The sequence below is a fragment of the Perognathus longimembris genome, chromosome 16 (assembly GCF_023159225.1).
Source record: "Perognathus longimembris pacificus isolate PPM17 chromosome 16, ASM2315922v1, whole genome shotgun sequence".
NCBI classification, from domain to species: Eukaryota; Metazoa; Chordata; class Mammalia; order Rodentia; family Heteromyidae; genus Perognathus; species Perognathus longimembris.
In genome coordinates, this window is record NC_063176.1 from 12,711,669 (window position 1) to 12,950,323 (window position 238,655).

The 238,655-nt window shown below is 41.3% G+C and overlaps 5 protein-coding genes and 1 long non-coding RNA gene across 10 annotated transcripts; 3 read left to right on the forward strand and 3 right to left on the reverse strand.

The window, feature by feature from the left end:
* Nucleotides 1–874: 874 nt before the first annotated feature.
* On the forward strand, nucleotides 875–54,338 carry C16H4orf45 (chromosome 16 C4orf45 homolog). Its single transcript, XM_048364215.1, has 4 exons — nucleotides 875–1,171; nucleotides 16,728–16,957; nucleotides 28,933–28,991; nucleotides 53,908–54,338. Exons 1-4 carry the CDS (start codon nucleotides 1,090–1,092, stop codon nucleotides 54,080–54,082), a joined length of 546 nt encoding a protein of 181 aa, XP_048220172.1. The 5' UTR covers nucleotides 875–1,089; the 3' UTR covers nucleotides 54,083–54,338.
* A 2,358-nt stretch (nucleotides 54,339–56,696) lies between these two features.
* On the reverse strand, nucleotides 56,697–163,686 carry Fnip2 (folliculin interacting protein 2). Of its 4 annotated transcripts, none has more exons than XM_048364724.1 (18): nucleotides 163,366–163,686; nucleotides 120,252–120,378; nucleotides 117,274–117,441; nucleotides 114,186–114,286; nucleotides 114,019–114,090; nucleotides 110,597–110,697; nucleotides 110,331–110,420; nucleotides 108,974–109,045; nucleotides 98,854–98,983; nucleotides 90,204–90,405; nucleotides 89,821–89,909; nucleotides 86,539–86,685; nucleotides 86,258–86,427; nucleotides 77,086–78,409; nucleotides 75,575–75,731; nucleotides 64,724–64,924; nucleotides 60,864–60,979; nucleotides 56,697–59,464 (listed from the first exon to the last, which is right to left on the reverse strand). In XM_048364724.1, exons 1-18 carry the CDS (start codon nucleotides 163,470–163,472, stop codon nucleotides 59,386–59,388), a joined length of 3,453 nt encoding a protein of 1,150 aa, XP_048220681.1. In that variant the 5' UTR covers nucleotides 163,473–163,686; the 3' UTR covers nucleotides 56,697–59,385. The 4 variants fall into 4 exon arrangements, with proteins under 4 accessions (XP_048220681.1, XP_048220684.1, XP_048220683.1 ...); XM_048364727.1 differs by lacking the exon at nucleotides 163,366–163,686 and adding an exon at nucleotides 131,107–132,343; XM_048364726.1 differs by lacking the exon at nucleotides 110,331–110,420.
* Nucleotides 62,772–64,716, reverse strand: LOC125364936. The gene is made up of 2 exons (XR_007213596.1): nucleotides 63,732–64,716; nucleotides 62,772–63,601 (listed from the first exon to the last, which is right to left on the reverse strand). It is a non-coding gene; the product is annotated as an uncharacterized LOC125364936 (long non-coding RNA).
* Nucleotides 163,687–193,661: 29,975 nt separating the features above from the next.
* Ppid (peptidylprolyl isomerase D) lies at nucleotides 193,662–210,858 on the forward strand. Its single transcript, XM_048364916.1, has 10 exons — nucleotides 193,662–193,839; nucleotides 196,050–196,190; nucleotides 199,125–199,231; nucleotides 201,734–201,922; nucleotides 202,969–203,091; nucleotides 203,218–203,324; nucleotides 204,862–205,003; nucleotides 209,416–209,502; nucleotides 209,593–209,635; nucleotides 210,382–210,858. The coding sequence occupies exons 1-10, from the start codon at nucleotides 193,755–193,757 to the stop codon at nucleotides 210,468–210,470; spliced, it is 1,113 nt and encodes a 370-aa protein (XP_048220873.1). The 5' UTR covers nucleotides 193,662–193,754; the 3' UTR covers nucleotides 210,471–210,858.
* A 341-nt stretch (nucleotides 210,859–211,199) lies between these two features.
* On the reverse strand, nucleotides 211,200–233,251 carry Etfdh (electron transfer flavoprotein dehydrogenase). 2 transcript variants are annotated; one of them, XM_048364914.1, is made up of 13 exons: nucleotides 233,066–233,249; nucleotides 228,436–228,576; nucleotides 227,567–227,796; nucleotides 226,548–226,629; nucleotides 226,034–226,152; nucleotides 223,193–223,270; nucleotides 221,000–221,146; nucleotides 219,158–219,298; nucleotides 217,908–218,051; nucleotides 217,346–217,514; nucleotides 213,802–213,984; nucleotides 212,482–212,703; nucleotides 211,200–211,649 (listed from the first exon to the last, which is right to left on the reverse strand). In XM_048364914.1, the coding sequence occupies exons 1-13, from the start codon at nucleotides 233,097–233,099 to the stop codon at nucleotides 211,486–211,488; spliced, it is 1,854 nt and encodes a 617-aa protein (XP_048220871.1). In that variant the 5' UTR covers nucleotides 233,100–233,249; the 3' UTR covers nucleotides 211,200–211,485. The 2 variants fall into 2 exon arrangements, with proteins under 2 accessions (XP_048220871.1, XP_048220872.1); XM_048364915.1 differs by lacking the exon at nucleotides 217,908–218,051 and having other exon boundaries at nucleotides 233,066–233,251.
* Nucleotides 233,252–233,423: 172 nt separating this feature from the next.
* On the forward strand, nucleotides 233,424–235,981 carry C16H4orf46 (chromosome 16 C4orf46 homolog). Its single transcript, XM_048364917.1, has 2 exons — nucleotides 233,424–233,925; nucleotides 235,254–235,981. Exons 1-2 carry the CDS (start codon nucleotides 233,749–233,751, stop codon nucleotides 235,407–235,409), a joined length of 333 nt encoding a protein of 110 aa, XP_048220874.1. The 5' UTR covers nucleotides 233,424–233,748; the 3' UTR covers nucleotides 235,410–235,981.
* Nucleotides 235,982–238,655: the final 2,674 nt, after the last annotated feature.

Sequence of the window (238,655 nt, forward strand, 5' to 3'; positions counted from 1 at the left end):
TTAGGAAACTTAAAATAGCTATTAGCATTTATATTTATCAGGCATTCAATATTATGAGTCTTAGCAGGCTTCAATTATATGTTTATTCATTTATTCATCCCATAAACATTTATTAACTCTGTTACCTCCTAGCCTTTGGAAATTGAAATATGAATAAGCATGCTTTTGTCATGAACTCCTGGAAGTTAGAGTCTGAAGAAAAGTAGAAAGAAAAAGCAAATAATTAAGGAACCGGAGGTAGAATGCTTGTATAGCATGCGTAGGGTTCTGGGTTTAATCACCAGCATCAAAAACCTCAAACCAAAACCTGACCACAACAAAAATCTCCCAAGAATTTACATGACAAGAGTTAACGAGATAGATCTAAAATGTAGTGTGGTACAGGTTAAAGAGACTAGCAGAGAAAAAGCCTGTTGACACCTCCTGAGGACACGGCCCTGGATCTCAGAGAACAAGAAATATTTGCAGAGGCACACCACAGCCATAGCAAATTGTGTGTGTAAACACTGAGAGACACGAAGAGCAGTGCACAGACTGGGAACCACAAATACACCAAGGCCCAGACATACACTTTACCTTGAGATCTAGGACAATGTGCTAGTAGAAAGAAATATACCTATTTAATTTTCTTATTCATTTGTTAATGTAACCTTTAGTTCTTGTTGTATTTTATCTGGCCAGGGTTTCCCACCGGTATTTATTTAACAGGGTTAGTTTGTAAAGGCGACCATGGTTCAAATTTGTTGTCTGTCTTGTGACCATAGGTTCCTGTGTAGCCTTTTTTGGAAATGCTGAAAGGTGCTGGTGATGAGCCACGGGGCTGAAGAGTCACCTTACCCGTGGTCGGATGAGGCCCCCGGGCAGTGCTGACAGATGAGGTCCAGTTATTGCTCTAGGTTTCTGGCCAGGTGACAGCTCTGCGTGTCTGGAATACAGAGCTCTAGACAATGGTCATCTGATGCCCTTGTCATAAAGAGTCCTTAGCAACCGCCATGTGCACGTCACCGGCAGGCACTGGGGCCTGTACTTTTGGTTCTTTCTGGTGCAGAAGAACTGCTTTGAAGACACTGAAGGAGAAACTGCAGTGCAATGGTTACCCCATCAGTCATGCCATCTGAGTCACGCAAACAGCCTACAGCTAAGTCTGTGGGGAAACGGATGATTGTTACAGGTGAGCAGTTTTTGTGCATATATCCACAGGAGATACTTTCCTCACCTATCAGAGGATGTAACAGTGAAATAGTTGTGTGCTGGTAATGTAGCACATAATGCTGCATTGTTGTGACTGTTCAGCCCAGGCCTTGGCTTCCTGTGGCTACAAACACAGCTTTAGAGCAGTTGTCACTGTAACTAATCAAATGTTCCCAATTTTTTATTAGCATGACATTTATGTCTTGCATAAGGGAAATGATTTGATATTAATAAACACTGTACTTTAAATCGATCTATTATTAGTTTTTTGTATCTTTACGAAGTTGATGTATTTGTTTGATAAATTATAGGCTTATGCCTATAATCCCAGCTACGCGGGAGGCTGACATCTGAGGATCAGAGTTCAAAGCCAGCCAGTACAAGAAAGTCTGTGAGACTCTGGTTTCCAAGTAACCACCAGAAAACTGGAAGTGGTGCTGTGACTCAAGTGGTAGAGCACTAGCCTTAAGCTGAAGAGCTAAGAGACAGCGCCTAGGCCCAGAGTTCAAGCCCCATAATCGACAGGAAAAAAAGTAGTATGACTAATTATGGCAAATCCATAAGACAGATTAAATATAATCTTATTTCTCTTATTATTTTTCAACTTATGAGCACATTTTACCATGCAGGCAAATAATCAAATGTATACTTAAATGTGACATCTTGCTTACTATTTATCTTCTTATAACTGTCATGGCTTTGACGGACTCTCTTCTTTTCCACTGAGTCTGCCATGAAAAATGTTGACTTTCTCCCTGGATTGCATCACAGGAGTCTGGGGGGACAAACAGCCCAGAATAAACCAGTCACACTTCATGTCCCTGACAGAATGGCTGGCTCAGGATGGGCACGAGACACATGTCATGCCGGAGAGAGCCACAGAGGAGACCCGTGCAAAGACAATCCCCTCACTGCGGCTGGAGAAGTGACAGGTCCAGTCCCAGTGACGGGGAGCTCCCGTGGAGGCTGGGGACACAGGGAGTCACTGGAGAAGTGGCCAAGGGCAAGTGCTGCCCCCCATGCCCTCTGCCTGCGTCTCAGGCCTCCCTGCCTGTGAGATTTCCTAAAGTAGATTTTATTTATTTTATTGTCAAAGTAATGTACAGAGGGGTTACAGTTACATACAAAGGTAGTGAGTACATTTCTTCTCAAACTTGTTGCCAGCTCCTAACAATACATTCTTCTTTTATTTTTTTGCCAGTCCTGGGGCTTGAACCCAGGACCAGGGTACTGTCTTTGAGCTGTTTTGGTCAAGGCTGGCACTCTTGAGCCACAGCTCCCCTTCTGGCTTTTTTGGTGACTGATTGGAGATAAGAGTCTCATGGAGTTTTCTGCGTGGGCTGGCTTCAATACACTCTTCAATTCATATTTTTTCCCACATTAATTTCTACTTTGTCCAAAGGAAAGAAACTTATGGAATAGTAAATACCTGTATAGGACTTTTAAAAAATCTCAGAGGTGGGTGTGGTGGTCCCTTGTAGTCCCAGGTACTTTTTAAGCCGAAGCTAGGGGATCATCTAGACCCAGGAACTGAGAGAGGCTTGAGTCACAGGGAAATCCTTATCAGAAAAATTAAAATGAAAAACTAAAGTACAGTAACCAAAAGCCTAGCAGAACCTCACACTTTTTAGATGGGGATGTTGAGAGTTCATAGAAGTTAAGTGATTTACAGAGTTGTAAGGAAGCCTGCTGGCTCCTGTTTATGTGGAATATTCGTGTACATTACATCTGCACTACTGACTAAGTAAAAATGGTAATGTATTTAGTCAGCCATTAACTGTCTGCTGGAAAATCAACTCAGTCGTGGTCAGAGCCCCACCTTTCAAAGAGGTGACGATAGCCTAGAAGTTGATAGAAGTTCTACAGATTAGAAATATACCTTAGGAAATGTCTGGAAACCCATATGATGAATGAAACACGAGTGGTAGGAGAGGTACATGAATGTATATGTAATTTCCAGTAGCAATTTCTCCATTAGCCTGGGCTCCAGACCCATTTATTCAGCTAACTTTTTGCCCAGTGAAACTGTCACACTAATAGTTAGGTCTCAAATTCAATTACTTTAAAAATAGAAAATGACTTCACACTGAATTGCCAGTGGTTTCCTGTCTGAAGAGAAAATCAAACAGTCCCACTGCTGCTCATTCAGCTGAAGTCACATAACTGAAGTCCATGAAGGAAAACCTCAGCATTTTCTAAACTAGTCTATGACAAAGCTTATAGGCTGAGCGGTATTGAGATTGGGCTGTTGGTTTTAAACTGCATTGCCAGTCATAATTGGTCTGTTATTTGAAAATTTATAGTGCACTATATAACCTCACCATGAATCTTTGGGTGCTTATAGTTTTTCATGCCTGTAATCCTAACTACTCAGGAGGCTGAGATCTGAGGATTGCTGTTTGATGCCAGTCAGGGCAGAAAGGCTGTGAGACTCCTATGTTCAATTATCCAGCAAAAAGCCAAAAGTGGATTTGTGGCTCAAGTGGTAAAGTGGTAGTCTTGAACAAAAAAATCTAAGAGACAGAGCCCGGGCCCTGAGTTCAAGCCCTAGCATCTCCCCGCTAAAAGTCAAAAAATTAGTGGCTAAGAGTAGCTCAATGGTAGTCAGGCTCTGGTGGCTCATGTCTGTAATCCTAGCTACTCAGGAAGCTTAGGATCTGAGAATAGTGGTTCAAAGCTAGCCTGGGCAGGAAAGTCATGAGATTCTTACCTCAGTGGCTCTCTGGCTCGAGTGACAGAATTCTTGCCTTGAGCAAAAGAAGCTCAGGGACAGCATCCAGGCCCTGAGTTCAAGCCCCAGGACTTGCTGGGGGTGGGGAAGAGAGGGAAGGAAAAGTAGCTCAATGGTAGACTATGTGATCAAGACCCTGGGTTCAATCCTAAGAACTGAAAAGAAACAGTGGGGAGAGGGAGCTTAATTGGAAATGATGTTCTCATGGAATATAATGAGCTGTTTGCTTATAAATAAGCCCATATCAACTCACCTAATCTATAGCCAGGTGCAGACGAGTCTTCTCTCTGGGGCCCATGAGGTGACAGTGTTCGTGCTGTAATACCAACAGGAAGGGGCTTCGAGCATTCATGGTTTTCCTCCAGACACGCTTCCTTTTACAAATCATCTTATGATTTTTACAAAAACACAAGAGTGACATGCAGTTCTAAATCCACCCCACCTTAACCACTGCCTGTGTATTTATTTCCATCACTTTGAGAAGCATTTCAGCAGTCACTTAGAAAATGATTTCTAGGGTCAAGCTTTATCCCCCACCCTGAATTATGTTTTTATTTGTTTTAGTTTTGTTGCTTTGGAGATATAGCCTAGGGGTATCTGAAACTGAAAATCCTCCTGCCTCAGCCGAATAGCAGGTGGGAATCCAGGCATACCACATCTTGCTCAGGTTTAATGCTTTTAAAAAATGGAACAATAAATACTTTCATAACATGAACTATAATGAAGGCAAAAATTATTTATCTCTTTGGGCTTAAATGTAATTGACCAAAGCTGATACCTCATAGACTTTGTTAGTCTTCCTTCTTTAAATCAAGGCTCATAATTAGGAAAACGCAATTCAAAGAAGAGGCAAATGCTCTCTGGTCCAGCCCGGGGCTAGCTGTAGGATACAGACCAGACAGATGATGCTCCTGACTGAAGAACTCAGACGTGAAAACCAGCCGTCCATCTCCGCTTTCCTCTTTGCTTTCCTGAATCAGTATTCTTTCCTAGGGTTTTGAGATGAATTCAACCACTGGATACTTCTCTCACCTGAAAAGATGGCTCATCTGGGAAAGACAGTGCTAAGAAAAAAAACCCATAAAAATCGTGCAAAAATTGTATTTTTTTTTCTTGCAAGTCTGAAGTGTCAAATGTGTTTTTAAAGGTAGGAGAAGAAATAACCCAAAACCTGACAGTGAGCGTGAGTTCCCAGAGAGTCTCATTACAATGAGAATTCTGGGTCTAGGGGTCTTGGGCCCGAGCGTACATCCTGGCTCCACGATTGGTCTACTGGGTGACCTTGGTTAGGATAGTTTACCTCTCTGTGCTTTGGTAATGGTACTTGTAAAACAGCAGGAAGAAGATCTACTCCCCAGGCCTGGCTGGAGCTAACCTGGGCTGAGGATACAGCAGTGTATAAATGTGTTAACTGTTTTCAGCTAACATACCTTGCTAGCAATCCAAGGAAGCTGTTGACTGCCAAACCTGGAAGATGGCATTTTGAGCTTGAACTCAGGGCCTTGAGCTCTCACTTGGCTTTTTTGCTCAAAGCTGGCACTCTCTCACCTGAACCACATTCCTGCTTCTGGCTTTTTGCTGGTTAATTGGAGATGAGTCTCATGGATCTGTCTGCCCAGGAAGACTGTGGTTTTCCTATCTCAGCCTCCTGAGAAGCCAGGATTATAGTGAGAGCCATCTGCACCCAGCAGAGTTGCAATTATTGTTAACAGAGCCTTCACACAAAATGTATTTCTCAACCTGCTAAACACTGGCCGTTTAGCTTTTCTTATAAACCTGATCTCAAAAATACTAAAAGACAACCCCAACTCCATTGCAAGTGTGTTATGGAAGAATGGCAGATCTTGGAAATCTGTCTAGAAGCCTCTTTCCTTCACCTAATCTTGGTTGATGAAAATGTACTAACGTTTTCTAATCAGGAAGAGTAGGAAGATTCAATACCTATCCTATAAAACTAGGAAAAAGGAGAGGAGGGCTGGGTGATGAGGGAAAGAATGAGAGAAGTGACAGTAATCAAGGTGCATGGTACTTCCAACCTGAGAAGTTCAATGGTAACTCCTTTGTACAACTATTAAAGATAACAAAATGTAGTTTTTTCAAACTAAAAAAGATCATATTTGGGGTATTCTGGGTGGAAATTTTTACCCAGTCTTCACCTGTTGCCCAGTGATTTCCCTCCTTTCCTCCCTCTCCTGCGAGTAGACAAACAGCACACACTGAACTCCAGCCAGCAGCACTTTACCTACGTGCCTGGGATTCTAGTCCATTCCATCCACAGCAAGTGAAAGGGAGCTATGCCTCCGCTCCTTGCTGATGTGACTTGCAATTATCTCACAAAAGGCTGACCCTTTCCTAGCCCCTACTAAAAAGCCCTTTCAAGCACAGATAATACCTTGTAGAAAAATAGACCCAAGGGAAATTTGTGGGGCAATAGATACGTATGCCTTCAAAAATAACAACCCTGAAGGGAGAGCGCATCATCTAGTTGATCGGATCGTTTATTTGATGAAACACTTCTTAAATAAAGGAGGTGATTTGGGAAGCTACAAGATGTGGTCATTAGAACAGAATGACCAGGCTTCCTCTGCTGAGGTAAGGGGTGAATCAGACGGCCATCAAAGGCCCCAACAACCACCCGCTTTACAAACAGCCTGGTAGGATCATGGTCCCTGCGGGCTAAGACCTAACCCTAGACCCAAGACTCAGCCTTCTAGGGAAGGGAGATAGCTCTGCTTTGTTTCTAAGTCTTATGCTTGGAAGTCCAGTGAGCCACCCTGGAAATGGAAGTTTAGGGACCCAAGGACAGAGTCAGGACCAGGGCAGCAGCTTCCATGTTTCCCAAACAATGATCAAAACTCACTGGAACTTCCATCCTCCTCCCTCTACTTCCTAAGTAGCTGAAGTTACAGTTACACACTTGATCCTCTAATTTTCTTTTGAATGGAAGATGGCTTTGAAAGACATAGATATTTATACACAACATCTACTCTTAAGTTAGACTATCCAAATTTGGATAGGAATCTATTCAATTATTTTTGTGCAGTGATCATGATATGACTTAAACATAGAATAAAAACTACACATGTCAGCATTCACATCACCACGGAATCTCCTGAAATAATGACAGAGTGCCTTGGCTTAAAATGTTTTTACGTTGAAACAATCATTTGAGGCTGACATTGTGCCCGTAGGAAAACTGTATATAGAACAGATAGTAAAACCATCTATTAAATCAGAATTCACAGTTCGCAGAGAGGACATAGTTTGGCCCCAGAGATAAAAGGAAAGGAAATGACCCGCTCACCCTTGCCGGGTCCAAGTCAGAGGTCCAAGGGAAGGGATGTGTCCGTTTGTGGTACTCACTTGGCCACATCTCAGCTGGACACAATTGAATAGATACAGTGGCGCAAGTGACTCGAACATAAGGCAGCTTTAAAGGCAGCACTGTCATCATACTTCGTCCTGCCCCCTGCTCATCCAGAGGGACTCAAAGCTTGGATCTTCTACCGTTGTAGGTTTGTGTTCTTCCTCACCAAGGTATATACTCTTGATAGACTCTTCACCTCTGTGTTCATTTCCTTACCTCACCTCCTCCCGTGTCTCCATTTTCTCTTTCCTACAGCTACACTGGATGGGAAAATGAGGGAGCTGTAAGGTGTTGAGTTCAACTCCAAGTACAGTCGGACAAAGATCATGGGGAGGGTAAAGCTACACACATAAAAATGACAACTTTACTTGGTTTCTGTTGACATTTCCTTGACTGCCTACCGAAGGGCATTTAAGGAATCTTGATGAGAGCTTTCAAATTCAGCTCCAATGCACAACGGATTTGTTTCCTCCCGGACCCCTGCCCTGCCCTCTTGCAACACGCAGCCCAGCAGACCAGGAAGTGGAGGTTTGTCTTTGTGCCTTCCCATTACTTCCCTCTAGCAGCAGCCCCTTCTCATTCGAGCCAGAGACACTGTCTGGTCCAGGAGGGCAGACCCCCAGGGGGCAGCTCCTAGGATATGGAAGGGGACTGTTAAAACTTGCATGCATGGTCACCCTAATTCTCACCCTTCCTGCTTCCTAGCCAGGCCAGCCTCCTGGTCCCAACACATCCATTTCAGAGGATGGGTGGGATTCAGATAGGCCAAATCACAACAAACCACAAGCAGAAGCCGCTGCACCCGGGCTTGTACTCCTATATATTTTATTTTTTTTTAATTTTATTGTACAGGTGATGTACACAGGGGTTACAGTTACATAAGTAAGGTAATGAGGACATTTGTTGTTTAACAGTGTTCCTCCCTCCCTCCTTTTCTCCACTTTTTCTCCCCTCAACTCTCCTCCCCCCAAGTTGTAAAGTTCATTTCCAACATAGTGTCTTGTGAGTCTCCTGTGTTTTCTAAAATAGCAACCCCTTAGATTGACCCCTTAGTCTAATCCTTGCTCAGGACTTGCAGTTTTGATGACTATAACTCACCGGCCACGCCCTTCTTGGATTTGTTCTTGTGTGTGTGTGTGTGTGTGTGTGTGTGTGTGTGTGTGCGCGCGCGCGCTCGCGCACGTGTGTTACTGGGGTTTGAATTCAGAGCCTCAAATTCTCACTTGGATTTCTTGCCCACAGCTAGCATTCTAGCATCTGAGCCATATCTCCACGTCTGGCTTTTTTGGTAATTAACTGGAGTTAGAGTCACACAGTTTTCTACTCGGATTGCTTTGTACTACGATCCTTCAGATCTCAGCCTCCTAAATTGCTAGGCTTACGGGAGTGAGCCACTGTGCACGGCTCTGACTCTGCTTTCTGTGCCAGGAGCCCAGCCTGCCTTTGCTGTGTATTTGAGACTATCTTCTCAGCTGGGGTGTAAGTGCCCCCAGGAATGGGCTCACCCTGACCCTTTGCTTTCTCAACCATCAGTATAATGCTCTAGGCACTCACTAGTAATCATGCATAATTCTAAATGCACAAAAGTTTAGGTCTGTAGTCGGTAGTCTTTTCTTAGTACTTAAAAATACACTATTCATGTTTCTATGTAACACTGGAGAGCATTTGAGAAGCTAACTTTCTTTGTTTCTGTTCTCTTCTTTCTAGTAAGGTAGATTCTTTCCATTTTCTCAGCCTAGCAAATCAAATTTTGTATTATAATCTTAGCAAAGGCCTTAAAGACAGAGCCACAGTAGTTGCGCCAAGGTTTTTTTGTCCTAGGTTTACAAAAGGGATTAAACAGTGTTAAGTATATTTCACTTGTGAATGCTTGCCTATCAGCCTAGCTACTCAGGAGGCTGATACATGAAGATCGGGGCTCAAAGCCAACCTATGCAAACAATTCTGAGAGACTCATGTCCCATCAACCATCAAAAAGCTAGAAAGTATTCAGCTCAAATGGCAGAGTGCCAGGCTTGAGGGGAAAGACTGTCAAGTGGGAGCTCAAGGTCCTGAGTTCAAGCCCCAGTACTGGCACACACAAAAACACATTTTGCTGCACACTTAAAAAGCAATTCTGCCTAAATGGGAAATTTATCTTAATTTTAAAAGGTAATACTTTTTTTTTTTTTTTTTGGCCAGTTCTGGGCCTTGGACTCAGGGCCTGAGCACTGTCCCTGGCTTCCTTTTGCTCAAGGCTAGCACTCTGCCACTTGAGCCACAGCGCCACTTCTGGCCGTTTTCTGTATATGTGGTGCTGGGGAATTGAACCCAGGGCCTCATGTATACGAGGCAAGTGCTCTTGCCACTAGGCCATATCCCCAGCCCTAAAAGGTAATACTTTTTATAATGATGGAATGTTACCCCAAAATATGCTGCCTAGAGGTCTACACATGACTGGTTTTCATGAAACATTGATTTCTCCCTTCAATCAGGGAATTATTTTCATAACACACATCAGTACGTATGCCATCACTTATTCACAACTGTTTCGTGCATTGAGATCTAGGCGTTTCCTGCATATCAGTCATGGGGAGGGCGGGGAAGAAACAGAAGACTTAGTGACTCTGGGACTTTCCACTTACACTTTTAAGCATCAACGGACACAATCACAACTGAAGATACTGGTTTTTATTTTCTCATAACATCTGGAAGCCTCCTAGTTTATTTCCCCATAAGTCAGTAAATATCACAGTTCCTATCACTGTAGTGATGTTTCATGGGAAAAATCAGCTAACCCATACTGATAAGGTAAAAGATTCTAGGGAAAGTAAGTGGTTAAAAGCAAGCCTCAATTCTCCCCAGTGCATTTGAACAGATAATGCAGGAAAAGAAAACATGTAAAGAAGACTTGGGCTAGCTAGTGGCTGGTGATTGAAAACTTGTCAGGGCAACAGTGTGTGTGTGTGTGTGTGTGTGTGTGTGTGTGTGTTCATCTTTGTCCCTGGAGACATAGATTCAAGAGTGATCTTGGGGAACCAATCAACCTAAGGAAACCACCAAGAGTGCCTTTTATGTATCCTACCTGCTCAGAAGACTGAGATCTGAAGATCCTGGTTTGAAGTACACACCAGCAGGAAAGTCCATGACAGTCAAGTGGTAGAGCCCTAGAATTGAGCACAAAAGCTCACGGACAGTGCTCAGGCCCTGAGTTCAAACCCCAAGACACGTGCGCGCACCTGCTCCCCAAGGTGATATAATCTGAGTACTTATTGGCTTTCTTTGTTAAAAATTACAGTCAACAGAGCACACAATTGGGCTGGGGATATAGCCTAGTGGCAAGAGTGCCTGCCTCGGATACACGAGGCCCTAGGTTCGATTCCCCAGCACCACATATACAGAAAACGGCCAGAAGCGGCGCTGTGGCTCAAGTGGCAGAGTGCTAGCCTTGAGCAGGAAGAAGCCAGGGACAGTGCTCAGGCCCTGAGTCCAAGGCCCAGGACTGGCAAAAAAAAAAAAAAAATTACAGTCAACAGAGCACACAATTGACCATTCCTGTAGGAATTTCTTGCATGCATTTATGGCATTAGCTATGATATGTTCACATTGTCTGTACTACTCATCCTGTAAAACTGATTCTCTGCACCCATTACACCCTAACTCTGTATTTCCTGTGCTCTTGCCTGCAGCAGCCTCTACTGTAAGTTCGGTCTCAGTGAGTTTTGCTGCTCTGGGAGTCACATAAACAGAATCCTGCAGTCTTGGCCTTTTGTGCCTGGCTTACTTTACTTAGCATCGTATCTTCGAGCATTGCATAAGCGTCACAGCACGTGTCAACATTTCCCTTCCTTTTTATGGCTTGATAACTGTCCATTGCATGGGGTTAGGAAATAGCTTCACATAGTCCGTATGTTCCATCCTTTTTCTTTATATTATTTTAATGATTGTGGATTTCAGGGATTTTGTTTTCTTTTTTGCGGTCCTGGCGAGTGAACTCAGGGCCTCCTGCTTGCAAGGCAGGCATTCTCATCACTGAAGCTGTGCCTCTAGCTCCTTTTGGCATGGATTATTTTTGAAGTAGAGTCTTGCTTTATGCCAGGGCAAGCCTTGGATGTGACCCTCCCACCTGTACTTTCTCGCATCTCTGAGAATGAGAGGTTCACATGGCCACACCCAGCCATTGGTTGGGTGGAGTCTGTCTAACTTGTTTTTGTCCCTGCTGGCCTTGAATCACAATCTCATGCTGCTACCTAGGATTACAGGCTTCAGCCAATGCACCAACTGAGAAATGAGTTTTATAAACAAAATAACTCAAAAACTCAAATAACTCAATGCAAAAATAGCTCAAAAATTGCCACATTTCTGGAAAATTGCCAGTTTCTGGAACTGTTTTTCAGAACAGCATTACCTTGAATTCAGAACAGCATTACCATTAGTCCACCTCACCCCAATAAGAATGTCCATTATAAGGAAAAATAATAATAACAAATGCTGGAGGGGATGTGGCCCAAAAGGAACCCTACTACATTGTTGGTGGGAATGTAAACTTGTTCAACCACTCTGGAGAGCAGTGTGGAGGTTCCTTAGAAGGCTAAACATAGAACTCCTCTACAACCCAGCAGTCCCACTTTGGGGCATCTACCCAAAAGATTACAAGCAAGACCACACTAAAGCCACCAGCACAACTATGTTCATTGCGGCACAGTTTGTCACTAGACATTTCTTATCACAGGAGTTGATGGCACTCAGTCCCACAGCCCAGTGCTATGCTGGCTATAGCAGTATTGACATGTCGGGGACAAGTGGTGGAGACCCAAAAATGACTGGAAGGCACACAGTAATGAGAACAATAGCTGGCACTGAGTAGCTAGACCATGCCAAGAGCAGGACTGGGCATGATGCTCATGTGTGAAAAGGAATATCCTGCTTCATTCTGGCAACACATGTGAAGCTGTTAGATATCCTTTCCATTTTTTTGCTTTTTAATCTAAAAAAATATATAGATAATCAAAAAGAACCCTGAGCCTCACAGACATTCTTCTGAGGCAGATTGAAAGCCAGTTATGAAGAAGTCCTAAAGCAAGCAAATGGAAAAGGAAAAATGGTTTGCTGTAAACACATTAAATGAAAGGGAAGAGTATGGATTACACATGGGGGTAGTTCTGATATAAACGTGGTGGAGGAAATAAATAGTTTCATTATTTCCCTGGGTAGTATGAGGAACAGGAAAAGCAGAAGAAGGAGAACAGTTGTTTCCTGAGGGAATGTAAATGTGCTTCCACAGAAAATGGAGTTTAAAAGAAATAATGGGGGGGCTGGGGATATGGCCTAGTGGCAAGAGTGCCTGCCTCGTATACATGAGGCCCTGGGTTCGATTCCCCAGCACCACCACATATACAGAAAATGGCCAGAAGTGGCGCTGCGGCTCAAGCGGCAGAGTGCTAGCCTTGAGCAAAAAGAAGCCAGGGACAGTATTCAGGCCCTGAGTCCAAGCCCCAGGACTGGCCAAAAAAAAAAAAAAAAAAAAAAAAAAGAAATAATGGAGGGGCTGAGAATATGGCCTAGTGGCAAGAGTACTTGCTTCATACACATGAAGCCCTGGGTTCGATTCCTCAGCACCACATAGACAGAAAATGGCCAGAAGTGGTGCTGTGGCTCAAGTGGCAGAGTGCTACCCTTGAGCAAAAAAAGAAGCCAGGGACAGTGCTCAGGCCCTGAGTTCAAGGCCCAAGACTGGCAAAAAAAAAAAAAAGAAAGAAAGAAAGAATGGAAATGGAAATGAGCAAGAGTGAATGTGTATATGTGACAGAGGACTGTGACTAACAAACCGGAGGACAGGAAAATGGAGCAATCATTCAGGTGACCATTGTGGCAGTGGCTGTCTCTTTTCTTCTTTTGCTGGTCCTGGGGCTTGAACTCATGGCCTTGAGCTCTTGCTTGTCTTGCTTTCTTGCCTTGTGTTCTATCAATTGAGCTATGCCTCTAACCCCATTTTTCGCTGATTAGTTGGACAAGGGATCTAGTAGACGTCTCTGCCTGGGCTGGCTTTGAACTATGAATCTCCAGACCTCAACCATCTGAGTAGCTAGAATTAGAAGCATGTGCCACTGGCATCTAGTATGGCAGTGGCTTTCAATTTTCTGACTGTAGCCCATGGTCAGAAATACACTTTACCCGGAGACTCAGGTAACCAATGCTGAATGTGTGCACAGGTGTGAGAATAGTAATATACATCCCTGAAACTAAGATAATTTGATGGAACAAAGAATACTGTTACAAATTATGCTAGAAGTAGGCATTCATGTACAAAAAACAGACTTTAATTCATCATATAAAGGAATGACTGGGTTATGGACCTCTCTGTAAAACCTGAAAATAAGGCTAAGTGAAATGATGCTCACCTGTAATCCTAACAATTGGAGGCTGAGGCAGGCAAATCTCCAGTTCAAAGTCAGCCTGGGTTCAAGTGGTAAATGTCACCTTGAGAGAAAAATCTAAGCAACAGTGTGAGACCCTGAGTTTAAGCCCCAATACTAGCACGTGCATGTGCATGCACACGCGCGCGCACACATGTGAATAGACCAATAGTATGATTTACCCCAAGGTATTCAAAAGTGAAACTATATGTCTATATGAAGATTTACAACCAATGCTCACGCAGCTTTATTTATGACTACCCCCAAATGAAAGCAACCCAGATATCCATCAACAGATAAATGACTAAACACAGGGTATACATTAATTTATAATAGATGATTACTCAGTAACAAGAAAGCATACTCTAGTTCATATTATACTAGTTCATATTATAAGATGGAAGAGTGAAAAGTACTTAGCTTAGTAAGTTAAGTGTGTGATGATATTCACATTAAATTCTGGAAAAAGCAAAGTGATTTTTAGCAAGAGAGAAGTTCCTCATTCTGGGTATGGAGAACGACACACAAGTAAGAAAAAAGACCTCCAAAAGGCATGAGGAATCTTCTGGAAGGAAGGAAATGAATTCTTTATTTTAATCACAGCAATTAATGTTCTAAATCACTTATGTTGTCAGGTTTAGCAAATAAAAATATAGGATTCCCGGTTAAATTTTAATAGCAGATCACAATATTTTCATATAAATATATACCATGCAATGTTTGGGAGCATACTTCTACTAAAAAGATTCATTGTTTATCTGAAAGCCAAATCCAACTGGACATCCTACATTTTATTTAGGAAATCTTCTCATATGTGAACACATATGTAAGACTGTATAGATTGTACACTCAAAATACATGCAGGGCCCCAGTGGTTCATACCTCTAATCCTAGCTACTCAGGAGGCTGAGATCTGAGGATCGTTGGTCGAAGCCAGCCCAGGAAGGGAAGTCTGAGAGATTGATCTCTAACAAACCACTCAGAAAAAGCTGGAAGTAGTGCTCTGGCTCAAGTGGTAGAGAGCTAGTCTTGAGCACAAAGAGGCTCAAGGACAGTATCCAGGCCATGAGTTCAAGCCCCATGACTGGCAAGTTGCAAGAGATAGTGGCACATGCCTATAATCCTAGCTGCTCAAAAGACTAAGATCTGAAGGATTACAGCTTGAAGTTATCCAAGGCAAAAAAGTACACAAGACTCCATCTTCAATTAACAACTCTATCAGCTCAAGTGATAGAGTGTCCACTGTGAACAAGAAAACCAAGTAAGAGTAAGAGGCTCTGGGTTTGAGCCATGGTAGCAGCACAGAGAGAGAGAGAGAGAGAGAGAGAGAGAGAGAGAGAGAGAGAGAGACAGAGACAGAGACAGAGACAGAGACAGAGAGACAGAGAGACAGAGAGACAGAGAGAGACAGAGACAGAGACAGAGACAGAGAGGAAGAAAGAAAGAAGGAAGGAAGGAAAGAAAGAAAGAAGGGAAGAGGGAGGAAGGAAGGAAGGAAGGAAGGAAATGATGGTTATTATATTTCGATCAGACCTCCATAAAGCATAAAGAGAGTGAAATACACTCCGCCTTCCTGAGAGTCTCGTAGAGCAGGCAGGAAGACTGAATCCCAATGTTTGCTTACAGGGATGGTGGGCAAGATCTTCCAGGTTAGAGTATCTGGATATGGACTCCTAGGAGATTTAAATTACTTTGCGAATCTCTGCCATCATGTGGCTCTAGTTGCCTGATAATTCAGCTGTTCACAGACTCATTTTCAAATCAGAGGTGAGAGCCATTCTGGGAATGAGCAGGGCTGTCATTTCGTGACTATCTTCCTAATGAGCTGGAAGCGCAGGCAGGTGTCTGCTGGAGCCGCACAGAAGGGCAGAAGTGTAGCTAAAGGGACCTCAGAAGGAAGGAAAGGATGACTGGTCCTGATGACTGCTTTTTACAGCAAACTCTTTCTCCATCAAGTCATCTATGTTTTTCTTACAGTACACATCCGTCCACACTGAGCTTCGCGGTGACAGGAGCCGCAGGTTCCGCCTCCAAACGGTTCTCCAGTCTGTGTGCATAATCCTACACACATGTGCTTCCTCCTAGTGAGCGTGTCCATTTGTAATCAGTACCATCCTTTCCAAAACGCTTAGTTCCGTGTATCATCAACTTTAAATACCAAGCTTATTTGCATGCTCTTTGCCCACACCTCTGAGGTTTGATTGCTTTTTTTTTTTTACATTCCACTGATTGATTTTGTTCATTGTTTTACATTTTGAAACACCAGCATTCATTAAATACCCCTGTCTTAGGCCTTCGTGTGATAAATATTCTAGTCCAGTACTTGTCTCAGTTTTCCAATTGCTTCTAATCCTTTTGGCGAATTCTAAACATCATTTCAGATTTTCTCTGGATAAAACACACCAACATCAAGCAAATGTGGCTTGCTTGGGAAATGTTAGAGCAGTTCAGTGGCCCTCAAGTCTAACCTTCAAGGTAGCCTGTTAAGTATGAAGAGCTTGTTACATGTAACTCTGGATTGATTTTCTCTCTCTCTCTCTCTCTCTCTCTCTCGTTCGTGTGTCTGTGTGTGTGTGTGTATGTGTGTGTGTGTGCTGGCACTGAAGCTTGAACTCAGGGTGCTTTTCCTTAGCTTTTTTTGCCAAAAGCTGGTACTCTACCACTTGATCTATACCTCCATTTCCAGCTGTTTGCTAGTTAGTTGGAGTCTCCAATTTGTCTGCTTGAGCAGGCTTCAAACCTCCATCCTCAGATCTCAGCCTTCTGAGTGAACTAGGATTATAAATGTAAACCATTGGTGCCCAGCCTGAACAAGCTTTTATATGCTACATTTTCTCTGTCTTAAAAGAGGGAAAATAAACCTGTCACCTTTGGTTATTAATGAGGGTTATTTGGACTACCACGTTTGAATGTCCTATCCGTAGGAACACAGTAAGGGTCTCATAAAACATTGACTCTTACTAGCTTCACAATTAAGATAAAAGAATCGTAGAATAAAACAAGGAGAATTTTTTGAAGTCTGTTTTCTTTCTGTCTCTTTAAGGTCCAGATTACATAAAGGATCACTTACCCAGAGTTTATCAGGACACCGCCTACATAGGAGAAACACGGCCGATCTTGGAAAAAACTGGAGATCTCAGATACTTATGGAGGGCCGCCCCTCACAGAAGCTTGCCGCCCAAATATAAACACGAGCATGTTGGTGAGGTTGGTTGGGGGCTTCAGTACTCCTTTATCAATGACTCCAGACGTCGGAGCGGCTTTCATAGAAAGGTATTGCTCCTCAATTTTTCCCGGCATAGTATACTGTTTTCTGACTAATTCATTTTGAGTTTGCTTCTGTGTGCATGTCAGGTGTTTTGCTCTACGGTTAAGAAGTAATGGGATTTAAGTTTTGCAGAAAGATACCTGGGTGAATAAACGGACTTCCTAGCACAATCTCCCCCTCAGTCCTGCAGACACAGAGGGCTTGCGTGTGTGACTCTAGCACTCGGGCTTGGCTTTGGAATGCATGGAGTTGCATTTGTACACATGCCCCATCCTGGCTCTTCTCTGGGAATAGGTATGTCCAAGAAAATGCTGGACACAATCCCCAAAGCAGAAGACAAGTCTCTGGTCTTTAAAAACCACCATGTTGAGCATGCCTATTATCAGCAGCTTTGAGTGTGTTTATCGAAACCTCATTTTCTCTCTGGTAATGCGGCCCTGGATTTTCTTCCACAGCCTTCCCTCAAACAGACAGAAGCAAGCGATTTTATCTCATCGTGTGGCACTACAGCTTGTACTCGGGCCTCCCTTAGCTTTTTTGCTTAAAGCTGGCACTCTACCACTTGAGTCACAATTCCACTTCCAGCATTTCGGTGGTTCATGAGAGAGAAGAGTCTCATGAACTTTTCTGATCCAGCTAGCTTTGAACTTTGATCTTTATACCTCTGCCTCCTGAGTAGCTAGGATTACAAGTGAGAGTCATTGGCGCCTGGTACCTCATTATGGAATCTTACATATGCACCCTATCAGGCTATTGTGAGCACTGTTGCACAGTGCCGGGAACAGTGAGTGTCTAGTACACAGTGTGTGTGTGTTTCAAATCGTTGCAATGTTGTGAGAATTAATAGAAATTTGCTGAGCACAAGGCCGATGCCCCCAGTTGATGTCCTAATTTCAGCCATCAGTACTGACTATGGCTATATTGCTTTCTTGTTCTTTTTCAGCTCACTTCTTGTTGTTTTGTTAGACTGGGCTTGAACTCCTGAACTCAAGGGATCCTTCTGCCTCAGCCTCTCAAACCTGACTTGTATTTCATGTTACTCAGTATCAGAGAAACCAAATGAATGTGACCATTCTTAAACTGGGTCCAACGCTGGTAATAAGGATGAAGACCAGGCATTCGATTCACAGCAAAGCGGGGTCTGGGAGGGCCCAGCACCGTGGCTTCCTGTACCATCACAGGGTCGTGCCTTGTTATCCCCCAGTCTGCCCCAGCATCTGGTGGACAGCCTCTCTTCCTTCTCAGCCTTTAACTGAAGGACCCCTTCCCTGTCCTGGTGAGGGGTCCAACATTGTTGGGTGTTAAAGAAGGTTGTGAGGCCAAAAGAGATGGGGCTGAGAACTGGGCTTCCAGTAAGGTCGCTATTAGTTTCTGGGTTTCAGGCTATTGGTTGCAAGTCCTGCTTTGTGTGGGGTGGGTCCTCTGGCCTTCTTTGGGAGTGTGTGCTCCATAGAGTGGATTTCTTTCCCAACGTCATGACTCAGAAAATGTCCTGGTTTGGCTTCCACTCTCAGGGATGTAACTATATACAATTTCTTGATCCTGGCTTTTTGGGTTTTTTCAGTGCCAAGGTTTGAAGTCAGGATCTCAATCTTGTCGAGCTTGCTTGCTTGGCTGGGGCTCAATAACCTGGGCCAGGCCTCTAGCTTCTAGTCTAGCTTCTTGTTTTGTTTTGCTTGTTCTAGATGGATTCTCATGTATTCTTATTTCTAGGTTGGCTTCAAATCATGACCTTCCAAATCTCAGCCTCCTCAGTAACTAGGATTACAAGTGTGAGGTAATAAGACGAAGGAATCCTGGCATTTTAACACACTTGTGTTTAAAGAAAACCCTTATTTTCAAGGGTCTATCTGTATCCTAACAATCTTGAAGAACACTGAAATGTTGCCTTGGATTTAGAAATGAAAAGATTCAGAGAATGACTAGACATAGAGTCACTGAAGATGACTATAGAAGCAAAGAACTATGCACCACTCACCCATCGGTGGAATCCTGGGTTTTGTATCTGGGGCTGTTAGTCCTCTCTGCAGATAGGGCCGGGGTGTGCTTCCATTCTACATCCAATTATGAGTTTAGACTCTGACTTCAAGCCCTTACCAACCACTGCCTCAGGCATCCATCGGATGTGGTGGGAGCGGATGCCTACGTTGACATTTGGGAGGACACATGCGCCTTCCCCCACATGGACAAGCAGGCCAAGTGCTCTTGCGATCTGAGAGTGCTGGCATTCCCACGTCTCTGAGAAGCAGGTCCCCTCTCGTGTGTGCTGTCACTTAGAAAGCACCCATCTGCTTCGTGTTCATTCTCTAGGACCTTGCCTTTCCGTAACCTCTGGACGTCCCTTGTCCTTCCTTTCCCATCTTTGTCCAGGTCCAAATGGTCACTGCTTGCTTCCTCTGGGGCTCTCACTGCGATCGCTCAGAACCCCCATTTTAAACACAGATTCCATTTTTAAGCCCACTGGATTTTTACAGTGCTAAGGGCTGCTTTTTTTTCTAATGTGCTGCTCCAGTTCTGTCTATGACAGGCAGCAAGAACGCTCAGGCCCCTCCAGTGATGTCCGGGACACGGCGGGGGCGCTGCCTCCAGCCTTCTCCCGGGGGCAGCCGCAAGCGTCTGTGGCTCATCTGGCTTTGGCAGGGAGCTAATAACATCCCTGCCGAGCGACCCTGCAGAGGGCAGGGAAGAACCACCCCATCAGCTCTCTCGGCTGGACATTTTTGTGTTTCCCTGGCTATCCCTGTTGGGAGGCTCGTAATGCCCAAGTCACAACCAGGAGAGACCCCTGCTTTCGCCATGCTCCGACTCTGAACAGCAATAGATTCTTCTCGTTTCAGTGGATTGTAAATAAACTCCATATGCGGGTTCTGCAAGGAGAGCAAGACCACGGGAACTGTTCTTGGGACTTCCCCCTCAGGCTGGCTGTGGGAGTGCTCCAGCTCCTCTCCCCAGACCTCGCCTTGACCTCACCCTGGCCTGCTCCGTGGGCTTCCAGACGCCCAGGGTCTGCTTCTGCTCTCTGACCTCAGACACAGTGATTGAAAGCTTGCTGTTCCCACAGAAATGACGTCAACCCAACTCAGCCACTCAGTCTTCACTGTCACGATCCCAAAGACAATATTAAGCCAATGAATCATAATATATTGCAATCAGTTTAACACACGGTATCATAACTTAAAAAGTATCCAGGGAGTGCTATGGAAATCCATCCAGCTTTATGTTGATAGAAGAACTAAAACTTGGTAGGCTTTGAAAGTTCTGACTCATTTTAATTGCTACAATTGTACGGTTGTGCTCCTGGGAGGGCTTCCACGTACTTCATCTGTGCTGGGAAGATCATTTGTGGGAAGCACTCATGTAGTTAGTGTGTGAGAATAGCTTGGTATAAGGGGTTTATTTTCATCGTTTTTTTAAATTTCATAAACATTTTACAGCCTTTGGAAAATCGACCAGAATCAACCATTGATAGGTTGGGATCTAAAAACAAAGCTAAGCCTTCCTTCCCTCTCCTGGCCTAGCTGGTGCTATCCCGAGTGCCCTTCCTGACCTCTTAGGAACTTATCTGGAAACCAAAACCCACTGGCAGTGCGCCTGCGCTGAGTATGTGCAGCACCAGGAGGAGAAAGGCTCGCCTCCCTCTGTAAGGTTCTCCTTTAACGTCACGAGGAAACAGTCCTTACTCTTCAGTGTCACTAACAGTCCTAACGAACCTCCAGATTTTTGAATGTTGGAATGATGGTGTGTGTGTGTGTGTGTGTGTGTGTGTGTGTGTGTGTGTGTATGGTGCATTTGAGTCCTATACTCTACCACTGAGCTACGATTTCAGAACCTATATTGAAGACTTGAAGAAGAGGAGCTGAGTCTGACAGACCACACTGGAAACCCGAAAGGCTACAGCTCAAAAGACAAACCTGAATGGAGACCCTTGTCTCCACTTAACCAGCAACAAGCCAGAAGTGGAGGTGTTGCTCAAGTAGTAGAGTACCAGCCTTGAGCAAAAAAAAAAGCTAAGGGACAGCACCCAAAGCCCTCTCTCTGGTCAAGCCCCAGAGTTTTGGGGCCCGCGCGTGTTGACACCCATACGCAGAGATAACAAAGCTTCTCCCTTTCAATTAAGCTATAAAAGCAAAATGGAAATAGCTCATCTAAAATTAGCCGTGTCTTTGCAGACTGCTTTTTTTTTTTTAACCAGATGGCTGTGTGTCTGGTTCTCACTTTTTACTTCTAACAGCTATTTGCATCTTAGCAGTTTGTGGTTGAACATAAAAACAATTATATTAGCACTTTTCATTCTTAAGTGCTGGAAAAGAATAACATAGATTTGTGTTGTCCTAAGAAGCCCTTCGTAAGGGGGTACGTGGGCTGACCATCTTTGGAATCAACTGAAGGAAGTCGTTTTTCTTGCATCTGAGTTTCCAGAAAACATATATATATATTCAGTCTGATGCCTCCTTTCTCTGTGAAACCATGTAAACAGCAAAGGAGGCCAGTGTGTCCCCTCCTCCTCCTTCCTGGAGAAACAGGGCGTTTGAATAAAGCCAGGCACAGAGGGGCCAGCGTGGGCTCAACTCCTCCCATGCAGAACGAGAAGAAGTCATCTCTGGGACTCTGAGAGCAGATGGCGGACACTGGCGCGGGGAGACGCGGAGGGGGGCAGCGTGCGGGCGCAGGATGGGTGCACCGCAAGCCACACGCAGGGAGGAAGGAGCAAGAGAGTGTGCCAGTGTGCTGTAGGGTGACCATGGGTCAGAGCCCTGAACTGGAACTTTCCAAAGCAGAAGGAAATGGTACAGAGGCAAGGGGACAGACCTGTTGAAACTGACTTCACCGTGTGATCCACGCATAAAGCGCCGCACCAGGCTATGCATGAAGGCTCGCAGCTGTCATGTCAGCTTCTCACGAGGCAAAGATCAAGAGGACGGAAGTTCAGAGCTGGCTCAGGCCAAAGAAAGGAACAAGATCCCATAAGCTGAGTGTGTGGGGTGTGCCTGGGACCCCATGTAGGAGGCGTGAGTAGAAGGATGGAAGTGTGCACCCAGGACCCCATGTAGGAGGCCCCGTAGAAGGATGGAGGTACAATACTCACCCAGGGGAAAAAAATATGAGACCATCTCTGGCAAATAACTAAAGGAAGATGATACGGCTCTAGATGTAGAGTACCCACCTAGCAAATACGAATTCAAACCCCAGTACAACCAGACACAAAATGATGTGCAAGTTCTATATTCTTGTTGCGGGGGGACTAGCACTCTTGGTCAACATTTTTGTTCACAGTGTTTTATTACTTGGTCCACATCTCCATCGTCTGCCTTTTTGCAGGTAATTTGGAGATAAGAGTCTCTTGGATTTGTCTGCCTGGGTTGGCTTTGAACCATGATTCTCAGATTCTGAGATTATAAGTTTGAGCCTTGGGTGCCCAGCTTAACTGTTAAGTTTTTATGTGCCAGTTAAAATACATTTACATATGATTGATGGTTAAAATAATCAACGAGGAGGACATGTTTGGTAGTTTCTGACGGCCATTTAGCCCGGAATGACCTCACCTCTCCAGTAAGCTCCATGTGTTCTCCCCTATTTGACGCGACTTCATTGGCAACCACTGACGACCAGGAAAGCAAATACATGCTATGCATTGTTCATTAGAATGTAGAAATGTTGGAAGGAAAAAAAAGAACGAGGTTCAATGTCATGTAAAGCCCAGTGAGAGATGTTATCCCTTTGTAAAGAAAACTTAAAGTACCCCCAAATTTAACTTCTGTAGGATCTGACACATATCTTGAATGTGTATCGACTATAAACAACAGTTGGCTGTCAGCTAAGTTCTGGAGGATCATGGTTCAAGGCTAACCTAGCCTTAATAGAAACAGAGAGACTTGATCTCCAAAATAACCAGCAAAAAGAAAAATGAGCTGGAGATGTGGCCCAAGTGGTCGAGTACCAACCACACAAGTAGCAAGCTCTAAATACCAGGTTGGTTTTTTTTTTTTAAGGTAAACACTTTTTGAAAAGTAGTCAAGCTTCTTAAAGTTAGTAATTAGCTTTATGCCTTAGATTTTCAACAAATATTATTTTATAATAATAGAGAACACAGAACGTTAAGACAAATTCATTAACTTAGAATACGTTCTATTAACTTGTAATATGACTCCATAACCCAGCTTTTTGATAGAGTATGTGTTGGTCCTGGGGCTTGAACTCATTGTCCCTGAATTTTTTTTTTCATTCAAGGCTAGAGCTCTACTACTTGAGCCACAGCTCCACTTCTCCTAGCCTGGCTTTTTAACATGTATTCTTAATGAATTCTGAAATTTTGTGCATGATCTCATAACAGAAGCACAGGTGGATAAAATACAGGACATCTGTTTTCCACATCTAGCATTGATCTTGTCTTTCTAAGGTAGGGAAAATGTTTAAAGTGTGATACATTTACATAGATAATTATTATTATTCATATACAGCACGCTCAGAGTATTTTAACTAGATTGACAAAAATGCACAGAATACAGAAAGAAAAAAAAAACAGAAAAACCTCTTTTCTCAGTATTGAGGTTTCTTAGTTTTGGTGTTTTTTTTTTTTTTTTTTTTTTTTTTGCCATCCTGGGGACTGAACTCAGGGCCTGAGCACTGTCCCTGGCTTCTTTTTGCTCAAGGCTAGCACTCTGCCACTTGAGCCACAGCGCCACTTCTGGCCATTTTCTGTATATGTGGTGCTGGGGAATCGAACCCAGGGCTTCATGTATTTGAGGCAAGCGCTCTTGCCACTGGGCCATATTCCCAGCCCTCAGTGTTGAGTTTTAGAAACCCAGGCACCTTCACAAGAACGCACTCATTGAGCTCTGAGGGTCTGTGTGGCCCTGCGGCTGGGGCTGGGCACCCAGGAAAGAGAAACAGCAGGACAAACATGGGCCCCAGGAGGCCCCGGGGGGCTCCTCGTGCTGGGGAGGAACTCTCGGGCCGTTTCTTCGTTTTTGTTGCTGACAGTTTCAGAATGGCTTTGTCTGCAGTAGTGTTGGGTGAGCCCACGCCACGTTCCAAATGTGATTTGAGCAGCTTAGGCCTGAGACTGGTTTAATTTGACTCTGCTGACACAAGCCACTCATTCCATCTCTTTCCACCTCCAACTGCCGAGCCCAGGGAAGATGACAATCCAGAAATGAAGGATGGAAATGGAGCTCACGTTTATTCCCATGCACTTTTTGCAAAGAGATTAATTTATATGTGAGCAAAAATAGTGTGTGTGTGTGTGTGTGCGCACATGCGTGTGCATGTACTGGTTACCCTGGCTTGAACTCGGTCCTTCATACCTCACTACCATATGAAGCATGCGTCTAGTCTGGCATTTTGCTGATAAATTGGATAGATAGACTCTCAGTGTTTTCTACCCAGGATGCCTTTGAATTGTCATCTTCCAGGTCTCAGCCTTACGAGTAGCTAGCATTGTAGAAGGGAACCACCATCCCTGGCTTACATTCAGCAATGTACAGCAGCTCTATCGGTTCGGCGAGCAAGCAGGTGGGTCGGAAGCTCGGGGATGCAGGTTGTCTTCTCAGCTCTCTAAAGCTGACATCAAGGTGTTCCTGTGGCAGTGATGTCATCTGAGGTTTGCGGCCTCTTCCACACTCAGGGTAGATTTCAGCTTTTTGTGGTTGTAGGAATAGCTATTAGCCTGCATCATTCTTTGACCCCTAGAGTCCCCTAAGCTTCTTACCATACTATCTCTTGACCTTTATAGCCACCAATGGCAGTCCCCTTCGTACCAAGCTACTCCCCTGCTCTATAGCCCTTTGCTTAAAAGGGTCCAGAGTCTTTCAAGAGCTCACCGGATTGAGAATCTCCCTTTCTTAAAGTTGAGTCTTCATTACAGCTACAAAAGTCCTTCAGAGTAGCAGCTAGGCTGGTTCAGGGTCGGCAATCTGGGAGAAAGTGTGTGACCAGGGGTTGAGAATCCCAGGCATTACACAATTCTATCTACCAAGAGACCATAGTAATCTCTGAGAGCAATGCTAAACACAGCTGTGTGCGGAAAGCACTGAGCATAGGATTGGAGAAAATAAGGCTCAATAATGGGACAATAGCAATGTCTGCATGGTATATTTTCCTACTTGTGTAAGATCGTGTGTGTGTGTGTGTGTGTGTGTGTGTACCATTATTACGGCTTGAACACAAGGTCATGCATTCTCACTTGGCTTTTTCATTCAAGACTGGCTCTTGAGCCACAGTTCCACTTCCAGATTTTTCTTTTGGTATTTAGAGATAAGAGTCTCATGGATTTTTCTACCCTGCCTGGCTTGGAACCATGGTCCTTAGATCTCTCATTTCATAGTCTCTTACTAAGTGGACTTCGGTGTTTTTTTTTCTTTAATTGATAGGTTTTTCTTTTGATTTCTCTAATAATAATCAACTGTCACTCCTACTCTCTTAGGCTGTTTGTCATTACACGGTTTTCCTTTTTATTATTATCTTTAAGAAGTAGTAAAAAGGGGGTTTCAACACATCAGTGTATGAGTGCAATGCATCTTGATCACTTTCACCCTTCTATCATTCTCCCTTCCAACCCCACCCACCCCTCAAATTCTGTGGTTCCATTTTCACGTGTGTACAATGAATATCATGTATTTACCCGTGCTTTCTCTCTCCAGTCATCTGTCCCCCACCGCTTCACCCCCCTCTGACAAAACATTTTCAGCTTCCTACTATCCATTTTTGTTAAACTGTAAATCAGTAGTTCAGAGGAATGCTACCATTGCAACCCTCCCCTGTGTAGATGCATAAATCTTTTTCTTTAAGCTTTCTGGAAACATAATCGAGCACGTCGGTGATTATTTGAATACTCCACAGAGAGAGAGCAGAGATGCTGCAACTGTAGTTAACCAGCCCAAAGCCCAGGTTTCATCTCTTTGCTGAAAGTGAGTGAATGAGTTCAGCTTATTTAAAAACACTGAAGTCAAAAGTGGAGCAGGGGGCTGGGGATATGGTCTAGTGGCAAGAGAGCTTGCCTCTCATACATGAAGCCCTCGGTTCAATTCCCCAGCATCACATATACAGAAAACGGCCAGAAGTGGCGCTGTGGCTCAAGTGGCAGAGTGCTAGCCTTGAGCAAAAAGAAGCCAGGGACAGTGCTCAGGCCCTGAGTCCAAGCCCCAAGACTGGCAAAAAAAAAAAAAAAAGTGGAGCAGGATATCATTCATGTTGGAACTCAGTCTCTAACATGGCACAAAGTGAAGGGTTTGGATTTTTTTCACAAGGGAGAAAAATGCATCACAGGACGAAGACTTTAAACACTGGCATTTCTCAGAAAGAATTGTTTTGTCTCTACCCATGCTCTGAATATAAAATGAATACTTCAAATGCTCCATTCATAGAAAGGCCTTTATGCTTGGTCTCCCCTCAATGGCTCAGGTCTACAATAGGCAGTGGAATGCATTTGCGTGACCTAGCCTCCAAAATGCCAGTGCTTCCCACTGCCTGTGAGGAGAAAGGCACTACGGGGTTAACATTAATATTTTGTAAATTGAGGCAAGTAGCGAAAAAAATACATTAGCATGAGAAAAGGTAGTCTGGGGCACTTTTCCACTCGAATGTTTAGGACTAAGAGCTCTGTGTTTCCGGGAGACCATGGGACAAGGAAACCCTAGTGGACCCACATTCTCCAAATACACGGCTGCTATAGTCACTGCTCAGGAGAAACTCATCATTATGGGATGGAAAAATGGTCCTTTCTGGGAAGGAAAGTCTAGCAAAAGCACATGGAGTATCATAAGAAAGAAGAGGGCTCGGGGTCCATTCCAGCAGCCAGCCCCCCTAAACACGTCAGAACTCCACCGGAGGTGGATGGAGATTCAAACGGAAAGTTGTAAATGACAGGTTCAGTTTTTGACTAGATGAGTCCCAAATGTCTGCATTAACTTAATTCCAATTTAACAGATTTCTCTCACTTAGAAATTGTGTCTGGGGCTGGGAATGTGGCCTAGTGGTAAAGTGCTTGTCTCGTATACATGAAGCCCTGGGTTCCATTCCTCAGCACCACATATATAGAAAAAAAGCCAAAGTAGCGCTGTGGCTCAAGTGGCAGAGTGCTAGCCTTGAGTAAACAGAAGCCAGGGACAGTGCTCAGGCCCTGACTCCAAGCCCCAGGAGTGGCGAAAAAGAAAAAAAGAAAGACATTGTGTCTGAACGTAATTAGTGAGTGGTCCCCTTTTGTTAAAGTCTAGGCTTATTTAAATATGGTTTTGGAGTAAATATCCAAGTGGAAGCTATAATTATTTTTGCCAGTAATAAATAGCTAAAGTAAATGCAAAAGATTCTCATTGATTTCTATAAAATACAACTGAATAGTTTTTATGAAGGTGTTAAATTTATTTTTTATTTAGTTTTTGATGGTTCTGAGGATTGGACTTGGAGGCTGTCTCCCACTTGAACCACATTCTGAATCTTTCTTTATTTTTTTTATTTTTACAGTACTGGGGCTTGACCTTGGGGCTTCACGATTGCTAGGCGAGTGTTTTATCACGTAGCCTGCCCTCCAGCCCTTTAAGCTCTGATTAGTTATCAGATAGGGTGTCACTTTTGGCCTAGGCCAGCCTAGAGCAAGAGATCTTCCTATTTAAAAAGTGTGTGTGTGTGTGTGTGTGTGTGTGTGTGTGTGTGTGTGTTTGCAGTAGCCTTGAGCAAAAGCTCCAGGAGAGCTTAATAAATAAAATCCATTTTCAGGCAATGATATATGTCAGGAATCAATTTTAAAATGAAGCAATTCCATGAGCTTTTGAAATATTCAGATCAACACTTCCACACGTGCTGTGCGATGCTGGGGCGTCTTACCCCCTTTCTTTGGTCACTCATGTTGTGTGTGGACAGGGCAGCGGTCAAAGTTGCTGGGTTTTATCTTTGAGCAAGTGACATAGTGAAACAGATCACAACCCTCTCTGCAGCAGCCAACAAGCAAAGGCATTTTCTCAAGCCAGAGTTTGGGAGGAAAGAAGTGGGGAAAGGGCAGATCATAAAAATGGAACTAGACACCCACCAGTAATTACGCCTGTCATCCTAGCTACTCAGGAGGCTGAGGTCTGAGGATTGCAGTTCAAAGCCAGCCTGAGTAGGAAAGTCCATAAAACTATTATCTCTAGTGACCCAGCAGAAAGCCAGAAGTGGTAAAGCAACAGTTTTGAGTGAAAAAGCTAAGTAAGAATAGAAGGCCCTGAGTTCAAGTAAGTAAGTAAATAAATAGATATGAAGAAAATATAAAAATGGCACTAGGTCATTTACTTATGCTAAAATCGCCATCCTAGCTCATTGCTTGCTGAGATGCTATGAAGTTGGTACCAGATTCAATATAAGTAAAAAATTAATTGCAAACTTAAATACGTTTTGATAATTCATGTCTTGGTTTCCCAACTCTAGGATGGAAAACCTAGAAACAATGGCAGAACCAAGCCCTTGTTTCCCAGCGATCACAGGTCCTCGCAGTGCACGCTGAGCGCGTGGGAGCTAGCTCGGATGTGGGAATTGGTCCTAAGCTTGCCACCACTCTGCTTTCTGAAGGGCTTTTGCTGATGTGCACTTTACACAGGCGTCTCCGTCCAGCTCTTTCCTGTGATGCTGCCATTGCATTTCTAGAAGATAAAGGGAAAGTCGAGTGTGCTAGGCTGTTCATGCAAATAGTGAAGAGTAATTCAGAAGGGCTGCTTATTCGTAGTCATAGGACAGGAAATCGCTAAGGCAAGACGGACGAGTCCCACGCGGCTCTCAGCTTGTCCTCAAAGCGGAACTCATCCGCTCATCTCTATTTCGTCCCTTGGGCTTAGTCTTTCAGATCAGGAAACATGACACGCCATTTCTCCTGATTTTCACACAACTGAATTTAGCATTTCCTATTTTACTTCCCAACCTGACTTTCTTCTTGACTAGGAAAATAGACCTTTAGCTTATTGGTGCCTGTTTGCATAGGTGTGATGGTATATTGTATTTTTTTTTCTTCCTACAGCATGGAGAACTAAGTCTTGCTGCTGTTGATAAGTTAACCCACAGATATCAAAACCCATGGTGAGTGCATACATATACATATGTGTTTGTGTGTGTGTATGTGTGTGTAAACGCATGTGTGTACAAATGTACGTGTTTCCTGGGGATGACCCAAGAGCCTTGTGATTGCTGAGCAAGCGCTTGGCCACTCAAGCCGCACCCCTAGTCTTGTTATTTTTACTCTGCTTTTGAGATAAGCTGGCTTTGTCCAGGATGGTCTAGAACCCAGGATTCTCCTATTTCTGCCTCCCAAGTAGCTGGGATGACATAGTGGCGCTCGCTACTACTTAACTTTTTAAACTACATTACCACTTTCTTTTTACCTCACATAGATTTAGAAGAGGCAAGTTAGGAATTTTTATTTATTTATTTTCACACTGGTTCTGGGGCTTCTTCACTCAGAGCTGGCACGGTGACATTCGAGACACACCTCCCCTTCCAGTTTTCTGCGGGTTAAGTAGAGATGAGAGTCTCATAGAGCCGGTGCTGGTGGCTCACGCCTCTCATCCAAGCTGCTCAAGAGGCTGAGATCTGAGAACTGTGGTTCAAAACCTTCCCAGGCAGGGAAGTCCATGAGACTCTTATCTCCAACTAACCACCAGGAAACTGCAAACAGTGCTGTGACTCCACGTGGTAGAAAGCTAACCTTGATTAAAAAAAAAAATCACTCAGGGACAGTGCCCAGGCCCTGAGTTCATGCCCCACAACCGAAAAAAAGAAAAAGGTGTCTCATAGATTTTCCTGCATTGACTGGCTTCGAACCACTATCTCGGCTTCCTGAGTAGCCAAGGTTATGGATGTGAGACAACAGGGCCTGGTAAATTTTTGTTCTAATGAACAAAAGGAAGTTTGGAATGAAGACTGGAAAGTAAAAGGAGCAGAATTAGAACAAGAAATTAATAGAATACAGTGGGGGAAAGAGATACAAGTCCACAGCGATTAAGAATGGTACCTGAATTAGCCGCAACTTTAATGCTTTCTGTGGGAAGAAAACAACAATATAAAGGGTTTTGTTGTTGTTGTTAAAACCACTCCTTTCATGCTGTTGGCCTAGAAACAGTAATAATGGGCAGCCGTGGTTAATAACTATAAACTTGCTAAAGTCACAGAAGGGCTTGAATTCCTGCTGTCTTCAGGTAGCTTATAGTGAGAAGCAAATGTGTAGCTGAAGGTATCTGAAATTGTGGGGAAAGAGCCACAACTAAGCTTGACTTGCAGACAAAGCACAGAATTCAGATTTCTGAGTGGGAGGGGTCACCTGGGCTCTCCCAAGATGGAGGGTTGAATGTTATCTTTGTTGTCATAAATTCTTGGAGGTGAGAGTTTCCAGGGCCTGCTTTTCCTCAGTTTTCAATTTTAAAGAGTACACTGACGTGTGCAAAAGGACTAGAGTTCAGTCTCTCTCTGTACAACACACAACACCTGTCAAAGGCCTAGCAGGTATTTCGGGTATTATTTCAGGACAATAAAAGGTCTCACTGGTAATTCCTAACAGGTTTGCTGGGCTTGGGTGTTTATAAAAGTACCACCCTCCGAGTGATAGGGTGAGAACCAGGTAGAGAAGACCAAGGGAAGAGGCAAGGGCAGAGAGCGCCCCCCAGGGCCAGGTAAATGAAAACCCAGGAGAAAACAACAGCTGGGCAAGTTTTAAAGAAGGATTTAATATCACCAGGTGCTGGTGGCATACACCTAGAATCCTAGCCACTCATGAAGCTGAGATTGGAGGCTCATGGCTCAAAGCTAGCCCGGTCAGGAAAGTCCACGTGACTCTTAGCTCTAATTAACTACCAAAAAAGCTAGAAGTGGAGCTGTGGTAGAGTCTTGAGCATAGAAGTTGAAGACAGAACCCAGGCCCTGGGTTCAAGTCCCAAGACCGGCACCAAAAAGGGGATTCAGAGGGCTTAATATGAGGAAACAATCAATAGCAGATACTTGGCTTATAAATTGCCTCAGAAAAGCAGAGTGATTTGAGTCAGAACCACAGGTGATAAATGCTTGTATATTGGCAATAGACCAGAGTCCGCTCCATTTATGAGTAGCTTGTAAATGCTTTAAATTTTTTTGTTATTGTTTTTTTGTGCAGGTACTAGGGCTTAAACTCAGGGCCTTGTGCTCTTGTTTTCACTCAAAGCTAGCACTCTACCACAAGACTCACACTTCCAGTTCTTTTTTGCTGCTTTTTGCTGGTTCATTGGAATAGGAGTATCTTGGACTTTTCTGCCTGGGGTGGCTTTGAACTGGCATCCTCAGACCTCAGGATTACAGGCATGAGCCACCAGCACTCAACCATAATTTCAGAATTTTTAACTGACTTGAAGTCAGTTAAAGAATCATTTGTGAATGCAATGCCTCTTTTCCCCTCCAATGTAAAGCTGAATTGAATCAACTGTGTGTTGGGTAATTTGTGGCGTCTTAAAGATTAATGAAGATGTGTCTCAGAAGATGTGACACGATGAACTGACATGTGTCAGGTGGCCGGAATGTACAATGATCGGCAGGGTCCTCGCTCCCAAGTTGCTCGTAGACTTTCAAGACCAACAGATGTGAGCAGAGGTGGTGAGCCGAAGCACACTGCGGGAGAATGGTAATTAAGTGTGGGATAACCCTTTTGTGTTTCTTCAGAAATAAAACTAACATGGGCTTATTTTTAAAGCTCCTTTCTGTAGACATGTAGCCAGCTGATTTAGTCATTTTTATATAGTCTGTTCTGTGTGCGATTGGATGTTTTCCAGAACATACAGACAGTACTGTAATCGCAACAACAGGAATGAAAGCCACAGATAGGAAGTATAGGGACAGCCCGCAGAGCAGAGGGCACAAGAAAATGCACTAGTAAATGAGGCATTGGCAGGAGTTTTTGTTTTAAAAAATAACAAAACTCTTTCAAAGCTACTCACTTATTGAAGACCCACCCAGTCCTCTAGGCCTTTAGCAGGTAATAGAAGGCAGACAAAGTCTTTTTTTTTTTTTTCTGGCACTCAAACACTTTCCTATAATAATCTTTTGTATATGTCAAACAGCTTTCTGATATTGTGACAAAATATCTCCGATAATTGACAAGAAGGGCTCATAGTTCAGAGGCTTTCATCCACAATCTCTTGCTCTGTTGCTTAGGCCTGGGGTGGGTGGCGCCTCAGGGGAAGGGGGCGTAGTTCACCTAGTGGTGGTGGGAAGTATAGCAAGAGAGACAAGAAGGAACAGGGGTCCCAAAGTCTCCTTCAAGGGCACATCTCCAAGGACCTAACCTCCTTCCTCCGGGCTGCTCCTCCTCTTAAACTCCCAGTAGTTCTATAGACTGGAGACCAGGACTTGGAATACATCTTTGGGGACATGCAAGATGCAAACAATCTCATTGAACTCTGAAGACAATGTTGTTATCAGAGGGAGAACATCTATTTGAAATACGACTTATTCTGCGGGCCGGGGTTATGGTGTCATTAAATAGTGAATGTGAGAGTCATCTTAAAGATAAAGGTTTTTCTAGACGCTCATTGATTTAGGGGTATACAAGTATGGAAAAGGAGAATGCTCCTGTTAGTTCTTTCTATTCTTTTCTTTTTTCTTGTCCTGGGTTTTGAACTCAGGGCTCATACATGCTAGGCAAAATGCCCCACCACTGAGACACAAATTACTACTTCTTTTACATTTAGTTGTTTTTTTTAATTGATTCTTGTGCTTTTTGCCCAGGCTAATTTTAGGCCAGGATTTTAAAAATCCCACTTCCTGAATGGTTGAGATTGTGGATAGACACCACCATTCTCTCAGATTTCTTCCTACCTTTATTTGTTGAGGGGGGCCATATTAGATTTGAACTCAGGACCTCACACTTAATAGCAGTCATGCTACTAGTCCCCTAATCCATCTTTGATTTAATTCTTTTCAGATTGGGGCTCACATTTTTGCCCTAGGCTAGCCTCAGACCACAGTTCTCCTACCTGTGCTTTCCACTTAGCTGAGATTGCAAGTATAATCACCGTATCCAGTTTATTGGTTGAGATGGGGTTTTACTTTTTTGCTCAGACTAGCCTCAAACTCTGATCTTCTCAATCTCTGCCTCCAATGTAGATGGGATTATAGACACGCACTCGCATGCCTGGCCTCTTTCCGCGCTTGATTCTGTAAATGTGCCGTGTGATTTTCAAGTCAAAAGCAAGTGATAATGATTAATCAGTTGTCTTCTTTCCAGGGTGTGTTGATATTTTTTTTCCCCAGAGCAAGTGTAAGTTACAAATCCAATCTTTAAAGTTAAATATTGAAGCCAGCAACTTCAAATTTCCCTCAAATTAAAAATAAAGTGTTTGTTTGCTATATAAGACAGAGTCTGGCCCTCACTGCCCTGTTTACAGATCAGAAAGAAGAATGAAGGAAAGCACTTTTGGAAATAATCTCTTCAAATCTTCCCCACTTTCTTAATGCCATCCCTATTATCAGAATCTGTGGAAAGCCATTCCAGGTAATGAAATAACCTAGCAAATAAGAATTTTCATTCATCCCTGACATCTTTCCATTAGTCCCCTAGTCAGGAAAAGGAGCTACAATAGGAGCTCACACAGAGAGCTGGGCGCAGACGCCATTCTCCTGCAATCTCACATAGCATTTGCAAGTCCAGCCCCTCAATCCTGCACCCTTCCTTCCTTTCTTCCTTCCTTCCTTCCTTCCTTCCTTCCTTCCTTCCTTCCTTCCTTCCTTCTTTCCTCCCTCCCTCCCTCTCTCCTTCCCCCCTCTCTCCTTCCCTCTCCTCTCCTCCCTCCTCTTCCTTCCTTCCTTCCTCCCTCCTTCCCTCCCTCCCCTCTCCTTCCCTCCATTCTCCCCCTCCCTCCTCTTCCTTCCATCCTTCCTTTTTCCCTTCCTCTCTTCATTCCTTTCTTGGCAGTACTTAGGTTTGAACTCAGAGCCTTGAGCTTGCTAAGGATACCTCGTTACTATCAAGCCTTGCCTCTATCCTTGATTTTTGCTGGATGTTTTCACATCAGGTCTTGCTTCCTGCTGGGGCTCGAACCTGGTTGTAATCTACCTATGTGAGGGTTACCTAGTTCCTAGGATAACCAGCACGCTTCTTCGTTGAAAAGGGATCTTATAAACATCTTTCTGCTTGGGCTTGCCTCAGACTGTGATTCCAACAATTTAGCCTCCCAAGTAAGCCAAGTCCTCTTTTTGCTTCCATATGCATTTCTTTTCATCTACAGTTTTTTTTTAATCATACCTGGAATAATTTTTCAACTACCTTACAACCTCTCTTCATATGAATTTTTGATTTGTTCATATGATCAGGAATTAGTCCTCATTCTGTAATTACTACTATTGATTTAGTTAGCACACTGTGTAGTGCGTACGAAAGAAAGCATTGGGGAAATAAAGATAAATTTTTAAAGTCACATGACATCAAGAAGGAGATACAAAAATAGGACATCATAACAACCATTCAATCTGAAAGAGGCTGAACAGGAGGCGGTGTTCCGCGGCTGCTCACAGTAGGAGACAACTCCCGCTCCCCGGAAGCCCTGTTCACACTTCAAAACACAATCTGGACACGTTCCCTCCTGAGCATGCTGTTGCCCTCCCGTAGGCTCTGATTCTGCTTTTAAGCCTATGACTCAACTCCGCTGTGTGTTGATCTTCCTTCAGGAGGCCGTGAGCCATGGAAATACTGTGACTTTTCTTTCTTTCCTTCCTTCCCTTACACTTAGCCCGGTTCTTCGCATTTATGAGGCCCTCAATGTGTATCTGTTCAATTAGAAAAAAATCAGGGTCTGGTCCTTACTGCATGAATAGCAGCACGGATTGGTAGAGATGAGGACTAAGGAGTAAATGAGGTCAGGGTCCGAGGACTCCCTGGTAGGAAATAAAAAGGGTTGAAAGGACCATTTTAGGAAAATGTCTGGATTCCTCCTTGTGTGAATTTTTAAAGACTTACTGAAATGAGAAAGTCAACAAAATTACTCACATGCAAATATTGCTCTAGAAGGGAATGCTGACACGCTGTGGCCTGCGTCACGACATGGCGTCCTCAATGGCCAAGGTTTCTGATTCTGGTGGCTGAACTGAGCTTTGTCTCTAGGACTCAGGAAGAAGAAAAGCTAAGGGATGCGAGCAGATCATAAAGAGAGGCTAGGGAGCTAGGGTGGGTGTAAGATCATAAAGAGAAGTTAGGGGATGGGTGTAGTTCATCGCATCCTTTAAAACCCATCGTCTCTTCTCATGCCTGGCAGCCTTCGGCTGTCCTCAACTTGGAATTGTACCTTCATCCCACACCTACCGTCAATAACACAGCTCTTCGTGTCCTTACAGCATCGTTCTTAAAGATGCACCTAGACATTGTGCGAATAGGTGGCCAGCGTCAGCTTTTGTTGAGATTTTCTGGGCCGCTCTCACCTATACTTATGATGTCTTACACAGTTTTGCACACGTCTTCTCTTTCCATTCTCTCCTCCCCCTCTTTGCTGTCTAGCCCCCTGACATGGTTCACATTCTGTTCAATCATCTAAGTAACTATGTATATGGCTATGTATATTTATTTATGTATATGTTCATGAGTATGTATGTCTTCTAGGTCTAGCTTCCATATATAAGTGAAAACATACCATATTTTGTTTTTTGATCTTGGCTTGTCTAGCTCAGTAAGATGTCCTCTATTTGCACCCATTTTCCTGCAAATGACATGGTTTTGTTTTTCTTCACATATATTTTTTTTCTTTATTGTTGTGCACTTTGCTCGATTCTATCACTTGGCTATTATAAACAGAGTTCAAATGCATAACTTTTATGTCTTTATTTTAGCAATATGAAGGGAGCCTGATGCTTGGTAAATAGACACTCTACCACATGAGCCATATCTTGAGCCCTAAAAGGTGTAACTTCAAAGTGCGACTCTGAATTAGCAGTAACATAAAGTTAGAAATAATATTCCCCAAGTAGGAGGCTAAACACATTTGTGAGACTATGTCCTATATTATGATTAAGAGTAGCAACCCTGCAAACAGACTTTGTAAGTTCAGGTCATAGCTTTACTTCCCACTAGCTATGAAACTTTGGAGAAATTATTCAAACAAGGCTTCACTCCCCCAATTTGTCAAATAATGATAACATATTCTACCCTCCAGGGTTGTTGTATAGATTGTGTGCTACATGAAAAAGATGTAGTGTAACATTTGGTATATGCTAAGTGCTTAATATACTTAGTATTTTCTGGTAGTGTAGGCATAACCAGGTACGACAGGAAGCCATCGTGAGGTGTGGTGACTTGGCCACTCAGAGGCTCAGCTACTGGAGAGGCCGAGATTAGGATTCACTGCTAGACCACACACAAAGTTTTCAAGATCTTCATCTCAGTCAATAAAAATGGGGTGTGAGTTGGGTGCCAATTGCTGTACGCCTGTCATCCTAGCTACTCAGAAGGCTGAGATCTGAGGATCATGGTTCAAAGCCAGCCTGGGCAGGAAAGTTCATGAGACTCTTATCTCCAATTGACGACCCCAAATCCAGAAGTGGCTGGGCGCTGATGTCTTTCACCTGTAATCCTAGCTACTCAGGAAGCTGAGAGCTGAAGATTGCGGTTCGAAGCAAGAAAGTCTATGAGTCTCCAGTTAATCACCAGAAAACTGGAAGTGACGCTGTGACTCAAAGTGGTAGAGTACTAGCCTTGAGCAAAAAGAGCTCAGGACTAGTGCCCAGGCCCTGAATTCGAGCACACCACTGTCCAAACCAAAAAAAGCCAGAAGTGGAGCTGTGGCTTATTTTGTAGAGCACTACCCTTGAGCAAAAAGCTCAGGACCAGCCACAGCTCCCTTAGTTCAAGCCCATGACTGACACACGCACAAAAATAATACTACTGAAAGCCAAAAAGAGTGAGGGTGTGACTTAAGTGATAGAGTGATTTCCTATGAAGAGTAAGGCCCTGAGTTCAAACCTCAGTACTTCCAAGAGAGGGACAGAGAGAGAAAGACTAGTGTAACCATCAGTTTATTACCTCAAGCAAACATTTTTGAGAGTGGAAGAGGAAGCTAATCAAATAGATCACACGCTAAACTGAAACAGGCCACTTCATTAAGAAATAACATTGTATAGTGAAATAAATGAAGCACACTGAAATAATGAAGCAAATGCACTTAACTTTCATACATGGATTTTAATACTGGATTTATGTACATTGTTAGCTCAAAACAATAGTATAAAATTAGATAGAGAATAGAAAGTTCACACCGTCTAGCTGAGTTAGCCCTCCAAGAGTAGAACAATAGTCCAAGAATAGGAAAAGAACTGAAAACACACCATGGAAATGAGCTATTGTCTAGAATGTAATCAGAGAAAACAGAAAGATGGAAATCAATAGTTTGAATTTCTCACATCTGTACTTCTAGCTGCTCAGGAGGCTGAGATCTGAGGATCACAGTTCAAAGCCAGTGTAGGCAGGAGAAAAAAAAAGGGGGTATTTTTTTCTATATGCATTTTAATATTGCTTACATGTATTCTATGTGTACTTAAACTACTCTGTTAAAAAATTCAAAGCACTGTTTGTTACATACATAAATATTTCATTTGGTAAAAATAAAAATTAACCTACAGGAGAATATAACAATAGTCAGCTGGAATTTCAATAACCCAGGACTCTTAAACTGAAAAAAAAAAGAGAATTCCAATGTAAAAATCAGGACTGCCGGTGCTAAAGGGACCTTTAGAGACCTAAGTAAGCCACGCTCTTTGTTTGTGCAGACGTGTGCAAGGTATGCCTTTCTGTGGCACTGGCTGTGTGAGTGTAGAGAAAATTGCCTGTTTATTCCACAAGAAATACTGCCAAAACCAGTTGTTAAACTAGCACAGACTTAATGACAGGCACTCTTTAAAAATATATTGGTACATAAATGCATGCTTGTTTCTCGGAGTTATTTTCCTCAAAGCATCCATAAATCTTGACAGCTTTCTATTTTTAAGGTTGTCAGTGTGTGGAACACTGGTGGGATTTCCAGAAGCAGCAAGTAGCAATGTGCTGCACTTTTTGACATTCTCAACAGCTAGTCCTCACTTGGGCCTGTGGGTTTTCAACTACAACGTTCTCCACTCTTCTTTCTGCCCCTCTCCCCTCTCCCAGCCCTGCAGCCCGAAGGCTTCTCAGGAAGCCATCGCCAGCCCCATCCTCAGGTCTCGCATGGGCTCCGTGGCAGTGCCACACAGAGCTGGTGCTAATCAATCCGTTCACTAAATACGCAAGTGCTGATCGGTACCAGGTACCTGATAGGCCTGAGGACTCAGGAGACAAACACAGTGCCTGCTTCCCTTGCGTTCCATCAGCAGAGATGGGGCCGTTCGTCATCCGTCATTCGGTTGCACTGGTCATTGCTGTGATGGGTAAAGGAAGGGCACGTTGCATGTAGATGTTTGCTGAGGGTGTATTTCTCCCCTCAGTATGGAGCACGGAGAGCAGAAGGATAGGGATGTGACTGATTTGGAAAGGCAACTGTTCTTCACAAGCACAGCTAGCGGAAGGAGAGACCACGTGGTATTCTCACAAGGGACACAGACCCATTGATCGCGATGCCCTGGTAGGGAAGCATGCAGTCTACCCGGCTGCGGCTCACTGCCAGTTCCTCATACGGGCACGGAAGTGCTTCCCATGAGCTTCCCCAGAGCTTGCCTGTCATCTCTCAGCAGCTCAGACATCAGAACCCAAACTCTTTTTTTTTTTTAAGTTATTATTATCAAACTGATGTACAGAGAGGTTACAGTTTCATACGTTACCCACTGGATACATTTCTTGTACTGTTGGTTACCTTGTCCCTCATACCCCCCTCCCCCCTCCCCCTTTCCCTTCCCCCCCCCCAGGTGTTCAGTTCACTTACACCAAACAGTTTTGCAAGTATTGCTTTTGTAGTTGTTTGTCTTTTTTAACCCTGTGTCTCTCAACTTTGGTATTCCCTTTCAATTTCCTAGTTCCAATACCAGTATACACGGTTTCCAATATACTCAGATAAGATTACAGAGATAGTGTAGATACAATCACAGGAAGGTGATACAAGAACATCATCAATAGTAGAAGCTACAGATTCACATGGGATGTTGAAAGTAGTTACAACTGTGATATAACAATCATTTCGATGGTGCTCAGGCCCTGAGTCCAAGGCCCAGGACTGGCCAAAAAAAACACAAAAAACAAAACAATCATTTCCATAAAATGGAGTTCATTTCACTTAGCATCATCTTATGTGATCATAATGGTATAGCTATTGGGCTCTTGTGATCCTCTGCTGTGACTTGCCTAAACCTGTGCTAATTATTCCCAATAAGGGAGACCATAGAGTCCATGTTTCTTTGGGTCTGGCTCACTTCACTTAGTATAATTTTTTGCAAGTCCTTCCATTTCCTTACAAATGGGGCAATGCCATTCTTTCTGATGGAGGCATAAAATTCCATTGTGTATATGTACCACATTTTCCTGATCCATTCGTCTACGGAGGGGCATCTGGGTTGAGAACCGAAACTCTTATAGCTGCCCGGAAGCAGCTGTTGGGCCTCACAGAAAGGTTTATGTGGATGAAACCAAAGCACAGACTGCAAAGTACAAGTAAACAAATGAGCTAAAATGAGCTAGAACCAGGCAGAGTTTGTGCCCTAGAAAAACTGTCGGAAAAAAGGAAAGGAAAGAAAGGAGAAGCTCAGGTTTCATTGTCATTGTCATTGGTCTAGTTTTGTAAAGCCAGAAACACACTGTGGGCGTGGCAACTTCCACTCACACACATCCATAGGAGTGATTTGCAAACGAAGCAACAGACTGACCTCCCAGCCCACCATCGTGCGCCATTAGCTTGCTCCTGCTCGCCACTTCTTTCACTGTTTCCCTGAGGCCTGTTCATATTCCCAAGTTTCGATTACTGAAAGATCCTGTGTCAGCTTTGCTACTGGACAGACTCAAGATTAATCCGTACAATCTTATAAAATACAGAGGCTTTCTGAACCTTGGCTTCACAGATTTTACAGGGTTTAGAAGTGAAAGTCACTGTGTGGAAAGCATGGCCAGATCTGACCCACAGGAATGGAGGTCAGGCAGATCTCTATCTTCAGAGTCGAGGAGAGACTGGAGGAATGCAAAGTTTAGAGCTATCATCTCAAAATAGATTTGTTGTGATTTTTTTTCTTCTCCATCAAAGACCAATTTGAGATCTATTATTTGCCCTCTTGTTCGAAAGCGATAATCATTTAAAAATCTTTTTGTTTTTCTGGACATCTTCTAGGCAGAAATCAAAACCATTGTAAAGAGTTGAGATGTAGTTCAGGGGCAAAGTGGCTGCCTAGCAAGTGCCAATGTCCTGGGTTTGATTCCCAGTACCAAAAAAAGAAAAGACAAAGAAACACAATAGACAAAAAACCATTTTAAAGCATTTGAACTTGGTAGAATTTCAGCCTTCAGGAGTTGTTTTTCGTTTATCAGCAGCATAGACTTGTGCTGGGTGTGGTCCCTGGGTGCTGTCTGGTGGCTCTGCGTGTGGTCACTGAGCGCAACGAAAGGGAGTGAGCCAGGGCGCCCGGATGTGAGGCTGAGAGGCGAGGAGGAAGGAGCCGCCGTGGCGGGGTGTGCTGAAGTTAGCCGGGCCACCGAGGGAAGCTCTTGGTTACCATCTGTATTCTTCTTGCAATTCATTTTGTCCCAAATGGTCCTAGTTTCAAAGAAGAATAAATGCCCTTTTCTGACTTTTGAAAGATACAGACACTGAGTTAAGTGGACATTCACTTAGTGGCTAAATCAAATTCTTTCAGAAAATGGTCTGTTCTATGAAATAGCTCACAGTGTGGTGGGAAGGAGACACAGAAAACTCTGGAACACGAATGACCCCAGCAAGGGACTGCTTGCTACATACGACCCAGTCCAAGGTGAGGAGGGGTCGCATGGAGGCTGTCTGAGGTGGAGTCTCAGAAAGTGAGGCCAGGGAGTGAAGCAGGAAAAAAAGAGCTAGAAGAGAGTGGGCACGAGTAACTGAAGCCCCTAAATGACAAACAACAGCCACAGGAAGTGTTTCAGTGCTGCTGGCTTCCCCGGGCATTGAATGGTGCAGGGCAGGGGATGTTACTAAGAAGTAGGAGATGCCAAACACTGGTGTCTCGTGCCTATAACCCTCGCTACTCCAGAGACTGAGGTCTGAGGAGGATCAGATGAAGCCAGCCCAAGCCGACAAACCCAAGAGACTCTTATTTCCATTTCATCAGGAAGGCCAGAAGTGGAGTTGTGGCTCACCAGTTTTGAGTAGACACATCAAGCAAAAGCATGAGGCCCTGACTTCAGACCCTAGTACCCCCCTCCCCACAACACACACACACACACACACACACACACACACACACACACACACATTAACTCTTGAAAGAAGGGAAGGCCTCAAGGAGGAGTTTAAAATTTCCTTACTCAAAGCGATGAGGTGAGGTTCCCACTTTGGATGGAGAACGGCTGAGAGTGGGAGGGCATTGTGGAGTGAGGGAAACAAGGTGGGTGTCTTTGAAATTTGTCAAAGCAGCCCTTGCCGGCAGGGAATGGGGTTCATCTGGTGGGAGAAGCACTCCTGATTCTGCGTCGTTGTCGTCTTCATCCTCACCACCATTGTGAACAAAGTTCTTCCGGCAGCCATTTATCCACAGGGCCAGTGCAGACCCCATCCTCACAATGGCCTGACTGCGAGCAGCGATCACCCTCCTCGAAGTCTTGCTCACAGTCAGCATTGCTGTGGACGCCTCCTCAGCTTTCCTTGTAGAGTCCACCGTAGATTTATTGCTCCCATAATGGCAGTGTACAGCTGCGTTGCTTTTGCCTTCCCTTCACATGAGAAGTTCCACCTTGCCTTTGACGGTAAGCATCCTCCCCTGGCGCTTGGGTTCACTGCCAGAAGCCTTAGAAGGTCCAGAACATTTCTGGTAGCATCGTAGGGCTTGAAATCAATTCAAACTCTTACGAAAATTTCCCAAAAACTCAACACTGGAGAGCCACAGTGCGCACAGCAAGGGGACGTGGATGTGAAGTGGACGAGGAGGGATGCTGCATGCAGGGGCACAGCTGGGGAGGGCAAACAGATCACTGAGCCAATCAGCGCCCAGGATGCAGAACACAGGCCTGTGGTTGGCTGCTTTCCATCCCATCTGCCAGTAGCGTGCCGTGGACCATCTCGTGCTGGCAAATTGGCGCACGCAGCAATGGCGCACTGCATTTTCACTGTGTGCAGTGCATACGTGCATAACGTATTGTATTTCAGTTTAATGATTTTAATGTCTTTGAATTCACATGTTAATGGTTTTATGTTTTAAATTTTCAGGCAAAAAATTCAAATCATAAGTATATAAATACCTATATACTACAAACCCCATGATATAGCAAAAACTCTGTGATACAGAAATACACACACACACACACACACACACACGTTTTCAACCCATGATACAATGAAGCCGCAATAAGTGAACCGCGATACAGCGAGGGATGACTGTACTCTTATCTCCCGCTAACCAGCAAAAAGCTGGAAGTGTAGGTGTAGCCCAAGTTGTCGGCTGCCAGTCTTGAATGGAAAACACCAAGCAGGAGCGCAAGGCCCTGAGTTCAAGCCCCAGTATTAGCACCAAAAAAAAAAAAAAAAAGATATGAACAAAACAGTGTCTCCTGAAGAAAGTAGATAGAAAGAGGGACACAGGAAACCTTGTGAGAGAGAGAAGTGACGTGGCCTCTTGAGGTTGAGATGAACAGGAGGGAGATGAGTATCGAGTGGAGGAGCAGCCTCGTGTCTAGGGCTGAAAGGAACATGCTAGGACAGCTGTATATTGAGCAGTTGGGGTGTTTCTTAGACAGCTGTGGGGTGGGTGGGGTGATGAAGTTTTCTTAGACCTGACAGTCTTGGTGTTCTGCATAGAGTCTGTGTGTGCGAGTGGTTGAAATGGTGAGGAAATATTTTTCTTTCTTCCTTTTTTTATTTGTGTGTGTGTGTGTGTGTGTGTGTGTGTGTGTGTGTGTGTGTGTGTCAGTCCTGGGGCTTGAACTCAGGGCCTGGGCACTATCCCTGAGCTTTGCTGCTCAAGGCTTGTATTCTATCGCTTGAGCCACAGCTCCACTTCCAGCTTTTTCTCTGTGTGTGTGTGGTACTGAGGAATCGAACCCAGGGCTTCACGCACGCTAGGCAAGCACTCTACCACTAAGCCACCGTCCCAGCCTGAGAAAATGTATTTTACTTGAAGTTTACTCTTAGACACTTTTTTGTGGGGTGCCAGTCCAGAGGCTTATACTCTGACCCTAGGCTTTTGTGCTCGAGGTTAGCGCTCTACTCCTTGAGCCACAGCCCCACTGCCAGCTTTTTAGCATTTTTAGTTGGGCATAAAATTGCCCCACAGTTTCCTGTCCAGGCTGGCTGGGGACCATAGTCCTTGCATCTCAGCCTGCTGAGTAGCCACGATTCCAGGCAGGAGCCCCCAGCGAGCAGTTGCTCCTGGGCATTTTCAACTGTCCAACGCAGTGGGAGGAGAAACGGTCTACTGAGAGCAGAAAGGAGCCCAGCCAGGCCGTGCAGGCAAAGGCTCCCTCCCGGGGAGGCTTCCCCGCCCGCCCCATGGCCCGGAGCCGTCTGGTACGCCAGTCCCGGGACATCACCTCACCGTGGCCTGCAGCGGTTGCATGGAGACCTCGTGTTCGGGGCTGCTGTTGCCGGAGGACTCGCACCTGGACCTGAGCGCGCCTGCAGAGCTTGTGCCTGGAGCCCGGCCGGCTGGCTGGAGGAGGCGGTCTGGCCACAGGCTCTCCAGGGGTCTGGCTAGGAGGTTGTCACAGCCCGGCTGGTAATCTTTACGACCGGGATCTCCTTCACATTCAGGACGGGTTCCATGGGGGGCTGCAGAACCAATGCTTCCCTCCCTGAGCAGAACTGAGGCCTTGGAGACATTGCTCTCAAATCGGAGTTGCTCTCTAGGCAGCTGTTCAGTAAGGCATGACCCAGATGTCACCTCCGCCTCCACCCTGGCCTGGGCATCGGATGCACACAGCACCGAAGACAGTGAACGAGGGAGGGGAATCGGGCTCTGCTGTGCGTGATTATGCCTGGACTCCGTGGGCTTGCTTCATCTGATTCCAAAGCAAGTCATTCATTCATTCATTCACTCATTCATTCATTCATTCATTTTGCCAGTCCTGGGGCTTGAACTCAGGACCTGGGCACTGTCCTTGAGCTTTTTGCTCAGGGCTGCCGATGACCACAGCTCCACTTCCAGATTTTTGGTGGTTAATTGGAGATAAGAGTCTCATGGACTTTCCTGCTCTGGCTGGCTTTGAACTTTGATCCTCAGATCTCAGTTTCCTGAATAGTAGGGTTAAAGGCAAAAGCTACCAGTGACCAGCTGAAAAGATTGGTTCTTTGCTTTTTGGGTTGTTTGGTTGGTGAGTTGGTTGGTGATAATCCTGTAGCTTAAATTCAAGACTTGGAGGCTGTTTCTGAGATTTTGTGCACAAATGCTCTACCTCTTTGAGCCACAGCTCTATTTCCAGAATTTTCATAGTTCCTTGGAGATAAGAGTCCTGGGTTGGCTTTGAACCACCATCCTCAGATCTCAGCCTCCTGAGTAATTAGGATTACAGGCATGAGCTTCTGGAGTCCAGCTGAAAATTTGTTTAACTGCCCATGTGACTGCTGATCCAAAATTAAATACATATTATCCAGAGGATAATTGGCAGGCATGACCAGCTAGAGTCACTCGTGACGGGAGGCCAGAGGGACGTCCTGTGGTGTGGAGGGGCGCAGATGGGATTCTTCCTGGACGGTGTGTCTGCCTGAGTGCCAGCAGCTTAGCGTTGAAGTAAGGTGTTGGGCAGCTGCAGGGAGGGTATTGTTGGGGTGCTTGTGTTGTTCCTAGGCAGTCTGCATCTATGCAAAAGGCCACAGGAGAGAAGTGAACTGGGAAACAGCTCGTCTTTAAAGTCTCCTGTCAGTTCTGCAAGAGTCTGGCCAAAGGCATGGACTGCACTATAAATGGAAAAAGGAAAAAATCCCGCATAAACAGAAGTCTCCTCGCAAATGTTCCAAGGAGAGACTAGCAGGAAGAAGGCTGCCCTCAACAGCTCAGCTCCTGCCAGGGGTTCCTAAATGCGTTGCTCCAGAACTTCCCTGTGCCACCCATGGCTTCTTAGCCCTTGGGAGAAATGAAATTGCAGACGGCAAACCCTAAAGAGATTGGCTGGCTGAGACACAGATCGTCCCGCCTGGGGGTCCCAGTCCAGAGGTGTCACTGGACCTCAGGTGAGCAAGTCACAGCAGGATATGAAGTAGTCACACCAACACCTTAGGATGCTGGAGGGATGCGAAGCCCCCAGGCAGCTCCCCCACTTTACCTGAGCTGGAAGTGGGTGACTGTAATTAGTGTGGATTAGGCAATTAGGCTGACTCATTGGAACCTAACAGTAAGTGTGTGTGTGTGTGTGTGTGTGTGTGTGTGTGTGTGTGTGGTGTGACAGGCCCTGGGCTCTGTCTCTTAGCCTTATCACTCAAGGCTGGCATTCTGCCACTGAGCCCCAGGCTTGTTGGTAATTAACTGGAGGTAAGCGTTTCATGGACTTTCCCTCCCCGCCCGAGCTAGCTCGGGACCCGATCCCCAGCTCTCAGCCTCCCGCGTCGCTAGGATGGCCAGCACGAGCCATCGGCACCTCCCTTCCAGGGTCATTTCACTGCTTATTGCAACTATTTTTAGTCCACTAACTAGAGCCAGAAGTTGTGGGTCAGAAGCCAAACAGAAGCAGGGTTTGTCTCGTGCCCATGCTGCCCGGCTCCCCTGACTCACTCGAGTAAACACTCACTCACAAGCGCTGAGTAAACACTCACTCACAAGCACTGAGTAAACACTCACAAGCACTGCTGGCTCGGGATCAGGAGCGGCGGGGCGGCGGGGCCCCCGGGGGCTGGCAGGTCTTGTCAGCACCCAGGGCTTCCTCTGGCAGCGGCGTCCGGGTGCGGTCCAGCGGCCCCTCTGCTTGGACACCGTGAGCAAAGGCCCGCCAGCCATGTCCTCATGGCGCTGGGGCCCGCTTCATCTTCCGTCCCAGTTCTCTGCTGTCCTGGCTGTGAGGAAAATCTTGGTCAATTCCTCGAAAATCAGCCAGTCGTTTTTAAGGCAGATATAAACATTGTTACATAAAAAGGAATAATACAATGATTATTAAATTATCCATATTATTAAGTACGATCATACATGACTATTGTTATCAAGTAATATTGTAATTAATAATGTGAAAACAATTCCACCCTAGTAAAGCACATGGACATCACTCCCAGGGCCCTCTGTATGGTGTATAGCTGGAGGCTTTGGCTGGAGATGGAAAGAGCTTTGGTGTCTTGTGTGTTTATAGCTGCAGGCAAAGTGCCGTCGGTGTAAGGTGTGTGCTCAGTCGGGAACTGTAGGCCCTGCGCGTGAAAATGTAGGAAGAAGGCTGGGGAGAGCTGAACACTTGCCAGGCACGCGTAAGGCCCGGGTTCCCTTCCCCCACATTGGAAAAAAGGAAGAAGAAGAAATGATTTCTCCCCCTTTCGCAGACTTTTCTGCTGGGGAGGGGAATCGGGTGACACTGGCATCTCACCCAGAGCCCCTCGATCGCCAGTCAGGCTCTGCACCACGCACACAAAGCCTGCAGCCCTTTGGGGGTTAATTATTTTCCAAATAGGGTGGAGCACTTTCCACCACAGGTAGCCTGGATTGGGATCTTTCTGCTTACTCCTCCCATGTAGCTAGAATGACAGGCTACCGTGTGTGACTTATTCACTTAGAAACTTTTGCCTGGGCTGGCCTCGAACCATAATCCTCTTGATCTTTGCTTCCTAAGTAGGTGGGATTATAGCGTTGAGCCAGAATGCCCAGCCTACCCACAGATTTTCTGATGGGGAGACTCAACATGGCAATGAGAACACCAGTCAGAAGGACGCTCTATGGGGAAGAGACGAGGAAGAGAGGAGCAGGGTGCCTTTTATAGGGAGCGAGTGCTTGAGCTGTGTGTTTAAGACATAGCACGGAGGTGGAGGCAAGAAAGCAAGCCCAGCCTCAGGAGCACATGGGTAAAGCCCAGGGAGCAGGTGAAGCTCTGTGGGGCGATCTGTGGAGGAGACTGGCTGAGTGCACAGGCTTTGGGGTTGGGGATGTTTGGAAATTCTGCTGGAATTGTACGGAAACCAGATTCTGTGGTGTTTTCAATTCCATCCTGAAACTTTGGGGCTCAGCTCTCATAAGAGGTATACTACTGTTGTTCAAATTTTCAAGACAGTAAATACTATAATCAAATCTATGGTTTAGGAAAACGACCTGGCACTAGTAGGAAAAGTGGACAAAGAAAGAGGGAGGAAGCGGATGCCAGCCAGGTGAGGCGAAGAGAGAGCCACCCAGGATTGGTTGAGACTTGGCAGGCACCTGAATGTGGAGGGAGGAGAAGCGAGAGTGGAAGGTGACTCCCACAGGTGTCTTCTGGGAGCTCAGGTACATGGTTCTATCAAAAGAACCACAGGGAAAAGAGATGTTTTAGTGGTGGTCAGGGGAAGGGATTGTAAGGCATGAGAAGATGTAATCATAATATAAAGAGATAACACAAACTTATATGAAAGTTAGCCACTTTTAAGTGCTTTGTAAGTATTAGCTCAATACTCATTAAGAGCAAGTATGCATGGGCTGGGAATATGGCCTAGTGGCAAGAGTGCCTGCCTCCTATACATGAAGCCCTGGGTTCAATTCCTCAGCACCACATATACAGAGAACAGCCAGAAGTGGTGCTGTGGCTCAGGTGGCAGAGTGCTAGCCTTGAGCAAAAAGAAGCCAGGGACAGTGCTCAGGCCCTGAGTCCAAGCCCCAGGACTGGCCAAAAAAAAAAAGCAAGCATGCATTGTGCTCACGTATGAGTTGTGCTCACACTTGTCATCTTAGCCGATTAGGAGGCTGAAATTTGAGATTGAATTTCAAAGCTAGCCTAAGCAGGAAAATGAGATTATCTCCTATTTACCAGCAAAAAGTCAGAAGTAGACTGAGGCTCACATGGTAGAGTGCCAGGCTTGAGTGGAAAAGCTGAGTGATATTGCCCAGGCCCTGAGCTCAAATTCCAGTACCAGTATACACATACATGCATGTACACACATACATACACACAGAGTAAGTATGATTCAGGAACTGGTGGCTCACATCTATAATTGTAGCTACTTAGGAGGCTGAAATCTGAGGACTGTGGTTTGAAGCCCGTGAGACTCTTTGTTTTTTGTTTTTTTGTGGTTTTTTTTTTTGCCAATCTTGGGGCTTGGACTCAGGGCCTGAGCACTGTCCCTGAGCTTCTTTTGCTCAAGGCTAGCACTCTACCACTTGAACCACAGCACCACTTCCATCTTTTTCTGTTTTTTTTTTTAATGGTGTTATGGAATCAAACCCGGGGCTTTGTGCATGCTAGGTAAGCACTCTACCACTAGCCACATGTCCAGTACCCTCTGTAAGACTCTTATCTCCAATAAACTATCAAGAAAGCCAGAGTTAGAGCTGAGGCTCAGGTGATGCTAGCCTTGAGCAAAAGAAGTATAGGGACAGCATCTAGACCCTGAGTTCAAGCCCCAGGACTGGCACACACAAAAAAGTAAGTATGTGCCCACTCTGTTGGAATTGAACTATACAACTTGGTGGTAGAAAGGGAAGGAAAAACTGGGAGAAAACGAGGGAAGGGGTGACAGTGTTCAAAAAGAAATGTTCCCCTTACCTGACTTATACAAGTGTAACACCTCTGTGCATCACCTTTATAATAAAAGTAAATAAATATTCAAGCCCCACAACTGACAAAAAATAAATAAAACAAAAAGTATTACATATTATAAGTTTAGTAAATATATGAACATATATTTATGCATTTATTTGCTTATGCTTATATATTATACATATATGCAATATGTTTACATATTATATTTATTATGCATTATTTATTTATAGTTATGGATTCTATAAGTATTACTATGTCCATTTACATAAATATTTATATAAATACATACATATATTATAAATTTATATGTTCTATTTTATAAATGAAGTTTGGAATGTAACAAACCTAAGTTCCAGCTTCCCTGAATTTTGCTGTTTGGTCTTAGATATGTGAAAAGTGGGAAATATTTCCTCTGATATGGGATTATGACCCAGATTAGAAGTAGTACATAAAAACTAGCAGTGTCTGGATCCTCATATGTCTCCACAAAGGCTAGGAAAACGTCTTACCATCATCCATGAGAGGGCCCGCTATGAAGAGGCTGAGATTAGTGTCTACACGCTAGGATGAGAAGTAAACACATTATACATCCAAATAATGATGTTTGTTGAATCCTTGGATATAAATACTATTGCCTGGTTGAGAGGTAGGTGGTACTGGGAAAAAGGATGAGGATTCTAGGAAATAGTAAGAGAAAAAAAGAATGAAAAAAGTTGTTCTGAAAGAAACATACATGAAATGATCTGAGAACCAAGAGGACTCTCTCTTTGTCTCTCTGTCTCTCTGTCTCTCTCTGTCTCTCTGTCTCTCTGTGTGTGTGTGTGTGTGTGTGTCTGTCTGTCTGTCTCGGAGGGAGACAGGAAAGAAGAGGATGTTGGAAGCTCAAAGGGAATGGGTGAGAACATGACTGTCCGTCATCACAATGTTGCAAGAAAGTTATACAGAAAGTCTGAAGAGCAAGGATTCGATCCAGCAGCTAAGAAAGGAGGTTGCTAATGGCAGCACAAAAGGAAACACAGCACACAGACATGGGCAATAGAAGCAGAGGAAAAAATTTTCTTTAAATCAAGTCTCCATTGAGTTTACCTGTAGATTTGTAGGCACATTCTAATTACTACAAATGAGCCTATGTGTCCTTAGGTCTGGCTTCCTTTGCTTAGTGTAATTGTTTCCAAGTCTTTCCATTTCCTTACAAATGAGGCGATGTCATTCTTTCTGATGGAAGCATAAAATTCCATTGTGTGTATGTACCACATTTTCTTAACCTATGCTTCCACGGAGGGGCATCTGGGTTGTTTCTGTATCTTAGCAATGGTAAACAATGCTGTAATGAACAAGGGCATGCTAGTTGCGTTAGTGTGGCCTGGTTTGTGGTCATTTGGATAAATTACCAGATCATAGGGGAGCTCTATGTTTAGCCTTTTAAGGAAATTTCACACTGCTTTCCAGAGTGGGTGACCAAGTTTACACTCCCACCAACAGTGTAGTAGTGTTCCCTTTTGGCCACATCCCTGCCAGCATCAGTTATTGTTTTCTTGGTAATGCCATTCTAACTGGGGTGAGGTGGTGGAATCTCAATGCTGTTTTGATTTGCATTTCTTTTATGGCCAGAGATGTTGAACATGTCTTCATGTGTCTATTGGCCATTCTTATTTTAATAAATCTATAAGCAAACTCAGTGGATAGCAAAAGACAATTATAGCTGGGTATGATTAATGCAGTCTAAAGATTCACACAGTGAGAACAAAGGAGGACATTCTTAGGAGAGGGTTGCAAGGGCTCAATAGCTATGTGCATATGATCCTATGAAATGATGCCTATGGAAATGAACTCCAAGAAATGAGAAGCAAGAGATTTTTTATTGTGCTCTTTGTGGTTCTTTTTTCTTCTTTCCTTTTCTTTTCCCCTTTGGTTTATTCCCTTCTGTTGATGTTTTTCATGACTGTGCCCTTTGTCTTGCATATAAGTTTACCTGGTTTGGGGTGGGAAAGGGGAAGTACTGAAATGGTGGGACAAAGGGTGAACCGAGTCAGCAGTGAAACCCATTAGACATCATGTTGGAAATGAATTATATACCTTGCCGGGGAGGGAAGCTAGGAGGGGAAAAACTGAGAGAGAATGAGGGAGGGGTGACACTGCTCAAAAGGAAATGTACTCATTACCTGACTTAGGTAACTGTAACTCCTCTGTACATCACCTTTACAATTGAATTTAAAAAACTCTTATATATATGATAAATAAGATAACAATATATAATATATAATAATATATTGTATATATCATATATATTCTCCATTTCATTTTAGAATGATGTAAGTTGAGGAGCACTTCAGGAATGGTGGAATAAGGCCCTCCAAAAAGATGCTCCGTAAGAGAAACAAAAACAGGGAAAACACTGGGAAAATGTAATGTAGTGATGAAGCACTTGCCTAGCTTGCATGCCCTGGGTTCCATTTCCCAGAACCTCACAAAAAATGAAAGAAAACTGGCAAAAACCATCAAAATAACACACTTGGGAACCCATAAAACTGAGATTCTAGGAAGGAAACATACATTTGCAAAACACTGCAAATGTATGCAGTGCTTGTAGAATTTAATGAAAAACGGCTGACTGTAAGAAGACTGTTCTTCATGGCATCTGACATTATCATTCCTCTCTCCATATCTCTCCAGAAAGTTTGCAAATTCAACAGCCTTGCTAACATGGTCATTGTGAAAAGCAGCTGCATACCATTTCCTGAAGATGGAACACTGGTTGGATGATCTTTAAATGCCCTCTATTTAGAAAAATACTATATTTGGCCAGTTTTGAAATCCTTAGAAAAGCTCCATTCTCAAAGCTTTTAATTGCTTAACCTAATTTTGTGCATAAACAGCTCTATTTCATGGGCATTTGTCAAAATAAGTGAGCAATTATTGGACACTATAGCTGTCAATGGGACAATACAGGTTAGGGTCAACAGGAGCTGGTAAATAGCTTAAGGGGAAAGCCAAAGAATGAGGTATACAGAGAGGTTTTTTGAAAAGCTTGAACATATTCCTACGAATCTGTAAGTCTCTTGCATGTATGTATAGGTTTGGGAAGACAGAAGGATCTACGCTTTCACTTTGGGCTGCTCTTAGAGTGATATGTAGCAGAAAATGAAGGCTAAGGCAGAGTTGGGAACAATCTGCTAGAATATAGGCACAATGCCGCAGCGTATGCAAAGGCTAAAATACTTGGGATTCGAGGCATTTAATCCCTTTTCAGTCCTTAGTTGACCATTGAACAAACAAACTAGAAACGTCAGAGGAGGCATGTGACACTCTCTAAAATTAACCCGAGAAAGTCACTAAACATGCGGCCGCAATATGACTATCACCACCAGAAACTACACGACAGGACGGGGGGCCCAGCATTCATGAGGCTTTCCTCCATCCCCAGAATTTAGGGGGAAAACAAAGACAAAGGAAGCCTATTGCTTAGTTTCTGTTGAAAGCCGCATAACTTGAATCTAATCTAGAAGACACCTAAGATAAACCTAAATTGAAGAATATCTACATGACAACTTGACTGTTTTTCAAACATCCCAAGGTCATGTACAAATCACAGGAAGACTGAGAAAGTATTCTGGAATGGAGATTAAAGAAGTGGGAAAACAATGTAAAATGTGATCTGAAGCTGGACTTGAACTGGTTGCGGGTTTTTTTCCAGTACCAGGGTTTGAACTCAGGGTCTCTTATGCTCAGTCAGCTTTCTTGCTCCTGGCGAGACTTCTGCTCAGCCTCCAGGTACACACCACTGATACCTGGCTTCATTTTTTCTTTCCCCATATCTGGGGCTTGAACTCGGAGCCTGAGCACTGTTCCTGCCTTCTTTTTTGCTCAAGGCTAACACGCTAGCATTTGAGCCACAGCGCCACTTCTGGCTTTTTCTATATATGTGGTGCTGAGGAATCGAACCCAGGGCTTCATGTATACGAGGCGAGCACTCTACCACGAGGCCATATTCCCAGCCCTGGCTTCATTTTCTTTAAACTTTATTTTCAAGGTGCTAGGTTTTTAAACACCGGGCTTGCACACGCTACGTGCTACTAAGGTAGCCTTTTGCAAAATAGACATTACTGGGGGCAACTGGAAATTGTTGTCTGAGGGTTAGGGGCAGGAGAATAAGATGTGACTTTTTCAGACGTCCTCTGATTCTGGTAGTCGTGTGGAAGTTACACCTGAGGCCCTTGTGGGTAGTGGTTACAGACCACGGTATTTGGGGATGGCAGTCCTGTCAACAATGAACTTTGAAATGACCCAGGAAGAGAAACTTTTGTCAGGGTTTCCAGCTTTTCTACAAAGGAAGGAAAAAGTAATAATGGGGCTCTTAGAGGAGGTAATAATTAAGTAATGCAAACATGTTATGACCACCAGGTCAGCAGCTTTGCTGTTTCATGGGTGGCTCAGCATGACGGACTGCCTGGCCACGGCCTAAGAGAACAGCACCACCCAAACCACACGCCCAAGTAAACCTCGTATCTCTGTAAGTCCAGACTTGATGACTGAGTGGAGAGCTGACTGACATACTTGGGAACCTGTAAAGCTGCTATTCTAGAGGGGAACTCTGTGGTCACCAGGGCCTCCGCAGCCAGGTCAAGGGGGATGTGAGAGAAGAGGCCATCACAAGCCTCAGCCCCCAAACAAGAAGGCAAATCCTTACCCCCCCCCGTCCCTGTTTCTGTCTGTTCCCCGGAGCTGCTCTTTAGATTGTGAAGGCAAAGGCGGAGAGAGTGTTCTAATTTAAGGTTTTGGGAATGTTGCCAAATATCTCACTGGGGAAAGAGGATGGAGCTCAGATTTTCTTTCTTCTAAAATGTTGTCCAAAGCGAGAGCTGGTGTTTTCCTGCGCGTCTGTGAGACCTTGCAATCAGCAGGCGATGCCCTTGCGAGCTCCAAGTCTTCAAGGTCACAGTCTTAACATGCCACCTTCCCCTTCTAGCACCTTCCACATGCGGCTCTGACAGAACCCAAGGGACTCTGGTGACAAGGCACTTCCCTGGCATTTCCAGCAATTCAGCCATTGGTAGGGAATGAAGAACCTTCCAGAACCTTCTCAGGATGCTGACTCCTGGGCCAGCTCTTCAGATTTCAAACACCATATGGTCAGAAGCCACCTCAATTCATAGGAGAAACAGGCAAATGTCGTGTATGATAGAGCTGGTGACCTTGTTTCTACAGCCTTCCTGGTTTTTGTTCTTTCAGGCAGCCGAGGCCTTGTGTCTTGGACACTCAAGGAAGGTACAGTCGTGGTTTTCTTGCCTGGCACATGGGTGATTATGAGGACACCAGTCAGAGAAACTCCAAACGGGCCCTACTTTTGAAGCAGAATAAGTCACCACCACTGAGACTGTCCAAGCCACCGAAGAAAGAGGTATGACCTATCGCTTTTCTGAATCACCATAGACAGAAAGGAAAATCAAGTCGTTCTAACATACAAGTTAGAAAGTGACACTTCACAGGAGTATTAATAACCAGTTTGCAGCTCCTTTGAACCTGTGAAACCGCACTTTAGTCTGTATTTGATTCTCCGCAAGATGTCCATCAAGCTAGGGAGCGGACCGGTACCCCTTTTTACAGTAAAAGAGCACATGAGGTTGTGGGGTTGCTATGACCATGTCCTTGGGTAAGCTGCAGAATTCCTGTGTGTGTGTGTGTGTGAAAGAGAGAGAGAGAGAGAGAGAGAGAGAGAGAGAGAGAGAGAGAGAGAGAGAGAGAGAGAGAGAGAATAGGATGGGAGATATTACCATTCTTAACGTTTTGTTGGAGAATCAAGTACAGCACGTGTAAGCATGTGTCTCCTGAGGTTCACATACAAACTGCTGTCCTCCAATTGCTCTTGCCACAATCCCACAGCACAATGATCTTTGCAGTCATCAGTCATCATGTTGAGTTTGACTGTACGAGAGAAAGAAATAGCCCAGGTCCACAGCTTCTTGTTCCCGACACCAAGTCTTCTTGCTCCATCAAATAGTCTGAACAGGATTTTGCCTGCGTCACCAGTAACCTGATGGATGAGCCATGGCTTGTGTCCCCTTGAGACATTTTGCAAGGGAGCGATAGGGTCTTGACCCTGAGGAAACCGTGCTCAGAAAGGGAGCTCAGCTGCTTACATTGCTATGTGCTCTGAATTCTTGGCTAGGTCCAATGGGATGGTTCACTTTGGTGTGCAGAACGCTTGGGTTAGTAGCTTTGCATCACTGAACTAATTCTAACTAGGATTAGAGCTGTTATAGGTTAAATCATCCCAAATTCCCTAAATTCAAACGAATGTTTGATTTTTGCATTTAAATATTTTAAAATGCTTTCAAATTTACAAGAAATTTAAGAACAATGTAAATAATTCCTTCTATAGTTTTGACCTAGACCTGTCCACTGTGAGTTTTCTTTAATGTATGTTTATATACAGGGAAAACATTGAAATTTTCATTTAATCAGAAAGGAAAACATAACCTAATATGAAATAGTACACATCTTCCCAGAGATCATACTTACCGATATAACTCATGGTTTCTTCAAAGTGAATGTATCATGATACCCCTTCTATTATCCTCAAGCAAAATTCATATGGTAAACCTTAAGTGCACAGTGTATTGCAAACCTGTATAATGCCTAGCTGAACTACTTTTTAAATCGATTATTTTATCTTGTGGCAGTACTGGGGCTTGAACTCAGGGCCTGGGCACTGTCCCTTATTTTTTTTTTTACTCAAGGTTGGTGCTCTACTATGAGTCACAGCTCTACTTACAAAATTCATTCTTTAGTATGCAAAACACGGAAGCAGCAGAGTAGAAGGCAAACAAGTGGGCAGAAGCCCCCATCTACAACACACAGCCACTTGGTCCAAGAACCAAGTCATATGTGTAATAAGATAAAATAATGAAATCTTTTATACCCCCCAAGATTTTACTTCCAAAGTCAAACCTTCCCTGAATGTGTATACCAGCTACATTCCTGGGAAGTTCAGGATCAACTACAACATGTAAAGCAGAACACAAATCCCAGCTTAGATATTACACACGGATCCATCACCCCCTCCCCCCCACGAATGCTCAGTGAGACATTTAATGGCCACAGAAGTTGCCCCTGTGACTGCACTGCAAGGCAGAATGTCTCTATTTCTGCGCTCTCCCCGGGTACTGGTGGTGATGGGGATCGCTATGGCTACTGATTACATACACCAGTGTGTGTTGCAAAAATGCCCAAGCCTTCTAAACCCCCGTCAGAACCCACTGGCTCAAATGTACTAAGGTCCTGCTTTACTGTGTGACTCTGATACTCTACGTTTGATTGAATATAACAAATCAAATCCAGCACCCAGAAAATGTCAAAGATCAATTCAAAAGATTTATTGCACCAAATGCCACAGAAAAAATGGACCAAAATAACAAATTATGAACAAGAAAATTTGCTCATAATAATGAACAAGAGAAAATATTCCACACATTGACATTGGTATCCATTCAACTGGTCAAAAATAAAGAAGTATTAATAATTTCTCTTTATGGAGTTTCATTAACAAATCCCAAATTTTCTCCCTTTTAAACTACCACTCAAATTTTCTTACTTCCCAGATTTATTTATTTTTTTTCAAATTTTTATTATCAAACTGATGTACAGAGAGGTTACTTCCCAGATCTATGGTTCACCAAATTTTTGATGTTTAAAAATTAAAACAGTGGGGCTTGATTTAGACAAAAAACATATGAAAATATCATTCCCCAGAGCATAACAGAAAGAAAGAGTTCACATTAACCGAGATGGACATTTTCAATTTAATGGTGAAAGTATGCATAAACAACATGTTCCTTAGAGTATGCATTAGTGGAGAGCCAGACGTTTAAAAGAATTTGGGGGTCACTTTATATTCATATATAACAATCAATTCTAGCAACGAACCTAAGAAGCTACAGACTAAATTTATATAAAATCTGAGGACCTAATTATAATAGCCCAAATAACAGTTTAGAATCTTTTAGCAAGTGGGTAATTTCTTCCCTCCAAAAAAGTTACTTCTGAAAAATATGGTAAGTTTAAAAAGTTGTAATATGTAAACGGCAGTTCTATGGGATGTGAAAAGACTTTAGTTATTTTCATTAAAAAACAGCACACTTCAGAAAAATGGATTGAAGCCTATACAAAAAGCTATTTAACACTGATAAAATAAAATACTTTGGAATTATGCACAAGTATGGAAGCTACATTTTAAACTTTCATTGCCATGTTTAAAACATACACAATTAGCTTTACATTCATATCACTTATCAATTTATTAAAAATAAAAACTGCAACCTGCTAGAAAGAGGCTTGTTACAGGAACGTTTACACGTCCGCTCTGCCATGCCTCACTAGCTTGCTTAAGAAAGCCAGAACAACAAAGAATTACACTCGACAGTAAGACAGAGTTGAAGAAACCCCAAAGGTGGAATCCTGTCAACTGAGGTAGATTTCTTTCTTCATTAATTTTTTTTTTCTTGAGAGGGGTATGGGAGGGTGGGAGCCCTTTCTCAACTCTTCAGCTGTGGCAAGTTTTCTTCATCTTTGCTTTAGGGAAGAAGCTGAATTTAAGAGGAAGCTTGAAATGTTCAATAGTTCAACAATACTTAGAGCAGCAACATTCTGGGCGTTTCTGTAGGCAGCAGACACAGGAGGCGGCTCTGCGTGGAGTCCTAAGGGGTCATGAGATAACCTCCACCCAGTGCCCACCTGTGATCTCCTAATACACATTTTGAATAAGAAGAAAATTGTAACTTTCATGTTTGGAGGAGTCTGAGCCAGGTTTTTTAGGTAGAGTTAAGAATCAGCCCATGTGAAGCTTAATTTTCCCAGGATGGAACTAATTTTCAACATGCCACTAATGGATACATGAGAATCACACTGGCTTTGTACTGAGTTCTGTTCTCTGAACCCCTGGAAGATGGTGAATGAGGCAAAATGCCTACAACATGTAAACAAGGAAACGCTGCTAGAGCAAAGGGGAATGCTTTTGGCTGGCATGGAAAAGCTCTAAGACCAGCTTTGACAGCTTATTCACACATGAGAACAGCAAGGCTGAGTGCGCTGAGCCATAGGTGGGCATAGCAAACAATGATGTCATGGAAAGAGAAAGGTGAAAATCCCAAACTTAGGTTGGGCCAACAGAAAAGGAAATACTACTAAAGAGAATGGAAAACTTAAATTTTGTAAAAGGAAGATAAAAATAAAGTGAAAATGAAAGATACTAATAAGTGCCTTGAAGCACCTCCATCTAATCTCACAAAGCACAAAGAGAGGGGAAAGTAGTATACTTGCAGCCTGTTCCTAAGAAAGAATGCAGCATTTGTGTCAACTGGTACAGCTTCCAAACAATTTACTTGCATTTGTACAAGAACAGACAAAAGTTATGTGGTACTAAGGATCAGGATTTTATGAAATATGAAATCTGAAGTCTTTTTTTTTTTTTAACTCCAAACCAGGAGAAACAAATAGTCCACCTTCTTAGTACAAGAGCTAAGTGGGAAGGAGTGAAGTTAGGGCTGACCATGTTTGCTTTACTACATTAGCCTCTACTGCTTAATCCAAGTTTTACTTTATCCTAGATGTCAAGATACACTCTGTTAAATTGTTAGTCAGTAAACTAGGTGTCTTTTCTGTTAACAGAAAATTGTGGGTTTTTAACAGTTGAATACTTCACTTTGGTAGGCTTTATGTGTGATGGTCAGGATGTTTTGGGTACAGAGTTGATACTGTACAAATTCACACTATGCAGAGTGCTTCTATAGTCTAACCTAGTTGCTTTTTACTGCAGTTTCACTTCCCACTCGGATAGCTGCACCTTTTAAATTACAAACAGTCTTGTATGAACTATTTGAGGAAGGAAGTGGCTGTGGCTGGAAGAATGTATCCACAGAAACACTTGAGCTTATAAGTAACTTTGGCAATGGCCTTTCTTGGAAAGGCTGCAGAGAGCTCTAAGCGACAGGGTCAACACTGGGGTCAGCTGCACTCTGCTTTACAAACTACACTAGGTGGGTGAGGATGCTACATTGGCTCTTGGGTTATTGCGCGACAGCAATCCATGTCTGAATTACATGTGGCTACTTCTGAGAGAAAACCCTGAGACCTCAGTGCAAGCACTGGGCCCCTACAGCACTGTTTTTCCAACAGAAAATCCTGCACATCAAACAATAGCTGCTGGAGCCAGGAGGCTGGTGATGGCACAATGTGGCTTCCTTCTTGCTTCCTATGAAAAGCAAAGTCCTTATTCTGCCTGTCTTGGAATAGTGCACTAGGCTCTCAGGCTGCAGCCTCACTCTCAAAGTCTAGAACATTTTCTTGCTGGAATGTTACACAGGCTGTTTGCACCCTACTCCAAATTGCTTGTCATTATTCTGTCCAAACACAAGGCTATTTGCAACAACTGCCTAGTGTTTAGTGTAGTGCTTATGTCTCCTCCAGCCAGAAATAACACTTTGCTGATTCACAGGTAACCAAAGATCCAAAGTGCTTCTGAAAATCACAAATGCCACTGTGTGCAGGTACACCAAAGTCTCCCAATGAAGCATCCATTTGAAAGCAACAATGTAAATGGTGGAATGACTCTGTCTTCTCTTATGCTTCTGATGTCACAGAGGGCATGTTCCTTTCTCCTTCAGTTGAGAACTTGTTTTTCTTGTTTCAAGAAGCACTGTCCTGAGCATTAGTTTATAAAAGTATCTGAGCCACATAAGGAGAATGAGTGCTGGCAATTGCTGTCAACAGAGGCAGGTCATTAGATTCAATCCTGAAGATTGAAAACAGAAAAGAACAGTACTTTAAAATAACACAATTAATTAGGAAACCATTTTCAGGTACCTTATCTGTCATCATTTAAAACTAATGGTAAGCTAACATCTCCCAGTGGACTCTGCCCACAGATGCCACGGGAGATGGGCACAGAAAGATGGGGGACACAAAGGTGCTCTCTCTGTAAGGGCCACTCACCCCGCGGCATGTGACTTTTCTTATTCCCTGTTTGACTTCTGCTCACCATACTTTCAGTTTTTCCACTGTTCCTCCTTCCTCCTGTCAGTCCTCCTGCAGGCAGGCTGACTTGGCGCCATGGTTCACGTTGGTTTAGGAGAATGTGAAAATGGGCACCACTCCAAACATCCTCCCTGAGTACGAGAGCCAGTCTCGAGGGACGGACATGGCTTTGGCTGCCTCTCCCAAGGCAGAGGTTGACAGTTGCTGGCAAAGTGCTGCCAGGTGTTAGGAGGAGAAAAAATTGGACTTTTCTAGTCTGTGGAACAGCACTCTTAGACAGTTCCTAAGAGTGTAGATGGACGGATATCTACCGGGATGAGGAGCGGTGAGGCAGGATTACAGTATGCGGCTGCCATGAGCCAAACAAAAACCAAGGGGGAAGCATTTTTTAAATGCAGCATGTAAAAAATAAAGTAAGACAGGAAATGCTAAGAGCCAAGCAAAATAGTATGTCCTGGGTATAAAAGAAGAGTCTGATATAAATGCAAAGTCCTGAATTTTAAAAATAATTATTTTATTAGCTGGCATGGGAGAATTTAAAGGATGACACTAGACACATGGTATTTTTAATTCCAAATTGAGAAATTGTCAATTTGTCAAATACCCATAGACACAGGACTTTTTTGTTAGCTGCCTACTGATTAAGAAAACAAGTCAGCATTTCTTCTAGAGAAGATGCTGCAAGTGCTCTCTGGAAGATGACAGGGACTGGTAACATAGCAAGTCTCCCTGTCAGCGGCAGGCAGTACAGGATGTGGCTGCACACACCGGCCACGGAGCGTGAGGAAGCCCTGTTGCTCCTCTAGGAGGTGAGGAATGAACACTGGCAGTTGTGGCTCTAGCATCACACAGAGTTACAAGAAATGGACAGCAGACAGGATGGGTAAAACGTTCCCTTACGAGAGAAAAGCAACAAGCAGAGGGCTGTCATAAAAGTATCCCCAATCCAAGTCCTGAAATTGTTTCCAGGTATGAATCCAGGTGTCAGATTCTAAGAATTGGTCTTTTGAGAGCTGTGGAGCTCACATCTGAGGAACCCTGAACACTGGGCAATCCTGGACCTCCAGCTGCAGGATGGCCCAGGCTACTGAGTTGAAGGAGCAGGCTAGAATGGACTAGTCCATTCCAGGAGAGTGACAGCCCTTCAAAGAACTCACCCCAGCACAACACCCAATTCTTTCACATGGACTCTCGTGTGTCCCCGAAGATATTCAGAAAGCATTTTACTTTTAAGGTACATCTCCTGCAGTCTGTCTTCAAGATGCATGATGCACTGTAAAGTCAACAACATTCACAATGAGGGATACAATTCAATATCATTGAAGTTATATAATATCACCCCTTTCAAATACACTTTACAAGCTGCTGGGAGTGGCGACACACATAATCACAGTGCTTAGCAGGTGGAGGCAGTAGGAGATTGAGTTTGGCACCAAGTGAATCTGCACAGCCTGAGTGACACTGTGAAACTCAGCCTCAAAAATTTAAGTGTTGGGGCTGGGGATATGGCCTAGTGGTAAAGTGCGTGCTTTGTATACATGAGGGCCTGGGTTCGATTCCCCAGCACCACATATACAGAAAACGGCCAGAAGTGGCACTGTGGCTCAAGTGGCAGAGTGCTAGCCTTGAGCAAAAAGAAGCCAGGGACAGTGCTCAGGCCCTGAGTCCAAGGCCCAGGACTGGCAAAAAAAAAAAAAAGTAAGTGTTGGAGTGTAGTTCAGTGATAGGGCACTTGCTTAAAATTAAGGGCTTACGGCTCTGGGTTTACTCCTTAGTAACACAAAAATGTAAAACAATTCTACAAGTGACAAAAAAAAACCCAACACTAGAAGCAATAAAATATGTTTGTGTAAAATGACCATTTAAAAAAAAACATCAGTATCATATCAGTGTTGTTGCTGTAGGTGGCCCTAGCTGTTAAATCAAAATCTTCACAGGCTTTATAGGTATGAGCCAGTGGTTCCTAGCTCATAATAGTGTTCTTACATTTTTTAAGTACAAAAATCTCCTGCCTTTAAAAAACTTTCTAATAATCCATTCTCATGAATCCTTTATTGATAATTTTTTGTGTATATGCGCCAGGACGTAGGGCTTGAACTCAGGCCTGGGCTCTGTCATTGGAGCCACACAGCTCCACTTGTGACTTTTCTGGTATTAGAGAAGACATTCAGTGCTTTTCCTACCTGGGATGACCTCCAACCGAGACCCTCAAATCTCAGCCTCCTGAGTAGCTAGGATTATAGGCGTGAACCACTAGCACCAACACTACTGACAATTTTATGGCTAAATCATTCCTGAGAAGTGAATTTTCCTTATTTATTTAACTGCAGACCTACTTAAATTTCTGTTCTAATATTATGTAAAGATTATATTTGATTTGTTCTATTGCCATATCACAGATTATTTTGGCCCAGAGTAGAATAAGGTCGTTTGGAACTTTTTATTTTGCTTTCAAGAGCATATTTTAACTAGGTCTTTAATAACAATAAAGAGGCAATTATATTTCAGGACATCTTTACCCTTGGAAATGTGTCCAACTTCACTTTCTAGAGAATAGCAACCATCTGTGTTTTTCACCAGAGGCAAATGCTTTTGCATTTGGCAGGCAGAGTTATGCAAGCATCTCCAGTGAGGCACCTGATTGCTTTGGCAAGGACAATTCCATCGTATCTAATTTTCTTCTAGACCATTAGGCCTGTTATTTTCAAGGTAAAAAAGATTAACAGATGCATTTGAAAATGTTGAAGTTGACCATCTGTGCTGATCAGTGACAAGAAAAAGTATCTGTTAGTGAGGCACTCTGTCTGGTTTCTTACTGGCTTGAAATCTTAAGTGCATGTGTCAGGTGGATGAAACACAACTGCTAGTAAGGAACAGAAAAGCCAGGAGGATTTCACCAGTTCTCATGGAAATGTCTCCCAAGTCCACAGAGATAAGTGATAAGTGGTTGTGTTGTGGGATCTCTCTCTCCCTCTCTGTCTCTGTCTCTGTCTCTCTCTCTCTCTCTCTCTCTCTCTCTCTGTGTCTCTCTTCAGTTCTTTATAGGAGGAAAGCACAAAGTTTTTAATAAGAGCATTATAAAATACTAAAAAGAACATTGTTACATTGAATCCTTTGTTATAACAGTTAATTTACAGTATCTTCATAGTCCACATGGAAAGTATATGGTGAGATGTGGAAAAAAAGAGTATTCTTAGTCTGGTAATATAAATAAATGTGAAATTTAAAGCAGTTACTTTTTAAGCTTAATTTTTAAATGAAACTGTTGTTTGTTTTCCCTTCTTTTTTTCTGGGATTTCTGTTCCTGAGACAGATTTGTTCAATTTAAAAATTTAAATAGCTTCTTTCTCCTTTCATCTGAAGGCCCTAATCATGTATGTTTTATTCAAGTAATACTTAAGGAAATAAACGTCAGATAAAATTTTCTTTGATGTTGGTTTAATAAGGCATTCTTTTTATTTAGTGGTTAAATGTCAATTTATTCAAATGAAGTAAAAAGAGTATGATATGGCTTTGATAACTAACATGTGAAATGAAATGAGTTATATATTTCATAATGAAATATGAATGTCTGGCAAAACACTATGAAGTTTACTATATCCTCCTTCCCTTACAGAAGAGGCCATGTGCACTCAACCCAATCTGCCACTAGAAGAAAGCTGCTTATAAGTGGAGAATGGAAAACTAGGTCATAACAACCCATGAATGCTTTTCCTATTACTCCGGGACAGACATCCTACAAGAATATTCTTCAGTTTAAAGCTCAAATAAAGGTTTTTGAGAAAACATGGTTTTGGTGTTTACAACCATCAATACTGTTTAATTAACCAACATACCAATAACAATAATAGATGTTTACTAAGAGTTTATTAGAACTTGGGTTTGACTCTAAAGCCTGTGTTCTAGCTCCTAATGTGTACATACTGGCTTTTAAAGTATCCTGCAGTAACACTGTGCTTTGACAACTTAAAAAAACAGTACCTGACCACTAATTTTCAGAAGTCTCAACACACATATTGTGCCACCTTCATTTTAAAACATGAAACCCGAGGTTCAAACACACTCGGGACTGTCCACCATCAAACAAGTAAAACAACAGCAACTGGAGTCTAACCTAATGGTGCTCTGCAGTCTTCCTGCCCTGTCACATTGACATTGCTTTTACAACAACCACCATTTCGAGCACATTTTTCAAAGTTGTCAAAGTCTTGATTATTTCTGAGGAATGTAGTATAACTACATTCCATCAGAAGAACTTAAGAAAATGACCACTGGACTGGCAATTAGAATATTAATATTTAGCTTCCAACTTTGCTCATCAGTAGCTCTTTAATGTTTTCCAAGGCCAAGAGGAAAAGAGGTTTTGGTTTATGACTATGCTACCAAAAAAAACCCCCTCAACTCTGCACAGAAGGGAGGAAAGACTACTTCCAAGACTCAAGTCAAGGAGGTTTTCCTAGTTTTATCCCTCCCCTCCTAAATATAGTTCCTCTTTTAATCTCTTGGGTGTGTGTGTGTGTGTGTGTGTGTGTGTGTGTGTGTGTGTGTACACACATAGAGGGAGGGAGGGAGACATTTCATATTTCAAAGTGTTTCTACAAGCCATATCTATTTTATACTTAATGTTTTTGTGAGGACAGTTACTGAACACAAAACAACAATCCCTTCAGAAACTAGGTGTACTTAATTTCCATTCCCAAATAGAGAACTAAGGAATTTTCCAAAGGAGGATTTAAAATTTTCTTCTATACTTGATAGCCCTCCTTATCCCTTATTCATTCTACCATCTTCCTTGTTCAAAAGATTTCCATGCTCAGATAACAGCCACTGGTCTTGCAGGAGGGCCATCAATACCGACATCCTTAGTGTTTGCTGGTTTTATGTTGCAAGTTCCATTTTTATTGAATGCTAACCTCCAAGTATATTAAAACAAGTGTGTCTGAACTTAAGACTTTAGTTAAAATGTTCCAAGTACTTCTAAGCTTATTTCTTTGATGATATGAGAGCCGATACTCACAAAATCAGCAGGGAGATGAAGCTTGTACAGCGCTAAGATGGACTGCAGTAAACTGGACACCTGACTAGAGACCAAGACCTCCTGGCCCAGCTTCATGTTGTCTATCACTTTCCTCTGACTCGTGGCCACCTGGACACTCCACTTGTCCGTGTCTGCAATAATGCAGACAGCCTCGGCGATCGGCTCGTCCAGCACTGGATGCTGAAAGGGAAATGCAGGAGGTTGACTTTCTTCACTCCAGTGATGCTCCAAATGGTTTCAGACAAACAATCTGGAAGCGGACAGTGAAAGCTACAGTGATGTAGATAGAGCACCACTGGGACTCACACAGGAGCATCCTAAAATTATTACTTAAAAATGTACTGCCAAGGTGATGTACAAAGGGGTTAGTTACATACGTAAGGCAGTGAATACATTTCTTGTCAAACTTGTTACCTCCTCCCTCATTTCTCTCCCCCCTACCTTCCCCCCCAACTCCCCCTGCCCAGTTGTACAGTTGGTTTACAACATACTGTCTTGTAAGTACTGCTGTTGCATTGGTTCATCTTTTACCCTTTGTCTCTCCGTTTTGACGTTCCCTTTTCCTTCCCTGATTCTTTCCTTCCCTGATTCAGACAAACATATATACAACACCCAGGGTACCAAAATCAAATACAGTGACAAGAAACACCATCAGGGATGAATCTCTAGCAGCCTCTTTCAAACATGAAGGTAACCAATGATTATGATTCAGGTGCCTTTTTCTTTGAGACATTCTGATAATTGATTTGGTGCCAATTTGTTAACCATTTCATGTTAATTTTAGTAGGTTGTATAACTTCATTAAGCTGTAGTTTGAATAAGAGGATACTACATGACACAGCATCTTTGTGCAGTGATTCAGTATGCTACTGCACCATGACTTCTTAAGAACAGTCTTTACAGTTTGGAAAGAGACCTCTAATTAGCCAGGCAAAGATGGGAAGAAGCATGCAGCGAAGTTCACCTCAATGTTTACTCTTAGTTGAATGTCCTCATATCACCCTGTTACTGCTTTACTTCCCTAAGGGAAAAACCCACTTATAAAACTACATTCCCATGGCTTTGGGTTTGAAGCTGAAGAAGATAGTCCAGGCCAACCCAATTCACTTCTCGATGGCTGAAGGCCACATACAAAGCCTATACATGTGTGTGAATTGTTTAGTTTTTCAAAAATGTAAGCAATTAAGAACCCCTTGAGTTTCACATTCATCTAGAGAAAAAGACACCTGGTTATCATTTATTATTCTTAAACTCCTCCAGTACACAGTCATTTAGAATTTTTTTTAACTAAGACATTGCTGACAAGAGTTGTACTAAGAGAAGGGGCAGGCAGCCCCTTCTGTTGAACCAGTTCAACTCTGGCTTGGTACGGAGGCTTAACAGCCCCACCCGCGGGAGGTCCCTGCAGTCCACGGGAAGAGCTGCCTCATGTCCTGTGCCCACCTCTGGTCTCCACAGCGCCACTCCAGCCAGCACCCTGGCTCAGACCCTCCACTTCCTGCTGCGCGTCCTCCGCTATATTTGTTCCTGTGTATTTCCAACTCCTTGAGGACAGGAATCCTCTCGTCCCCTCTCTGGTTGCTTCTGAGAGTTACCTTTATCTTTAAGGCCCAGTGGCTAAGTGTAGATTTATTTATATGTTCCCTACTCAGGAGTCAGTGTGCTTATTCGATGTGGAACATTCTATTCATTCTTTATTTGAATATTGTTTACTGAATATGCTATAAAAAATCTTTCCACTCAGCCTTCACATCCCTTACTTGCTTTTCTATATTTTTCATGTCCTTTGTGTGTCAGAGTTGCACTTAAAAAAGCAGGTTTAGCCTTCACTTAGCATTTTTTTAGTTGTGTTTATCCTGCTCTAGCATTTAGCCAATCCTTGCAGTTTTGGATTCTGCCGCTGGTTTTGGTCAGCTTTTTGTTGTTGTTGTTTGTGGAGCTTGAACTCAGGGTCTGGAGGCTGTCCCTGAGCTCTTTTGCTCAAGGCTAGCACTCTACCACTTGAACCACAGCCTCCACTTTTATGGTTTTTGTTTTTTTAAGGAGTTAATTGGAGACAAGAGTCTCACAGGGAACTTTTCTGCCTTGGCAAACTTGGAATCCCAATCCTCAGATCTCAGCCTCTTGAGTAGCTAGGATTACAGGCATGAGCCACGGTCACCTGGTCATAAGTTCTTTTCAATTCTTACACAAATGTCAAATAATAATTTTGCACATATATGCTACTTTTAAAAAATTATTTTGAATATAGCCACTTCCTGGGGCTGGAAGGGTATTACCTCTCCTGTATTTGCTTATTTCCCTCATGATGGTCTATATAACTTGTAATCTCTGAATGTGTGGGCTCACTGTGTTGGCATTCCTGGTTTTGTTTTCCTTATACATACCTCATGAGCTGGCTCATGGCTGTGTGTTTCCTTTCATCGAAGTCCCAGAAGTCTCTCTGACCCTGGTTTTCATGTGTTCTTTCCTGAGGAAGAGCTACCAAATATTTGGACCCTAGACCTATAAACAGCACAGGCCCAAGATTTTGATTTCTCATGGGTGACTTTACTTTCCCCAACTCAAGTTGCCAACCCGCTGCTCTACCACTTCACTGTTTCTGTCTTGAGGGTTCACTCAGTCTGTGAAGGAGCTCTTTGAAGTTCCCGGTAAAGGGCTTGTTCCAAGTCCCAAGTTTTGTACGCATAGAAGAACACATCTTTTACCCTGTGACTCTTAGAGCCATAACACCTAGTCCTAGGGCCTGTCTCCAGAATGAAATTCTGGATGGCTACTGTGGCCTCAGCCCACTCTGATGGCTCTAGGTTTGATGTCTATTTGCTTGGAACCAAAGGTAGAGCCTTATGCACCGGTATTGTGACAGTGAAGCTAGAGTGATGACATTTCATTGTTTTTTTCTATAATATTGGCATGAGGTACACAATCTATACCCATTAGTATAGCATGCTTCTGGGAACCTCCTCCCACTTCAGACCTTAACTTAGTAAATAATTGCATAGCACATCAAAGGCACTCAGGAAATATTTCTTAATAGAAAAATAAATCTCCAAAGTGTGCCTCTCTGCCCCGCCCCCTTGCAAGCCCATTCCAGTCTCCCTGTGCTGTCACCAGACAGCCAAGCCAGCCAAACTGCCTGGGAGACCATCATCAGAGATTTCCAGTGCATCTAACAGATCTTTATAGGTGTCAGAAAGGGTTACTAAGTGTATGATCTCACAGCACTGTTAGCAGTAGTCAGACTTTCTTTTTCCTGGAAACCAGTTCAATGTTAGTTGAAAAACCTTAAGGAAGAGAAGAGGCTGAGTGCCAGGTATGGTGGTACATGCATATAACCCCAGCACAGGCAGGAGCATCATAGTGAAACTCGGTCCCTAAAAGAGGAAGGAAAAAGCAGGCACTTTGGACTCTGGAATACTGTGGAAAGACCCTAGCAGATAGAGCAGGTAGAGGACCCTGGGGAGTCTATAAGGCATCGTGAAGACCTGGAGGCAGAGAGAAAGAGGGTTTACCCAAGGATAGCGAGTTGCTACAGAGGAGTGTAAAGGCCTGGCCTACTGTTTGTTTGTGCTTATTTAGCCATGGCCTGAATTCTTGCATAAGCTCTAATAGCTCAACTGTCAGGTTGAGGTCAAACACAGTTTGAAGGCACAGCATTGTGCTCAAAGGTTAAAAAAGGGCGACCAGAATAAAGTAATATAATGGGTATGTATGACTGCAAAGTAAAACAAGGTTCGGTGGCTTTTTGAAGAGAATGGTAGACACCCAAACAGCTCATTAGGTAAGTGAAGACCTAAAGGAAAGTGTCAAAATTAAACATAGGTCTGATTCTGGCACAATGCAAGAGACCTGAATCCTGAATAATCCAAAATAAGCTTTTATTCTCCTTAGGTAAAGAACACAAGGAGCCATAGGCATCATGTCTGAACCTATTACTCTTCCCTGTTACTTACTGTTCTAGAGAAAGACCACCTGCCTTTTCTCTTTATTTCAGAAAAGAAAGGCATAGTTGTATTTCTGATTAAAGAAATAATAGTACAGAAAACAAGCCCCTGTGCTCAGTGTTATGAACAGTCAACTACCACAAACAAGTACCTCATGTGTAAATCAGCGGACAAGGTACTGAGAATGTAAAGGAAGTAAGTTTCTGAGAAAAACACTAGTAAGAAGATTAGACATGTCACTCAGCATATATGCTTGTATATGGACCAACATTTGTGTTTCATTATACAATAAATCTGATTAGCTGTGGTGATTTCACTTGTATTTTGTATCTGTTTTTAAAAGATGGTCATCAAATCACTTGCCTAGTAAGTCCAAAGCCCTGAGTTCAAACCCCAGTACTTCCAAGAAAGAAAAAAAGAAAGGCAAACCTCATCATCAAAATCCAATTATTGATCAAGACATGTTATTTAGAGGCTGGGGATATAGCCCTGTGGTACAGTGCTTGCTACCATGTGCAAGTCTCTGGATTCAACCCCCAAGAACTTAAACAATTAATTAAATAAAATTAAAAGCCAAATGCCTGTAATCCCATAGGTTGAGAGACTGAAACAGCAGGGGTTGTAACTTTGAGTTTAGCCTGAGATAATCTGTCTCAAAAACACTCCCTAGCTACTTACGAAGCTGAGATCTGAGGACTGCAGTTCTATTAACTACCAAAAGGCTGTACATGGAGCTGTGGCTCAAATGGTAGAGCACTAGCCTTGAGCAAAAAAAAAGCTCAGGAACAGTACCTGGGCCCTAAGTTCCAACCCCAGTATGTACGTACATATGTACATACGTGCGCGCGCGTGCACACACACACATACACACACACATCCAAACTTCAAAACATAATACACAAAACAAACAAAATATGTTTAAGATGCTTAAACATTTCCTAACACCAGGTGTACTATTGCATTTAGAGCTACAGATGTGGAAAAGTACAGTGCCCAAGGCCCGAGACAGTAGCATGTTCTTCCTCCAACCTAAGAAAATGTAAGCAACAAGGGCTGCTCTAGACAACAGATTTGTTCTACAGAGCTGTTTCCTTAAGTTATTGCCTTGAAAGATGTTGTTGACCCGAGGTAGTCAGCAAATCTGCTATTTAAGTAGTGATTTCCCAGTTGACTGAACTTGCTGTACCCCTACAGTCCTACTAGTTGATTTCTTACATGAATTAACTAGGTATTCACGAGCATGTATCACAAGCAGACTTTCATTAAAGCTACTGTGTCCTGCATGATACTTTTGAAGTCAAGCTGTTGCTATTCTTAAATGAGAGACTGCTAAATCCAACTACTTATTTTACTCTGTAAAATGCCTGAGTCTCTGAAGCATAAATGAAAGTATGAAAATGATTCTGTTAAGAGTTAAGAGCTATGAGGAAAGAGGTAACACCATAAGAAAAGAAATGTACACATTACCTAATTCGTGTAACTTTAACCCCTATGCATATAACCTTTACAATAAAATTTAATTTAAAAAAAGAAAAAAAAGAGTTAAGAGCTGTCTGGCCTGCTCCTGTAATCTTACAGCATAGCCGCTGGCCCCACATGGGAAGGTTCTGTGCAGTCACCTTCAACAGGAGCTTCCGGGGCTGATGACCGTCAATGTCATCAGTCAGGAGAGCTTTAAGTACATCTGCACGTGTCTTTCCAAACTCAGGACTGTCCATATTAAAAGCATCTTATATTACTTTCATTCAAAAAGCACCTTCATGTGTATTATTTTAATAGCTAACATTTGTTGGGAATTTAGGCACTGTACTTAAACGCTTGATATAGATTATCTCATAGAATCTGCAAACTGAACCTATGATCCCAGTACTGTTTATTTTTAGAGATGAGAAAATTAAAATAACTTACCCCAAGGCTACACAGCTACTGAGGACTAAGCTCTAGTTTAAGCTCATGTTTGGTTACAGATATCAAACTCAAAACAACTGGATTGGATGGAAGAAGTCATATGGACCAAGGCACATTGCACTTATAAACTGACATGTTGAATTTGAAACTCCTACTTTTAGATAATAATAAAAAACTAGAAACAAAACAAACCAGAAAACAACTGAATTCTATTTCCTCTGTCTTTCCAAATACATTCTGAGACTTAATGATGCCAGCTGATCTACTTAAAATTATTAGGGAATGAGTGGGGATAACAGGATTTGCACCCAAGCTACCAATGTTTTCCATTGCCTGCTCTACTTGGGTGCCAGTTTGGATGACCCTGACATTGGCTCAGTTGGCAGCACAGGGAGACAAGACACAGAAGGAAAGAAAAGGCTATTTGAGGGTCACAGGTTCAGCGTACTACTGATCTAATGCATGTGCATTCTCTCTCTACTTAAAGTCAGAAGGAAAACAAAAGAATGCACATTCAGATGTAGCAGGCAAAAATGTAAAACAGTATTACTTTGGACTAATTTAACGCAGATGTATAATCTGTATACTAGAAGGCAAAGAGAGATCAAATGGCAGAAAATAGGTAGTAATATGTGGACTAAACAAGAACGCATAATTAAATATTTAAGGAGAATCTGAATTTTAATGTGTGAAAAATAATGGAAAAATGAATGTAAATAAAACATGCTTTCATAAGAGATTATGATATGGAAAAGTACAAAAAGAAAGTCTTGGTACTAGAAGTTCTTGAAAGGTAACCCCTTAGCCTCTGGAGTACAAGCTCTAGAATAATCTACTGTGGTTATAAAAGAGCAAATTTATGAAGACAGATTTTGGAATCCAAGTTATACATAAATCTAGAAAATAACTCAATAACGTAAGTCAACTGCTTCTAAACCATTATTAAAAATCCTTCCATAGCCAGGCACTGGTGGCTCATAACTAGTTCTTATAAGGCTGAGAACTGAAGATCACAGTGTGAAGATGGCCTGTGCAGAAAAGTCCTTGAGACTCCTAGCTCCAATTAACCAGCAGAAAAGCTGTAAATGGATGTATGGTGCAAGTGATGGAGTGTCAGCCTTGAGTGGAAAGTGAGAGTTGTGAGGTCCTGAGTTCAAGTCCCAGTACTAGCACATACACACAAAAAAGTCCTCTAAAAAGAATTATGAGGATCAAAACCTAATGAAGTCTTGCATGGACTGTGAAAATTATTCACATCCAATCAAGTAATTGTAACACAATTTATTCTAATCTTTTCTTCCTCCACAAGTTATTTGTTCACCTGCAACTCTGGCTGCATACTTGTTTTCTTATCTTTCCTTCTTTCTCTTGCAACAGCTCAAGAATTTAAATACTTATGATTTGTGGAGCAGTCAATTCAATATATTGTTTTCAAAATTACTCCTTAGCCAAAAGAGGTAGTGCACAGTTGAAGCAGAAGGATCAGGAGTTTGAGACTACCCTGGCTACGTGGTGATAGCTTTTGTCAAAAAACAGAAAGAAAACAAATAAAATGTTAATTTTATTTCAACAAACATTTATAAATGTACGCTGGAAGTTAAGACATAAAAAAGAAAAGAACCCCCCCCCCCCCGCCACATACACACTGTCATAGAATAAAGTGCCAGCCTGAGAGGCATATGAACAGTACTTCAAAAGCAAAATTCATGATGATGACTGTCATGTGAAGACCTTTGCTAGCTATATATCAGGTTATAGCTAATACAGCTCAGGAAACTAAACCCTCAAGAACCAATAACTCAATTAGTAAATGGGCAAAAAAGCTAGAGACTTCTCAGAGGTAAAAATGGCCAACAGATATAGGAAGAAATGCTCAGCATCTCTGGCCATAAAAAAAAAAAAAAAACCCAACACTGAGATTCTATCTCACCCAGTTAGAATGGCCATCATCAAGAATAAAAACAACAACAAATACTGGCTCCAACATGGGAAAAAGGAAACCTAATACACTGTTGGTGGAAATGTAAAGTTACTCACTTACTCTGGAAAGCAGTTTAAAGATTTCTCAATAAACTAAACATAGAACTACCCTGTGATCCAACAATACAACTCATGGGTATTTATCCACAAGATTATAGTTCAGTACATAGTAAAGCCACTTGCACAACCATGTCCACTGCTGCACTATTCGCTACAGCCAAGGTGTGGAAACATCCCAGACAACTCTCAAAGGACAAACAGATCAAGAAAATGTGCTATATATACACATTGGAATTTTTCTCATCAATTAGGAAGAATGATATTATATCATTTAAAAGAAATGGAGGGGCCTGGAAAAAACTGTTAAATGATGTGAGTCAGACCTAGAAAGACAAATGATTCATGTTCTCTCTAAATTAGTAATAATTATAATTTATAAATGTACAAGTAAACACATATGGAGTTATATGCAAGCACACACAAACTGGTACATGCAGGGGAGAATTCAAATGGTGTAATTCCTTAGAAAACTAACTCACAGTCCAACAAAATGAGTATCAGGAAACTGGTACTTGAAAGGTGTATGAGAAGGGATCAAGGGAAGGGAGGCAGACAAATGGATAGAGGAAGCAGGGGAGAATGCAGTCTTAATATTCAATGCATATCCTAAGAAACTAAGAAAACTGAGAAGTTGGACTGGGAGAGATGAGGGAGAATGATGAAAGAAGTGACATGAATCAAGATGCACTGTACTTATGAAGTGACATGTTGAATGGTAATTGGTGTGTATAACTAAAGATAATAAAAATATAATTAAAAATAGACAAACGCAAAATTCATAATGATGAATATGCCATGCAAAATTAGAAATCCATCACTAATGCTAATTGGGTATGGTCTAAATGTAATAGACTTCTAAAGATGTTTTTATGAACTCTTCAAAGTTTCCTACTAACACCCATGCATGACTGCACTTCGGAGGCATCCACAATATGACACAATACAGGTTATTAAGCTTAATAATGTTCCATATTTCAGGGTGATTGAATGGTTTAAAGAAATTAGAAATGCTGCAATGTGACAACACTATTTCTAAAAAGAGGGAGAAAAATTGAATACGGAAAGGCTTTAAAAGAAATATAGCATATATATGGCTGCGTTGTTGCATATCTAACAATTAAAAGAGCCTGATGGTCACAGTGAAAATCTAATATTGAACAATTAAAACTTGCCAGCCTTTGTAAATACAAAAAAATATGTACACAAATGATATTGCAAATAAATTCAAGGACTACCAACCAAGCGGTTCTATTTCCATAGTGGTTATTGAGTCTTGTTTGTATTCTAGTAAAATCCCTAGCTGGAAATCAATGTCACCAAGGACAGCCTGTTAGCTCCTACGCAGTCTCCTGGTGCTCTGTTAGCAACAGAACACAGGCTTGGCAGAAGAAAGGTCCAGTGAGCAAAACCAATGTTATTAGGAATCAAACTGACAGCAGAGCAGAAGGGAAACACCCACAGGCTTTGCATATATGGGTACAAACACAGGGTACTGGTAGAGAAAGAAACAGGGTCCTGATGCTACAGTTGGCTCCTAAACATATACAAGTACAGTCTGTAAAACTGTCTGGCATCTTACATGGCCTAGGGCAGCCCAGAAAGACAATGCCATGCAATGAGCACACCCTGCTTATGCTACAGTTATTGATGGATCCACCTCTAGAATGACAAGAGTACAAAGTGTTCAGGTAACTAAAAATAAATTCTAGTACTTATAGAGGCAAAAAAAACTTTATAGTTTCATTCCAGGAATATCCTGGTGAATGTGTCCTGTCTGATAACAAAGTGGTGTGGGGCTGGGAATATCTGAGTGAGCATACATGCAGTGGGTGGGCCTTGCCCTCCTCTCCCAGACACCTCACATTTCTTCATATCCACATGGAGGGAGTTGAGGACATCTGCTTTCCTGCTGAGCTCTTCTTCCTACCTCAGCCTGCTTAGTCTGTATGTGTGATGTTGTGTTTAGACATCATAGAACATATTCAAGGCCAAATATAACATGCAATTCCTTCTGTTCTATCTTGAAAAAAAAAAACTTGATGGGAAGGAGCCAGTCAGCCAAATTCCAATTTTCTTAAAGCAAAGGCACTTTCCCTATTGCACAAGATACACTGTTTCTAATGCAAAACTTCTTTTTTTGCATATGCCCAATAGCAACTCAATTAAAAGGGTCCATCAGATTGATAGTTTTCTTAACTGCTCAGTTCCTGTTAGACTACAGATAACAGAAAAACACTTTAACTACAGCCACAAGGCAATTTTCCAGTAAGACTTGTTAATCTTTACACAATAATCTTCATGCAGCCATCAGACTAAGTTAAATTAGTTAAATTAGTTAAATTAGTTAAATTAGTTTCAGGAACTTGCAAGGATAGGATAAAAACCAATCCATCCACAGCATCTCTTTGGTCCTCCCTGTGATTGACATATAATTTCCTTGATCTGTGCCATTTATTCATTCAGTTTGCCCAGCCTGCCCACCCCTGTTCACCATTAGAGCCATTCTTTTGCCTTTCTCCATCCTATTCTGGGACCAAGGAGCCAGCCTAACCTTTATGGATTATAGGATATGCTTCATCAGCTGTGACCTTGTTCTCAGGCTTCCCACTGGGATTGGCCAATGGAAGACACCAGAAGAGATCAGGGGACAGGGAAAGATGGGACAGCCAGATGTACAATCTCCTGAACATTTGGTTCAGTCAGGCAGCCCCTCCTCCCAGCTTCTCCTCTCCACAACTTTGCTGTCATGTTAATTCTGCTTCTCTTCCTGGTCAGGTGTACTCATAGTACTTTACTATCCCTTGTTGGATCCCCTATCCCTGCCCACATATGTATACACAATCTCCTAAACAGATGTTTTCGGTAAAAACCCCCATGGCTGGCCAGTCTTATCTATCACACTTTCAGTGGCCAGTGGTTCCAAGACGGGGTCACTCACATGCACTGTGTGAACCAGATCAGCCATCAGGCACTGCTTCAGCTTCTCATCACTGCTGGTCCCATGAAGCACCATATCAGGCATGTATGTAGGACAGTAACCTGCCAGAAGTGAGCGGCCAAAGTTGCTTACATTTGGATTGCTGATGCTGTGGGACCTAAAACAATATTTGGACTATTACAAACAAAATTAAAAGATATATATCCTTCTGGCATTACAACAGACACAAAATCCCTAATGATAGAAGTAAATAAAATAGCTTCAGGTGGTCCACCTACCAGTCTTCCAGTAAGTAGTGTGGGAAAAGAAAAATGAAATTGGGAGAAAAGGGAGCTGTTTTTGTTTTTATTTTAATGGACACCGAGGGGAAAAAAAAGTATTTCCACAGCTGGTTAAGAGCTCATTCTTATAGTGTATCTTTTAGAGAACCTGTGTCAAGAGTAAAGAAAAAATGTTGGAGATGGGCACTGGTGGCTCATGCATGTAATCCTAGTTACTCAGGAGGCTGAGATCTGAGGATCACCGTTCTAAGCCAGCCCAGGCAGGAATGTCTGTGAGACCCTTATCTCAGAAAAAGCTGGAAGAGGTGCTGTGGCCCAAGTGGTAAAGTGCTAGCCTTGAGCAAAACGAGCTCAGGGACAGTGCTCAGAGTTCAAGCCCCACGACTGGCAAAAAAAAAAAAGTTGGGAAGAGGGTCTTGCCAAAAGTCTAGCTTTAAGAATGTAACACGGGGCTGGGAATAAGGCCTAGTGGCAAGAGTGCTTGCCTCATATACATGAAGCCCTGGGTTTGATTCCCCAGCACCACATACATAGAAAACAGCCAGGAGTGGCGTTGTGGCTCAAGTGGCAGAGTGCTAGCCTTGAGCAAAAAGAAGCCAGGGACAGTGCTCAGGCCCTAAGTCCAAGGCCCAGGACTGGCAAAAAAAAAAAAAAAAGAAAGAAAGAAAGAAAAGAAAAGAAAAGAAAAAGAAAAAGAAATATACTCACTGACTTACATATGAAACTGTAAGCCCTCTGTACTTCACTTTGACAATAAAGAAAAAAAATTTTTAAAAAGAATGTAACACATCTGGACAGGGGTGGTACCCACTGCAGTGTGGAAGAACAAAAAAATAATTCTAGTTATGATTTGCAGTCATCACGAAGCAAATACTGAGCCTGATGGAGTTAAGGAAGACGTCTTGTTCGCTAACTACCTCATGCTGCTCTGAGCAGCAGGAAACAAGCCTTACAGCCCCTCCACCTCAAAAGCAAGACATCTGCTGGGATATACCTCCACAACGATCAAAGAAAATCAAGCCTGCTGCTGCCTAGCAATACCACTACCATGTCCCTTGGAGAAAAAGGCAAGTTGGAAAAATTGTATAGATTTGGTAATGTTTCTAATACTCTGAGAGGAAAACAAAACAAACTATAGAGAGGCCAAGAGTAGCTAACATGGTCACAGATGTCAGGTTAGTAACAGGACTGGGGCCCAGCTTTCCTTGCTTCCCAGCCAGCAGTTGTTACCTTGGCAGAGGCAACTCCACTTCCAAGGACCCATCAGTCCTATCACCACTGTGAGGTAGGCCCAGTGTGGCTAGAATACATGCTTCGTCGTCACTATCTCCAAGGGCACTGTCGGAGCTCTCATTCCTGGGAATGTCTCCTTCCATCCTAAAGTCAGCCTTCTGGTCTGTATCCCCACAGGGGACATCTGCAGCAACCAGGAAGCTAGAGTCCTGATGGCCACAGGTATTTGCAACAGGCTCTGGTGACGGTCCTTCCTTGCTTTTCAAATACAAACCTACATTTTGCTCTAGACTTCTCCTGCTGGTTCCCTGTGCACTGTCAGAGGGTACAAGTGTGTCAACAGCTTGGCTGAGCTGCCCCACAGCATCTGCCACAGTTCTGGCTCTGGTGCCTCTGTCCTCAGTAAATCCCCAGTCAGCTTCACCTTCCTCTCCATCAGACCGGTTCTGAGGAACGGTGACACTCTGAAAGCCAGCTTGGAAGGTGCACCCAGAGCCCTGCTGGGCCTGAGCTGACTCAACCAAGGCACTGGCTCCCTCTGGATACTGTTCACAGGCTTTTAGCCTTTCTGTCATGTTTTTGGTGCGGCTTTCAAAGTCAGACTCAGGAGATACAGAGCTTCCAATTTGGAAAGTGACCTTTTCCACAGGAGGCTCCTTCCAGGAACATCTGTCAGGGCAAGGCCAGGCTGTTGACCGTTCTGATAGTTTCTTTAGCATCTCCCCTTTCAACTGCTCTTGGACAGTTTGTTGATTCATCATTCCTGCCCCAGGAACCTCACAACAGAGAAATCTTGAAGAGCCGCCTTGTGATGCCTCTTGTTCATTCTCTTCATCACCACAAAATGTGCTCTGAGGTTTCCAAGAACTGTCTAGTGCTGGCTCTTGGAATCCTATGCTGTAAGTCTCAGAATTCTTCTCTGGCCTCTTGATTGCTTCTCTATCAGGGTTGGGACCCAGATCTCTAGTGTCAGTGTTTTCTGGGGTCCCAGCTAACCATTTGGGCCCAGGGCTCCTCCGCTCAGTCATTGCTTGTGGTAGGATGGGGGGTACAAGAGCAGGCTCATTTCTCACCGTAACTACTACATACTCAGACTCCTCTACCTCTCCTTTCTCCAAAGCTGTCATAATCTTGCTCCCATTTAAAACTTGGTCACCTTCACTGTGGTTACCACTCCAGGTCAGCTGGTTCTCTTGTAGCTCAGAGCAACGGAGAAAGTAGGTCAGGACATAAAGAATGCGCTGGATCAAATCCTTTTGCTTCCCCACAACCACAGTACGAGTCAATCTCACTGGAGAGCCTATGGCTCCATAAAGGTCACCTAGAGGGCAAAGGTAGATACCAAGACAAAGTATGCATGCATTAGTATGCATGGATACATTAGCAAAACTGATAACTTAAGACTCACAGTCTAAAATCACTTCCTGAGACACTTGACTTAGGAATGATGTCTCCAATTTATCGCTATACTAAGAGCTGTATACTGAGAGCCATCCTAGCAACACCTGGCAAGGTGCACCCCACCACCCAAGGAGTAATGGGCGCAGAGGTGCTGGGAACACAGCTTCCTCACTGTGCTCCTGAGATCTGCTGGCAGTAAACGGGACCCTGAGAGCCACACCCAATGCTCTGGGTACGTGACCACATTAATACTACACTCTAGATATTAGAAGACTTTCTTAGAAGACTCTAAGGATAATGGACCTTTGGGTAAATCTAATTCAAAGACTTCCAAGATGATGTAAATACTTAATGAGTTGGTCTATTTAGAGCCCTTTTAATATCCAAAACACCATAAGTAGAATCAGTTTGATTTACAGAATAAAAACGGCCTCATCACAAATAATGAATCTGGAAATTTTCCTTATTTTGCATCATATTAAAACTCAACTACGAAAATATGTCTTTTTAGTTATAGCCTAACAATTTGATGTAAAAACTCGCTAAGGCCAGATGCCAGTGGCTCACACCTGTAATCCTAGCTTCTCAGGAGATTGAGAACTGAGGATCCTGGTTTGAAGCCAGCATGGCAGAAAAGTTCTGATGAGACTCTTATCGCCAATTAACCAGCTATGGTTCAAGGTAGGAGAGCGCTAACATTGAGCAAAAGACCTCAGGGACATTGCTCAGGCCCTGAGTTCAAGCCCTATAAATGACCCGAAAAAAATAAAACAAAAAACCTCCAAAACTAGGCTAAGAAACCATGAGTTCTACATTTAGGGTGGAAGAAATAGGCAAAACTCTTAATGACCTAGGACTTCAATTGCCCAGGAAATAACAGCAAAAAAAAAATGACAAATGAGATTGCAACAAAATAAAAATTTCTGTGTACCAAGCAAATAATTACCTGAATCAAGAAATGACCCACAGAATGTTAGCTAGTCAATGGAATATATAACAAACTCACCAAGAACTAAACACCATAACAAATAATCCAATTAAATAGCCAAATGAATTAAATAGACATACCTCAGATGAAGAATACAAATGGCTAATAGATGCATGAAGAAATGTTCACTATCCATAGTTATAAAGAAAGTACAAATCAAAACTACATGAAGCAGGTCTGGGAATGTGGTTTAGTGATAAGAGTGTTTGCCTAGCATGCATGAAGCCCTGGATTCGATTCCTCAGCACCACACAAACAGAAAAAGCCAGAAGTGACACTGTGGCTCAAGAGGCAGAGGCACACACACACACACACACACACACACACACACACACACACCCCATGAAGATTCTATCTCACCTCAGAGGCACACACACACACACACACACCCACACACACCCATGAAGATTCTATCTCACCTCAGTCAGAATGGCAATCATAAAGAAGACAAACAACAAATGCTGGGCAGGATATGAGGACAAAGGAACCCTTCCACAATGTTGGCAGACATGTAAATTAGCATAGCCATTATGGAATTCAGTCTGGAGTAGTCTCAAAAAACTAAAGTCTACCTTATGAACCTGTCATACCACTCTTTGTCATATATCCAAAGGGATATAAATCAATATATAGGAAAGACACTTAACTGTGGAAGTGGCTGAAGTGCCTTACAACTGATGGACAAATAAAGAAAATGTGTATACACAAGGATTAAAGAGTGTGCGTATGTGTGTGTGTGTATAAATGTATGGAGAGAGTATAATGAAATCCGCCAAACACTGAAAAAGAAGGGGAAGGAGAGATAAAAATATAGTACAGGAGGCAAATTCATTAAAAGTATACTGTGTGCATTTATAGAAATACCACAATAAAACACTCATACTATAAATATGTCCAATTCAAAAAAGAAGGGGTGGAAGAAGAGGAAATGAGTCACCAAACCATCTAGCAATATAATTTCTTCATCAAGTGCTTAAATGCTCTAAATGTTCAAACTATGAAAAGTTTTATCTTTCATCTATTTAATTCTATTTGATTATACATTTGATACTCTGATAGTACCATTACAGTATGACAATTATAATGAAGAGCCAACAATTACTGAGTAGGTATTGTGCTAAGAGCTTAAGAAATATATGCTTGTATAACCAACATGGAGTCAGAACTGATGTGGAGTCAAAGCCATAAAACAAATAACCAGAATATTTAAAGAAATAAAAACCAGAAAAGACCCTAAATAAATGAGAGGTGATATTCTGTATAATAGTTAAAAGAATTTAGGAAGTTAAAATCCATTTGAGCAATACATTCACAGAGAGGCAGAAAGATTTTCTTAAGGGCAAATACTAGATTAAACCAAAATTAATAAAGGCTGAGAAAAAGTTATATAAACCATCAAGAAGTATTTCTCTCTAGGGAGCCATGAGGAAAGTATGTCCTTTGTAGCATTTCCCCTAGTGTATGCTAACATTTTAAGGGCAGGACAGAAATAATAGTGAACATCCTATACTGTAGGCTAGTAAAGCTTTAATTATGAGGCTTTTTGCAACAAGATGAGAATCAGCCAAGAATTCAAAAGGAACTGAAGTAATGCTATGACTTTTGTTTGAGAAAACTCTTGACCAATGGCTATACTTTCCTTTGGTCATAAATCCTCATTACTTCTGGATATTGGTCATTTAAAAATTTAAGGTAGGGCTGGGGATATGGCCTAGTGGCAAGAGTGCCTGCCTCATATACATGAGGCCCTGGGTTCGATTCCCCAGCACCACATATACAGAAAATGGCCAGAAGGGGCGCTGTGGCTCAAGTGGCAGAGTGCTAGCCTCGAGCAAAAAGAAGCCAGGGACAGTGCTCAGGCCCTGAGTCCAAGCCCCAGGACTGGCCAAAAAAAAAAAAAAAAAAAAAAAAAAAAATTTAAGGTACATTTTTTTTGGTATGCTGGTTCTGAAGTTTGAACTGAGGGAGGACCTGGGTGTTGTCTCTTAGCTTTTGCTCAAGGCCAGTGCTCTACCACTTGAGCCACAGCACCACTTCTGGCTTTTGGTGATTAGTCTGAGATAAGGGAACCATGATTCTCAGATTCCAGCCTCTTGAGTAACTGGGATTACAGGCGTGAACCAGGGGTACCCAGTTCATGGCACATTTTTGTTAAACCAACCTCAATGTTAACAATGAAGCACCATTTCTCAGGAAGAAAGTGATAGAGATAGAAACTAGGAAAAGAGAGGAGAAAAAATACAGAATTCAATAGTTCTGTAAATAAAAGGTAGGAAAAAGAGTAGGCTGTAGGGATGGGGAATAGAAAATAAGAAAGGTGACAAGAGAGAAAGTGAGGGTCTCAGTGGATGCTTATTGATTGACTCATCTTCACATGGCTCTGATGCTCTAGGATTCCTGAAAGTGCTGCACTGTACCCGCCATGCCTCAGTTATCATCAGCACAAAACACATTGTAACTTCTCCTGTAAAACTGAACTCATGGGTTATTTAAGTGGTTTGCTTGCGTTAGAGTATATTAGTTGGGGGGAGAGGGGGGACGGGCCTGTGTGACATTTCCATATAGGCATATAGTGCATTCCATCAACCTTATCTCTCCCTCCTTTATTTTTTTTCCTCCCCTTCTTAAAACAATTTCAACAGGATTCATTGTTCTATTTTTATATATAAAATACTGCAACCATATTCACTCTTATTATCCTCTTCTTTCAACCATCTAACTTCCCAATTGTATCCAATCCCCAACAGAGCCTGCTTTACTTTCTGCTCATTTTTAATGTGTGTCAATTATACCAAGGAAAATTTGCATGTGTATGGATGATATTTTAATCAGGGGGACAAAATCCTATAGTTTCTTTTCTTATCTCTCATTCTATTTAACAACTTTTAGTGAGAATCCTTATGTCACTCTCACACATGAACGCAATTTATTTTGATATTACTTAACCTATATCACTTTTTTCTTCCCAAGCCCTCTCATCCTTCTAAAACATCCCATAGCTACAATCAAGTTCTATGTAGGTGAATATATACGTATGTATGTGTAAGCACATATATACACATACCTAGACTTTAATGGCACATATATACATATATATGCAAATGTAGATATGTGTACATCTATGCAAATTCATGACATCAAAGTCCAGATTTGACATATAAATGAAAAATATAGAACACTACAAATCTGAATGCCATCCTTATACCGAGGTTATGTTAATCTTCTCAATGTTGTTTAGGTGCCCTTAATGTTTTTCTCAGTACTGCTATACAAACACCAGCTTTTGAATTATTTAAATGTGGCTATTCATTTTCTGAGCAGGTAGGATTCACAGCATTCTGAAAACATGTAACTTTAACTTGGAAAAATTAGAGAGGAGTATCAGGTTTTTTATTTTTATTCACTAAAATCAGGGATCCCAAACCCATTTTGAAGACAAAAATTGCCTTTTATTTTCAGAAATGCTTAACACTTATTAGATCAAAGGGAGATGGACAGGAAACTTCTTCAATCAGTGATAATTTTTAGTAGCTTTCAAACTTTGTATATTAAAACAAGAAAAAGCACCTGCTATGCTTTCTATTATACAGTAATGAGTGGTGATTCTCACTGTGGAAATGCTTGTGCACAGATCAAGTGTGAGGTAGATGCATGACTGCCAAGTTCTAAGCAGCAACCCCCTCCAAGTGTGAAGAATGTTAACTTCAGCTTCTTTCTCCCTTCCCCAGAATGCTGAGATGCCATGAAGAGGTAGGCAGTACAACACTAACTGTCCTAATGAGCTTTTGGAAAAGTCTTTGAAATAGCTCAATATATAATCTTTTCTATTACTTAGGAAGCTGGATTAAATTTACATTTGCATACGTATTTATTTCCAGTGGTTCACATTTTCCTGTTTACTGTGATTTGTTTAAAGGTTTGAGGGAAGAGAAGAGTAAGTTCAAATCATGGGAGCACTTTGAGTTTTTTGTAAATGGAAACTCAACCATCATTTACACTTGCCTTATAAAATTTTTACAGATTCTCTGTACCAGGGCCTCATGCCTTCTCACACTTCTCTTAGCAGCCAGGCCCAAGCTGAATTGTTTGAGGAAGCAGGGCTAAAGACCTTCAGTGATATATGATTGCCAGTAAGTAATGATGATTGTGAAGAGATTTCGCCTTGTAGTGTTAAACATAGGGAATTAATGGCTCCCAATTAGCTAAATTTCAAATGAGAAGTATGCCCAATTATAAACTCATTTATCTAATTAAATGCACACTGCTTAATTAGCATTGTTTTAAAATGTATAAACTGGCAGCATAAGACCCTGACTCCCTAATATCCAGCCCACTTACCTTCAGGACTTAATACTACATTTTCAGGACCATTGTTAAAAAACAACATTGTGTCTTCAGGAAGAGTTGGGTGAGGCAGGCATGTTCCAAGGTCTTTCTGAGCTCTGTGCTGATTTTGTATCAAGTATTAAAAATGTGGGACTGGGAATGTGGCTTAGTGGTAGAGTGCTTGCCTAGAATGCATGAAGATCTGGGTTCAATTCCTCAGTACCATATAAACAGGAAAAAAAAAAGCCAGAAGTGGTACTGTGGCTCAAGTAGTAGTGTGTTAGCTTTAAGCAAAAAGAAGCTCAGGGACAGTGCCCATGCCTGGAGTTTAAGCCCAAGACTGGCAAAAACAAACAAAAAGTATTATGCGTAATTTACTTTTTTTTTTTTATACAGGTACTGCGGTTTGAACTCAAGGCCTCATGTTCTTGTTTAGCTTTTTCACTCAAGGCTGGCATTCTATTACTTGAGCCATATCTCCACTTTTGGTTTTTTGACATTTAATTGGAGGTAAGATTCAGATGTGTTCATGTGGACTGGCTTTGGACCACAATCATCAGATCTTGGCCTCCTGAGTAGCTATAGGTGAGTCACTGGGTGTTCTGCTTAAATGGTTTTACCACCCACAAATTTTTCAGTTGGTTTATCTAACACACACCTAGTATCCCCATATATATTCTTTCTTTCACATCTTATGACACAGGGCACAAAGACAAGAAAGTATTTTTTTTTTTTTTTTTTTTTGGCCAGTCCTGGGGCTTGGACTCAGGGCCTGAGTACTGTCCCTGGCTTCTTTTTGCTCAAGGCTAGCACTCTGCCACTTGAGCCACAGCGCCACTTCTGGCCGTTTTCTGTATATGTGGTGCTGGGGAATTGAACCCAGGGCCTCATGTATACGAGGGCAAGCACTCTTGCCACTAGGCCATATCCCCAGCCCCGAGAAAGTATTTTAAATGCCAAAAGCAAAGACAATAGGATAAGAGTGAGAAAGGTTATCACTCATTAGTGTATAATGAATCATCCATCAGTGACTCACACATTAGGTTTTATAAAATGAGTTTCAGCAGGTGTATAAAATTGCAGAATAAAACGGATGTGTTAAAACAGTGTTTGGCTCATAATGTCAGTTTTTGTTACAGTTATTAAAACATGCTGTTTCTAAGATTAGAATGATCTTTCTTAGTCTGAACATTTACTAAAGTGAGCCTCCATAGAAAATCCCATCTACCCCCACATTCATTCTCTCTAGTTGCCTTTATTATATATTTTCAGCAGCAGTATCTCTAACAAAGGTGCTTTATACAAATGATTTTATTCGACAATTATCATTAAGTCCTACAACTACCCTACTTGACAAGTATAGAAACAGGTTTGATAGCTCAATGTAGAGCACTTTGCATCCGAAAGGCCCTAGATTCCATCCCTGACACTAAAAAAGAGAAGTGAATTCTAACTCTAAGGTTGGGTGACTTGTCCATAGAAACTGGGATCCAGAGTAGGCGGCTAACCCAAAATGGTTTTCACCTGCACGTTACCTTCTGTCTTGTACTCCCTTGAATAGCCCTATTCCATGAAAGTAGTTACCAAGATGTTTTGAAATCACAAGAATATGGGTCCACCTTGTGCATGAGGCAGCTGGCTTCATGAAAATAAGTAGCTATGTCACTCAACTCTACTCTTTGGCATGTAGCACAGAATATGGTATGAGTTTTACTTCGTCATTTTAATGTTTGATTAATATGAGGCTCTAAAGCACACTTCTCTATCACCTGAAACCAGATACACAACCCAAATGCTATAACTAATTACAACAAAGCATCATTCAATTCCTATACTGTCCCTCCATAAATGAAGAAGTAAATGCCACCAGTAATCACAAGGATGCAATAACATATGAAAACTTCTCATTTATGCTACTGAGAAAGATGGCGAGATTACACTGTCACTTTTTTGTCTTTTTTTTCCCCCCATTCTCAAGGGCTACAGATGTCAAAGAGTTCGTCTTGTTGCCCCTCTCTCTGGGGAGTATTTGGCAATGTCTGGAGACATTTTTGATTGTTACAACTTTGGGCAGAGTGAAGTACTTAGTACATCTGTGAGTGGAGGCCTAGGTTGCTGCTGAACATCCTACAATACATAAAACAGCTCTTTCCACATGCTTCACCAGCCAAAAGAATTCTTGGACCCAGTGTCTGTAGTTTCAGAGTAAATAGCCACTATGCCATGGGGTACGCAGTTTACTTACACTGCTTTATGAATATAACAAAGCTATTGTAGAAATGAAGAGAAAGGTAGTAGCTCTTCTGACAACTGGAAACTGTGGCCAATCTCCTTCCCTGCCTGCTGAAGAACAATCTCTGAATAATTGGCTTGGATCGCCACTGTAAGTTACCAACTCTAGCATTTTGCCATTTTGTCCCACTTAGTTTCAGAACAGTTAACTTAGGTACTAACCTAACTGTGCCCAGAGAGGATTATACGGATGTGTTTTGGCCAGCATGTTCACTGACTGAGAGGTGCGCTTCTCTGAGAAAGCTTTAATGGGAGGGTGGTCAACAGGCATGACAGTTGGTACCCAGGCCAGGTGGTAGGTTAACACTGCAGTCAGCAAGGCAGCAAAAAACCTTGGGAGAAATGGAATAAAACATATCATTCAATATAATAAGCCATATCCTATATAGTGCATGCACTAGCTATGGAATTCGCACAGATGTTTCCAGAGAGTTGAAGCTTACTGGTTCTTGTTGATTTGTTCTATCAGAAGTGTAAATTCCTTGAGAAAGCGCTGGCACAGTTGGTTTTTTTCCAAAGTGTTTGACATCATGGTAAGCCATACTGGTTCAGTTATCCTTGGAACAGAATATAAATTCGAGATAGTCCCTCTACAGAAGACAGAATGGACACATAAAACAGTCACAAACATTATATAATCTTTTTCTCATAAGCACATCTTTAATTAATTTGTGTCTGCCCTGGGTCTTGAACTTAGGGCCTGTGTGCTGTTCTCGGGGTTCTTTTTACCATTTGAGCCACAGCTCCATTTTTATCCTTTCTTAGTGTGTGTGCCGGTCCTGGTACTTGAACTCAAAGCCCTGAGCTTCTTTTGCTCAAGGCTAGCACTCTACCACTTGAGCCATAGGGCCACTTGTGGCTTTTTCTGTTTATGTGGTACTAAGGAATTGAACCCAAGGCTTCATATGCATGCTGTGCAAACACTCTACCACTAAGCCATATTTCCACCCCCATCATATAATCTTAGTACAACAATTTACATATTGTTTATGGCTGCTTATACAGAACAATGGCAAATTTGAGAACTTGTGACAAATGTCCATTACATAAAAATATTGCCATCTCTAATATAAAAACGATTATTAGTGGATTAGACTGCCTAGTACACCAGTGGGTTTGACACCCAGCACCTCAAAAAAAAAAAAAGCCAGGTACCAATGGCATACATAATTTATACCTGTAATCCAGGCTTCTTAAGAAACTAAAATCTGAGGATTGAGATTTGAGGCCAACCTAGACAGACAAAATTTTGAGAAATTCTCATCTCCAACTAACCAGCAAAAAAATCAGAAGTGAAGCTGTGGCTCAAGTAGTATCTTTGAGAAGAAAAAAGGCGAAGCAAGACTGTGAGACCCTGAATTCAAGCCCCAGTATCAGCACCAATAAATAAAATAAATATTCACAATGTTCTTTGTCAGAATTTACAACCATTTAAAACCTATGTCTATTTTTAAAAATATACATTAAAAACTACATGTTTGTATTATATCACATATGCACATGCTACCTATATATTTTATATTTCTGTATGCTGGGGGTTGGTGATACTAGGCTTTAAAGTCATAGTCTCATGCTATATAGTAGGTATTCTTCCACTGAGTCACATTTCCAGCCCTGATTATTTTTTTTTTTCCAAGCAGCAAAAAGGGCGTTTATTTCGGGCTAGCTTGGTCCTCCATGTACTCAGTAAACTGGTGACGCCAAGAGGCCCTGAGCCTAGGGCTTCCAGCTGTTTTATACATTCTTTGGGGAAGGCAGGGACTTAGCATACATCATAGCATCTTTTAACAAATCAACACAGACCGGGGGAAAATTATAAAATAATTCGGGAAGGAATCTGGAAAGGGTCATTGGTCAGATCAAGGGACCGATGAATTTAAAATTGATTGGTTAAGCCACAGGGGTGTAGCAAGGGGGATACATGCACAGCTGCAGGGTTTTAATTAGATACTGGAAACCACACCTGGGTGGGGGAGTTCTGGAGTAACTCCATCCAGTCCTGATTTCTGCTGCTTATTTTGGAGAGGGAATCCGCAGAACTTTTTCTGCCTTAACTAGTTTTGAACACCGATTCTCCAGATGTCAGTGTCCCAAGTAGCCAACATTAGGCTTGAACCATTGGTGCCACACACCATTTGTATAATAAGGTATTACAGAGAAAGAGCATGATTCCAAAGTAAAATCTCAGCATTAAAGAGGTGGAGGCAATCATCAGAGTAGCTCTGAATTTAAAATGCATTTACTTTTCCCAAATCAAGACAACTGAAACACATTCTGACTTGACCGCTAACTTCATGTGTGAAAGACTAGAAGTCGTCTTGTTAAAAATAGTAGTGGTTGCCAAGTTAGGCAGTAGCAAGTTACAATTACACAGTACTAGAATTCACTTCCTAACTAAAACTAAAGTCTCTGAATGTTAGTACTTAATCTTGTCACTATTTCAGAATAAGATAGACTTTGTACAAATTTCTGGTTCTGTACATTCAGTTTCTTGATCTCTGTAAATTCTTTCATTAAAATAGCATCTGTACTCTAAAACAAAAGTTAGTTTCGGTCTGACAATTGCAGAGAAATAAATTCAGCACTGACCAAATAAAAGTATGAGTATTTGCTAATTATCAAATTGTCATCAAAGAGTGAAACTTCAGCCAGGTGCTAGTGGCTCCCACTTGTAATCCTAGCTCTTCAGGAGGCTGAGGTGTGAAGATCACGGTTCAAAGCCAGCCTGGATAGTAAAGTCCATGAGACTATTTTCTTCAATCAACCACCAAAAAGCTGGAGATAGAGCTATGGCTCAAGTGGTAGAGAGATACAAAAGCTCAGGGGCAATGCCCAGGCCCTGAGTTCAAGCCCCAGGACTACATACACACACACACACACACACAATTTCACAATATTTCACAAATATGTGACTTAAGTCTTACTATTGTCGGATGTTACTTGAATATTTTACATGTAGCCTAGACATCAAAAAAGGAGTGGTGATTTTGCTCTAATTAGCAGTATAGATATACTGTAAGCATCACAAAAATGTTCTAAAAATATCTTTTCTTTTATCCTTGTCTGTAAATTAATAGTTTGACTCATTAAATCATGAATACTTAGGAGTCCAAGTCCACTTTCCCATCAAAATACAGACTCTGAGAAATGGCACAGCACTCAAGCGCAGTATGGTGAGAGAGAACCCTACCTGCTACACAGAGCAGATTACCTTTCTACCCATACACCAGGAACAAGGACTCTAGAAAACCAGTTTCCAAAGATTATCTGTTAGAAACGCTCCATGAAGACACAATACCCAAAAGCAATCATCAGAGAACTTCATGTTAGACAAGGATACTTACAGGAAGGCAGTGGATGTGAAGTAGGGCTGTCCCAGCAATGGGAACATAGGTCTTCGTCACACACGTCTGTGTTTATCCCTAGGGTTTTTTGTGTAATAGACTTACAGACACAACTACTAATTTTTTCCATCCATTCTTCTAGAAAAATCATATCTAGTACTGTTTACCAGACTGTGGTATTATTTAGTGTTGGATTAATTAAATGTCTTATGCCATTTGATCTGTTTTTACTCTTGAAAGGTGAAAGCACTAAAATGACTAACAACTGTCAGTCTCCCAATTCCTCAAAGCTGAGTTTCTCTGCAATGCTAAAATCCATAGCTATTGCTACTTAGGCTGTACATCAATTTCCCATTAGGTTTTCCAGAACTTGTACTTTACCTGAATTCTCCCAGAGCCTCCATCAGGCGGCTGACATAAAACTGGACACGGAGACCTGATTCTGCTATCTTCCTACAGGAGATCATGGCCTTAGTGGAAGAGAAAGTGTGCCAAATTACTCCCTGAGAAGAAATTCCTTTATAACTTACCTACTCAGCCTCAATAAGAACTATGATCAATTAAAAGCACTCAAATTAATAATGCCCTCATTCTGCAGAAAGCAGAAATTTCCTTCTCTAAAGCAGGAAGTATTTTGATATACAGCACCAAAGATTCTGAGGATCCATCATTGGTGGGGATGATTTAACTTCCTAGGAAAGTGGATACATCATTTTAAAATCCTACAATCACCTGTACATGGCAGTGGATACAATCATTAGTACCTTTTCGATTGCACTCTTCAGTCTGTTCATGTGAGATTCAAACAGGGGGAAATGGGAGAAAAAGAAGTCCTGGAAGTTCCGTTGTGCTTCTTCTTTCTCACACAGGGAGAAGATGATGCTGATAGCAATCTTCTTCCTCCTAACCATGGCTGGATTAGAGCTACAGGTTTCTTCAGCCAAACTGAATGTTTCATCAGTTGATCTAAAAGAAAAGTAAGGTTGAAAAGTTGCCATACATTAATGAGAGACACACTGAAGGTAAACTGTCATATCACAGGATGACACTAAGAAAGCTAATTCAGAAGATTCAGAGTCTTGACTTAAGAGTTTATCCCCAATTCATTCTGTGAATTTCCATTATAAAAACACTAACATCCACTTGTCACACATCATTATCGTAACGTAAAAAGAAACTGAATAAAAACAATAAAAAATCCTCTTTTTAGATTCTCCTTTTCCCTAGGACTATTATATATCACATTGGTGGGTTTTAGAGGGGTTGTAAAATACCTGCTTATTCAGAACACAGGTCTTCTGTTTTGGTTAACAGGTAACAACTGATGAGAATGTCAGAAGAGGAAAGATCTCATAATACTCTGTTTAACACAGGTATCCTATTGGAATATTTGTATGTACTCTCAGGCTAACTTTCCTAAGGCTATTAAAACCACTAGGCAAAGCGATTCTCCTGAATGCTCAGGTGAAACCATGTGATCCACTGAGCTCTCTGGAAAATTCCTCAAGCAGAAAGACTAAACTCTCTTTTGTTCAATATAACCTTTAGTAAACATACTGTATAAACACTGGGCTCTATGCAGCCTTATTCATCATCTTCAACTCTGCTCTATCAACAACAGGCAATTCTGTCATCAATTCTAACGTACAGACAGTGCCATCTACTGAATTTCTGCAAAATTTCCATGACCATAATAAAGGGGCCAGCTCTGACTTGTTTCGATAACATTCCTAAATCCTAACACAACTGAGCTCCATGTTGTAGGCTTGGATCAATTATGAAAATTAGAGTAATTCAGGTATTCACTTCCCCCTTCCTTCTGTAGTTAGTTCTGCAGTACTGGGGTTTTGGACTCAGCACCTTGAACTTGCTAAGGTTGGTGAGAATGCATTGAGCCATACCTTCCACCTCTTTTTCACTGGTTAGATTTAGGGTAGGGTATCTCTCCCCTCTAAGGTGAGGGTTCCACCTACTTTTAGACTTCCAGTCATTGATGAGATCACATGCATACACCATTGTGCCCAACTTCCCTCTGTGGAGATGGAATCTCATGACCTTTTCTGCCTATGCTGGCCTCAAATCATATTACTTGATCCTCTCAGTCTCCTATGGAACTAGGATTACAAGTTTGAAAAACAAGCACCAGGCTTATAATTATATTTTAAGTATTATTCTACAATAAAAGGACATTAGAGAATGTGGTCACTTCAAGTCACCAGGTAAGGTACACAGGCTGTTTTGCAAATGAAGAAATTTGTGTAGACTTGTGCTTATTCAGTTGCCTGAGCAACAAAGAGCTTCTTAGTAAGAGTCCTGGAGTTAGAACCCAGGGTTTCTGCCTTTCAGTCTAGGCTCATCTGCTGGACAGTGGATATGACCAGACTCTGGTTGGTACCTGATCTATCTGCTGGTGCTCATGACACCTGATGCATTATGAGAGCAAAACAACTGAGACCTTGAAGCTAGCAAAGACCACAGATATACTCAAAAAATTCAAGGTTTATCCTTCTAAAGAAATCATTTATGAGGGGGAGGGGAGAGGGGGGAATGGGGGAAGAGGTAACAAACAGTACAAGAAATGTATCCAATGCCTAACATATGAAACTGTAACCTCTCTGTACATCGGTTTGACAATAAACATTTTTTTAAAAAAGAAATCATTTATGTACAAGTACTTCAAGATGACAAATTCTTAATTTTGTCTAAGCCAGAAACAAGAATAATTTTTAATTGTGTTGGTAGTAGGGCTTGAACTCAGGGATTTGAACAATTGCTTAGCTTTTTCTGGCTAATTAGAGATTAAGAATCTCACAGATTTGTCTGTCAGGGCTAGCTTCAAACCTCAATCTTTAGATATCAGATTCCTGAGTAGCTAGGATTACAGGCTATGATATTTCAAAAAGTTGATCATTGCAATGATTAAAATTTAGATCACTGTCTTTGTATTGCTAGCATAAGAAACTGATTTTTAATCTTCACCAGCTATTGAACAGATAGCAGATTGATATCCAGAATATACAAAGAGCTCAAAAAATTAAACAGTAAATAAACAACCCTATTAAAACATGGACAAACAAAATAAACAGTTCTTAGAAGAAATACAAATGGCTAACAGATACATGAAGAAATGCTCAATAGTCAGAAAGGAAATGCAAATCAAAGCTATGTTAAAATTCTATCCTACCCTAGTCAGAATGATAATCATCAAAAAATAGCAGAGTGTGAATGGCTCCCGCCTGCAATGCTAGCTACTCAGGAAAGGTTGAGATCTGAAGGTCTCTGTTCCAAGTCAGACCTTTATCTCCAATTTACCACCAAAAAAAGAAAAAAAAAAAGAAGCCAGAAGTGGAGTTGTGGCTCAAGTAGTAGAGTTCTGACCTTGGGCTAAAAAGCTCAAAGGCAGTGCCTAAGACCTTAGTACAAGCCCCTAGGATCAGCTCAAAACAAACAAACAACAAATGCAGGCCAGGATTCCATAGGAATAAGGAACTTTTATACAATGTTGGTGGGAATGTAAACAAGTACAACCAGTGTGGAAATCAGTATGGAAGTTTCTCAAAAAACTAAAAACTACTCTAACTCATGACCCCACCATATCACTACTGGGCATATATCTGAAGGAGTTAAGTCAATATACAAAAAGACACCTGTACACCCATGTTTATATGCAGCCAAATACTGTATATTTTGCTCATTTGCAGAATCCAAACTTTAAAGACATACATATAGACATTACTCATACTTATATATGCATATTTATATATACATGTAGAATTTGATGAGAACTACAGGACTGCTTGAGGACATGAGGGGAAGGGAGAAGAGAGAGAATGATGGAGGGTAAATAATATTCAAGTGCATTTTGTCTCTGTAAGAACATGGCATAAGAAATTTTATTGCAAGCTGTTAAGGATAGGGAGACCACAAAAAAGTAAGCAATAGAGGGAGTAATTCTAATTAGAACATATGAAAATGTAATATATGTACATATGAAAAAAGTAATTTTCATCTAGGCATGATGGCAAAAAAAATTTATATTCAAGGCCAATCTCAAACCAATTGAAAATGTTAGTCACCAAATTGTATTATATACATACATGTATGTACAAACACACACACCTCACAATGAACCACATACATATACATGATACAATTAATATATGTTAATAAAAATGTTGAAAAGAACAAATGTAGTTATAAGGCTAAAAAAATTGCTAGCTTTACAATATACAATATACAAGTGTGAAACAGTACTGTACTAAGAACTAGCATCACGGGCATTTAACACTTCTCTTTGGAAGACCCCAGGCTTAGTATATTGTCATGTGGCTGCCACTTGGGACTCCTCTAACAATTTTATCTTTGATCTTGTGTTGCTAAAGTCTAATGGAACAATGCAAATGTATGCAAGCAGCAAAGACATAAGTGGGCAGCTAGTACATGGATAGAACATGTAACCCTGACCTTAAAAACTTGCCTGGTAGTCAGACATAAGCCTGCTGTCTGGGAAAGGCCAGGGTGCTTGATCCTCCAGGGTAGCAAGGCTGGGACTTGTACTCAAACTGATGGCTTTGACAGCTACAACATCAGCAATGGCCACTATTGTGGAACAAGGATGGGAAGAGAGGGGAGGGAGGGAGTCCAACAAGAACAGCAGTCAAAGATCTGCTTGTCCATATGCCCACTGCATCTGAAAAAATATTTCACTTTCTGACCTGACCCAAGCACATTATCACAAATTTAAAAACCTATACATGAACAACACAGCAAAGTATTTGAGGGAGTTGTTAGAATTCATCAAATAGTAATTTCTAATTTTAGAAATTGCTGAACATTACATAGCAAATTTTGGGGGCTGGCAGTACGGCTCAAGTGGTAGAACGTTTTCCTAGAAGGTATAATGTGGGAACCCTACATTCCTGTAGGAGCTACGACTGGGTACATTAAGTATGAGTGGACAGTATGCGTGGAGACTTCATCTACCATCCTGGTGTCTGCTGGAATGGTGTCCACAGAACAGGCAGTACAAGGACTAGAGTGCAAACCCCAGTGCTGCCCCCTCAAAAAAGCAAATAACCACATGCATGGAAATATAAAGTATTGTATATACATGTGTGAAATACCACTGTGAGACTTCTTTGAATTATTAAGAAAAAAATGTCAAGAATATAAAACAGGTCCTGTCCAAGATGTGGGTACTAGCCATAGGAAGGCAAACAGAGGATACGGGGTGTGCATGTGAGGGGGGGGGTTGTGTGTGTGTATATGTGCGTGCAAATGTGGTCAAAATACTTTATGTACATGTGTTAAAATGGCAGGAAGATGAGGAAAGAAGAGGTCAGTCTGATCAGAGTACGTATACATAGACATGTCAAAATGAAACATCCTGTACAATAAATCAATGCTAAAGAAGATTTAGAGGGCTGGGAATATGACAAGAGTGCTTGCCTTCATATACTTGTAGGCCCGGGTTCGATTCCTCAGCACCACATTTATAATAAAGGCCAGAAGTGGCGCTGTGGCTCAAGTGGCAAAGTGCTACCCTTGAGTAAAAAGAAGCCAGGGACAGTGCTCCACAATGGCAAAAAAAAAAAAAAAAAAAAGATGTAGAAAAAGAGAAATAGAAATTAAGTGAAAAGATTGCTGTTAGCAGAAAAAGTTTCCATCTGAAGATTCTTTATGTGATCAAATTATTACTAACGAAGACCATTTTGAAATGAGTATTTCTGCATATTTGAAGAATGTAATAGAATCACAATGATATAAGAGATCAACAGGCATTCTTTTTTTTTTTTTTTTTTTTTGGCCAGTCCTGGGGCTTGGACTCAGGGCCTGAGCACTGTCCCTGGCTTCCTTTTTGCTCAAGGCTAGCACTCTGCCACTTGAGCCACAGCGCCTCTTCTGGCCATTTTCTAGATATGTGGTGCTGGAGAATCGAACCCAGGGCTTCATGTATACGAAGCAGCGAGCTCTCTTGCCACTAGGCCATATTCCCAGCCCTCAACAGGCATTCTTAATTATAAAACTCATGTGGACACTTTTCAGATATTCACAAGTTACAAGAAATGTCAAAGAAAACATTAATTAGCCTTATATTAAAATTTCTATTCATCTAAAATGAAATTCAGACTTATACAAAATGGATTTGTATAAAAGCCAAAATCCTTTTGGAGAAACTGTCCCAAAATAACTATCTGATCTAGGTGTACTAAAATTTCTACTTTATCAGGCCTTTATGCCAATGTTTTCATAGTCCATAAAGCTTCAGTAATACTGGACTATGAATTAATAGAAAGATAAATCTCTAATTTAAAAATTATTAAAAAGTGTTGGCCACTTTGAAGTTGTTAGGAGCAACTCACATTGCTCTTAGCATGGACTGAAGAGCAGGCTGCTGGAAAGTATAAATTTTATTTTACTTACTTTTTGCTTGTTTTTTTTTTATTGTAAAGGTAATGTACAGAGGTTACAGTTACATAAGTCAGGTAATGAATACATTTCTTTTTGAACAATCCCACCATTTCCCTCCTTTTCTTCCAGTTTTAAGTATGAATTTTAACAATGTAGCAAATGAACCTTTAGGCCTGAAAAAAACCTTGTGATGGACCATGTTAGTTACTGTATTATTTTAAAACCCCAGAAAGGTTATTTTTAGATTTGCATGCTTTTGGTATCTTTAGTAGCATTTTTGCTGCTTTATGAGCAAAGGGCCTGAACTTCTCATTTTGCACTGACCCCATAAATTATGCAACCAGTCCTGACTGCATTCCCAGGAAATTTTTAGGGGGAGAGGGAGCAATATTGGAGTTTAAATTTGGGGCCTTACGTTTGCTAGGCAGGCGTTCTATCACTTGAGCCATGTGATCATTTTTGGCTTTAGGTACTTTTCAGGTTTTGCTGCTTTTCATACAGCGTCTCCTGTTTTTTCCTCAGACCACGATTCTCCTACTTACAGCCACCTGCTTAATTGGGATTACAGGCATGAACCACACACATACTTAGTTATTTAGCTAAAACAGAGGCTTAAGTTTTTGCTTGAGCTAGACTTGAACCTCAATCCTGATCCCACCTCCTGAGGTGTGAGCCACTGCATGCCTGGCTTTCCAGGCTTTCTTTTTTTTCTTTTTTGCCAGATCTGAGGCTTGAATTTTGCCAGTCCTTGGGCCCAGGCATTGTCCCTGAGCTTCTTTTTGCTCAAGGCTAGCACTTTACCACTTTAGCCACAGTGCTACTTCTGGCCTTTTCTGCTTATGTGGTACTGGGGAATTGAACCCAGGGCTTCATACATGCTAGGCAAGCACTCTACCACTAAGCCACATTCCTGGCCCTTTCTAGGCTTTATGAATATAAAATACTTATTTAGGTAGTTCATAGGAGATTCATTAGCTCCCAATGGCCAAGTATCTGTTCAAGTTAAAATTCCAAAGAATTTCAGAGGAGTTTGAGAAAGGCCACAGTCTACCTTTGATGCAAATCTCAAGCAATTCAAAGCATATTTCATAGAGACATGCCTAAAAGCTTCCGGATCTGTCTTTTATCACAGAGGCTGTCACAATGCCAAGGGGATGGTGCCAACTCAAGGAGTGTAATAATACCAATATTGTCTTCTTGGCCAATTTTGTCACCTATATCCTGTACTCTCACAAGACACATGACTTGCATTATCCCATTACGATGATGATGAGGAAGCAACACTAAGTGAAATGAGCCAGATCCAAAGAAACATAGACTCTATAGTTTCCCACATTGGTAATAATTAGTAAATGCCTAAGATAGCCCTAATAGATTATCACAATAACTCAATAGCTATGTACATATGACCACATAAGATGATGCTAAAAGAAATGAACCCCAAGTCATGGAAACAACTGGTTTATCAGTGTTGTTATTTTCAACGTACTATGTGAAATTATGCCTACTTTTTTCTTCCCTATGGTTTAGCTCCTGTTGTCACTATATTTGATTTTGGTACCCTGGGTATTATATATACATGTTTATCTGAATTAGGGAAGGGAAGGGGAATATCAAAATGGTGAGACAAAGGTTAAAGGCAAACCAATAGAACAGCAGTACTTAGAAGGCAATATGCTGTAAACCAACTGTACAACTCGGGGTGGGGGTGAGGGGAGGAACTGAGGAGGGAAGGTAGGAGAAAAATGAGGGAAGAGGTAACAAGTTTGACAAGAAATGTACTCACTGCCTCTTGTATGTAACTGTAACCCCTCTGTACATCACCTTGACAAAAGTAAAATAATTTTTTTAAAGAACCCACATAATAAATTCTATTATACATTCAAAGAGAGGCAGAACTGGGATTTGTCCTCATATCAGACCCAAATTTCTCAATGATTCCACTCCAAGTCCACCAACCAAATAGCAAGCAGCCCAGTAAACTGTCATTATCAATTTTCCTTTCCATCTTGCACTTCACCTCTGTGGCATTTATTACACCATTATTTATATCTTCCCTACTAGTCCACCAACTGCCTAAGTCCAAGAACATAAGTGAACCATCTTTACCTAAACATAGTTTACTAGTAAAACTAATAACTCAATTCACTAACATGTAAATTTTTTTCACATATAAAAATTGCCTTTGGAGGGCTAGGAATAGGGCCTAGTGGTAGAGTGCTTGCCTCACATACATGAAGCCCTGGGTTTGATTCCTCAGCACCACATATATAGAAAAAGCTAGAAGTGGCGCTGTGGCTCAAGTGGTAGAGTGCTAGCCTTGAGCAAAAAGAAGCTCAGGCCCTGAGTTCAAGCCCCAGGACTGGAAAACAAAACAAAACAAAACAAAAAATTGCCTTTGGAATTTTTGAATTGTGAGAACTTTAGCTTCACTTTGGAAGCTACTGGAGTTAACATCACAAGTAAGCTTCAGATTGGACAGCCAACTGAATGAAATGAAGGTAGAAAATACCTTAATGTGTCTATATGCTAATACTAATATTTGTTTAGCTTAAGATTTTAAATTGTATAAAGAGAGTACGCTCCTAATATAACCAGAAGAAAGAAATATATTATGTATGTTGTGTATTTGTTATATACTTTCAAGGAGCACTGGGAAATAAAAAGAGATTGGTTTCACTTCTCCTTACTTACAGAGCTATATCTGAACAATACCCAGCTAAAAAGATAGTATATGCATCTTAACATCAAGTTTAGTGCACACATGGCTGGCACAACTACCTAGGTATTAATCAATAACCTCTAAACAAAAACTTGTCTTTTTTCTTTAGTTTTAATTCATTCCCTCTTTCAAAGTTCTAACTGCTAAGCTTGAAGACTAAGCTGAAGCTATGCACAGGTGTCAGTTCTTTTTCCACTGACAACAGGCAAGGATGGTTACCCTGCCAAGTACATTAGGCTGCCTAACCTAGTTTTCTTAGCAAGAGGAAACTTGCAACTTACCTTCTTGGGAAAATGCCATTTTCCAAACTTGTTGTCTGACTTCGAAGCCATCGGCGCTGATAACTGCTGGAAGAAGACGTCGAGGAGCTTGGAGAGGGAAAAGGTGTGATCAAAAGGCTGCTTAGTGAGGCTGCAAAGAAGGAAATTTAAAAGTTTAAGTAAATAAATCTATGCAACTACATGTACATGACATTATAAAGATATTTATTACTACTGAACTATACATTAAAAGTAGTTATGTGAAGCTTGGTGCCAGTGGCTCATACTTGTAATCTTGGTTGACTCGGGAGGTTGCAATCTGAGGACTGAGATTGACAGCTAACACAGACAATACCTTGAGAATCTCCAACTAACCACCAAAAAAAACACCCAGAAGTATAGATGTAGTTCAAGTAGTAGAGCACTAGCATTGAACAGAAAAGCTTAAAGTGGTATAGAGTGCTAGCCTTGAGCAAAAGAGCTCAGGGACAGCACCCAGGCCCTGAGTTCAAGCCCCATGACTGACAAAAAGAAAGGGAAGGAGAAAGGGAGGGAGGGAGGGAGGGAGGGAGGGAGGGAGGGAGGGAGGGAGGGAGGGAGGGAAGGAGGGAAGGAAGGAAGGAAGGAAGGAAGGAAGGAAGGAAGGAAGGGAGGGAGGGTACATTTGTTGAGTAGAGCTCATTATTTCCTTTTTCTTGGCTCCCTTCCTGGTCTACATCTAGCTTCTATTTACTCTTTGTTTAACAAGAGCCCATTTCTACAGACAAATCTGTACAGCCTATTCACTCCCTATACTGTGTTTGTTAGCCATCCCTGGGACTTGAACTCAGGGCCCAGGCACTGTCTATGAGCTTCTTTTTGCTCAAAGTTAGCACTCTATCACTGAGTCACAGTGCCACTTTCAGCTTTTTCTATTTATGTAGTACTGAGAAATCAAACCTAGGGTTTCATGCATGCTAGCTAGGCAAGCACTTTACCCCTAAGCCACACTCCCAAGCCCATACCCTATGCTTTGTGCTGGCTGTCCCCAAGCCTGTAATTTCTTTGCTCTCATCTTTACAGAGCAGTCCCTCTGGCATTCAAGTCTCTGCTGAATTTTACCTTTTCATAGTCCTTCCCTTCAACATCCCACATTCCTTCTTTCCTGTAGTGCTAAGTGTGTCTACATCTCCCTATTTACCGTGTTTCTCCTGTACTAAATAACTCCACGAGATCAGGGACCACACCTATCTGAACATAGACCCACACCCATATCCAAATAAAATGCCTGCTGGGTTGGTGCTAAAGAAACATTGCTGAATGAGGAATGCATCAACCACAGCTCAGTGATTTGTCTCAATCAGTAAGTATAAAAAAAACAAAGCAGTATAAGAAATAAATTTCTAGGTATAATTTTTAATGTATTTACTTTAAAAGTTATAGAGCAACTGAAGCTGTATACATAGCACTTCACTGTCTTTCCTTTCTGCCTTCACTTAGGTTTTGTTTTTTGATGGTGTCAATGGCATTTTTTTTTATAGAATAGCCACAAGATATTTAATAATCAATTGGAAAATTCTGAATTAGTTTGGTTTTCCATTGAAATGTCTTTTACAGGACTTTTCTTTTTATATTTTTTCCAAATTTTTATTATCAAATTGATGTACAGAGAGGTTACAGTTCCATACGTTAGGCATTGGATACATTTCTTGTACTGTTTGTTACCTTGTCCCTCATACCCCCCTCTCTCCTCCCACTTTCCCTTTCCCTCCCTGAGGTGTTCAGTTCACTTACACCAAACAGTTCTGCAAGTATTGCTTTTGTAGTTGTTTGTCTTTTTTTACCCTGTGTCTCTCAATTTTATATGTTTTTGTTATTGTCTTTTTTCTCTCCCTCTCTCCCTCCCTCCCTTCCTTCCTTCCCTACATCCCCCGTTCCTCCTCCCTCCTTTCTTCCTTCTTTCCTCCTTCTTCCCTCCCATTTTTTTTCTTTCTTTGTGCTAGTAGGCTAAAAGCCAGGGCCTAACCCTCAAGGCTGACTTGAGCTACACCTTCACTTCTGGCTTCTTGTGGTTATGTGGAAATAAGAGTCCCTCAGGTTTGCCTGCCTTGGCCAGCTTAGAACCATGATCCTCAGATCTAAGTCTCCAAAGTAGCTAGGATTACAGACATGAGCTATTACTTGGGGTTTTTTATATCTGTTTGACAGAGAGGGTAATAACTCTCAAACACTACTTCTGTTTACTGTAATACTGTCAATTATTTCTCTTCCATTTTTGCCAATTTAAAAACCTGAAAAAAATTAAGGTTCTTTAGAATATGTATTAAACACAATAAAACACCTGTAATAAACACAATAAAAACAGAAGCATTTAGAAAAGTCAGTGAATATAGCTGTTACTTGAACCTAACAAGAAAATTTTATTTTTAATAAACCAAGCATGTTAATCTAATAGGCAATACATTTTTTTTTTTTTTTTGGCCAGTCCTGGGCCTTGGACTCAGGGCCTGAGCACTGTCCCTGGCTTCTTTTTGCTCAAGGCTAGCACTCTGCCACTTGAGCCACAGCACCACTTCTGGACGCTTTCTATACATGTGGTGCTGGAGAATTGAACCCAGGGCTTCATGTATAAGAGGCAAGCACTCTTGCCACTAGGCTATATTCCCAGCCCTAGGTAATACATTTTACTTCCCAAACCACAAAATGACCTTAGGATTTTAAAAGGCCCTCAAAAGCTCACTTTAAGTTTTAATCAACTCCTAAAAAGCCTCCAAATAAAAAATAAAGACAATCTTTCAAAACACCTTAAATTTTATTTTTTGGTGCCAGTCCTGCGGGTTGAGCTCAGGGCCTAAGCACAGTCCCTGAGCTTTGTTGCTCAAGGCTAGTGTTCTATCACTTGAGCCACAGATCTACTCCTGGCTTTTTTGGTGGTTAATTGGAGATAAAGAGTCCCACAGATCTTTCCTGCCCAGGCTGGCTTTGAACCATGACCCTCAGATCTCAGCCTCCTGAATAGCTAGGATTACACGTATGAGCCACTGGCACCAGTCATACTTTTTTTCTTTTTTCTTATCTGTTTAGGACATAAACTCTAGCCCAGCTGAATGATCATCTCACTATCTGCATTTACATGCCTAGTTATTAAACCATCCTATCACTTTTATAGTCTGGGCTATATGAATGGCCTATAGAAGTTATGAAAAATACAACTTTGCTTTTCCATATAAAAATAGCAACAAATTTGGGGCTAACTTATAAAACTCAACCTCTCACTCTACTTACTCAGCTCTTCTTTTATAAAGTTTTAAAATGTTTTCCATCACAGTATATCACATTTTTTTATATTTATTCCAAAATTTTACAGTTTTGATCCCCAATTCTAACTCTTCTTACAAAAAGAATAAGCTACCGGGGAAGCGGCTGGATGTGGTGTGCATACCTATAGCCCCTATAGCCCCAGTTACATGGAGGTTAAGGCAAGAGGATCACTTGAGTTTAGGAGTTTAATGCCAGCCTGACAGCAAGGTAAGATTTTGTCACATAAAGGGGAAAAAATTAAGTTACTCAGTTTCTGGGCTGGGACATAGCTAAAGTAGTAATAGGGTGTTTTGTTTATTATGTGTGAGACCCATGGATTCAATTCTCAGAATCAAAAAACGAGAAAAAAAATAAACAGTGAAAGTACTAATAAATTTGCAAAAGTGAAGATGAGAGATACTGATGATGAAAATTGATAATGATAAAAATACTGAAGATCTGATTTGAAATATGAGAACTAGAAAGCAATGAAAAAATTTGTGTTGTTGATTCTACATTTGAAGCTCACATATAAGATAAGCAAAAAGGACTGGGAATATGGCCTAGTGGTAGAGTGCTTGCCTCATATACATGAAGCTCTGGGTTTGACTCCTAAGCACTACATATATAGAAAAAGCCAGAAGTGGCACTATGGCTCAAGTGGTAGAGTGGTAGCCTTGAGCAAAAAGGAGCCACGTACACTGCTCAGGCCCTGAGTCCAAGCCCCAGGACTGGCCAAACAAAAGATAAGCAAAGAAAAGCAACGCCAAGTGAAAGACTATATACAGGGTAAATATACAGGAAGACATTTTCCATTTGGATAGTTATATATGTATGCAGTGAAAAGAACATGCCAAAGAAATGGTATTTGCTGCACACCACAAAGGACATCAACAAAAAAGAGCTATGGGATACCTATGAAGAAGCTGGCTCTGAACACAGCCAAGAATGAATGAATGTGTGTGTGTGTGTGCGTGTGTGCGTGCCCTGGGGCTTGAACTTGGGGCCTAGCTGCTATCCCTGAGCTCCTTTGCTTAAGGATAGTGTTCTACCACTTGAGCCATAGCTCCACTTGTAGCTTTTTGTTTGGGGCAGTTAATTGGAGATAAGAATCTCACAAATGTTTCTACCTGGCTGGCTTCAAACCCCAATCCTCAGATCTCAGACTCCTGAGTAGCTAGAATTATAGGTGTGAGCCACTGGCACCTGCTATGAAGCTAAGAATTTTTGCATTCTGCAGGCTAGATAGACGAGTAGGACAGGAGTTCACATCTTAACAGAAACCTGGAAGGGCTTATGACAGCCTCCCAAGGGAAGATAGACAAGTCGGTGGGAGATGACCCAGCTGCCCCTCAGAGACCTTCCACCCTTTCATGTTCCAACAGGATCACAGGTTCTATTACAGGATTCAGATATGCTGACCTCAAGCTTTCATTCCGTGTGATTATGTACAAAGTCAATAGGTGCCATGCCTTTCCCCATGCAGAGAAAACAAAGAAACAGTGCTTAGGGCTAGAGTATGATTTGGGTCAGAACATGGGCAAGACTCTGGGTTCAATTCCTAGTACTGCAAAATAACAACAACAACAAAAAAAAAATCAGTACCAATCTTTATTCCTATTGTCCTCTACTAAGTACTTCACCAGTTAAGTAAGTAACTCATTCAGACACTAATGGACTATCACTTTACATTACTCCATGGGGAATCACGTTGTGACTGCTGACAGCTTGGCAGTCTCGCCCCCACCCTTTCCTCCCTTTCTGCTTCTCATCAGAACAAGCTGATGAAGAAGCCTGGGTGCACTCTGTAGGAAGTTCAAACAGCCTGCAGCAACCCTCAGCCCAGACTGATCACTGTAATATCCCAAGCCAGTCTCCTTTCCCTGTTTTTTCAAGTTTTTTTCTGGCCAACTTGGGAAGCCCTCCTTGTTCCTCCCCTATCCAGAAACTCTTCATTGTGTAATAAACCTTTCATAGTCTTCTGGTGTGTGAATGTGATGTCATTTTTTACTCCAAAACTAAACATTGTAGGTAGTATCTATGCTGTATTTGTGTAGTGGCTAAAATTTGTTTTGGAGGGCTGGGGATATGGCCTAGTGGCAAGAGTGCTTGCCTCGCATACATGAAGCCCTGGGTTCAATTCCCCAGCACCACATATATAGAAAACGGCCAGAAGAGGCGCTGTGGCTCAAGTGGCAGAGTGCTGCTAGCCTTGAGCAAAAGGAAGCCAGGGACAGTGCTCAGACCTTGAGTCCAAGCCCCAGGACTGGCAAAAAAAAAAAAAAAATTGTTTTGGAGAGGTTTCCTTGGTGAGCGATGGCACCGGTGCGGGGGTGGGGGGGGTGGAGGACAGGGACGACCAGGACGGGACACCACGATGACCATAATACTTGGGTTTTTTTGGTGTTTAAATTGGAGCAAAAATCTTTTGGATTTGTCTCTCTGGCCTGGTTCCCAACCACGATCTTCCAAACTCAGTCTCATCAGTAGCTAGGATACAGGGATGAGCCACCAGTACTTGTTGAAATGTTTTATTTGAATGCTATGGTGGTATAAATTGTTACTCTAAAAATTCATGTTTAAACATTTCAATAAATATATCTGGTAGTACATATTTTCAGTTATCTTCATACTGATATATTCATTTTACAACTTTGAAGGACAAAGGAAATGCAGTTGCAGAGAAAATGCCCATTGTTATTTTTATAGCAAATGATATAAACATTTTGATAGGGAAAAGAGCTGAGAGATCAACTATGACTCGATAACCATGTTCATGACTCATCTCGAGCCTAGCCTTTTAAATCTTATGCTAGTCACCTACCCAAGATGTCCGTCCACATTTCAGCTTCTGTTCTAACCAATCATTGCAAACCCATTTCCTATGTCTAAACACAGTGGATTACTCACAACTGAGAGACTTTGTAGATACTTGAAGCCAAAATGTGCCATATCACCAGTCTCCCCTGATGGCCTTTAATTGTCCCAGTACTGGCAATGCCATCATCCTTTGCTTGTTTTCTCAAGTCCAAAACTGGAGAACCCTGCTTTCTTCTTCCTTTCCCTCCCCCCCAGCCACACCTCCTTAAGTCAGTGAGCTCTGAAAATAATATTTTCCTATATGTCTGAAATCTCTTCTCTCCTAAACTATTTGAAATTCTTAATAGAGAATACTAAAACAGTATCTTTAAATTATCTTTTTGATTACAAAGGCAACGATGATACATAGTTTTTAAACCAAATGAGAACACAATGAAAATGAATTTCTACTACTGTACCAACTTGTGTTGCTCTCCAAAAACAGTCTAGCAATGAAAATAATGGCTGATCATAGGCAATATCCAAGACGATTCTGGAGAATTTTGTAATGCCAGAAATGAAGTACTCAAAAAATATCCAGCATAGATACAGGCATAAGAAAGAAACCAAGTAAAAAAGAATCACAATGGCCAAAGCTGGGACAATTTGAGAAAAAAATATGTAACATTAAGTTATAACACAAAGTAAAAAAGTATCTTTGACTCCATAGTAATTTAATGACAAAGTAAATAAATGGAGGAGAAAAGAGTCATCACTTCTGTTACCTTCCTTCCCCAAATCCATAACCTCAGTCTAAGCATAGGAAAACCATCAAGCATATGCTAGTAGTGTAATTAGTACTTCTTGAAAGAACAGGAAGAAGAAGAGGAAGTGAAGGAGGAGGAAGAAGAGGTAGAAGAAGAGAAAGAGGAGGAAGAGGAAGAAAGAGAGGAGGAGGAGGTAGAGCAGGTGAAGAAAGTGGTAAGGTTCTATAAACACAAAACGGGCATTAGGCAGAAACATAGGAAGCAAACTATGTTCATGAAAATGTGTCATTAATATCAATATGGCAGGTTAGTTATCACATACTACCTTCCAACTTATAGACAGAAGTTAAAAGTTACAAGGTTAAAAAGAATGAACACATGCCTCTGTTCATCTTCTTTTGTTAATTAACTCTAACACTTGGAGCTCTTCTTCTACTTTAGACCTGATCTTGGTCCTTCCACATTTTAAGGGTGGATAATAAAGAGAATAAATCTTAGAGAACAGATGGGGGGAGGGAGTAGGTGAATCTTTAGGCTTGAAATCAGGGCCTGGGCACTGTCCTTGGATTTTTTTTTTTTTTTTTTTTTTTTTGCTAAAGGCTAATCGTCTAACCCTTGAGCCACAGTTCCACTTCTGGCTTTTTCTTTCTTTTTGGTGGTTAATGAGAAGTAAGAGTCTAATGAACTTTTCTGCTTGGGTTGGCTTCGAGCCATGATCATCAGATCCCAGGCTCCAAAACAGATTGTTTTTTTCCTGTTAGTTATGGGGCTTGAACCCAGGAAAGAGGTGCTGTCCTATGAGCTTTAGTGCTCTACCACTTTAAAAAAAAAATCTAGGATTACAAGTGACACTAAGAACAAAATACTCTAAGAACATGCTGCATCTTATGCAAACAAAGTGCTCAATTCCATCACTGCTATAGACAGGTGCACTAGCCTTTGTAGAGACTCCTGGTATAAAGGTGAGCATATCTAAAAAGATAGCATGACCGGCCTTCTCTATCATTTCTGTCCTCAAAATCTGATCAGTCTCCCAAGCCACTCTAATGAGCTGAAAATATTCATATATGGCTGCCATCAACTTGTCACTTTAATGTGCACTTAGCCCCTTCAATTGCTTTCAATGGGCAAGGAAATATAGCTTTTTAAAAATTCTCTATTGTTATTATAAAAGTGGGGTATAAATGGATTACAGAGGGCTACATAAGTCAGATAATGAGTACATTATGTGTCACCCTCTCCCAGTTAGAAAACTAGTTTTAAGAGCCTTAAATCTGCTGAGCGCTGGTGGATCACACCTGTAATCCTAGCTACTCAGGAGGCTGAGATATGAGGATTACGGTTCAAAGCCAGCCCAGAAAGTAAAGTGCATGATCTCCAATTACCCACCAGAAAAGTAGAAGTGGTGCTATGGCTCAAAATGACAGAGGCACTAGTCTTAAGCTAACCAGCTCGGGGACAGCACACACTCCCAGAATTCAAGCCCCACGACCAACCCCTACCCCACCCCCAAAAAAGAGCCTTAAATCTGATGATTATACAAATGAGATTTCTGACCTGTACAACATGGACTAGAAAAATGAACATTTCTAGGCTGGGAATGTGGCTCAGTGGTAGAGTGCTTGCCTACCATGCATGAAACCCTGGGTTCGATTCCTCAGCACCATATAAACAGAACAAGCCGGAAGTGGCACTGTGGCTCAAGAGGTAGATTGATAGCTTTGAGCAAAAAGAAGCCAGGGACAGTGGTCAAGCCCTGAGTCCAAGCCCCAGGACTGGCAAAAAAAAAAGAAAGAAAAATGAACATTTCTTATCAATAATGTTTTTGTTGATATTAGTTCCCTCAAAAATCTTTGTTCCAATAAGGGATACACATAAATAAAGCAAGAACACTCAGACTAATAAATCCCTACTCATCCTTCTTTTTTTATTGAGTAAAGAGCCTCTCACAATAAAAGCTAAACACAACGAATCCCATCAGACACTACGGCAGGAATTTTCACTAAGGGTCATCTAGGTTACAGAGCTGTGCTTCCCACTCCATGACTCACTAGGAAACTACACCTTCTTGCTCTGGGCCAGTTCTGCCCATATGAGTCCCCAAGAACAGAAGGCTGAGCCTAGGAATACTATAAGCTCCTCAGTGCACACTCAGTCCCTGGTGAAGCACAAGAGTTCAGCTGATTGTTACATAAGGAATGATGAAGCTATCCTGAGCACCACTAAATATGAGCAAAACCAGTATAACTTAGCACAACACATATTAACTTTTATTTCTTCTGATTTTATCTGCATAAAAGGTGCTATAAGGGAAAATAATCAATGGGAGTTATATTTCTCATCAAAGGTTTCCAATTCAACTTCACAGAAATGACTATGAACATGATGTTGATCCATTTTAACCACAAATAAATGGTATATACTTTAAGTGATATGTGAGTGTATATTCCAAACAGATTCAGTTAAATTATATTTTTCCCTCTCTCTGGAGAGAAATATCTCAGCATACACTAGGCTAATCAATTTGAGTATTAGATAAAAATAGTTTAATGCATTATCATTTTCAGAAGTTATACATCAAAAGTTCACGTATTTGGACAGATAGGACTACCTTAGAACATGGAGTATAAAGGAGGGGGGAGAGGAGAGAGGAAGAGGAGGAGAGAAAGAGGAGGAGAGGAAGAGGAGGAGAGGAAGAGGAGGAGGATAGGGGAGGGGAGAAGGAAAGGGGGAAAGGAAAGAGAGAAGAGAGAAGAGAGGGGAAAGGAGGGGAGAGGAGGGGGGAAGGGAAAGAAGGGAGAGGAGGAGAGGGGAGACAGGAGAAAGGATAATGGAGAGGAAGGAGGAGAGGAGAGGGAAGGGGAGGGGAGAAAAGGAAAAGAGAAAGGAGGGGAGGGGAAAGAAGGGGAGGACAGAGGAGAAAGGAGGGGAGGGTGAAGGAAAAAGGAGAGAGAGAGAGAAGAAAAAGGAGAGAGGAGAGAAGGGAAAGAGGATGAGAGGAAAATTAGGGGAGGGGAGGGGAGGGGAGGGGAAGAAAGGAAAAAGGGGAGGAGAGTGGAGAGGAGGAGAAGGTAAGGGAGGGTAGAGGAGGGGAGGAGAGGGGAAATAAATAAGGGAAGGGGAGGAGAGAAGAGTGCAGAGGAGAAAAAGGAGATGAAAGAGGGAGGAGAGACGAGAATAGGAGAAGGGAGAGACAGAGACAGACACAGAGATGTACTTACTTATCTTCTCCCTTCTCATTTTCTATAACAAAGTGGATGGCCTGCAATATTAGTTAAACCATTAAGAAGAAATACCTGATCGAGCAATGCCACTGTCCCTGTCTTCATTCTGTCCTCTGCTCGGCATATCAACTGGTGTGCTGTGTGCTAAGATACAAGTACAAGGAACATGTTATTAGATTTTCCAACATTAGGAAAGTGTTTTTTAAAGCCACAGTAATTTTCATACTTTAAAGGAGATAACTGTTATTTGGACTGAGTTTAAATTCAATACATAAAAAAGGGTTAGAGCAAAAAGGAAACAAAATAATCAGTCTTTATTCTACTGGAGCACACACAGACATTTTTGAATGATATTCAACTTTTGAAAAAGAACATTTCACACATTCAAAAAGGTTTCTGTGCTTATAACTCCCCTCTTGGCTGACAGAAAATACTTATATTCATGTCAAGTATATCTTATTCCACTTGCTTTCCATATACACCCATACACAATACTATTGTACAGTTAATAGGAAAAAACTTATGCCCTTCATGCCTAAAGTATCATAGCCTTCTAGGAAGGCTTTATATTGAAATAAGCTGTACAGTTACTGAGCTGGAAAACAGATAAAAAGTTGCTCTACTGAGTTTTACAACACTCAAGAGGTCCAGAGTCCTGTCAGATAGTTGCCAGAATCTTTTGAAGCATGTTTTATTTTCACAAATTTAAAAACAGAATATAAACAATGTACCCCCACCGTAAGTGGCTGGGAGGGCATCATTTCATTAAGGTGTCAAATAACTGTGGGGCTCAACATATTTCCACCTACAAATAAAAACCATTTTTCATACTAACAATCTTAAATTACTAATAATAAAGAACCCCATACTTGTTCATCTTTGCTAGCCTTTGCTAGTCTTAGCTGGCAAAGCCAGTTAAATCTCAGAAAATACCCAGAATACCAAGATGACTATGCCTGCTAGGAACCTAGAAATTGTTCTTACTACTTAAATAAAAGTGACAGAAAGGGATAGATAGATCGATAAATAGATATAGCATCCATGCTCTTATTAGAGTGACATTTAGAGAGACTCCATGCATGTAATGATGCAAGTAGATAAATGTATAATGGACACCATAGTAAAGGAAAAGCATTCACAGCAGCAGAAGAGGCTCAGGAAAGTCAGGAAAAAATAATCCTCTTAGAAACACTAAGGGCTCATTTCAGATCAAAACCATCTTATACTGTGGTACTGACAGAGATATTTACAATAAAAGTTACGAGTAGAAATGTCAAACGTCATCCATTTGACTATATTTGAAGCTAATATCTCTTATCCAAAGAGCCCCTTGGGTTTCTAGAGAAGCACAAGTAGATTTTTCCCCAAGAACCTGCATTGGATTTATTAATGCGTTTTGGCCACACTATACTCAGCATTCCACACAAACCTGCAAAGAAAGAAGCACTCCGGGTGAGCCGGAGAGGTCCTCCTTCAGCCACCCCCTGCAGCAGCTTGCTGCTGCAAGCCTGTAGCAAACCTAGAGCAGAAACACACAGGAGACAGCAAACAAAGAACACACATACACACAAATAAACATAGATTAAAGATAATGCAAAACCAAACCAAAACAACACAACACAACAAACTCAAATAAAGCAAAACACACCATAATAGTGGTACTCGAGAGAAAAGTCTTTTTATGTCTCATTTTACCTAGGTTACTTCCAGTACGACCAGGCCCCAAAGCATTCTGATTTGTGTTCAGTTTTCCCATATGAGAATCTTGGTTGATGTACTCAAAGCTGTCTTGCAAACTAAATCCAGAGTGGGGAGGGAGAGAGAAGAAAAAAGATATCAAAAGGCTAATAAAGCTACTTTCCAGTAGATACACTCCCAAATACAGACAACTAATCAGTCAGTGCACAATGGTTTTCTCTATAAATAAATGAAATGTCACACATACCAAGGAAAATAAAATTGGCAACTGTGGAAAACTTGGAGAAAAGCTTTTTGGAAGTCACCCAATGCATACTAAATGCATCCTACCCATTTCATATCCTATAAAAGGTCTAAATTTTGCTTCAGTGACTGACATGTAAATACTGCTATTCATGTCTAAATTTCACTTAACAACTGACTCCCAACATGTTGTTATTCATTTCAAGGACTTCACACAAATCTTCAAAGTGAATTTAATTTTAACTCTAGGCTAACATCTATGAATAATTCAGCAACTTTTTTCAGGAGGAAGATAAGTTGAAACTATGAAGAGTTTGACTTCACAATTTCTAAAAACTTTGAACTTGTAAAAAATGTGAGGAGGCAGATTCAAATTTTTTCTTTTCTTTTTTCTAAGTCTGAGAACTGGACTCAACTTGGTACCCAATGCTTCCACTCAATAGCTAGCACTCTACCAACCAAACTACACTTCCAACCCTTAAAAATATTTTTTTTAACTAAGTATCAGGGCTGGGAATAGGGCCTAGTGGTAGAGTGCTTACCTCACATACATGAAGCCCTGGGTTTGATTCCTCAGCACCCCATACATAGAAAAAGCAAGAGGTGGCGCCATGGCTCAAGTGGTAGAGTGCTAGCCCTGAACAAAAAGAAGCCAGGGACAGTGCTCAGGCCCTGAGTTCAAGCCCGAGAGGCACGGGGGGGGGGGGGGACCCAAAACAAAAACTAAGTATCAATTTTTTTAAATATCTGATCTTAGTACACCCTGGATACTGTATATACGTGTATTAGAACTAGGGAAAGGAAAGGGAATACCAAAATCGAGAGACAAAGGATAAAAAGACAAACCATTCCAAAAACAATACTTACAAAACCATTCGGTGTAAACCAACTGTATAACTCATGGGGGAGGGGGGAATGAGGGAGGAGGCAACAAGTTGAATAAGAAATGAACTCACTGCCTTACATATGAAACTGTAACCCCTCTGTACTTCACTTGGACAATAAAGAAAAAATTGCAGAAAAAAAGAAAAAGGGAGTAATTTCACATGGTATATTAAAAAATAACAGCAACAATGATAAACCAGTATCAAATTTTTGAGGAAAATACTGCATAGTGAAGTCAAAGTAATTTTTACCTAATTCTGAGATTGGTATTTTACTATAATGGACCTAGAGTAATAAAATATTTAGGAAATTCTAAGGATCTTTGGGATAAGAGTTATTAACTAGTTGTGGTGCTGCATGCCTATAATCCTAGCACTCCATACTGAGGTAGAAGATCTCCACTATGAGACCAAAATAAAGGGGGGGGGGGAATAAACCTAAGTGTTTAAATTATTTTTGAAGGGTTAGCAAAGACTAAATGGTACTAAGGTATGCAGTGGAATATATTTTCAATTTCCCAAGATTATTAAAAAATAATATGGGGGCTGGAGATGTAGCCACATGGTAGAGTGCCAGCCCTAAGTGACTGAGTGACTGAGTGAGCGAGCAAACAAGTTCATCAGAGTGTGGGGGTTGCCCTGATACTGATTCCAAAATAGCGGTGGGTAGGGTAGGAGGAAGAAAAAAAGAAAGAAGGTGAATATTTTGAGATACACTCTAACTAACACAGTAAACCACAATAAAAGCTGTTGATCAATATGCCTTTGGGAAAAGAGGACAGAGAAACAGGTCTGTTGAGTGGATAAGTACTAGAGAGAGGGGTTGGGCTAACAATGATGAAAAAAGATAAATATGGTCAAAACAGATTGCCAACGTGTATGAAAATAGAACAATGAAATTTACTGAAATTGTATTAGAAAGGGGGGGAGGAAGGGATAAGGACAGAGAAAGAGTGATTGATTGGAAAACATATGCATGCACAGAAACACAACTGAACCTTGTATAGCTAATGTATGACAATTATGACAATAATAAAAATAACATGGGCTGGGGGTGGGGCAGTAAAGCACCTGCATAGCAAGTGCAGGGTACGAGGTTCTGAGTTCAAACACCAGCACTAACCACATACACAAAAAAACACCCTGATCTGATCTCAAACAATTTATAATTTTAATGTCTTTTACATTTATCAAAGTATAACATTCTTCATTATTTTATTTTTAAAAGCACAGGAATTTTTTCTGCTCGAAAGTTAAAAATGCATAAGCAGATAAACTTAAGTGGAAGTTTAAGTTAGATACTTCAGTATAGTTGGTCCACAAAGAAGTATAAAAAGAGGTATAAAGGCTAGGAATGCAGCTCAGTGTCACACAAAGGACTTGGGTTTCATCCCCAGTACCAAAAAGAAAAACAGAATGAATATAATCCTAGCTATTCAGAAGGATAAGAACTAAAGATTTGGGTTCAAATAGTCCAAGCAGGAAAATCTATGAGAGTCCACCTTCAAAATAACCAAAATTTGGGGAGTGTGGCTGAAATAGTAAAAAACAAAACAAAACAAGCAAACCAACAAAAAAACAAAACCAGCTGAGCAAGCAAGTCAAGCAAGCATGTAGCTGAGTTCAAACTCCCATACTGCAAAAAACTAAAGTTTAAAAAATTGGGAAATCAATACTAAAAACTCAAAAGATTACATGACCCAAGTACCCATCAATCACAAAGGCTAAACTGACTATTTAGGATAGATGGAAAACACAGACAACCACAGTCATGCCAGGGCCATATATCTGGGAAAAAAAAAAAAGCAAAAACAAAGTACTTTCAATCCTTGAGAAATATGTAAGATTTCTGTAAAGATAAAATAAGCTAAAGTCATGGTTCATGCTCATCCCAGCATTTGGGAGGCAGCAGTAAGATTGGACTGCCAGCCAGTTAAAGCCAGTCTGGGCTAAATAGCAAGAGCATGTAACAAAACAATGCAACCCCCTCCATAAAATCATTCATGTAACTTATTTCTTTTTCCCTTTCATATTTTCAAGAGAAGTAAAACCTGATGACTGGCAGTAGGTACATAGGGATGACAAATGGTGACCCGAGACCAAAGCAATCAATTATTTGTTTTAAGGCCAGCTCAGAAAGTCAAGGCCCTTTCCCACGCACTATTAGAAAGTATAACTCCTGTGTTTATCTGCACTCATCTGGCTTCACATTTTAAAATATCTTATGTCCTTCAAAGCAGTCTATGCAGAAACAGACCCACATAAAGGGAGAGAGTGAATTCCCACACTTACTTATTTGTACTTCCACAGAAGCTACCCATTCTAGCAGAGAAGACTTTACTAATCATTAGTTGGGGAGGAGAACTGAAAAAAAAGAGAGGAGAAATGAAATGAGTTTTTAAATTAAGGAGTCAACATTTCCATACCATTTCTCACAAGCAGAAGTTGGTCAACCTCACCGTATATAGTGTATCTTTAAGGTAGAGCCTTTGTAGCTCATTGCAACTGAGCCAAACATCATTTCCCCCAGCATGTTGATGTCAGAAGCCGGTCTTGTATACTATATGCAAGAAACCAAAATCAAAGTCAGTACATGGAACAATGGGATGTATAACGCAGTAGAAAACAACGTTTATTAATCTCTGGGACACCTCTCTTTAGTTATTACATAATTATAACTATGTTCTTAAAGCTGCAGTTGGTCTTTTTACAATCATAATCTATAATAACTTTCTTCCCAAATATTAATGTTGACTTCTTTATATTCAATGTGCTCATGCAAAACTGAAGTGTTTAATCAGAGATCTTTTAAAAATTCTAAGAAACAAAAATTATCATTATTTCCTTTTAAGCTCTAAGTAAAGCACATCCTAAAAAGAAATATGGGTCAGTATTATTCACTAATTAACAGTGTTAGTCAAGCTACTGAGGAGTAGGAGATTAGAAAGATAGTGGTTTGAGACCAGCCTGGGCAAGAAGTTGTGTGATTATAGTCCAGGTATGCTATCCTATCCTATGCCTGTGTTCTCATCGACAAGGAAAGCCATAGGTGAGAGAAACACATTCTGAAGTTTGCCTTATAAAAAAATCTTCTGAGACCCTGTTAGAAAAACAAAAGCAAAACAAACAAACAAAAAAACGTAAAGCAAAAAGGGGCTGGGAGATATGGCTCAAGTCAAATCCTAAAACTGCCACCCCCCCCCCCCAAATCACAGTACACACACACACACACACACACACACACACACACACACACAGACAGACAGAGTTACCAACTGGTATGGGAAAGGTTTTGTGTAGGCCCAAACAATAAATCTGATTAAATGTTTTACAAAAATATTTTAAAGTACCCAACTCTCTCCACTTCTGCCCAGTCTCATTCTTTTTTATCTTTAAATTTTTTCACTTTAGGGAGATGCTAAGTACCAGCTACATCCTGCATTTGTATTCTTTCATTTGCATTTTTGTCAGCCTGGCCTAACTTTGCCTCTACTACTCCATCTATTCCATCTGCTCTAATGTTCATCTGTGCTTTCCTTTATGTTGAACAGATATTGTCCAGTTTTGTTTACTAAAGTTCTCTCCCTATAGCTGATGCTGGTAATAATTTTCCTTCTGGAGTCTCTTCTCTTCAGATCAACATTTGAATATGGTTGTTTCCAGGAGGATACACCTGCTTCCAGCCTGCATTTTCCACCATTCTTCTGACCCTACTGACTATTTACACAGAAATATCCATCCCTATCTTTATCTCTAGGACCTGCCCAATTTCTGGGTTCTAAAGTCCATTATCTCTGGCTCATACCTGTAACCCCAGCTACTTAGGAGGCAGAGACTTGGAGATATATATATACTTGAGGAGAGCCTGGGTAAAAAAGTAAACAAAACCCTATCTCAATAAAAATTCGTAGGCATGGTGGTATCTGTCTATCATCCCAGCTATGTGAGAAGCATTAAGTAGAATGATCACAGTTCAGGTAGGCAGGGGTTAAAGCAAACAAACAAAAAGATCTCAAAAATAACCAAAGCAAAAAAAAAAAAAAAAGGCTGAGTGTATGGCTCAAGTTGTAGAGTGTTTGCCTAGCAAGTATGAGTCCCTGAACTCAAAGCCTAGTACCACCAAAATAATAATAGAAATAACAATAACGTCTACAACAATGCACTGGGTAGAAGATTGTTTCGATATGCTCAGTTCTAATGACAACCTAAGGAACAGGGAAGATATAAAATTTGAGCAATAAGTATGCCATAGGAACCCTAGTACAGCATGACGAAAACCAATCACCTCTCTATATGCTGACCTATCAGCCAGATTCTCTGCTAGAGTGCTCTCCACACAGGGCAAACACTGAAAGTATCCTTGACAATCACTTCTGAATCTTTCCATTGGTTTCAACTCCAACCACTCACATACATGCACACATAAATATTCTCGCTATACACAGTGGCACATTAGGAAAGAGAAAGAAAAACCTGATAGCCTTGCTAATAGGGGCTGGGTTCTTCCTTGGTTAGAGCTCACATCAACCTTTTCCCACTATGTATACATTCTTTACTAATAACTTGTACCGTTGTCTCCACTTTATCATCTGTGTTTTCTAAGGGTACAAGGGCCTGTACTGTGATTATCAACTAGCTGAAAATGTCAATACATACTGTTTAAACAGCAATTGCTGTAAAATAAAGACAAATGCATGGCACAAATTCTGACTACAAAGTTAATGAAGTTGGGAGGCTGAGATCTGAGGATGGTGGTGCTAAGCCAGCCTAGGCAGGAAAGTCTGTAAGACTTTTATCACTAACAAACTATTCAAAAAAGGCCAGAAGTGGAAGTGGTTCTGTGGCTCAAGTGGTAGAACATTAGCCTTGAGCACCAAGAGGCTCAGGGATGGTGTCCAGACCCTGAATTCAAGCCCCAACCCTCGGGGGAAAAAAAAAGTTCTATATATCCTGATTCAATTAATAGTCCTCTGCTATTCAATGTTCATTAAATATTTCTTCCCTTTTATCTCATTAGTCACTATTTCTCAATAGCCCTATTCCTTATCCTCCAATGCCTCAAACATACTTGGACATACATGCACAGTACAAAGAATGTCATCTGTCTCCCCCTCACATTCAAGGCTGGAACTGTCATTTCTTTCCCTTATGCATGACTTTCCTCCTAATATTGATGATTTCTATTTTTCAAGGAAGGATGGTCACATAAATTTCAAGAATTCTTAAAACGTTCATGTAGCAAAACTGGAAAACACAGAATTATTATTCTGTGGCAGACAGCACGAAACAAGACTTTTTCTCATTTACAGTATTTTCTCCTCACTCATTATGAATTACACTGCATCACCTCTGCTTGAGAATAGGACTTATAGATGGAAAAAAGCCAAAGTGTGAAAACGGCACTAACAGAAAAATTTAGAGTCACTGTTAAATGCTTTTCCTCACAATCAGTCCTGGAACACAGCCCTCAAGTGGGTATACTCCCTGAGAAGACTTTATGTCAATTATTTCAGCCCCAAGCATGGTTCTAGAACAGGCTGATCTTACCTGGTACTTTGGAAGCTGCTCCTTGGCTTGTGGTAAAGACCCTCCAGAAGAACTATGGGAAAAGGTGCTACTATTGCTGCTGTCGCTGCAGCTGCTGCTGACACTATTAACACTGCTTCCTCCTTGACAGCATTTGGCTGACATTTTAACAGGTATATCTTCTGTTTTCTGGATGAAAAGAGGCAGGAAAGGAAAAGGGTCATTAAATATTATCAGGCTTCTTCAATGTACTCTTCACTGAAATGATTTTATCAAAACATTGTAGTTCCTGTGTTGCATTAAAAACCAGAAGCTCTTTTAAATTTTTCTTTATAATGATTACAAAAATATATTTCTTAATATCTATAATATTTAAGAGAAAAAGGATACTAGAAAAAGGGTTCTAGACAGAAAATGTTGGGAAATTAAGGTTTATTCTCCTTAAATAACTATTAGTATTTACATCTAAAGCCATACTGTAAAATCAATGATGAAAACTGGCTGTGGTTTGGTTATTAGGCTTTAGTACCTATAAAGTAATAATGTATGAAACTGGTGAGGAACAAGATGCCAATTCAAGTTTAAAGTTTTATAAAGCAAATGGAAGAAAACACAGCTATTAATTTGGATAGACAGTTCCTCTGGTACTCCTTTAAAGGTAACAAGAAAAACCAAGAGGCTGAAATTGTGAAAGATGAAGCCAAACACTGAAACAGGAGCTGCTGTGAACTACAACAGAGCATGTGATGGGAATCTGGTCTTTAAAGGTTAGAGGCAACAGATACTATACACTCCCTGAGGTAAAGTTCATTGGTAATTTTTATGACAGGGATATAAGTGTCTAAAGATACCCCAGTATTTTTCACCATCATCATCTACCATATTCCCTACAGGAGTAGCCTGCAGCCTCCATGAGAAGTGGTTTCTATTCTGAATATTCTTTGCCTTTTTTTTTTTCCTTATGTAGTTTTTGAAAAACCATGAATGCAACTGCAGCTTTATCTAATCTTCAATGTGACCGTCACAATGGTGGTCTATTATTGCAAATGCCTGCAGTCATGTGCTTGATATAAACTCATGACATGCTGTGCTTAGTAAGGGAGTAGAGGAGTTGTAAATAGGAAAAGAACATAGGGAAAACATAAAATGTGCTGGTCCACAACAGTCAGTCACTCCAGCACTGACAGTGCTCAATGCTGTACTGTGTTAACCGGAACACCCAGCACTTCTTCAACACCCTCTTCAAATCTAGCTGCTACTTAACACCACTTAAACTAGAAACACAACCCCTAAGAAGCAGAAACCATGGGGAGTTCTACTTGCTTCTGACTGCCTACTCCTCTGGCTGGAGTACAGCACACTGAATGGTCTATAATTAGAGGGAGTACCAACTACATTCTTTTATAGTCTTGAGCAAGCTACAAATGTCCCTGAACCTAAACTGTCTTTTTGATTAAATGAATACTTCTAAGAAAGTCTATAGCCTAGATTCCAGTTACCATTGCTCAGGGATACGGACTGACAACTCCAGTTTCCTTTGGAAACCATTTTTCCTCCATCTGCTACCACTGCTAGCTGCTATAGCAATAGGAATATAGGCGTCTATCCTGTGTCCAGTAGATAATGTGTCAAGTGCAGGCTCACCTAACCTTTTGATCTCTACCATTAAAGCCTAGGTGAGTCACCTGAGAGATTCCCCAGACCTCCTCTCTACCGATCCAACAAGCTCAACAACCACTGTAATGATTAGCTACCTGGTAGAATGCCACCATAAAGTACTATATAGTACATTTCCTTTCTGTAAAAATGATCCTTATCAAAAGCAGGAAAACAGCTCCTTGGCCCTGATAAGACAACACTATTATAAATTGCTTATTCATTTAACTACAGATTCTATAAGCTGCCAAAACAAAACATGAAAAAAGTGAATACTAGATATATTTAACTTATAAACAACTAAAGAAATATGGCGGTAAAAATGAAAGGTTCCATTGTGACAATAAGTATCTAGGACTAATATTCAACCAGCCTCAGCAAGGTACAGATTTTTCTCAATTCAGACAATTCCTAGTGTCTACTACCTTTCCTTACCCAACCCCACTCCCCACAAAAAAGAAAAAAAAAGGAAATAAATACAAGTCCCCTTGGTCAGTTAGGGCTAAGAAACGCTGTATTTTGAGGTTGACAATACATTTTAGCATATTAAAACCCTATTTAAGCTTGTTTAACCCAATTCTATAATACCTTTTATATAATTTCATTTAAAATAAAATTCAAAGCCAGGCACTGGTGGCTCATACCTGTAATCTTAGTTACTGGGGAGGCTGAGATCTGAGGACAGCAGTTTGAAACCGGCGCAGGCAAGAAAGTTCAAGAGACCCTTATCACTTTACCCAAAAAGCTGGAAGTAGAGCTGTGGCTCAAGTGGTAGAGTACTAGCCTTGAGCAAAAGAGCTTAGAGATAGCACCCAGCCCTGAGTTCAAGCCCAAGGACCAGCAACCAAAAACTAAATAAATAAATAAGATTAAATTTTATTTACAATTAAATTATACTGGCCTAGAATAGATAATCCTTCTATTTCTGCCTCCTAGATGCTGGGATTATAAATGCATACTACCATGCCCAGCTTTATACTACTTGTTAATGTCTACGAGAAACACTGGACAGAATGACGTATTAATTTCCTTTTTAGACAAGCTAGTTGCTTTAAAAATGTTAGTTCTATTCTGTTGCTATTTGATGCATACACATGGTCTCAAAATCCTATTGGACTGCAATCACCAACAAGTCCTGATGTTTATGGTATACTGTTGGCTCCTATCATGATTATGTGCTAACAATTTCATCTGTGTTCATTAATGAACATGTGTATGCCTGTCTTGGGAAAGAGATATGCTTATGTTTCTTTGGAGCCATTATTGGCTGTATAATATAGTTCAGACAGGAGAGTGTGCATTAATAAGTTACTGATCAAAGAAAACAATGCAGCATTTCTTACCTTGGCTGCCACCTCTTCCATCTTTTGAACAGCTTTGGAATCAAATAAGACTTGTCTGCCTCTCCTCTCGCAGTCCTGGTACACAATCAGGCGAATCTCACTTACATCCAAGTCTGAACACGACCAACTGTCAATTCAAAAGGGAGAGAGCAGTTACTTTATCTGCAGTGCTTGGATAATCTTGTATAGTAAATTTTCCAGGTGATGTGCCTGTGTGCACGTCAGAGAGCCACATATGTGCAGACAGTGATCCCCTCATACTCACACAGCTAGTAAATCTGGAGCAGGTAGCTTCAAATGTAAACACCACTGGGGCCACAACAAATTCTAGTTATTATCACAAACGGTAAGAAGAATACTTTAAATAGTAAACCATTGGAAAAAAAACTTCTTCCAAAACCAGTATGGGTACAGATGGAAGCCAGAAATTGCAAGCTTCTGTGTCACTGGACAGGAGACTATCTAAAGCAAATCAGTAGAGCCTTCTCACTCCCTGTCCCCGTCAATCACTCAAGTCAAACTAAAAGGAGTACATACCCTAAAATTTACTGATTACTGGTTCGATCCCCAGGAAACAACCACACACACACACACACACACACACACACACACACACACACACACACAGATGTCAGAAGAAAGGAATTAAAGAGTATAGTGGGCATATACATCCATTTAACACATACTAGAGTGTTGTATTCTAGGCTCTGTGGCCAGAGAGCCAGTAATTTATCAAACAGACTTGGAGCCTATTATCCCAGCTTCTCAGGAGGATGAGATCTGAGAATCAAAGTTCGAAGCCAGCCTGAGTAGGAAAGTCTGTGAGATACTTATTTCCAATTAACCACTAAAATGCCAGAAGTAGCTAAGTTGTAGAGTGCTAGTCTTGAGGGGGAAAAAAAAGCCCAATGACAGCATGCAGGAACTGAGTTCAAGCTCTAGGACTGGCACAAAACAAAAACAACAACAACAAAACCAAAAACCTTTGTTCCTACCCTCATGGAGTTCACAGCTTAGTGAGGACTATAGGGTAATGCCCAAATATAAATGTATAACTACAAAACATCACAAGTGCAAAAAGGTAAAGGATATGAAAGAGTTATAGATTTCCAAATTTAAGGGGTAAGAAAGAGGCAGAGAGTTCCTGCAGAGTTAAAATGGTGTTTAAATTCAGACCAGAAAATAAGAGTTAAAGTGAATAAAGGCAGCACCAGGAGGTGGAAGAGCTCAGCAGCACAGGAAAAGGGAAAGAGCAGGGCTCTAAGGCAGGCCAGAGGCAGGATCTCAAGAGCTGCCAAGGAAAACAGATGGCTGATAAGATCAGATCATCAGACTACTCTAAGGAAAGTGGGGATGGGACTGATTGAGGAGCAGACAGTTGAGAAGCTTGGAAAAGGGAATAGGTAAGATAAAGGTCATTAAAAAGATGCTATTTTTTTGGGGCTAGGTTAATACTCTTAGATAAAAAAAAAGTAATCCACAAATTAGATTTTTCCTTCCTTTCCCTGTTTTGTACTTAGATACAAAAGAGGGCTGAACAATTACATAAAACTTCACCACTGAGTAACTGTCCTGTGGTCAACAGTATAGTAAAAAGTGCTAAAAGATTTTCATTCTTATCAGGGGCTTTAATACATAATGCAAACCTCAAGATACTAACTTGCAAACTATTCCATTAGATGTATCCCATTGTTAAAAAAAATGTATATACAGTTTTTCTGTCTTTAAGAAATTTAATGATAAGTCCTTTATTGCTTTAATACAAAACTGGGGGGTTTTTTTTGCTTATTTTTGGATAGAACTAAAGTTTGAACTCGGGCCTTGTACTTGTTAGACAACCACTTTACCACGTGTAAAAGAGAAAAGTGGAATTAAAGAACAGATTTCACATGACAACATATATTGGAAGAACACTGCAACCTAACTTCATTCCTTCCACACACCTTGAGCACTTGGCTTGACTCAGTCACCAAGAAAGGTACTGAACAGAAATCAACCAGGTCTAGTTGATCTGCAGTCCCATTATTTCCTCAAAGAAACGCGTGAATATCTAAATCCACTACACTGTTAAAAGTACTAAGAAGAATTCTCTAAATGACTCATGGGGAACTTAAAAAGAATGTAGAGAGCACATCTATACAGTGGGGGTAAGGAACAGACTCAAGTCACAGGACTTGATGACTAGAACATGGATTGGTAATCACCAGGGCAAACAGTTTCTAACTTGAGCTCTGCCTCTTTAACACATATGACTAATTTGAGAAAGCTTCAACTCTGATATTGGGCTTTCCCAAATTATGTCTGCCTTATCTGTCACACAAATTTTCCAGAAAAGGCAAGTATGGAAGCATTTTTTAAACTTTTGTAAAGGGCTGGGAATAGGGCCTAGTGGTAAAGTGCTTGCCTAGCATACATGAAGCCCTGGGTTTGATTCCTCAGAACCACATATATAGAAAAAGCTGGAAGTGGCGCTGTGGCTCAAGTGGTACAGTGCTAGCCTTGAGCAAAAAGAAGCCAGGGACAGTGCTTAGGCCCTGAGTTCAAGCCCCAGGACTGGCAAAAACCAAAACAAAACAAACTTTTGTAAAGCATAATTCAAAGATCAATTCAGATACATAATCCCTTAACTAAAATCCTTGGGGCCTAATGTTTCAGAATTCCTATTTTAAAAAGATTTTAGGAATGTGTTCATCCTACATTATTATGTAATACCTCCTCCAGAGTTTGAGATGTAATCTAACTTCAAAATCAAACTAATATTTCACCAGCCCAAGTCACAAATGCTTAAACTAAGTGGATTAGAGACTATAAATAGCTTCATATGAATTATTATGAGTTCCACAAAATTTTCTAGAGATTTGAGGACTTTAGAATTGTAGGATAAAAGACTGACCATCTATTGATAATGAGCATGTCTGAGGGAAGGACAAAAGGCTAGAATATGTAACTTTCAGGACCCCTACATTTTTCCTGAATCTAGCTGATCCCTAACAAAGATATTAGCCAAAAACTGATGTGTAAGGAGGTTGCAGCTGAGCTTATTTCCCACTCCAGAACACTGAAACTGGTAGTAAAAGTCACAAGTTAAAACTGAGTAAGACTGACTCTCTCTCATGTTTTTACAACACAATGATAGAACATTAAAAGATGAGTCACAATGCAGCCTGAGGTTTGGGAGCTACCAAGTACATGAGAGGAAGGCCATTTCTTTTCTCTGCTCAGGGTCATGAAAGATATAAGTCTTCAAGAATACTGGTTTATGTGAGTTTAAGAACCTCTCAGAGAGCTGGGGAGATGAACTAGTAGTAGAATACTTGCCTAGCATACATGAAGCCCTGGGTTCGATTCCTCAGCACCACATATAAAGAAGAGAAAAAAAAGCCAGAAGGGGCACTGTGGCTCAAGTGGTAGAGTGCTAGCCTTGAGCAAAAAGAAGCCAGGGACAGTGTTCAGGACTTGAGTTCAAGGCCCAGGACTGGCAAAAAATTATAATAAAAAACAACAACAACAACTTATGCCCAGGCTGGTTTTGAACTGCAACTCCCAGATTTCAGATTCCTAAGTAGCTAGGATTACAGAAGTAAGCCAGTGTTACTAGGCACATACATATGTTTGATCCAGAAAAACCCCACTTCTAGAGTTTAGCCCTATAGATAAACTTACAAGATGGAAAACAATTATATAGAAAAAAGAATTTCACTGTGGTATTCTTGGACATAGCAAAGGAATGGAAACAAAACTGTCAATATCAAATGATTAAACATTATGGTGGTTCATTCACTGGAGTTCTATATGCTATGGTGACTGAGGAGGTTCCTTATGTAGTTAAATACTGTGATAAGTTCCAAGACATAAGTTTAACTGGATTAAAAAAGAAAAGAAAAGTACAGGGTCAGGAGTTTGGTCTAGAGGTAGAGTGCATGCCTAGCATGCACAAAGCCATGAGTTCCATTACTCAGTACCACTTAAACAGAAAAAGACAGAAGTAGCACTGTGGCTCAAGTGGTAGAGTGCTAGCCTTGAGCAGAAAGAGCTCAAGGACAGTGCCCAAGGCCAGAGTTGAAGGCCCAGGACTGCCCCCCCCCCCAAAAAAAGTGCAGGCTGCAGATGTAGCACAGTGGTAATGCATGCATGAAACCCACAGACAGACGGATGAACGACAAGGAAGGAAGGGAAAGGAAGAGAGGGAAAGGAAGAGAGGACAAGGACGGGAGGACAAGGACGAGCAGGAGGTACAGGAAAAAGTATAAAATATTGTATATAGAATGTTATAACTGTCTAGAAAAAGGAAAAATTGAAGCATGGGGACTCTGTCTCATTATGTGTGGGTTGAGTATGTCTAGAAATATATAATGAACTGATAATACTAATTGCCTTTGGAGTGGAAGGGAGAATTGCTGAAAAGAAAGCAGGTGACTCCTAATTGTATACTCTATATTGTATACTCTATATTTCAGCCTTTCCCTGTACTCTATTAAAAGGATTGCTCTGTACTTCTGGAATATTAAGCCATGTAGTTATCTGTTCAAGTATTTAAAATAAAGATGATCACTATAACAGGTATCTTCTCCTTTACATCATCAAAGAATCTATTATTGGTTAAAAACAAATATACTTGATACTTGTTTCTTTAAGAGATTTTTTTTTTTTTTGCCAGTCCTGGGCCTTGGACTCAGGGCCTGAGCGCTGTCCCTGGCTTCTTCCCGCTCAAGGCTAGCACTCTGCCACTTGAGCCACAGCGCCACTTCTGGCCGTTTTCTGTATATGTGGTGCTGGGGAATCGAACCTAGGGCCTCATGTATCCGAGGCAGGCACTCTTGCCACTAGGCTATATCCCCAGCCCCTTTAAGAGATTTCTTGGTAGCTGAAACATGAGACACTGGGAGAACTCCTACAGGGAAACCACCTTAATGAATTCAGTCTTCAAAGATATAGTTTAGCCTTAGGCAATGACATTTATTGAACTTTCTGTCCAGCATTCTCATATAGTATATTTTTCTACCTTTCTCTATCTCCTGTCTCCTCCAAGGACAGAAGAAATTTTCTCTATAAAATAGAAATTTTTCTTCTCACTTATGAAACTCATTTTCAGTCTGGTGCCCTTTTTAGTGCATAATTCTCAAAACCTATAGATACCAGTTTGGGGAGTCTTGGTGCTAGGATTTGATTTAGGTAGGAGAAGACAGGCTATCTAAGCACTGGAACTCACATACAAAGAACTGCATAGCATTTAAAGCTGAACAACACTTCCAAAGAATTCACCAGAGCTGACCTTTACCCAATATCCTGCAAGAGCCTGTATTATATAATCTGTTATATAACCAGAAGTTAGGAGATTTCAATAAGATTATGGCCAGTAAGTAAAGTCATGACTCAAACCAATGTCTTCAAATTATAAAAAGAAGCTCTGGGACAGTGCCCAGGCCCTGAGTTCAAGCCCCAGGACTGGCAAAAAAGAAAAAGGGAAGGAAGGAGGGAGGGAGAGAGGGGAGCGGAGCGAAATGAAAAGAAAAACAGATACGGTGACACTCCCAAAGTCATATTGAATTGAAGGCAAAGAAGTAACCTAGATCATTAAATCAAGTAGAATAGGTCTACAGATAGAGATCTTTTCATAGGGAAAAATAATTTCACTTTTTTTTTTTTTTTGGTCAGCTGTGGGGCTTGAATTCAATGCCTGGGTGCGCTGCCTCTGAGCTCTTTTGCTCAAGGCTAATGCTCTACCACTTTGAACCTCAGCTCCACTTCCTCTTTTTTCTGCTTTTGGCTTTATGACAAGGTATGACAGTAGAAAGATTTGTATTCATTTCTTTTCTCTAAAGACTTAAATGTAGTTTATTTTAGCCTTTCTCAACAGATGAGATCAAACTCTTCAAGATATAAATAAAGGTTTGGAGGATGAACTTGTACCTTTACCTAAACATCCCCTAGTAACTCCACAGAAAGGAAGACAATTCCCAGAAATCTTGGTGTTTCTGCAGCCCACAGGCTGGACTCTCTGGCCAATGTAGACTGTTCACTCCATTATAATCTTAGATGGGTCACAAGTTCTTGCTCTCACAATTCCCACAAGGGCTTGCTACATCACTGTTCAGCAGTTATTCAGCTTTTGTTACCAGAACAATAAAAGGATAAGGCTAATCAAGAGCCTGACTCACAACAGGAATCATAACAGGAGAACCAGGAGTCATGGACCAGTCCAGCCAGCTTTCCAGCACAAGCTGAGCAGGAACTCCAGGGAAGGTTTCAGAAGCTGCCTATCAACAGGCCTACAGACACTAGTGATGAAGTAACCTGTTTTCTGTCTGGACTACTATCAAGTGAGACCTAACTCATTATGGAGACTAATTATAAGAGCTGTTCCCTGCTATGTCATCAATGAATATCAAGAAAGACTCAGATAAAAGTTTGTGTTAGTTTGTCAGCTTCTATGAAAATCTCCTATATTTACACTACTCTGATTTATTCACCATAATGGATGCTTGTCCTAAGTGGGAAAAGATGAACTTTTTTTTTTTTTTTTTGGCTAGTCCTGGGGCTTGGACTCAGGGCCTGAGCACTGTCCCTGGCTTCTTTTTGCTCAAGGCTAGCACTCTGCCACTTGAGCCACAGCGCCACTTCTAGCCATTTTCTGTATATGTGGTGCTGGGGAATCGAACCCAGGGCCTCATGTATATGAGGCAGGCACTCTTGCCACTAGGCCATATCCCCAGCCCAAGACGAACATTTTTGAAACCTACATCAGACATGAAACTGTTTCAGTAGTAAATTACCACTGCCTGTCTTCATTCACTTAGTCTTCAATTACAGTTCAAGATCCTATTGACCAGCAGGAATTAACTCTTCACAAGACCAAGAAAAAAATCACCCATGCATATAATATCAATAACAAGGAAAGGAATGAAAGAAGGGGAATTCTGACAGCAGTATTCAACACATTTGAAAGAGTCACACCCAGCAGCTAGAGAAGCTTGTCACAAGCACAAGACTATCAGCTGACTGCTATTTGATTTTTTTTCTCTACCCACTTCATTCAACCTGTCCAATAGTGACATTTTCTATTAAGAAGTATCAAAGTAGAATATATTTTGTTTAAATGTGCAAAACACAATGAAAATCACTTTCCATGCCTCCAATTATGCCTTCAGAACTCTTTGGTGTTACCTTAGCATAACCCTCTAAATTTGTGATTAATTTTGCATTTGCTAACACCAGTGATCCTAGCCATTATAATAAAGACTAGTAGTAAAACCATGGTCATCTTATCTCTCTGAGTGACTGTGAGGGTAAATTATACCCAAATTTCTATAGCTATTCTTGTCAAGCAATTACCTCGGGAAATCTAAGATCTTCCTTTTCAAATAGAATTAATTCACGTAAAGCAAGTTACATGTTTATACTCATAAATCCTTCTGCTCCCCTAAATCCTGGTGATTTCTAGGAGTCTTTTTTTTTTAGGGGCAGGGGGAGGTTGCTGGAGATAGAACTCAGGGCCTTGCAGAGCCTGAGCCCCAGTCCCTATTATAGTGTTCCTAAAACAGCACAAATAAATTCTTATGAATTCAAATTTCAAGATATGAACCTGTAAAGCACAATTGATTCTGAAGTACTTTCAGTTCCTCTTTCTTGTGTGAAGGGTATACTTCACAGGTTTTCTTCTGCCATCAGAGAGAAATTATTCAGATACATTTGGCAAATACACATATATTTCTCATAAAAACAGCACTATAGTCTTATCTAACTTGCAGAGGAATTTTTAAAACTAAAAGGGTATTAGCAATGTTAAACGCCTATTAGTCCAGATTTTAAGAAAGAAGATTTTAAAATTATATCACATACTCAGCATAATATTTCAAAGATCACAATTAAAAGCCAGCCCAGGCAGAAAAGTCCCTTGTGAGACTCTTATTTCCAATTAAACACTCAAAAACCAGAATTGGCTCTGTGGCTCGAGTGGTAGAATACAAAGAATACTCAGGGACAACACCAGGCCCTCAGTTCAAGCTCCACAACCAACAACAACAACAACAAAAAGAGAAGACAACTTCTATCCCTGATGTACAATGCAATGATGATTCGGAATGTTCCTCTATGCACTAGCACCATCTGACACTGTGGCCACTCCTAGGTATACCACATGACTCTATTGTATTTATGGAATCCTCTTCCACTTCTGAGTACCTGAAAACATTCTGGTGAAAAGAAAAAAAAATGAAAACAAAACAAAACAAAACAGAAAAACCAAAACACTGCTCATCTATATGCTCAACTAAGCCTTGCAACTACCAACAAGCCACCTAGGAGCAAAAGGTGAGTTGGAAGTTTCTTTCACTGCCACATGACTCAAGCAAATAGATACCTTGTGAGCAGTTTGGAGCCAAATCCTTATGGTGCAAATTCCTGCAAATAATTCACTTTTACCCTTGAGGTTGGCCCAAGACCTTAAAATTTTTTGGAAACCAAATACAATGTCATAAATAACACTTCTATTTTCAAGACTGTAAAAGGAGGAAAAAAATGAGATATAGGTCTGACTAGATATGAATTCCAATGGAACAGAAAATAAATTCCATCATTGTATAAAATAATTGTTTTAACCAAACAACTCAGCATTAATAATGTTAATTCTTGGGCTGGAAATGTGGCTTAGTGGTATAGTGCTTGCCTAGCATGCATGAAGCCCTTGGTTCGATTCCTTAGTGCCACATAAACAGAAAAGGCCAGAAATGGTGCTGTGGCTCAAGTGGTAGAGTGCTATCCTTGAGCAAAAAGAAGCCAGGGACAGTGCTCAGGCCCTGAGTTCAAGCCCCAGGACTGGCAAAAAAAAAAAAAAAAAAAAAAAAGAGGAATGTTAATTCTACAGAAAGTTAAGATAAGAGGAAAAACAGGTTTGAAAATGTTTTCTGAAGCTTAAAGCATCACGAGAATAAAAATGATTAAATTCTATCAAAACATTGCAACATAATAAAAAGCTGAAATATTGATTCATACAAAAAGGTTTTTTGGGTTTTTTTTAATGGTGTGGCCCTAAATAACTAGTTGGGAATCTAGTTGGGGATCAGACTAACAAAAGTGGGAAATACCTATGGTTCTAATACTGCATCTAAGAATGTCAGAGAATAATTTTAAACATAATCTGTGACTGTTGTATAGCTTAACAGTTGAGAATGAGGTCCAGAAAAGCCAAGGGACTTACCCAGGGATACAAGCTCCTGGGTAGCAGTGCCAAGGATCAGAACCATTACTCTCTCCTATACCCAGGTACTCCTTCATGATAAGATAAAGTAGATGTATTATACAAGGGAAATCCTTATCTGAACACTCAAATGTGTTTTTCTAATACACAATATTATTCATTACCTCTTCTCCTACAAACAGATCTCTATGTGGATAACATGTGACCCAACTCTTGTAAACTGACTTCCCTACTTCTCCCTAACCCTCTTCTAACTTTCCAGTCAACTTAGTAGGCTTTTATCCTATATGGACAATTTACCACTTTACTATGTTTCTACAAAGATATTTTTACATGACAAAGTAAATTCAGATTATTTTTAACTGAACCAATAAACATAGAACAAACAGTTTGTGAAATACTTTATTTTTATTTTTGCAGCACCTGGAGCTTTGAACTAAGGGCCTGGGTGCTGTTTCTCAGCTTTTGGGTTCAAGGCTAGGTAGTACTCTACCACTTGAGCCACAGCTCCACCTCCAGCTTTTTGATGGCTAACTGGAGAAACAAGTCTCATGCCCAGGCTGGCTTCAAACTAAAATCTTCAGGTCTTAGCCTCCTGATTAGCTAAGATTACAAGCATAAGTCACAAGCTACTACTGAGACATTCTAATTTTCAAAACACTTCTTAGGCACTGGTGGCTTATGCCTGAAATCCCAGCTACTCAGGAGCCTGAAATCTGAGGATCACAGTTTAAAGCCAGCCTGAGAAGGAAAGTCTGTGAGATTCTTATCACCAATTAACTACTCAAAGCACCAAAAGTGGAGCTGTGGCTCAAAGTGGTAGAGCCCTAGCCTTGAGCAAAAAATGCTCAGGGAGAATGCCCAGGCCTTGAATTCAAACCCCATGACTGACACACACACACACACACACACAAAATTTAGACTTACATTCATACTCTCATTCATGAGAATCAGAACTTAATTCTGGCTCACATTACTATTAGTTGGCATAAGGTTTTAGAACAGAATGCACTCCTCAGGTTTTTCCGTTCTTTTGAGATGGAATGAAATTCTTTGCCAATAAGTGTTTCAATTATTACTACTGAAATTAGTGAATTCTTCAAAACTGGATGGACTAGACAGAAAGATGGACAGATAGACAATAATATTTTTTTATAGACAAGCTCCACTGTTAAAATTAGTTCATCCTAATACATCCTTGCCAGGAAAAGGATTTTCCAGGGCAGGCATGGGCTCTCCCTCAGCACCCTCCATCCACCCACCAGGCAGACTATGAAGTGAGAATCCTGTCTAGTGCTCCACCTCCTCCTAGCCATGGAGGTATTTCAAGACTGCAACTTCTTTCCCCACAAATGCAAATACCTATCCTTCAATCTTCAACAAAGGACACATACCTATTTCTTGCAAGTTGATTACAGCAGAGGTAATGAAAATTTAAGAAGAAAGCAGTTGGGCAGCAGAATCTTGTTACTTTTTAAAATATCCATTTGTACACCCATTTGTAAAGGAAAGGGCTTGTATCTGTACACTACCAATGAATGATCCTTTTTCTCCTACTTAGAGGTGTTCTTGAAAAAAATTTTCAAATCAATTTACCTCCCAGTATCTAGTGTGTTGGAAATTTCTCTAAGACGCTGAAACAGAACTGAAGTTTCAAACCTGTTATCAAATTGTGTGTGATGGGTGCCCCTTCCTACATTAGTACCTTTCCAAACCTTTGAGATGAAAAGCCTCTTGTAAATCCTCCCAACACCGGTATCACTCACACATCTGGCCAAATCTTGCTGGGCTGTGGTTTTTGCTGTGCTGCCACACATCTCTTGAGTTGCTTAATGTTCTTCTGGTTTACTCTGACCATCAACATGGACTTGGACACAAGCCTTTAAGTTCCTTTGCTATCTGAAGAATATTCTGCAGTGACCAGCAGATCTACATGATCACCCCCTATACAGTACACATAAAGCAAGCAACTTGGCAACAGCCTATTAATTTCCTCTTTTAGAAGATTTAAGAGAAAAAAAAAAAAAGGAACATCCACTTGTTACATAAATTAAACTCAGATAATTTTGGAAGTCAGATGCATGCATCACATTATAAAACATGCTCTCAGCAAACCCATTATAAACAGACAAGTACAAATCCCACTTCCTACTTTTGTTCCTAAGCTTGTACTCAGCAAAAGACCAAACACTCAACGGGTTGGAGCAGCTTAGACTGACTCAGTCCATCTGTGCTCCCTAGCTGGAGATTATGTAGTCATCAATTAAATGGTCACAAGACTTATTCATGTCTCTAAGCAAATGCAGTAACTTGCCTTCAGCTGCAAGGTTGTTCTGACATTGGCCACACCACCACCCTCTTAATGGCTCTCATGTGAGCAAGTGTCAGCTGACAGATCTTACGCTGCAACCTTGCAAAACTCTACCCATATCAAGTGAGGGATGGCAGCCCATGACAGCTAAAATGTAGGGCTTAATATACAAAAGGTGACATGAGGGCAGGGGAAGCAGAGGAGGAGAAGTATCGTTGCCTTAGTATGAGAAAAATTAACATGGGAAATCAGTAACAATATTGAAGTCACTAATAGGAGAGACCATAAACACTCAAAACTCTTGCTCTGAAATCCTAGTCAGGCAAGCCGAAGAAGACTTGAGCTACTAGAACACTAGTACAAAAGTAGTTCAATTTTGACTTTTGACTCTAACATAGAAACTATCTGAAAAATGAGAATAATGCTAGAGAATCAATCTGATGGTGTAGGTTCACAGAGGGGGGAAGAAAATCCCTTTAGAAGAAAAAAAAAGTTTTGGTTTTTTTTGAGGCTATCACAAAAGGAGTTGCTTTCCTGATTTCATCCTTGCTCTTCCCATTGCTGGCATACAGAAACACCATTGATTTCTTTGATAATTTATTTTATATCCTGCTACTTTGCCAAAGTTTTGGATCTGCTCGAGTAGCCTGGTAGTAGAGTCTGTGGGACTCTTTAAACACAGGATCATGTCATTTGCAAAGATATCAAGTTTTACTTCATCTTTCCCTATTTGGATCTCCTTTATATTTGCATCTTGCCTTATTGTTCTGGCTAGGAATTCCAGTACCATACTGAAAAGGAGTGGAGAGAGCGGACATCTTTGTCTTGCTCCCGATTTGAAAGGAAATGGCTTTAACTTTTCTCCATCAAGTATAATGCTAGCTGTAGGTTTGTCATACACAGCCTTAGTTATATTCAGGAATGTTCCATGGATTCCTAGTTTCTCCAGAGCTTTCATCATGAGTGGGTGTTGGATCTTGTCAAATGCTTTTTCTGTGTCTATGAAAATAATCGTGTGGTTCTTGCCCTTGCTCCTATTGATATGATGTTATAACCTTAACCAAAGAAGGGAAAGACCTCTATGATAAAAACTTTAAAAACCTGAAAAAGGCAATTAAAAACAGAACTAAAGAAGTAGAAAAACCTTCCATGCTCCTGGATTGGGAGGATTGTGAAAATGGTAATACTCCCAAAGGCTATCTACAAATCCAATGCAATACCCATTAATATCCCAACACCATTCTTTAATGAAATAAAGGAAGCAATCCAAAACTTCATATGGAACAATAAAAGACCTTGAATAGCAAAAATAACCTTTAGCAGGAAGAACAGTGCTGGAAGAATATCAGTACCAAACTTCAAGCTCTATTACAAAGCAACAGTAATAAAAACATCTCTGTATAGGCACAAGAACAGGCCTGACGACCAGTGGAATAGAATGAAGACCCAGAAATGAGCCTACAGATTTATGGCCACATAATCTTTGATAAGGGAGCCAAAAAAAAAAAAAATAGAATGGAAGAAAGACAGCTTCTTCAACAAATGGTGCTGGCAAAATTGGCTCAACTCCTGTAAAAAACTGAAGCTAGACCCTTGTATATCACCCTGCACCAGAATCAATTCCAAATGGATCAAGAACCTTGAGATAAAAGCAGATACCCTAAAAACATTGCAGGAAGGGATAGGAGAAACACTAGGACTCTTTGGCACAAGTCGAAACTTCCTTAATAAAGACTCAGAAACACAATAAAGCAAAGAAAGGTTGAAAAAATGGGATTGCATCAAACTGCAGAGCTTCTGCATGGCAAAGGCCATAGCTTGCAAGATAAATAGGAAGCCCACAGCCTGAGAGAAGATCTTCACTGGGCACACAAGAGACAAGGGCCTCATATCTAAAATACACTTAAAACTCAAAAAATTATGAGAATGACCAAGAAACACATGAAGGGCTGGGGATATAGCCTAGTGGCAAGAGTGCCTGCCTCGGATACACGAGGCCCTAGGTTCGATTCCCCAGCACCACATATACAGAAAACGGCCAGAAGTGGCGCTGTGGCTCAAGTGGCGGAGTGCTAGCCTTGAGCGGGAAGAAGCCAGGGACAGTGCTCAGGCCCTGAGTCCAAGGCCCAGGACTGGCCAAAAAAAAAAAAAAAAGAAACACATGAAGTGCTCAACATCCCTGGTCATCAACACTGAGATTCTACCTCACCCCAGTAAGAATGTCCATTATCAAGAAAACTAACAACAATAGCTGCTGACAGGGATGTGGCCAAAAGAGAACACTACTACGCTGTTGGTGGGAGTGTAAACTTGTTCAACCACTCTGGAAAGCAGTGTGGAGGTTTCTCAAAAAGCTAAATATAGGGTTGGGAATATGGCCTAGTGGTAGAGTGCTTGCCTCGATACATGAAGCCCTGGGTTCAATTCCTCTGTTCCACATATATAGAAAAAGCCAAAAGTGAAGCTGTGGCTCAAGTGGTAGAGTGCTAGCCTTGAGCAAAAAGAAACCAGGAACAGTGCTCATGCCCTGAGTTCAAGCCCCAGAACTGGCAAAAAAAGAAGTAAAAAAAGCTAAATATAAAGTTTCCCTATCACCTAATAATCCCATTTCTGGGCATTTACCCAAACAAAGACAAATTAAAGCTATCGCACAACCATGTTCATAGAGTATTATTTGCCATAGCTAAAATATGGTATCAACCCAGATGCCCTTCAGTAGATGAATGGATCAAGAAATTATGGTATATATACACAATAGAATTCTACGCTTTTATCAGAAAAAATGGCAATGGAAAGACTTAGAAAAAAAACATACTAAATGAAGTGAGCCATACCCAAAGAAACATAAACCCTATGGTATCCCTTACTGGTAATAATTAGTATATGTCTAGGATAGTCCTAGCAGATGATCATAATATCTCAGTAGCTATGTATGTATGACCAAATCAGATAAAGCTAAGTGAAATGATCTCCAATGTATGGAAACAAGTGGTTTATCATTGATACTGTTATTTTCAACGTACTATGTGAAATTATTTCTTTTTTCTTCTGTTCATCTTCCCTATGATTTAGCCCCCGTTGTCACTGTATTTGATTCTGGTACCCTGGATATTTTATATATGTCTGTCTGAATTAGGGAAGGGAAGGGAAGGGGAAAATTAAAATGGTGAGACAAAGGGTAAAAGGCAAAGCAATGCAACAGCAATACTTACAAGACAATATGTTATAAACTAGCTGTACAACTTCGGGGTAAGGGGAAGAATTGGAGAGAAAGAAAGATGGGAGAAAAATGAGGGAGGGGCTAACAAGTTGGACAAGAAATCTACTCACTACATATCTAGCTGTAACCCCTCTGTACTTCACCTTTGACAATAAAAATAAAATAAAATAGTAAATAAAGAAGAAATAAAATTTACAGATCCCTAGACTTAAGTCAAAATTGCAAACAAAAACCTAACCTACAAGACATGGGCTCAATTCCTTTTTTAAAAAATTTTCTTTAGTTGTACAGTCATTCCTCACTATTGTTGTAGTTCATTTATTGATGCTTCACTTTATCATGGTTTTGTTTTGTTTTTTTTCATTGTGATCCATTGCCTATCTCAGGAGATACATTCCAAAGACCTCCCCAATAGGTAATTTAGCCACAAATCAGATTTTTTTTTACATTCTTCAGAGGTGTTAATGTTATAAATATTCATCTCTTACCCAGGCATAGACTACTTTACATAAGAATAATAAATAGTGGCCACATGCTTACAAAAGACACTAGGATGAACTAAAGGACTACATTCAGAAAGCATTCTTTTAAATACGGTTGAAGAGGTAGACTCACTTTGTCTTGTCCAAAGACCTAGGTTTGATTCCTAGAACCATAAAAGACACCAACCACTTCACCCACACACAACCACAACCCCATCCTCCCCCCCTCCCCCCCCCTGCACATACACACAAAAGAAAGCTCCTAAACAGAAACGAAGCCCTTTTGTGTGCCTCCTTTCTTCAGGCTGCCATCTTTCAACACTTCCTATGTGCCAGTTGTGGTTCTCTTTAAAATTCAGTCAGCACATTTCCTTGATAAAGTAATGTTTAAACTTCAGCTCATAAACACTATTGGGCCTACACCCAGGTCTGTGATTCAACAGTTCTGGGGTAGAGTTTGAGAGCTCACATTTCTATCAAGCTCTAGGATGTTGTTGCCACTGGCTGAGAACTAGACAATGTGAGAATCACTTCCTGAAGTAAAAATTCAACCTTTCCCATGACCTAGGCCACTGTCCCTTGAATATCTCCATAAATGTTTTAAAGACACCTAACATATATTGTGATGGTCTTATGATTCTAACTAGATAATACAAATTCTTTGACATTCATCTTTGTGCCAAAAACAGGTTTTTCATATGGAAGATGACTAACAGGGCTTCCTGATTGTTTTAGCAACACTGGATATTTGCATGAAAACCCACAGACATAAGTTGTTCTGTGAAAGAGGCTGAGACATGTTCTGAGGGGAAGAGGTTGTGCACTCCCATTCTATACATAGTCCATTCCTTTACTACAGCCAAGTTCTAACAGACACATTAAGCATTTGTGGTTACTTTAATCTGTATGACTCACATGCCATTCCCTGTTATTCTATTCAATAACCTTTATTTCTACAATTTCAAACACCTGATATGCAAAACCACCACAAGGAATACAGCTAACAGTAGGTATGTTGAGATTTACAGAGCTCAAAAGTCTCAACCTAATCCTCCTATTTTTTAAACAAAAAAATGTTTAGCACCTTTAAGTAGTTGTACAAAAGAGTTGCCATTTAACAAAGCAGTTTATAAATACAATGCACCTTGACTAATGTCACCTCTTTCAATATCCTCACCCATCCCTCCCAACATATCCCTCCCATTAGTTAATTTTTATAGGATATACATTGAATTCTTGACTGAATGCCCCTATTTTTAAAACATGTTTTTCCTGAAATGGAGTCATACACATATACAGGCACTCGCTATGATTCATGATCAAACTGGGTTGGGTATCCTACTCTTAACTATTAAACAGTATGTATATTTTATCACCAACTTTATTTATGGCCCTGCTCACCACCAAGTTCTCTACTTCCCTTTCATACATTCTTCATCCGCCTTGCATCTCAGAAAATAATTTTGGCTATACAAAGTTACACATCAAAGAAAAGTGCTTGCAACCACTGACTAGACACCCACATTCCACCTGCAGTTTCACAAGTTGGAATGTCTGCTACTGTCTTTCACAGTACAGATGAGCTTTGGGAGATGTTGGAAGGCAGGGCCAGAGAGTAAAGAAATATGACGAACCCATGTGTTACCTGTAAGGAAGGGAGACCTGTAAGGAAGGGGTAGAGGGCTGTTTTGGTTTTTTTGCTCTTGGGCATTAAATCCAAGTCCTCATAAATGCTATGCATGCACTTCAATACTGAACTACACTTGCCGCCCTTCAATTCTTTAAACTGCAATTTGAATTGTCTCCATTCCCATATCACAGGTACTGACTGAGTGGTCCTACAAAGGATGACAAGTTAATATCAAGTACAACACTGTTTTCTCTTGTGGACTCCTGTCCAAATCCATCTAACACAGTGTGCCTGGACCCACCTCCAGGACTATATACTGAGAAAGGCCATTTCCATGCCTGTGTTAGAATTGGGAAAATAAAATCAGGCAAGTTTCAAAGTCACTATTGGGGTGTATTATTGCATTCCCCTGACCTTTACTCCTCAGGGGATAAAAGCAAAAAATTCCAATGTATAATGAAAAATTAACTCAAAAGCTACAATCGACCCACATTGAGTTTGAAAAGGAAAAAAAAAGAAACTAAGCCCTAAAACCAAATTAGTCTTTCTACAAGTACTTTCATCTGCCAATGCACATTACCTTAATATGATAAAAAGAAAAATAAATGCAAAAGAGGGAGTAACAGGGTTTATGACCTTCTCTGTTAAGGTCATTCCCTCTTTTCCACACCCAAGAGCATCTGATAACAATTCCTTCTACCTGTGTTTTTCAGAGAGTAATCCCCAAAAGGAAAGAGGGAACAGTTGTACAACATTTTTTCTTGATGTCAGCACTGGTGCTGTGAAGATCATGTACTTTATAATTCAGTATGAAGGTAACTTAAGAAAATAAACAAATAAGCTCTTATATTATACTAGAGCAAGTCAGGGAGAGAATTTCTTGATGGGAAGACAGATCTAGGATTGGAACCAAGCATTGATACATGGCTATCCTTAGAAATATGATGAGGGGCAAATGGCTTCTAACAGCTAAGTAGAGCCCATCTGCACAATGCCAGTTCAGTGTATAATCAGAATATAATATGCCTTCCCTACAACTCATCTGACAGGCTCCGTATTCAGGAAACCTGGCAATATGTAAGTTCAGCTACACCAGGTAGATAATAACTAGACTCGGGCTGGGAATATGGCCTAGTGGCAAGAGTGCTTGCCTCCTACACATGAAGCTCTCGGTTCGATTCCCCAGCACCACATATATGGAAAACGGCCAGAAGGGGTGCTGTGGCTCAGGTGGCAGAGTGCTAGCCTTGAGCGGGAAGAAGCCAGGGACAGTGCTCAGGCCCTGAGTCCAAGGCCCAGGACTGGCAAAAAAGAAATAGCTAGACTCACAGAGTGCTTATTTTGCATGCCAGGCATTGTTATATGTGCTTCTTTTAATTGAAGGAGGTAGGTAGTAGTGATATCTTTTTTTACAAATGAGAATGAAGCACAGAAAGGTGAAAGAACTAATCTGAGTTATATGATGTATCTGTGGCAGGGCCAGGTCTTAAATCCACATATTACTGCTCATGAGTGGGTCCACTATGCACTCTCACTGTTCTGCCGAGATGTGTACACCAGGGCCTGCCATCTGTGGATAGATTTGGCAGGTAGCTAAGAAGGCTATCACCAACTGATAGGCAACTTCTTTCTCCATCACCTTGAACCCTATGCCACTTAGAAGATTGGGATTTGCTCTAATTCAGTTCTCTGAGAACAAGGCTCGAGTCATGTGCCTTGTGGGTGACTCAGTCTCTTGTCAGGCACTATGTCAGGAACCTTGCCCTGGGTCTCCTGTAAACAATCCTGTGCAGAAGCCAAGCACAGCTACCACCCCCAGGGACGCCAGCTCCACTTTCCACCTGACCTGTCCTGCTCAGCCCTCAGCTAAGGCCAGACTCCTTAGCAGGGATTTCTTTCATTTTTTTAAAAATCCATACAAAGTTAGCTTAAATGTACATTACAATCAACCAGTATTGCTGCTTTGATTTAAAAAGGAAATGTTTATATTTTGACTTTGAGAAAAAAATATTTAAAAATAAAATCAAAATACTTATTCTATATTTGCTTTTGTAAAACCACGTTATAAAAGCATATAAATAAATTTGAATCTTTCTTTTTTTTGCCTGGCATTGGGGTTTGGACTCAGGGCTTTGGGCTTGGTAGGCAGGCACACTGCCACTTGAGCCACTTTTCCAGTCCCTTTCTGCTCGTTATTTTTTATTTTTTAGCAATATCAAAGCTTTGAACTCAAAACCTCACACTCACTAGGGCAGGTGCTCTATGGCTAAACCATACCTCCAGCCCTTTTCTGCACTGGTTATTTTTTAGATTAGATCTTGCTTCTTGCCCAGGTGTGCACCTGGACCATGGCCTACCTATTGTAAGTTTCCAATCATAGCTGCAATGACAGAGGCCACCATGCCCACCTTCTTCAGATGAGACAGTCTCATAGGCTTTTTTGCCCAACTGGCCTCAAACTGCAATTCTCCCAATCTCAGCCTCCCCAAAGGGTAGTAAGACAGGCATGCCATACCATGATTGACTTATTTATTTTTGGCAGCACTAGCACTTGAACCTGGGGCTTCAAACTTGTTCCACTTGCTTGGCTCATCTAGCATTCTACCACTTGAGTCACACCTCCAACTGCTTTTTACTTGTTATTTTGGAAACAAAGTCTCAAGTTCATTTTATTTTTTTTCCTTCAGTATAATGGCTGTCATTAATATTTGTATAAGGTAGTAAAAGTATATACACCTTCAGCTAGTTACTCTCTTAAAGTCTCTAAAAGCAAAACTCCACTATTTCCCTTTATGTAGAGACTTCAATACAATATACCTAATAATGAAAGTAATTTTTAAATGACACAAGTTAACTTTTTTTTAAAGTGTTATTCAAAGTTTATGAGACCAAGTATCAACAGGCTAACAATATAGGGATATGGGGGAAAGATAATAATCTGGGAGGTCACCAATAATTATGAATGAGATGGCTGCCTCAGGATGAGAGCTGTGATTTTAACTGTTTCTTATCAACTTCAACTAGAAGGGGCCCAGTGAGACCTGCTAACCACAAGTATCCTAAGAGTCAGAAGTGTAATGCTCATCTGACCTCAGAAGAAAGGGGCCCTCAGTAAAATGACTGTTCTTTCTGCAGTTAACCAGCAATTTAGATAAGACTTGCTTGGTGTTTAACTTTCTCTCTAAGGTCCAGTACCAGATCTCAATCTTCCATATACAGGATTTTTAGAACCTATTCCCATGTTTCACTGAAATTAAAAAAGGCCATCCACTTATGTTTAGGGTTTCCAAAAGTTAGAAAACATTAGCAACCAGATATTATATTACTTTTAAAGTTTAACTCTGATGTCAAGCCTGGTTGTCATCAGTATTTGGACCTTAGCAAAGGTATCAGTAGTCCAAACCTACTTAGGAAGTTGGGAGCTGAGCTACTGTTGGGCTGGGGCCATCATCTCAGGAATCATTCACAAATCCTTCATTTTTCTGCAGATCATGTGAGCAGGGTGCAGTTACAGAGTAAAGTAGAAGGTGCTCTGGAAGACTGTCAGATATTCTTAACAGTTTTCAGTGTTCCTATTCATTCTCCCCACTGAAACTATCATCATTCTTACAGGACTTATATATTTAGGAAAAATGTTTGAGAATAAAGAAGTTCCTACTTCAGAGTCCTTTCATTTGGCAGTATATCTACATGGAATCAAACTTCTCTGTTGATGTTTTTGAGGCAGCCTAGATTAGTTGGCATGCAATATAGAATTCTAATTAAAGGCTAAGATGCTGGTAATACTGAGAAGCAGCAGTTCACATACAGCTAAAAGCTTTAACCATGCTGAGCATGAAAGCCCTCTGTGCTAGCCTTCTCGTTCTTCTTAATCCTCTTCATGATCCCACATTTTTTGTTCTATTCAGGTAAACTGTGCACTCCAGTGTCTCACACTGTACTGTCCTCAAGTCTTCCTAGAGCACACGTTTCTTGTGAAAAGCTCTCTTTTACGTTAATAACATCCCCACTTCCCCAGTATTATGCATAGAACCCAGGATTTTTTCCTATTCTAGGCAAGCACTCTGACACTAAGCTATGCAGCTCTTGGATTTTTTTTATTTATTATGTAGCTCAAGCTAGCCCTGAACTTCCTCCTGCCTCAGCCTCTCAAGTGCTGGGAACAGCATTGTGCACCACCATATGCAACTCCTTTGTAACATTTTTAAGCATTTATAATTTTTTAACATTTATAATATGGAGATACATCTAACTTGATTCACAAAAAAAACCCTCAAATTGTAAATGGCATCACACAAACAATACTATTATTTTAATTATAGCCATTAGGGTAATTTTGGTATCACTAGTAGCTATTCACTAGTCTGTTGCAAGTAAACAAATCACAAAATGAGATTAAACAAAGATAAAGAGCATCTGATACCCTTTTACAATTCATAAAGGCATCCCATTGTTTTTGCAGAGCAACTTATTACCTTATCTCTAAAATCATCATCCTTTCAAATATTTGATATACATACCAGATCCAGTTCAGGATGCTCATGATCATGAAAAACATTAAACAAAACTTGTCTCCATGAGGCTTATGCTTATAGTCATATAAGCTAGGAACCAGTAATTTAGAAAAGATCCCAATGAAAATGGTAAATTCCAAAGATAAAGTAGAGTATGGTAAGCAATAGAAGCTGAGAGGGTAAGGGAGATTTACCTAATTATTCACCTTATCCTATGGAGATTAAAGACTTGGATTTTTTCTTTAATCCTACAAGCCTTAGCATCTCACATTCATTGGTATAAATATTGCAAACAGGATAAACAAAAATTGAAATGAGTATGCTAACTTCAAGAGGCAATCATGTAGCAGGAACCCTAGTGTTTCAGAAAAGTCTCACTCGAAGTACCTAGAGAACTATGGCACACTACAAGGACATAAAGGCCAGGTGGGAAGTTTCATCTGGTTCATGTTCCACTCCTGGCACACTCCTGAGATGGGAGCTTCCACCACAACTCACTGTTCCGCTCTAAGCCAAGTCCTTATAACTGCCATCCACTAGATCCTAGTCTGCCTGGTATAAATACATACAACGGGACAGTTGACAATGAAACAGAACAATAGAGTTGATGAGACTTAAGAAAATTAGTTTAGATCTTATGGAATGCGTTGATACTTTTTTGTACAGCCCCAGAATCCCAGCACTCAGGAGGTAGAAGTGAGGATCTTAGGTTGGAGGTCAGCCTGAGATACATGGTAAGACACTTCTCAAGAAGGAAGAGAGGGGCGCTGGGCACTTTCCTTCTGTTCTTTAGTTTTATTTGTTGGTGTTACTGAGGTTTGAAATCAGGAGCCTTGCCATTGGTAGGCAAGAGCTCTAACACCTGAGCCACACCTCCAGAGTTTTCTATTTTTTACTTTGACAGACAACAATGATACTTACTATAATAGATAAAATGAAAAGGATTCCTATATAAGTTTGTCACTGACAGAATTCAGTGAAAAAGACAGGAATCTTAACAACCACAAAGACTCAGAAAGCTGCTCTGATGTGGACAAAAATCAATTTATGAGAAGAGAAAGCAGAGAAGAGGATATGTGGCTCTGAATCAGCAGACACTCACTTCTGAGTTAGTTCCTCATGCTAATGATGAGTACCAGGAACTCAGGCAATGTCAGCAGACCAGTGGTCACCAGCAGCAGTGGCCCAGCTGAGATAGATACATCTAGCTCTGGCCTAGTTTTTCTTTCTGTTTTCCATTTTGTTTTGTTTTTCTTTTGTTTGTCTGTTTTTCTGATCCTGGGGCTCGAATTCTGGACCTGTGTGCTGTCCCTGAACTTTTTTGCTCAAGGCTAGCAACATAAAGGCCCACAAGTCCACTTCCAACTGTTTTAGTAATTAACTGGAGATGAGAGTCTCACAGAGGGAGCTGGGAATGTGGCTTAGTGGTAGTGTTTGCCTAGCATGCACGAAACCCTGGGTTCGATTCCTCAGTATCACATAAACAGAAAAAGCTGGAAGTGGAGCTCTGGCTCAAGAGGTAGACTGCTGGCCTTGTGCAAAAAGAGGCCAAGGATAGTGCTCAGGTCCTGAGAACCAAACCCCAGGACTGGCAAAAAAAAAAAAAAAGGCTCACAGACTTTCCTGCCTAGGTTGGCTTTGAACCACCACAATCTTCAAATATCAGTCTCCTGAGTGATTACAGGCATGAGCCACAGGCCCCGGCTTGTGGACCCATCATTTACCAGGCCTGACTCTAGGGAAACACAATGGTCTGGGCATTGGGGGTTATCTGGTTGTAAGATTTCAGTGCTGTGTTGCACATATTGGATTTATTTTCCTCATAACATCAACCAACTTCCATTAAAGACATGGCACTTCTTAACCAATCTCACATTTTCGCTTGATCGCTTTAGTTAAGCACCTTCACTTTAACTCTGCTTTGTTGGGCAGCATTTCCGTTTTGAGAGGCAGATTTTCATTAAGTGGACAGGGAAAACACTAAGCAGATAACACAGTTCTATATAAGACTGATGTAACAGTTTTATATTTAAATGTTGGTTTTTACAATGCTGTAAACTGAATCCCTTGCAAGTACTTACATTAAGGATCAAAATTGTAGCTGCCAACTAAAAGATGCATAAAGGGATGTGTAGTTATTTTTGGTGATTCTTTCACGGGTTTCAAATACCCAGCAGAAAAGGCCTTTAAGAGTTTGGTACTATTTTTGGCTCTAGTTTGGTTTGCCAGGGGGTCTTTCAAGAACCAGCATCTGTACTTCATTCTGTCATACCAGAACTTTACACATAAGTTAAACACAACTGACAATAATGCAAGACCAACTAAGAACTTCTCAGTATCAAGTGAGACTAAATATATACGTTGTAACTTAAACTTTTGGTTTTGGAAATTTCTTTTGTATGCATGTATATATGTATGTATTTACCATACTTGGTCAAAATTCAAGTAAGAAATCCATGTATGAGGCAGGCTAAGTATAAATAAAGGACAATGATGTTACTGTTGAACTTTTTATTTTTATATGAAAGTCCCTTTGAAAACCTACAAAGCTTCATTCAGACAAGTGTGTTTTATATCTAGTACATATAATACAGTGAGTCCAAAAGTACTCACTGTACTATTTGAGTTGGTAAGTTCAGCGATAACCATGTTTTATTTATATAAAACAAAGCCAAGACAAACAATGTTGGCCACAATGATGTCTGAAAAACAACGATTTTCCGAAGTCAATCACCTCCCAGCTCTACCTCCAATTTCTCAAAATGTAGCCAACTCTCTGGAAACTCCAAGCAATTAAGCACTCTAAAACAGGCTGCAAAGTTCCATGGGAACAGTAATCTCTAAAACAAATTAGTACAACACCTAGAAAACTCTATGAAGTAGCACTATCCTTTCCACTGAAAAATGCCTTTTTAAATCTTCCATATGTCTAATCACATCAATTCCCCCTTGTAAAGTGTCTTTCATCCTACTCTCCAAGCCTAATCTAGGAGCACAAGCCACAGGACCTTTTCTCTGTAAAACTTTCCTACCATAAAGGCCATTTTCTGAAAATGTTTTAACATCTGTAATCGGAAGACAGAATGGACTCTGTATCATGCCTCTGAGGATTCCCTATTCTTTCTTAGCACTCAGAACCTCTCCAGCTACAACCAGACTTCAACTTTTCCCCATGGCCATACCTTAGAACAAGTCCCTGGGTCTCAGCTACTGCCTTACATTATGTTTTAGGTAAGAACAGCTGCAAGGTAAGCACAGTTCCCATTTTAAAACTGTGCCTAAGAAAGTGATGTTTATTTAAGATAATCCTGGATCTGTATTTTTCCACAAGCAATTTTTAAATTGTAGTGCTCTGGATGGTATTATATTAATCTCTCCTAACATTACCAAATACCAGAATGGTAGAATGTCTTTTATGAATCCCTGAGCCAGTTAAGGAGATTCTTGAAAAAGTAGACCTCATCTGAATTAGTTAATTTCTCTTTTCTCTGAGTCAGGATCTCATGATGTAGTCTAGGCTGGCCATAACCTCAGCCTCTTGAATGCTGAGATTACAAGTGTGCGGAGATGACAGGGGTGCACTACAAGCCTTGATTCACATCTTCAATTTCTGTGTTTTGCTTGTGTAGTTAAGCTAACACTGAGCAAGAGAGAAGCCACTTAGTAAATGTAATCAGATCCTGTTAAGTGAACATGTTTCCTATATAAGTTCATCTAAGTTATACAAGTTCATCTAAATTCTGAAAACATTTCTCAAGGACAACAAAACATACTAGGTTTCAGTATTATATAGTCAAGAGATCCTTTGAAAATTGCATATTTTAATCTTACCATATTTAATTTCCCAAATGGACAAATTAATGTTAACCTTGATATCAATTTTAAAACTATTCCCACGGTCACAGTCCCAAACAGGAGCAATGTTGTGAATGCATGCTTCAATTTATTTAATACAAAAATTTTTCCAGGAAAAATAACCCATTTCTTTTTAGTTTTTGAATGCTGGTCCTGGAGCTTGAACTCAGGTCCGGGGTGCTGTCCCTTAACTTTTTTGCTCAAGGCTAGTGCTCTACCACTTGAGCCACAGCTCCACTTCTGGGTTTTGTTTTGTTGGGGGGGGGGGGCTCAAGCTGGCCTCGAATTGCAATCCTCAGGTCTCAGTCTTCTGGGTAGCTAGGATTACAGACTTGAGCCACTGACACCCAGCAGAACAATTTCTTAAGGAGAAGTCTTGCTTTCAGCAGAAATTTTTTTTTTAATATTCTTGACAGCATTACTTTTATTCACAAGAGCTACATTCAAGCAGGGTATAGTAGCATATCTCTGTAATTCCAGATACTCAGGAGGATGAGGTAGGATCTCCAAGTTCCAGACCAGACCAGGCAAAGTCAACAATATCCTAACACCAAAAGGCTGACAAGTCAAGGCTCTGGGTTCAATCTCAATACCAAAAAAACACAAGGAAACAAACAAACAAAAAGCTACATTTACACGTGTAAGCACTAACTTCAACAGCATCATAAGTAACAATGGCCAAGAAGCTAGCCCTTACACTATTTAATACAATCATTTTCTTTTATAAAAAAAAAGGGTTATAGTTACATAAGTAATGAGTAATTTCTTTTTGAACAATGTTACCCCTTCCTTCATTTTTCTCCCACTTACACTCTATAATCATTTTCAGATTAATCTCTGAAAATCCAAAGAAAAAGATGAAAAGGAGAAATATATGTGAGCAAAATAATATGTGCAACATACACATTTTAGGTGTTCCAGTAACCCACATTTTAAAAACCAAAAAGAACTAAAATTAGTTTCAAAGTATTTTATTTAATCCAATATATATAAATCATTTTATGAATATAGATTATCATTGGTATTTTTTTTTTTAGAGATAGGATCTTACTATGTAGTTTAAGCTGACCTCGAACTCGTCATCTTTCTGCCTCAATCTCCCCAGTGCATGGGATTATAAGAGTGCATTAGCACGGTCAATTTACTTAGAAGATATCTCCATTCAGATTAAGTGGCCTATATGGCCAGCAAACCGTACTGAATTGCAATACAGCTCTAGAAAATGCTGAAGAATCATAGTGATAATGTATGGATATGACTGGCCTCTCTACTTCCAAAACCCATTAGAGATCAATGAGAAAAGATAGTAAACCTAATATCGTGGCCAACAGGAAAGTTTTAAAAGGCCCTAGGGTTGTCAGTGAATCCTAAAGATAACCAAGGAGAAGCTGTCTCCCAGCTCCCACATAAACAGAACTGAGAGGAGTCATTACCTCTATTTGTTAAACCATAAATCTATATGATTATTAATCTTAAATGTCATAATAATGAAAATCACATGACAAAGAACTGAAACTTGAAGAACCACGAGGTAACAAAGGGAAGTCTGAAAGTATAACCTCATAAGTGTCTCATAACAATTAATCAACACTGTAGCAACTCCTCACCATTTATCTCATATCTACTCCACTCTTCCTCTCCCTAAACTTCTTTCTCAGTGTCCTTCCTGTAATACAGGAGGAATGAGACTTGTAAATTGGAAAAAAAAAAAAAAAAAGTACATTGTATTCTATGCAATAAAGAATTTATGGCCATATTTGATAGTCTGCATAGGCTTCCTTATAAATACTCTTCTACCTTGACATTTAAGACTCTTAGACCATGCCTCATGGCTTCTAGAATCTCTGAAACATGTCCACACTGTATACCCACTAGGCATTCAATTTGTCTTTGCTGCTCTCTGGGCCCTATGACCTAAGTTATCACTATGTTATCCCCTTTGAACTTAAATTCCAGTAAGTGGTCTACACAACAACAAATGCCTTCTTTTATTCTCTCCTCTTTTTTCCAGTATGGACTGACTACAAACTCTTTGTAGGTAACTATTCCTTCCAATACTGCCCTGACTTTGATAAAAGCTGTCAGTCCCTTAAAACTTCCTTAATCAAAGTCATCCTAGCTCTGTTTCCATATAGTTCAAGCCCTGTGAGTCATTATTTGATTCCTCAATTAATCTGATCTTCAATTGAAATGTTCTCCAAAACCTATTCTAGGAACAACCCACCCATAACCATCCTCACCCTCTAAGAATACTATATCCTATACAAAACTTCCACAGTATGGTTGATTCTCATTATTTGATGTAGTTATGTTCTACAAAGTCACTGTGAACACTGAGTTAGTGAGTAATGATAAATATAGGGTTATGTTCCTTCAATCTCTGCTTATAACATTGTCAACTCATTAATACACGCTTCCTTGTGTGTGCTTCTGTTTAATGATACCTTACTTAATGTTGCTTCATTAGTATTGAAATCATGGCCAACACTCCTAACTCACAGCTGAAGCAAGTCTATCTAACACACATTTTCTCTTAAGGTTCAACTTTCTTGTGCTTAAGAAAACTAGATCACTGGGCACTGGTGGCTCATGCCTGTAATCCTAGCTACTCAGGAGGCTGAGATCTGAAGATTGTGGTTTCAAAGCCAGCCTGGGCAGAAAAGTCTGCTCCTGACTCCAATTAACCACCAGAAAACTGGAAAAAGAGCAGTGGTTCAAAGTGGAAGAATGCTAGCTTTGAGCAAAAAAGCTCAAAGATAGTGCCTAAGCCTTGAGATCAAGCCATATGACAGAAAGAATACTAGGCAACATGTTGCTATAATAATGTAGGGCCACTTTAACCAACAAATCCCCGCTAAAAAGCAGAAAAATGAAAAAAGATATGACACTAAACACACTGCCGAAAGGACCCTTGTTTAAGACAGCTGAAAGGAAGACAGCTTGTTTGATCTCAGTTGAGAGTGTATAGAGTGACTCAAATATTTTGCCACTGTAAAAATGTCTAAGAATGTCCGTAAGAGGGCCAAGCATATTTGCAAGTTATAAATTTTCTAAAATAAGGGAAATACTAAGGATGAATTGTACTCAATACCTGTACACATAACAGTTAGTATACTACTACTCTTCTGTCTGTTGCTGGAAACTACAACAGTACTCGCACACAGAAGACAATAAATGTTAGCTAGAACTATACCCACATTAACTTTGCCTGCTCTCATGGAAAAATTCGGCTTCTTAGAAACTAAGAGGAAATGTGGATAAACTCTTCTCTCTGGACCCACTATCTCTCACTTCCTAATGGCAGTGGCAATGCTCCACTACCTCTCACCTACCTTCACAGCTATATATGGCATATTGTATACAACTGCAATCTGTTTTTCTCTCTATAATGCAGAGAAAGCCGGGGGGGGGGGGGGGGGGACCCACAGGGTCATTACTAACACTGATAGTCTGAACAAGAAGGCATTACCCTATGTAAGCTCATGAAAAGCAACGGCAGAAAGAGAATTTCCTATTTCTCAACTGTAGATTCTTCCCCACCCAGTCTTGGGGCTTGAACTCAGGGCCTGGGCACTGTCCCTGAGTTTCTTTTGTCAAGGCTAGCACTCTTCCACTAAAGCCACAGCTTCTGAGGAATTGAACCCAGGGCTTCATGCATGCTAGGCAAGCACTCTACTACTAAGCCACATTCCCAGCCCAACAGTAGATTCTTAAAACTTGTAAAATTCTTATTACAAGTGGCTCATAGTTATAATACACAACAGTTAAGAAGCTGACACAGGAAGAACATGAATTCAAGGTTAGCCTGGGCTACAGTATGAAATTCTGTCTCAAAAAAAAAAAGCTAAGTAAAGAAAAAGAAGGATTCTATCAAGCTGGAAACCTAAGTCACCAGCAACCCTCTGCCAAGCACTGCAAGGACTCCTGGATCTACTTTGTGTGTAGTCAGCTCTAATTACAGGTCTTAGAGTAGAACAGGGAATAAACAACAAACTGAACTCCTCCAGGACAGGGATGTATCATGCTTATGCTGTACTCCAGCAATTCATTGTACTTGGAATATGGAAGATGTCAACAGATGCTTCTGAATGAAGATTCACTATAGAAACTAGAACAGCAAGCCACAGAAACTAGAGTTTCTCTTCCCCAAAGGACTCTAACCTTCCTTGCCTTTTTCTGCCCCACCTTGTCTGACAGTAGATAAAAATCTTCATTTCAAAAGGGGTCCTATCCCTTTCCAGGGAAAAAGAGGATAGAATAAATAGATAGGCCTTGCTGGTATCCCCATACAGTCTACTAGCATTAGAGCATGTGTTTTGTCCAATCACATTTCAACTAAGCGTTCATGATTCAACCAAGTCTATGTAGTAAAGTCTCCATAAAAATCTCAAAGAATATGTTTTGGAAGTTTCTGGCCAGGAAGTTTCCTGGAGGCACCATGCCAAAAAAGGACACAGAAACTCACACAGGCAAATCCGTTTCCTGAGTTCTATAAGCTACTCAAGCAAGTTAACCACAGGATGGGTTGTGGTAACACCAATTTACAGCTGGTTGGTCAGCAGTACAAGTAAACAACCTGAGACTTGCAACTGGTATCTAAAGTAAGGACAAGATCAGTCCTGGAGGATGTGCTTTAACCTGTGGCACCTGATGCTACCTTCAGGTAGAATTCCTGGAGACAATGTCAGAACAGAACTGATTGAGGAGGCCCAGTGTCTGCAGCTATAGACTTGATTATCTCCTTGCTTGATATGGGAGGAAAACCCAGACACCTGGTGTCAGGTGAGCTGTGCTGTGTGACTACAGTAAGAGTAACTGAGCTTGCAAATGGTTGCTTTTCCTGACACCAAGGTGCTATATAAGTTCATTTTTAAGTTTTGTTTTAAAGTTTAAAGCATCGTTAGAAACATTAGTATACAGAGTAGTCAGAGTACTTGACAATGTAACAAAAACCAAGTTAACTTACAATACAGCCATTATTCTAATAAATAATCAGAAGACACTTTCTGAGGAATAATAGTCTGCATACATACACACATACATTTCTTGAAGGTATTAAGGCTATGAAGTCAGTTAGGGCCAGTTAACCCTTTCACAGCCTTTTCACTGCTGCCACCTTTCTCTCGTGCAAAATCAGATTCTTCAGCAGCTAAAGGTTGGTTCTGTTCATCTTCTACTCTCCAAAGGCCACAAGGTTGTGTGGCTTTAAACAAAAGAATCACAGCCACACAGCAAGCCCTTGTCTCCTGCTCAGAATAAGGCATCACTTTACCTAGAACAGTCTCCCCTATTTCCATTCCTGAGATGGAAAAAATACTCTCCTCACTTAGTCAGAAACTACTGTACTGTCACAGAGGTTTTTGCTGGTTTGATTTTGGGCTAAAGATGGAGCATCTAGGGTGAAAGTGGCCTCTGCCACTACATTGTGGCTGAGGCACACCTGATTACCAGAAAGAACTGAATGCCAGGAAATCCTGAGTGTGAGTTGAGAGGCAGGGGACAGGGAACAGGTCAGTAAACAGACTAAAACCAGAATGCAGTCGTGAGTGTAGCCTTTTCTATATGGAACCCCACTTGAAGTTTTGCTTAAAAACAAACATTTTTTCAGAGGCTTATCCACTGTGTAAGCAAGCCTCTTTTCCTAGAGTGCAATAAACTATACAAATCAATCACATTTTAAAATTCCAAAAGCTCCTATGAAAAAAATCAAGGCCAAACTAGGAGCCAGATGATCTTCTATATCATCTGCATTCACCAAAAACTGTCTACCAAACACCTCTCCCAATAAAGACAAAAAGATGTCCAGAAATGTCAAAGAGAGACCTGATCTTTCAGGGCCCCCTCCACAGTCTTCTTTGCTATTTACCTTTTCCTTCCTTCCCCTGCTTTCCTTTTGCTTTTAAATAAATTTGCTATCTTCTTTAAAAAAAAAAAAAAAGGAAGCTGAGCTCAAAGACACAAGATGACCACATCACTTTCTGAGGCCTTCGCATATTCATTTATTCCAGTCTTTGTCTGGTGAGTACACAATGCCAGCTGCTGTGTCCAAGTACACACCTGCCATGGTCCCCAGAGTAGAAAAGCAAAGAGGGCAATGCGCTAGTTGCAACAATGAACCTGAGGGCTATCTAGTCTACCACAATGGCTTCCAGGGGCTGGGAATATGGCCTAGCAGCAAGAGTGCTTGCCTCCTATACAGGAAGCCCTGAGTTGAATGATTCCTCAGTACCACACATACAGAAAATGGCCAGAAGTGGCGCTGTGGCTCAAGTGGCAGAGTGCTAGCCTTGAGCAAAAGCCAGGGACAGTGCTCAGGCCCTGAGTCCAAGGTCCAGGACTGCCAAAAACAAAAACAAAAAAACACAACGACTTCCAGACATCTGAGTACTTACTCTATACCAAGCAGAGTTCTAACTTCAAAAACAAACCTTTTTAAATCTCACAGTGCGACCATACAGCAGTTACTATCATCCCAATACACCAATGAGAAAGGAGTGGGGTACCCCAGTGTGTTAAGTAATATACTAAAGGTTGTAATTCAAATTCTGACATCTGGTTCCAGGACTCACCCTCACTCCTAACCACCATAGCGGGTAGAAGTGAGTAAGATTCAAGCAGGAAGGGAGCCAGGCACGGTGTTACACTCTATAAATCCAGCAGTGGGGTGGTTGAAGAAAAGATTTGGAGCTCAAGCCAGCCTATAATGAGACTCTGTCTCAAAACCAAAACAGGGGAAAAGTGGAGAAAGAAATGTACTTATTAACTAACTTATAAAATGGTAACCACCTCTGTACAACACTTTAAAACAACAATTAAATCATGTTTAAAAACGAAACAAAAAACCTGAAGGTGGAGGGGAAGAGGCAAATTCTAGGAAAAGAAACCTTTATAAAGGGAGAACTCAAAACTGCTTGAAGAAGAGACAAGTCCATTTCACTGGAGTAAGTAGAGTTACAGGAATGGTAGGACCAATCACATAAAGAGGCTGGACTTGACTTTAAGAGTTCTTGTTATGCTTCTGGTTAAATGATTATGAAGATTATTAAAATGTATAACCAAGAACTAGAAAGAAGAAAAATAGTTACAGAACAGCTGATAAAACGATGTAATGATTATAGATATTTGTCACTTTTTTTCCCTGCTTGCTCTGAGGTTTGAACTCAGGGCATGGGTGCAGTCTTTTGAGTGTTTTTGCTCAAGGATAGAACTCTACTACTTGAGCCACAGTCCCACTTCTGGCTATTTGCTGGTTAACTGAAGATAAGAGTCTCATAGATATTCCCATCTCGGCTGACTTCAAACCATGATCCTCAGATCTCAGCCTTCTGAGTAGCCAGCATTTCAAGCATGAGCCATTGGTGTCTGGTGGTAAATATCCGTTTTTTAAACAAATAAATGCATTATATAATTGTTTAGGTAGAAAGTAAAATTTGGCAAAAAAAAATATTTTATGATGTAAATAGCCATGTATTTATATGTTTTTCTACTGTAAATCTTTTTAATTTGTGAAGATATAATTATAGGGAAAGTAAACGGCTTTCCTGAAATCTTTGAAGATGATAATAAATAGCTCCTTTTCACAAATTTTAAGGAAGACCCTCAAATATTTGTAGAAAATAACTCAGCGTGCCAAGTACTTTTCCTTATACCTCACTTTTGCCTCACAGTTGTCTTTTGCAAGTATTTTTATCAACTAATTTATAACTATAAATTCACAATAATTTATAGGTGGAAAAATTGAGGCTAGCTTGAGTCTGACTGGTTGGTTAATAGTGCCACTGCAATTCAAACTAATCAGTTTACTCATACAAGACGTGCAGACTGATATCTGAAGTACCTAAAAGAATGAGATTCTCTGCTTAATTTTATGGGGTTTGTGAGCAAGCATGAATATAAGCACTAATTTTAGGGAACTTTTAAGTTTTTGTGAATAATAGGCTGAGTCTGGTGGCTCACACATGTAATCCTTGCTGTTCTGGAGTCTGAGATCTGAAGATTGAAGTTCCCAAGCCAGCCTGGCAGGAAAGATAAGAGATTCTCATCTCCAATCAACAAGCAAAAAGATGGAGGTGTGACTCAGCTGGTAGGGCACTAACCTTGAGTGAAAAGCTAAGGGACAGGGGCCAAGCCCTGAGTTTAAGCCCCAGTATGATACTCACGCATGAGCACACACACAAACACATATACAAATCGTGAATAATAAATGTCACCCATGGAAACATCAATAATATGAAGCAGGATCAAGTTTCTAAATTCAGATTAAGATGAAAGGGAAGTTTTTGGGAATGTAAGATCCAAGGATAGAATTTAGAGAGGTCAAAAAAGCTCCCCACCCCCACTGGCCCCAGTCCTGGGGCTTGAACTCAAGGCCTAGGCACTGTCCCTTAGCCTCTCTAGGCTCAATGCTAGCACTCTATCACTTGAACCACAGCACCACTTCCGGCTTTTTCTCTTTATGTAGTACTGAGAAATCGAACCCAGGGCTTCATGCATGCTAGGCAAGCACACTACCACTAAGCCACATTCCCAATCCCATGAAGAAAGTTTTTTATCTTACAGATGTTCCTGAGGAATGATGAGTTGGGAGGGAAATGCAGATGAGGAGAGGTCTCCATGTACACTTTAGGATTAGTAGAGTCATCTCTCTTGAGTTTCTTTTTATTGTTAAAAAGGATATAAAATCACCTTTCTTTTAAGGTTGTCTAGAGAACAGAGACAATGCATTAGCTGTACCCCAGAGACATTTTTAGTGGTGAGGGAAACAACCTTGAAGATAATATAGTATCTGTACTCCTTCAGTTCATATTCTAAAGTGTTACTAATCTGCCATTTATTACATCTCTGTTCAGATACCTCCCACCCCTTTTCCCCCCCAGATAGTCTTGAATATTTTTCCCAGACTAGTTTCACAGGGTCATTCTCCTACCTATTACCTATGCATCTAAGTGTTAGGATAATGAATGTGTACTACCATGCCTGGCTTTGTTTTTTCCTTATTTACAAAATATTTGAACTTTACAACTTGGGGAGGGGGGGAATAGGGAGTGGTAAATGGGAGACAATGAGGGAGGGGTAACAATGTTTATAAAGAAATGTACTCACAGGGGCTGGGGATATGGCCTAGTGGCAAGAGTGCTTGCCTCATATACATGAAGCCCTGGGTTCGATTCCCCAGCACCACATATATGGAAAACAGCCAGAAGTGGCACTATGGCTCAAGTGGCAGAGTGCTAGCCTTGAGCAAAAAGAAACCAGGGACAGTGCTCAGGCCCTGAGTCCAAGTTCCAGGACTGGCCAAAAAAAAAAAAAAAAAAAAAAGAAATGTACTCACTACTTATGTAACTGTATTCCCTTGTAAGTCACCTTTACAGCAAAATTAAATTTTAAAAAATTTGACAATGGTCTCACTGACTTTCCTGCCCACTGGCTTTGAGCAGCGGTCCTCAGATCTCAGCCTTCTTAGTTAGGATTACAGGTGTGAGCCACCAGAACCTAGTAGTTTGTAAAGATTTTTTTACCAGAAGTTCACTATTTCTACTAGGAAGGAGAGAAGGAAAAGAAGAACCCTGGAAACAGCCTAAATAGTCCATCAGTACAAGCCTAGTTAAAATGCTTGATTGCACACTAAAGTTCCTGGGTAGGGTTTCAGAAAGCCCAACCCATTACCTGACCTATATGGGAGCAATCTGGCCATGTACATATTTAGGTAACTTTAATGCAAACTTGATTTGAGAATGACTTGGTTAAGTCCTATAAATATAGTTATTCAATTGGTTAAGTCCTATAAATATATTTATTCAAAGGAAATCAAGATAACTGCAAGCAAAATGCAGAATAACACATACAATAACTGCCATTTTGTGTAATAGAAAGAGAACACTTCTTCAGATATTTTTAAATAGAACACAAAAATTTTTCTGGCTTTTTTTATAAGATATAAATGAAATTGGTAAATAGTAGCCTTTGAGAAGAAGAATTAGAAGCATAGAGTGACTTACATTTCAACATATCATATTGTTTCCCACATATATCATACCATAGTAAAGGCCACCTACCAATGTTCTCCAGATCCTCCACAGATTGAGTCCCCTTAGAATGATCTAAGTGGCTACTGGGAGTCCATTATTAACCCCTGGGCAGGGACAGTAGCTCCCACCACCTCCTTCCGGCCTAACAACTAACCTATTCAATGTACCATTCTAAAGCAAACAGTCTTTCCTGATGAGCTTGGAGAAAATATTTACTCATAGCTCTGTTCCTCACACAGACGGGCCACCACAAGGAGGACTTCCTTGCTCTTAAGGGACAAATCAGATTCATAAATCCACGTTTAAATGAGTTGTTCAAATGGAAAAACCCTGCATGGGAAGCAGAGATGATATTTTTTCTAAAGCATTTACTTTATATAACATGCAAACAGATTATAAAGCATTCACAATCAAATTATAATCAAACTTTTTTAATTGATGAAATAATTTTGAATTTTATTAAAAAACTACTTTGCTCATTTCAATATATTCATTTTGTTAACATAAAAATTCAAGTAAATCCAAAAAGTACCTAAAACAGAGTTCTGCAGTATCAATACACTTAAGAATTTAATAACTTCAACAAACAGTACAAGAAATGTATCCAATGCCTAACGTATGAAACTGTAACCTCTGTACATCAGTTTGATAATAAAAATTTGAAAAAAAAAGAATTTAATAACTTCATACATATTAGCTTAAATACTTTTGCAATAAATAAGTTCCCACATCTGTTGAACTTTACAACTGAGTTGCAGGTATATTATTTAAACAAGTAGCTTCCTTTAGAATTTTATTTGCTGGGGACAAGCCAGTTCATCTTTCAGAACACTCAACCTTTTGGATATCAGAAAAACAAGGAAATTTCTGAGTTGCTTGTAACAAGATTTATTTGTTGTTTGGTCTCTCTACTTAATCTAATCTAGCCTACCACTCACTATAGAAAAAGCCAGAAGTGGCGGTGTGGCTTAAGAGCTAGAGTGCTAGCCTTGAGCAAAAAGACACAAGGGACAGTGCTTAGGCCCTGAGTCCCAAACCTCAGGACTGGCAAAAACAAACAAAAAAAAAATCACAGGAGCTGGGCACTGGTGGCTCAGGAAGCTGAGATCTGAGGATTGCAGTTCAAAGCCAGCCTGGGCAGGAAAGCCCATGAGACTCTTATCTCTAATCACAGAAAAAGCCAGACATGGTTCTGTAGCTCAAATAGTAGAGTGCTAGCCTTGAGCAAGAGCAGCTTAGGGACAGCACCCAGGCCCAGAGTTCAAGAACCAGGACCAGACCCTGCCCTCCCCAAAAAAGAAGAAAAAAATCACAGGGACAAATTAGCTAGAAAAATATATTAAAAAATGAAAGAGAATGCAGTTCAGGGAAAATGCGACCAGCAGGGAGCCAGGCTCATGCTTATTTAACACTTACCCCAAACACTATAGTGCTAATGACTACACTTTACTGTACTTAATATATTGTATTATTTTGGTAGGAAGTACACTAGGAAAAAGAGTAGTAGCTGATGTATGAAGACACATTGTCCTTTTCACAAGTCCATTAAAAAGGCAGCTGGAAAGATTCTGTCTGAACACAAGAGGATATTAGCAATCACCTCAATACCCATTTAACCTTACCATTCAAATTCTAGTTAGAAAAATGCCTGTGTGGCCCTGATGAGTCGCGGATGTTCCATTATAGACAGGGTGGGGTGAAGTGAAGGGAAATTACTATTATATGCTCAGTTAGCTGGAAAAGTCATCCTGTTTTTCCTCTTTTACATAATGATTGTTTCTCACAAAGCTGAGATAAAGAATGGTTGGTAAGTAGGGACTCATCAACTATGTCAGTGCTCTTATACTCAAAAGAAGATAGGATCTTGTAGTTCAGTCCCAATGATTCATACAAAGCAAAGAACTTGCACAATCGATTTAAAACATTTGTTCCTTCTTTTGCACAGTCACTAATAAATGTGTGTATGCACTGTATGTTGCCAACAGAAGCATAAGCAAAGGAAAAATTCTACTAAGTTTTTATTCAAATCAGTTTTTATTCGGCAAATTAAATTTATCCAACTCTTTGTGTCTAAAATATTTGGTAAATAAAGGCTATTTAACATTCAAAATAATTTCAATCACAAAAGCAACACAAATCTATTACAGCAAGAGAGCAAAGGGCAATTTTTACCCGCATGAAGGCAATCCTACGGGTCTATCAGTGTGTTGATGGCTCAGTGCTAGCATGGTCTGTACAAGCTCAGTCACAAACTCCTTTTACCTGCCAGCTATATAAATGTAAACTTACTTTTAGTTTTCTTTGTTTTCCAAGTAATCAATCCCATCCCTTTTTTTAAAACATTATCTTTGCTTTGCTTTTCTATAGAGAACACCTTACCTTCATATAGTGGTACTGTTTTGTTTAAGCCATTTTCCCCTTTGGGTCAATATTATTCTAGATAATAAAAACCTGTTGGGAAGAGGAAGGAAACCAGCAGGAGGGAGACCAACCAAGGCTATGGGGAGTAAGTATGATCAAAGTACATTATATACATGTATGAAATATAAACCATTATTTTACATTTATTAATAAAGTTGTAATTGTCTAAAGAAAAGTTATTAAAATGTGCAAATGAAAGTGAATGTGAGACCTAGCAAGTTTAAGACCCTGAGTTCAAATTTCAATATGATCAAAAATAATTTTTAAAGTCTTTTATCTAAAGGAAACAGTCACTACTGAAGGAATGCAGAATGGGCATCAATAGCCATGGGTTTGGCAAACAGAAAATCCTACTAATATCAGCAATGAGCAAACAAGCTAAGGTAAGGGGGCTGGGAATATGGCCTAGTGGCAAGAGTGCTTGCCTCCTATACATGAAACCCTGGGTTCGATTCCCAAGCACCACATATGTAGAAAATGGCCAGAAGTGGCTCTGTGACTCAAGTGGTAGAATGCTAGCCTTGAGCAAAAAGAAGCCAGGGACAGTGCTCAGGCCCTGAGTTCAAGACCTAGGGCTGACAAAAAAAAAAAAGCCCCAGTAGTGGCACAAAAAGGGAGGGTGGATTAAAAACAAATAAAGGTACTTGTATATCACATATTTTACAATATGGATATTTAAAGCATGAGTGTGCTAGAACAAAACTGTCTTTTTCTGAAATATTCCCCATTCTACCTTAGAAAAAAATCACATTAGGTTACATACATAACCTTCCGGGGTAAAAGTGGAAGGGAAATCATACTCCTGTCTTCATTGACATCAAGCATCAGAAGAGCCCTCAATTCTATACTGAGTGTAAAATTTTACTATCAGTGTTACATTTACATGCTTGTTATGCCTTCTGTTATGCTGTCTGCTGTTATTCATCCTACTATAATCTATTGTCCTTTAGAATGTAAACTGTAGTAGGCAGAACCACAGATGTCCTAGCTGGATTTGTACAGGTGGGCATTTGCTGCACTTTGATCATTATGATAAACAGATTAATCAGATTTATGCTAACTCTGTAACAGATCAATGAAATCTGTTCTGACAGAACAAGTGGGGATTAGTACTAACTAGGCCATTTGACATTAAGTACTCAGGACTGGGGAAAGCAAAGAGAGTTCCACAGATGCATTTCAGCCAGGTGAAATGCCAGGGTTTCAGTAACTTCCCAGATCCCAGGTGATACATATGCTTACTTCATTTAACTGATTCAAAATAAAGTAAAACATCTTACAGTCACCTTTTTCACCTCCCTGTTCCATGCACATTTTAGGCAGAAATTGGTCCACTAATCTACAGACATTTAAAAACAAAATGAATGCCTTACAAAAATGTTTCAATTAGTATGTAAGTCTCAGAGTTCATTCCCAGCACTTAGAAAAGGTAATGCTTCAAGCTTAACTTGAACCAGATGTGTTGGTCTTATGCAAACATGCTGGGTTTAAATCTGTAGTAATTAAGACTTGAGACACTGTACAAGTGACTCTTTTGTCCAACTTTTTCCTTCTGGAGCAAAAGGCTATTTGAATATAAAATTCTGTATCAACTAGCAAACAACAGGGACAAATAAGAATATTCAATTCAGGGACAGTAAGAATATTCTATGTAGGAGCTGGGAATATGGCCTAGCATAGAGTGCTTGCCTTGCATACATGAAGCCCTGGATTTGATTCCTCAGTACCACATATATAGAAAAAGCCAGAAGTGGTACTGTGGCTCAAGTGGTAAAGTGCTAGCCTTGAGCAAAAAGAAGCCAGTGACAGTGCTCATGCCTGAGTTCAAGTCCCATGACAGGCAAAAAAAACAAACCCCCCCCCCAAAAACCAAATATATATATATATATATATATATATATATATATATATTCAAAGTACATATGTGAATGTGATAAAGGCAGTGAAAAATGAGTCTGGGTGGGAGGGTACAGACAATATGGGAGAGTGATAGAAGGGGTGACTGTGATCAAGAAGCACTGGACACTTAGATGAACATGTTGATTGTAACCCCTTTATAACAACCTATTGAAGTTCAAAGGGGAAAAAAAGAAGATCAGAAGAGATATCTCTCAAATTTTGATGACCACAGAAGAATTTTTATTTAAACTTCACAAATACCATGATCATACCATGTTCCTGCTCTGCTTAAATATGTAAAATAAATCTCTTTTGATTCCTTGTCTGTCTTTTTAGCAACACAACTTCTTTCCTCAAAACTATGAAAAGGCTCTTTCTCAAAATCCTAAACTACACCAACAAAAAACACCCATGAAGGAATCATGACTGTGATGATCTTTTGTAGGTGAAATGCCTAAAAGCAAAAAAATCTGAAATGATTTGTGATATAAGCTACTTATTTCCTCTCTAACACAATGTAAGAAACCAGGATGAATGGGGGAACAGTAAGAAACCCATAAAAGGGGACTAAAATTGTAGGTAACCCTAGCATTCCTGAGGCTAGGGTCCCATTTCAAAAAAGAAGACAGAGGCTGGGAATGAGACTTAATAGAAGAGTGCTTGCCTAGCATTCATGAAACCCTGGGTTCTATTCCTCAGTACCAAATATACAGAAAAAGCCAGAAGTGGCACTGTGACTCACAGTGGCAGAGTGCTCACCTTGAGCAAAAAGACACTCAGGGACAGTGCCCAGGCTCTGAATTCAAGCCCCATGACTGGCAAAAAAAAAAGGAAAAAAGAAAACAAAGAAGAAACCAGAAAGGGGACTAAGAAACACACAAGAGTAAACATACATCATGCCAGGTGTAGTAGCACAGGTCTATAATCCCAGGACTCAAGCACTTGGGAGGCTGAGGCAGGAGGAACATGATTTCCTTGCCAGCCTAAGCTGAACAGCAAGATCTTGTCTCAAAAAATAACAAAAGAAAAAAGTTTAAACAAGGAGTGAAAGTCTATCAGAGGCAGAAAAGATACAAAAATCTTCCATAACTGTCAGATAAAAAACAAAACCTTGTGAAATCCAGCAGGCACAGCCTGCTCAAGTTTTTCCCAGACTAGGAGTATGTCTTATGTGGTAGAGTGCTTACCTTACCTAGGAAATACAAGGCCCCGAGTTCAACCCACAATACAACCTAAAAAGGATCTTGTTTAGGCTTTCCCAAAAAAATGTACTACAAAACTGCCCCTGAAAATGTCCACCTGAATTCTTGGAGGACCTTTCATTCTGCAGATGACCTTCCATTCAACTGACAACTCCAAATTTCCTAATACAGCACTTATCTAAAAAACTTTAGTGAAAATCCAGAAGAGGTCAAGATGGGGGAAGGAAGTACTTGGTAATTTCTTGTTCTTCATTATACACCCCCATGAGAAGTCTAAACACTATACTAAAAATGTTTCCACAAAATGGGATTCAATTTCCCTACTATGACCAACCCCTAATAGAAACATATTTGCTGTTGTTGTTCCAAATACACCCTATTCAATGTATAGATAGAAGGAATGGTAGTGGACAACTAGCCAGGGAGCCCAAGAAACGATGACCAACTCCACAATCTCCATCAGCACCAGAATAGCTTTAAAAGTCTTTGAGAGGAGTTATAACACACAAGCCCCACTCTGTCCAGGCTTTCTACCCTTGATCTGGTCCAGACCAGAGAGAACAAGGGGAAGAAATTACATACTCTGGCTCTGAGTAATTCTAGCATCCTGAAAAGCTCCATGGATCATGTGTAGTCAAAGGAATGAAAGGCATACAACTCCCTAGCAAAATTATGAAGATTCAGTAAATCTAAAGGAAATAAGACACCAAACAGGGTGCATTGAAGTCCTTACAATTTACTATCCCAGCACCTACCACACACAAGCATGAGTGTGCGCACATGCACAAATATTGGTTATTTAATCCTCACATAACTCAAAAGGGATGCTGTATATTTTAAACGAATGAAACTGAAGAAAAGCAAAAGATATAAGATAATCCAAAATTCACTTCAAAGTTTCACTTGAAACTTTTAAGAGGGTTTGTCACATAAGGTCTACACTTAACGAAAAACTGCTTTTACAGGACGAGATGGCCAAAAAGCCTCTGCCAGAATACCAGAATTGGCAGTGGATAGTCAGTAAAAAAAAATTTTTTTTTGATGAAAAATAAAGAAATTAACTTCTCGACGTAAGAGAAAGGCGATTTAGGGCATTATCTTACGGCCTCTTTTACATCATAGCAGAAGAGTTTGTGGATTTTTTAAAGACTGGATTCCTGCTCAAACTGCTCCGATTAAGCAAGCAGGCCGGGCCACTAAACAGCTGTGGGTTTGAGTCAAGCTGTTCAAATTCCCCACTTCAGGGCTCTCGCCTGGAAAATGGGACTAAATAGCACACAGCATAGAGCTGTTCAAGGAGCGAAAGGAGGGAGACCGAATAGCACGCACCATCGAGCTGCTAAAGGAGAGAAAGGGGGAAGCAGCACAGAACGCGTCGATGCTGGGAGCGTTGGAAGAGCGCTCGCGCTAACTCTCAAGCACACGTGCTGCGGATCGACCCCGCACTCGCGTCCGCGGTGGGAAGCTGACGTCGCAGGCGGCCCGGGGGAGCCTCGGACTCCCTTCCGCCCGCGCGGCGGCGCCCTCCGCTCGGACCCTTTCACGCATCCGTCGGAGAGCTCGTGGAACCCCGCGAGGAGCAGCCAAGACGCCCTTTCCACAACTTCAGAATTCAGTCACGTTCGCGACGGGTCCGAGCTGCCGGCCTATGACAGCTGGCGGCTTTTCGGGAGCCCGCCGAGCGCGGGGCGGCGCTGCCCAGGAGGATCGCCCCACCCCGCACCCACCGAGCCCCTCCAGGGAACCCCGAGAACACGCGGCGCGGGAAAGGCCGCGCGGGCGTGGAGAACCAGACCAGGCCGGGGGGACGGGCCCAGGGGAGCGCCGGGGCTCGGGTCAGGCTCGGCGAGGCGCGCCCGCGGAGACCACCGCGGCCCGGGCGCCCGAAACGGGCAGCGCCGGGGCCGGGGCCGGGGCCGAGGCGCGCTTCCCGCTTCCACCCGCCCAGGGCCCCTCAGCGCCCACCCCTGACCCCCCTCCGCCCGCCCCGGGCCCCCTCAGCGATCTCCCCCGGCCGCTCTCCCCGAACCCCTCCGCCCGCCCTGGGCCCTCAGTGCCCATCCACGGCCGCACCCCCCCACCCCCCGGCCCCAGCTCTCCCCAGACCCCCTCCGCCCGCCTCGACGCCCTCCCCGGCCGCGCCCCCCCAGCCCCCTCCGCTCGCCCCAGGGCCCCTCTGCCGGCCCCAGGCCCCTCAGCGCCCTCCCCGGCCGCGCCCCCCGACCTCCTCCGCCTGCCCCGGGCCCCTCAGCGCCCACCTCCGGCCCCCGCCGCCCGCCCCGGGCACCGCGGCGTCCACCCCCGGACGCCCCCCCCCACCCGCCCTGCCCGCCGCAGCGCGCGCGGAGCCCCTCACCTGAAGGCGGGTCCTTCCTTGGGCGCCCGGCCCTGGGCAGACGCCGCCGCCGCGCCGCCGCCGCTGCCCCTTTTGTTAAAGAGCTTCTGGAGCAGGGTCGGGGCCATGATGCCGTGGCCGCAGCGGCTCCAGCCGCGGCGCTCGGGGAGACTCGCGGCTCAGCGCGCAGCCGGGGGCGGCCGCGGCGGGGCCATCGCAGAGGGGGCGCTGTCGGAGGCGCGGCCTCCCGGCCTGGGCGAGCGCGGGGCCGCGGCGGCTGAGGAGCGGAGGTTCAGCGGAGAGCAGGGCTGCGCGCCGGGACCGCCGGCGGCCGGTCATATGACTGAGCCGGCCCGCCGCCTCGCGCTGACAGTTACCTCCCGCGGGAGGAGCCCGCAGCTCGGCGGCGAAGGCGGCGGCGGCGCGGGAGGGGCGGGGAGGAGCGCGGCAGCTCCGGGGCAGCTATTGGCTGACGGCGCCTACGTCACCTGCGGGGGCGTGGCTGGATGCGCGAGGGGGCGGTGCTTAGAGGGCCGGGGCGGGGCCTTGGCGCTCTCCAGCGAGCCCCGCCAGGCACCCAGCCACCTGGGGTTGCTCCTGGCTGGGGGGCGGGGGGGGGGGGGGGGAGAACCACCTGCTGAGCGGATCTTTGTTCTCCGGAGACAAAGCCCTTAAACTCGGGCTCCGGCTTTGTGCTGGCACTGAACTTGCTTATTGGAACGTGTGCGGGACAATAGGTTCAATGCTCGAAACCCGTTTGCCACGGCTGTGGCCGCAGGGACCAGGCTCGCTCCTAAGGCGTTGGCTTGCCCGGTGTTCGCACGTTCCTCGCATATCCACGGGGGCATTCTCCCGGCTTCTTTCATTCGAACAACTTATGCAATCATTATGCGGTGTGGCTTTTTGGATCACGCCACATCTTGGTTATATAAAAAGTTGCATTTAAAATGTTCAGTCTTTAAATACAGAGAGACAGAGACATGGGGGGGGAGAGACTAAATGTGTAGCTTTAGAAACTTAAGACATGCTATTTTATAACAAGGAATTGTTTTCCTAATTTAACAATCACGACATTTAAAAAAAAACGCAGACACTTGGCTTGTAGGTGTATATATGAGATCATTTTCCTGTCAGTCCCACCGAATACTCAGGAGAATTCAATGTTTCTTGAATTCGTGGTGCCAGGCGCCAAAGAGCCTGAAGGCGTAACCACATTCAAAGCAGCTCCATAATCTGTTTTATAGCATGAGGCTCTAGTTTTTCTGATAGTGGATAATAGAGCTAAATTTGGAACTCAATCCCACCTCTCCCATTACTCTTCATGAGTAATACTTTGGCTCATCTGATCAAAGTAGGACTCAAAAAGGCAGATGTAGTTTCACAAATATGTGTAATCAAAAATATCAGGGTTATAGCTCAGTGATGGAGCACTCTCTGAACAGGAGACTGGGTTCATCCTCAGCAAGTACAAAAATGCATATATTCTGTGTCGACTGAAATTTCCAGTACCTTTTTTTAAAAATTTGTACCAGTACTGGAGCTCTCGCTTTTTTTTTTTTTTTAACTCATATCTGGTACTCTACCACTTGAGCCACACATCCACTTCCTGCTTCTTGGTGGTTAATTGGATATGAGTCTCCTGGACTTTTTGTACCCAGGCTGGGTTCCAACTGTGATCCTCAAATCTCAGCTTCCTGAGTAGCTGGGGTTATAGGTAAGGGCCACAAGTGCCTGACTGTATTTTTTCACTGTATAGATTTTATTGTGTAAATTCTGACCTTTGTTAGAAACTTTCTCCAGATGATAATGTGCTGAAGTTTTACAAGGGTAAGGTGGTAGAGCCTGAACTCTAGGAGAGTTTTTTCCTTTTCTTTCTCTCTTTTTGTCTTCCTTGCCCCTCCTCCTCCTCCCCCTCCCCCGCCCCTCCCCCTCCTCCCCCTTCCCCCACCTGCTAGTGACTGAATCCAAGACCTTTCATAATCAATACTATTTCAGCTATGCCCACAGCCTTTTGTTGTTGTTGTTTGGGGTTTGGTTTCAGCTTTGAAGCAGGGTCTCAAAAGTAGACCTTATATCCTCCATCCCTCTGCCTTTGCCTCCTGAATAACTGGGATTGCAGTTGTGCAACACTCTGTCCACCTGTTCAGTCATTTTATTCCTTGATACTTTTGCTGTTAGAATGGTGAATTAAGAGTTTATGCTAGTGAGCAGTTATCCTTTTGCACGACTAAATGTTCACCCAGTCCTGATTTGTAACTTTGTTGTCTCTTCCTCTGTTTAGTGAGAATCATTGTCCCCCAGGACTATGGATATTAACCAGTATCCTAGGTAGTAGGTACTGGCCTCATCTTCTCTGACTGAGGACATATTGTGGCGGGCAACATATCACCTTTCTTTACCTCATCCTTGGTCAGAAAATGTCATTTACTCTCCTAACTGAAGTCTGCATGCTGCCTTCTGTAACTTGTATCCTTAATTTGACATGACCTCCCCATACCTCATCTCCAAGAACTCTTTTCAGTCCCAGCCAGTTCAAATGCACATCAGCATGCAAGAGACACAGCTGAAAAGTCCTTGCTTGTCTCAGCTGTCATCAGCTTTGGTCCTGACTAGACAACTGTAAAGCGACAGTGCCTGTTGCAAAGACTTTCAGCTAGAGCAGAAAAGGAGAACTAAAATGGTTCCCTTCCTCTTCTCCTTTGCTTCCTTTCTATATCATACTTTTCCTCTTCCTACATCCTCCTGATTTAGGTTTGTTTTTTGTTTTTGTTTTGTTTTGATCTTGGGGCTTGAACTCAGGTCTAGGCTTGGGTGCTGTTCCTTGAGCTTTTGTGCTGAAGGCTAGCACTCTATCACTTTGAGTCTCAGCTCTACATCTGATTTTCTGGTGGTTAATTGGAGATAAGAGTCTCGTGGCCTTTTCTGCTTCGGTCGGCTTTGAACTGCAATCCTCAGATCTCAGCCTCCTGAGTAGCTGGGATTACAGACATGAGCTACTCGGCCCTTAGGTTTTTTAAATGTACAAAAATCCTAGCCAGTGAAGCTTGAGAAATTATTTAGACCACTCTCCCCTTTCTTTTTGACTATTTAATGTGTCCAAAACCTGCTTCTTTTTTATTCACTTATTACTTATTATTTTCATTTTTTGCATAATTGAGATTTGAAGTCAGAACCTCTTGCTTGCTTATCTAGGACTCTGCCACATAAGTAGAGTCTTATTCCTCCAGCCCTGCTTTTTGCTGGTTATTCTGGAAATGGAAACTCTCAGATGTTTCTGCCAAGGCTGTCTTCGAACTGCTATGCTCCTGATCTCAGTTTCCTAGCTAAGATTACAAGTGTGAACCACCCGTACCTGGCTGAAACACAGGGATGGTTTTGGTTGTAGTTTTATTTTTGTTTTTGCCAATCATCCACTACTCACTCCCTCGTCCCTGGGGCTTATCATAGTCCCAGGCTCCAGAACTTGCCATGTGACTCTGCATTGAATTTTTAGAGAAGCAGCATATATATCAATATTTTGAATGTTTGGGGATGACAGAAGAAGACCACAATGAAAAAGAAGAGTTGGTAAAAGTCTGGTGTACATATACTGCTCTATTCTGAGTTCTGGAGTCAGTGTTCAATTAGTGAATACTCTGAACGCTGTTTTTAGCTTTACTTCTATCCAGTTGTGATTGGACACCATAAGTGGCCTGCCTGGTATGTGAAAATCCCTTTTTCCTCACAAAGGCAGCAAGAAGGAAAGAAGCTGGAAGAGAAAGAGTAATTGTAGAAAAAAAATGTCCTGCTCTTTATAGAGATATAGTTATTGGGATTTTTTTTTGGTACATCTAGTTATACTGCTACAACTATCTTGATACAAGCCTCCAGATGAAGCCAAGAGTAAGGGACAATAGAGCAGAAAGGTGAGACACTTTAGTGGCATTAGGGACCTACGGTCATCTTGTCCTTAGTTGATAATCTTCATTAGATGAGATCATATTTTTATTATGAGTCCAAAAGGAATCTATGGGAAGTTGGAGAATTTTCTTCTTCACTGCTTATGTGATAAGCTCCTACTATATAACTCTAAGTATACCAGAGAAAGGGCTCATCACCAGTGGTTTTGTTCTGTTTAATCATGATGCTGGGGTTGGAACCCAGGGCCTCAAGCAAAATAGACAAGCCTTCTGCCATTGAACTACACCTCCAGCCCTGCTTTTTTCATATAGTAAGTCATTTTGTAAATTACTGCAGAAGCAAGAATAAAAGAATACAGAAAAGTAATTTGTAACAAATTTTAAACACAGCAAATCCACTGTTCCTTTCTGGCTCTTTCAAAATTGAAAAGAATAGTTACCATAAATGGGAAATGTTCTTTAAATACATCTAGCAACTTACAAATCAATATACACAAACCAGGGTCATAATCTTGTAAATACTGATTCTGGATTTCAAATGTATCTCCAGTTTCCTAGTTTCTTATTACTGTCACTCCTTCTTGTGCTTAGATAAACAAAAAGTAAATAAAGCTTTTGGAAACTTTGATGCTTCATCCTTTCATTGAAGAGAACACATCCAGATTCTTTGCTTATTGGCTACAAAACATTTTCATTTTTGGATATGTAAACACCAGTTCAAATTAGCAATTCATTGCATTTTTTTTTATCTCTACCACAGGTATTTCCTTCAACTTGTCTCTAAAAATACATCTGCCCTTATCATTTGTTGCCTCATAAATTGTATCAAGTAAGTTGATGAACATCATAAAAAGATGGATATTTATACATATGTGCATATATGTGCCACACTTCTTTTGGGGATCAGATTCTTCTTGCAAGTTAATGATCAAGGATGTCATTTCCACTAAGTGACTAGCCAAATAAACATACTCTATTTCCTTTTTATCCATACTTATTGTTGAATCATCACTTCTTTGCATGTGTATGTACAGGTATATGCACTTGCACGTGTGTGGGTGTGTGTATGGGTGTGTGGCCTGGGTGCTGTCCCTTAGCTTTATCACTCAAGGCTAGTGCTCTAGCACTGAATCCACAGCTCCACTTACAGCTTTTTGGTTGTTCATTAAAAAGAAGAATCTCATAGAGTTTCCTGCCTGGGCTGGCTTGAAACCCAAATCCTCAGATCTCAGACTCCTGAGTAGATAGACTTACAGGTGTGAGTCACTGGTGCCTGGCTGGAATCATTTATACTTGCATTTGATAACCATAAATGTTGTCATGATCTAAAATGCACAGTATGGCACCGGATGCATGGCATATTCAAGTGGAAGAGCTTGAACATTTGAGTGGAAAAGCTAACAAAAGAACATGAGGCCCTGAGTTCTCCCAGTACCAGCATGGACAGACAGACAGACACAGACACAAACACACACACACACACACACACACACACACACCATTTATAAATTGCACAATCTGAGATTTCCCTTATTTGACAATTTCACTATCATTGTTAAAACTCATAGGTCTGACTCTTTCATTTTCTCAGAAAGCCAAGGAAAACATTCATCTCTAATTATCTAATTCTATTTTTCCTAATTAAATTTTCTCTCTCTCTTTGCTATTATGGAGGACAATGAAAAAAATTTATAAATTCTCATCAGTGATTAATAAATGCTTCAAAATATGAATAAACAAGTCAAGGATTACATCTCCATATTTTTCATACTCCCTTGAAAGATAATGCAGTATTTAAGAGGATCTAGTACTGGAGATTGTAGATGATTGTAAATTCTCCTTGTATTATTTTTGTCTTTCCTAGCAGAGTTAGGAAAAACTGATTAGTAATACTGAAATAATTCCTAGGATAATGATCTACCAAACTGATGCTAGAGGGAATGAAGAGCATTATGAGCCAGTAAGTTCTAAAAGGACCCAGTGGACCCTGCATGGGAACTGCAAGATAAAATGAGCTTTATTATGTTTTTTAAAGGAAATTTACTATTGCTGATGACTCATACCTGGCTACTCTGGAAGCTGAGATCTGAAGTTCAACGTTTGAAGCCAGAAAGGGCAGAAAAGTCTATGAGATTCATCTCCAGTTAACTAGCAAAAGGCCAGAAATGAAGGTGTGGCTCAAGTGCTACAGTGCCAGGCTTAAGTAAAACAGGGAAGGAAGAATGAGAGGCCCTGAGTTTAAGTCCCAGTACTGGCACCAAATAACAAACAAAATAAAAATTAAAAATGTACTCTTTTTCTAAAAAACATATGAGACAAAGAAATAATAATAAAAGTCATAAAATAGTTATGAACAGAATTTCTAACTAGCCGCCTACTTTGAACAAACAAGCTGCACTGAATGCCCATCTTTGTTCCAAATCTGCTTCTCCTGTCACCTTCCCCAACTCAGAACATTGGATACCTATGCTTATAACAGAAACCCAGGAAGCATTCCTTAATCTTTCTGTTTCTCTCCTTATCTAAAATATTTCTCACTTTATTTCTCTTGCTGGTTACCATTGCTCTTGCTAATACTCAAGTCCTGGATTAGACCCCAATTTTCTCTCCAAATAATCTGACATCACTTTCCCGTCACGTGTATCTTCTTTCCTCACTGACGTGCTTGCACTTCTGCTCAGCTTCCCCATTCTATCCCACAATTCTGTCTGGTTAACTCCTATTTGCCTTTCATTTCACAATTTAATGTTACTTATGCACACATTGACCATCTGACCCCACCTTGCCCCAGTATTTCTGTAATACTCTTTTCTATTCCTTTTAAACACTATAATATATGGTGTGTGGTATAGTTCCATGGTAGAACACTTACCTGCATGCATGAAGCCTGGGTTCCATCCTCAGCCCAGCATTTAAAACAAGCCACATGCCAGTGGCCCATGTCTATAATCCTAGATATTCAGGAAATTGAGACCTAGAGGTTCAAAGTTCGAAGCCAGCCCCAGCAAAAAAGTTCAAAGAGATTCCATATCCAATTAACCAACAAGAAAATCCAGGCTGGAGGCATGGCTCAAATGGTAAACTGTCAATCACTAGCAATAAATATGAACAAGATCTGAAGGCTCTGAGTTCAAGCAACAGAACTAGCACAAAAATAATGCCAATAACAGCAACAATAACAAAAAAACCCTCATTTATAATTTACTAATTAGCAAGTTTTTAACAATAACCACTGAACATATATTCTTTTGCATCTTGGACTATTTATCTAGTTAACTTATATGCCTGGCACGTAGTATCTTCTCAAATGTATATTTGTTGAATCTTACTAAATGGAAGTTTAAGATTCTCATGAAAAAACTGTGCAAAGTAATTTGTGGTAGAAAGACTTCCTGGACTCTTCATGTATTTACTCTGGGAGGAAGAGGTTACCGGGTTAAAAGTCCTCATTAGGAAACTGGTATACACATTGGACTCAAACTCTTGTGCCCATTTGCCTGATTTAACCTCTAAGCCCTTTGGTCTTAAAAATCACTAAATTGGTTCTTCAGAGAATATGAAGGTGTGAAGTTTATTCTCTTTGTCCCACATCTGTCCTTGGGATGTAGCTCAGTAGTAGAGTACTTGCCTAGTACTTAAGAGCCTGGGCCTGATCCTTAATACCTCCCTCCCTCCAAATAGTGCTGTCTAGTTTTGTTCCCTGTTTTCTGCATAGAGGAAATCTCCTTTCTTAAACAAAGTCTACTCTATCAATTATTACTGGCTTTGGCCACAAGTAAGTTTGATCGGTAAAGTAGCCAAGCAGCTTGATCACTAAAGGGATCTTTAGCTCATAAAACACAAAATCGTGTCCAATGTCAATGGCTCGCACCTGTAATCCTAGCTACTAAGAAGGCTAAGATCTCAGAGTCACAGTTTGAAGTCTGCCTGGGAAAGGAAGTCCATGAGAATCTTATCTCCAATTAACCAGCAAAAAGCCAGAAGTGAAGTTGTTGCTCAAGTGGTAGAGTATTAGCCTTAAGTGCAAAAGGTAAAACACACCCTGAATTCAAGCTTCACTACAGTGAGGTCTAAACTGTTTTTTTTGTTTGTTTGTTTGTTTTGCCAGTCCTGGGCCTTGGACTCAGGGCCTGAGCACTGTCCCTGGCTTCTTTTTGCTCAAGGCTAGCACTCTGCCACTTGAGCCAGAGCGCCACTTCTGGCCGATTTCCATATATGTGGTGCTGGGGAATTGAACCCAGGGCTTCATGTATACAAGGCAAGCACTCTTGCCACTAGGCTATATTCCCAGCCACTACAGTGAGGTGTAACTTCTCTATGATTTCTGTTGGCTTCTTCTCCAGGTTGATACCAAAATGGTCACCATAGCACCATTATGCGCAGATACAATATCCAAAAGGAGATGGCACTGTGATGCACACCTTTCAACTATAGTAGAAAGCGTAACTCTATCATCTATCTATCTATCTATCTATCTATCTATCTATCTATCTATCTATCTATCTATCTATCTGCCTACTTACCTTCCTACCTACCTACCTGCCTGCCTACCTAGCTACCCACCCAGGATATCACAAAAAGTGAAAGCCTATCTAAAAAATAGCCAGAGCAAAAAGGGATAGTAGTGTGGCTCAAGCAGTAGAATGTCTACCTGGATTTATAAGCCCTGAGTTCAAACTCAAGTACTACCAAAAAAAATTTTTTAATGACTATACTTCCACTAGCTTCAGTATGTAGAAGATGTCAGATAACACTGAAGGTTGGCTAAGCATGGAAGGAATGGGTGAAAGAAATGTATATGAACTAGATCTCAGGATCCATCCTGCACAGCTGGACAGTAGTCCCTGCATGGCCCAGAAGAGCTGGATTAAGTGAACACTGTGCTCTGGGAAAAGTGAAATGGCCACAGAGAAAGATAGCCACGTTTCCAGTTGGGAGGGGGGTGGGCCAAGTGAGAAACTGAAACATTTACTGCTGACATATTTCCTAGTGAATTTTTCACATCAGTATCCCACATAGAATTTGGGAGACTGAGGCAGGAGAATCAGGAGTTCCAAGCAAACCTGGGCTACGTGTTGATATAAGATTTTCAGTGCTGTCTGACTTCTAAAACAATGTATTTGGGAGGTTGAAAATGGGGAGGCTGAGGCAGGAGAATCAGGAGTTCCAAGCAAACCTGGGCTACGTGTTGATATAAGATTTTCAGTGCTGTCTGACTTCTAAAACAATGTATTTGGGAGGTTGAAAATGGGAGGATCTAGTTCAAGGCAAAGGCCAAGCAAAAAAGCTTGAGAGATTCCTTCTCATCTTATAAGCTATGTGCCTTAACCACACTGCCAACCCATGGACTAGGATCTACATAGAAGAAACAGCAGAAGAAAAAGCTCCCTCCTGCACAAGCTTGGCTTAGACCTTTATTTATTTTTGTGCCAGAACTGAGGCTTGAATTTGGGGCTTTGACGTCTTGCTTGGCATTTTTCGCTCAAAGCTGGTGCTCTACCACTTGAGTCACACTTCCACTTCTGGCTTCTTGCTAGTGAATTGGAGATAAGTGTTTCAGGGATGTATCTATTTGAGCTGGCTTTGAACTGTGATTCTCAGATCTCAGCCTCCTGAGCCGCTCCTGATTGACCTCTTGATTACAGTTGTAAGCCACCAGCACCTGGCTCCTTCTGTATCCCTTTAAACAGCTCTAGAGTCCTTTTAATATCTAGCAGTGTAAAAGTAAAATATTATTTTAAGAAAAATAAGTCAGCACATATTGATTCAAGGTTGGTTGCATCTGCTCTGGAGAAAGCAGTAATTTAATGTGTGATTGTTTTTCTGTACCAGATAGCCTTGTGAGGGGACCCTATGATAGGGAAGAGGATGGAATTTTGGTGCTAGATATGTGGGTTCCACTCCATGTTGGGTATGTGTTAGCCATGCACAGCAACTCTGTGCATCTCTTTTCTCAATTGCAAAGTGGGAATAACAGCATTCGATGACATCCATAGGGGTTTTGCCAGGGTTAAATGAGGCAGGACAGGCAAGTCCTAAGAATAAGACCTGGGATGCCATAGGTGCTGTGTTGTTTCATTTAAATGATGATGTGCCTTACCTAATGATGTCAGAGATGACTTGTCTAATGAATGATAGACCTTTCATAAGCAAATTACTTCATAATTAACTTTAATACTAATAATGGCTATGCTTTATGTAATTGTCCACTCAAAAAATAACAACTTGGGGGCTGGGGATATGGCTTAGTGGCAAGAGTGCTTGCCTCATATACATGAGGCCCTGGGTTCGATTCCCCAGCACCACATATACAGAAAATGGCCAGAAGTGGCACTGTGGCTCAAATGGCAGAGTGCTAGCCTTGAGCAAGAAGAAGCCAGGGACAGTGCTCAGGCCCTGAGTCCAAGCCCCATGACTGGCCAAAAAATAAAAATAAAAATAACAACTTGTTAGCTACTTGTTGGTGTTGATTTATGTTGGATCATATCTTTAAATGTTTTCTATTTTTTATTTTCACTAAAATATTTCTCTAATACCTTAGTAAACAAGATTTAATAAAACATGAATCAGGGCAGAAAAAAACATGAATCAAAATTAATTCTTTCCATTTTGATGATTTTGGTGTATGCCAGTCCTATGGCTTGAACTCAGGGTGTAGGCACTGTCCTTGAGGTTTTTTGCTTAAGGCTAGCAGTCTACTATTTGAGCCACAGCTCCACTTCCAGCTTTTTTAGTGGTCAACTGGAGAGAAGATTCTCACAGGCTTTCCTGCCTGGGATGACTTCAAATCAAGATCCTCAGATTTCAGCCTCCTGAATAATTAGAAGTACAGATATGAGCCATCAGCACCAGGTTCAGTTTGGTGAAAAAATAAATCACATTTTGTTGTCCAGTTTAATTAAAATCGCATTTTATGAACTCCTATAAAAACACCTTTGAAAAAGGTTGAAAAGTTTGGAAAACGATGCACTGTAGCATAAATTTACCAAAACATTGATTAAACGCACAAATTTGCCCAAATGTCTGCATTAAACTGTTCTGGCTTGATTTTGGCAATAGTGATATAAGGTAAACTATCATAGAAGCCACATTTTGAAGGATTGAATCTTGAAGTTTTTGTTAGAGCACTAGCAGTCTGCAAGCAGCCAATTATTACAAAGGCCTGCAGCCCATAAACACACTTAACACTGCTAGGAAACAGACCGGAGAGGAAAGAAAGAACAAAAACCATACCAACAAACCAATTCAGCTCCAATGGAGAGCCAAAGTGGGATGCCAAGGTGATTGTACACGAGCCAGGAGACAGGACACAGGATGCGAACATGGAGACACGTGGCATGGTGTAATGGCACCTGGGCTGGTCTGACCCTTAATAGGGTCAGGTCAGGGGGCAGAGTCACAGAAAGCTCCCAGTGTCAGGCACTGGACTGACAGGTTCAGTGACCTAGGCCGTGTGCCCACCCCTGCCTCAAGGGAATCGGGCACATCATCATCTGGGGGTGGGACTTCCCTTCCCCTAGAAATTCGGGACACCAATCACCTGGGTGTGAGACTTCCCTTCCTCCACCATGAAGACAAGATGGCAGACCCTACAATTCACTATATGGCCAAGATGGCGCCTGCCAGACCTGACTTCCGTACTTCAAAATGTAATATGGAGGCCAGATCTGGCCAGCTCCATCATTGGCCACATGGTGAGTTGCACTACCTGGCATCCTGTCTTGCTGGATGTGCCTGAATTCCTAGAGGAAGGGAAGTCTCATCCGCAGGTGATGGTGTTCCTGAATCCCTAGAGATATGGGGTGGGCATATGGCCTATAGGTTACTGAACCTGTCAGTCAAGTGCCTGGGTCTGGGAGCTTCCTGTGACCCAGCCCCCTCCCTCATGCCAGCTCAGGCACCATTACCATGGCACATGTCTCCATGTTCCCATTCTGTGTCCTGTCTCCTTGTCTACAGTCACCTTGGCATCCCAAGTCAGCTCTCCATTGGAGCTGAATTGGTTTGTTGGCATGATTTTTGTTCTTTCTGCCCTCTCTGGCCTGTTTCCTGATGGTGTTAAGTGTATTTGTGGGCTGCAGGCTTTTGTAGCAACTGGCTGCCTGCAGACTATTAATGCTCTAATAAAGACTCCAAGATTTGGTCCTTTACTATATAACAAATAGTTATGTAACATTTTTATACCTCTAGAAGTGTCACAGATAAATAATATATTTTGTACTCCAATATTCTTTGTACTTCACTGTCAGTTCTTTTTGCTTATTAATTCGAGATGAGTCTCACAGGCTTTGAACTTTAATCCTCAGAGCTCAGCCTCCTAAGGAGCTAGAATTACAGGTTTAAGCCACTGGTGCACAGCCGAGTTGAGATATTTATTAATTTGAAGTTTGTACTAATTTATGCACACTTGATCGGATTCTAGGAATCTGATCTCGGCTGGGAATCAGGAAGTCTCTCTTCACAAGCCTCGTTTCACATCCCACAATAAAGTTCTGTCAATTTTACATGCAGCTTTTCAAATTTAAGATAACTTGTGTTGTGTGCTGAGGATAACATCCAGGGCCTTGCCTAAGCTAGGTGTGCATTCCACAAGTGAGCTACACCACTGATTGTAACAAATTTTGAGATAGAGTCATGCTATTTATTTAGCCTAGGGCGGCTGGAACATCAGGTTCCTCTGCTCTATAGTATAAGCACTGGGTGCTGGGATCACATGTAGTTGGCAATGCCCCTTCATTTCCTTGTCTCACTGTATAGCCTGAGCTAGCTGGGGACTCAAAGTGAAGCCCAGACCAACCTTAAACTCATGATCCTCCTATGCAATTAGCTACTTTAAATGTGTTTCTTTTTCTTCCCTCTTCCCTTTCCTCCTCCTCTTCTTTTTCTTCTTTTTTTCCCTCCTCCTGTTACATATGTGTCAATTATCTGAGAAGCCACATTTTGAAGGATCGAATCTTGGAATCTTTACTAGAGTACTAGCAGTCTGCTGGTAGCCAGTTGTTACAAAGGCCTGCAGCCTGCAAATACTCTTAACACTGTCAGGAAACAGGGCAGAGAAGGAAGAAAGAACAAAAACCATACCAACAAACCAATTCAGCTCCAATGGAGAGCTGACTTGGGACGCCATGGTGACGAGAGACGAGCCAGGACACAGGATGCGAACATGGAGACATGTGGCGTGATGTAATGGCACCTGGGCTGGTCTGACCCTGAATAGGGTCAGGTCAGGGGGCCAGGGTCACAGGAAGCTCCCAGACCCAGGCACTTGACTGACAGGTTCAGTAAACTATAGGCCATGTGCCCACTCCTGTCTCTTGGGATTCAGGAACACCCATCACCTGGGGATGGGACTTCCCTTCTCTAGGAATTCAGGCACACCCATCAAGACAAGATGCCAGATAGTACAACTTGCTATGTGGCCAATGATGGCGCTGGCCAGATCTGACCTCCCCTCTCTCTTTCCCTCTCTCTCATTGGTACTAGGTTTAAACGCAGGGGTTTGTTCTCGCTATGCTTGCTATGATTATTTCTGAGATAGGCCTCACTTTGGGGCTGGGCCTGCTTGGGTTGTGATCCTCTTATTTATGCTTCGCCCTTTAGCTGGGATGGCAGGTGCACACCACCATGCCTAGCCTTTTCAATTGAGATGAAGTCTCATGAACTATTTTTTCCTGGACTTCCCTGGACCTGCAATAATCATGATCTCATCCTCCCATGTAGCTGTGATGCCGCACACAAGACACTGAAGCCTCGCTCCCTCTTCTTGTAAAATTTCAAATAGATTTAAACTCTTGCAAGATCTGGAAGGGCTTGTCCTTATAACCTCCTAAATACCCAGGATGGAGCTAGGCTAGACTAGTTGCCAAGGAAAGAAATGCTTGGATAAATAAATGAATGAAAGGCTTCATTCACAAACTAGAAATACATCATGAAGATTCTGGGGGATATGCCAAAGAAAGACTCAAAAAATGAGAAACCCTCAAAAATGGATGACAAATTGTAGCTTGGTTATGCTATGTGGCAGGAATTTCCGCTGACTCCCGTCAGATGCAGGCCACAATGAGCAGAGCCTGGAGAGTCCTGGGTAAGAGCCAATCCTGGCTGCTTGTTCTACAGGCTTCTCAGTTACATGGTCCCAAGTGAGGCTGGAAAGAAACCACTGGAAAACATCAGAAGCTCAAAACCAGAAACTTGAGGAGATCCTGGCTCTTCTGCAAGAAAGGGAATCCTTTATAGACTGCAGCTGTTTTTCCACCCTGTGTGCTACTTGGACCACCTTCTGCCTGCAGCAGCAGGAGCAAAGGCATCCTAGGAATTCCTGGAGAGACCATTCCTCCCTGACTCAGAACACTCAGAGCCTGCCAGCGTTGTCTGCCTCGAGCCCAGCAGGTTCAGCCTTGTTACCCCTGCTTGTTTTCATCAGCTTTACAGAAGCGCTGCACTCCCAGGTCACACGGTCTGTGTAGCTCATTCATTCCCTTCCTTCTCTCAGGACTGCCAGGCCTAGTTGCAGGTATTATCCCTATACCATGGGAAAGAGATTTCTACCTTTCCTGCTGCCTCTAGTGGTGGATTACTCTTTCAGTCCAGTCCCACAGACAATAGGCCTACAGGTGGCCTATGGGCATATCTTGCCCCTCATTTCTACTTTTTCTTTTCTTTTTTTTTTTTTTTGCTGCTAGAGTGGGACTTAAAGTCATGACCTTGTGCTCTTGCTTTGCTTTTTCATTCAAGGATGGTGTTCTACCACTTGAGCCCCAGCTCTGCTTCCAAGTTTTTGCTGGTCACTAGATCTCAACCTCCTGGGAAGCTAGGATTACAGGCGTGAGCTACCACAGCACTGGGCTTCATTTCCACTTTCAAACCTCTTCCTCTCCTCATTTTGTCATTTTGTATCTCATAGGATGGATCACACCACCTACTTTCCCCCTTGTTCTGGCCAAGATGTCAGCAGCTGGTGCACAACAGGTGTTTCCCGTCCCCCCCCCCCCCCCCGCCCTCTCTCTCTCTAGCAGTATCCCTAGCACAATGCTAAGCAATTTCAATATTTACAATGGTCAATATAGAAATGTCTTGACCTCCATTTTCTGACTTCCTGTGATTTTGGTTTTCATATGAGAATCAGGCATAGTGAGACCATATCCTGTATGTTGAATAGTTGATAACAGTATCTGGCCCAGCAAGCACAGGTGACTCATGTTTATAATCCTACCTACTCAAGAGGCTGAGATCTGAGGATCACAGTTCAAAGCCTGCCAGCCAGAAAAGTTAGTGAGACTTTTATCACCAATTAACCAGCAAAAAGCAGGAAGTGGAGGTTATAGTTCAAATGGTACAGCACCAGCGTTGAGTGAAAAAGCCAAGGGAAAGCATGAAGACCTGAGTTTAAGCCTTAGCACTGACATATGGGAACTCAGTCATGAAAAAACAGAGAAGCCACATTTTGAGAGATTGAATTGGGAGTGTTTATTGGATATCGGCACCTGCAGTTGGACTCCAGTCTCAAAGACCCACAGCCCAGAACAGAGCTAGCACAAAGTTTTTAAACACAAAAAACACACGTCGGGGTGGAGACCAGGCCTTAACTGAAAAGCTTCCCCAAGAAAATCACTCAGACATGTGGTCACATACAAAGGGAAAGGAATTTAATGTCAGTAACCTGACAGGCTACTTCACAGGTTGAGAGTAGCCGCTGGGGGTGGGGGGTGGGTGAGGGGTGACTACAAGCACGGTTATATAGGATTGGGTTCTTGTGAGTAGTGAGGCCATACAGTTAGGCCTTAACCCAAGGGCAGTGTGCCCTTCTAAAGTGGAGAAGGAGGTGCCTGCTACCCACTTTCCAGGATTCAGATGACAAAGACATCCTGGGATGTGGAAGAGAAATGAGAGGGGAGGACCTTTTGTTCCCACATAATAGTTTGAAGCTGATCCAATGGTCTGCATGAGTCCCTATGGATTGTTGCTTCAAATAGAAATAAATATCTGCCTTAAGTACTGGAATTACTGTTGGGTTATGTTGTTAAGACAACATAATCTTTTCCAGATCATACAATTCCCAACTCCCTTGTTGAGCTCTCCCTTGATACTACTTGGCAAAGTCATAGCCCCTAGTTATAACTCCAGTTCTTCCTTCCCCTCACCCTCACTGAGAATCTGGCTAGAGAAAAAAATCCTGCATGATTAGTGACTTTCCAGATTCTGGGCCAACATATCTATCTGGTAGGCCTTCAGTCTGACAGTCATTCGGGGCTCCCAACTACATTACTCTCCCATTGTTTAGACAAGCTCTGCTTCTCCTTTCTTAGCCGACAACCCTCCCTCGTTTCCACTTGTAGCTAGCATGCCTGTACTGGGAACCAAAAGCCTCAGACAAGACTCAGCCTTTCTCTTCTCTGTCCTCTCTTAGCTGTTTTGCCTGACCTTGGTACTGTGGGTCTATCTGCACACCTTAAGTCCACACCACTTTCTTTTTATTAAGTTTCTCCTTCTTTCCTTCCTTCCTTCTTCCTTCCTTCCTTCCTTCCTTCCTTCCTTCCTTCCTTCTTCCTTCCTTCCTTCCTTCCTTCCTTCTTTCCTTCCTTCTTTCCTTCCTCCTTTTTTTGTCAGTCATGGGGCTTGAACTCTGCTCTTGGGCACTGTCCCTGAGCTCTTCAGTTCAAGACTAGAGCTCTACCCATAGAGATAGTTTTTATTTGGTTATGCAGTGGATTGAAGCCAGGGAATTTTTTTTTTTTTTTGCCAGTCCTGAGGCTTGAACTCAGGGCCTAGGTTCTCCCCGAGCCTCTCTGTGCTCGAGGTTAGCACTATACCATTTGAGCCACAGCACCTCTTCTGGCTTTTTCTGTTTATGTGGTACTGAGGAATAGAACCTAGGGCTTCATGCATGCTAGGCAAGCACTCTATCACTAAGCCACATTCCCAGCCAAACCAGGGAAATTTTGTGTGCTAAATAAACATACAACTACTGGGTTGTACATCCTACAGAAACAGTATGAACGAATCTTATATAATTATCCAGTTTCAACCATTATAAATGTTTTGTGAATGTTATTTCATTTTCTTTTCATCTTTAAAATTTCTGGAATATGTTAAAGCAAGTCTTGAAATTCTATAATTTCACCTGTAAACACTGCAGTATAGATGTGCAATGATAATGAGTTTAAGTAATGCCAATCACAAGACTAACTTCATATCCTACAAAATTAAATACACAAGTCGAGCTTAAATTTCTTAAGTGCTCTAAAAACAACAACTTTTTTTTGGTAGTAGATATACTTAACCTTTCTCCTTCCCTCTCTCCCTCCTTCACCGCCCCCCTCTGTCAACACCTCACTGTGTAACTCAGGCTGGCGTCCGGCTGATGACTCTCCTACTTCAGCTTCCTGAGTCATTGGGATTACAGTAGTATCCTGTGTGTGATGTTTGTATGTATGTATAACAGTTTTTCTCTCCTTTTTTTTTTTTTTTTTTTTTTGCCAGTCCTGGGGTTTGGACTCAGGGTCTGAGCACAGTCCCTGGCTTCTTTTTGCTCAAGACTAAGACTCTACCACTTGAGCCACAGATCCACTTCTGGCTTTTTCTGTTTACATGGTGCTGAGGAATTGAATCCAGGGCTTCATGCAGGCAAAGCAAGCACTCTACCACTAAGCCACATTCCCAGCCCTCTCTCCTCTTTTTTATGTCTTTTATGTACTTGAAAAACACAACATAGGGCTACATAGGTAGGCCATCTTGAACTCAAGATACTCCTGCCTCTGCCTCTATGCTAGGATAAGGAGCATATACCACCATACTTGGCCCACATTCTGGGTTTCATTTAGAGTGACCCTCTATCCAATATTTTCTGTACATTCATAGCATACCTATATCTATATCTTGGTTCCCATTCCTATGAGATTGTTAGGTAGAATTTAACGGTTGAGGTAAAGGTGATTTTTCTTTGTGAAATCTCAAGCATGTCACTGAGAGCTGCAAACAACTCAAAGCTATAACATGTGAAAGCCCACACCCAATGAATGCATGTATAATGTCTCCAAATTGTAGCTCTAGATGTCTTGAGCACATGGCTCTTGTATAGTTACTCCACCCCACATACATTCTCTCCAATAATGTCAGAGGGTGGTGGTGTTGTGCCAAGTCGCAAGACCACCCCCAAGAAGACCACCGAGATTCAGACACTCCGAAACGCAAAAGCAAGGCAAGGCTTTATTTAACGAGCTGCCAACTCGGGCCTCGTCCTACCCACCAACACAGCGGAGGTTAGGAGGAAGCCCGGAGCTGTGATTACACAGGGCTTATAAAGGCAAAGAACAAGGTTACAACAATCAGCTGTGCAAGCAAGATTAGAACACAGGTACAAATCTGATTGGCTCAGGGTTCGATTCTAAAATGGGGTTCACGTGGTGGGGCCTGACTTCAAAGTCTGGCACCTCATTTCCCCCTTTTTCTTTTTGGTACCTTGGGAGCCAATCATGGCTCCATTCTGTCCATTTCAATGGCTTGCATGTCTAGGGGATGATATAGAGGTAAGGCATGGGCCAGTAGGGCCAAAAGTAGTATCCGAAAATAACTCTGGTCCCTCGGTTTTAAAGGGGGGCTGATGGGTGAAGATCATCTATCTTCTGTAATTTCTTCAGGCTGACTCAGGGGCGTTGACCTTACCTAGCCAGGAACCTATAACCTTAGTCTACTTTACCAAGGGACTGCAGGATTCACCTCACTTTGGAGTGAGCTGCCAAAATAACATTAACACTAGCCAGGGTAGTAAGGAAAGAAGGCAAAAAGAAAATTATAACAATATTCAGTCTAACTTTCTTTTCTTGAGGCGAAGGCGAAGCGGCTGAGTTGGGTGCTTGGAGACCTCCCATGTTCCACCACGGTAGTTGTCATCCAGGGCAAAGGGGTCAGCTGGCCTGGCATGGAAGCAATGAACCCAAGTGGCGATGCCGTCCAGGGTCCCCTCCACCGTGGTTAATCTGTTGATTGGGGGCATTGGCAAGCTGACAGGCCTTTAACAGATCTCAATAAGGACACAATCTCAGGTCTACAAGCTTTCTTTACTAAACAGATGTATGAGCTTAAAATTCTCACTGCCAGTCAGGGCTTTGAGTAAATGGGGGGGGTGAGATTTTAATCTATCCTCTCATTTGACAAACTTACCCTTACTAACCACTATCACAGATGACTGGTAAATTCCTGCCCAGTAGACAGACATGGGCATTGGAAAGGCATGCTTATGAACTATTCTTCTAGGACTTCCCGGCTTTAACTTTTGAAAGGCCAACAGTAGTGACTCTAGGATCTGACACCATCTCTGCCATCCAAGCAGTGGCTTACTGCCTCTGGATGCTCCATCACTTTTGTCCCAGGAGGAGTGACTTTCCACTGGACTTGGACTCAGGGCCTGAGTGCTGTCCCTCAGCTCTCCAGCTCAAGACTAGCACCGTACCACTTTTGAGCTCCACACCACTCCGTTCCCAGCACTCTGCTGGCTGATTAGAGACAAGTCTCTCACAGGGACCTTTCTTTGCCCGGGCTGGCTTCGAACCGCAGATTCAGATCAATGAGTCTTATAAGGGGCCACTTTACTCCAATTATAAGCAACAAGGTGGTCCACACAGTTTTTAAGCATGCTCTTACCTGGAACTTATTAAGGGTCAGTATTAGATCTTGACAAACTTGTAGGAATCACCTGTGCTTCTCTGTGTGCCTGCTGGAAACTGTTACAAAAAACCTACAAAGAAGCTGGAATGGCAATTAAACATTTTGGTAGCCATAATTCTCCTTTTCTCACTTTGCAATAATTATTTAGGACAATTTTACTTCCAAATTTCTTATCTAGAAATGTATTCTAGATTTCCAAAGCCTTTTTAACACTAACACAACACTTTAGCTTTTATCTGCATCGGAAAAACTGAAGCTCACAGGCATTCTGAAACCAGGTGCCACCCTTTGCTTACGGGCTGCTTGTTTCAAAAGAGCCTCTTTTTTTTTTTTTTTTCTTCAGTCCCAGTTACTGCATGGCATGAAGACCTTTGAATTTAAACTTAGTTTTGCATCATACTGCAGTCTTGAACATGTTCACACTCACACATGCACACACACATACATTTTCAAAAGATCTTAAAGCACACTGAATAAACATCGGCCGTACATTTTAAGACAAAAACTTTTAACAAATGATTTTAGCATTCTCCAACCTCATTTTCCAGGGCTTGATAGTTTTAGTAAAACATTTTTAGTCTTAGTAAAACATTTTAGCGCACCAAACAATTTTCTGCTTAAGAAGGCTGGGTGGGGGTCCCCCTAGAGTTCTTTCTGTGGACACTCACACTCTGATTGTGAACCATCGCCTGTACATCTTTCCAATGAGCTATGCAGGTTTGACACAAAAGAGACTGTTAGACTTACAAACAACACAGAGATGACAGCGCAGCATGGTGAGGTCACTCCCTGCCACCTGTGGGTGGCTTGGGCTGGCCCTACGTCCACCCTGTCGGCGGCTGCGGGTCAGGACTTGGACTTGGGGCTGATGCGTCCGTGTCCTGGGCTGTCGGCGCCGTTGGGTTGACTGGGCAGGACCCTCCGGAGCGGAGGGCACAGCTGAAACATTTTAAGGGCCACACCTTGGTTCTGAGCTATCTCCTTAACCTCCCTCCAGTGAGCTAGGGGGCTAGATGGAGGTCCTCAAGATAATACAAAAGGAGGAAAACACACAGGCCTAAGAAAAGCTACGAGTTGGAGATCTCCCAAGCTGGCCCACAACCTCCTACAAGGGTGCAGAAGGAATGGACCCGAGTTGGCCCACAACCTCCTGCAAGAAGGAGTGGACCCGAGTTGGCCCACAACCTCCTGCAAGGGTGCAGAAGGAGTGGACCCGAGTTACGAGTTGGAGATCTCCCAAGTTGGCCCACAACCTCCTGCCAGGGTACAGGAGGAGTGGACCCAAGTTGGCCCACAACTTCCTGCCAGATAAGCAGAAGGAGCAGACCCAAGTACAAGGTGGGCGGGTTGAGTCTCATTTAGGAGGCCCTCCTGGTCAGTTCCGGCCAAAAACCAAACTGACTCGCGCCCTACAAGTTTAAGCAAAAGCAAAACAGACAAACAGACAAATTACAGGACAAGACAAATAAACAGTGCTGTTTTCTTACCTTCGGAGTCTGGGATCTCGGGGTCTCTGGGGCTATCCCGGACGAAACCCCAAATGTTGTGCCAAGTTGCAAGACCACCCCCAAGAAGACCACCGAGATTCAGACACTCCGAAATGCAAAAGCAAGGCAAGGCTTTATTTAACGAGCTGCCAACTCGGGCCTCGTCCTACCCACCGACACAGCGGAGGTTAGGAGGAAGCCTCGAGCTGTGATTACACAGGGCTTATAAAGGCAAAGAACAAGGTTACAACAATCAGCTGTGCAAGCGAGATTAGAACACAGGTACAAATCTGATTGGCTCAGGGTTCGATTCTAAAATGGGGTTCACGTGGTGGGGCCTGACTTCAAAGTCTGGCACCTCAGTGGGAGTAATCACGAGGCAACTGGTTCTTTTGCAATCTGATTCAGTCAACATTGGAAAAGCACCAGACCTTAATCTTTGCACATCACTGAACTATGCATAAAAAAAGAGATGTTATCCATGTTATGGTAGCTCTAATATTCTGGCCTTACCTATATGTGCTCAACTAGCTGTGAAACTGAGCACTGGGTAGAGATAATGAGCTCAAGCATTGGGAGATGGGATGACATTTTGTACTTGGGTGATATAACGAGGACATTAAAGGCAGGTCACTTGGCATCTATTGACAATGCTTTTTCTTTAAACTAGGACTTAGATCTGTCATTTAACGATACTTAAACTGATAATGGTGACAGTGAGGTACTATAATGCCTTGAAATAAGTTCTGATTCATAAAATATAATTATGATAATACAATTTAAATCTTAAGTCTTTTTGGTTGTGTTCCTTCATGCAGATATTACAGATTTTGTTCCAGTGTTGGCAGAGTAAATATAATCTCCCTTCTCCTCTTCCTTTTTTAATTTTATCTGAATGACTTTGTGCAAGCAGCTTAACACCTGGAAACCATTATTTGCTTATATGTAAAGTGATAATAATAATAGGATTATAGGGGTTGGTGAGAAAATCCATTTAAATCAGAAATGATGGTCAGGTGCAGGTGGCTCACACCTGTAATCCTAGCTACTCCAGAGAATGAGATTGACTATCATGATTGAAGTCAGCCTAGGCAGGAAAGCCCCTGAGTCTCCTATGTCCAATTAATCAGCAAAAAGATGGAAGTGGAGCTGTAGCTCAAGTGGAACAGTGCCACCCTTAAGTGAAAAAACGAATGAACTCCCTCCATTCTGATTTGCAAAACCAAAAAGCTTAAAAATACATTCATTGGTAAGAATTTAGCAGATAATCTCATACATTTTGTATAAATTAGTACAGCTACCTCGTAATTAGATGATATTGATCAAAACTAAAAATGCACACAGTTGTGTGTGTGTGTGTGTGTGTGTGTGTGTGTGTGTTTTCCCAGTCCTGGGGCTTGAACTCAGGGCCTGAGCACTGTTCCTGGGTTCTTTTTGCTCAAGGCTAGCGCTTTGCCAACTTGAGCCACAGTACCACTTCTGGCTTTTTCTGTGTATGTGGTACTGAGGAATCGTGAAGTGCCAGACTTTGAAGTCAGGCCCCATTTTACCACGTGAACCCCATTTTACCACGTGAACCCCATTTTAGAATCGAACCCTGAGCCAATCAGATTTGTACCTGTATCCTAATCTTGCTTGCTTGAACACCTGATTGTTGTTACTTTGTTCTTTGCCTTTATAAGCCCTGTGTAATCACAGCTTGAGGCTCCCTCCTAATCTCCGCTGTGTTGGTGGGTAGGACGAGGCCCGAGTTGCAGCTCGCTTAAATAAAGCCTTGCCTTGCTTTTGCATTTTGGAATGTCTGAGTCTCGGTGGTCTTCTTGGTGGTGGTCTTGTGACTTGACACAATTGAACCCAGGGCTTCATGCATGCTAGGCAAGCACTCTACAACTAAGCCACATTCCTAGGCCTTTTTTTTTTTTTTAAACATATTCCAGGAAGTGGGGGTGTAGCTCCACTTGAGTACCAGGCTTAGCAAAAAAGCCAAGTACTAGCACAAAACTCTGATCATGCCTAGTAACTGGTTTGAACACCACACACACACACACACACACACACACACACACACAGAGAGAGAGAGAGAGAGAGAGAGAGAGAGAGAGAGAGAGAGAGAGAGAGAGAGAGAGAGAGGAGAGAGAGAGAGCTATCATCCAGCAAGAAAGCAAGACAAATTAGATAAAGTGATTTCTCCAAGGTAGTCACATAGGAGCAGTGACAGGACTTGTATTAGGATGCTTACTTGCCACCCCTACTTTTGTTAGAAGTGGAAAGTTGGACTGTCATTCACTAGGGAGACGAGCCATTAGAGAATCTGGCTTTATGTCGCCTTTGCTCGTGTGCTTTGTGGATGCTGCTTCTGGATAGTTCTTATGTATCTTGTCTGTCTGTCTGTCTGTCTGTCTCTCTCTCTTTGGTGTGTGTGTAATGGTCCTGGGGCTTGAACTCAGGGCTTGAGTGCTGTCCTTGAGCTTCTGTGATCAAGGATAGAGCTTTGGGCCACAGCTCCACTTCTGGCTTCTCAGTGGCTAAGTGGAGATAGGAGTCTCATAGACTTTTTAGCTCAGGCTGGCTGTGAACTGTGACCCTCAGATCTCAGCCTGTTGAGTAGCTAGGATTACAGGTGCAAGCCATCAGCTCCCCACTCTTTTTTTTGGCTTCAGTTTCTGCACATAATTAGGAACATTCAAGGGAATACTAAGAGAATACCAACTTCCTAACCTCTTCCTTCCTTTGTGCAAAATGGTTCGATAAAGTCTTACTGTTTTCATTTTCTGTAGAAGGTGTTATTTTGCCATTTCTGACTGTGGGAAGATTTACTGGTGGCAGAGACTCTGCTGTCCCCTGGTGGCATCTCCTTGGGTCCATGCTCTAGCCTTCAAAAACTAGCAAATATTGACAGATATTCTGAAATGTAGTCTGAAAGCTGTTTGTTCTGTTGTGACTTGCACCTATTCTGTTAGCGTGGTGGGAATACTTTTTCTGGTTCAGAGCCGAGGTCCTTGGGAAAACAAGTTCCCCTGCCTGTGGGAGCTCACTGGAATCCAGTGCTTTGGTTCAACAGCAGTGCCTCCTCTGAAAGCAGAATCGTTTTGCCTCCTCAGAAGCAATACATGTTAGATGGGTACTGGTGGCTCATACCAGCTACTTGGGAAGACGTTGAGGTTGAAAGGATCAAGATCTGAGTGAGTCTAGCCTGGGCAGAAGTTCAAGAAAGCCCTTCTCACTCCAACGTTGGGTTCAACACCTATGTCTAGCCTCCTATGTGGGAGGCTGCAATTGGCGGCCATGATTTCCAGGCCAGTCTTGTAGAAAAATCTGAGTGATTCCACTAGGGAAGCTGGACACGGCAGTGTGTGTCTGTAATCCTAGCTACTCAGGAGGCTGAGATCTGAGGACTGTAGTTTAAAGCCAGCGCCAGCAGATAACAGATTGTTATCTTCAGTTTAACCAGCGAAAGGAAGTAGAGGTATGTCTCCAGCCTTGAGAGTAAAATCATGTGAGAGCATGAAGCCCTCAGCTCACGCCTAGTAATCCTCTATCTCATACCAAATAACCAGTGGAAAACAAATTTGGAAGAATGGTTCAAATGGCAGAACATCTGCTTGGCAAGCATGAGACTTGATTTTAAACACCAGAACACCAAAGCAAATCAAATGAAAGCTACATATTAAGATATTAACCTCTTTTTTGGAATATTTTTGCCATCAGCATTTGATACAAACAAGATTCTGGGACTTTCCAGCCAAACTCTAGTGTTCTTCCTAACTTAATACCTTTGACAAAAGGTTTGAGTTTACTTCAAATTTGCCTGAACTCCCAGTAAGGACTACAGTGATGAAAGTATAAACTCAAATAATTATTAAGTACAACTTTATTTACAACTCAACATGTAAAAGCATAAACTCAAATGCATACAGAAGTGCAACTTTATTGTTCTATCACTTACCTTAGGTTTAGTTTTTAATTACTTTTGCCAGAAATTGAACTTTCAACTTTCTGAATACTTTTTTTAAACATGCAAACAATAGAACTTTATTTTGAAGAAAAACTAGAGCTTACAATCATTTAGTAAATGAAGAGTAAACACTTCATTTTCTTCAAAGCATCAGTAAGGATCAGATTAAGGATAAATCAGACTAGATAATAAACTATGTCTGACAGTCACACTCTTTGCACCTGACTCATACTGATAAGATATGAACATTTGAGTGTTTGGCTATAGATTGTATTTGAAATACTCAACTATAACAAACACACAGAAATAATAGAGGAGGTAAATATGATCAAATACATTATATGCCTGCATGGACACGTCATGAGGAAACTCCTGTGTACAATTAAATACATACCAATTAAAAAACTTACAGTGTAAAACTGGAACCAGTTGATCCAATTTCTCACTTGTGTCCAGCTCCATAATGTGTTTGACATGAGTCACCAAACGAAGCTTGAAACGTCTCAGATCTGAGCATTCATACCTCAGGAAGCAGCTCTGGCAGTTGAAAAGTTCTCTCATTACCTAGGTAAGGTCAAAATCTGCTGCTGCTGACCATCTTCCCTTGGGGCTGTTTCTTTGTTACACAAACTTTGATGATACCCACCCTAGCAATTCACTGACATCGAGTTATATTCACATATTGTGTTCAGTTCTTTAAATGAAACATCTCACCTAACTCTTACACCAGACTTAGCAGGTAAGAATGTATCCCTGTTTTTCAGGAAGCCTAGCTTCAGGAGTCACAGAATAGCTTAAGACCAGAACACTAAAAGCAAAGCTGTTGTGTGGACCCACAGCTGTCATTCTCAAAGCACAACCAAGTTCTTGACTCTACACTGTGAGCCTCCACAGAACAAGTGTTTTTCATAGAATGGTTCTCTAGTCTTGGAACTTTTTTTTTTTTGCCTGTCTTGGGCCTTGGACTCAGGGCCTGAGCACTGTCCCTGGTTTCTTTTTGCTCAAGGCTAGCACTCTGCCACTTGAGCCACAGCGCCTCTTCTGGCCATTTTGTATATATGTGGTGCTAAGGAATCGAACCCAGGGCTTCATATATATGAGGCACCTTTGCCACTAGGCCATATTCCCAGCCATAGTCTTGGAACTCTTGCCTACCTCTCTCTCCTGGTGACTTGTGAAATATCTCCAGTTCCTTCAATTATCCTTCATAGAATGCAACTGCCAAAAGAAATGCCCTGGTGACCTTTCTAGGAAACTTACTCAGGTTTTTTTCATTCACTGCTGGTGCTCTGCTTGAGTCAACACCTTGAGTCCAGCATTCTGTTGTTTAATTGGAAATGTAGACTTGCAGACTTTTTAGCCTGGGCTGGCTTTGAACCTCATTTCTCAATTCTCAAAGTCTCAGCCCATTGAATAGTTGCTATTACTAGCCACCTCTAACAAACTACTAGCTCCCTCTAACAAATTTCTTAAAGTTGTTAGTGTTCTGTATAATTCACTCAAAAACATTTATTAAACACCTACTATGTGCCAAGAACTGTTAGAAGTACTGGAAATACAGAAGTAAAAATAAGAGTTGTCTTTGGGGCAATAGAGAGGAGATAAGGTCTTCTGTGTAGCCTCAAATTCCTGATCCTTCTCCCAAAGCCTCTGATACAGGCTGAGATTACAGGCATGTGCCACAATATCCAAGTTGTCATGGTAGCTTTCTTTTTGCCAGTCCTGGGGCTTGAACTCAGAGCCTGAGCACATCCCTGGCTTCCTTTTGTTCAAGGCTAGCATCTACCACTTGAGCCACAGTGCCACTTCCAACTTTTTCTATATATGTGGTGCTGAGGAATCGAACCCAGGGCTTCATGTATACGGGGTAAGCCCTTTACCACTAGGTCATATTCCCAGCCCTGTTATGGTAACTTTTAAAAGTAAAATATTTGTATAAAGAAAGATTTAAGGGGGGAATGAGGGACGAGGTAACAAACAGTAAAATAAATGTATCCAATGCCTAACGTATGACACTGTAACCTCTCTGTACATCAGTTTGATAATAAAAAAAAAGAAAAGAAAGATTTAAGACTGAAAGTGTGGCTCAACTCCAAGCATAATCCTAGCTACTCAGGAAACTGAGATCTGAGGATTGTGATTGTTCAAAGCCAGCCCAGGTAGAAAAGTCTATGAGACTCTTATGTACTACCAAAAAGCCAGAAGTGGAGGCATGGCTCAAGTGGTGGAGCACCAGCCTTGAGTGAAAAAGCTGAGCAACAGCACAAGGCCCGGAGTTAAGTCTCAGTACCAGCACTCGTGCGCGCGCGCGCGCGCGCGCACACACACACACACACACACACACACACGAGACAATTAAATATTTTTGGTCATATTCTTAGTATATATTATAATCAGAACTTGAAGTTAATTGCCTCTTTTTAACATCAATGTATTTTTTTTTTTGGCCAGTCCTGGGCTTTGGACTCAGGGCCTGAGCACTGTCCCTGGCTTGTTTTTGCTCAAGGCTAGCACTCTGCCACTTGAGCCACAGCGCCACTTCTGGCTGTTTTCTGTATATGTGGTGCTGGGGAATTGAACCCAGGGCCTCATGTATATGAGGCAAGCACTCTTGCCACTAGGCCAAATCCCCAGCCCATGTATTTTTTAAAAAAAAAACATCAGCAACAATGTTTAAGTCTAGTGTGTAATATTACATGCCACTTTTACATAGGAATCTGTTGTTCATTTTAACCCTATAATTTTTATTATAAAGGTGATGTACAGAGGAGTTAGGTAAGTCAGGTAAAGAGTATATTTATTTTTGAACAGTGTCACCCCTGCCCTAACTCTCTCCCAGTTTTCCCTCCCATCCCTACTCACAAGTTGTATAGTTCATTTTTAAAATTTTTATTTTTTGTTGCAAAGGTGATAAACAAGGGGGTTATAATTACAAAGGTAAGGTAATGAGTAGTTTTTTTTGCCAGTCCCAGGGCTTGGACTCAGGGTCTGAGCACTGTCCCTAGCTTCTTTTTTTGCTCAAGGTTAGCACTCTACCAGGTTAGCCACTGGGCCTACTTCCGGCATTTTCTGTGTATGTGTGCTTAAGGATGGAACCCAGGGCTTCATGCATGCTAGGCGAGCACTCTACCACTAAGCCACATTCCCAGCCCAGTACATTTCTTTTTAAACACTGTTACCACTCCTCTCATTTTCTCCCACTTACCCCTCCCTACTTCCCTTTCTTTCCCTCAGTTATGTTTTTGTTTTTGGGTTTTTTTGCCAGTCCTGGTGCTTGAACTCAGGGCCTGAGCACTGTCCCTGGCTTCTTTCTGCTCAAGGCTAGCACTCTGCCACTTGAGCCACAACACCACTTCTGGCATTTTTCTATATATGTGGTGCTGACGAACTGAACCCAGGGCCTCATGTATACGAGGCGAGCACTCTACCACTAGGCCATATTCCCAGCCCCCTTTCCCTCAGTTGTATAGTTCATTTTAGACAGTGTCTAGTGACCAGCACTGCTGCATTTGTTCTCCCTTTGTCCCTTCATTTCTGTCCCCCCCCTCATACCCATCCAAAGACAGATACATGAACAAACAAACAAAAAGAAAACAAAAACAAAGAAAAATTCTGTTGCTTCATTCCCTGGAGTTCATTTCAATAAATACTATTGTATATGATCAGATACACATAGACATCGTGTCTTTGAGTTCTTCTAAGAATATTTTAATCTTAATTTTTACATATCCTCAGGTCAGGCAGCAAGCAGGACAAAAGGCTTCTTTTCCTTCTATCAGGTTTTTTTTTTTTTTTTGGCCAGTCCTGGGCCTGAGCACTGTCCCTGGCTTCTTTTTTTTGTGCTCAAGGCTAGCACTCTGCCACTTGAGCCACAGCGCCACTTCTGGCCATTTTCTGTATATGTGGTGTTGGGAAATTGAACCCAGGACCTCATGTATGGAGGCTAACACTCTTGCCACTAGGCCATATCCCCAGCCCTTTTCATTCTACTCCACAGTCATAGTTCTAGCAGAGGGAAATCACTTTCCTTCCCAAATCCCACTGTCTGATGGTGGTCTTGAGACATGCTCTATGCATGCTACTTTCATATACAATGCATTTGTATTTCCTTATAAGAACACAAAGATAAGCATTTAAGAGTATCTCATGCCTCGTTGAGAAAGCATCAGGGTGACCCTGCAAGGACACAACTGTAAGTCAGTGCATCTGCACAGACTATCGATTTCCTTTAACATTAGACTCTGCTAGGAGTTGAGAATGTATTTTCCTTGCACACACGTACATGCATATGTGACTATACATAAATGCAATGTACTATATATTACATATAACACACGATACTATGTATAGATGTGTAAAAGGTAGATCATTTTTTGAGGTAGATCTCAACCCCTATATAGCCCAGGCTGCCCTTGAACTCATGATCCACTTGCTACAGCCTCCAAAATACTGGGATTATAGAGGTATGCACCATACTGGCTTTAAAATGTAAATTTACAAATTATCACCCAGGAGTAGATTGTAATACTGTTGTCCAGGAATTAAAACTGTCCTTTTGGCAGGACACTCGTGGCTACACAGATTGAGATCTGAGGGTTGTAGTTCAAAGCTAGGCTGGGCAGGCAAGCTCTTGAAACTCTTAATTACCCAAAAGCCAGAAGTGGAGTGGGACTCCAGCGGCAGAGTGCTGGCCTGGAGCGAACAAGCTAAGGGGAGACGCCGGGACCCGAGTTCAAGCCCCAGGACCCGCCAGAAACAATGTGTCCAGAAGTTGGGGACTCCCGGCTGCAGCTGTTGATACTCCTTAGCCTAAACTTTTTATCACGAGAATACTGTAATGTCCGAACAAACGATGGCAGCACGCCGCTTCAGGCGTGTTGAGTAATTTCCCCCAGCTCACGCCCGCGTGGCGCTAAACCACACACGGCTTTAGTCCGGGACTCGACCTTCCCGGTCGGCGTGGCTCTCAGTGCCAGGCTGGGACGGAGCGGAGGCCGGAACGCGCCGGCAGGCACAAGTCCCCACCACGGCGGCGGGAGGGCGGCCCAGCGGGCGCTCGAGGACCACCCCCGGCTCGGGCTGTCCACTCGGAGAACGCCGGGGTGCCGGGACCGAGGCGCGGGGCCGCGCAGACTCACCGTGACACGGCCGCGCGCTCGAGGCGGAAAGCGCGGGGCTGGGAGCGGGGAAGGGGGTGGGGCTCCGGAAGTCGGCTTCCACGCCGAGCGCCGCACCGGAAGCTTGCCTCACGCCGCGCGCCGGAAGCCAGCCTCCGCGCCGCGCGCCGGAAGTGGCTCTTGAGCGCGGCCGCCCTCGTTGCGTTGGGACCGTCGCCCTCCGGCTCGCGCGGCGGGGTTGTGCACGCGGTTCCTGCTCCTGCTCCTCGGCGTGTCCCAGCCCGTCGAGATGTCGCACCCGTCCCCACAAGCCAAGCCCTCCGACCCTAGCAACCCCCGAGTCTTCTTTGACGTGGATATCGGAGGGGAGCGAGGTGAGCCCACGGAGGAGGGACTCCGGGGGTGGGGCGGGCCCCGGGGTCGCTCAGCGTCGGTGGGGGCAATGGTTAGCCGCCTAGACCCCGACCCCGACCGAGATGGGGCACCCAGGCCAGGGTCAAGCCGGCCCTGTTGTACAATGCCCTCGGACCTGGGGGAATTGGGAAGGTTCTGGAAATTTCTGGCTCTGGAATTGTGGTGGCTTTTAGGTTTATCTCCTAAGATTTGGGTTTTCGCTACCTTTGCACCACCAGCTTGCCATAAAATAAGATTATTTTACGTTTTTGGTGGAATAGTACAAAAAGGCCTGTCATCCTGATATATTTTGGCTTAACAAATGATTACTACCTGCGGCGGTGTTTGTACGTGAAAGAAGTAGACTCGTTTCCTTCTTTGTGCTTTACACCCCCCCTCCATTGAAGGTTAACTTGGCAGTCTAATCAGTGAGACGCACACTTATTCCGCTTTAGCTTTGGGATATTGAGCTTAATGTAACGAGTTGCCTGGTATACATAATAGCTCAGAATTTCCAAAGGCGTTGGGAATTGGGCAAAGCTTCCTCTAGTAGTGTTGAAGGGGAATTCGATCATGACATACAGAGAAGCCACATTTTGAGAGGCCTAATGGGGAATCTGTCAGAAAGCTGGTGGTTGGTGACTGCAGGCAGACTCAAAGAATCTGCAGGCAGACTCAAAGAATCTGCAGCCCGGTGTGCTGCTAGCACAAAGCTTATACGGAACCAAACCTCTCAAAAAGGTGTTTACAAAAGCAAAACGAGCTAGGTGGATCTATGGGGGTGGTGGTGCTTAGGGCAATAATTTCCTGGAACTAAGGAGGTGACACATTTGCAATTCAAAGAATGACCTATTTTACCTCTAAGCTTCTGGGAGAAAAGTCCTTCTAGGCAGGAGAGGAAGTTATTTAGATCCAGTATCTATTTCAGTAGCTAATTTGGTCCTGTTGTGGAATTGCTGCAATTGCTGGCCAGGCAGTGTGTTTAATGCATATATGGGACAAATACACATTTACTTGTAGGTCGTTTGTTTTAGAGCCAGTGCTAATTTTATTGCTATTATTTTAGGAATGTGTGGAAGCAGCACTTGTTCATCTTTTGTTTCATAGGCAGCACGAGGCATTTTTCCATAGGGTGCAGCCAACTTGACCATTGAAAGAGTAATTTTTCTTATGTTGTTTACTTGGTGGTTGGAATTTCTGGGGATGTGAGGAAATTCATTTGTACTTCATAGCAGTTCTTACATGGCAATCTGCTGTAATAGGTCTCCTAAGTGAATTTCAAATTTACCTAGATGCTTAAGCTTTAGACTAAAATTGTGGCCCAAAGGCCTCCCCTCCAATAGCTTAGCATGCTCTTTTCCTAGGCAACACTAGGCCCATTTGGTGAGGGCAGTAAATAATTAGCATCTGCCTTCCTTTACCTTGAGATAGCACTCCTTTGGAGCAATTATAGCCATATAAGGCAGCAAGATCCCCTAAACCTTGCAGGCCATATAGGTCACCTAGGATGGTACTCCTTTGAGACAACTATAACTATATAAGGCAGCAAAGGTCTCTCAAACTTCCAAGGTTGTCAAGGTCACCTAACATAATAGCGGGCACTTACCACTTCTCCCTTGTGAGAAGGGGTCTTGCTGGTCCCTATGCTGGCAATAAACTTTTCCTTTGTTCTTGTACCTGGATGGTTTGAAATAAAATGTACATAGCAACACATATACCACCTGATCTCACTTATTTGCATATTCTAATAGAAGTAGAATACAATGGTAAATACTAGGGACTGGAGAGATGTCAAAAGACATCTGTTGGGCTGGGGATATGGCCTAGTGGCAAGACAGCTTGCCTCGTATACATGAGGCCCTGGGTTCAATTCCCCAGCACCACATATACAGAAAACGGCCAGAAGTGGCGCTGTGGCTCAAGTGGCAGAGTGCTAGCCTTGAGCAAAAGGAAGCCAGGGACAGTGCTCAGGCCCTGAGTCCAAGGCCCAGGACTGGCCAAAAAAAAAAAAAAAAGACATCTGTTGCACATTTGTGATTGCAGTTGATAAGTTTATTCTTGAAATTGCAAAAAAAAAAAACCCTCAAAGGTAATAAATTTAGTAATTCACGAATGTTGTGACAGTTGTACCAACTCTTCTTTTGATATTTGCAAATTGACCTGTATACCTAAAATTTTTCTTTTCTTTTAGTTGGTAGGATCGTATTAGAATTGTTTGCTGATATTGTACCCAAAACTGCAGAAAATTTTCGAGCACTATGTACAGGAGAAAAAGGCATTGGATCCACAACCGGGAAACCTCTCCATTTTAAAGGATGTCCTTTCCATCGAAGTAAGTGTCAACTTTCTCACTGTAATTATCCTCATATAGATAATGAAGTCGTGGGAACTAAGAGAACACTAACCAGGAAGTACGGGCTAAAGAGGCAGTTCTGAGCATGCTTTGGCATCTGAAGGAAGAGTTCACCTTCATTAATGTTGCTTTATGAGCAGTGGAATTGATTTTGAGATTACTAAAGTTTATCAATTGAGATGTGGACTGCATTAGCTTAGCCAGTTCTTTAAGTCTCCCCTCTTTGAAACTGTGATTGTAAAAGTAAAAGTGTGTCTAGATAAAGCTGACCTTTGGTAATTTGGTGACAAAAGGTTGTATTTCCATTATAGACAGCATTGCTTGAGAAGGCTGCAAATTTGAAGATGACCACACAGGTGATATGTGCTGGGTGTGGTTGTACATGAGTATTATCTCAGCTACTTGGGAGCAAAAAGCACCATGATTTCAGTTAGAAGCAATCCAGTTAGCAACAGTCTAGGTGTGGATTCTTATCCCAGTGAGATAAGTAGTTGATAGGAGAACTAGGTCTGAGGCCATCCTTGAGCAAGACCGTATCCAGGAGCGGTTGCTCTTCTACCACTTGAGAGCCAGAACTCTACTTCTGCCCCCCCCGCCCCCCCGCCGGATTCATTGGAGATCAGTCTCATGGACTGGGTGCTACTGGCTCATGCTTGTAATCTTGGCTGCTCAAAAGGTTGAGATCTGAGGATCGCAGTTTGAAGTCAGCCCAGGCAGAAAAGTATGTGAGACTCTCATCTCTGTCCACCAGACAGCTGAAAGTGAAGCTGTGGCTCAGTGGTAGAGCAAAAGCCTTGAGCAGAAAAGCTTGGAGACAGCACTCAGACATGAGTTCAAGCCCCAGTACTGACACTCTCTCTGTCTCTCTCTTTCCTTTTCTCCTTTCTTCTCTCTCCCTCTCCCTTTATTCCTCTCTCCCCCTCTCCCTCTCTCCCTCTCCTCTTCTCTCTTTCTCTCCCCCTACCCTCCACACTGGCTTCAAACCACCATATTCTGCTCTCAGCCTCCTGAGAAGCTAGGATTACAAGTGTGAGACACTGGTGCCCAGCCATTTCCTACTTTATAATCCAAACTTTACTAGTCATTTGATACTTCTCCCAGTAGACTATAGGTGCTGTAAATTCAGGAACCATATGTTATCAACATTTTGTTCTCAGCATTTACTACAGTTACTGAGTCAACATTCAGTAACAAGTGCACAAAGAAGTTAAATTATGATATCAATATTTTTTTTTCCCCCTCTGTGGTGTTAGAAATTGAACCCAGGGTCTTCCCACATACTGGGCAAGTACTCTACCACTGGTAGCACCCCAAGTCCAGAAATACTTTCTTAAAAACCTGACTTATTAAGCAATTTTTTCCTACATTCCAAACTATTGAACTATTGGTTTACTGTTGCCTTTAAGAAATACCAGAAAATACTAACAAAAAATATGAGAAAATAAATATAGGAGGACCCCCCCGCCCCCCATACTGCTTTTCTTATAATAATCTGCTTCCAAAAGTTTGGGACCTTCACACTTGAAGCATTTCCTAATTGAGAGGCTGATGTATTGTGCTTAGACTATTTTTACAAACATGTAATTTATGCCACGCATGTGGTTTGGGGGAGTCTGGAATTTTGGAACAAGGTAGGCAGAGAATGTCTTACTTGATAAGGTATAACTAAATACTTTGGGTACTGAGTTGCTTAATTGGCACTGAACTGTCTACATTTTTGTTGTTGGCTAGAATGTGTGTTCTGTGACTTCATAAGAGGGAAAAAATATAAGGCAGATTGTGTATGAATTCCTGTAGACTCTGCCTATATCTTTCCTTCTGATCCAGTTATGTATCTCATGTCCCTTGAGCATAGGAATCTCTGAACATAGAAGTGATTTTGATAACCCTTGACTCAAAGGAATAATATTGCTGACGTATTTTCATTAGAGTGAAAAATCTAGGTAAGCTGGATGCCAGTGGCTTATAGCTACTCAGAAGGTTGAGATCTAAAGATGGTTCAAAGCTAGCCTGGGAGGAAAGTTAGAGACTCTTATCTCCAATTACCACTAAAACAGAAGGAGGTATTGTGGCTCAGCCTTTTTACTCATCCTTGAGTAAAAAAGCTAAAGGACAGCACATAAGCCCTGAGTACCAGCCCCAGTATTGGCAGGTGTGCATACATGCACACACGCACACAAGTTACAGCCCCAGTTCAGGCAGGCGTGTACACACATGTACACATATATGCACACACACACATCTGTGTGTTGTTTAGTGTTCATGAGGCCCTGCATTTATATCCAGCTTAGCCCTTGGCCTCCAATCTGTAGGGGATAGTTGGTCTTTATTTGGTAGACATAAATGAGTAACTGTATCGATAGTTACAAGAATAAAGAATGTCACACTCAAAGAATTCATTGGTTATACATTAAAAATTGGAAGTAAAGTCAAGAAACTTTTGGATAAAAATTAGGATATTCAGGGTGGGAATATGACCTAGTGGTAAAGTGCTTGCCTCACATACATGTAGCCCTGGGTTCGATTTCTCAGCACCATATATATAGAAAAAACCAGAAGTGGCGCTGTGGCTCAAGAGGTAGAGTGCTAGACTTGAGCAAAAAGAAGCCAGGGACAGTGCTCAGGCCCTGAGTCCAAGCCCCAGGATCAGGGGGAAAAAAAATTAGGAGGTTCAGCTTTTGGGTTTCAGTGACAATTTTATAAGAAAGAGACTGAATTATTTCAAAAAGTGAGTTCTTTGAATGTTAGTTGGGGATCACACAGTAAAGTGTAGATAGTATAGATAGCAGTGTTGGGAGGATGAAGAAACAGGAAGATGCTAGTACTAAAATCAACGTTTAGAAACTTGTCTTTCATACGTATTCGTTATGTTGTAGCATGTTTCAGTTATTAATAACCATTTCTTTTTTGTAGTTATTAAGAAATTTATGATTCAGGGTGGAGACTTCTCAAATCAGAATGGGACAGGTGGAGAAAGTATTTATGGTGAAAAATTTGAAGATGAAAATTTCCATTATAAGGTAAAGTAGAAAAAATTCATATCTTTGAAAATGTAAAAGTAGTTACATGTATGATAAGTACTTGTTGGACTAAGACACTAAACTCTTGGATGTGACCAGACATGACTTTTCTTGTAAAAAGACACTACTTTTCTTGTAATCTACCCCGTACCCTTCTCCAGGATACTTGGATGAATTAAGGGTAGAATACATGCTAGGCAAGTGCTCCACCATTCAAGTACTTTACAAGGCAAAATACATTTTTTAATAGGGAAAATTTTCACCCGATAATTTTTGTTTTTCTGAGACAGAATTTTGATACGTAGCTTGAGAGCGGGTCTTGGATGTGAGATCTTCTTGCCTGTGCTTTGGAAATTCTGGCCTCCTAAAAACTGGGATTATAGGTGCATATCACCATTCCTGGCTAATGGTTGTGTGTGTGTGTGTGTGTGTGTGTGTGTGTGTGTGTGTGTGTGTGTGTGGTGGTTTGGGAGCTTGAACTCAGGCCCTGGGCACTGTCTCTGAGCTTTTTTGCTTAAGAATAGTGCTGTACCAAAAGCCACAACTCAACTTTCAACTTTTTGGTAGTTAGTTGGAGAGTAGAGTCTCACAGACTTTCCTGCTCAGGCTGGCTTCAAACTGATTTTTGGATTTTCAGACTCCTGAGATGCTAGGGATTACAAGTGTGAACCACTGGTGCCCATTCAGTAACGAATTTTACTTGCAGTAATACTGTAGTAATTTCATTGTGATACAATTTTACATGCTTCAGTTACGCCAATGAGTTCTTAAGTATGTCCCGCATATGGCAAAATTGATTCCAGGGAAAATGTTCTCATTAAAGGATGGTAACATGTGCATCTTTATCCTTGAATTTGAAGAGCAACAAAACCATCGCTAAAACCCAAGATGTCAGGGGATTTGCAAACTAGAGGATATGGTTAATGTCCAAGCTCCTAAAGGACATTAGTGGTACCTGAGCCTACTTATCTTCATTGTCCCAAGAATTAATCGGGGTATATTGCATCATTCACGTTTTGAGAGCAAACATGTAAGTACAAAAGTAAAGTGATATATTTGGAAATGAGGACTAGGAACAAGGTAAATTAGGATAATTTGGAAAGAAATATCACCAGTCTTTTAAATAGTAATTATTTGCTACAACTACATGCACAGTCTGTCCCTGGCACCAAAGGATTTATAACAATGCAACGTCTGGATGACAAGGAATTTAGAATCTTAACCTTGGAGACAAGATTTAAACATGTGGGACAAATAAAGACTAATACTATGCAAGTACATGTTAGATTATTGAATATACTTGATTGTATAACTGACACAGGTCTAGCATCCCTTAGTGAAATAATTGGGACCAAAAATGCTTCATACTTTAGAGTTGTTTGGATTTGGGACTATTTGGAAAAATAAATACAGTGAAAGGCAAAGGAAAGGATTAATATTCTAGCTAATATTTTTGGGAAAGCACCAAACCTACCTGACAGATGAAAAACTAAGATTATGTGATTTCTGTGTGCTGGTGGCTCACACCTGTAATCCTAGCTACTTAAGAGGCTGAGATGTGAGGATCACCGTTCATAGCCAGCCTAGGCAGGAAGACCCTGAGACTTATCTTCAGTTAACCTCCAAAAAGCTGGAGGTGGAGTTGTGGTTGGAGTGGTAGACCACTAATAGTGAGCAAAAAAGCTCAGGCACAGTGCCAAGGCCTTGAGTTCAAACCTTAGGATGGGCAAAAAAAAAAAAAAAAAAGAAAAGATTATGTGGTAATCCCATTGATAAAATTAAAGGAAGCTTTTAGAAAGGAGAGATGCTTTCTTGCCTTACACGAGATCAGTGTTCTTGAAAATGAATTTGATTTAGACTGGAGAGATAAAAGGCATTTTAGGCTGAAAACCTCACAGTGAATACACTAACAGGAACATTCCAAAAGCCTAAGAAATATTAAGTAGAAAAGTGGAGAAGCTGTTTCACAGAATATACGTAGGACTTTTTTCATTTTTGCACAGTCTCTGAAGTTGATCCACCTGGATGAACTTTGGATTGTTTGCAGTTAGGAAAGCACCTGGCCAGATTAACTTCAGTATCCCTTCCAATGTAGTCTAAAGAAGAATCATAATGTAAGCCTGTTTGTGAACATGAGAAGATTACAGAGGGTCTCAGAAAAAGTACCCATAATAACATAGACAAAGTAGTACTAAATGTCATTAATGTAGTATATTCAGCTTCAAGATAAGCATCTTTTCAAGATGGCCAGTTTAGACATAACTACCTACTATTTTTGTTATTTTGACTTCATAAGCTTTTCTTATAGCCTACCCGTGTTTTGTCCATTAAGCATTGACATTTATACAAAGTAAAATCAACGTTTGTTAAAGATTTTAAAATTGAAATTTGATTTAAATGGTAGTACAATCCATAATGATTTTGTGTGAATGGTCAGTAAAAGAACAAGCCAGACAAATACCTCTAACCTTGGTTTTCTTTTAATGATTTTTATTTCTACAGCATGATCAAGAGGGTTTGCTGAGCATGGCAAATGCAGGCCCCAATACAAATGGTTCTCAGTTCTTTATCACAACAGTTCCAACTCCTCATTTGGACGGGAAACATGTGGTGTTTGGACAAGTAATTAAAGGATTAGGTGTGGCAAGGATTCTGGAAAATGTAGAAGTGAAAGGTGAAAAACCTGCCAAAGTAAGTAAAAAAACATTTGTTAGCTTGTTTACTGCCTCAAAAGAAATGTTAAGTTAAAGAGTTAGGTGAATATCTTGAAAAATGTTAAGATTTTTGCATTAGGAGACTAAACCTGCTACTTTTTCTTTAAAAACTATTTTCTAATGTCAAAGAAGGTTACAATACATTTTTTTCAGGTAGTTGTGCGTTGTGCAAAGGGTTTTCAATTCAAATCAGATCATGAGTGTATCGCATCTTGGTCAGTGTTACCCCGTCTTTATCATTCTTTCCCGTATTCTTTTTGCCAGTCCTGGGACTCGAACTCAGGAACCCAGGGCACTGTCCCTAAGCTTCTTTTTGCTTAAGGCTAGTGTACTCTACCGCATGAGTCACAGTGCCACTTCTGTTTATGTGGTAATGAGGAATTGAACTGAGGGCTGAGCATGTTAGGCAGATACTACCGCTCAGCCATTTTCTTCTGTTGTCCCTACCCTCAAGTTATGTATGTTAGTTTAAATTTTATGTAGTGTACATTGAATGTAATGATTTTATTTGTTCCCCCCCACTCCTCCAACATGTTTCAACTTCCTGATAAGTATTTTGTTGGGTATTTTCGTTAGTTGTCCACAGGAATTGCATTATTGGACTCCTAAGTACACTGTTCTTAATTAGTGTAGTAGTACCGATTCTTGTTTGAATCAAAATGACCAGTTACTGATCTGGCATATGTGCCAAGTTCTCAGTGGAAATTGGAAACTCAGTTACATGTAGGGAGTAGGCTAGCACTCCATATACAAAGAGATAGGAGTAAACTAGAACCTAATGTTCCTTCCACCTACGACAGTTACATAGAGCAAGACAGTCTTCAACTCACTATGTGTTTACTGAGCTGAATCGCAGTAGAATGACTTGACCTTGTGTTGATAGTGGGAATGTATATAGAAGGACACTATCACACAGCAGATAGAAAAGCCTCCTAAGCGAAGTCTGTGACTTGGGCATGACTTCTACCAGTGTAGCTTTCTTTCATTAGTATGCACTTGAACAATTTTGTATTGTTTTTACAGTTGTGCATTATTGCAGAATGTGGAGAATTGAAGGAAGGAGATGATTGGGGAATATTCCCAAAAGATGGCTCGGGCGACAGTCATCCAGATTTCCCTGATGATGCTGATATAGATTTAAAAGATGTGAGTATTTTTATAGGACTCATAGTCAGTACTAAAACTGAGCTTTTGTATCAGTGTGTCATGATGATAGATTCTATCAATAAGTCACAGTACTTAAAAACCTAACATTTGTTTTCTTTTATTCAGGTAGATAAAATTTTATTAATAGCAGAAGATTTAAAAAACATTGGAAATACTTTTTTCAAGTCCCAGAACTGGGAGATGGCTATTAAAAAATATACAAAGGTTTTAAGGTAATAAAGGATTTTTAAATTAATTTTTATGCATTTATAACCTGTTTATAAATTATTCATTGTATTTTTGTCTTATTCATTGTTGAATAGACAGATGTATTGAAATAATGTCTTTTGAAATAATGTCTTTTTTACTCGCTTATTTTGAATTTTTTCAGAATTCAGAAGTCAAAAGTCTACTCATTAATTTACACCTAAATTCACCAAGGTTCTTGGTGGGGGCGGGGGGTATACTGGGGCTTGAGCTCAGCTTTTTGCTTGTTAGGTAGTATTCTACTACCTAGCTTTACTTCCAGTCCATTTTTAGCTTAATTTTTATTTTTTGCAAAACTATTTTGAGGGCTGGGAATATAGCCTAGTGGCAAGAGTGCTTGCCTCCTATACATGAAGCCCTGGGTTCGATTCCTAGCATCACATATATAGAAAGTAGCCAGAAGTGGCGCTGTGGCTCAAGTGGCAGAGTGCTAGCCTTGAGCAAAAAGAAGCCAGGGACAGTGCTCAGCCCCTGAGTCCAAGGCCCAGGACTGGCAAAAAAACAACAACAACAGAAAAAACCATATATATATATTTTTTGAAGGGAAATTGGTAAATGTTTTAGCCTGGAATATTATAGTATTTTGTATGAAACACAGCCATTTCTACAGAATTCCCAATACTGTTAAGATACTTCCCAAATAACATACATATGGTATCTAATGATATTTTAGAAGTTGCATATTTTAAAAAATTTATCTTCAGTTATCTTGAATTTTGTTTTAATCCAGCATCGATTTCACTTAGTCTTTTGATCATTAATGTTTCTTGCTGATGTCTTTTTATTAATTGAGATTTTCTGAAATCCAAGTTGTCTTTTTTTTCCCCCTCCTTTTTGGTCTGTTGTAGGGCTTGAGCTTGGTTAGGGGTGCTGTTCCTGAGCATTTTTGCTCAAGGCTAGTGGTCTACCACTTTGAGCCACAGCGCCACTTCTGGTTTTCTGATGGTTAATTGGAGAGAAGTGTGTCGCCAACTCCCCACATAGCCTGGCTTTGAACCATGATCCTCCTCCATCAGCCTCCTGAGTAGCTAAAATTACAGGCATGAGCTACTCGTGCCCTGGCTCCAAGTCTATTTTATATTATGACCAGAGGCTAAATATTTTGGGAAGAGGGTTTAGATAAATGATGTTCTGTTTTTCCCATGATATAATATCCTAAAGGCACATGTCAATTTGGTTTATGCAGAGCCTGGACATTTAACAGTGGTGTCAGCCTCATGTTTCTTTTATAAACACTTTTGTTGTAACAAAAATACCTTCTCAAGGCAACACTAGGGCAGTGGGGAAGGAGCATGTAGCTTGGCAGTAGTGTGTTCTTAGTATGCTCCCAGACTCTCTTAGTTTTTAGGACCCCCTATTCCCCTCAAAATGTAAAGATTGTTACCATTGAATATTAAATTAACATTTGATAAGCTTTTTGTATCAAGTACATAACATGATCCAGTTAAAGCAGAGTAAATCTTCTTTGTGTGGCATTGCATAGTGCTTATTTCTGTTTTCCAGATATTTGGATAGTTCAAAGGCTGTTATTGAGAAAGCAGATAGATCCAGACTGCAACCGATAGCTTTAAGCTGTGTGCTGAATATTGGTGCTTGTAAACTGAAGATGTCAAATTGGCAGGGAGCAGTTGACAGTTGTTTGGAGGTAAGTGTGTTTACTTCTTAAAGGAATGGTTGTGTGTGTATGCCCATGTGCCTGTCCTGGGGCTTGAACTTTAGGACCTGGGTTTTGTCCCGTAGTACTCTTACCATTTGAACCACAAGTATACTTCTGGCTCTTTTTGGTGGTTAATTGGAGATTAGAGTCTCATGGATTTTCCTGTTTGGGAGAGCTTCAAACTGTGATCCTCATATCTCAGACTTCGGGGTAGCTAGGATTATAGGTATGAACCACCAGTATCCAGCAGAAGTACAGTTTTAACTTACTAACTTCAACAAAAGCACTTTTTTTTGGTTGGTTCATTGTGGGGCTTGAACTCTGGATCCGGGTGCTGTCACTGAGCGCTCTTCAGTCAGCTCAAGGCTAATGCTCTACCCCTGGAGCCACATCACTATTCTGGTATTTTTGGTGGTTAATTGTAGGTAGGATTCTCTTTCTTGCCTGGGTTGGCTTTGAACCGTGATCCTCAGTTCTCAGTTTTCCAGTAGCTAGGTTTACAGGGGCCACCAGTGCCCAGCTTTGAAACCTTTTAAAATTATACCTAACAGAGTAATCTCTTAAAATTATGACAGACCCATATTCTTTTTTTTAATATATATATATTTATTATCAAACTGAATTACAGAGAGGTTACAATTTCATCCATTAGGCATTGGATACATTTTTTGTACTGTTTGTTACCTTGTCCCTCATTCCCCCTCCCCCCTCCTCCCCCCATGAGTTGTTCAGTTGTTCAGTTCATTTTCACCAAACAGTTTGTAAGTGTTGCTTTTGTAGTTGTTTGTCTTTTTTTACCCTGTGTCTCTCGATTTTGGTATTCCCTTCCAATTTCCTGGTTCTAATACCAGTATACCCAGTTTCCAATATACTCAGATAAGATACAGAGATAGTATAGGTACAACCACAGGAAGGTGATACAGGAATACCATCAATAATAGAGGCTACAGTTACATATGGCACGTTGAAAGTAGTTACAACTGTGATATAACAATCATTTCCATAACATGGAGTTCATTTCACCAGTTTTCCACCAGTTATTGTTTCCTTCTCTGTCCGGGGTTTTGTGGGCCATGGGAATTTTCTTTATCCACTCCAAGTCTTCTTGGGAATACTGGGGCACAGGAGGCAAAGCTCGTGGTCCTGGGTCTACTAGAGTCAATACTTCTGCTCTGGGCTGGAGGGCTGCTTCCTTAGCTGCCTGGTATGCCAGATTATTCCCTCTAGTCACCGAATCAACTCCCTTTTGATGACCTGGACAGTGCATAATGGCAATCTTTGCTGGTTCCCATAGGGCCTGGATGAGGCTTAAAATCTCCTGCTTGTTTCTAATGGCCTTTCCTTCAGCTGTCAGTAGTCCCCTCTCTTGGTAGGTGGCTCCATGGACGTGTACGGTGGCAAAAGTGTACCGACTGTCCGTATAGATATTTAGTCTCTTTCCTTTTCCCATCTGTAAGGCTTTTCTTAGTGCCACTAGTTCTGCTCTTTGTGCAGAAGTTCCCTGGGGGAGTGCCTCCGCCCACACTATCTCAGTGTCCGCAGTAACCGCCACACCCACATACCTTTTTTCCATGTGGGCATTGCTCATCCATCGGTCGGGCAGTTGTTTTAGCACCCCCTCTAGAGCGTGTGGAGTGGCCAGTCAGGTTCTGTCCCAGAGTGAACTTATCTGCATCTTTTACCAAGAGGGCTACTGCAGCTATTATTCTTAAGCACGGAGGCCACCCAGCGGCGACAGGATCCAATTCTTTGACGAGTAGGCGACTGGTCGTCTCCAGGGCCCAATTGGCTGGGTGAACACCCCTTTTGCTATTCCTTTATTTTCAGCCACGAATAATGTGAATGGTTTATTCACATCAGGTAGGCCTAAGGCTGGGGCTTCCATAAGGCTTTTCTTGATTGCCTCAAAGGCCTTTTGCATCTGCTCAGTCCAATGAAATTCTGGGAGGTTTTTGGTGGCTTCATATAGAGGCTTGGCCATCTCAACGAACCCAAGTATTCACAGCCGGCAAAAGCCCGCTCTTCCCAGGAACTCTCTGACTTGTCTGGCTGACTTAGGCACAGGGATTTTCAGCATAGTCTCTTTACGTGCATCTGACAACCAACGCTTGCCCTCTTTTAATATGAAGCCCAGATAGGTGACTTCAGGTTTACAAATTTGTGCCTTTTTAGTGGAGGCCCTATAGCCCAAATTGCCAAGAGTCTTTAAGAGCCTAGCTGTTCCCTTTAGATAGCTATTTTTGTCTGGAGCGGCTATTAACAAATCATCTACATATTGCAATAGACTTATTCCAGTATTTTTGGAGCGGTACTCACTTCATGTAACGCCTCATCAAAAATGGTAGGCGAATTCTTGAATCCTTGAGGCAGCCTGGTCCAGGTCAATTGACCGCTTATCCCGATTTCAGGATCGTGCCAAGTAAATGCAAAGTAGCTTTGGTTCTGTGGGGCTAAGGGCAGGCTAAAGAAAGCATCCTTTAGATCCAACACAGTATACCACACATGGCTCGGTGACAGGGAGCTCAGCAGGGTATACGGATTTGGAACTGTTGGATGAATGTCCATTACTCTCTTGTTAACTTCTCTCAAGTCTTGCACTGGTCTGTAATCATTAGAATTAGGCTTTTTTACAGGCAACAGTGGAGTATTCCAGGCTGACTGGATGGGCTTCAGAACTCCTAAATCTTAACAATTTTCTTATGTGAGGAGTGATTATGTATTCATAAGGGTATAGCTATTGGGCTCCTGTGATCCTCTGCTGTAGCCTAAACCTGTGCTAATTATTCCCTATAAGGGAGACCATATAGTCCATGCTTCTTTGGGTCTGGCTCACTTCACTTAGTATAACTTTTTCCATGTCCTTCCATTTCCTTACAAATGGGGCAATGTCATTCTTTCTGATAGAGGCATAAAATTCCATTGTGTGTATGTACCACATTTTCCTGATCCACTCATTTACTGAGGGGCATCTGGGTTGGTTCCAGATTCTAGCTATGACAAATTGTGCTGCAATGAACATTGTTGTGCTGGTGGCTTTACTGTGATTATGTTTGTGGTCTTTTGGATAGATACCCAAAAGTGGGGCTACTGCAGACCCATATTCTTAAACAACTTAATAGATTTGGTTTGAGGGGAGCAATTTCTATTTAGTGTAATCATGCCTGGCCTAGGGAGAAGGGTTACCATTGGAACGATAGTTTTTTTTTTTTGGCCAGTCCTGGGACTTAGACTCAGGGCCTGAGCACTGTCCCTGGCTTCTTTCTTTTGCTCAAGGCTAGCACTCTGCCAGTTGAGCCACAGCGCCACTTCTGGTCATTTTCTGTATATGTGGTGCTGGGGAATCGAACCCAGGGCCTCATGTATGAGGCAGGCACTCTTGCCACTAGGCCATATCTCCAGCCCCTGGAACGATAGTTTTTATGAGGGCTATCCAGGTATACCTTTTTCAAACAGATCAAGTATGACTCTTGACTGATTGTTTAGTGTAAAAACTTTTCCAAACTGTTTTATATTCTTTTTGACTATTGGGCTGTGTGTGTGTAGATTAGTTATGTTCAGAGCAAGTAGAAATGAAATGAGACTCTAGGCTGGAAGTATGGCTCAGTAGTAGTAGGGCACTTGCTTATCATTCACAAAGACCTGGTCCCAAGCACTGCTTAAAAAAATTGTCAGGTAGATGAAATAAAGGATAATAAGAAGATCCATGACGTTTAAATTTTAGATAACTTTTTGTGTGCTGGGACTTAAACCCAAAACCTCATGCATGCTAGTCATGAAGGGTACCCTCAGCCTGAAAGTACTTAAAAGATTAGTCTTCACTTAGATTCTCATTGACTTTTTGAAGCAGACCATATTTCTTAAGTAAAAATATGTTAGCTAATTTAAAAGATGTATAAACAAAATATATTATTTTTTAAATGTTTTAGGAGAGAGACCTGTTCCTTAAGAACTACTCCATGTCTTTCGATTCCATAGCTGTATCCAGGTCTGAGTTATAAATTTCATCTCTCTTAAACAGATGCAAACTTACCGTCCTAATTTCTTAATATAACTGATGAATTATTTATGTAGCATTTATTGTGTTTTAAGTAAACTAGAGATGAAGTATATGGCAGGACATATATGTTAACTGCAAATACAACACCATTTTATGTATGGGATTTTAGTTTGCAGATGGTGGGATGGGGTTTGTCACGAACCAATCCAAAGATACCTAGGGATCATTAGGGTTTAGTCTGGAGAAAGAAATTGTACTGAGAAGGCTAGAGATCTAGAAGAGCAACACCCTTTTCATCTACACCCATTTATTGCACTCTGCTCTCTGTAGGCTGCACTTCCCAGTTTGAGAAATTGAGGTCCAGCATATTTACTTACATTATTTTTAAAACGTTTTTTTGTAGGCACTTGAAATAGACCCATCAAATACCAAAGCACTGTACCGCAGAGCTCAAGGATGGCAAGGATTAAAAGAATATGATCAAGCTTTGGTAAATTTTGTTATGAATGTTTTAAAACACATCATTAAAATCACGTGAAATGTTTCTTAACATGTTCTTTTTTCCCCTTTTCACTTGAAGGCTGATCTTAAGAAAGCCCAGGAGATAGCACCAGAAGATAAAGGTAAGCTGGCAGTATTTGTAGTCAAAGTTCATTTTGTCCTTTAAAATTTTATCCCCATAAACCACACTGTTCAGTTAACTTTGCCAAATATTAGATGTTTATTTAATAGAAACAATGCCTATTAATCAGGCTAGGCATTGATCATATAGCAAATGAACAAGACATTCAAGGCCCCTGCTGTCACAGAGCTTACATTCTAATTTCTCTCAAGAACGTACCTGAACGTTGCTTGTTCTGCCTTAACATTTGAGACCCAGTTTCTATTACTGTAATACTACTTGAGAGATCAGCCGTAAGAGATACGGTGTTCATTATAAAATTTAACTTTTGGGACCATTCTCTTAAGCTGAATGCGTAATACTAGATATATGTTTTAGAAAGGCTATAATAAAATACTTTTTTTTCTCCAAATGAGGCAATTTTTGTGACTAGTAACACTAGACCTAAATATTTAAAAATATCTTTGGTCTCATTACTGAAATAAGACAAGGGAAGCAATTCTAGCCCTCTTGAGTGGAGAGGGCAAAGGCAAATCTTTATGTTAACTGAGGTTCCTTAGTTGGCAGCCTTCTGAAATTATACTTGATTTTTGTGACTTTTCTTTCTCAGACTAAAAATTTCTGGTCATAAAGCTGAGTTGCTTAATAGTTATCAAGGGAAGGGGGAATGTCATGCCATTACCACAGTGTGTTGGTCCTAAGTTTTTAGATACTTTGGGCAGATAACTTTTTTCTTTCTTTTTACAGCCATCCAGGCAGAATTGCTGAAAGTCAAGCAAAAGATAAAGGCACAAAAAGATAAAGAGAAGGCGGTATATGCAAAAATGTTTGCTTAATAAGGATTCACTTTTGCTTAAATGTCATACATTCAGTATATAGACAGTGAGAAAATACGGGGTTTAGAGAGGATCCCTAATGTGTTTGCTTTGACACTTCAGTTCTTTGTTGTTTACAGTTAGAAAAATATAGGCTCCCTGTTAATAAAATATTACAAAATACAGTAAAGTTGATTTTTTTAATTGGTGTTAACATTAAAAAAAATGATGTCTAGCCAATTTTTAAACTCATTCTAAAGTCACATCTTGTTGCACGAACAGATAGAAGCTTAAATTTGCATATATTACTTGTCTTTCTTTAATGTAACCTGTGGTAGATATGTATTGTTTTATACTTAGATAGGTACCTATTCTTGGTTGGATACTTTTTCTGCAAAAGGCCAGATCATAAATATCTCAGGCTTTGTGGATCATCTAGCTTATCTAATTACTCAACTCACAGTTGTAACTTTATTCGTATATAATGCACAGTGGGCTGGATGCTCTTTCCTAACTAATCTGTATATGTACCTGGACACTGAAATGTACAATGCAGTTCAGTAGTGCATTTTGCTCTTACTGAAATCTTTGAAGGCCAAAAGAGCTTAGGTGGTAGCTACATCTTTGTAAAGGATTTTTTTTTTTTTTTTGCCAGTCTTGGGGCTTGAACTCAGGGCCTGAGCACTGTCCCTGGCTTCTTTTTGCTCAAGGCTAGTACTCTACCACCTGAGCCACAGCATCACTTCTGGCTTTTTTTCTATATACGTGGTGCTGAGGAATTGAACCCAGGGCTTCATGTATATGAGGCAAGCACTTTACCACTAGGCCATATTCCCAGCCCCCTTTGTAAAGTTTTAAGAGAAATATTTCATGATTTTTAGGGAATACTTTTAGATGCAGTATAAACTTTTACCACTATTTTGTGAAGGAAACTTGTTCACCTCTGAGCATTTTAAAGTTTGACTGCAGTACATTTACAATTTACAGAAACAGAAATGGGTTATCAAATGTGCTGGCAAATGAAATCAGTTTTAGTTTACATTCCATTGTAAGCTGGTCCTCCTCCACCTTCAGGCACTACCCAGTTAATATTCTGACTTGGATCTTTAATATCACATGTTTTACAGTGCACACAGTTCTGAGCATTTATCTGTAGCCGAAACCCATCACCTTGTTCCAAAGGTACAAATTCATAAACTCCTGCAAAATAAAAATGAGAGTTGCTAACTTAAATTTTTTTTTAAATTTGAAAGCAAAACACTAAATCCTAGAAGGAATAGCTCCAGAGACTTTAAAGGATGTTTTCTTAATATTTTTACCCATAAAGAATATTAACACTAACTGGGTGTATGTTATTGAATTTAGCAAAAACATATAGAAAAAGGAAGGTAAAACAGACTGGCTTAGTTAGCTCACTAATGCATAGTCAACACTTAACTGTCTGAAAAAGACTGAAAGAAATTGGACCACAGGAGTTTATACTCTATTGTTAATGTTAAGATTTTTTTAAAGTTAAGACAGTTAAGTTCCTGTCCCCAAAGTTTAGATATTCTGGTATCAAGGCTTTGAGGACTTAATAATTTTCATATATAGAACACTATTTGTTCTATTGTATCATTTGAGATCTGGTATTATTGTTGAAAGCTCGACATTACAAGATTTAGTATTCACATTGAATTGAAAGTTTAGCACCATTCCTTGCAATTAATGTAACTAGCCTAGCATGTGCATGTGCATGTGCATGTACACATTCACACTCAGGCTACCATGACAGAAATGATCATTTAGAAAGTTACAAGAACTGGTGGTATTTTCCACAGGCTTTATCTTGGTCTGAGTGTGTGTTTGGAGAAGTATCATCTGAACTAGGCTTAAAATTGTCAGCTATTCAATCAAAAATAAGCTGAATGTAAAAGTCATTTATAACAATTTCTGAATAATGAAATAGTTTCACAAAGGAATATATTCCTACAATGTTGGAAGCAGATAATTGTATTTAAAAATTTTTAAATGAAAAGAAATCACTACTAACCTGCAGGGCAGAATCGCTGCTCAGGCCCATCATATATTGACAAATTTCTATTTACAGGTATGCTGTCATCCTTTAAAGTTAAATGTGCTGGCTGGTCGTGTTCATGATTAGTACCACTCAAAGCTACTGATGACAGGAGGTCAAAACTGATTTGTCCATCAGGTTTTGGGTATTCGATAGGAGTACAGTCCTTGGCTGGCTTGAGCTGATCCGAGTCAGAACCTTCAACAATTTTGAGAATCCTTAATAGTTTTTCAGTATCGTTTCCTTTGTGCTACTGGGGAATTGAGCCAAAGGCCCCATGCACTAACCATCCATTTACTGTTGGGTAGTGAGGATTGAACTCTAGACTTTCTACTTGTTAGAGCCCTTGAGCTACGCGTACCCCAGCCCTCTCTTTGAGATATGGTCACAGTGTATAGCTTTGCCTTTTTGTTTTCCAGTTTTTGAAACAGGGCCATATGATATTATTTCCTGGCTGGTGTGAGCCACTATACTCATCTAGTTCTTCAGATAGGATCTCACTTTGCCCAGGCTGACTTTGCTCAAGAGTAGCTGCTTGCTATGTAGACAAATATGATTCGCCTGTCTCCAACTCCAATTCCTGTGCTGAAACTGTAGGTAACAGCACACCCAGCCTCAAGTACTTTCTTAAGCATATTAAAACTTGAAATTAGCTGAGCACTGGTGGCTCATGCCTCTAGTTTTAGTTACTCAGGAGGCTGAGACTTGAAGATCATAGTTCAAAGCCAGCTCATCTTATCTCCAAATAATGACCAGGAAATGAAGTGGCTCTGTGGCTCCAAGTGATAGAACACTAGCCTTGAGCACAAAAGGTCAGGGACAGGGCCCAGGTGCTGAGTTCAAGCCCCACAAATGACAAAAACTTTGAAAATATGGTAATATGAGATCAATCTTTATATACTACTATTCTTTAAAATCCTCTCGTATGCTGTTCAAAAGATAGTTGCAATTAAAGCAGTTTTAAAATAAAGATCTCACTTCCCTTATTAACTTATGGGCCCTCCACATAAATTTTTTGTGCTGGTCCTGGGGCATGAACTCAGGGCCTGGGCACTCTGAGCTTCTGTGCTAAAGATTAGTGCTGTATCAGTAAGCCACGGTGTCACTTCTAGTTTTTTGGTAGTTAATTGGGTGTAAGAGTCTCATGGACCATATTGCTCACGCTGGCTTTAAAGCATTATCCTCAGAGCTCAGTCTCCTGAGTAGCTAGGATTACAGGCATGAGCCACTGATGCCTGGCCTGCACACGAAGTTTTAAAGGTTATAATACTGTTGTCAAATATATTTGACTGTTACCTTTATGTTTTAGAGTCCATGGCTCCATTCCTCTCAAGATCCAGTAAAACAGTCCAGTGTAAATCATCCCTCCATATACGCCCAATATTCCATGACAGGATGGCCTTATATTTCTAACAGCATATAGCTCCTTCCAGACCCAAGATTTCTTCAGATTGTCCTCATAGTCAGTTACATGGAGTCCTTTTATGAAAAATGTGCAATATTAAGCAGAAAATTGACCAGAGGTACATAAAATACTCCTGTCAAACTTCACTACTGAATTACCTGATGAGTGAATTTTCAGCATGTTATTTTTTTTTCTGCCACCAGGGCTTTAACTCAAGGCCTTGAGCTCTTTTCTGGCCTTTTTTCTTTCTCACAGCTGGCACTCTACCATTTGAGCCAGATCTCTAGTTCTGCCCCCCCCCCACCCCCCATCAACTTGGAAATTTATAGCAATGAAGACAGAAAACATGTCATGGCAGAATGGCAAACAAAGATGCCAACGAACAACATTTAAGTCAACGATAGAGAACACAACTTTACAATAATATGGTGAATTTAACATTTTTCCTAGTGAACTAAACAAAGGAATGTCCAAAAGGAGCCCCCTGAGCTCTGCCTTTCCTTGTTTCTCTAGGCCTAGAATCCTATTCCCATTCTCCGCAGATTTCCGTGCATAAGTTTCCTGGTACACTCGACCTCCCTTTCCTGGAGAAGAAATTTCCTGTACATCCCTATTGTACTGAAACTCCCCCCCCCCCTTAGGTTTCTTCTACAACCCTGCACTCAACCTCCCTTTACTGAAGCTTTATTGTACAAGTAGAGCTTAGAGATACCTTGCAAACTACATGACCAATCTCCAAAGGCCTGTGCATTCAAACTCCCTAACTAGAGGGTCCTTGTGCACCCCTGTTGTGTTCAAACCTTGTACAACTGGAATCTTGAGATGTCTTGCAAACTAGATGCCCAAATCTCCCCAGCCACCAAGGAATACTTTACCAGTGGTGTTGGTGTTTCATGCCTTGGTTCATACCTGACAGTGCTTGGTTGTTGTTCTCGCTGGAGCCCCCGTTCCCCACATTGCTGAGAATCCAGGGCTTGGGTGGAATTCCAGTCCAAGAACACCAGTCACCCAATCCCCAGGGCTTCCACAAGGCAGAGGGAAAAGGGCTCCCAAACACCTCTCCCCTGGATGGAAAGGTCCCAGATAGGCCTCCCAAACTGTTTTTTATGCACTCCAAGAACGATTGAAATCACAACAATAAACACAAAAAGAATTGTCTCAGCAAGGCAGAAGGATGCGCCATCAGCCAAAAATTTTTCTTGCTAGAGATAAAAATTTTTGTTTGCTCAGGCTGGTTTTGGAGGATTAGAAGTGTGAGCCATTGGTGTACAATAACCCTATTTTTTAAAAGTAATTGTACTTGAATGTAGTTACACTTGTTTATGTAGTCTGTGGATGTTTTCCTGAGGAAGGTTAACTACAGAGGAAGCAAACACCATCTCTCCTTTGGTCTTGCCCAGGGGGAATGCCCATATATCTCCTCCCTAGTACCATTTACAACCATTCCTCCTCGTGCTTAATCCGTAGTCTGCAGCAATCTAACGTAATTCTTAAATAGGTGGTCAGCCACACACACACAAATTCTAGTACTGGGGACTGAACCCAGGGCTTGTGTTCTTACCAGTGAACTAAACCCCCAGGTCTGAATTCTTATTTCAGAATGTTTTCCCCGAGTTTGAAAATTTAGCAAAATGAGTTTATAAGTCATCACTGGAACTACTACTGTTATGAGTTGAAAGTGTCTTTGCAAAAATACAATTTGAAATTCTAGCCCCAATACCTGTAACCTTGAAATGAGAAGGTTATAGATGTAATTAGGTAAGGTCTACTGTGGGTCTCCAGGCCAATATGACCAGAATTCTCTTAAGAGAAATAACATGAAAGATGGCCAAATGCCAAAAAATGCTTAAGCTTCTTAGAAGCTTGGAGAGGCAAGAAATGGTTCTCCTACAGAGACCCCAGGAAACATGGTCCTGTCACGACCTTGATTTTGGACTTCTAGCTTGTAGAACCTGAATAAGTTTTGTTGCTTAATGCATCTAGTTTCTTACAGGAAATCATTAACACTACCTAAGGTTGGTGCATATATCTAAGAACTCAGGAGAAAAACAGTTTTCATTGCCTTTCATGAACTAATACTGTCAGGGCTGGCGGTTCCTTTCTGTCACAGCACCTGCAAGATAACTCCAGTCTGCAAGGTACTTCTATGTACTTTGCATGTATGCAATATAAATGAAGTACTGTCAAATCTGAAGTATTCTAGGTAGAGAGGACACTTATGTGTACATATATTTTAGAATATTGCATAATATACATATATTCTATAAAATGTGTACATATGTTGTATAAATACATACTTTTAAAATACTTTTGCCTTTTGTTTTGGCCAGTATGATTTTTTTGTTTTGTTTTGTTTCTTGGTCATGGGGCTTGAACTCTCAGGGACTGGGTGCTGTGCTGAGTGCTTAAGGCTAGCACTCTACTACTTTGAGCCTCAGAGCCACTTAGTTTTCTGGTGGGTAACTAAAGAATCACATGGACATTCCTGCCTTGGTTGGCTTTGAACCATGATCTTCAGATTTCAGCCTACTAAGTAGGATTACAAGTCTGAGTCATCAGTACCTGGCTCAGTATGGGGGTTTGAACTTAGGGCCTTGTACTTGCTCATAGCTGGTGCTTCTACTACTTGAGCACTCCTCTAGCCCAGCTTTTTGCTGGCTAATTGGAGATGGGAGTCTCATGGACTTTTCTGCTCACCTTGGTATCAAAACTTCAATTCTTGGGATTTCAGCCTCCTGAATAGCTAGAATTACAGTTGTGAGCCATTTGCACCAGGTTACTTTTTTACTTTTGATTGGACCAGAACAACATTGTTTTAAAATTCTCTTAAGAACAGAGAGTAGGGGACTGGGAATATGGCCTAGTGGCAAGAGTTCTTGACTCATACATGAAGCCCTGGGTTGGATTCCCCAGCACCACATATATAGTAAACGGCCAGAAGTGGCGCTGTGGCTCAAGTGGCAGAGTACTAGCCTTGAGCAAAAAATAAAATAAAATAAATAAGCCAGGGACAGTGCTCAGGCCCTTAGTTCAAGGCCCAGGACTGGCAAAAAAAAAAAAAAACAACAACAAAAACAAACAAAAAAAACAACAGAGTAGGTCATGCTGTGTTTAGTGCAACACACCTATTAATACTTTGTATAAAGAAAGAGATACAGGGCTGGGAACGTGGCTTAGTGGTAGAGTGCTTGCCTAGCATGAACGAAGCCCTGGGCTCAATTCCCCAGCAACATATAAACAGGAAAGGCTGGAAGTGGCGCTGTGGCTCAAGAGGTCGAGTACTATCCTTGAGCAAAAATGAGAAGCCAGGGACAGTGCTTAGGCCCTGAGTCCCAAGCCCCAAGACTGGCAAAAGAAAAAAAAAAGAGATGCAAAACTTTTAATATCAAATAGATATACCTAACATTTTTCTTTCCTATAATAGGAATTTCTTACCTAGTGTTTTTGATTGAAGATTTTCACTAGTTAGTTGATTAAAAATTGATTCTGCTGCCAAACTGCCACTTTTCATTGCTGTGTGGGTACCTTTGATCTTGGGAACATTCATGAAACCAGGGCTACAACCAATTAGTAAACCACCAGGAAAGGTGAGTTTTGGAATAGACTGAAAGAAAAATTGAGAATACATGTCAGCTTGAATTTGGCAAAACTGAACAGTGAAAAGCAAATCTTCCAGAACTATAGGGAAAGGCTGAAAAACATGTAAAAATGAATGCAGGGCTGGGAATGTGGCTTAGTGGTAGAGTGCCTGCCTCGTATGCATGAAACCCTGGATACGATTCCTCAGTATCACATAAACAGAAGAAGCACTCTACCACTGGGCCACATTCCCAGCCCCTAGATCAATACATTTTTTAAAGTAAATCCATGATATAAATTAATTATTGTGTCCATAGTTGGATTAAACACATTTTCTTTCTGTAAGATGTTTCTATTTATTTAAATTAATTCATAGTACATTTTCAATTTCACATTTATAAAATGAAAATAAGGATACCTGAAAGCCACCTTCGTTGAGAGCCCTGGCTCCGTAGGCAATCCTTTTCCCACCTTCCAGTGTTGGCTTAACGCTGGGATGGTGCTTCCACCTTTGGAACTCTCTAAATGGACTTAGGTATGGATTCTGATAGTCTAGACCAACCTTGAAACATTTATATTTCAATTTGACATTTAACATAATTAGCTATTTTAATTGCAAGTCAAGCTAAAATGTGAGCAGTATCAGGAATCTTGTATGTTACATGATATTTTATATACAAAGTAATTATAGAAATCCATGCAAATTTAAATATAACTACAAAATCTGTGTAAATGGTAAACAAAAAGATACCATGAATTTAAAGCAGCAAAACTTAAATTTTAGCAAATTAATGTGCTCTGGAAATCAAAATCTAACAGAAAAATATTTGTAGATAAGTTTCTCAGATAATGTTTCTACAAAAGTTGTAAAAAAAAGTTGTAACTTTTTCTTCCTTGACAACATCAATTGTAGAGGTAAACTAGTAATTAAACCATAGTACTTCTAAGTCAAAAGTAAAGAAAAAGGACATAAATTACATTTAGAAAAAAAGGAAAAGGTTACTATAGAAGTTACATTTTATAAGGCATCATCAAAACCCTGAAATTAAAAACCATATTTTTTCCTACTGTTAAGACTAATTCCTCAAATGTGATACACTGAACACTTGACTGGATAGCAAGTGTTATGCCTCAGTGATGCATAAATTTAACCATGTGTCATGTACAAGTCTAATTCTGACACTAAACTACAATGCTTCCATCAACTGAAAAGTGTAGAAACTAATTTTTCCACTCCTTATAGTGTTCAAATGTAGCTGGATAAGAAAGTAGAAATGGATGTTAAGTTTTAGAAGTTATAGGCTGAAATCAAGTGCTAATTTCATTTTAGTGACAGCATGCCATAGTGGAAATGGACTTTGAAATGACTCCATCATATAATGTGTATATTTGGAAACATTTAACTTGTTTGGACTTCAGTTTTCTTACCAACCCACTATGAAATAAACTTACTTACACACCTTGTAAAGCTTCTAGCACCATGCTTGGAGTGTAGGTATTATTACTATAGCCTGTGTGTTTAAGTAGACTAATGTCTACAGTAGCCCCAAGCATATTACATATTGATGAAGTTAGAAAGTAAACTTCTGAGTATCATCCAAAACCCTTGTTTTACAACACCGATAATCCTATAACTAGCAGAATTTTCCATGAGGTGTTATAACTTACCACAAAACCAAGAGCTACTAGAGGTTCACCTTCATTTAAATGGTAAAGGAAAGAGCCTCCATATGTATGTCTGTCTAGTGGCCAACCAACGGTGTGGTCTACTCGTCCAGGTTTCCACTTTTTTTCATCAATAATCCACAGCTAAAAAACAAAATCCAAAAATCCCCCAAACTGCTATATTATTAATTACAAGTGAAAAACTGTAATATGAGCATCACAAGAAAATTACCTCATATATCAAAGAATTATTTCAACCTGCAGCATGATGAATCTGAGTAAAGAAATGTTAGAAAGTTATGAATCCTTTAAAAGACAAAGAGTTTCAAACTGCTAAGATTTTTGTGATATATAGGAAGCACTACTTAAAGGATGAGGGAAACTTAGGGTGCTGATATTCACTCAATGGTGGTTACAAATGAATATGATATAAATTAACAGAGCTGTATACTTTAGGTCTGTTGTTTTTTAATACACGTTATTTGTTAATAGTTTATTCTCTCCTGTCCTTACCTCCTTATAATGAAAACAAATTGTTTATTCTATTTTCAGACTGGTAAATTTAAAATTTCATACAATTTTCATATGAAATATTATTTAAAGGTCTGGTATGTGTATCTACCAAAACAAGCCATTAGTTACTATATATTGGATTTAGTTATATATAAAATTTGAATGAGATTTGACCTATAACTAAGTTTGTGTTTTCAGGGGGAAGACAGTGAGTGATACTGAACCTCATACACGCTTGGCAAGTGCTTCACAACTGAGCCATATTCCCCCGTCCCTAAAAATTATCATTTTTCTTTCTTGTGTGTGGGTATGTGCGTGTGTGTGCTGGTACTGGAGCTTGACTTCAGGAACTGTGCTCCTGTTTGCTGGCTAACTGAAGATAAGAGTCTTAAAGACTTGTCTCACCAGGCTGGCTTTGAACGGTGATCCTCAGCCTCCTGAGTAGTTACTACCACTACACCAGCATTGTTTTTAGTTTTTTTTTTTAGATAGGATTTTACTGTGAAGATGAGGCTGCCTTTAAACTGGTGCTCATTGTCTCAGTCTCCGAAGTGCTGAGATTGTACGTGTGTGTCACCACATCTGGCTTAAAATTGTTACATAAAGGGTTACAGGTGAGTGCTGGCGGCTCAGGGATGAGCTGAGATCCTAGCAACTCAGGAGGCTGAGACCTGAAGGTTTTGGTTCAAAGCTAGTTTGGGCAGAAAAGTCCACATGACTCTATCCCCAATTATCCAACAACAACAACAAAAGCTATTCTCAAAGCATGGCTCTTGACTGACAGCACTAAATGAAAAAGTTGAGTAAGAATTCAAGGCACTAAGTTCAAACCCTGATACACTCAGAAAACAAAAGAAAATAAAAAGGTTAAAATTATTATTTTACATGCTTGAGCAGCCTGATATGGAAAAACACACAAGAGGATGGATAAATTAAAAGGATTTATAATACTTAATTAAATTTTAGATTGCAGATCAATATACCCCGATTGAGTGTATATTATTTATATTAAATCATTTTCATATCGCAATTTTGATTAAACAACTCTTTGTATGATGTAGCAGAGTTCAGATATTTTCAAGTTTAAGACTCATTTCAAGCAACAATTAATAAAACAATTCCAGAATAAAAAAATAATTTGGTCATTAATGTAATGGTTAGTAATATTTTCCAGCTCCTTGAAAAGTACTCAAATATTTTTAGTTGCAATGAATATTTCACGTTAAGAAAAATAACCATTAAGAAATATAACCATAAAATCAATTTTATAAAGTATATAATAATATAAATTAAGTTTCATTTTTCAAAATTAAAATTGTCAAACCAGAATACCTCCTTCAGTCCAATCCCATAGGTTTGGGGATCACAACTGGACCTCAGATCAAACTTCTTATACAGTTGCTTGGCAAGGTGTCCGTGGCAACCCTCGGCAAAAATGGTGACCTTAGCATGTAGCTCTAGTCCCCTTTCAAAGGTTGTCTGAAAAGCAAAAACAGGTTAAGTGGTGACATTGGACGATGTATACTCACATCAGTTTGAAGTTGAGCTATAATTCAGGTACAGGATAGTGCAAATATATATTAGAAATAAGTCACAACAAACTCTTCACTTTGTACAATTAATATATCGTAATAGAAATGAAACGAAAGAGTACTGTTGTAAATGGAATGAATTCAATCTAAATTTGATCTTATGTCTATTAGGAAAAAAAGCATGCTCTTTTTAAAAACTCTTTATAAGCTGGGTACTGGTGGCTCAGGCCTATAATCCTACTTTCTCAGGAGGCTGAGACCTGGAGGAATGAGGTTTGAAGCAAATCTGGGCAGGAAAGTCTGTGAGACTCTCATCTTCACATAACCAACAAAAAGCCTGAAGTGGAGTGTTAGCTCAAGGGGTAGAGTGCCAGCCTTGAGTGAAAATGCCAAGTGAGGCTGACCTGAGTTCAAAAGCCCTACCGCCTCTCATGAGAATAACCAACCCTCCGAAACAAACACTCGACAAATGAAAATAAAGTTAGATGGCATTTTTTCACTGTTCTTGATTTTCTAGACTTATTGTATGAGTCAAAAAAGTTTTCTTGGGAACCATTCCAGAAAATGTTTATGAATAAAAATGTATAAAAAGAATACGTATATCCATTATTATGCCAGTAGGATCACAATAAACATACTCTTCAGCTACTTTTCACTATAACTTTTCCCCTACTGTTAAACTGTTTTCTCCTGTATAAAAAGCCTCAATGAGAATGGTGGTACACGTTTGAATCCTAGCAAAAAGCCCAGCACTCAGGAGGCTGAATAAAGATACTGAAAAGAAGAATACAAAATAATCAGGAAACCTCTTATAAAGCATGTCTTTCTTTTTTTCATAGAAAGCAAGAGAAATCAGTTTTATCTTTCAAAATATTTTTATTAGCATATAGTGCCTGGGCACTGTTCTTTAGCTTTGTCACTCAAGCCTGCTTGCGCTCTTATCACATATGCCATAGCTCCATTCTGGCTTTTTGCTGGTCAACTGCAGGTTAAGAGTCTTCAATTTTGCTGCCCCAGCTGGCTTTGAACCTCGGTCCTTGGATCTCAACCTTCTGAGTAGCTAGGATTACAGGTATGAGTCATCTGCGCTTGGCAGATTTTTTCAGTGGTTTTTTTTTTTTCATATCTGTATGCATGTGTATACACAATCATATAATTAGTAGGTTTATACTTACACGTGTCTACTATATAGTTGTTTTAACATTATAACGTGATTTGATTAAAGCAATTGTACAAACTTATTACCTTTTTTATCCTTTTTGTTTTTTTTGCTGATACTAGTGCTTGAACTTGGAGTCCAGTGCTCTTTCTCACTCAAGGCTAATTGGTGTTGTACCATTCGAGCCATACCTCCAGCCCAAACAAAGCATTCATTTTTATTGCTTTAATAGATTCCCCCAAGTTTTAAACCACGTTTCAATAGTTGAACCTTTAGTTCACTAAGTGTTTGACCACACAGTAAGCTTTGTATGGATAAGCACCAAGCTGTTTTCAGACTGAACAGTAAAAAATGTTTCATTATTAGAGTTTGAGCATTTCTGCATGTTTACTTTTACTGATAACTTCTATTTTTCTTGTGAAATGTTTACTCATGTCTCTCTCTCTCTCTCTCACACACACACACACACACACACAGAGGTCAAGTAAGACAACTGGCCTAATATATTGGCAAGTTGAAGGTATTTCCCATCTAACAAGAGTTAAAGACTGGAAGAGCACAGGAAATAGAATCCTTTGTTATATTTATTTTAATTTTTATCAGTTTTGGGGCTTGAACTCAGGGCCTGGACACTGTTGCTAAGCTTTTCTCCTTGCTAAAAAAGTATTATAGTTTCTTATTGTTTCTATATTCAACAAAATAAGAAAAATCCATATTAATATATTCTAAACTCCACATAGTTAATATCCAGTTTATAGCAAAGCCTAAATTATTGAGTTTGAGTTGTTTCTTCTTTACTGGTCAGTTTGTTAAGCACATAACTATTAGGTTTACCTTTGGTGCACCATCCTTTTGTATGCCTACATCATTAGTAGCAATTCCTTTTACACTACCATCTTCATGAAATAGGACCTAAAAAAAATAAAAGCAAATTTATTACCTCTTCAGAATTCATACTAAGTATGAAAAGAAACAGTCTTGAGGGCTGGAATGTAGCTCAGTGGCAAAGCGCTTGCCTAGCAAGTGCAACGTCCTGGGTTTGATTCCCAGTACCAAAAAAGAAAAGACAAAAAAAAAAAGTATTGGATTTCTAAGAAAATGAACATAATTCTTTAGATTTACAGAAATAAAGCTTTGAAATGTTCAAAAGACACATGTTTTCATGTTACCATTTCACAGAATAAGAGAACACAGATCAAAGAGTAGGAAATGAAATTATTGCCACAACTTTAATGAGAAGAAAAGGATGAGGTGATTAAGAGAGATTACTAAAGAAACTGGTAAGATTAGATAAGAAGCTCATTTTAGACACTAACTCAGTAAAGATAGGAAATGAAGGCCAGAAAATCTTACAGTTTATCTCTCAAATGAATTAACATTTCGTATCCAAAGAAAAAGAAAAAAAAAGAAATGAAAACAGAGAGAAGCAAATACAGTCTAGTGGAATTCACTTTTGGAGCAAGGAGAAGGCAGAAAATGTCATCCTGCCCCCCCACCCCCACCCCCCGCCCCAAGGACCAACTCAGGGCCTTGTGCTTGCTAAATCCCCAACCCCTGTCATACTCTTGAGATGACAAATTATACTATTTAACCCTTATTTCTGTTCATCTCTGAGAAAAAAACTTTTTTTGGATAGAAACATACAAAATGTACACACTGGAATCACATGACAAGGAGCATGAGACTGAAAAGGTAAAACAGGGTAAACAGCAATGAATATGGAGTAAAAGAGCTGAGAGGGGAGGGAGGTGAAGGGAGGGAAAGTGGGAGAAAAACAAGGGAGAGGGTAACAATGTTTGACAAGAAATGTACTCATTGGGCTGGGAATATGGCCTAGTGGCTAGAGTGCTTGCCTCTCATACATGAAGCCCTAGGTTTGATTCCTCAGCACCACATATATAGTAAACGGCCAGAAGTGGTGCTATGGCTCAAGTGGCAGAGTGCTAGCCTTGAGCAAAAAGAAGCCAGGGACAGTGCTCAGGCCCTGAGTTCAAGCTCCAGGACTGGCCAAAAAAAAAAAAAAAAAAAAGAAATGTACTCATTACCTTATGTATGCAACTTTAACCCCTCTGTATATCACCTTGACAATAACATTTAAAAAAAAAAAAAAGAGAGAGAGCTGAAGTCTGGATTACGGTACTAAACAAACACACAAACTGACCAAAAGATCAATCTGATTTACTCAGACCACATTGATGATGATCGTTCAGGAGTTGAGGAAAAGATGAGAGGTAGGAGAGCCTGTATACATACTCAGAAAGTGAAAGCAATGCACCCTACAAATGACCTACCTGTGACCCTTGACACTGATCCCAGTCAAGAATGTTTAACAAGGAGCAATGTGAAATCACACACTGGGGTCCAAAAACCCAAATACTTATGTATGAGCTGGGAAAACAAATTTGTAGCAAAAAGTACAATAAGAGGGACAAATATGTTTTATTTCAATTAACATTTTTTCCCAATTTCAATTTTTCCTGACACCAAAGATATAAAGGAAAGAACTGCTTTGTACACCTCATTTTTCTTTCAGTACTTCCTCGGCCCAACTATTGCAAGTTCTTTGTCTGTTTCTCTGAGACACATGTAGACTTTAAAAAAGCTAACTAAAGCGCATGCCAGTTTTACAGCCCACGAAGATCTCTTGGGGATAATCATTCTGTGGTGTTACCATCGAAGAGGATGCTGTCACCCTGTGTTGTAGAAGTCTGGACTAGTTGGCTTCAAGTTATAATTTGCAGCTTACCAAAGAGCACAACTTTTGTTTAATGATAATTAACACCTATGTAATAGAATGTACCTGCCTGGCTATTAAAAGAAGTAGACTTCATTCTTGGCCTTCAATGCAGTCTAGATTTAATGCTTATTTAATAATAAATCTTTCATTCTTTTTTTTCTTTCAATTTATGGAGAGGATTCTCCTGAGTTGGCAGAAGATTTCATTTCTCATCTCTCCAGTAATATATAATGAAGGCTAACAGTTTGATATGGTTGCCAAAAATGCTATTGCAGGGAACTAATGAAACAAGTTCCTAGGATAAAGAAAATAGTTCTGTTTCACACTAAGTTTAAAGCAGTATACTCATTATGAGTACCACTTTATAAAGGGAATTGAAAAGGAATGTGTTCAAATTGGGACAACAAGAATATTGATAAAATTCAAATTATATACCATCATGGTTGAAAGAAATGAGAAAACTCTGCCTGGGAACGAACACAAAGCTCCAGAGTAAAGGTGGGAGGAGAAAGCAGAACATGATTGTGACTAGAAATTGTTTTTGGAGGAGGGCACTGATTCCTTTTATATAATATAAAACAGTAGGCAATTTCCACTCAATACTAGGAAAAGATTAAAGTGCTACTTATAAGGCACAAAATCACTTGCTGGGGTACAACCTATAAGGAGTACAAGTACTCCTTGGATTATGTCTCTTAAGGTTCTTTCTAATCTTGCAATTGTAAAATTCTATGCCTTAAAAAAATGTTTTACACTGTAAAATTCTTGTTTAAATTTACTGAAATGGACTGCCCCCTTCCAACCCCCCCAGATGCTACCTGACTCATGTAACTATAACTTCTCTGTACATCACCTTTAAAATTACAAAAAAATTCTTGTTCCATTTTAAAAAGAAATTACTTCCTACAAATACTAAAAACAAACAAAACTATACAGACCTCAGAAGCAGCATAACCAGGATAGACTTCAACACCAAGAGCTTCTGCTTGTTCTCCCATCCAGCTTACTAAATGTCCCAAGCGCACAATGTAATTGCCATGATTATTCATTGGAAGACCTGAAAATATAGACTTAATTTGTAGATCTGACTTTTCACAAATAAAACATGCCCAAACATTAACAATTTGTATCTATGTGTATTTATGCACATGTTATCTTGGTCATAACTTTAACTTATTTTTTATTATTTTGGTTAAAAGCTCTAGTTAGTTAAATTTAAAAAATTAAGCACTAAGTCAAAAGTTACTGGATGGCTTATTAGACCATAATACTTCTAGACTGAAAGACAAAAGAACCAGGGTCCAGTTCTGCTTTCTTGTCAGATAACTGTATTTTGGGGTAAATCCTTCACATCTCTGAACTTGTTTTCTCAAGTGAAGAATTCATTGAAATAAGCAGTTCCTTCCAACTTGGAATTCTATGGGTCTCTGACTATTTGTCACTGTACTGTACCTGGAAGAATTGGCACAGGAATTCTATATTTCTCTGTTAAAATTCCAAATCTGTCTTCTGTTACAGGAGTGTTAAGTGGAGCCTTGAAATGAAAGAAAGAAATGTTCTTAGTTTATATTTGTAAGGGAAATACAAATTAAAAGATATAAATTTACTTAGGAGACAAAAGGGAAAGAAATTTCTCTTAAATTTTTTTTTCCTTTGAAAATCTTATAACTGCAAATCTCTTCTCTGGCTCTTTTAAGATGAATAGCAATCTTTAAAAAAGCTGAATAAGACCCTTGCCAGTTTTATTTTAGAAATCTATTTCTTGGGGTTCTCAAAACATCTTTGAAGGAGAATCTCGTGTCTCCAGATTTGTAAGAGTTTAGCCTAGGTGTTTAGCTTGAAGTCTAAAGTTCTGCTTACTGAAAAACTTAGAGAATTTTTATTTTTCCTTTATATTATTAATAAGTCCTAACTTAAAAAAAATTTGTGCCAGTTCTGGGGCTTGAACTCAGGACCTGGGTACTGTCCCTGAGCTGTTGTGCTCAAGGCTACCATGTTGATCCACAGCTCCATTTCTGGCTTTTTGGTAGTAAGCTGGAGATAAAGAGTTGCATAGATTTTTCTTCCTGGATTAATTTTGAACTGTAGTCTTCAGATCTCAGCCTCTTGAGTAGCTAGGACTATAGGTGTGAGCCACTGATGCCTGGCTTATAAAAATTGTTTTTAAAAAAGATGAACTAGAACATGTAAAGCTAAGAAAAGAAAACCTGCAATAAGTTTAAGGCTAAGAGAAAAAAAATGTACTATTTTTAGGGACTGATATTTAGAGACCCTTTACAAGATCATCTCTTAGTACAAGTTAATACCGTAAGCACAAATCTTCTGTCAGAACTTGTATTTTTAAATTACGTATTTACACACACACACAAACACACACACACACCTTACTTGAAAAACATTTTCTGTATTCCAAAAATCTGGAAATAGATACTGTAAAGATTAGACTTTGTATAAGAGAGAGCTCTTCATACCCCTTTCTCCTTCCAGTCTGGGAAGAGCTCTTTAAAAGCACCTGGGTCGAGGCAAGCCCCTGAGAGAGTGTGAGCTCCTATCTGAGCAGCTTTCTCCACCAGACACACACGGATGTCCTTTTCATGCTCAGCAGCCAACTGCTTGAGACGAATAGCTGCCGAGAGCCCTGCAGGGCCTGCTCCAACTATCACCACATCTGCTTCCTCTGCAAATCTCTCCATATTCACTCCTGAGAGGCAAAATTAAAAAAAAAAATTCTGAGGTTAACACGATCTTATTACAACATTATAAATCATTTGCTGGTTGAGAATGTTTTACCATAGTTTGTTCTTATTATTTTTATGTTGATACTGGCACAAAAATACTGGGGCTTGAACTCAGGGCCTGGGCACTGTATCTTAGTTTTTTCACTCAAGGCCTGCACTCTACCACTTGAGTCATAGCTCCACTCCTAGCTTTTCGGTGGTTAACTGGAGATAAGGGTCCCGTGGACTTTTCTGCCTAGGCTGGCTTTGCACTGTGATCTTCAGATCTCAGTTCCCTGAGCATTTTTATTATTTTAGAATACACACTATAAGTGTGGTTTATAGATGTTCCTCTGTGCTTTTCATAATAATTCTATTAAGTTTATTATTGCATTAGTTTGTTGTTCTGTTAGGATCTGTTTAGCACAAATCAACTTTTGGCTTCAAAATTCATTATTATCAATTTAGCAAATATCTATTTAACTAAATAAAAACAGGTAATATGTTTGGTAAAGTCGTAGATATTATTAGGTATTTTAAAACTAAAAATTAAAACATTACAAGCCACAAAAGGATATAAAATATCTAGAAAACTCTCAATATTATACCCAAACTGTACTTACCTTCCCACCGCTTGTCCTTATCCCGGGGATGAATAGTGTAGTGGGTAGTAATTTGAGGTACAACGGAAGTTGAAGACCATCTTGTAGCACACACAGGCAGATAACTTTTCTTAAATTTTAAGGCATGGAAGCAATGATATGCTGCATAAAAATTATGAAATTATAAGAAAGGATAGAATAATATAACAAAAGAAGTTCAGAAACAGAATACGATCAAATGCCATTTTATTTTATTTATTTTTTTGGCCAGTCCTGGGGCTTGGACTCAGGACCTGAGCACTGTCTCTGGCTTCTTCCCGCTCAAGGCTAGCACTCTGCCACTTGAGCCACAGCGCCACTTCTGGCCATTTTCTGTATATGTGGTGCTGGGGAATCGAACCGAGGGCTTCATGTATAGGAGGCAAGCTCTCTTGCCAATAGGCCATATCCCCAGCCCTGAAATGCCATTTTAAATTAAAGATATGGTGAGGTAATTAGAAAGCTATTAGCAAAATAGTATATACACCGTTTCTGTGTGAAAATCTTTCATCATTTTTCTTCCTAGGGCTTGAACTTAGGCCCTGAGCTTTTTTTTTTTTTTTTTTTTTGCCAGTCCTGGGGCTTGGACTCAGGGACTGAGCACTGTCCCTGGCTTCTTTTTGCTCAAAGCTAGCACTATGCCACTTGAGCCACAGCGCCCCTTCTGGCCATTTTCTGTATATGTGGTGCTGGGGAATTGAACCCAGGGCCTCATGTATACAAGGCAAGCACTCTTGCCACTAGGCCATATCCCCAGCCTAGCCCTGAGCTTTTTTTGCTCAAGGCTAGCTAGCATACTACCACTTGAGCAACAGATGTTCAGGGTTTTTTTTTTTTTTTCTAAATTAGAGATAATAGTCCCATGGACTTTTTTGCCTAAGCTTGCTTTGAACCTCAATCATCAGATCTTAGTCTCCTGAGTAGCTAGGATTATAGGCATGAGCCACTGGCATCTGGCACATCTTTGATTTGATAAAGTCACAATTCCAAAGTACTGGAATATCCACAGAATCTTTTATTTTTTTTCCCACTGAGAATAGACTGGACTTATTAACTATTTTCAAACGAGTATTAAAAATGTAAATTTATAGTAAATATGACAGAAGCCATTTTAACCAAGTGACCAACATTATTTGCTTATTTATTTATTGTTTTATAGTACTAGGGTTTGAACTCAGGGCTTCAAGACTGCTAGGTAGGTGTTCTATCACTTGATCCAGACTCTCCCCACCCCCAAGCTCATGACCAACTTTAAATGCCAAGCAAGGGATATTAACACATACTCCCTGAAATGATGCAATGAGTAGGATTCACGTCTGTGTGATACATCTTCCAAACATCTTTAAACATCAGTCTAATGCTAACTAAGATTGAGAGTCATTCTACAAAATGCTTGACAACTATGCAGCAAAGCATCAAGGTCATGAAAGACAAGAAAAGACAGAGGTGCTGTCACATTGAAATAGACGAAGGAGACATGCCAACTAAAAGCAATTCAGTGCCCTGGACTAGATCCTAAAGTAGTAAAAAGAAATCTGAGTATAGTCTGTAGTTAAATAACAACATTTCATTGATGTGAATTTCTTAGTTTTGATATTTGTACTAAAGCTTGGGAAAAACTATATGGGAACTCTGTATGATCTTTGTAACTCCTCTTAAAGGCAAATTATTTCAAAAACAGAAAAGTTGGAAAAAAAATCACTATGATATAAAATTCACTCAAAAAGACATAAGACTGAAAAAGAAGAAGTAAAGGTACAAAACTCCTGTGCACATAAATCTTTGTGACCTCAAGTTAAGCAACAGTTTTTGATATGATCAAAATTATAAAAAAAAATCCTGCACCTCATCTGTGTTTCAAATGATACTATTAAAGCTAAAATATAATCCACAAACTGGGCACTGGTGGCTCACGCCTGCAACCTTAGCTCTTCAGGAGGCTGAGATCTGAGGATTGTGTTTGAAGCCAACCTGGCCAAAAAAGCCACAAGTGGCACTGTGGCTTAAGTGGTAGAGCACTAGCTTAAGCACAAAGAGACTCAGGGACAGCGCCCAGGTCCTGAGTTCAAGTCCCAGGGCTAGCAAAACAAAACCAAAACCAAACAAAAAAAATAGGAGAAAATACTTTTAAGCCATAAATTTGATAAAGAACTTGTGTCAAGAATTTAAAGAAATATTATCTAAAGCTAAAAGACAAATTAGTTAAAAAGTGGGCAAAAGATCTGAATAGCCATTTTTTTTCCCAAAGAAGCACATGAAGAGACTCTTAACTCCATGAACAGTAGGAAATACAAATGAAAACAACAATAAGATACTACTTTATAACTACTAGGATGGCTCTCATCAAGAAGATAGATTATAAGAAGTGTTGGCATAAGACAATAATAGGTAAAGATTATGATGAATGCAGTAGGAGAAAAGATTTATAGTAGCTAAACTCTATCCTTTTAAGCAGAATACACCTGCATTTGATTAAAAAAATGTCAAGGAGGGGCTGGGGATATAGCCTAGTGGCAAGAGTGCCTGCCTCGGATACACGAGGCCCTAGGTTCGATTCCCCAGCACCATATATACAGAAAACGGCCAGAAGCGGCGCTGTGGCTCAAGTGGCAGAGTGCTAGCCTTGAGCGGGAAGAAGCCAGGGACAGTGCTCAGGCCCTGAGTCCAAGGCCCAGGACTGGCCAAAAAAAAAAAAAAAAAAAAAAAAAAAAATGTCAAGGAAACTAATTTTCTTTACTTGGAAATACATACAAAAATCACAATACTTGGAATGCTTGAAACATTAGACAATTCTTTGCCTAATCTAAATCTAAATCTAATCTAAAAAGTACATGAGACATTTACTCAGTTCCAGAATTCATGATATTGTCATCATTTAAAATATTTGATACAATGTACTTAATGCTAAGAAATTTGTGTTATTTACTTTTGAAAATTAATGGGAAAATGCAAACGAATTCTATTGCTTATACTGGTAACGATTTGTTGAAATAATTGTAACTGGCGTTTTAATCCTTAGGGGATTAAAAAAAAAGTTAACCTTTACTCCTTGTCTGAAAATAAATTTGACATCTGGCTTTAGAGGTTTGAATTTAGGTAGTGTGAAGTAATTCTGGGTGAGAAGTGAAGTCATAAAGCCCACTGAACTCACACCACCCTGTCACTAATATCACTAATAGCACATTTGTGTCTGTCTCTTTGTTGCATGTATTGCTAACAATCGCTATTAAAATAACAATGCGCGGCTCCCTAGCTACTCAGGAAGCTGAGATCTGAGGATTTAGGTGCCAAGCCAGTCGGGGCAGGAAAGTACTTGAGGCTCTTACTTCCAATTAACCACCAGAAACCGAAGTGGCACTGTGGCTCAAAGTGATGGATCGCTAGTCTTGAGCAGAAGAGCTCAGGGACAGTGCCCAGGCACAGAGTTCAAGCCCAGCCACTGACAGGAAAAACAACAACAACAACAACAATGAATTATCATCCAAGGAAAAGAAATAGACACTGGCCCATGGTTGCCTGTGACTAGAACAATGTCCATAAAATCCAAAATTGCTGGGTTCTTAGCTACTCAGGAGGCTGAGCTCTGGAAAAATCCATAAGACTCCTATCTTCGATTAACCACTAAAATGCCAGAAATGGAGCTGTGGTTCAAGTGTTAAGAGCACAAAAGCTCAGGCGCCCAGACCCTGAGTTCAAGCCACAGAACCAGCACCAAAACGAAACAATAAACAACACCCCTTCCCCCCAAAGAAAAGCCCATACAGCAAAGAAGTCGATGATGTAATAGATGTATGGGTAACAGACACTTTAAATTCTAACTCAAGATATGGGGGCCAAGATTCTCTCATGAAATTTACATAAAAGATCCTTAAATGTGCAATATGTGTACTTATGGATTCCAGAAATCAAACAACTTCAGTAAGCACTGAAAAAAACAAGCCAGTTGTGATAAAATTGAAGGGCCTCTAAACTTTCGTTTGAGTTATATGTGCTTTCAAGTAAATGTTTAAATATCCTCCACCTGCTTCGAGGAGCACACTAGCAGTCATTTGGAATACGGCGGAAACACGGCTAGCTCCGTGTAATCTAGACAGGACCAGTGGTGGAACGTGACAGGTCAGACTTCACAGGGCCAGACTTGCAAACTTCTCAGAAGTTCTTCTCCGTTTTTGCAACAGTTACACCTGCTCCTTGGGACGAGTCGGGCGGGCGTCGGGATTTGGGAAGATTCGACTCGGAGGTCCACGGGGCCCAGGCTACCTGTTGTCTCCTACGCCCGTGACCTTTACCCTAGATGCCAACTCTTCCAATTGGGGCAACTTCCCGGGAGGGTGCCGGGGCCCCCAGGCGCGGCTGGCGCTGACCTTGCCCTAGTTCAACCCTGGGGGTGGGGGGTACCCGGTCCTCTGGGGTGGCCCCGTCGCTTTTATCCCAACTTCCCGAGAGGATGTCGGGGTGCCCAGGCGCAGCCGGCGCTGACCTTTGCCCTAGTTCAGCCTGGGAAGGGGGTGGCGGTGCCCGGTCCGCTGGGGCGGCCCCGTCTCTTTTGCCCACCCCCCCCCCCCACGTCTCCTTCTGGCTGGGCTGGTCCCCACCCGGAGGACCCTCTCACCCGGGCAGGACAGCTTGGCTAGCGGCGCCGACATGTTCAAGGTAACGAGGACTCTCGGCCCGACGCGGCGAGGAGACCTGTCAGAGAGGCTCGCGGCGGGCGCTGGGCTCCTAGGCCGCGGGGGGCGCCATCACCTACGGCGAAGCTCCCTCAGTCCGGCTGAAGCTGGCCTCTCCGCCGACCGCCCTTGCTTCGCCGCGTTCCCGCCCCCTCTCCCGCTCTGCGCCGGCGCCACTTGAGACTTCCGGGTCACGTCAAAAGGAGGAACTCCAACGACGAGGGACTCCAAGTCCCAGATACGCCTGCGGCTTCGGGCCTGCACTTCCTCTTCCCTGTAGCGTGGGAAAGCCCAGGAAGGCGCGGAGCCCCCGCGCACATGCGTACTGGAGGCAACAGGAGGCGGGGCGCATCGCGCAGCATTTTGGGAGTTGTAGTTGTTTTACAAGCGTCCGAACAGCCCGAGTAGATGTTTGTGCAGGGGGCGGGGAGCCGCCCAAGGTGACTTGATTGACAGCTGACCGGCCGTCCGGACGAATAGAAAGTCTTAATGTTTCTGGGCGGAGACTCATGAGGAGACGGGGCGGGATTTCGGGAGGGAGGGGCGGAGCCTCTGGCTCTGGGCGCGCGCGGTTGAAAGACTTTCGGCAGCTGTTGGGTCCCGCCGCTCCGGTCCCGCTTTCCCCATGGCTGATGCCAAGGCGTTTCAGGTTTGCCCGCCGCCTCCGCCGCCTCCCTCCTCTCCCTCCTCGGACGCGTCTTCAGCATCCTTCTCAGGCGTGAGTTTGGGGCGGCGGGCCCCGAGTCCGAGCGACGGTGGAGCGGCCGACCCCCTGGAGGAAGTGGAGCTGCGGATCGGAGACGTGAGTGTCGGGTGGGGACCCGGGGGTGGTGGGGGGGGGGGACCCGGGCGGGGCTGAGGCACTCGGCCAGCCCTGGCCCAGCGAGGCCCGACGCGCGGTGCCGCCCAGCTCCGGCGAGGCCCCGGTTTGGCGCTGCCCGCCGCCAGGCGCCCAACCCTCGGCTTTCTTCTGGTCCGGCCTTGTGTTTGCAGCCACCCGTAGCCCGTGATCCGAAACGGCGCGGTCGGGTGCACCCCTCGGCCCCTGGTTACCCCCCTCCCCCCGATGTGCTCGGGCTTCGAGCTCTGCCAGTCGCCCTCCCGCCCACAGCCGGCGGGGAGCGCTCTGCCCGGTGTGCCGGACCCGCTGGGGGTGGGGGGGAGGGGCGGAGCCTGGCGGCGACCGGGGCGCAGGGGTCCCCGCGGGGAGTTCTCTGCCTTGCTGCCCGCCTCCCCCCCTCGGATTTCTAGAATGCATGGGAGGGAAGGTGTCGGTGGAATCCCGAATCTGCAGGACGGGCGCGCTCCAGGGCAGGTGGCGCGGAACCTTCCAGCGAGAGCTCTGAGGAATTGAGCTTCCCGTGCAGAATTGGGGACTGAGTTCCATTATCTCATATTTGGACAAGTATTGGCTTTGTTTTTTTTTTTTTTTTTTTGAGAGTGGAGAAAATGCTCCTCTGCGGTTTCTTTTTCTTTTTTTCCAGAACAAAACTGGTCACTAGTAAATATGCAGAATGAAAGACAGATGTGTTATCTTAGGTACAGTGTTCTTTTATCTCTTAGCTGAAGAACACTGATTAAAAGAGCGAATGTATGTCACTAAGAAGTGGGATTTTTCGAATTTGTGTGTGATTTTGTTGATACTCTTCAGAGCCCGGAGTATTTGTTTTTCTTCTCTACCTTTTTATGATCTTAAATGTTTTGGTACCTGGAGTGAAGTTGACTTGTTGAGCTAAAGGAAACAAAAATACTGAGTTATATTTTACTCATAACGAATATTTTTTCTAGGAGATAGATGTGTTTCCTCAAATTTCAGGCCCGGAGGTAGAGCGCAGTGGTAAAGGCTGTGCTTGAGCATGTGCAAGGCGTGGGATTAGAGAATTTTTTAGGTTCTGTGAAAGAGCTAGTGCTTTACTTTGAAAGCCAATCGCTTTTAAAGAAAAACATTTGGGCCTTAGAGTCAAAAGTTTTTAGCTGTTTTCAGTCTATCAAATCTGGGATTTGGAATATAGCTCAGTTGGTAGAGCTTTCACCTAGCCTGCACAAGGCCTTGGCTTCAATTCCCAGCACCAAAAAAAAGAACAAACAAAACTCACCTGTTTGACTGTTTTTTTTTATATATACTTTCAGGCAGCGTTTTCATTAACCAAACTTCTAGAGGCTACATCTGCAGTATCGGCTCAAGTGGAAGAGATTGCCCTTAAATGTACAGAAAATGCTCGCTTCCTTAAGACATGGAGAGACCTCTTGAAAGAAGGCTATGATTCTTTGAAACCTGACAACTGATTATGACTGTATAATTCACTTTCTCATCGATTTGCACATGTACCATATATGTAGAGGACAATCTCCAGCGTTTCTGTGTACTCAGAATGAAATTTTGCTTGGTTTTCTAGACCTTTGTGAAAGTATAATATTGATGTGATTTTTTTATGATGACAAATACTTGTTTATCCTTAAATACTTTCTATTCTTTAAACAGCTTCAAATTCCTCTACGAAAGTTATTTCTCTCAGTAGAAAGTTTGAACCAGTGACACAGGATGACCAGATAATTTTGAAAGCCGCGGAGAATGCCAGAAAAGTGGAGCTGAGTTTCATGTTACAACCCAAGTGACATGACTGAATTTGCCGGGGAGGACCAGCTCCTTCAGCTAAGGCCTCTCAAAGCAGAGATATGTTTTATGACTTCCACACCCACAGCATCTGGAACTGACACTCCCCAATTTTTTGTTGAGTAAAACACTTGGCAATTATAATTAAAACCTATTGTTTCTCCATATTTTTTAGCATGAAGACTAGGAGTATTTTCCTAAAAAAAAAAGTATGAATTTGAACTTCATTTATGTAAAGGGAAAATATTCTCCTTATGGGGACTTGAGGTCTTCCTTCTTTCCTTCCTTTTATTTATTTATTTTTTTTCGGCCAGTCCTGGGGCTTGGACTCAGGGCCTGAGCACTGTCCCTGGCTTCTCTTTGCTCAAGGCGAGCACTCTGCCACTTGAGCCACAGCACCACTTCTGGCCGTTTTCTATACGCGTGGTGCTGAGGAATCGAACCCAGGGTTTCATGTATATGAGGCAAGCACTCTTGCCACTAGGCCACATTCTCAGCCCCCCTTCCTTCCTTCTTTCTTTCCTGTTTTAAGATAGGATCTCACTATGTAGACAAGGCTAGCCTCAAACTCCAGTACTCTGCCTTCATGAGTGCCAGACTAAAGGTGCATACTATCACCCTCAGCATAGTAACTTTAATTTTTATAACATTTAAAAACAGATGATGAGTAAATTTTCCCATTGTGTGATGCTTTTTGAAAAAGCTTTTACTTTAGAAAATGAAAATATGTCTAGAGAAAATGTGCTCCCCCCCACCCCCCGATTTTTTCCCCCTGACAGTCATGGGACTTAAACTTGGCCTTAATTGTAGTCCCTGAGCTTTTTTGCTCAAGGCTACTGCTGTACCACTTGAGCCACAACTTCACTTCTGGCTTTTTGGTGGTAACTTGGAGATAAGAGTCCATGGACTTTCTGCTTGGGCTGGCTTTGAATAGAGATCCTCCAATCTCAGCCTCCTGAGTAGCTAGGATTACAGGCATGAACCATCAGCACCCAGCTCCCAACTTATTTTTAAGGTTGATTGCCTTCACAGTTGATATTTCTCACATTGATTGCCTTCACAGTTGATATTTGATTGCCTTCACAGTTGATATTTCTCACATTGACATTTTTGTTTGAATTGCCTTATCAAGTTAGAGCGTTGTGTTATTCCTTTTGGAGCTTTCCAAGTTATTTACCTAATAACTTCTGAAGTGACTTTCTAATGTATCGAATTTAAGTGATGTCATGTTTTTGTATGATTTGCTCTTACTGACAATGTTTTATTTTAGTTATGTTGTATCCTATGTTTTTTGTGGCTTGTGTCATGTGCCAACAATGAAATCATCTGTTTGTGACTTTTGGATATTTTTGATGTGGTGTCTTAAGTCTTTGTAGATCTATTGATGTATACGGAACTATATTAAAACCCCACAGTGGAGCTGCAATAGGAGACAAATGGATGGGCAAAGAATGGTAAGAATGATTTTATTTAGCATGTCAGGCCATAATTCTTGATTTATTTTTATAGCTAAAAGCCACACATACGATTTCTATACCAAAGGATTGTTTACTTCAGTATAAGAAAAATTTTTCTTACGTTTTCTTGTGTATTCTGAAAAGTATAACTTTTAAAAATGTATAAAAATAAATACTTATCAAAAGCAAGATTTCCGTTTCTTTGGGTTTGTCATTTAAAAACTTGGTTTATTTTGTACTTGTACTGGGGCTTAAACTCGGGGCCTGGGCATTATCCCTTAGAATTTTTTATCAGTGCTGGAACTCTAACATTTGAGCCACAGTTCCACTTCTGGCCTTTTGGTAGTTAATTGGAGATAAGAGTCTCATGGACTTTCTTGCCTACTATGGTTTCAAAAGTGATCCTCAGATCTCAGTCTCCTGAGTAGCTAGGATTACAGGTGTGGACCAACAGCAGTACCTGCCCTAAGTTATCCTTTTAGGAGAGCAATCACATGAAATCACATGAAAAGATAACCAAAGAGATTAAAATCACAGTGAGTAAAACACTTCACATCTACATGGAGGGCAGATTGTTATCAATCAGTAAATAAATGCTGGAGACCATAGAAATTAAAGCCTTTGTTCATTGCTAGTAGAATTGTAAAAGGTTATGATCACTGTAGAAAAGCTGGCAGCATCTCAGAAAATCAAAATTATTATAGAGCTAGCAATTACAGCAATTCCCAGGTACAAATCCAAAAGAATTAAAGACTCAGAGAGGAGCCGGGTACCGTCATCATCTCCCTCCAAGAGGAATCCACCGGATTCCTGTTTGGTTCTCTCTCTCTCTCTCTCTCTTTTTTTTTTTAAATTTCAGGTCCTAGGGCTTGATCAGGGCCCGGGTGCTGTCTCAGCTTTTGTGCACAGTACCCAGCTCCTCTCCAGGGCTTTGCACTGATTCCTGGAGGCCTTGTGCAAGTGCCATTCCATCTATTTTCATTGGATGAGCAGGCATCCAAGGTATTGTGGGAAGAACATTTGAGTAGGAACCAGAGGTGCTATGGAAATAAAACATGTTGGCTGTGTGTCATGCCCACCACTTTATCAGTTTTTATCCCTAATGGTTCTCCTTCCTCACAGCTGGACCTAAAATGAAGCTTCTAGACTTTCGGCCTATGTTCTAAAATCCCAGTTTCATTATAAGCAGAACTGTAGGTTTCTATGTTCTGAGTTTTATTGAACGTGTATCTCCTTTTCATCATCCTCTTTCTCCTCCTTTGCCTCCTCCTCCCTCTTTCCTTTGATGCTAGTACTGGTGCTTGAACTAGGGGCCTTGTGCTTTCCCTTCGTTTTTTCTCTCAAGTCTGCTTCTCTACCCCTTGAGCCACAGCTCTGGTTCCAGCAATTTGGTGTTTAATTGGAGATAAGAGTCTCATGGACTTCCCTGATAGGTCTGACTTTGAACTGTAACCCTCAGAT

Coding starts and splice junctions, on each gene's coding strand:
- C16H4orf45 (XM_048364215.1), top strand. CDS start 1,090: ATGGTTACCCCATCAGTCATGCCATCTGAGTCACGCAAACAGCCTACA. Junction 16,958..28,932: donor GGAGCGGCTTTCATAGAAAG/GTATTGCTCCTC, acceptor TTCTTCCTACAG/CATGGAGAACTAAGTCTTGC. Junction 28,992..53,907: donor CACAGATATCAAAACCCATG/GTGAGTGCATAC, acceptor TTGTTCTTTCAG/GCAGCCGAGGCCTTGTGTCT.
- Fnip2 (XM_048364727.1), bottom strand. CDS start 131,264: ATGTGTGGCAGCACAGCAAAAACCACAGCCCAGCAAGATTTGGCCAGA. Junction 89,910..90,203: donor TGAAGAGTGCAATCGAAAAG/GTACTAATGATT, acceptor TCTTCCACTAAG/GCCATGATCTCCTGTAGGAA. Junction 64,925..75,574: donor ATCTGGTTCACACAGTGCAT/GTGAGTGACCCC, acceptor TTTCCCTTTCAG/CATCCAGTGCTGGACGAGCC.
- Ppid (XM_048364916.1), top strand. CDS start 193,755: ATGTCGCACCCGTCCCCACAAGCCAAGCCCTCCGACCCTAGCAACCCC. Junction 199,232..201,733: donor ATGAAAATTTCCATTATAAG/GTAAAGTAGAAA, acceptor TTATTTCTACAG/CATGATCAAGAGGGTTTGCT. Junction 201,923..202,968: donor AAGGTGAAAAACCTGCCAAA/GTAAGTAAAAAA, acceptor TTGTTTTTACAG/TTGTGCATTATTGCAGAATG.
- Etfdh (XM_048364914.1), bottom strand. CDS start 233,099: ATGTCGGCGCCGCTAGCCAAGCTGTCCTGCCCGG. Junction 227,797..228,435: donor TAAGGACAAGCGGTGGGAAG/GTAAGTACAGTT, acceptor TTTGCCTCTCAG/GAGTGAATATGGAGAGATTT. Junction 223,271..226,033: donor CTGGTTATGCTGCTTCTGAG/GTCTGTATAGTT, acceptor TATTTTTTTTAG/GTCCTATTTCATGAAGATGG.
- C16H4orf46 (XM_048364917.1), top strand. CDS start 233,749: ATGGCTGATGCCAAGGCGTTTCAGGTTTGCCCGCCGCCTCCGCCGCCT. Junction 233,926..235,253: donor TGGAGCTGCGGATCGGAGAC/GTGAGTGTCGGG, acceptor ATATACTTTCAG/GCAGCGTTTTCATTAACCAA.